At 42.5% G+C, this 288,358-nt stretch overlaps 5 protein-coding genes and 1 non-coding gene across 8 annotated transcripts; 2 read left to right on the forward strand and 4 right to left on the reverse strand.

Annotated features, from left to right (window-relative positions):
• Positions 1-12,741: 12,741 nt before the first annotated feature.
• Positions 12,742-37,230, forward strand: R3HCC1 (R3H domain and coiled-coil containing 1). Of its 2 annotated transcripts, XM_026714990.2 has the most exons (8): positions 12,742-12,893; positions 16,027-16,156; positions 17,320-17,457; positions 19,953-21,291; positions 24,196-24,368; positions 31,286-31,356; positions 33,849-33,944; positions 37,022-37,230. In XM_026714990.2, the coding sequence occupies exons 2-8, from the start codon at positions 16,086-16,088 to the stop codon at positions 37,168-37,170; spliced, it is 2,037 nt and encodes a 678-aa protein (XP_026570775.2). In that variant the 5' UTR covers positions 12,742-12,893; positions 16,027-16,085; the 3' UTR covers positions 37,171-37,230. The 2 variants fall into 2 exon arrangements, with proteins under 2 accessions (XP_026570775.2, XP_087794989.1); XM_087938863.1 differs by lacking the exon at positions 33,849-33,944 and having other exon boundaries at positions 12,767-12,893.
• A 2,223-nt stretch (positions 37,231-39,453) lies between these two features.
• Positions 39,454-132,002, reverse strand: LOXL2 (lysyl oxidase like 2). Of its 2 annotated transcripts, XM_087938862.1 has the most exons (15): positions 131,929-131,994; positions 124,141-124,716; positions 118,709-119,101; positions 115,322-115,497; positions 89,810-90,021; positions 79,141-79,360; positions 71,553-71,736; positions 68,708-68,859; positions 64,757-64,924; positions 54,334-54,496; positions 52,462-52,705; positions 46,879-46,994; positions 44,219-44,355; positions 42,991-43,102; positions 39,454-42,399 (listed from the first exon to the last, which is right to left on the reverse strand). In XM_087938862.1, the coding sequence occupies exons 3-15, from the start codon at positions 119,025-119,027 to the stop codon at positions 42,332-42,334; spliced, it is 2,271 nt and encodes a 756-aa protein (XP_087794988.1). In that variant the 5' UTR covers positions 119,028-119,101; positions 124,141-124,716; positions 131,929-131,994; the 3' UTR covers positions 39,454-42,331. The 2 variants fall into 2 exon arrangements, with proteins under 2 accessions (XP_087794988.1, XP_026570773.1); XM_026714988.2 differs by lacking the exon at positions 124,141-124,716 and having other exon boundaries at positions 131,929-132,002.
• Positions 132,003-148,634: 16,632 nt separating this feature from the next.
• Positions 148,635-167,938, reverse strand: ENTPD4 (ectonucleoside triphosphate diphosphohydrolase 4). The gene is made up of 14 exons (XM_026714877.2): positions 167,855-167,938; positions 165,721-165,829; positions 164,975-165,086; positions 163,224-163,403; positions 162,585-162,790; positions 160,908-161,058; positions 160,705-160,808; positions 159,344-159,403; positions 157,913-158,067; positions 155,852-156,018; positions 154,209-154,533; positions 153,714-153,799; positions 152,390-152,551; positions 148,635-150,352 (listed from the first exon to the last, which is right to left on the reverse strand). Exons 3-14 carry the CDS (start codon positions 164,980-164,982, stop codon positions 150,124-150,126), a joined length of 1,833 nt encoding a protein of 610 aa, XP_026570662.1. The 5' UTR covers positions 164,983-165,086; positions 165,721-165,829; positions 167,855-167,938; the 3' UTR covers positions 148,635-150,123.
• A 1,734-nt stretch (positions 167,939-169,672) lies between these two features.
• TRNAC-GCA (transfer RNA cysteine (anticodon GCA)) lies at positions 169,673-169,744 on the reverse strand. Its single transcript has one exon. It is a non-coding gene; the product is annotated as a tRNA-Cys (tRNA).
• Positions 169,745-205,501: 35,757 nt separating this feature from the next.
• SLC25A37 (solute carrier family 25 member 37) lies at positions 205,502-242,799 on the forward strand. The gene is made up of 4 exons (XM_026714974.2): positions 205,502-205,947; positions 236,865-237,093; positions 240,503-240,559; positions 241,623-242,799. Exons 1-4 carry the CDS (start codon positions 205,642-205,644, stop codon positions 242,141-242,143), a joined length of 1,113 nt encoding a protein of 370 aa, XP_026570759.2. The 5' UTR covers positions 205,502-205,641; the 3' UTR covers positions 242,144-242,799.
• A 38,194-nt stretch (positions 242,800-280,993) lies between these two features.
• Positions 280,994-287,457, reverse strand: NKX3-1 (NK3 homeobox 1). The gene is made up of 2 exons (XM_026714987.2): positions 287,096-287,457; positions 280,994-283,394 (listed from the first exon to the last, which is right to left on the reverse strand). Exons 1-2 carry the CDS (start codon positions 287,382-287,384, stop codon positions 282,991-282,993), a joined length of 693 nt encoding a protein of 230 aa, XP_026570772.2. The 5' UTR covers positions 287,385-287,457; the 3' UTR covers positions 280,994-282,990.
• Positions 287,458-288,358: the final 901 nt, after the last annotated feature.

A 288,358-nucleotide genomic window follows, 5' to 3' on the forward strand; every position in this document is an offset into this window, starting at 1 on the left:
TCCCAACTGTGTTTGCTTTCAAGTCTGCAATTCCTTCTCCTGCCCTGTCAAGTTAATGACTGCAGCGTGGTTTGTTTGGATTTTTAGTTACAGTTTGAATGAACTTTGTTTTTGGACTGAATTCCCTCCACTTAAAGACTGTTCCTGGGAGAGTTTTTCTCCAGCCAAAGGTAACCTGGACATTGGGGGAAAAGTTGGAGATAATAAAGGGACTCTTCTTGCTTATTTAACTGTGTTGCCTTTGTGCCACACCCCGGGTCATCACAGCATGTCTGCAAAGGAACACATGGATTGGGACCTGATGGCTACCAATGCATGGCTGCAGAAAGGCAGCAACGTATTATGCACATAACACCCTGCTCTACCAAACGTTTTCTCCCAATGATTAGTGGCTCCAGGAGAATAAACGACATCGAACAGGTGAAAAAAAGTCATTTTCTAATTCCCGTCAGCACGTTTGCAAGAGCCGCTGAAGCCTGTCACTCTATACTTCCAGGATTGTGCTTCGGCAGAGCGGGATGGTCGACGGTGACAAGAGGGGGAATCCAGGAAAACCCCCCTGCCCTGCGGCTTTTGGAATCGACTGTAATGCTGCAATGATTGATGGGGCAGGCGGGAATCTGGGTATATAGTTTACTCGCAAGTAGGTAAGGTTCATAGTTGAAAGATAGATTGCAGAGATAGGAAACAATGGACATATTAGGTATAACCAGATGGTGACCTAAAGGGTAATTAAGGGGCTAATTAGGGGTGAGTACAGGAGATAGGAGCATTTAGGGGGGTGTCTTTCAGTGGTGGGATTCAAATTTTTTTTACTACCAGTTCTGTGGGTGTGGCTTGGTGGGCGTGGCAGGGGAAGGAGACTGTAAAATCTCCAGTCAGAGACGGTATTTGCTGGTTCTCCGAACTACTCAAAATTTCCGCAACCGGTTCTCCAGAACTGGTCAGAACCTGCTGAATACCACCTTTGGTGTGTTTTTACCTTTAAATAGCATCGGAAGGCAGACGCTTCCAGTGCTAACCTAGACCGGGTTGTGTTGTGACTCAGAGGTTTGAACCTGCTCTGTCAGAAGACATAGGCTCAAGTGATGAGGAAGATCTGGCATTAAGGTTTGAGCCTGCCTTGTTGAGTGACATAAATGGGAGTCAGGAGGAAGAGGAGGACTTGGCATTGGGGTTTGAACCTGTTTTGCTGGAAGTTTCGGAATCCTCATCCTCTCCAGAACCTTCCTCATTAGTTATGCCTCAGGTGTCGGCAGCTAAGCAGGAGAACATGCCGGAGTCCTTGGATGAAGATCAAACCGAAGAATGTTGGTTTGATGCCAGGAACAGACGTAAGCAGAAACGTCAAGCACAAACTGGAAGGAGACGTCGAATCAGGGACTGAGGAAAGAGACTGACACGCCCCTCAGGGAATATAAGGAGGCGTGTTAGCTTTGAATCCCCGTTTGGGTCAAACTTGTTAATTTGCATCTGCAGTTTGGACAAAGTATTTCTGTTTGCCGTTTGTCTCTGATTTATAGTTCTGCTCGTTATCAGAATTTGCAGACAGCTTCTGGGAAAACTGCCAACGACGAATTCAGCCAAAGGAAAGTTAACTCTGTTGTTCTTGATATTGTCTGTTTGTGTTTTTTCCTTTGGACATTTGGACTCTCACCTCGTGGCCACAGGTGAGACAGAACAGGGTTGTATGCCGTTCTTGCTGGATGGGAAGTTTGTTGTTTGACATTAAACACCTTCAAACCTGCTTTCTGCTGTTGTATGGTGGTTTGTGTGCAAATCTGTGAGCTTTCAGAAGACCGGCTGAGAGAAGGTTAGCACTGGAAGCTTCTGTCTTCTGTACTCCAGTCCAGGGCAACCCAACCTTGGCAACTTTAAGACTCGTGGACTTCAACTCCCAGAATTCCCCAGCCAGCTGTGAATTCCCTTTTACAGGCAGTCCTCGTCGTACAATCCCAACTGGGCCCAAAACGTTTGTTGCTAAGCGAGACAGTGAATTTGGCCCCGTTTTGCAACCTTTCTTGCCATTGTTGCTAAGGGAATCACCGCACATTATATAGTCACACAGTTATGAGGTAAATCTGGCTTCCCCATTGACTGTGCTCATCAGGAGTCTCAAAAGGCCACCCCGTGACCCTGGGACACTGCGACCATCCTAAATAGGAGTCAGTAGCTCTGACTTTGGATCACAGGACCAGGCGGGGATCCTGCAACAGTCGTAAATGGGGGGAAATGGTCCTCGGTCACTTTTTTCAGTGCCGTTGCAACGTTGAATGGCCACTCAATGAGCTGTTGGAAGCCGAGGACTGACTACCTGTATTTGAACCATATGTGGGCAAATCGGAGCTTCCTATTTTTGTGAAAATCTTCAGAGCCTGCCTTGTGTTACATATGCTATAGGCTTCCTTTTGTAATTTGCAAAATCCCATTCGGGGTTTCCTTAAAAAAACAGTGTGAATAGCAATAGCACTTAGACTTATATAATGCTTCACAGGGCTTTCCAGCCCTTTCTAAGCAGTTTACAGAGTCGGCCTCTTGTCCTCCAATAATCTGGGTCCACATTTGATCCACCTTGGAAGGACAGCGGCAGAGTCAACCTGGAGCCAATGAGAATTGAACTCCTGGCTATGGGCAGTGTCAGCCTGAAATATTGTATTCTAATCCCTGTGCACCAGTGGTGGGATTCAAAAATTTTTACTACTGGTTCTGTGGCTGTGGCTTGGTGGGTGTGGCAGGGGAAGGATACCGTAAAATCTCCGGTCAGAGGCGGTATTTGCCGGTTCTCCGAACTACTCAAAATTTCTGCTACCAGTTCTCCAGAACTGGTCAGAACCTGCTGAATGCCACTTCTGCTGTGCACCATGGAAAGAAAGAAAGAAAGAAAGAAGTGTTCTATATTAACATTCTTGCAACCTCGCATTCTGATTGGTCCACACGGACCGCGACGTGATTGGCTAACTGAACTCCTGTGATTGGTGCGCTAAGAAACTACCGCGATTGGCCGAGCCGATTGCGGGAGATTCAATGCGCTGCCATTGGCCGCCGAGCTGGCTGTATAAAGCCAAGTGGCTCGCCGGTCTTGTCCTGTTCTATACATGCAATAAAGAGCTGAATGTACACCTTTGAGTCTCGCCTCTCAATGCGACCCGATCTACCCAGAACCGATCTACCAGATCTAACAAGAAGGAAGAAAGGAAGGAAGGAAGGAAGGAAGGAAGGAAGGAAGGAAGGAAGGAAGGAAGGAAGGAAGGAAGGACGGGCAATAACAATAGCCCATAGACTTATATACTGCTTCATGGTGTTTCCAGCCCTCTCTAAGCAGGTTTATAGTCAGCCTATTGCCCCCAATAATCTGGGTCCTCATTTTACCCATCTTTGAAGGATGGAAGGCTGAATCAACCTTGAGCCAGTGAGAATCGAACTATCGAACTGCTGACAGTCAGTAGAAGTAGCCTGCGGCATTACACTCTAACCTCTGCGCCACCAGAATACTGTATTCATGATGGCTGATAAGACACTGATAGGAACATTTACTGAGCTACTTCATGAAAGTAGCCTCTCCTGAGTGAGAAATAAAATTGCTTCGGAATTCAAAACTGGAGGGAAGGTAGGTGCTGAAGCAATTTTTCACCTGGGAAAAGAGCTACATTTAGCTTTGAGCCGTCCACGGAGCTCTTTTCAGCTCAGACTTTTGGGTAGGATTGGGGGATGGAATGCCTAATTAATCAAGCCTGACATTTTCCCAACATCCCCAGTTACCAGGAAACGGACTGGAACGTCTTAGGCTGCTGCTACTGAAGAAGCTGAACCAGATGCTATGAGAGACACAAAGGTCAGGCTATATGACTCATGCCTCTTGACCAGAGATGAAGGTGATTGTAAATAGCCCCCTTCTCACTGCCCAGAGAGTAGAGTGTGGGGCCCAGCATTTGGGGAAGCGAGAGAAGAGACGTTGCAACTTTGCTGTTCAGGATAAAACTAAAATGGAAACCTAAACCAAGGATTCTCATAAACGTATCAAGCATCACCACGATTAGCTGGTGAAAATTTGCACTCGTTCATTCTCATTTTGCAGCGATAACTTTGATTTGATCCAAGATCTGATGTGTCTGAAGAAACCTGTCATGCCCCTGTTGGAATCTGATTCCGAGGGAGAGGTGGAATAGCTGACAGGGAGTGGGAGTGTGGCTCCGGTGGATGGGGAGGAAACTGGGGAAGGGCACACTCTGGCTGGGCATTCAGAGGAAGACCCAGGCCCACCCCTTCTGCATCCTAGGGCACACAGGGAGGAACAAATAAGGGAACAATGTGGGTTACAGGGGAGAAAAAGGCCCTGATTCCCTTAATTAGCTGCAGCTGGGAAAACAGGATAAAGAGGGTGTTTGCTGGAAGCAAAGCATGAATTATTTTGGTTTGTCAAGTCCTATCTGGGTTCTGGCATCCTCCCAACTGTGTGTGTTTTGTTATCTTTTGAAGTCTTCGATTCCTTATCCTGCCCTGTCTCGTTAATGGCTGCAGCCTGCTTTGTATTGGTTTTCATTTATTTGTACTTTGGATTTGGACTAATTTATTTGTACATTTATTTGTACTTTGGATTAATTTATATGTACTTTGGATTTGGACTGAATTTCTTCCCTTTAAAGACTGTTCTTGGGGGAGTTTTTTTCTATAGCCGATGATAACTGGACATTGGGGACCAAGTTGGAAGTATTAAAGGGACTTTACCTACTTTTGTGGCTTTGTTGCTTTTGTGCCATCACACAGCCACTGAAATCCCCAGTTCAAAGAACATCCTTCCCAAACGTTCTTTAGCCAGCTTTGTCATCTCTCTCAGTTGCCATGATTTAACCTTAGAGGAAGTAGCAGCTTAGGAAAGATTTGTTTGAATGGATCAAGCAGATAAAACTAGATGGGGGAAGTTTGTACATTCAAATTTGCAAGAGTCTGTTCATGTAGTCTTGTAATAACAGGCCGTCCTAGACTTACCACCTGTAGAAAGTTAGCACCTGCCCCTCCTAGAAGAATGAAGTATTTTGAGAAATATTTTAAAAGGCAGGATATTATATTCCCCTAAAGGAGAAACACGCTCTTGGAAAGCAGCCCCCACCTGGCCCAGAAAGATCCTACAACTTTGCAAAATCCCATTCCCTTCCCACCCCACTAACCTGACACGGCTGTTTTTGGAATACATGATGGGTGTTTCAAAAGTTTTACTCAAAGAGTCTTTGGTATGCTTTGGTACCTCAGCAGCATCTCCTGCCACATATGAAGTAACCTGAAAGACAGGGACTCAATGGGAGACAGAGAATAGATGGGGGCAGGGCCAGTTAGAGGTGGTATTTGCTGGTTTTCCAAACTACTCAACATTTCTGCTACCGGTTCTCCAGAACAGGTCAGAACCTGAATATCACCTCTGCTTTTTTTTAAAAGATACCTTTGGCCTTAATTGACATATTGCAATGCATTTTGTGGAGAAACCCCTGCAGTTGGTGTGTCAAGAGTTGGTATATTCCAATGACACTCTGCCTTATTTGTTAACATTTTGACGAAGTTACTTGGATGAGTAACGAAACTTCTCAATAAACTTTGGTCCAGTTGCCATGATTTAACCTTTTTTAAAAAAAAGATTCTCTTAGTCTGGGTTGAGAGCCAGGTTCTCAAGATCTTCATACTGATGTCTACATTCACCCAAGAAGATACTGAGGCTGATATACTATAATTCTGACTTCGAGTAATTGGTAAACCTACCTGTTGGGACTAGCAACCTATGCGTTATTATGGTGTAGCATGCAGTGAAGGACTAGGGGTGATATGATAGTGGTCTTCCACTTCTTGAGAGGCTTCCATAGAGAAGAGAAGGACTGACATTCTTTGAAGCCACTGGAAGCAGGACAAGAAGTAATTGGTGGTAAATCATTAAAGAGAAATCCAATCTAGAAGTGAGAAAAAATTTCCTGACAGTCAGTGAGAACAATTAATCAATGGAAAGGCTTGCTTCCAAAACTTGTGGGTCTGTATCACTGGAAGTTTTCAAGAAGAAGCTGGATGGGATGACCTGGGGCGTGGCACAAAGGCAACACAGTCAGATAATCAGTAGGAGTCCCTTTATTTGCTCCAACTTTGCCCTCAATGTCCTGGTTACCTTCCGGCTGGAGAAAAACTCTCCCAGGAACAACCTTTGGCTGCAGAGAATCAAGTCCAAAACTTTGCCAACAGAAACTTTATCTATGTCCAATCGAGACAAGATGAGGTAATTAATCCTGCAGGGCAAGAGAAGGAATTCCAGATGTGAAGGAACGGCAGTAATTCAACCTGGTTGGGAGGATGCCAGGAATGCAAATAACCAAAGTCAACACAAGATAAACTCACGTTTGTTCCCAGCAGATGGCGCTCTCCGTTGCATCTCTTTTAAACTCTCTTCCCAGTTGTGGCTAATTAAGGGAATCAGGGCCCTTTCCTCCCCCGTAAGCCACCCAAGCCACGTTGCTCTCTTCTCTATTCTTCCCTGCGTGCCCTAGGATGAAGAGGGGGTGGGCCTGCATCTTCCTCTGAACTCCCTCTCCCTTGTTCTTCCTCTCCCCTGCTCTGCCCAGCTGGACTTTGCCCTTCCCCAGTTTCCTCCACAGCCAACGGAGCCACAGTCCCATTCCCTGTCAGCTGTTCGTCTTCCTCCTCGGATTCAGACTCCGACAGGGGCATGACACTGGACAGCCATTGCCTGGAATGGTACAGGGTAGGGTGTTCTGTTTGAGCAAGGGATTGAACTAGGACCTCCAAGGTCCTTTCCAATCTAATTATTCTATGTTCCATTCTGTGGAATCCTGATTATTGCAACCATGCGTAGCTTAGTACCATGACTGATCCCAACCAATGTTTATAAAGTGGTTTGGACATTTGGAAGTCACTTTCCCACTGTTAAGTTCGGAACAACAGGGAGGCCACACCAGAGCATCACAATAACACGCTTTATTCAGGGGAATAAAGGGGGCTGTCACGTCTATACGCTAACAACAGACCTTCCAGCGAACAGCGGCTGGCTCGACCTAGCAGCCGGCTTTTATAGCCGGCTGTCGAAGGGAGCCAGCCAATGGGGGCTGCAAACGCCCCTGCAGTACGAACGGACCTGAGGGGGAACCTGTGTCAGCCCCGAGGACATAACACCCACTTCGTAACTTATCGGCATATGGGATAATATTGCCCATAAGCCCCAACGCAGCATGATTTCATGAGACAGAGGACTGGAAAAACACGCACCATACTGTCTGGCACTGGGAATCAAGTAGCTCTGCACAAGCCCGGGAGTTTCTCTCGCTAATTTTCTGCTGTTTTCCAACATTTGAGATTATTCTCATCAGGAAAGAAAGGAACGACGCTTATGCAGAGAATCTGTTAACTAGAGAAGCCAAGCCAAGTCAATCTAGAAGACGCACGAAGGTCTTGACCGCCTGAAGAAAAGACTCTTGTTGCCATCGTAAAATTGGCTTTCTCAATTTGTATGTTAATTTTGGGCAATCAGCGCCAGTCCAGGGAGAGGAAAAGAGTCAGAGCACTTAACCTGCGGAGGGCAAGGCGTCTCCTGCAACGAACCTCAGAGAGGGAGGTATGGCAGCAACAGGGTGGCATCAAAAAGGCTCGGCTATGCCACCTGTATGCTTGATAAGCTCTGAAAAGGCCACAGGAAACCGGAGGAAAATATGTCTATGATTGAATAATGGACCCATTAGATTGAGGCCCTGATTTTTCCACAGGTGCTTCGGGGCTCAATATATAGAGCAGAGGTGTCAAATATAAGGCCCGTGGGCCAGATTCAGACTGCAGGGTGCTTAACTGTGTCCGGCAGGGCAGCAGCCATCAGAGGTGGTATTCAGCAGGTTCCGACCCATTCTGGAGAACCGGTGATGGAAATTTAGAGTAGTTCGGAGAACCGGCAAATCCCACCTCTGACTGGCCCCGCCCCCATCTCTTCTCTGCCTCCCGAGTCCCAGCTGATTGGCTGGGTCTTATTTGGTTGCCCTGCAGAGGAGAACGGAGCTGTAAAGCAGGTTAGCGGGATGGGGAGGGAATGGAGATTTTACAGTATCCTTCCACTGCCACGCCCACCAAGCCACGCCCACAGAACCGCTAGTAAAAAGTTTTGAATCCCACCACTGGCAGCCATGGAAATAGCGAAGGACTAGCCCATGGTGCCTCTGTCAGTGAAAATGGAGAGGGCTTCAGGAGACCATCCAGGCCGAAAATGGGGCCCAGGGGGCTGCCCACCCCCACCAGGCTCTGTTCTCACTGTCAGAGGGCTAGCAAAACGAATGAAAAAGCAAAAGAAAAGGAGAAATGTTTCCCCTGTTGCATTTGAGCATCCAAGAAGGGACAGGAAAGGAGAAAGAGAAAGAAGACAGAAGAGAAGATGAGAAGAGAGTAAGGAAGGAAAAAAGAAGGAAAGAGGGGAAGGAAGAAGAAAGGAGAATGAAGAGGGAAAGAAAAAGAAGGAAGGAAGGAAGGAAGGAAGGAAGGAAGGAAGGAAGGAAGGAAGGAAGGAAGGAAGGAAGGAAGGAAGGAAGGAAGGAAGGAAGGGAAAGGAAGTCCTGCCTTAGCACTTGGCCACCAGCAGACAGAAAAAAAGTTGTGATAAATCACGTGACGACGTGTCGTCGCCAGTTTTGACACCCCTGATCTAGCAGGTCAAGAAAACCCCGTGATATAGTGAGCACGTGGTTCAGAAAACCGGATAGAATAATCTCCATCGGGGGCGTCCAGCCGTAGCTGGCTGGAGGAATCGTGGGAGTTGAGGCCCACAAGCCTTAATAACGCTGCCAAGGTTGGGCACCCCTGACCTGCTGGGAAGTTGGCATTGTGGGAATGCAGCGAGGGCCCTTTAAGAGAGACAATGGGGCTTCTAGAACCAGGAGACAATTCTGAGATCGGTAGCTAGAAAGATCAGAACAGCTTAAGGGATGACCCTTTACCAACTGAAGATCGAGTAAGTTTTCTCTTAACGAAGCGATTGCTACTCAGTGTTGAGGGCTCCAACTTGAGAATGAGCTGGGTACCCTAGACCACCCTATCCCTTCCTTGTTGATGCAAGGGTGGGTGACCTGTGGCCCTAAGAGTACCTACAACTGGTAGTGTATTTTCCTCACTCTTCAGCCTCTTTTCAGAGTCTCTCCGCAGGAGGACAGGTCTCTGGTGAGCACTCTCCCTCCCTTCTCCGGTCCCTACGGCTAGAAAAAAAGTGGGGTTTGTTCACAACTAACTATGGTTTATTCAGTTGTAAGAGCTAGAGGTGATTCCTGTGGAGCCTGCCCCGTATGAGGTCTAGGGATACGATTTTTATTCTTCTTGCAGATTTCCACTTCCTCCTACAACACGCCTTCCTTTTCTTGGGAAATCAAACGCTCGAGAGAGAAGGGGGCCTTCCTATGTGCCTGTGCGCCCGCAGACAAAGAAATAATGCAGGCAGCCCAGGGGTGGGATGCTGCCGGTATAACAACAGGTTTGGTAATCGTGTGCTTTTCGTGCGCGTGGGCTTTGCATGTTTGCACACATGAACAGCAATGCAAAAATCCTTCCCGGCTATGTTACTTCGGGGTTACACAGCCGAGGAGCGGCAATCCACTCTTCCGCGCTTATGAGCTGGGACGGTAAAGCTCAGTGCAGCATAAGGGTGGGCGAACAGCAAGCAGACATGATCATCAGAGCGAAGCGGTTCGCTCCCAGCGGATCTTCAGAGCTCGGGGTTCGCCCGAACCGATAGAATCCCACCAGTGGTGGCATTCTACCGGTTCGTCCCGGTTCTGCCAAGCCGGTAGCGGTGATGAGTAGCGGAGGCCAAACCGGCTCTCTCCACTGCTCTGCTGTTGGGCCTGCCTGCCCGCTTGGGCTCCCAGACTCAGTTTTATCCTCTGCTTTTGACACGCAGCTGCTTTGCACGGCACCGCAGAGTGCTGCGCAGCAGCAGCTGAAGCGACTGGGAGAGTGCAGGCTTGCAGGAGGTGAGTTGGAACGCCTCTGCGCGCCCACCAAGCCATGCCCACCAAACCGCTGGGGAAACTCTTTGAATCCCACCCCTGAATCTCTACCCCTGACCACCCCTGAGTCCAAAATGCCTGCTGTTAAAGTGAGACATTTGCAAAAGGGAGTTTTGCCCCATTTTATGAGCTTTTTTTTTGCCACGGTTGTTAAGTGAATCCCTGCAGGTGATCAGTTAGTGATCCGGTTGCTAAGCGAATCTGGCTTCCTTGTTGACTTTGCCCGTAAGAAGGTCGCAAAAGGTGATCACGTGATCTACAGCAACAGTCATAAATATGAACCAGTGACCAAGCATCTGAATTTTGATCATGTGAACATGGGAATATTGCCAAGGTCGTAACCAGGGGTGGGATTCAACTGGCATTACTACCGGTTTGGCATTTGCGTTTTGAGGTACGCGCATCTACTACACTATTAGCGCCACGGGGACAGCTGAAAAGCGCAGCGCACAGGTGCACAGCATTTGAAAAGCCACTTTTTTCCCTGCTTTTTCAACCTCAGCTGTGTCGCGCAAAGCAGCTGGGGTTGAAATAGCAGGAAATAAAGGACAGGTAAGAGCCCAGGTGGGCGGGTCAGCCAAACAGCAGCAAACACAGAACCGTTTTGGTGTCTGCTGCTCTTCAGAGCTAGCGGTTCTATAGAACCGGGCAGAACCGGTAGCATCCCAACGCTGGTCGTAACCATGAAAAACAGTCGTAAGCCACACTTTTCAGTACTGTTGTGACTTTGAACCGTCACTAAATGAACTGTTGTAAGTCGAGGACTACCTGTACTGCTAGCTCGGCATGCTAAAACTCGATGTTTATCACCAATTCCCAGGAAGAGTGCCCCACCTCTGCCTTAAAACAAGTCCCCAAACAGCTTCTCAACCCCAACGTATGGAAGTTAAAATAGGAGAAATAGATCTATTCTTATACAGACAGTTCTTGACTTATAAACCATTCGTTTAGTGACCGTTCAAAGCGACAGGAAACCTGAAAAAAGTAACCAATGACCAATTTATCATACCTATGGCCGGGGCAGCATCCCCAAGGTCACGTGATCAAAATTTGGACACTTTGGCAACCGGCAGCTATTTATGCCAGTCGTGTCATCCCCGTTTGTAGAGATGCTCGGCTTTGCAATGGTGAGATGCTGGCGCAGTGGTGAGAGCGCGATACTGCAGGGCTCCTTCTGCTGACTGCCGGCTGACTGCAATTTGGCAGTTCGAATCTCACCAGGCTCAAGGTTGACTCAGCCTTCCGTCCTTCCAAGTTGGGTAAAATGAGGGCCCAGATTATTGGGGGAATATGCTGACTCTGTAAACTGCTTAAAGAGGGCTGGAAAGCACTGTGAAGTGGTATATAAGTCTGTGCTAGTGCTATCAATATCTTATCTTGTATCCTTACAATTTATGTTGACTGTTTCCTAGTATGATTGATTGCTTATTGTACCTGATGACTGTCGTGTCGAACCTGATGATTCTTGATTCCTGATGAATGTATCTTTTTTTTTATGTATACGGAGAGTATTTACACCAAGACAAATTCCTTGTGTGTCCAATCACACTTGGCCAATAAAAGTATTCTATTCCATTCTATCTCTCTGTCTCTCACTATTTGTCTCTCTGTCTTATCATCTATTAACATATCTATCTATCATCTATCTATCTATCTATCTATCTATCTATCTATCTATCTATCTATCTATCTATCTATCTTTCTTTCTTTCTTTCTTTTTCTTTCTTTCTTTCTTTCTTTCTTTCTTTCTTTCTTTCTTTCTTTCTTTCTTTCTTTCTTTCTTTCTTTCTTTCTTTCTACCTACCTACCTACCTACTTACCTCTATCATGTTATCTCTTTCTGTTTATTATCTTTCTAATCTATCTATCTATCTATCTATCTATCTATCTATCTATCTATCTATCTCTATCCATCCATCCAGCCAGCCATATCACCTATCTTAATTCTATTTAAATCTATCTATTAGAATTCAGTATTGTAGGCTAATTCAGCTCAATGCCAGAAGTTCGATTCTGACTGGAAGCCTTCTCTCCTTCCGAGGTTGGTAAAACGAGACCCAGATTGTTGGGGGCAATAGGCTGACCTTGTAAACCGCTTAGAGAGGGCTGTAAAGCACTATTAAGCAATATATAAATTCAAATAATAATGATAATATAAGTCTTAAGTGCTATTGAAATTGACCCAGACTCATTCCGAGGTGGGTAAAATGGGGACCCAGATTGTTGGGGGCCATATGACTTACAATAGCACTTAAGAAGACTTATACAATATATAAGTCTTAAGTGCTATTGCTATTTGTAACCTTCTCAAACCAAAGTCAGTAGGGGAAGCTGGATCCGCTTAAGGGCTGCAGGGTTCACTTAACAACGGCAGGGATTCAATTAAACCACCGCGGCCAAAAGATTATAGAATGGGGTCAAGGCCCAAAAAATCCCCGCTGCCTTGCTTAAGAACGGAAATCTGGGGGCTCCGTTGCACCCTTATGCCGAGGACTCGCCGTATCCGGGTGTGTTTTCTGGGAATGTTCCTCTCTGTTGGAGGCACCCATATAACCCGGATGGCATCAGGTCTCCTGCTGGAGGCAGGGGGTTGGGCTAGATGACCTCTGAAGTCCCTTCCAGCCCCGGATTTGCCGGGCCGTGCTGTTCTATCCCAGCACCGGAGGGAAAATCGGCATTTCTCACACACGCCCCGCCTTCTAAACCGGAGAGAAGGCGCGGCTGTCACCGGGCGCACCGCCCAATCCGAGCCGCCGGCGCTCACGTGGACCCAGGATACGCGCGGGGGAGGCGGGGAGGAGCCGAGCCGGAGCTCGGCCAAGGCAATCGGCTTGCCGGGAAAGAGGACGGACTCTCTAGCCGGGCTTGGCGGTACGTGCAGGGAGGGCCCCCTCCGGGTGGACTGGGGCGGGTGGTGGTGGAAGCGGGACGGGGTCCCGGATCGCTTCTCCAAGCCCTCGGCGGCCTGGCTTGGCTTGGCTTGGCTTGGCGGGGCGGGGGACGGACGGTCAAGAAGCAGCCGAAGCAGCCCCGCAGTGGCTTCGGGGCTCCGTTGCTTCGCGCGGGGCCGCCCTTGGCTTGCGCGCTCCCAACGGTGCGCTCCCCGCGGAGAGCGCACGGGCTTTGGAGAGGCTGCGCGCGGGGCGCGGGGGGAGCGCCGGTGGGCAGGTGCAGAGGCCGGCAGGTAGGTGGGGAGGGGCATCTCCAGCGAGGCCGCCCTGTGGCGGGGAATTTGGGGCGGGGGGGGAGATTCAAGCCACCACCCCCCACCCCACCCCAGTGCCCGTTCTGCTTTGTGACAAGGGAATATATTGCTCAACCGGCACCTTAGAGGCTGGTTCGCCTTATGGGAACCTCTCGCGGTCTTCTGGAGAGAAGGGGTACAAGCTGGATCCAGATGCGCGGTGGCTTTGTGTGTGTGCGTGTGTGTTCCCCCCCCCGCGCCTTTCTCTCTCTCCCCCCCACACGCACTCCCCAAAGCTGCCTCTTTGTCTTAGGTTGGCACCAAAGGCCATAAAATCATTGGGATCAGGAGAGTAGTAGCCAAGGGTAGCCAAGGGTCCATTTGGACAAACAAACAAACAAATAAATCCATCCCACCTAACTGCCTTTAAAACAACCTCCATAACCTCGGACCTGTTTATATCCTGCGGGTTTTTTTAAAAAAAGAAAAAAGAAACAAGGGAAAAGAAAATGTATTTATTTATTTATTTTGTCAAAAGCTTACAATACAATAGAAATAAGAATAAACATAAGTTTAAATAGAAGAAATAGGAATTAATAATTGGGGACAATAGGAGAGGGACCGTAGGCACGATTGTGTGCTTATGTACGCCCTTTAATTTGTAATTGTGTGTGTGTGTGTGTGTGTTGTGGTTGAAACTGCCCAGAATCACTGAGAGTGAGTGGGCGGCCATATGAATTCAAATAAATAAATAAATATTGGGAGATATATAGACACCTTTAAATTCTCATAAATTAAATACATAAATACATAGAAACCTTTAAATTCTCATAAATAAATAAATAAACAAACAAATACTGGGAGATATATAGAAACCTTTCCCGAAACTTCTCCTAGACTATTTGCAATATTTGGCATTTCTGTTCAGCAGATAGCGTGTGTCACCTGTGCGTTCATTTTCTTAGCTATGCCAACCTTTAGAATGCATGAAGCAGTCCCTCTGTATATGCCTCTATATAGGTACTCCTCAATCCGCCACCCTTCATAATGGCAACCGTTCAAAGTTACAACGGCACTGCAGAAAGTGACTTAATGCCTGGTCCTTGCACTTACAACCAGTCCTTGTACTTACAATTGTTGCAATATCCCCAGGATCACAGGATCCAAATCCATGTGGTTGGTGTTGCTGCAATGTCTACAAGAAAAAAATTGGTTACAGAACTATAGCTGTCAATTTGTGCCAATTTCTGGAGATAGAACAATCTTTGGAAAATGATATTTACATACATACTTATTGGCTTTCCACTCATACAAACCAGGGAGTGACCCTAACTGTTTGAGAGCAGGTATTTTCTTAACAGGGATGTTATTATCCAGTATTAATGTACTATAATGTGTCAGTAGTATTTTTTTATATATCTTGTAAATAGTGATGTCTGTTGCTAGTCTAAGACAGTAATAAAGTTCTATTCTATTCTGTTCTTCTATTCTAAACCCATGTGGTTGGCAACCATCACGAATTTAAACTCTTGCAATGTCCCGGAATCACATTGCCACCTTCCCAGCTGGCTTCTAACCAGCAAAGTCGATTGGGCGGAAAAACAAGTCGCTGAAAGAACATGTGACTCACTTAATAACTGCAATGGTTTGCTGAACATCCATGTCTAAGAAATGTTGCAAAATGAGACAGGACTCACTTGTCCCAATTGCGGCCATAAGTCAAAGACTTATGTATTCTATAGCAGTGGTCGCCAACCAGTGAGCCGGGGACCACTGGTGGTCCGTGAGAAAATTTGGGTGATCCGCAGAGAAATGTCACTCCCAAAGCAATTAATCCAGGCTGCGCGGGAACACAAAGCTATGCCGCCCACATGGCCCGTGGGAACACAAGGCTTGTGTCGCTTGCATTGCAAACAACATGAGGTAGTGAGGGGAGGGGGGGAAAGGGCGGAGGGGGGGAACTTGCCCTACTCACCCCACACACCTGGCCTGGCCACTGGGCTGCTTCTTTCTGCTTCTTTCTTCTGCTTTTGGCTGCACGCAAGGAAAACAGCAAAAGTCTGTCTTTCTCTCCCCCAAACTCCACCAGAAAAGAGTCTTTGGAACCCTGCAAGGCCTCCTGCTCCAAGAGGCTGCACCAGCGCAACAAGTCTCACAAAGACTCATTTGGGGGAGAGAAAGAAAGACTTCTGCTGCTTCTGCTGCTTTCCTTGCATGAAGCTAAAAGTCTCTCTCTCTCTCTCTCCCCCTGAGAACGGAGCTGGAGGCAGTATCCTGCGATCCCAAATAAAGAATGGTCAATCGGGAGGAAATGAGGTGGGGAAATTTCCTGCAGACTTTTGGGGGGATTTTCCCAGTCTCTCTGGTCCGCGGGATTTAAAATTATGAGTTTGTGCTTTCTGCAGAGACACTGGGAAAACATCAGCAAGCCACTGTCTGTCAAAATTCACATTAGTAGTCTGCGGGATTTAAAATTATGAGTTTGGTGGTCCCTGAGGTCCAAAAGGTCGGTGAGCCCTGTTCTATAGCAGGGGTCTCCCACCGTGGCAACTTTAAGCCTGGAGGACTTCAACTCCCAGAATTCCCCAGCCAGCAAAGCTTTTTTTTTTTTTAAATGCCTATAGAACAAGGGTCTCCCTCCTTGGCAACTTTGAGACTGGAGGACTTTAATTCCAGTCTTAAAGTTGCCAAGGTGGGAGACCCCTGTTTTATAGGCATGTTAAAAACGATAAGCAGTAGCACAAGATTATTCTTGATGAATGGAGCAGACCTTTTTGGCCTGGTCTAATTATCTGCGCCGTTTTGTTGCCCTCTTAACAGGCTACCACCCCACTGTCACCCTGGCGCTGCGTTGTTTGGACGGCGTGTTCCTTTCTCCTATGGAGAATGACTTCGTCGACAAAATCATGGAGGAACTGGACCACTTCCTGATACAGAACCAGCTGGAAAAGTAAGACGCTTCTCTCTCGTTGCCTCAACCCAATGGGAGACTTGGTCGGTCTGCCTGTCTGGCTGCAGAGCCTTTTCCGGTAGAAAAGCCATGAGTTCTTTTTAAAAGGGATTATTAAATTGTAAGATTCGTGAAATTTAGCTCTGCTTTTCCTTAAGAGATTTTTCTAAAGTGAGGCTGTGCATGAAATGTTCTTCTCCTACCAAACTTGGGTTTTGCTTCTGATTTGCATGGCTTGTATATTTTTAAAAAAATCTTATTTTTATTTATTTGTATCCCACCTTTATTATTTTTACACAAGGCAGCAGGCATATCCAACTCATCTTTCTTCTCTGTTTCACACAACAACCACCCTGTGAGGTGGGTTGGGCTGAGAGAGTGAGTGACTGGCCCAAAGTCACCAAGCTGGCTTTCACGGTGAAGGTGGGACTTGAACTTGTGATCTCCTGCTTTCTAACCTGGTGCATTAACCACTAGACCAAACTGGGTTTCTTTCTCTCTTATTGTGGCTGCTAAATTGTCCCTTTCTTAAATAAAAAAATAAAGGAGTTCTTGCGGATTTTACTTTGCTAATTGTTGCCAACTATAGTGGGAGAGGGGCGCGGTGCTCATGTCTGTTTCAAGGCCATTGAGTTGTCTGAAGACATTTCTGCGTCCAAGCGACCCTCTGTTAGCTTCCCACCCAAAGTGGTACCTATTTATCTACTCGCATTTGCATACTTTTTGAAAGTGGTGCGGTGGCCTAGAGGTGGCACTCTCACCGCACAGTCAGAAAGCTGTGAATTGGTTCCTAGGTAGAGGCAGATATTTCTCTCTCTTGGCACGATGAGAATGTATTTGCTGAATAGAACTCCGCATTGGCAACAGGAAGGGCATCCGGCCAGTAAACACTCAGCTCCATCCAGTTGCCCAGACTCCACCCCGCAAGGGATTAGGGGGTGGTTAAAAGAAAAAAAAATGATGATTTGCATGCTTTTCGAACTGCTAGGTTGGCAGGAGCTGGAGCGAGGACAGGAACTCACCTTGTCTTGTGGCGTTTGGGGTCTCGAACACGGGCTGCTGGCTTTCTAGCTGACAAGCTCAGCGTCTAAACCGCTGAGCCGCCACCGCGCTGCGTTTTCTTGAGAGCAGCTGATTTTATTCTGTGTCTTCCTTCCTTGCAGAGTCCTCTTGTTTCCTCCTCTGTCTAGTCGCCTGAGATACTTGATCCACCGAACCGTTGACGACGTTGAGCTCCTGAGCAGTTTTTCTGTCGGAGAAGGATGGAGGAGGAGGACGGTGGTCTGTCATGCGGCAGTCAGGTGGGAGGCTCCCGTGTTTTAATTTAGCATAGTTTACTTTATTGTCATTGCACATTGTACAGTGAAATTAAATAACATCTTCAGTGTGCATCATGACCATGAAAATAAACACAAACACACATCCTTCGCAGAGAGAGAAACAACATGTCAGGGAAAGTCATGGAATTTGCTGATTCAGACAAAAATAATAATTCTATATCGAAGGACTCCAATGAATTATTTTGTGCTGGTTATTTAGTTCTTAGTTTACTATATTGTCATTGCACCTCGTACAATGAAATCAAACACCATCTTCAGTATACATCATGACATCACCATGAAAATAAACACAAACACACATCCTTCACCCTCCACACATTGAATTGAAAATCCCTGACCCCACACCAACACTGCACTATACAGTAGAGCTACTGCCCTGGGATAGAACCTGTTTTTCAGCCTCTTTGTCCTTGTTTTTATTGTCCTGTACCATCTGCCAGATGGTAATAGTTCAAAAATAAGGGATGCCCAGGATGAAATGGATCTTTGAGGATGTTTTGAACTTTCTTAAGGCAGCGAGAGCTATAAAGCTCTTCCAAAGAGGGGAGAGGGCAGCCCATGATCTTCTGGGCAATGACGTTAACCCTCTGGAGTGCTTTCCTATCTGCCCCTATGCAATTGGCAAACCATATAAAGGTGCAGTAAGTTAAGATACTCTCTATAGTGCAGCGGTAGAAGGTCACCAGCAGTTTTTCATTCAGTTGTTTGTTTCCTGAGAAGTCTCAGTTAGTATAATAACGGCTGACTTTCGGCGCTTGGGACTGAATAAGAGGTTTATGTAAAGAAGTAAAATTTAACTTACTGTTTTTTAAAATTAAATTAAAAATAAATGTGTTAAATTAAATGAACAGGAGGTTAAATTTAATTTTAAAAGCAACGAATTAAATGAAAAATAAATGAAGTGTATTAGGCTAAACGAATAAGAGATTTAGGATTTTGCTCAAGAGCCGATAACCTGCAGCATGAGCTTTATTTCAAGAAGAGGACCTGAAACATTTTATTCCCCTGAGCTTTCAATGTTTCAAAGCAACCTGCCCTCCAAATGTTAAAAGGTGTCTCAGATTTTTGGCAAGTGAGGGGTTCTTAAATTTCCCCAAAATGAGGCAGCACAGAAGCCATTTTGGGTTGGACTTGTAGACGTGTAGAATCATAGAATTGATAGGGCTAGAAGGGACCTCGGAGGTCTTCTCACCTGACCCCTTGCCCAAGGGAGGAGACCTGGGTATTTCATAACAGATCCCTCTTTTTTCCCTTTCACTTGCTGAAGAATAGGGACACGCATGATCTGTTCTGCTTTCACATACCCAATACATATTAGATTGAGAAAAAAAGCAGTAATCTGCAGTAACTGAATGTCCATTTTTCTATGAGACTCTGGAAAGATGGTGACCAGGGGTGAGCTTAAAAAGTTTTAGCAAAGGGTTCTCTGACCGGTTGCTGGGTGGGCGTGGCCATGGTGGGCGTGGCCCATGGCAGGGAAGGGGCGTTTTTGCCCTCCACGGCCTCCAGAGGTTTTCCTCGAGCCTCCAGGAGGGCAAAAGCAACCCTCCCTGGCAGAGGGGGTATTCCGCAGGTTCTGACCAGTTCTGGAGAACCATTAGCGGAAATTTTGAGTAGTTCAAAGAACTGGCAAATCCCACCTCTAACTGGCCCCGCCCCCATCTATTCTCCGCCTCCCATTGAGTCCCAGCTGATTGGCTGGGTCTTCTTTGGTTGCCCTGCGCAGGAGAACGGAGCTGGAAAGCAGGCTAGTGGGGCGGGGAGGGAATGGGGATTTTACAGTATCCTTCCCCTGCCTTGACCACAAAGACACGCCCATCAAGCTATGCCCACAGAACCGGTAGTAAACAATTTTGAATCCCACCACTGCTCCCTGGGTTCCGGAGGCTCCCTGGAAGCAGGGTTGTTTCCGGCCTTCTCGAACTTCCGGGAGGCCCATTTTGGGCCCTTCCCGAGCCTCCATGCACACCCTGCATTTACCTGCATCTAAAACAGGTCTCCTGGGGTGGACTCCTGGGAGAGCAGGGTGGGGTGGGCGGGGCCAGCCAGGAGTGGGATTCTGGTGTTTTCCAAACTGCACAGAATCTTTATCTAGGGCAGGGGTGTCCAACCTTGGCAACTTTAAGACTTGTGTACTTTAACTCCCAGAATTCCTCAGCCAGCAAAGCTGGCTGAGGAATTCTGGGAGTTGAAGTCCACAAGTCTTAAAGTTGCCAAGGTTGGACACCCCTGATCTAGGGGCTCTCCTGAACCCCTGCGGCGCTCCAGCAGACCACCCCTGGTTGTGACTCAGGTCGCCCCTATACAGCTAGAAGATACCACTGGGTTCTTCAATAAAGATAGACTCTGGATTCCGCCTTTGCATGGGGTGTCAAAATCGGATGCATTTGGCCTCGGAGTTCTAAACCTGGACTGGCCTCATTTCTTGGCGTTTCCGATTCTTCTCTTGGATGTAGGTTGCCGGATGAGGTGGATTGCCCCAATGGTGCTGTTGAAGCTTCTCACTTCCACCACCCTCCCCATGCCAGAAGCAGAGGGAGCCGATCCAGAGGAGGCCCACGGCAGACGGAAGCCTTGGCCAACGGCCCCCAAGCCCGAAGAGGGAATGGCCGGGGTAGAAGGCAGCCGCCCAAGAAGCCAGACAGAGCTCTCTACGTCCCCAGGGCGATGCGGAAGAAGCTGGAGGACACGGGACAAGGTAGCTCCACGGAAGCCTTTGAGAGTGGATCGCATTGTATGAGCAGCAACAAGGAGGGATGTCACACATCCAGGACCGTTTGTGGCAGTGAAAGGATTGCAGATGGACACAGATTATCCAGCAAGACGGAATATGAAAACACCAAGTCTCAACCCCCACCCAAGCAAAGACATGCAGATATGGAGTCTGCTACTAATCAAAGTGACCGAGGTGTTCTGGGCTGCCCAGATGTCTCTCTTTGGAAGGAGGCACCAAGGGTATCTTACCTGGAAAAGCAGGAGAATGTGAAGGCGGCCACATTGGTATCCAAAAGTAGTCCAAACCTGTCTGAAATAGGTCCCCAACACAAAGATGGCGGAAATGTTTTTGCCCCACAAAGCTGTGGAAACACAGGTTTTCCAGAAGAACTGATGGAGACCTTTGTTGACGCTCTTTCAAAACTGAGTGGACATTCAACTTCGCTTGAAGGCCAGAAAATCGAAGCGCCAGATGTCCAAACATTGAGCACAATGCCGCTGTTCCTAGAAGGTTCGGATAAAAGCGGCCAGGGTTCCATTGGGTTAGAAAGCGATACGTTCTTGTCCCTTCCTGGGACAGATGCTCCCAATGATTTTCTGTTGGAATCTAGTCAGGACTCACCCCTCTTGGAAAATGACCACCGGACATGTCCATGTGCCGACGGAGGAGAGGAGTGCAAGCTTCTCCCAGGACTGGGAACGAGAACTGTCGAGTCCTCCAAGGACTCACTGGAGTTGCCGGCGGAAACCCAACCTCAAGATTGCACGGTTGCACTTCCGCTGGAGTGTGGCCAAACCCAGCCCTCTGGACTCGTGAAGGAGGACCTATTGAGGTGGGACGGTTGCAAAACCCCATCTCGGCTAAATCCTCAAGCTGAACCCTACTTGCACACCTCCATCCCCAACTCCAACAAAGCCACGGTATCATTCGAAAGCCAGAAGAAGGAGTCCGCAAGCCTGGAGGGGCATCAGTGGCCGGGGGTCGAGCTGTCTGCTGGGGATAGGAGCATGGGAGTTTCTTCAGCAGAAGGGAAGAGCAGCGTATTCGAAGATGATTGCGGGACGGAACTCTTGCAGGAGGTAAGAGCACAGTGCCATTACTTGTTTCCGCGAGGCCGGCTTCATTTCATGTAATGACTTTATTTCGTCGACAGGGAGGCCTCGAGTTATGGCCACAATTGAGCCCCAAGTTCATGCTGCTAAGTGAAACATTTTGAGCTTGGCCCCATATTACGGCTTTTCTCGCCTTAGTTGTTAAGGGAATCATTGTGTTGGTTAAGGTAGTAACTCAATCACCTTTGGCGACCTTCAGACAAGCCAAATCAATGGGGAAGCCAGATTCATTTTACAACCCTGTTACTAACTTAACAACTGCAACGATTCTGTGATGACCCGGGGCATGGCACGAAGGCAACACACCCAGATAATCAGTAGGATTCCCTTTATTTGCCCCCCAACGTCCCGGTTACTCTCTGGCCTAGAGTAAAACTCTCCCATGAACCTACAACAGCCTCTGGCTGCAGATACTCCAGTCCAAGCGCTGTAAGCAGAATGACCGCAATCAATCACGCCAGCAGGGCAAGATGATGAGTCCAAAAATTCCAGCAAGGCACTTAATCACACAGAAGCACGGCAATAATTCACAGAAGCAGAAGGAATGTCAGGAATGCAGGCTAACACTCACAACACTCGATGAATTCAGCATTTGTTCCCGACACATGCCCCTCCCAACTGGCTCTCCTTTGAACTCCATCCCCAGGTGTGCCTTGTGAAGGGAATAGGGGCCCTTTCCTCTCCCGTAAGCCACGCAACCCACGTTGTTCCCATCTCCATTCCTGCATGCCCTAGGGTGAAGAAGGGGTGGGGCTGGGTCTTCCTCTGAACTCCCTCTCCCTTGTTCTACCACTCCCCTGCTCTGCCTAGCTGGACTTTGCCCTTCCCCAGTTTCCTCCACAGCCAAGGGAGTCACACTCCCGCTCCCTGTCAGCTTCCTTCATCTTCCTCCTCGGATTCAGACTCCAATGGAGAGAGGGCATGACAGATTCACTTAACAACTGTGGCAGGAAAGGCTGTAAAATAGGGCAAAATTCACTTATCAAATGTCTCACTTAGCAACAGAAATTTGGGGCTTCATTATGGTCGTAAGTCATAAGACTGCCGGTGCTTTGTATTTGTTTTTTTTGCAATTTTTTTGTGCGTACGTGTCAACTATTTACTGACTGACTTGACACACGGCAGTAAACCAGTAAACCATCATCTAACTCAAGGCCCGCAGGCTCAATCCGGCCTGCAGGTTGATTAGATCTGGCCCTCGCGGCCAACCTAGAATTATCAAAGGACCAGTCCGCAGTGCCTCTGCTGGCCAAAACGGGCCATGGGGGGAATCCTGCGAGGTCTCCCTTGGCCCATTTTCAGCCGGCAGAGTGGTGCAGGAGGCCGTGGAGGCCAACAACGGGCCGTGGGGAGGTGGGCGCAAGGCCCCCGTGTGGCTCATTTTCGACCAGCAGGGTGCCGCAGGAGGTGTCTGTCTCGTTCCCCTTTCTCTCGCCCCTGAGAACTACAATGCTGATCCGACCCTTGAAGAAATCAAGTCTGATACCCCTGGTCCATTGAACACACCAGCTTGGTTTCACACATGGGAAGTGAAATCCATGGTATTTTGTAAAGTACCTTTCTGATTTTTTTTATTTTATTTTATTTCTTTTATTATTTTATTTGTTTGTCGAGCATGTATTAGATAACAAATATAAGTGTAAACATGGTTATTAATACATGAAATGGATATGAATAAAAAGGAACATTAGGACAGGGACAGTAGGCACATTGGTGCGCTTATGCACGCCCCTTACAGACCTCTTTGGAATGGGGTGAGGTCAACAGTAGACAGTCTGAGGTTAAAGCGTTTGGGGTTGAGCACACTTGTTATTTTTTGTCCTTCTTCAATGGGAGTTTTGTTCTACGATAAGCATCGTTTGCAGCTATGTTATTTCCTGGTGAAAAAAAATATATATCAGGTTTTGGCTTAGCTTGAGCAGCCAGCTTGCTCTTTCTCACTGTGCTGTTCGACACTTGGCAGAGATTTTTTCCCACTCTGATCCTTTCTTTGGGAAGTGAAAAGTAACGCAAAATACTTAATACGCAAACATGATTCTGTTTTTCTTGATTCAAAAGATCCAGTTTTTTTTAAAATCCACTGCAGTTGAACAGCTTTTGATTGTTAATGAATAATAAATCTTAAGAGGTTCAGGGCAATGTAACAACAACAAAAAACAACAGATATTTAAAGTCTTTAAGGAAAGCAGAACTATCTTAAGGAGCATTGTTGCTCTTTTAAATATTTTAAATAGAATAGAATTCTTTATTGGCCAAGTGTGATTGGACACATAAGGAATCTGTCTCCGGTGCATAAGCTCTCAGTTGTACATACAAAGAAGAAAGTGATAAATCATGATTATTTGAATACAATCACCATAAAACGTAAAATGCAACACTCAGTGATAGTCATAGGATACTAAATAAGCCGTCAAGATAAATCATAATAGGATGCAGTACTAAATAAAAGCAATCAATATAAATCATGAGATACAAACAACAAAGTTATACATTCTGTGTATTTGATTGTTATATAGTTTTTATATTTTCAGCTATGTTATAGAGGTTTTACGGAAATTGCCAGTCAACCTCATCAGTAGAATTGGATGCCCGCAAAGCTATTTCTGGGCTTTTATCCTTTTTGTGGGATCGGAGAATTGCTCCGTGAACGTTAATTAGTAGGAATTTATTAGTCAGTAGATGGCCATGTGAGTTACAATTATAGACATTGAATTCCAACAGGGCACTTCAGCTGTTGCTTGAAATGTTAAAAAGCACATCCAGAATGACCGTTGCCTAGTTTTGCTGATTGTGGTTTGTGTTGATTCTTCCTGTAGAGAAGCGAAGATGTGAAAAGGCGGTTTGCTTTCATTTCTTTTGCTCTTTTTTCAGATCACAAATTATTTGACCATAAAAGACATAAGCATTGAGAAGATTCAGTTTGATTACTCCAGTTATGGGGAGGCACAGATCAACGAAGGAGATTTTGGCCATGTGCTAGAGATCTATGATTTTTCCCCATTGCTAAAAACAGAACATCTTATGGAGACCTTTGCAGATTTCCAGTAAGTGTTGATGTTACTTGTTCTGGGTCGTCCCAATAAGTAAAGGTAAAGGTTCCCCTTGCAAATACGTGCTAGTCGTTTCCGGTTCTAGGGGGCGGTGCTCATCTCCGTTGCAAAGCTGAAGAGCCAGCGCTCTCTGAAGACGTCTCCGTGGTCATGTGGCCGGCAGGACTAAATACCGAGGGCGCACGGAATGCTGTGACCTTCCCACCAAAGGGGTCCCTATTTTTCTACTTGCATTTTTTTACATGCTTTCGAACTGCTAGGTTGACAGAAGCTGGGACAAGTAACGGGAGCTCACTCCATTACGCAGTGCTAGGGATTCGAACCACTGAACTGCCGACCTTTCTGATCGACAAGCTCAGTGTCTTAGCCATTGAGCCACTGCGTCCTCAAACTTAGGACCAAAGCAGAACAGCCTTACCTGGAGGGGAAATGCATTGTAACTTTACAGAGTCTGTGGAGATTCTCTGTCATCCAGGTCATGGTTGTCCCAAAGGTGTTTTTTCAAAAGGCAACTTGGATTTTCTGGTTTTTTAAATTTTCTTCTCTATGCGCCTTATTCCAATTCTTATGAAAGCTGTCCTCTACGTAGTAAAGGATATGTAGCACTCCTATTGCAACTAGACTAAATTTTCATTGCTAATATGCATTGTTATATGGCATGATATGTTCAATTTGGTTAAAAAGAAAGGTAAAGAAGTCCATGCACATTTTACTCCACTAATGGTTGGCGGCAATGCTCATCTGTCTCAAGGCCATTGAGTCAACACTGTCCAAAGACGTTTTGCTTCTCATCCAATTCTGACGGAATGGTGGAGGATGGAGGGATTTACTGTATAGTCCTTGCAGTCATCTGGTCATCAGCATTCCTTCTGAGAGTTGTTGAGACTGCTTGGAGGCTTACCTGTGCCCTCAGGGTCACCTGAATAGTGCAAATGGGTATGGAGACTTCTTGGAGCGGCTGAAAGGGACTGTGTTGTAAGCGGGAGAGGGCTGTTGAGCGACAGCTGTTCAGTCTTAATATAGATGGCCTCTTTGACCCCTCTTGTTCGGAAAGTCCATCCTTCACCATTCTGCCAGGACTGAAGAAGCTTCTTAGAGGAGAAGCGAAATGTTTTTCAAGGAAAAACAAAAGTCCAGTTGCCTTTTCAAAAAGCACCTTTGCAATAACTTTACAGAGATGTCAAAAAACATGCAACACTGGGCATTGCCGATAGCAGAATGGCTGACGTAGCGATAGCACTTAGATTTGTATACTTCACAGCCCTCTCTAAAGCGGTTACAGAGCCAGCCTCTTGCCCATGACAATTTGGATCTTCATTTTACTGACCTCAGAAGGATGGAAGGCTGAGTCAACCTCGAGGCAGTCAGGATCGAACCGCTGGCAGTTGTCAGAATTAATCTGCAATACTGCATTCTAGCCACCACGGCTCATGTAGCTGCTTCAAGACCCTCTTATAGCAATAGCACTTAGACTTATATACCGCTTTATAGTGCTTTCCAGCCCTCTCTAAGCGGTTTACAGAGTCAGCATATTGCCCCCAACAATTTGGGTCCTCATTTTACCCACCTCGGAAGGATGGGAGGCTGATGTTATGGTGTGCAGTGTAGCTGGGATTGTGCAGATTGATCACTGATTGACTCTACTAATTTTAATATTGGAGGCTAAAAGTTTTGGTCGCCACGATGTAAAAAAGATGTTGAGGCTCTAGAAAGAGTGCAGAGAAGAGCAACAAAAGAGGATGAGGGGACTGGAGGCTAAAACATATGATGAACAGTTACCGGAGCTGCGTATGTCTAGTTTAATGAAAAGAAGGACTAGGGGAGACAGGATAACAGCATTCCAGTATCTGAGGGGCTGCCACAAAGAAGAGGGAGTCAAGCTGTCCTCCAAAGCATGTGAGGGCAGGACAAGAAGCCATGGGTGGAAACTAATCAATCTAGAGAAGCAATTTAGAACGAAGGAGAAATTTCCTGACAGTGGGAACAATTAATCAGTGGAACAACTTGCCTCTCCAACACTGGAAGTTTTTAAAAAGATGTTGGATAACCGTTTGTCTGAAGTGGTGTAGGGTTTCCTGCCTAGGCAGGGGGCTGGACTAGAAGACCTCCAAGGTCCCTTCCAACTCTGTTATTCTAAGCATCTATTGTGGGGAGAGAACCCTCAGCCCATTTGTATAATTCTAAGACAGCTCTTAATTTCACAAATCTAAATATTAGCCCTGACCACTGATCAGTACATGGGGCAGAACTGTGCAGTTTTGAACTTGGTTTGGAAGAGATCCTGTCTCTGTAGATTGATTCAGAGTGACTTTAAATAGTCGGTTTCACGGAAGCTAAACCTGCATGAGATCCAAAGCCCTTCTGAATCATTTTCAAAGTACGCACAATCTTTTACGTAACTCATTAATATTCAGTGTGTGGAGGGTGAAGGATGTGTGTTTGTGTTTATTTTCATAGTCATGATGTGCACTGAAGATGGTGTTTGATTTTGTTGTATGAGTTGCAATGACAATAAACTAAACTAAACTAAATTAAGCTAATAGGATGACTTTTTATGTTTCTACTACAAGGAGCCGTAATGGCACAGTGATTAGAATGCAGTATTGCAGGCAAACTCTGCCCACAGCCAGCAGTTCAATCCTGACCAAGGTTGACTCAGCTTTCCATCCTTCCGAGGTCAATGGAATGAGGAACCAGATTGTTGGGGGCAATTATGCTGATTCTGTAAACCACTTAGAGAGGGCTGTGAAGCCCTATGAAGTCCAAGTGCTATTGCTAATTTAAAAAAATATTATTTTTTTCAATTTCGAGGCTACCCAACTGGGGACAATTTATAATAAGAGGAGTATGAAAAAGAAGCAATTATATCAAAGAACGAGAATACAACTAGAAGACTGATCCCTAATTTAAGAAAACCATAAGAAATATTTCATACTAAATGTATAAAACTGCTAAATCTATGCTAGGCATAGTCATGTGTGCAGCTAAATATAGTTGATTGATGTCCATTGCTGACCCTAAAGTGGTTAGCTTTACCTTAAAACAGCTCAGGATTGTTTGGAGCAAGTATGTTGTATGATGAACAACTTACCTGGGAGTCAAACTGCTCTTTTCTGAATTCTAAGGTAGAGATGAAATCCTAGACAAGCCCCATAAGAATTCTCTAGCACGTCTTTGTCCCTTTTTGAATTTTTTTAAAATAAGATTTTTAATTTATTTTTCCATTGCTTTTAAAAGAGTGACAAAAAAGAAATGGGACAAAAAAAGTGCAAATAAGGACATTGTCAAAGAAAAACACACACAGAGGCAGTGCTTTAAAAGAAAATAAACAGCAAAGGAAAAAGTATACTGTATCATTTTAATAGTAAACAAGGGCTGCATGGTGTGTTTAATATTTATGGAACAAATTTATAGAGCTTTGCAACATGAACATTAATGTTGCAACATTAGGCATGTTACAAGCTTTTGTTTACCTTTTTCCTTTGCATTAAAGAAAGAAAAAAAATGCTAGCTTTCTTGGAGATCGATGGAAAGATTGAAAAGATGATTGGTACACACCTGATCCAGTCATCTCGGAATAATAACAGAGTTAGAAGGGACATTGGAGGTCATCTAGTCCAGCTCCCTGCTCAGGCAAGAAACCCTATAAACCCTCTTGATCTCTGTAATTCAGAGACGTGGTTTACAATTCTCTGAATGGCAGAAGGGACAACTGAATCAGCTGCAAATCACAACTGGGGATTTACATTTCAACCCCTTAAGTGTTTTAAGAGCATACCAGTTGCCTTTCTTGAATTAGCACGGAAGTCTGACCAATGCTTCCCAAGCAGGTTAGGAAGAAAATTACAAAAATAGCGGCTAAGCTGAATTTGCTTCCTGTAGCTAGAACTAAAACCCCATTTTTAATAAGGTTGGACATTCATGTTTCCAATCCTTCCTAACAGTCCTGTCTGAATGGGATCTAAGCATTTAAATAGAATGTAATTCTTTATTGCCCAAGTGTGATTGGACACACAAGGAATTTGTCTTGGTGCAAATGCTCCCAATGTACATAAAAGAAAAGATACATTCATCAAGAGTCAAGAATCATCAGGTACAACACTTAATAATAGTCATAGGGTACAATAAGAATAGAATAGAATAGAATAGAATAGAATAGAATAGAATAGAATAGAATAGAATAGAATAGAATAGAATATTGGAATGAAGAATAGAATAAGGAATAGAATAGAGAATAAAATAAGAAATAGAATAGAAAATAGAATAGAATAGAATAGAATAGAATAGAATAGAATAGAATAGAATAGAATAGAACAGAATAGAATAGAATCCTATATTGGCCAAGTGTGATTGGACACACAAGGAATTTGTCTTGGTACAGATGCTCCCAATGTACATAAAAGAAAAGATACATCTGTCAAGAGTCAAGAATCATCAGGTGCAACACTTAATGGTAGTCACAGGGTACAATAAGCAATCGAATCATACTAGGAAACAGTCCATATAAATCATAAGGATACAAGCGACAGAGTTGCAGTCATACAGCCTCCCTTTAGTCCTCACCGCATTATGCAATGACGGATTCACAAAGCTAATTATGCAGCTTATGCAGTCTTTTCTTTGATGGCAATTGGCGGAAAAATGGAGATTAAATAGAATACACATTCTTCAGGACACCTACTGTTCATCCCTTGATTAGAGCGATGCCTCTCTGAGCTGACAGATAATTGGAGGCCAAATCAAAGAGTTGAGCATGTTGCAGGCATAATATTTTCCCCTAATTAATACACATGAAGAGAGGCTGGCGAGATCTTGCTGGGAAATGCAGCACAGAGAAGAGAAGAGAAAAGAAAAGAAAAGTAATAAGCTTTATTTTCTCCCAGCTTTAACTGAACAAGGATGACCTGGCTGTTCATCCATCCCTTGCTAGGATCCTTAGGAAAGATAATTTGTTGGTGATTGGTTTCTCAAAATTAATAAATGCATACGTTTCACTCCCGACATTTTTTTTCTGAGAGCTGAAGGCACTTTCTGTAGAGGTCTTATTCCCTAAACCATTGTAGGATAGATTGTTTAAGAAAGATTGACTTGGTCCAAAGTCAGCAAAGGAGTTCATTGGTCCAACGATGACTTGAATCTGATTCTCCCCCAGTCTAATAATAGCAATAGCACTTAGACTTATATGCCGCTTCACAGTACTTTACAGCTCTATACTAAGCAGTTTAAAGAGTCAGCCTATTGGCCCCCAACAATCTGGGTCCTCATTTTACCGACCTCGAAAGGATGGAAGGCTGAGTCAACCTGGAGCCGGTCAGGATCGAATTGCTGGCAGTGGGCAGAGTTAGCCTGCAATACCGCATTCTAACCATTGCGCCACCATGGCTCTAATCTTACCATCCAAGACTTGGAAGGCCTTTTTCAGTGCCCTTCCTCCACCAATCCGTGAGGGAAGATACAGAGACGTCTCAAACAGAGACGGCCCATGTGGTGCAGATGGACGGAATTGTTGGGACTTGTGATAGCACTTAGACGCGTTATAGTGCTTTACAGCCCCCCCAAACAGTTTGTAGAGTCAGCCTCTTGCCCCCAACAATCTGGTTCCTCATTTTACCCACCTGGGAAGGATGGGAGGCTGAGTCAGTCTTGAGCCTGGTGGGATTTGATCTGTCAAATTGAAGTAGGAGAAGCTTGCAGTTCTGCACTCTAAGCACTGTGCCACCGAGGCTCCATGTTATGCAAGCCAGATGTTATTGTTTCCGCTATTTCATGAATACCTTGGTCATTCTGATTTGTTTTCTCTTAAAATGCTATTATTGTCTCAATCTGACTCCACATCTCTGTCTGCAGTCAAGTATTGCCCAGCAGTCTCCTGCAGCCTAGAGCAGAGGTGTCAAACTCAAGGCCCATGGGCCAGATCCAACCCGCAGGGCGCTTAAATCTGGCTTGCGGGAGTGGCCTGGAAATAGCAAAGGATCGGCCTGCGGTGCCTCTGCTAGCGAAAATGGGAATGGGGGGGGTGTCTGCGTGCAGCCCCCGTACCCCATTTTCGGCCTGGACAGCCTCCTGTAGCATCCTGCCAGCCAAAATGGGGCACCGGGGGTGGCTGCATGCGGTCTCCCGTGCCTCGTTTTGGCTGGCAAAGTGCCCAAATTTTTGGCCATCCAGGCCCAAAATATGGCATGGGGGAGCTGCACGTGCCCTCCTACGCCCCATTTTGGGTGCTGCAGGAGGCATCCGTCCCATCTCTCTCCTCCCACCTTCTCTGGCCGGTCAGCAGAAGAGAACTACAATACTGATCCAGCCCTTGAAGAAATCTAGTTTTGACACCCCTGGTCCAGAGCTTGGCTTCTAACTGGGCCCTCCAGATACTTTAGATATTCTGGAATATTTATATATGTTCGTTTCCCTCCTTTTGTACTTTGTTTTTTTTTAATTAACTGTGATTTCTGTATTCTCATGTGTTCCTATGACCGAATAAAGAATAACCTAGCCACGTGTTTCCCAACCTTGGTAACTTTGAGGTGTGTGGACATCCAACTCCCCAAATTCTCAGCAGTGGCCAAACTGGCTGTGGAATTCTGGGATTTGAAGTCCACAGGCCAGGAAGTGGACAAGGCTGGAAATATTAGTCTAACCGCACCATCAGGTGCGTCATGTCTGCTGAAATCGTACAACGACGGCTTTGCAAATTGGTCCCATGCCACCCCATTTTGAAACCCCCATATCCCTGAGTTCGGTGCTACTCTCTGCGTACAACCAACCCGGGGAGGGGGCCTTCTATCCTGCTTACTGGGCAGGAATGCAGAAAACGCTTGGAGGGATATGAAGGCGTGACATCTGCTTTTGCATGAAAACTTATTCCGGTGAAACTATGACATTTAAAGCATTGCAACTCTGATCTTCTCTTTCAGAGAGGGTGGATTTAAGTTGCAGTGGGTTGATGACACTCATGCCCTTGGGATCTTTTCCAGTTTGGCAGCAGGTAATTTTGTCTGTATGTGTGTGTGTGTGTGTGTGTGTGTATGCGCGCGTGCACAAGTCTTGCTTTTCGTGCGTAAAATAAAGTATGCTGTTGCTTCCTCTTTAATGGGTGTTGGTTAGGGATGGGTGTCAGGATTCCGGCAGTTATCCGAAAGCTCATGGACACAGAGAGGCGATGGGCTGCCTGGGAAAAAAAGAAGCTTTCACAGTGAGATGGGCACTCCTAACCTGGTGCCACTTGCTAGAACGGGGACAGAGGTCGTTCAAAGTCTGGACCGACCATAAAAATCTGGAGGCGCTTCGGACCCCATGAAAACCATCACCCAAACAAGGCCGCTGGGCTCAATATTTCAACCGATTCAATCTTCGTGCTAAAGCACATCCCAGGGGGAAGGAACTTTCTGGCTGACGCCCTCTCCCATATTCCCCAGTACAAGTTCCCCCGGTTTGGACTGGTTTGGGTGAACCCCTTGTTCCAATGATCAGCTGGCTCCGAACCGGTTCACTCGGACGAGCATGTAAGCCCACCCACTTCCCTCTTTCCTTTTCTTAAAGCACAGCTGATTCGCAGGGCAGAGCGGTTCGCTGTGCCTCAGCTGTTTTATTCACAGGGACTGGGGCAGAAGGTAAATATTAGAACTGAAAATGGGCTTTTTTAAAACGCGGACCACACACATGGACCGCCCGAAGTTCCCCGATCACCCAACTAGTTCTTGTATCGCTTGAATCACACCCACTGGTGTTGATGCCTTGTCCTCTCCTCTCCCTCTGCAAATTGGGTTGGAAGAACTTCATAAGCCATCATCACACACATCACGCTGCATTGGTAAGGCCACATTTGGAATACTATGCCCCGTTCTGGTCACCATGAAATAAAAAAAGATGTTGATACTCTAAACCAGAGGTGTCAAACTCAAAGCCCGCAGTCCAGGTCCGGCCTGCAGGGTGCCTAGGTCTGGCCCGTGGGGCCACCCTAGAAACAGCGAGGGACTGGCCCGTGGTGCCTCTGACCACAGGCTGCGAGCTCTGTTTTCGCTGGCAGAGGGCTGCAGGAGGCTGTCACAGCTGAAAATGGAGCCAGGGAGGGTGTTGTGGTTCGCCGGCAGCGGGTGCAGACGGCTGAGGTCTCGAAGAATGAGGACTTGGATGAGGGGCCTGCATGTTATGCAGGTATGGGGCTAGGACTATCGGAGAATGGGGTGCTGCCTTCAGAGCTTGTGGAGTCTGGCACCAGTGACGAAGAGGATCTGGGGTGCCTGTGCCCAGTGTGCGTGTGCGCAGGGCTGCTCGAAGGAAAGAGTAGCTGAAGCAGCAAACATGACTTGGGAGTAAGGCTGGGAGGTGATGGCTCCTCCCATAAGAGATAAAAGCCAGCCTTCGGGGTTGGCTTCTTTGCAGGAAGCAACTCCCAAGTTCTTGTGGAAGTCCTGTCTGTTTGGAGATTTTTGGTTTGGAATATTTCTCTACAGTTAATCTTGTATTTTTGGCTGCCTTTCGTAACTTTGAAATGTCTTGCTCTTATCTGGGACAATTAGTTTTAATGACTTTGCTGTGAATGAACAGAATTCACAAAGACACATTAAAAAGGTTTGCTTTTATATATGTGTTTATTTTATTTGAACAAGGCTTGGGTCAAAACAGAGGGCCGCATGCACCCCGCTGAACTCCATTTTCACTGGCAAGTTGCTAGCAAAACAAAATCCTAGCAAAAGTGGATCTCCCCAGCCCACAGGTGCCCCTGACATGAGTGACATGGAGTGGGCTACGCCCACCCTGGCCATGCCCTCCAAAGGTCAAATACAACCCTGATGCGGCCTTCAGTGAAATTGAGTTTGACACCTCTGCTCTAGAACAGACTTGTCAAACACAAGGCCCATGGGCCAGATCCTGGGCATCCTTGGGCTACTGTAGATGAATGCATGGACCCCGTCTTCAGGTCCCTGGGACAGGAAAAGGCCACACAATTTTATCCCCCCCCCCCCAAGGCAACCTCTCATAAAGAGCTCTCTTTTGTGAGACCAACTCATGGAGCATTGAGCTCAAAAGTGTCAACTTATAAAATATTTCTATGGTCTTTTTAGAGTTGCCGACAGAAAGGGAGGGGAGAGCAATGTAATAGCTTGCAAAACCGAAAGTGCATTCCATAAATGTTTTCAAAGATAGTAAATAGGTGACCGAAAAATTCTAACTGGAGAACACGATTGATGACTCTTGGCTATGGATGTGTCCCAGTGGAGAATATGAATTACCATACACCCAGGGGGTGGAGGGAAGGCCAAGGGTGACAATGAATTGCGTGTCTCAGAGTCGGCTACACCCAGGCAATGCCGGACAGTTTAATTCCCAATAAATCCTTTCTGAGTTTTGGAAGTTTGGCTCGAGACTCACGATTTAAATGGGGGGTAACTGCTGGAATCCCGACAGCTAGCCGAATCTGAGACACAAGTATCTGCTGTGAATCGGTGTCTCAAAGGACTCTCTCTCATTTTTTAGCATCTCAAGCCCTGGAACAGAACTATACCTCCGTCAAAATCCGGCCTCTGATCCATGGAACGAGACAGTCAAAAATCAAGGCACTTCAGCGTCCAAGTAAGATATGAAGCAAATTTGGCATGCCTCTTCCTAAAAGCTGTGGAGGACGACTTCTATGCAAAATGGAGGTGGACTTATGTCACTTTACTTCTAAATTCTAGCCTAGTCTTGCAATGACTTGCGAGTGCCAGGGAAATCCCTGGGGGCAAATAGGTGGGTGGGCCAAAGGAAGGACCAGTCTCTTTCTTCTTCCTTTGTTTGGCTTCTGTGCTGCTGTTCAAAGAAGGAATGCACATTTTCCATCTCTTGTCATTTCTAGAAGGTGATGATTTAAAAATCGTTTTGCTAATAAATTAGTGCTCCTGCATTTGAGATGCTGGCCTCACTGACACGTCACAGGTGGCCCAGAAACATAGATGGCTGATAAGCTTCTGAAAAGGCTAACGGTTTTTCTGGTTGTCTCGCATCTAGAATATTTAGAAAGTATGTAGGTCTAGTTTAGTTCAGAAAAACAGCTAAGTTGGGATTGGTTGAGAGTATCGATGATCATAATAATGAGTGGTGCGATGGCCAGGAGGTGGCGCTCTCGCCTCACAATCAGGAGGCTGTGAGTTCGATCCCAGGTAGAGGAAGATATTTCTTTCTCTGGGCACACCGAGAATTTTATCTGCTGAGCAAAACTCCGCATTGGTGACAAGAAGGGCATCCGGCCAGTAAACACTCAGCTCCATTCAGTTGCCCGGACTCCACCCCGCAAGGGATTATGATGATGATCGATGACCATAATAGGGTAAAGCTGCTGCACAAAAGCTACTGACCTTTAGCATCCTGGGAAACAGTCTTTACTGCTGCATAAATGGGCAGTGCTAAAGTTTTGGATTCCTGGCCCTTGTTTTTGAAACCAGTGTCTGGAAGAAGGACTGCAGCTTACTATCAAGACTTGAAGAACTGTGTCTTGCTTTTTTGGTATATATTTATTGATAAGATATTGGAAGATATTGTAAGAAAATAGATTAACAGAGTTGGAAGGAACCTGGTAGGTCATCTAGTCCAAGCAGGAGCCCCTACACCAGTGGTGGTTAACCTTTTGGGGCTACTGTGCCCAAAATTGCTCACGTGTTAGCGCACATGCACTCATGTGCCAGCATCCAGAATGCAACGTGTCTCAGATTCGGCTAGCTGTCGGGATTCCAGCAGTTACCCCCCATTTAAATCATGAGTCTCGATCCAAACTTCCAAAACTCAGAAAGGATTTATTGGGAATTAAGCTGTCTGGCGTTGCCTGGGTGTAGCCGACTCTGAGACACATCATTCATTGTCACCCTTGGCAGTTTTTCATTCAGTTGTTCGTTTCCTGAGAAGCCTCAGCTAGTATAACCTCTGCTGGGCCCTTTGTGTCTCGGAGTCGGCTACACCCAGGCTAGTTGCTTCTCACTGGACGTAGCCTATTACAGGACAAAGTACTAAAGCTTTCTTCTACAGGAGAAAGTACTAAAACTGTCCCCACCTTTAGTGGGGCAGAAATTCTAACGTCGGTTAACTGTTGGGATGATTTGAGAGAGGTAAGAAGCCGTGGTGAGGCTTCTCTGAGTTGAATACAAGAGTAGATTGTTAACAAAGGGTCTTGACATTTTAAATCTTGTCGTTTGTTGTTGTTGTTGTGCTACCGATGCATTTTTCCTGCTATTAATATAGTAGATGGATGACAGGTTCATAATTTGCAGAGTCAGAAGTTCAAAAATTTCGGGCCTGTTTGGCAAGTGGTGGGAAACAGACCCTGTGGCAGTATATTTATTAATATTGAACTAGAGAGGCTAGTACAGGCAGTCCTCAACTTACAACCACCATCGAGCCCCAAATTCTTGTTGCTAAGTGAGACATTCGTTAAGTGAGTTTTGCCCCGTTTTACGACCTTCCTTGGCACACTCATTAAGTGAATTGGCAGCAATTGCTAAGTTGGTAACATGGCTGTTAAGAGACTCTGACTTTCCCGTCGACTTGTCTTGTCTGGCGGTCGCAAAAGGGGACAGTGTGACCTCAGGATGCGGCAGCGGTCATAATTGCATGCCCGTAGCCAAGGGTCTGGATCTTGGTCATGTGACCACGGGGAAGCTGCATCGGATGTTAAGTGTGAAAAACGATCCTTTTTTTCAGTGCTGTTTGTCTGTAAGTTTGAACAGTTATTAAATGAACTGTTCCAAGTCAAGGACTCCCAGTATGTGACTAGAATAGAATATGGAATAGAATAGGGAAGGGAAGAGACAGAATAGGAATAGGAAGAGGAAGGAAAAAAATTAGAAGAAAAGAGAACAAAATTAGAAGAGAAAGGAATAGGAATGAGAAGAGAAGAGAAGAGACAGAATAGGAATAGGAATAGAACAAAATTAGAAGAGAAAGGAATAGGAATGAGAAGAGAAGAGAAGAGAAGAGAAGAGAAGAGAAGAGAAGAGACAGAATCGGAATCGGAATCAGAATCAGAATCAGAATCAGAATCGGAATCGGAATCGGAATAGGAATAGGAAGAGAACAAAATTAGAAGAGAAGAGAAAATTAGAAGAGAAAGGAATAGGAGTAGGATAGAAATAGAAGAGATGGAATAGGAATAGAACAAAACTAGAAGAGAAGAGAAAGGAATAGGAATAGAATAGAATTAGAATAAGAGTAAGGGTAAGAGTAAGAGTAAGAATAGAAGAGTTGGAAGGGACCTCGGAGGTCTTCTAGTCCAACCCCCTGCTTAGGCAGGAAACTCTACACACTTCAGACAAATGGTTGTCCAACATCTTTTTAAACGTACGTGTGTGTGTTTGTTAAAGCACATTTTTAATGTGTTTGTTTTCTTTGTTTATTTTGGTAAATAAACCCCTTTTTTGGAATTTTGTATTTTAACTTTTTTAGAATGATAGATAGATAGATAGATAGATAGATAGATAGATAGATAGATAGATAGATAGATAGAAATTCTAACATCAAAATCTTCTGTACATTTAGATTAGATCTGATCTACTTGATGAAATCAAATGATTTGTAGCTTCGGGCCCATTGGGCCAGGCTTCATAAGGCTCCTTCTCCAATTCTTTCCCAATTCTTCTATTCCTTCCCTGCCAATTCTCTCTCTCTTTTTTTTCCTTCCTCAGAGCTCCTTCAGTTGGCTAAAGAAAGACCCCAGACAGATACAGCAGTTGCCAGACGACTAGTAACCAGAGCCTTAGGATTACAGCGCAAATATCAGCAGAACTCAGGCTGCCAAGGATTGGAATCGGCAGCCACCAACCTGCCAGATTAAAAACCAGAGAGTGGTTTGAAGTGACTTTGGGGTGGCATTAAAACAATGTATACAACCGTGTGATGACGGCAGGGTCTCCTCTGTTCTTTTGGGTTGTGTTGTTGTTGTTGTTGTTTTTTGGAGTAGCAACAGGCCGGTGGCAATAATCACAACTTTATATGTGTTAGAACTGGCAGAGTTGGTTTGAGTTCATCCGTGGGGATTGATGAATGGGACAGAGGCTGATCCAGGGAAGGTCCCACTGGAGGGCACTGCAGCCCTTAAAGAGAAGAGCTTCGCCTGCCAACTCAAAGTATTACCAGAAACAACTTGATTGAACACCTTTCGTTAGCATGGGAAGGGATAGGGCTGATTCGTTTTTGAAAACCTGTTTTTGAAACCGTTCTGCAAAAAGTTGGCTGGGAAAACTGGCATCTCGTTGCCGTCAAGAGACAGAATTAAAATTCTTTCAACTAGTATCAAATGTTCTCCGTTCCTCCTCGTGCCTTTTGTCTGTTTGACACCCCGCCCCCCCCCCAAACCTGCTGTCCCTTTCAAAGCTCGGGTTACTCTCAGGTTACAAGTTGGAGACAGGAGAAGAATTCCTTGGCCGGGAAGAACGCACCGTAGCTTTTGATCAATCGGTCAAAATCAGTTGCTCTGGTTTCATAACCCACAGAACTTCTGTGGATGCCTTTGCCCAGTTCCAGCGCCCGAAGACATTTGAGAAATAACACGTTTGGATTCTGGCAGGTGGAGTTTTGGATTCCCCAAGAGGTTCTTCAAGCAGAGATAGGTTTTTTTTTTCCCCAGGGAGGGTTTCTGCAGCTACTGCTTGACTTCAGAAGGATGGCTAACGTTCTAGGAGGGTGCGACATTAGCCTCTCGGTGCCCTCCGAAAGCACATTCTTGGAATTGAAAGTGTCACACAGCACCAGGAGGTGGTAGCTTTCCACTTTTGGGGAAAGCTATAGGAAAAAAATAGGGAGGACTGAAATGTAATTAGTGCCCTCTTGCCATAACTCTCCCAGGAACTATGTAATGGCTTAGATCAGGGGTATCAAACTCGATTCCAGTGAGGGCCGCATCAGGGTTATGTTTGACCTTGAGGGCTGGGGTGGGTGTGGCCATGTAGGTGTGGTCAGGGTGGACATGGTTAGCTCAATGCCACTTGTGTTGGGCATCTGTGGTGGCCAAGTGCTGAGGCACAACTTTCTTCAGACCCTCACTCTCATATCCTTCTTTCCTTCCCTCCTTCCTTCCTTTTCTGCTTTTCCCTTCCCTCTTAATTCTCCTCCTTCCTTCCCCTCTTTCCTTATTTTTCCTTCCTTGCTCTCTTCCCATCCTTCCTTCCTTCTTCTTTCCTCTTTCCCTTTCTCCTTTCCTGTCCGCTCTTGCATACTCAAATGCAAAAGGGGAAACCTTTCTCCTTTCATTTTCTTTTTAGTTTGTTTTGCTAGCGCTCTGCCTGCAAAAAACGGAGCTTGGCATGTTGTGCGTGTGGGCCCCCAGGCCCCATTTTCAGTTACGGCAGATTCCTGTAGCCCCCTGCTGGCAAAAATGAGGCTGGTGGGGGGGCCCTCTGAGGTCCGTTTTCGCTGGCAGAGGCACTATGGTCCAGTCTTTTGCTGTTTTCAGGGCAGTCTCATGGGCCAGAAAGAAGGAAGAAAAGGGAGGGGGAAGGAAGGAAGGAAGGAAAGCAGAGGAAGGGAGAAAGGAATGGACGGAGGAGGAAGGAAGAGAGGGAGGAAGGAAGAAAGGAAGGGAAGGAAGGAAGGAAAGGGTGGAAAGCAGAGGAAGGGAGAAAAGAATGGAGGGAGGAAGAAGGAAGAGAGGGAGGAAGGAAGGAAGGAAGGAAGGAAGGAAGGAAGGAAGGAAGGAAAGGGTGGAAAGCAGAGGAAGGGAGAAAGGAATGGAGGGAGGAGGAAGGAAGAGAGGGAGGAAAGGAAAGAAGGAAGGGAAAGAAGGAAGGAAGGAAGGAAAGGGTGGAAAGCAGAAGGAAGGGAGAAAGGAATGGAGGGAGGAGGAAGGAAGAGAGGGAGGAAAGGAAAGAAGGAAGAAAGGGAAGGGAGGAAGGAAGGAAGGAAGGAAGGAAAGGGTGGAAAGCAGAGGAAGGGAGAAAGGAATGGAAGGAGGAGGAAGGAAGAGAGGGAGGAAAGGAAAGAAGGAAGTACAGTTCAAACATGGTTTTGTGAAGGGGCGATTAGTCTTGTCATGCCCATTGTGTGGTAGAGATATCCATTGTGCAGAGAGCTAGCTCTGAAAGTTCGTTAGTGCAGCCTTTTAAAAGAAAGTCTACAGACGGTCAGCATAATCTCAGTTTATTCATACAACATTTATACCTGTGCAAAATACCATTTTAAAATCCTCTTAGCTTATCCTCCCAACCAACGCGTTTCTCATTTGACAAGCAAGAATCAGCACGAGACACTCTTTCATAACATGATTCACCTTTCCGGTTACAGATTTATGTATTTTTTTTCCCCCCGTAAAGCAGCCAAGGAATGAGTTTTCAAGGGAAGGCTAGTTTAAATCGTTTTATGTTTTGTCTTTACACTTGGGATACATTGAATTCCTTCTTTTTTATAGTCCCCAAATACGGTGGATTTAAAGTCTTGATATAGCAATAGCTAGCAACGTCCATGGTCAGGGACAATCTACCCTTAGTCACTGATGCGTAAAAGAAACAATAGATGAAAGTTCACATTCACCTTTTTGAACCTCCAAAAGATATATCTGATTATGATGATGATGATTATTTTAGAAACAAAACGCTGGAGGTGGAGCTCTGATGCACTGCAGCAAATATAGCTCGATTTTGCGGTTCCCTCTTTTGTACAGGATCGTAAAAGTAAGAAAATTGGAAACTTGTGTTGTTGCTTTTTAAATGTCCTTTGGAAGTACTGTATAAAAACTGTCTCCCTGGGTAAAAGGCCTTTCCTTTAAAATCAAGAAACAAAAAAAAAAAAATTCAAGTAGGAATGGTTTTCGGCAGCAATGCATGGCCTCAAACAAACAGAGGCAAATGTGCTTAGCACCACCATACATTTACTAACGCAAGGGTTATCATCGAAAAAAGTCAAGATGGCTACAATCACGTGGTTGGGAGTTGCCATTTTGATTTTTGGAACCCCCTTCAAGGACTCCCATGTAAAAATGTGTCCTAAGAAATTCATTAAAAAAAAAAAAAATCTTACAGGATACTGTAGAATAGTTTGCTGTAATGAATAGGGAAGTGGTCTATCGTGAGAAAAGCTTGGTGTACTTGATATATTTCTTAATATTAACGGGAGGGAAATAGATGGCTAGAGTGGAGTAGCTTGGATGGAAAAGACATAAGGCAGGGCAGGTGTCAAACTTGATTTCATGGAGGCCACATCAGGGTTGTATTTGACTTCGGGGTGCAGGGAGGTGCGGGCAGGGGGGCACGGCCAGCTTGACATCACTAGTGTCATGGGTGCTGTCATGCCCCTGTAGGAATCTGATTCTGAGGGGGAGGCCGAGCAGTTGACTGGGAGTAGGAGTGTGGTTCTGTTGGCTGTGGAAGAAACTGGGAGAGGGCACAGTCTGGCTGGCAGAGCAGGGAAGACGTAGAGGAAGGGAGAGGGAATTCAGAGGAAGACCCAGGCCCAGCCCCTCTTCATCCTAGGGCACGCAGGGAGGAACAGAGAAGGGAGCAACATGAGTTGCATGGCTTACGTGGGAGGAAAGGGCCCTGATTCCCTTCATTAGGTGCAGCTGGGAACGCAGTGTTTAAAAAGGGAAGCTACGCATAGCAACTTGTTGGAAGCAAATTGTGAGTTATCTGTTATTGTCGAGGCTTATCTGGGTCCTGGCACCTTCCCAACTGTGTGTGTTTTGTTGGCCTTCCAAGTCTGCAATTCCTTCTCCTGCCCTGTCAAGTTAATTGCTGCAGCATGGTTTGTGTGGATTTTTATTTACAGTTTGTATGGACTTTATTTTTGGACTGAATTTTCTCCACTTAAAGACTGTTCTTGGGAGAGTTTTTTCTCCAGCCAAAGGTAACCTGGACATTGGGGACAAAGTTGGAGGTATGAACGGGACTCTTCTTATTTATGTGACTGTGTTGCCTTTGTGCCCCGGGTCATCACAGGTGCCTGTGGGGGCCCAAGTGCTCTGCCAACAAAAACTGAACACACGGCCTTCCTTACCTCCATTTTTGCTGGCAGAGGCATTGTGGGCCAGTCCTTCGCTGTTTCCAGGGTGTTCCCTGGGCCAGATCTGAGTTCTGAGTTTGACACCCTGGGCTTATTATGTTTCAAAAAAAAAAAAAAAAATCCGCATTCTAGTGGTTTTTTAAAACCAAGATGGAAGTTAGGATGGCCCTATTTTCCTTGCCCTACAGACAGTTTCACCTTTTCCCCCTCCCAAAACCAAGTATCACCCAGGGGTGGGATTCTACCGGTTTGGCATGGTTCTATAGAACCGGTAGCTCTGAAGACACCAAACCAGTTTGCTCTGACGATCTTCTTTGCTTCGGTTGAGCCCACCTGCCCACCTGGGCTCTAGGCTGTCCTTTATTCCCTGCTAAAGGAACCTTTGTTGCTTTGTGCGGCACAGGAGAAGATTGCTGCTTGCAGGAGAAGTTGATTTACAAGCACTGTGCACGCACACTCACCGAACTGGTTGTTATGCTGGTAGGATTCCCACCCCTGGTATCACCCGTGTTCTTGGAGATGTGAGCAGGCTAAGATGAAGAAAGGCGACCTTCCACCAGTGGCATAGAGTCAGATTTTCGAATGTCTGCGAGACAAACTACCAAGGCTGTAAGAGAAGTCCTCAAAAAAAGATAACGCGGAGCATCAAACCTCCTTGCAGAGCTGTCAATCAGGTGCCCCTTTGGATGCTGCAGTGGACCAAGAGTGTGAGAGTTTGCAAGGGTTGAAGGACTCGGAGGGAAGCAAAGTCATACAGCTAGTGCAAAACTTTCCTTCTCTTGGTATGGTGTGAAATTTGAGCCTGCCGTTGCGGTCTCCTTCTGCTAAACATTGCAAAGTAGGTTTGGAGTAACACCCTTGAAAAATAACTTACAGAGCTAACGTGAAACATTCGTGGTTGGTTGCTTGATAACTTCAGTTTTCTGAGCAGTGGTTAGGGAAATCATGGAGAAAGCCCTTCCTTTTTTTTTTCTTTTTTTCTTTAAAACAGAGGGACTCTAAAATTAAAACACCTGATTGTTCCAAAGTCCAGTGAAATATTCTTTCTGGTCTGGTTCATAGTAAGAGTTGGCTGTGAAAAGGAGAAAAAGAGAGCGAAGAGTCAAATACTACAGTCAACTCAGATAGCTATGTGCAAAAGGTGAAAAACGGCAGGTATTCCTCAACCTACAACCATCACTGGGGAGAGAATTTCTTAAGTAAAGAATATTTTTCTTACACTGTTTTGATACAAGCGATTCAATTATTGTAGAGAACTACAGAGATGGCTTGAAAGAAGGAATGTGAGGGCAACTTTATAAACACCAGCATAGCCTTGAGAGAGGTAGGGTGAGAAAGAAACTCAAGACTGCTCTTGTCTCGATTCTCTTCAGTACGAGAGAGAGAGAGAGAGAGAGAGAGAGAGAGAGAAAGATACACACAGAGATACACAGAAATACACACACTCACTGAGAGAGAAAGACAGAGACACAGAGAGACAGAGAGGGAGGAGAAAGTTTGTCAGGCTTTCAAGATCCTGCAACTGTGGAGTTCTGATAATGTTACTACAGTTTGTTTCCTGATCTTGAAGAGCGGAGAACTATTTTACTGATACAAAGCTTATCCCTGCAAGTACCATAGTTGTTTAAAATAAAGAAAAAAGAAAAGTAAAGGCCCAACTTACCTATATGGCAGTTGTACACCCACACACGTAGTGATCCATACCTGACGTTACATAGCATAACATTGTTGGAATAATCAGACTCTGCCACTTCAAAGTTCGGATTAACAATGATCTGGGAAAAGATAACAGGAATTTAAGTGTGATCTAATTGGAGATATAATCCTCACCGGGTGCGTGTAAGAAAAGTTAGTTTGATCGTGCAATGGAAGCCCCATCTCTTTTTACACCTCATACGTAAAAAGGGGAGGCTTCGATTACCCATCACCAGCAGACAATTTTCAAGCACAAACTGCATTTACTGGAGCTACTTGCTAAGTGAATTTTGCCCCGTTTTACGAGATTTCTTGCTATAGTTGTTAAATGAATCACTGCAGTTGATTAGTTAGTAACCCACCTGTTAAGTGAATAGCAATAGCACTTAGACTTATACACCACTTCACAATGCTTTACAGCCCTCTCTAACCAGTTTAGACAGTCAGTCTATTGTCCCCAACAGTCTGGGTCTTTATTTTGCTGACCTCGGAAGGAGGGAAGGCTGAGTCAACCTTGAGCCAGTGAGGATCGAACTCCTGCCTGTAAGCAGAGTCAGCCTGAAATATTGTATTCTAACCACTGTGCACCATGGAAGGAAGGGAGGAAGGAAGGAAGGAAGGAAGAAAGGACAATAGCAATAGCACTTATATACCACTTCACAGTGCTGTGCAGCCCTCTCTAAGAGGTTTATAGAGTCAGCCTCTTGCCCCCAACAATCGGCGCTCATTTTACCGACCTCGGAAGGACGGAAGGCTGAGTCAACCTTGAGCCTGGTGAGACTCGAACTGCCAAATTGCAGGCAGCCAAAAGTCAGAAGAAGGAGCCTGCAGTACTGCACTCTAACCACTGCACCACCGCGGCTCTGAATCTGGCTTCCTCATTGACTTTGTCAGAAAGTCTCAAAAGCGGATCACATGGCCCCGGAATGCTACAACCATCATAAATATGGACCAGTTGCCAAGTGTCTGAATTTTGATCGTGTGATCATGGCCGTACTGCAAAGGTTGTAAACTGTGAAAAAATGGCCATACGTCACTTTTTTCAGTGGCCGTTGCAACTTTGAACAGTGACAAAATGAACTGTTGTAAGTTGAGGACTACCTGTAGTTAACTGGCTGGCGAAGAGACAGGATGGGTTGCTTATATTCTGCAAACAAGGACTATGGTTACCATTCCCTGGCGGAAACACAGCTTACCCGAAAGATATAGTCTCCTTGTTTCAGATCGGTAACGTCAATCCACTGGCAATCAATATCATGCCGATACACGTCATAGCATCCGACAGAGATCCCTTGCTCCCCAAAGTTTGCACATTCGTACTGCTTCTGGACACCTTAAGAAGGAAGTCAGTACAAAGATAGTGTCAATGTTTTACAAGAAGACCCTGATCCACGGCATTGGAAGGCATGATTGTGTTTTAACTAAACAGCAATAAGAGAAGTGGCAGTGGTGAAATGCTACTGGCTTGGTCCGGTTCTGGTAGCAAAAATTGCTACCGGTTCAGTGAGAAAGAAGAGAAAAGCGCAGGATCGTCCCTCTCACCTGCCCCTGTGCTTTTCCGTTCTTTAGCCTCTCAGCTGATGGGTGTGGCAGAGCCTCAGCTGGTGTTTGGAAAGCTGCAGGCGCGCATGCGTTAGGTGCACACACACACGTGCAAAGTGCACAATCAGCGAACCAGTACAGAAACGGGTAGAATCTCACCCCAGGAACATGGGCTATGCAGCTGGAAACCCACTTCTGTGCATGGACCAATGACCCCCATTTTAAAAAGTTACAGGAAGTTGTCGGAGCATTTGGCAGCATGACTACCCTTGTGAGAAAATCTAGGAGCCACACACAGCACACACAGATTTAGACATTGGGATTTAATATACAACAAGTATGTACAGATAATCTACACGTGGTAGGCAAAATACCTTTACAAACAAGCTTTCTTCTTCCTAACACATGGAAAACTTCTGGACTGAGTACTGATCACAAGCAAAGAGAACCACGCTCTCTAGTGGCTGCCATTTATATACACACCTCTTAAGGGGATCTTTACTCTCCAGTCTTAAAGGGTTACTCATCCTATGCTGACTCACTCTTGTTACATCAGCCAGACTTACATCAGATTCACAGCATGTAGCAGCTATTCGCTGCTGGTCAGTTCTTAAATCTTAATACTTTAACAGAAGTTGCCTGTCATGTCTTTTTGGTTTTTTGTTTCTGTTTCCTGAAGGATGAAGCATATCATGTAATTAGCCCAAAGCTGCTTCTTCCAAAAGGCAACAGGAATTTCTTGGTTTTTGAAGAAAGAACTGAAGAAGCTTCTTGGATGAGAAGAGAACACTTTCAAAGGGGGAAAAAGAACAAGAAAGTCCAGTTGCTTTTTGGGAAAAGCAACTTTGAAACAACCATGACCCAAATGATCGAGAATCTCCATAGACACAGCATATAATTAAACATCCCGTTCAATGGTATCTCCAAAAAGAGATTATATAATGGCAGTTGACTTAGCGGGAGATGTTGGGTACAGTCTTTGGCAGAAGGAAGTAAAGGCTTGTGGGGCCAAGCCTTAGATGTTCCTCATTTCAGTAGAGATATATTAAATCAGACTGGGCCTCCATTCTGATTTAACCTAAAGCAGTTTCCTATATCCACAGGAATGAGACCCCAGAACTAGTATTTTCTTCATTCTGAAGGGGAAAGTATCATCTTTAAAGAATTATTTGCAGGAATGTCCTGGACCCTCAAAGCATTTTTCAACCTGATTTCTGAATAACAATGGATGGTGAAGATTGGTTCTCCATTTGATTTTAATAGCAATAGCCATAGCACTTAGACTTATATGCCGCTTTACAGTCCTTTACAGCCCTCTCTAAGCAGTTTAGAGTCAGCCTATTGCCCTCATCAATCTGGGTCCTCATTTTACCCACCTTGGAAGAATGGAAGGCTGAGTCAACCTTGAGTCAGTCAGAATCGAACCCCTGGCGGTGGCCAGAATTAGCCTACAGTGCTGCATTCTAATCACTGGGAAAGAGAAAGGGAGGGAAAGAAGGAAGGAAGGAAGGAAGGAAGGAAGGAAGGAAGGAAGGAAGGAAGGAAGGAAGGAAGGAAGGAAGGAAGGACAGGCAATCCCTATTGCAAAATCTCTATTGCAAAGTCCTATTCAGTTTCCTAAAAATAGTGTGAATAGCAATAGCAATAGCATTTAGACTTATATATCGCTTTACAGTCCTTTACAGCCCTCTCTAAGCAGTTTAGAGTCAGCCTATTGCCCTCATCAATCTGGGTCCTCATTTTACCCACCTTGGAAGAATGGAAGGCTGAGTCAACCTTGAGTCAGTCAGAATTGAACCCCTGGCGGTGGGCAGAATTAGCCTACAGTGCTGCATTCTAATCACTGGGAAGGAGAAAGGGAGGAAGGAAGGAAGGAAGGACAGGCAATCCCTATTGCAAAATCTCTATTGCAAAGTCCTATTCAGTTTCCTAAAAATAGTGTGAATAGCAATAGTAATAGCATTTAGACTTATATACCACTTTACAGTCCTTTACAGCCCTCTCTAAGCAGTTTAGAGTCAGCCTATTGTCCTCATCAATCTGGGTCCACCTCGGAAGGATGGAAGGCTGAGTCAACCTTGAGCCTGGTGAGATTCGAACTGCCAAATTGCAGGCAGCTGGCAGCCAGCAGAAGTGGCCTGCAGTACTGCACTCTTAACCATTGCATCACTGCAGCTCATAATAGTATCAAAACAGTCACAATCTCTCCATGGACACTCAACCTTCGACATGTTTTCTGTGCTAGTGTTAAGTTGGAAAACAGCTGGGGATTAAGGATTGCTAATCACTGAAATAACCTTAGGAACACATGTACCGTCTATGCAGTTACTGTCCTCCAGGCAAAAGCTGGCTTTGTGGCCTTCAGCAACTTGTGTCCAGTTGCTATCCAGCAGGTCATAGTGGGCAAAGACTTCCATGCTGTGGTAATGCCTATGGAAAGCCAGAAAGAAAGCAAATTTCTGATGATTGTCGATGATGATTTGACATCCTGTATAAACTCAGCACTGATTATGTTACCTGGTTGGGTAATGAAACGTCTGCAAGAAAACCACCAAGCTTAGAGAGTACCAAAGACCCCAACCCTGAGCTACAACCATTCTCTTCGATAAACTCATCTCTCTGTGGTTTAGTTAGGAAGTCATGGTTAAGGCTGGTGAATTCAGGCATTATCTTTATATAATCAAAGCGTATCCAATTGTTGTTTGTTTGAGAAACATCAGAATGGCAGTTTATTGTGACTGTGGTATCTTTCCTACCACATAGGCATACAGGGAATTTCTTTTTTCACTAAAATAGTATATTAACCTACCTGGAAGCCCTAGCTACTACTCAGCCAAATTTACTACTGGTTAAGCATAAATGCTTTGCACTCAGATGAAAATATCTCCCACATGTGACTATTTCCTGGATGAATTCCAGCTTGGTGACATTAGTCTCGATTCTAGAAGAAGGGCATAAATACTAAGCTTGTTGATCGGAAAGGTTGGCAGTTCAGTGGTTCGAATCCCTAGCGCCACGTAACAGAGTGAGCTCCCGTTACTTGTTCCAGATTCTGCCAAGCGAGCAGTTTGAAAGCACGTAAAAATGCAAATAGAAAAACAGGGACCCCTTTGGTGAGAAGGTAACAGTGCTCTGTGCGCCTTCAAAGGTGTTTAGTCATGCCGGCCACATGACCGTGGAGACGTCTTCGGACAGCGCTGGCTCTTTGGCTTTGTAATGGAGATGAGCACTGCCCCCTAGAGCCAGGAACAACTAGCAGGTATGTATAAGGGGAACCATTATCTTTAACTTATTTTGTCCTAAGCAATAATCAATTGAATTCGTGTGGCATCATAGTCTCAAAGTCCATTCCTGTCAGCCTTTAGCTGTCTTCAAGAGTTAAGAGAATTATGCCATAGAACAGTGTGGCAATTTTAATATATATGGACTTCAACTCCCAGAATGCTGGTTGGGAAATTTGCTACCTTGAGAAACTCTGCCTTAGGAAATTCTGAGTCTTTAGCTGGATGGGCAAGATGATATAGAGCAGGGGTCTCCAACCTTGGGAACTTTAAGATTTGTGGACTTCAACTCCCAGAAAAGATACAGCTCTTTAAAAGGAGGCGACACAGGCATTTTAAATTGATCAATGGAATTGATAAAAGCCAATAAATCAAATCTCAGTTTCCACAAAGATTAGTGCCTGCGAAAGTTCCGATTGTAGGGACGTTGTGGCTCAGTGGCTAAGACACTGAGCTTATCGACCAGAAAGGTTGGCAGTTCAGCGGTTCGAATCCCTAGTGCTGCGTAACGGAGTGAACTCCTGTTAACTTGTCCCAGCTTCTGGCAACCGAGCAGTTCGAAAGCACGTAAAAATGCAAGCAGAAAAATAGGGACCACTTTGGTAGGAAGGGAACAGCATTCCCTGTACCTTTGGCGTTTAGTCATGCTGGCCACATGACCGTGGAGACGTCTTCGGGCAGCGCTGGTTCTTCGGCTTTGTAATGGAGATGAGCACCAGTGTCACCCAGAGCTGGAAACGACTAGCTGGTATGTGCGAGGGGAACCTTTACCTTTTCCCTTAAGGTTCCAATCGTCCTGCTCAGAAGTGAATTGTGCTTTTCTTGAAGCTCAGTTCATAATTTGGGACAAATTTAATCCAGCGCTGCTTCACAAGACCTTTGATCAAACTAAACAATGAACTCACCTCCAGGGAGATAATACCACTGAGGTACAGTACTCACTTAGTGGGAGGCCTAATTCAAAGTTTTATTTAAACTTTAAAAGTTTAAATAGCTTGAGGGTTGAAGACTTGAAGAGCCATCTGCTCCTATTTATCCTGCCTGGCCTTCTTTTCATCAACATAGATTTTAGCAAATGGTTACAAAGATACCTCATCTCTTTGCAGAGATGTTCACTGCAACCTGTTTTGTACTCTTTTTGTTTATTTTGTTTTCCAAAGTTTTTAGGGCATCGCTGCAGTTTATATGTCCTCTGTGCATGGTAAGCATTACAATGAAATGTGTTCTATGTTTATAGATTTATAGATTTCTATTCCATTTCTGCTATGCACATTATAAATTCTGACAAGGGGTCAAAGACCAAGTCTGTAATGTTATGCTCCATTTCATTATGGGATGGCGCAGAATCATTTAAGTAAAGAAATCAATATTGTCTACCGATTTGTGCTAAAATAATGGAGGCTGAATCATCTTCCTTGGATTGATTGGGATTACTTTATATCTTTAAATAAATCAGTCAGACACCAACTAAGCAAACAATATACGATTCTCTTTCAGCAGGACATGCCAGGCTGAAATCTGACAAGTTTTTCTTCCCTGAAACCTCATGAGGTGTTATGAAAGAATCCGGACATTTTACAAGATTTGGCAAACTTGCAAGATGGAAGTCTTTTGATTTTTGTTTATCAAAATAGTTTGTCCTTGGTTGGGGTGGGGAGAAGCCTACAGATGGCACTTAGAAGGACGATGATGATGCTTTGGGGCCCAATCTTTGAGTATGACAGTTCTGCCAATTTGCACAAACCTGCATTTCTTTCACAGATTTAATGGTCTCGTGTATTAGAAAGCTCTCTCTTATTGTCATTTGTGCAACCAGCATACTACCTCCTCTCCTACTTACAACTATGTTCCAGAAACCTTCCTGGGAGAAAAAAAATTATCCTCATCTGTTACTTGAATGTTTGAAACAGAATGTCAACTGAAGGTGAGACTCCGGAACTGAGCTATGCTTTCTTCCCCAAAACAAAAGTATTGTATGAATATCTATGGAGATTGTCAGTCATCCAGGACTGGTTGTCTCAGAGATGCTTTCTCAAAAGGCAACTGGACTTTCTTGGTTTTTTCCTTGACCCTGAGGGCACAGATAAACCTCCAAGTGGCCTCAACAACTCTCAGAAAGAATGCAAATGACCAGATGACTGCAAGGAATATAAATCCTTCCATTCTCCACCATGCAGTCAGAACTGAAGAAGCTTCTTGGATGAGAAGAGAAACGTCTTCGAGGAAAAAGAAAGTCCAGTTGCCTTTTGAAAAAAAAAAACCTTTGAGATATATTGTATGAATATCTGACCCAGAATTTATGCTTACAAGGGTGGGATTATAAGTATCAGATACGTTGTAATAAGCTTTTCTTGTGAAATGTTGAAAGAGATTCTGGTTGCAAGAGGTTTTAGTTTTTAATTTGTGCAACACCCACGATGAATGCCCACAGACTGGCACATTTGCTTGTGCAAAGACCAAGGGTAGAATCTGAAAATAAGCACATCCTGGTATAAGTTGTGGGAAACTAAGGAACTGCAAGGTAGAGTTAGTTAGCTGATTTGCACCTGAGAAAATAAACCACAGAGGACATTAAACACCTGGCATTCAGTATTGGAGAGATGATACATCAATCTGTTTATTCTACTTGCATGTGGGGAAAGCATTTTTTTTTAAAAAAAAAAAACTGAGTCAGAGTTGCTATAATAATTTTCTTTTGCCATGCATTCTTGGGTTTCTCTATTGCCTGCCTTTCATTGGAACCCTGCTACCCACCCCATTCTGGATCATGAATAGAATTCCACAGCTTGCAAATGGAAAATACAGAGAGCTGTTCGAACGTCCAAACTCTTTCCTTTGAAGTTGGATGCTTGAGGGATTTCCAGTGTGAAAAAAGTCAAACATAAATGCAAACAAGTTCCTCAAATGTGTCTGCCCGCTCAGAAAGGTGTTTATCTTACGCTGTTTATGGACCAGAAATATTGTAGAGGAATTGAGCGGGTATCCCTGTCTATAAACAAAGTGGTTTTAAACCGGCTGATGATGAGTTGTATAGCTGCTTCACTTAATTTGAACTTTTCAGAGAGCCCAGAAAGGAAATGATAGGAAAGGACACTGTGAGGTTAAATAGAAAGAGGCCACATCAAGAGGGTGGACCAGACGTGCTTGTTGGTTCGAGAAGTTTGATCAACTGGTGGTATTCACCTGCCTGAGATGCTCTTAGGGTTCGGGCTCAGTGATTCAAAATACAGGTTATTCAGTGATTTTTGGAAAAGATCGGCCAATTGGGAATCAACGGAATGAGATGGACCCCAAATCTGGAGTCACCCAAAAGGGCCTCACAGATTCATACAGAACTAGATTTCTTCCCTGTGCTGTCATAACACAATTTTCTTGGGGAATGATGAAACCCAACTGTGGTGTTTTTAAACCAGGGCTCTCCAAACTTGGCAACTTTTGAGACATGTGGACTTCAGCTCCCAGAATTCCCCAGACAGCCATGTTTAAATCACAGCGAATTACTTTACTTTTTACTTTACTTTTTACTTTACTTTACTTTACTTTATTTTACTTTACTTTTTACTTTACTTTACTTTTTACTTTACTTTATACTTTACCTTTTACTTTACTTTACTTTTTACTTTACTTTTACTTTACTTTTTACTTTACTTTACTTTTTACTTTACTTTTTACTTTACTTTACTTTTTGCTTTACTTTTACTTTACTTTTTACTTTAGTTTTACTTTACTTTTTACTTTACTTTTTACTTTACTTTATACTTTACTTTACTTTACTTTTTACTTTACTTTACTTTTTACTTTACTTTATTTTACTTTACTTTTTACTTTACTTTATACTTTACTTTTTACTTTACTTTACTTTTTACTTTACTTTATACTTTACTTTTACTTTACTTTACTTTTTACTTTACTTTACTTTTTACTTTACTTTTTACTTTACTTTACTTTACTTTTACTTTTTACTTTACTACTTTACACTTTACTTTTTACTTTACTTTACTTTACTTTTACTTTACTTTACTTTTACTTTTACTTTACTTTACTTTACTTTTACTACTTTACTTTTTACTTTTTACTTTACTTTATTTCTTTACTTTTTACTTACTTTTTACTTTACTTTTTACTTTACTTTACTTTTTACTTTACTTATTTACTTTACTTTACTTTACTTTACTTTACTTTTCTTCTTTTTACTTTACTTTTACTTTTACTTTACTTTACTTTTTACTTTTACTTTATACTTTGTACTTTACTTTACTTTACTTTTTTATTTTTACTTTACTTTACTTTTATTCTTTTTTTACTTTACTTTTTTACTTACCTTTACTTTACTTTACTTTTTACTTTACTTTATTTACCTTACTTTCTACTTTACCTTTTTACTGTCATTGCACCTTGTACAATGAAATTAAATACCATCTTCAGTGTGTAGGTCAGGAATGTGCTCGTGAGCTTGTTGAGTTTGACTCTGAACCAATGGCCAAGGCCACCAGTATTTGAACTCAGCCTTTTTTCTTGCAAGTGACCCTGCGTGAGTTGTGTCAACATTCAGTGGTTTTCACTTTTTTCCCCCTCTTTCCTAGTCTACAAAAATGGAGATAGAAAGCAAGACTTGCCTGTGGCATTCGTGCCAGATCCAAGCGTGGCGGCCCGTTTTGGGACGGAAGTCGGCCTGCCCATTGTTATGGATCTCAGAGGAGAAGCGGAAAAGTCTCCTGATACCGTGTGACACCGAGGTATTGACCGCGGAGGAGGCCAGGCAATTCTCTTCCATGGCGCACTGCAGCACATTCATGGGCCGATCCTCCAAGTAGGATGTCTCTTCTACTTCTTTGGCGTTGAGGACGAGATCAGCCGCAGCTGCAGACATGAACGGAAAGTTAGGACTTTGCTTTTATCCTCTGACTAGCTCGATACCTTTGCTTCGCTAAGAAACTCTGTGGTCGCGTTTAGTTTTGGGGGAGGAAAATAGGGGGGGGGAATTGCGCCTCTGCCTAACCGCATCCATCTGTATTCATCTGTCAGTGTGTGAGAGAGTTGAGGGCCTTTTGGAAACTGAAACAGTATTTGTTGTGTGAGCAAGGAGACAGCAAGGAGCCTGGGTGTGGCTTAGCTCAACTGTTCTGTACAAAATCTGCTTGCTGCTGTGAAACTAAAACTGAAACTCCTCTCCTCTGCTTGTGTTTTTGCATTTGGAAGAGATTTCTTTTCAGGTGGGGAGGGGGAGTAGAACTCCTTAGCATCAGGGCCTGTTAATAATAATAATAATAACAACAATAATAATAATATAGAAAATACTAATGCTCTGATGGTCATTTTGAAAAGTCCTTTCTTAGTGAGCACCTAGAAGCCAAGAGGAACATATGTGCCAAATTTCAAGTTTGTAGGCTTTACGATTCTGGAGATTTTGCGATGTGCGAGTGGTATTTTGCTTTTATATATATAGATTATTTCCGCTGAAGGATTTGTAGGCCGCCTTGAAAAATGGAAGGTTTCCCAAGACGCTTTTCAAGACTGGTATGCATCTTAAGTTAGGGTTAGGACTCCTATCAGAGTTACTTTCATTTATGAAAGTTGATGTTTAGTGCTATAGCAGAGACATAAGATACGGGCACATTATTATCTGAGAAAGACACCAGCAAAGTGTTTTTATACTACTGTAGAACCTCACGGGACATGAACGATTCTGACTGTGACCAAATCGGATGCCGGCCATAAAAATCTGCTAAATGTTTCACTCTGGTTGCAAACAAATCCTCGGGTGGTAATCAAGCACAGATGCAGCGTTTTCCCCTGCCGTGGCGATTTCCCCTTCTGCGCCATTTTCCTCCCTACAAGCATGTGCAGTCAATCTTACTTCCGGTCATGACCAAATCAGGTTGAAAGCAAAATCCTGGAACGGATTATAGTTGTGACCAGAGGTTCCACTATACTGTCAAGAAATCTAATCTGGATTGAGCCATGGTGGCGCAGTGGTAAGACTGCAGTACTGCATGTTACTTCTGCTGACAGCCGGCTGACTGCAATTTGACAGTTCGAATCTCACCAGGCTCAAGGTTGACTCAGCCTTCCATCCTCCCCAGGTGGGTAAAAAAACCCTTTGGCCTGAGCAAATTGCAGCACTCGGCTCTCTTTGGCTGATCAGAGAAAGCTTGAGAGGTTAGATCTTGTTAGAACTTGAATGGGAGGTCTCAAGAACTCCCAAAGGTGTGATCTCATCTGGAAAATTGAATCTCTAAAGAAGGCAACGGTAGATCTTTTCCATTAAATAAACCACATGGACACAGAGCCTTAAATCATCCTGGTCAAATAGAAGCTCAGTCTAATTTTGAAAAACTCCTGTGATGGACAGCCCACAATGCCGAAAGGCAAGCTATTCCATTGATTGTTCATTATTGACCAGTTAATTGAAGATTCATTAGTTGATTAATCAAACATTATTGATTGGTTTCAAAGCCAATTTGTTTTGCTAGATTTGACCAGCTTACTTTCTGTGCAGGAAACACCAGCTGCGTAGCGTCCGCCTCCCTTGGGACAAGAGACCTTGGCATCATGAGGACAGTGAGACAAAGCCATTTCTGTCCCAGAGCATTTCATCCCACTCACGACCACGTTGTCTGCATCAGTGTCTCCATACCAATACCAGGTCTCCTAGAAAGAAATACACACACACAAAAAAAGGGCAGGTGATTAAGTATAGATGTTTTGTAGTTTGTTTTAAACCTCCTTTCCTACTTCAGTAACCTCTGAATTTTAGATAAGCTATCAGATAGCTTAGGAGAGTTCTTGATTTAAAGGCCAGGATTCAAATTCAGATTCAAATTTAATTCAAATTCAGGTTTCCTGTCTACTTTGTAGCAGGCAATCCCTTCCTTCCTTTATTGATGTATAGTCTTTACTGATGTGTAAGACCAAAAAACGTGAAGTAATCATCAGTAAAACCAATGCAAGCAACGTAAAGCACCATACAAGACGTAATAAAACAAAGGAAATCGAAACAAATGTTCCAGCACAGTTGAGTTTGCCATGCAAAAACCTCTAAAGTAAAACCTAAACCTCAAACCTTGTAATGCTTAGCCGTAATGATGGAGCAGAACTTGGCAGCTTTCCTGGAAATCTTCAATAAAAGGTCTGAATGTATAACGTGAGCAATTTCTAGGTTCTGGCCAAACAACACAGCCAGTAAGAAGTGGATATATGAAGGCTGCAAGCCAAGAATCATAAAGAGACAGCCGAGTAAAAATGTGAGCAACTGACTCGGTAGCACATTCTGGACAAGGGTAACAGAACTCACAACGCGGAGTATTGTCAAAACCTTCCCTCCAGCTGGCAGGGTTTCTTTTTATCAGGAAGTTATCCCAGCAATTGTAATGGTCCCCTGACATACTGATAAAAAAGTTCAGGAGATAATTCTGTGAACAGTCACCTGCAAGCTGCTCCATTACATGAGCCTCTGTGGCGCAGTGGTTAGATGCAGATGCAAGCTGCATCTGCAGCCAGCTGCCTATAATTTGGCAGTTCAAATCCCACCAGGCTCAAGGTTGACTCAGCCTTCCATCCTTCCGAGGTGGGTAAAAGGAGGAGCCAGATTGTTGGGGACAAAGGGCCGACTCTGTAAACTGCTTAGAGAGGGCCATAAAACACTATAAAGTGGTATATAAGTCTAAGTGCTATTGCTATTATCAAAGGAAAGAAATGTTTCCTTGTCAGTTGGAAAGAAGTATCTTCGATGGAAACACAGAAAGTGCCCTAATGCGGGAGGGTCAAACTCAAGGCCCGTGGATTTGGCCCACGGGGTGCTTAGATCTGGCCAGTAGAGCCACTCTGGAAGCAGCAAAGGCCCGGCCTGCGGTGCCTCTGCTGGAGAAGGTGGAGCTCCAAAGGGCCAGGCCCCACTCAGGCTCCCTTTTTGCTGGCAGAGGGCTAGCAAAACAAACTCAAAACAAAACAAAAGCAGAACTGTTTCCCCTTTTCCATTTGAGCTATGCAAGAAAGGGAAAGAGGGAAGACAAAGAAAAAGAAGGGAAGAGAGCAAGGAAGGAAAAGGAAGGAACGAGGGGAAGGAAGAAGAAAGGAGAAGGGGAGAAGGAAAAGAAGAGGTACGTAGGTAGGAAGGAAAGAGATTATAATGAGGGAGGGAGGGTGTCAGGGAAGTCCTGCCTTAGCACTTAACCACCACAGGTGCCCTCCACATGAGTGACATCGAGCTGGCCACCATGGCCACGCCCACCATGGCCACGCCCACCACCCCTCCAAGGTCAAACACAACCCCGATGCATTGGGGAATAAATTGGTTCTAAACTGGGAATAGTGCGGCTGCTGACATTCTTGCAACGTTGTCCCTTTCGTTTCAATAAATCTTGTTAAAGAAGTCTCGGTGCACATATGACCTAAAAGGATTGGCTGAACAACAACGGAGAAGCAAAGCAGAATGTCTTTTGACCAAGGTAGACTCTGGTTCTTTGGGAATATCTTATGAGAAAAGTGATGTTCAGAATCCAAACCGTGGTTTAGCTGTTTAGAAAGTTATACTATGCTCCCCAAGATTCCAGCTGGTTAGTGCAATATTTGAATCAGGGTACGAAAAAGTCTGGATGAAGGGATGCGCTTGGTTTTTGAGGCTTGGCATAAGTAATATGATTCTTACGCCAATAATTTGATCTATTGAAAATGATTACTTAGCCAGGTTCTAGACTATTGTTTTACTTCAAATTATCAATCATATCATCAGCTGGATAGGATAGGAAGCCAACATGACTTGATTCATCGTTGCAATAACATTTGGCAGCCAGGAAGTTTTTCTGATCAGCTAAAGAACCATAAAATTGGGTTCAACAGAACTGAAAATTGTTCCTAGAATAGCTTATAAATTCCTTCCCTGTCTTGCTGATGTATTTACAATACACACTTTATGCAAAATTCAACCCAATTTAAAAGACTTCCAGGACCTAAAAGAAGGACCAATCAGCTTTTCCAGAAATGGAAGCTACTGAAAAACATGGGGTGTTTTAGATTGGCCACCTTAAATAAATTCCTCGTTCATTCAATCGATCAGTCAATCAATCTAACAAAAAGACCCAAGCTTGACTCTTGCTATCTCACTTCAAGGCAAGGCAATGGCAGACACCCGTCACACTCTGCTGTTTGCGTCTATTGTGGGAACTTTTCAATTTCATTGTAGACATGTTGTGCATTGACAATAAATGTTTGATTTGATTTGAACCCAGCTTAAGGAGGGGCCACGTAACACATACATGTTAGACTTCACGTGGCCAAGAAAAAAGGGGGAACCTGTTGCCAGTCCAATAGTCCAGACACAGACATCCAGAATCATTTGTGAATGCGCCCAAGCAGATATTTTATTGATGATCACCTATATTACAAGAAACTTGTCGGACATTCTGCCTTCCCTTGGGAAATGGCAGATGTAGACCTAGAGCAGTGATGGAGAACCATTTTGTTGTGGTGTGCCAAAAATGCATGTGCCGGCACCCACAATGCAATGCACCCAGACCCCCTGCACATGCACGCAGAACAGCCCCCTTGCCTGCACTGCGCATGCGCGTGCTTCCCAAGTGATTTTCGGCCCTTTTGAGACCTTTTTTTGCCCTCCTGGAGACTTGAGGGAAGCCTCTGCAGTCTCAGGAGGCCGAAAAACTGCCTCAAACTGCCCGAAAATCAGCTGGAAGGCTCACGCATGTGCAGTGCAGGAAAGTTTGGCTGGGACTCATGTGGCTCTGCGTGCCACACATACCATAGGTTCACCATCACAGACCTAGAGGGTTTGATCTCAGGTGTTTTCTCCTCTGATTGAACTCAACTGGAACGTCTCTTTACTCCCCCTGATGGAGCTCTCTCCCTTTCAACTGGTGGTCCCACCACAGGTAACTTAATAAGTGATTAAGCTCCTCACCTTTAGATCTAACCAATAGAACAGTTAATGACTGGGAGTGATTGCTTACTCTAAACCAGCTTTGCTAGTAGAAATTACTAGGGATTCCAGATGGGTGATGCATGCGAAAATGAGATGAGATATACTGCAGTCTTCATCCTACTTCTACATGATCCTGGCTTTGAATCAGGGGGAGACAGATCAGTGATGGTATTCTACCAGTTTGGCCCAGTTCGGCCAAAGTGGTAGCTACAACGACCATCTGTGAGTAACTGGTTTGCTCCTACGATCAGCTGCTGGGCCCTTCCGCCCGCTTTGGCTCTATACTGATCTTTATTTCCTGCTTTTCAACCTCAGCTGCTTCGCACAGCACAGCCGATTGCCAGGCACCCGCTGTTTTACACACAGGGCTTGCAGCAGAAGGTGAGTTGCAAACGCAGCAGGTGTGCAAAGTGTAGTTTGGGGCGCGCACTCACACCAAACCAGTAGGAAAGCTTTTTGAAACCCACCACTGAGACAGATGCAATCTATATCCTACTTCTACATGATCCTGGCTTTGCATCTGGGGGGGTGGGGGGTGGGGTGGGGAGAGACAGATACTATTTGCAGGTCTGGTCCACCTTTACTTCTTGCTTGGTGTTGGTGGCCCACGAAATATATATAGTCAAAATTCAAGGGCACCTTTGGAGACACCTTCAAGCGATACGCACAATCCTACAGGTTGCATACTTTTGACCGGACTGGAAGCAACTCTTTAGAACTTGGATCAGCTGTTTTCCTGCCAACCTCTCCCCAACCCCCACTGCTGCTCAAATCCATCCACACTGGCCTGTAATGAGAATGAATGACCTGGATTATGAGCCAATTAGAATGGCATTTTCCTGAGCTCACAGAGCAACTTAGGCCTGGCCTTTTTCCGGGAAAATACATAACCGCTCAATAATTAGCAAATCAAACCGCTTGGCAGTTCCCCCACACTACCCCTTCCTCCTGAGTCATGAAGGAGCCAAGGATCTTGTCTACTGTGAGTGAATGAATGCCTTTTCCATCAGCAGTTGCCCTGTCCTGACCATAAGACTTCATGAGAAGATACTCCGCTCCTCAGCCCGCAATAGAATGCCTTATGCCACCAGGCTTGAAATTTTGGACCTAGACAGCTCAGAACTACTCCACCGATGGTCTGAACTAACCTTAGTGCACAAAATTATCTGCTGCAATGTCCTACCTGTCAATGACTACTTCAGCTTCAACTGCAATAACACACGAGCCACCAATAGATACAAACTCAAAGTAAACCGTTCCAAACTCAATTGCGGAAAATACGACTTCAGCGACAGAGGGGTCAGTGCCTGGAACTCACTACCTGACTGTTGTTACATCCTCAAACCCCCCAAAACTTCAACCTTAAACTGTCTATCGTGGACCTCACTCCATTCCTAAGGAGTCTGTAAAGGGGTGTGCAAAAGCGCATTAGTGTGCCTAGCGTGCCTGTCCTACTGTTCCCATTTATTCGTACTTATGTATTATATATACATCTTTATACTTATATGTTTATATGTTATGTTCATACTTATACTTGCTTTCTTATACATGCTTGACAAACTAAAATAAATAAATAAATAAACAAGCAAGCAAATAAATAAATAGGACTGACCAGTTTGGCATCTCCGTGATAGGATCTTTCATGCTAGAGAATTATTCCAGCATCAAATCTGTCAAGTTCACCTTAAATTGGGAGAAGCATCATTACTGTGGACTAGCTACGGGCAAGGACCTATTGGGGACTTGATTGGCTCCATCACAAACTCTGGAAACTGGAAAATCATACAATTCTTGAGAATCAGTGCAGAGAATCACTCTCAGCATGTTCATTTCTCTCGCCAGTCTCTTGGCAAATTAATTTATTGCAAAGTGCACTAATTTGAGATTGGCTGGCGTGTAGCATGTCCAAGCTCCAATTCTCAGTGCAACAGAGCTCCATGATTAATCTGTCTGCTTAATCTGTTCTGAGGCAGAATTCTTGCGAGATTGTGTTGTTACCCCCTAAAAAAATCCCGTGCTAGATTTCTGCATCTGGAAGAATGTTCGAACCCCAGCTCCATGACAACGCTGCACTTTTAACACCATAGTTAGTAAGTTTACATCTTCTCTATTCTTACATCTCAGAATAGAGAATGAATATACCCGCTTTGGAAGATGGGGTGAAGATCAAGAACCTACTAACACAGGTCATCTTGGAAACAGTTCAGTGGTGGTGATGGAATCCTGAATGTTAATATTAATTAATTTATTTATTTTGCATATGATTGTGGCCGGTGGTGGGATTCAATTTTTTTTACTGTGGACGTGGCTTGGTCATGTGGGCGTGGCTTGGTGAAAGATGAGCAGCTTTCCTGCAGCAGCACGTAGGGTCCCCTCCCTCTACTCAAGCCACCTGGCAAATTGGTGTGGCACCTGGGAAGTCCCAGGGCCAGCAAAATTCTAACTGTCTGCGTGAAGGGCCGGCTCATTCCGCCATCAAAATGGTACCCATTGGCAACTACTTGCATGTCGCGTGCTTTCAAACTGCTCAGTGGAAAGAAGCTGAGGCCAGTGATGGGAGCTCACCCTGCCACGCTGTGCTAGGACTTGAACTACTGGAGCAAAGGCCATCTCCAGCGTCATTAAGCCACCGAGCCACTGCATCTCCTAATCCTGAATATGTTAACACTTCACTATAATCAGATGTATAAAAACCAGGCAAGAAAAACAGCAGATTATAGTAATGACTGTCCAAAGTTCAGAATCTCTTCTTTATATTCCACCTAAGAAACAGGCCACCAAGATCCTGCTAATAAACAGGACGTTCCTAGCATCAGGCAGCACCTCGTTAAAATGGCTTCTTGGCATGCAAACCTCCACAGAGTAAGTCTGTTCCACACATACAGAGGGGCTGAATGCTCCTTGAGGAGTGGGGCAGGCTGGAGCAAACACAAGGACCTCTGTTTCCAAAATAAGCAGATCCAGCGCGAGGAAATGCCTTCTTCCATCAGGCATAAGGGCCGCTAATGTCAACATCACAGAGAGATTGGAAACGGGGGCATTCGGTGGACATAGTAGTCCTCCTCACCTCCTGAACCAAAAATTGGCTGCTGTATGAAAAAATAAACCAGACCTTGCGGGGGGAGGGGCTTTTCAATGGAGCTGAACTTGCAAGAGGCAAGAGTTCCTTCACTGCTCTTCCCTTCTGACTTGTGTGCTGGCCCAACCTATTTCCTGGGGAAAGGCTGAAGGAGGAGATGAAGAGAGTTGCAACAAGTCACAGGTCAAACACTGAAATCCTCGTTAAAAAAATACATTTCCCAAGCATTTTTCTGGAGAGAGCCATTCTTCTATGAAACTGATGCCCTCTCTCTTTCCTGCCACCAATTTATTTATCACTCACTCACTCACTCACTCACTCACTCACTCACTCACCCTATCTACCTGTCTACCTACCTAACATCCACCCATCTCCTACCTAACTACCTACTTACCTATCTATTTATCTATCTCTCTATCCATCTATTTATCCATCCATCCATCCATCTGTCCCAGTGTGGCATGGCAGCATGGGCGTGGCAGGGGAAGGTTACTGCAAAATCCCCATTCCCTCCCCACCCCTCTAACCTGCTTTCCAGCTCCGTTCTCCTGTGCAGGGCAACCAAAGGAGACCCAGCCAATCAGCTGGAACTGGGGAGGCGGAGAATAGATGGGGGCGGGGCCAGTCAGAGGCGGGATTTGCCAATTCTCTGAATGACTCAAAATTTCCGCTATTGGTTCTTCAGAACTGATCAGAACTGGCTGAATACCATCTCTGGGATGTATTATTATTTGTCTTTTGCACAAAACAGGCAAGTCAGCTTCTAAAAATTGACAATTTTGGTGCATGCCTCATCACGGGATATAAAACTCAGTGAAAGTATGTTTCTTCTCAAGTATTCACTTCTAGGTATGATGCCCGCTTTTGAAATACATTCAAGGCTCAAACCTTTGAGACACTTAAAAAGTGAGCAGGGAGCAGTAACAAGAGATGCTCTCTGTATACACAGAGTTAGTTCTATGACCAGTTTGCCCATTTAAAGCCATCCATAACACTGGCACGACCAGAGAAATGGCTGGAGAAACTCAGCTACCGGTTCTCCAGAACTGGTCAGAACCTGCTGAATACCACCGCTGCATCCATCCTTCCATATATCTAAATTGGTAGGTAGGTACTCTCTCAGCTAGCTACCTACCAATTTACCTACCTATCTATATTCATCACTCACACTCACTCACCCTACCTACCCAACTACCTATCAATCTACCAATCTACCCACCTATCTACCTACTTATGAATGAAGTGATTGGATGGCGAATTTACAAGTGAGGAGGTAAATACACAAAAAGGGCTGTAAATAGAGTTTTATTATAATGAGATCTACTTACTACTAAGTAGCTATTGTGGCTTGCTGTTTGCCTCTGCGGATGGGATTCTCAAAGGAGTTATTTCACAGAGACACAGAAACTTTGGGTAAAGTTTTTGGGGTGTGGGGTTCCCCTGCATTTTTGTGAAATTAACCCCCACCTCTTTCCTTTCCTACTTCTCTCCTCCTAGCTTACTCCCTCTCTCATGGCTTGTCCTCTTAAGATTTTTCCAGGTGTCTCTTTCCTTTCTTTCATCGTTAACTTATAAAAATTTAGCTTTGGAAAAAGGTAGGATGGGAACTGTGATGTAGCTGCAGGATCCATATAATTGCCAGCCTGTAGTCACAGGAGGTCCATGAAAGCTTGAAAACATGTTACGATTTAAACCTTGAATTAAATCTTGGGGGGTCCGTGCCCATGGCCCGTGGCCACAAAATATATTTAAAGGAATCTTTTGCGAGGGAAAGAATGAGAACCATTGATGTAATGCATCAAAATTGATCACAGTAAGCCAGCAGGAATAGGACCAGATATAACTGCTAGTTCAACAGGGCTACTGCGGCAGAAGATGCTGTGTAGAGAAGACAGCCTCTCCAGCTGTACCCTTCTGAAATATGGGTGGTCCAATTCTCAATGGTTGCAAATCATGTCATCTTAAATATCTTTCCAGGGCCTTCAATTTGTCACTTTCCTTCTTGCTGCTTAGCTATTGTGCTGCGTGGTTTCAGCCACAACTGCTTGGATTAACAAGAGCGATGAATGTGTTATTTTTGGCTCAACAGGCATTTGTGGCCGAAAATGGGCCTCCAAAATGTTGAGTGTCCAGAACTAAGACTAAATCAATTGAATGGGAAAGTAATTCAAGTCAAATGGAATTCAATAGTGTAGTTGAAAAGTGCTCACCTTAATGTTTCTCCTTTCTGTCAATCAAAGAGTACAATTCAAGGCTAACTTAAAATTAAGGGAGGTGTTCCATTCCTAGGTTGAGCATTCCAGAGAAAAGACAAGACATAAATATGCCATTTTATTATTAGAGTTATATTCCACCTTTCCCTCAGGAACTCAGTGTGGCTTACTTGGGTATTCACCTCACTCAGTGAGTTTCTATAGCTGAAAGGAGGAGTTTTTGAGCTACAATTAGCCCAAGAGATGAGAAATGTCAGGAAGGAACCCTTTGACCTGACACAGTATAATTTTAAAAAATGTATCTATAAAAAGATGGTGAATTGGAGCCTTCATATATCAGGGGACTAACGATCAAAGTAGATAGTCATCGTCATTCTTTGTTTGAAATAAGTCAGTAACCACTAATAAAAACATGGGACTTGGTGGATTTTTGATCTGGTATGTCGAAGCAACCCTTGTGCTTATGTGCCACAATGCTCCAAAAATAAATATTGATGTTCCGTGGAACATTAAATGGAAGCCTCAAATTATACTCCGCTTCTACAAAAGAAATAGTGTCAACTAGTATCTGATTTATCACAATTCTATTATAATTCTTCTTCTTCTTCATGTTACTGATCTTTGACTGGTAAGTGTGATGTCCCGGGGCATGCCCCAAAGGCAACGCAGTCAGATAATCAATAGGAATTCCTTTAGTAGCTCCAACTTTGCCCCCAATGTCCTGGTTACCTTCTGGGCTGGAGAAAAACTCTCCCAGGAACAGCCTTTGGCTGCAGAGAATCAAGTCCAAAACGTGGTCAACAAAAACTGCAATTATAAGTCCAATCAAGGCAAAATGAGATAATTAGTCTGGTAGGGCAGGAGAAGGAATTCCAGATGTGAAGGCACGGCAATAACTCAACAGGTTGGGAAGATGCCAGGAACACAGATAAGCAAAGTCAACACAAGATAAACTCACATTTGCTCCCAGCAGCTGCCTCTCAGCATGCATTTCTTTTAAACTCTCTTCCCAGCTGTGGCTAATGAAGGGAATCAGGGCCCTTTCCTCCCCCGTAAGCCACGGAACCCATGTTGCTCTCTTCTCTGTTCCTCCCTGCTTGAAGAGGGGGTGGTCCTGGGTCTTCCTCTGAACTCCCTCTCCCTTGTTCTCCCTCTCCCCCTGCTCTGCCCAGCTGGACTTTGCCCTTCCCCAGTTTCCTCTACAGCCAATGGAGCCACACTCCCACTCCCTGTCAGCTGTTCATCTTCCTCCTTGGATTCAGACTCCGTCAGGGACATAACAGGTAAGTGTAGCTCCTGGTTATTCTGGGCAGTAAAAACATATTTCTTTGATCCGCCCAAATTATAGTCCAATTTCATGCAACTCAGAAGAGGGACACCAATGTCTGTTTCAGCTTCATATCTTTTCAAAGGAGTTAGGAAGGGAAGAAAGGAAGTAAATTACATAGAAATATGGGGAGAGGGAGAAGGAAGGTGAAAGCAAAGGGAAGCAGAAGGACAGACACAGAAGAAAGTTGTGTATGATGCCAAGAACACAAGGAATGTGTATGTTGCAAATTGGGATTCGGTAAGTCTTGGCCTGAAAACTCAAAGAATTTGTCTTTAGATAAGAACTACTGGATTCTAAGAGCAATGAATAACAACGGGAATTTGTTTGCACCCGTGGAATTAAAACAATCTTGTACCTGGAATGCATGGCTAGCGTAGCCGAGATTCAGCTGGCGACAAACCACCATGGCATCCATTATATCCCATCCTTCACCGCAGATGGACCCCCATATCAATGTGCCATTGTGTTCGTGGAGAATTTGCACTTGGCCTTCATAGGGTGTGCGGCCGCCATTCAAGCGTATCTGCAGAGAATAATTGACAGCGATGAAAGTTATGGTGATTGCCCCACTCCAATTTCATTCCATAAAAGAGGCAGAAAGTTGCATTTTCTGCTCAGAGAGGACATAGGGTAGGGAAATGAGTTGTCTGAAATAATGTCAGGTTTCCAAGTGATGGAATCCATTTAAAAAGAAAAGAACAAAGTCCATCTTCCAACACAATTTCCTTTATTTAGGAAAGCATCAAATTGGCAAAATCTGTGGTAATTCCCAATCTGACACAACCTGGAATTACCCCACAATATTAAAAGTTAGAAACAACTCCCAAAAGTCACATTCTCCAGTAGAAGTAATTCAACGTTACTTGATGTCATAAATCTTCACCTCAAGGGGCCTGACCATGGACAGCTCATTTTCCCACGGGAAGAAGAACCACCTAGCCTTAACAACTCTCCCTATCTCTACTCCTCCCCACTTAGGAATGTGGCAAACCCGAAACCCTTTCCCCCATGACTGCTACAGAGAAAGTAAGAAAAAGAATATATACTAACCCTAACTAAAATTGACTCATATGTCAGTTTTGGGCTTGACAACATGCTTGGCAAGTTGGTTTACAAGAATTATCTGGCTGGCTTTTTTATGTGGATTGCCTCCGGATGAGTTGGGAAAACTCATTTTAAGAACTGAATTGCAGAATAAAGAATCATATTGGCATAGTTCAGGCTACCTCCACATGTTGAGTTGCTGCCCAATAATATCATCCCATCAGCATGATCAAGATGATATCACGAACCATGTTTCATGTCCAAGACAAAAATTATGCATAATTTATGTTTTTGTTTTTATTCCACTTTTATTACTTTATAAGTAACTCAAGGGAGCAAACATACAGAACATTCCTGCCTTCTATTTTCTTCACAATACCACCCTGTGAGATCAGTTTTGGAGGGGGGAGAGGGGGAGAGAGAAAGCGAGAGACTCGAAATCACCCACCTATGGTGGGGGGAGGGGCGTTTTCCCCCTCCCGGGCTCTGGAGGCTTTGCTCGAACCTCTGAAAGGATGAAAACGGCCACCCCAGGCTCCGGAGGCTCTCTGGAAGCCAGACACAGGCCCGTTTCTGGCCTTCCTGAACTTCTGGGAAGCCCGTTTTCACCCTCCCCAAGTCTCCGTGGTGGCCCTGCACTTACCTGCATCCAAAATGGGCCACCTGGGAACTCCTGGGAGGGGCGAGATGGGCGGGGCCAGCCAGGAGCGGGATTCGGGGGTTCTCTGAATTGCAGAGAATCTTAGCTAGGGGCTCTCCTGAATCCCTGCGAACCCTCAGCAGCCCACCCCCGGTTCTACTCTAACCTAATACTTTTCAGATATACTGAATTATAATTCACAGTGTCTCGAAGCCAGGGGGCGCCATCCTTTTGGACCTCAGGGACCACCAAACTCATAATTTTAAATCCCGGGAACCACTAATATGAATTTTGAGTGACAGTGGCTTGCTGACATGGGACACACACACACACACACACACACACACACACACACACAAAGGCAGGGGTGGGATTCAAATTTCTTAACAACCGGTTCTGTGGGCATGGCCTCATTTGTGGGTGTGGCTTGGTGGTCATGTGACTGGCTGGGCATGGCTTGTATGTAAATATTATAAATATTGATGTAAATATTGATTTTTTTAAATAAAAAAGAGCAACCTTTACCCAAAATCAGGCAAAGCAGGCAGGCAGATTGAGTTGTTCACAGAATCACAGATGCGTTCAGAGATCTGTGAGATCGGCTTTCTGAACCTGTCACATAAAATTTGCTTGCAAGCAAACTCACAAAATTAACTCACAATACACCATGTATGTAAATATTGATTTTTTTTTTATAAAAAAGAGCAACTCTTACCCAAAACCAGGCGAAGAAGGCAGGCAGACTGAATTACTCACAGAATCATTTAGAGGTCTATCTATCTGCCATCGGCTACCTGAGTCTGCACTGAATAATCGAAGCTTCGGTCCTAAGGACGGTTTGGCTCTGCTTAAAAGCAGAGCCTAAGGTCTAAAGACGAGCTAGAAAGCAAAAAATGCAACAATTTCCTGCTTTCTAGCTAATCTAAATCTCCCGGCACAGCAGAACAAAAGGAAAAAGGAAAAATAGCAATTTAGCAGGCAAGTTTGCCAGGTAAGGAGTGAGTGGGCAGGGGAGCCTTGTGTTTCCGGGTAGCATGAATTAATTGCTTTGGGGGGTGCTCTGAGGATGACATTTCTCTGCAGCCCACCAAAATTTTCTCGCGGCCCACCAGTTGGTGACCACTGCTCTAAGCTACCGGGATATGATGTGAACTGTAGTCCATCAAGAAGACATCAGGTTGGCAAAAGCCTCTTTTGGGGTTGAGGGTCTCAAAACTGAAGTTACATGGCCTCATACCCTGACATTAAGTAATGCTTCAGCATAAACCCAAACTGATATTTAAGATGGAGTGTTTTAATGAAAGTATTAGGAAGAAGCTTGGTAAAAACTATGAAGCAAATTATTTGGAGAAAGGCTAGGATGTTTCTCAAATTATGTTGCGCTCATGGATTTTAAGAGAACACAGATGTTAAATTGAATGGAACATGTGGAATTTGGCCAAATCCTGGGATGTAAATCTTACAAATTCACTGTACTGCCTGCCAACATGGACTCTCAGCCAGCAGTCTGAAGATGACCTCAATACGGAGGGTTGAGGAAAAGCTCCTCCTATTCAAAACCCCAATCTAGTAAACATTTTAAGAAGTATCCAAAAGTCTGATTCATATGACCCTTTTCAGGTCACCGCAGCTATTTGAGGAGCTTGCTTGTGTTTTTGGTCTTCTAACATCTGTTTGTGTGCTGCACTTTATATCGTTTTAGCTCTATTTGCACATGGGTTTAAAAATATTACAATGTGCTCAAAGTTTAATTTGACCCCATGGGTTAGTAGCTGACATCACAAGCAGTGATCATGCTACCGAAGCATAAAAACCAGTGCCCTCAAAAGACCCAAGCTCCTCTACTCTGTCTAATGGTAAGACTGGTCCTGAAGAAGACCACAACTGCTGCTTTCACTGCTACCCTAGCAATTAACTCTCCTCATACTCAACCATCTAGGTCATGGTTGTCCCAAAGATGATTTTTCCAAATGGCAACCGGATTTTCTTAGTTTTTTCTTTGAAAACATCCTGCTTCTCATCCAAGAAGCTTCTTCAGTTCTGAACTGAAGAAGTTCTTCTTCATAGCTGAAAAGCTTTTTGGATGAGAAGCAAAATATTTTCCAAAGAAAAATCAAGAAAGTTCAGTTGCCTTTAGGAAAAAAGCACCTTTGGGTTGACTCTCCTCATTATGTTTTCGCACGAACAACAAGGTGGGGTAAATTGGTCTTACAGATTGTGGCTGGCTCAAAGTAAACCAATAATCTCCAAAATAGAACAGATTGTATCTTTGTGGATGGCCTCTTGATCTGGAGGTCAAGGGGGAAAATGTAAGAATGATATTTCCATGTTCCAGCTCTTATGATGAAGTGCACAATGCATTCTATAGGAAGGGGAGGGGGAGGAGAAGGAGAAGGAGAAGGAGAAGAAGGAGAAGAAGAAGAAGAAGAAGAAGAAGAAGAAGAAGAAGGAGGAGGAGGAGGAGGAGGAGGAGGAGGAGGAGGAAGAAGAAGAAGAAGAAGAAGAAGAAGAAGAAGAAGAAGAAGAAGAAGAAGAAGAAGAAGAAGAAGAAGAAGAAGAAGAAGAAGAAGAAGAAGATTATTGTTAAGATTCTCCTGTTATTCCAGGTGCCAATTATCTCACCTGGGTTTGGAAGCCCATCGCTGGGATGTTGCATCTCACACCAGCATCTTCTTCATGGGTGCAGCTCCTGATCTCCTTGCTGAATTTACAGTCTGTAATAGACTTTTCAAACCCTGTGCAGTCCATTTCATTGAGATGGATAGGGCCAATGCCTTTAAAAAAAGAGGAACACTCATAAGCTCATTTTCCCACAATAAACCAGAAGATATATATTTTGTATGTTCTGATGGAAAGTACCCCAATTTGGTGACCTTTGCAGTTAAAATTAACGTATCTGCATAGTTCTTCAATTAGGAAATGTGCAGATCAGACAATTCCCCTTTCAGAGAGTAAACCATGACTTCATTAATTTGGTGAGCCAATGTTGTTGTGTTTCCTTTTGCCTTTTTATTCAGTTTAATAGAACCTTTTCCCCTAGAGACCTGTCCTAAGACCATCACTGCATCTGGAGCAAATCAGATATAAGGAAAGTGTGTTAAGAATTCATAGACTGTCTGCAGAGATTCTCAGTTCAACCAAAGAAGCTTAGATGAAAAGCTAAATGTTTTCAAAGGAAAAAAACCAAGAAAGTGCATTTGCCTTTTGAAAAAAAAGCACAATTCATAGACAGGACATCTCTATTGTCCAGATGCCCTCAAATCCAAATAGAAGCCCAGGAAACTTTTGCGTTAAAAATATCCAGGGCTTTAATTACATTTTTCTGCAGTTAATTTTGTTTTTATTCTTGAGGTGCTGTTTCCAATATTTTTCTTTCTTTCTTTCAATTGTTAGAAACAGAACAAAGGCCAATTTTCCATTTCTCCATCATTTTTTAAAAATTTCATTTGGAGAAAGGGAAGCAAAATATGCAACAGGCATTTTGGGCTATTTTTGCCCACAAGCCTGACATTTCAATAGGGATAAGGATCATTCTTTTGTAGGATTACAGAAAGATCGCAAATAAACATGGATTATTAGAAGATTTCTAACATTATTTTTTTACTTTTGCAAGAAAACAGAGGGTTATAAAATCTTTGAACTTATATGGACATCACGGCACTACAAAATTAGGAAAAATAGTCCTGTAGAATGGCTTATGGTTCCCTTTTGTAATGCAGCCTCAGTGAAACAAGATCTTAAAATCTAGCTCTGCTCCCAAGTCTTGGGTTAAAGTAAATAATGGACCATTGATGACATGTCAGTCTAGTGTGGCCAAAGGTGTTCTTTTAAGACGTAACTGGACTTTGTGCTTTTTCTTTGAAGACATTTTGCTTCTCATCCAAGAAGCTTCTTCAGTTCTTGGATGAGAAGCAAAAGCTGAAGAAGCTTCTTGGATGAGAAGCAAAATCTTCAAAAAAAACCAAACAAAACCCAGAAAGTCCAGTTGCCTCTTGAAAAAGCACCTTTGGGACAACCATGACCTGGATGACCGAGAATCTCCATAGACTTAGAGCTGGTATTGGTTTTCCGCACATCTGTTTTGCATTGTTTTGCATTATATTCTTTTAAGTTGTTTCATGTTGAACACTGTCCAAAGTTGGGATGAAACTAGACAGCTTACAACTACCTAAATAAATACACAGATAAACATTCATGAATATTCTCTAGTAAATCTATTAGTGTCTGATATTATGCATGTTTATTAAATACTCCCGCTAAATTCAAAAGATGCAAATAGAACTGGACTCTTGGGGTGCTAGCCAACAGACAGTACCTTACTTTTCTATGCCAGCATATATTCAAGGCAGAAGAAACCAAACCAAAGCAAAATAAAGTACAAAGTCTAAAAACTAAAATAGTAGATTAAAAACTAATTCAGTAGGTTATAAAAGGCATGAAGAATCTGGACTGCAGGTTAATTTCCAGTTCATTTGATTTATTGCTCATGCCTATACACAAGAATCTGGTCAACTAATGGTCAACACTAAATCACTGGAATTCAAGAGGAGCTGGAATTGGATTGCTTGTGGCAGCGGAATGATTCCTGGCAGATTTCTCTCTTGACTCCACCCCAGGTTCTGCCTCTCCTTCTCCTACATCAAATCATTTAACCATTGGAAGACTAGAAAAACAGCTTTTTCTTTATAGATTTTCTACACACCGAGGACTGCAGGAGGCTGTGGTGGCCGAAAATGGAGGCTGGGAGGGCCGTGCATGGCCTTCCCAAGCTCCATGTTCACTGGCAGAGGCACCACGGGCCAGTCCTAGGGGACTGGAGACTAAAACTTGAAGAACTGTTACAGGAACTGGGCAAGGCTAGTCTAGTGAAGAGAAGGACCAGGGGCGACATGATAGCAGTCTTCCAATATTTGAGGGGCTGCCACAGAGAGGAGAAAGGGGTCAACCTGTTTTCCAAGGCACCTGAAGGCCAGACAAGGAATAATGGATGGAAACTGATCAAGGTGAGATTCAACCTGGAAATAAGGAGAATCTTTCTGACCGTGAGAACAGTCAACCAATGGATCAGAAGCTGCCTTCGGAAGTTGTGGGAGCTTTGTCCCTGGAGGCTTTCAGGAAGAGACTGGACTGCCATCTGTCAGAAATGGTATAGGGTCTCCTGTTTGGGCAAGGGGGTTGGACTAGATGATCTACAAGGTCCCTTCCAACTCTGATTATATGTTATTATTATCTGTTTCCAGGGCAAGATCTAAGCACCCCATGGACCAGATCAGGCCCATAGACCTTGAGTTTGACATGCCTGAGTTAGACAGATCATTTTACCTATCAAGCAATCCCTTCTTAAGCCTGAAGATGTTAATGATCAGATTATGGGATTTTCTGCATATAAAGCATGAGCTCAGCTCTTGGCCTTTCCATGTCCATTATTCCTTCATCCTTTCTAATAACTCCCTAATTTTAAACATACCTTGTCCAAGTCTTGCACCCAAGATGGCCTCCTTCGCGGTTCCAAAGCCCAATTCTCGGCAGGCCACACTGGCTGAATGTAGGCTCCACCCATCATCACAAATGGTCCCCCATTCCCCATTCATCAACACTTCAAGCCGGCCTTCTCCAACCTGGGCTCCACCCTTTAGCCTCACCAGGAGGTGCTAAAAAGGAATGGGAAAAATCTTTTATTACTTAGGGATGTAATTGTCAGAAGCAATTTTTGTGGTTTGTTGTTTGAAGTAAACTCATCCCCATAAATGCACCTTCTGGCACAAATCACAGATAGCATAAAAATAAAACTCCAGTTAAGACCAGAACTGAGCCCAGAACTTCCCTTACTAAGCAAGCAGACGTTAAGTGATTTCATATCTGACTTTTCACTTTTTTTTTTTTTTTTGCCATGAATTAGTAAGTGAATCACCGAGTCATTAAGCAAACCCAGTTTTCCCCTCGACATTGCTTTTGGAAACGCCCTGGGAAAGACACATGTGAACCTAGGAGACTGTCAACATCGCAAATACATGCTGGTTGTGAATTCGATAACATGGCTGCAGTAATGCTACAATGGTCATAAGCCACATTTTTCTGTGCCATTGTAACTTCGAATGTTTTTCCACAGTCCAAATTGAGCTTTGGTGCTACTTATTATGTTTAGTGAAAGTGTAGAGATAGATAGATAGATAGATAGATAGATAGATAGATAGATAGATAGATAGATGGATGGATGGATGGATGGATGGATGGATGGATGGATGGTAGGTTGGCAGGCAGGCAGGCAGGCAGGCAAAATGAATAGATAGAATTTTTTATTGGCCAAGTGTGATTGGACACACAAGGAATCTGTCTTGGTGCAAATGCTCTGTGTACATAAATAGAAAAGATACATTCGTCAAGAATAATAAGGCAACAATACTTAATAATAGTCATAGGGTACAATAAGTGACCAAATCACACTAGTAAGGCAGGATATAAAAATATATTAATTTTAGAGAAATAATGATACAAGTTTTATAGATAGTGAAATATGTGGTATTGGCAAGAGAAAGAACAAGGAAGTGTGAAAAGCCAAACCACAAGGATCATCTATCGGTCACAAAGTCACATTTGCCAAGATACCTTGTCTCGCTTGTAACAAAACCACAAGCTAGGGAGTTTAGTAAGATGGGTTTGTGACATCCAGCCATCCTAGTCTAGCAACAGGGGAGCTCTGTTTCAAGTAAACAATGAATGAGTGACAAGTTATATTTCTGTGTTTTGCCCCTTCTGAAGAAGTATATAGGCATGTGCTGTTCTGTAAGAAATTTGTTCCGAAGTGACTCTCGCTAAAATACTCTGAACCTGTTTGTGCAAATAAAACCAACTTATTTTTGGATTGCAAGGTCTGAGCCTCGTAATTTCCTGCAACACTAGGAAACAGTCAGTAAAAATTGTTGGGATAAAAGCAACAAGGTTACAGTCATAAAGTCATAAGTGGGAGGAGATGGGTGAAAGGAAGGATGGGAGGATTAATAGTAATAATAGTAATAGTAATGCAGACTTAGTAAATAGTTTGACAGTGTTGAGGCCCCCCCTTGAATTCTATTGCCCCATTTCTAACTCTTAGCAGGTGTTATCAACTGTTTATTGATAATATTCCTAAGCATTGGCATGAGTAAATAAATAAATCTGTTTAATTCAACCGTCAAATGTGGATCTGATCTTTTGTGTCTGATAGAAAGCATATTAGATCTTCTTTCCCATCTTGGCTCCTTTCAAATTTCTTGCAGCTATTAATATACAGATTCCCAGTCAGGATGGCTAAGTCAAGGCATTTGGAATTATGGGAAATGTAGTTCTCAGGGTGACAGATTGGGAAAAAAGTAGGCTAGATTACTGGATATAAGCACATTTATGCAAATTTTCTAAAACTGGGAGAGCTAGAGGGAAGCACTGCATCATTTAGTCTCAATTGACAATGAATTCAAGTTCATATAGAATTTTGTTTTCTATATTCATGTCTCACCTAACCTGTATATATAACCAACATGATGGAAGCAAAAACAACAGAGCTAATTACGGATGGGAGGCAGTTGAGAGGGCCTATTACGCGTCCAAGGGCTAAATTGATTAATGATATATAAAGGCAAAGATCTCTAATGGTAGCTTCATATTTTGATGATGTCAGCAGAGGCTGACGAAAACTTAGTAAGTACAATAAATGTAATTTTAAGTTCCGGAGATCACAAGATGTCTGTTTCTTCTACACACACACACACACACACACACACACACACACACACACACAATCTGGAGGTTGCAGTTTTAAAATGTGGAGATTACAAAACACTCATCCTGATGGTTTTAGAGGCCTCTGAGCCCCAACAAGAATATCAACAGTCCACGGGAAATATCTTAAATAAAGGGAAAATGCTTCATCATCTAGGAACATTAGAGGGATACCTTCTGTAGAGCTAAAAGGGAGGAAAGTGTTCTAAGAAAAATATTACAAACCTATCAACTCTTGGTCCTGGATTAAAAGCAATCTCTTGATGATTTTGCATGATAAACAGTCTGTCCTAACAACTCTATCCCAGATAACTTAGTCTGCAGTTTAATTCAGAAAAGATTGTTCTTACGATTCAGGAGTTTTGTGCAAAACTAGGTCAATTCTGCTGTGATCACGTATGCACATGAATGGTGAAAGTCCCCTGTTGTTTTATATTTTTATTTGCTGAATTTCACAGAAGGTCAGCATGAACTGGAATTCAGATCTGGGCCATAAAATTCCTCCTCCATTCTATTCTCACTCGGTCCTTCCATGGATGGAGACAGATTCAAAGCCACCCAACAGTGTTCCATTGGTAGCTCCGGTCCGATCTGTTGCCCTACAGAAGTGCACCCTGATATGGTCCTACTTGCTGAGTCAATTCATCGTCCCAAAGCTACTGATGGCCTGTAAACCTCTTTTATTCTAGTTCCTGGTGGCCTCCAAGATCGTATCTTTGGAATTTATCAACATGTTTCTGGAAGGAAAAAAAAGCCAGCTGCATAATTTCCTATCATTGTCAACAACAAAAAACTAACCAGGTAAGCCAAGGCTTCAGGCGATACAGGATATATGGGACATTTAAAACACATAGAAATCCTCTTATCAAATGTGCATTAAAACCTCAATCCCTATCATGAAGATAAGTTTTTTTCCCTAATAAGGAAAGGATAAATGTTGTGCCTTTTTATAGGCTACCGGTTGATAACTGATTGCAGGATCCAATCTGGGTCAGTCACTGGGACCAGAGCAGAGGTGGTATTCAGCAGGTTCTGGCCAGTTCTGGAGAACCGGTCGTGGAAATTTTGAGTAGTTCAGAGAACCAGCCAATCCCACCTCTGACTGGCCCCACCAACCCCATCTATTCTCTGCCTCCCAAGTCCCAGCGGATTGTCTGGGTCTTCTTTTGTTGCCCTGCACAGGAGAACAGAGCTGGAAAGCAGGTTAGTGGGGTAAGGAGGGAATGGGGATTTTGCAGTATCCTTCCCCTGCCATGCCCGCCAAGCCATGTCCATAGAACCAGTAGTAAAAAATGTTGAATCCCACCACTGGACCAGAGGTTTAGTTTTCTGAGCTTTTGGATTCATTCTGGAGCCCGTCTTCAGGGAATGTCTGTCTAGTGGAATGTGTCTACTGCTTGAAAGAAGTCCTCTAAAGATGAGCTCCAGAATGAAACCAAAAGTTCAGAAGACCAAACCCCTGCTCCCCGGTGACTGACCAGATTGGATCCTACAGCATTATCCTAGGACCCATATATTCACCTTCATTCATAACCGATTGCTCTGCTAACATGAACAGATAATCTAAGGCAAAATTCATATTGCTTCCTTGCTATCACATAACCTTTCTGGATTATGAGCTGTTCCGTAAACAAGCATAACCAACATGGAACAATTTATTGTACAACCACCTGTGAAAAACCCGTTGCAATCTACTCCCAGTCTTGAATACCTTTTCAGATCCACCAACACAAGCATCACAGTTGGAATCACAAAGCCTTATTAAAAAGGTCTTGAATAATTTAATCAAAAATCTCACCTCTGCAACGAGTCAAAGTTTGGTCTAGTGCCAAAGAAAGCCAGTTTGGTCCAGTTTAAGGCACCAGATTCGAAACCAGGGGTTGGTGAGTTCTAGTCCCACCTTATGCATGAAAGCCAGCTCAGTGACTTTGGGCCAGTCCCTCCCTCTCAGCCCAATTCACTCCACAGGGTTGTTGTTGTTGGAAAATAGGATCAGAAAGGTCGGCAGTTCGGTGGTTCGAATCCCTAGCACCACATAACAGAGTGAGCTCCCGTTACTTGTCCCAGCTTCTGCCAACCTAGCAGTTCAAAAGCACATTAAAAAATGCAAGTAGAAAAATAGGGACCCCTTTGGTGGGAAGGTAACAGTGTTCTGTGCACCTTCGGCATTTAGTCATGCCAGCCACATGACCACGGAAATGTCTTTAGACAGCGCTGGCTCTTCGGCTTTGTAATGGAGATGAGCAGCACCCTCTAGAGCTGGAAAAGCAAGAGGGACCACTTTGGAAGAGGCGCGGCGGTGGGTCGTCCGGCCCCCGCCTGGGTCTTTTTTGGCCGGGGTCTCTTTTTTGGTGTGGGGGGGGGGGGGGGGGCTAACGTATGTGCAAGGGGAACCTTTATCCTTTATTAATAATCTTTTAATAATTAATTAATACCAATATTCTTATTCATAGGAAGAATTAAGAGTCTCCAGATAAAGAATTGTATTGCATAACGGAGTTATTATATAATAAGAATCAGGATCTAATATTGTGCCTCAATCTGGAGTCTTTCAGTTGTTTCACAATTCTAGATCCAGCCAACCTAAATGGTACCCTGATGTCTATGTTGTGGTCACTATTTTTGTTACCAACTTAACAAGTCATATGTGGCAATTTTCAGCTTTTAAAATAAGTGTGTAGGTCCACAGCATCCAAAAATGGTGCTAATTCAGAAATAGTTGGCAGCATCAACTCTCTGTCTACATTAAAAACAAATTCGTCTTTCTGTTGCTGTCATGGCGTGCTAATAAGCTGCAAATCCACCCTTACATAAAATCCAGGAATTCTAAGGCACAACTGTCCACATTATCATTTACATAATAGGAAAGTTGCTTGTTTGGAAGAACACAAAGCAACAGTCAGTTGGCGTGAACAAAAGAATTTGGAATGAGAATTAGGCAACGTTTTGCCAAGAGCTTCACCGCTTCCAGAGATAAATGAAGCTTGTGCAGTTCAGGAACTCCCAAACATCCTGAGTTAAAGCAGGGGAACGTTATAAATGTGGCGCTGCAGAATATAATTTTTAGCATTTTCCAGGTAAATATGAGCAACCGAGCAACTGTGCTTGAAAAATAAATGCAACATTTTAAGAGTGATGGCAGTGCCTCCAAAATATTGTTAGTGTTCCTTGAGGAGGAGCAGGAAATATAAATAAACCTCTTGGAATGCTAAATTTTGGAAAATTAGAATCTGCAGGGGAGAGAATGTTTTGAGAACTATGAATTCTTTGGAATTGGGAGAAAAGCTGTTTATGACTGGCTCTTAAATGTCTCCTATCTTTTTAAGTCCCAAAACATTTTCACTTTTTTTTTTTAATGTTGTCATCTTATTTCGGAATTCCATACTGGATGTGGCATAGGCAAAAAGAGGAGAACATGGGGCAGAGTCAGAAGAAAATGGAGACACAACATTAAAGACATGTTGAGAATGGTTGAGCTGCCAAGAGGAGGAAGGAGGAGGAGGAGGAGGAGGAGGAGGAAGAAGAAGAAGAAGAAGAAGAAGAAGAAGAAGAAGAAGAAGAAGAAGAAGAAGAAGAAGAAGAAGAAGAAGAAGAAGAAGAAGAAGAAGAAGAAGAAGAAGAAGAAGAAGAAGAAGATCATCATCTTATTTAGGAAAAAATGCAAACTTATCATTAAATGAACATTGCTTACATTTTATGAGATGGAAGGCTGGTCCAGCATTAAAGCTGCTGGAATTCATATACAAAAAAGGCAAGTTAAGAAACAGGGTTCCTACTATTGATATATGATATATAACAAAGTATTGTTAAGAATGCTATCTTGTACAAACTTAATGTGTGCCTTATCCTACCACTGGATTCCAGCCAGTTATGTTCACAGTTCTGTAAATAATGACCATATATGGACAAAGAATTCATGATTAGCTAGGAGATTTTAGAATTTGGCCTCTGGCTGAGTAGATTTTTGCTCCCTTTTGGTGCTAAGGAGTAGCTTAGTAAACTTACTCAGGCTATAATGACACTATACAGTGTCCAACGTATTTGACATCTTTTCCTAAGAGGACTTGAAATGCAAAGGTTTGTGATTTCAATACTAAGGCAGCCACAGCCACATAGACCTCTAGCTACTTACAGTTCTCAAAGTTAGCAAATGAGAACTAATTCTAGATTAACCAGAGGAATCAGTTACTTTTATGATGATGCCACTATTTTTCAAAATTCAGGTGGCTAAAATTGAATAAGATCAGCAAACTACAGAATACTTTCGTGTCCTAGTCTAAAATCTTTTGAGATCTCACGTGAGACATATGAAATCTCAAGAAATACTAACCTTTTTGCATTGGTAAATGTTTACCAATATTTTAATTTTAAAATTTGCTATCCTGCCAATATTTGCATTGAAGGAAGGCATTATGGCAAGCCATCAACACAAGAATTTGTTGGAAGCAACTTGGAAGCTTGAGCAATCCTGGTTGTGATATCATCTTGCATTGCTCTATCTCAACAGATTGACCAAAGAGAGACCTTCACTCTACCTCAACTCTTGATCACAAATAGAATAATACTGAAAGCAATCTTCTAAAGACAAATAAAGCACCATAGTTAATTCAATGATAACAGTTTTCCCTAATTAGAGTGATCATATCCATGGCTGAAAAGTTTGGGAAACGAAATCCTTGCAAATGGAGGGTATTTAAGTTGTGGAAAAGTAGGTTTGCTAGGATCAAACATATTAGAAATTTTGTTTTATATAAAGCACCACAGAGCAAACAGTACAGTTACCATGTGCTTTACTGCTCAATTATATTACTGTAACAGGAAACAGGAAACTCTCCTCAGAACATAAAGAAACCATAGGTTATAACCATAGATGCACACTAAACACTGCCATCTAGTGGGTAAAATAATTCTGTAGTTGTTGCAAAACAAAATACATTCTAATATGTATTCCAACAAAACTTTATATTCAAATCCCTGTTAAGCCATGAAGCTCATTGGGTGCAATTTTATATCTTCCAATCAGCTTTATTTCGCAGGTCTTTAAGAAGCTAAACTAGGAAGAACCATGAACATAGCTGCTCTTCTTGGAGAAAGGATGGGAAATGAATATGATAAATAAGGAATACTTCACACATTGTCAAGCATTGGACCCAGGTTGATGCAATGAAATGGTGAAAGGGAACCAGGGCTACAGTTTCCTTAATATCAAGATGCTCAACCTTGGAGGTGATCCTAAAGTTTGTTTGCTCCATAGCAAATTCAAGTTCCCTATCAGACCAAGGAGAATTTCTTCCACTTACCTGAGCACGGAAAGCTTTGCCGAAGCCACTATGACTGCCTGGGGAAAATGCTAGTCCAGGGCTGCAGCTGACCACTGCAGGCATCCCATTCTCACAGGTAACGTTCCCACCAAGTGTCATGATCCGATCGCCCATTTTGCAGCTAAAGAGATGTGATTCGGTGCCTTTGCAAATCACAGAATAAGCCCAGTATTTATGCTTTCTTCTGCTTGCTGAGGTTCTGGAAGAAAGGGAAGAATGCCACAATTGTTAAGATTCCACCACCAAGGAAACAATGGAGAAAATCCACCCCTGCCCAGAAGCAGTTGTTCATTTGCCTGGAGCCCAGGACATCCTCGCATCCAGGCCAGACAAGTTCACACAACCAAGCAGGCAAGCATAATAGGCTCTACGACAACTCGCCATGGCCAGCTCACCATGGGGCAAGAGTTAACATTAATATTGAAGAAATAATGGAATGGAATGATTAAAGAAAGGATGCCCGAGAAGGGACAAAATGAATGCGAATGACAAAAATTAAAATTATTTTAAATAATTAAATTGAATGGTTGAATTGCCCCACAATGAGTTGTCTCATGGCAGGTTGGCTGTGGTGAGTTGTCCCATTCTGAGCATAATAACCTGGAAACATGGGTAGCCTTTTCTTAGATTGCAGTGTATGTCAAAAGAAGGAAAGGGATGACTTCTTGAATGACCTTGAATGGCATGTGTTTGTCATCAGGGCCGATTATGCTATTTGGATGGTATATTCATATCCAATTGGTTTGCAAAAGTTCATGAAATAAAGGAAACACTGAACAGTACAAATGAAGTCAGCAAACTAATCAATAGTTTAGTTTACTTTACTTTATTGTCATTGCACCTCATACAACAAAGTTAAATACTATCTTCAGTGCACATCATGACCATGAAAATAAACACAAACACACATCCTTCACACTCCACACATTGAATTGAAAATTCCTGACACTGCACTAACACTGCACTTTACGGTAAAATTCAACAGAGCTACTGCTCTGGGATAGATGCTGTTTTTCAGCCTATTTTATTGTCCTGTACTGTCTGCCAGATGGGAATAGTTAAAAAAAAAAGAGGGTGCCCCGAATGAGAACTTTCTTAAGGTGGTAAGAGCAATAAAGCTCTTCCAAAGAGGGGAGAGGGCAACCAATGATCTTCTGGGCAATGACATTAACCCTCTGGAGTGCTGTCCTATCTGCCACTGTGCAATTGGCAAACCGTACATAGGTGCAGTAAGTTAAGATACTTTCTGTGGTGCAGTGGTAGAAGGTCACCAGCAGTTTTTCATTCAGTTGCTGTTTTCTGAGAAGTCTCAGGTAGTCTAATCTCTGCTGGGCCCTTTTGACCAGGGCTGCAAGGTGAGCATCCCAGGTCAGGTCCTCTTTTAGGGTAACATCCAGAAACTTAAAACTGGCCACTTGTTCCACTCGGTGTCCCTTGATTAGCAAGGGCTGGATGTCTGATCTGTTCCTTCTATAGTCCACTTTAAGCTCCTTGGTCTTATTGGTATTGAGGACCAAGTTATTGTCTCCACACCACGAAAACAACCAGTCCCACTCAATATAAATATAAATCAATATATTTACTTTCTACCCTTAGGCTGGAAAAGCAAAGAGTAATGATCTACTCTACCATTTAATCAAAATCCCACCTTCTCTGCATTGAGTCAGAGTCTGGTGCCAAAGAAAGCCAGTTTGGTCTAGTTAAAGTACCAGACTAGAAACCAGGGGATGGTGAGTTCTAATCCCACCTTACACATGAAAGGCAGCTGGGAGACTTTGGGCCAGTCCCTCCCTCTCAGCCCAACTCACTCCACAGAGTCGTCGTTGAGGAGGAAGTGGCATTAAGTATGGTCTGTGACTGGAGTTATATATAAAACAATAAAGGAAGGAAATAAATAAACGAAATAAAAAAATTAAGAGAGTCAAATTCTACTTTCCAGTACTCCTTAAGGGAAGAAGTGTATAATCTTAAGGAAGGAATATGTGATTTATATCAATTTGAAAGCAATTTGATTGTGAGTAACAGGTGAAGAGCTACAAAAGGTTGGGAAAAGCACCTGGCAGGATGGCATCGTGCACACAATGTTGTCAATGGCACAAATTATGTAATTTGCATCCGTTTCAGAATAAGAGCTGTAATATTACTAGCTCTCCTCCCCCGCCACCCCAGCAGATACGAGAGACCCAGAATCTGGTTTGGGGGATGCATTTTAGGGGCAGAAATGGTTACCTTGAACTCCCATCAGTTTTGAGACACAGGTAGTCCTTGACTTACAACCACAACTGAGCCCAACATTTATGTTAAAATTTATTTATTATTAAGGGAATCAATGCAGTTCTTAAGTTAGAAACATGGTTGTTAAGTGAATCTGGCTTCCCCTTTGACTTTGCTTGTCAGAAGGTCACAAAAAGGGGATCATGTGATCCTGGGACGCTGCAACCATCATAAACATGATGTCAACTCATAAAATGTTTCTATGGTCTTTTTAGAGTTGCCAACGGAAAGGGGTGGGGGGAGCAATGTAATAGCTTGCAAAACCAAAACTGCATTCCATAAATGTTTTCAAAGATAGTAACTAGGTGACTGAAGTTTCTGCCATGCAAAATTCTAACCGGAGAACATGATTGATGACTCTGGGCTATGGATGTGTCCCATTGGTGAATATGAATTATGAACCAGGGTCAAGGGTGACAATGAATGATGTGTCTCAGAGTCAGCTACACCCAGGCATCCTTTTTGAGTTTTGGAAGTTTGGCTTGAGACTTAAATGGGGGTAACTGCCAGAATACTGCCACGTGACTCATCACAAAGTGTCTAAATTTTGATCAGGTGATCATGGGGATGTTGCAACAGTTGTAAGTATGAAAAACAGTCCTAATTCACTTTTTTTCAATGGAGTGATGTAAGTTGAGGCCTCCCTGTACTGGGCCTCTCTTACTCCTCCTCTAAGATTAACCAATGAATCACACTGTTCGTTTCAATGGGGTGGGGGGGAGTGGAATAACCAACTGAGGAACTATCCCTTTGGTTTATCTACTAGTTCAGAGCAGAACCTTTTATGGCCTCACTGCTAAAACCCTGAAGGATTACGCTCAAGAGGTAAAGGAAATCCTTTGTGCCACGTTATGGATAATTTAGACAATCCTTTCCTTCCACAGCTTCCAAGTCCTTCAGATAAGATTGGAAGAAAAAAGAGAAATTAACTTTGCCCTTTCACCAGTCTGAGAACACAAGCCAGATCTCCAAGTACATCTGGAAGAGACATTCCGTAAAAGACCGACAACAACTTTGGGAGGCTCAACGGAAATAATAGGAACCATTTGAAAGGAGCACATTCGCTCTGCCCATAATATCTTTGGCAATCTTTCGTACAATCCCTGGACACGAGAGAGGGGAATAAATCATGATGGATTACTATTTGTCAAAATCAACAATTATTTTTTTATGGGAGGAAATAAGATGGTCTTAATTTAGAACCGGTACATCAAATCCACTTTGAATCCACTTTGGTGACTTTGAAATCACCCCAAGATTTAAATATGGCAGACTTAGAGGTAGTACAAGCATCAACAATGATTACTAAGGCTACCTTTATTGTAAGGTTACATTAACAGACTCTTGCAAATCTAAAAAAAAATACTTCTCTCTTCCCTCAACTTTATAGTCCAAGAAGCTTGGGAGGGTCCTTCTGAGACATTTGCTAGACCCCTCTTAGTTGTCCATTGCCTAGATTTCTGGTCCCTTTCCTCCTCCATTCTCCCAAGGTCATTCTCACAGACCATCAACAAATAGACCATTTTTGACTTGTAGGCAGCAAATAAGAAAAGGAGAAGAAATAATTTTTGGCTTTTTTTCAAGAGCACGCTGAACTCTAAAACTTCTATACAATCTTTGCCCATATTAAACCATTTATAAAATTTAGAAATGATTTATTTTTAAAAAAAATGATAGAAAAGCAGTACAGGATGCAATTGAAGGGTTATGAAAGTTAAGGGAAACTTCTAAATTAGTCCAGTTGTGTCCTGCTAAAAAAAAAAATCCCTATCTAATTTCAAGTTGTAAGTAGTCCGTGAGTCAATCTCCTTTTTTTTTGGTCTAAGCTTGTAAGTAATGCTGGCATTCAACTATAGCTATGAGTGAAACATACACACACTCCTTCTACTTTAAATATTTAACCTTGGCTCAGGGGTAGTCAAGTAGCTATGACAGATCCAATAATTTTAAATCAGAAATAAAATGCTTCTGAATATCAGAGAGAGAGAAAAATGCTTTCTCCTAATGGGCTAAGAAATTGAATGATTTGCTTGGCTTTCACTTAGCATGCTGTGCAAACATGACTGTGTTTTAAACCAAGCTCTGATTAAGCATAATGTGTGGAGTCAGTCAACATGGGGGCATTGTCTCCCAAAATGGCCATTCCAACTGGAAATTTGAAGAAACGCAATCCCCAAATATCAGAAAGCTAAAAGAGGAAAAATGCTCCACAAAATACTACATTCTCAATCAACCAGATCCCATGTTTACTTCCTGGGATGACAGAAGCCATGGTCTTACACATTTTTAACAGATTAACAGAGTTGGAAGAGATCTTGTAGGTCATCTGCTAGTCCACCCACCCACCCAAGCAGGAGACCCTACACCATTTCTGACAGATGGCAGTCCAGTTTCTTCTTCAAAGCTTCCAGTGATGAAGCTCCCACAACTTCCAAAGCCAACTTCTGTTCCATGGGTTGATTGCTCTCACTGTAAGAATATTTCTCTTTATTTCTAGGTGGAATTTCTCTTTTATCAGTTGGTAGCCCTTGACTTACCACCACAACTGAGCCCCAAATTTCTGTTGCTAAGAGAGACAGTTGTTAAGGGAGTAACATGGCTTTTAAGTAAATCTGGTTCCCCCCAAAGGTTGCAAAAGTTGATCACATGACCACGGGATGCTACAACTGTCGTAAATACATGCCAGTTGCAAAGCGGTTAGATTTTGATCACGTGACCACTGGGAATGCTGCAACGGTCATAAGTGTGAAAAATGCCCATAAGTCACATTTTTCAATGCTTTTATAACTCCAGATAGTCACTAAACAAACTTGTAAGTCAAGGATTAGCTGTACTTGACTACCAGCCATTCAGAGCTGGTGGTATTTAATGGAGCTTTCCTGCCCTTTTCTGCTGCTAGAACAACATAGTTGACTGAGCTCAAGAAAACAGCAGAAAAGCAAACAACCAGATTTTCCAACTTGATTTTTTTTAACCTCTTCTTTAATATAAATTGTCCTTCAAGCAGAAATTAAATGGCATCCTAAAGAGCAAATTTGGCAGCCAGGATTGGGATGAACGAAGCTGTTTGCTTCAGTAAAACATTGCATCAGTGAATCATTTCTGCCTCCCCACCCAGCAAGGGGCTCTACAACTTCTCATGGGTTACCTCAGCGCCTAAATGCTGTGGTTAGGTTTTAAGAAAAATGAAAACCATTTTTCAGCTTGGCAGATGAATCTGCCTTTTTTTTTATAGACTGCCTACAGAAGCATGAAGCTAGCTTATTGGAAGAGAGCCTTAGCTGCAGACTGACTTCCCAGATGCACAACCACAATGTGAGTGGAAGATCCCATTTGTGGGTAGAACAATTTATGACAGTACCGAGTAGAACACGGGCCCCCAAACTTGGCAACTTTAAGACGTGTGGACTTCAAACTCCGAGGATTCTGGGAGTTGAAGTCCACTTGTCTTTAAGTTGCCAAGTTTGGAGACCTCGGGTGTAGAAGAAGACCAAAGGTGGGATTCTACCGGTTTGGACCAGTTCGAGCAAACCGGATGTTAAATTTGCATCTGGTTTGCCAAACTGGTATTTGAACCAATCAGATGGCCCACTACTCCCCTTCCCTTCTAGGAGTCTCCACGTGGCCCATTTTCAATGCAGGTAAGTGCAACGTCTGCGCGAGACTCTGGGAGGGGGGAAAACAGGCCTTCTGGAAGTCCAGAAATGGCCCTGTTTCCAGCTTCCAGAGAGCCTCCAGACCCCGGGGGAGGCCGTTTTCGCCCTCCTAGAGGCCCGAGGGAAGCATCTGGACCCTTGGGAAGGTGAAAAACGGCCCTCCCGGAAGTTCAGATAGGCTATGCCCACCATGGTCACACCCACCTAGCAACTGGGCAGCGAAACGGTTGCTGGGGGTTTTGAATCCCACTCCTAGATGAGACACAGATTAAGAGGGCCTCTGGAGTCAGGTAGAAAAAGAACCCGATCCAAGCGACTGGCGAAGTCGTGAACAGAAGCTTCCCTTCCCTTGAATATATAGGTAGCTCTTGACTTACAAGCACAATGGCCCAAACATTTGTGTTGCTAAGTGAGACATTTGTTCAGGGAATCAAGGCAATGAATAAAGGGGAGAAGTAACCTAGAACTAAGGAGGAATTTCCTGATGGTGAGAACAATGAATCGGTGGAATGACTTCCCTCCAGAAGTTGTGGATGCTCCAAGACTGGAAGTTTTTAAGAAGAGATTGGACAGCCATTTGTCTGAAATGTTATAGGGTTTCCTGACTAAGCAGTGGGTTGGACTAGAAGACCTCCAAGGTCCCTTCCAACTGTTCTGTTCTGTTACTCTGCTCTACTCTACTCTACTCTACTCTACTCTACTCCACTCCACTCCACTCCACTCTACTCTACTCCACTCCACTCCACTCCACTCCACTCCACTCCACTCCATAAATGTATTGTGCTGGTAGCTTTATTATTCTTAGCTGGTACTATCAGTAGTTGAGTTGATTAACTGGAATTACAGAGGTTGTAGTTCAACTTATCCAGAAGGTGCCAACATTAAGGAAAGTAGAATTAAGTACTTAATTAGCTTAATTAAGTTTTTAAGAAGAGATTGGGCAACCATTTGTCTGAAATGGGATAGGGTTTCCTGCTTGAGCAGGGGGTTGGACTAGAAGACCTCCAAGGTCCCTTCCAACTCTGTTATTTTGAGTTTTGCCCCTTTTCATAACCTTTCTTGCCAGAGTTGCTAAGTGGATCTCAGAATTGTTAAGTTAGTAACCCGGTTGTTAAGAGAATCTGGCCTCCCGATGGTCTTCGCTTGTCAGAAGGCTGCCAAAGGGGATCCCAGGGTCCCAGGGCACTGCAACCATCATAAATACAAGCCAGTTGCCAACCATCCGAATTTTGAACATGCTGCAGTGGTTGTTAAGTGTGAAAAACGACCATACCGTCACCTTTTTTTCAATGGCGTTGTAACTTTCAACAGACACTAAATGAACAAAGTCGAGGACTACCTGTAGGTGAATCCAGAACAGCACATTTTTTAAAGAAAAAAAAGGAGATGTTACTGTTTGACTTGCAACAGAAAGAAGCTTATATTTTTTTTTTGCTGGGTTTTGAAACTGAGCGCCTTTGGGAAAGCTGCTAGGGAAGGTCAGGGGAAAAGGGTTGGTTGTCCTTTTTTTGCTTTCAAGGAGCCCCTTTTCTCTACCTTCTGCAGCAAGCAACTGGAAAACCGCAGAAGATTTAGTCCACATGACTCTGCAAGCGATACATAAAGTAGAAAAAACAAGGCATGTATGTTTACAGGAGCTGTCAATAACTAAGCAAACTTGGCTGATCTCAAAAGTCTAAACATTGTCAGGACTGCAAATCTGACAGCTGTAGAATAGCCTTGCAAAATAAAATGGGTTGGGAAATGGATACGGCAAACCATGTCATCATGGAGGGAAGAAAACTTCACAGCATGTTCATGAAGTCACCCAAAGTCAACTTATTTTATGGAAATTTTGGTCTTAACTTTCCTGGGAGTGAATGAAAAATTTGGTGCATACCCCTGGGATTATACAATAGCAATAGCACTTAGACTTATACACCGCTTCACAGTGCAAACCTCTTTGAGCGGTTTATAGTCAGCCTATTTCCCTCAACAATTTGGGTCTCAGGGCTCCAGCATCTACCCCCATTCAAATAATGAGTCTCTAGCCGCATCTCTGAGTTAAAAAAAGAAAAGATTTATTAGGAGTGAACAAGCCAGCGTTATCTGGGTGTAGCCGACTCTGAGACACATTACTCATTTCACCCTTGACCCTAGTCTTCCCCCACCCCCTGGATGTATATTCTCCAATGGGACACATCCATAGCCAAGAGTCATCAATCATGTTCTCCAGTAATAATCTTGTGTGCCAGAAGCTTCGGCTGCCTCGCAATTAACTATGAAGCATTTAAGGAATGCGCTACTTCCCTCACTCCCTTTCTGCTGGCAACTCTAAAAGACCAGAGAAATATTTTGGAGTTGACAATGCTCATTTTACCCACTTCAGAAGGATGGAAGGCTCAGTCAACCTTGAGCCAGTCAGAATCAAATTGCCGAATTGCTGACGCCCAAACCCTTTGGCCACCTTCTGACAAGCAAAGTCAGTGGGGATTCCACATTCACTTAACAACTGTGTTACTAACTTAACAACTTCAGTTCAACTTTTATTGAAGATCTTCCTCTTTCCAAACAGTTTGTAAAACAATATTTTTATTAGTTGGGATGAAGCATATTTTAAAACTGCTTGATCTTATCGGTACTAGATTAGAACTGTAAATGTGACAAAAGAGGGAAATGACTAAATGCAGCCAAAACTGGCTAATGTACAGAATGAGGGTTGAATGAAATTTAAATTATTTCAGATTAAGTATTATCCTGGCCCCATCATCTCTTTGGAGCCATTCCTCAAAGGACAAGTTTGGCTTTTACCACAAACAGTGTTGTGTACTCTGCCCTTAGCAACAGTTGCTGAGATGCAATGCCCCATTTTGGAAATATCTAAGAGATTTATTGTTTCTGGTGGCCAGATGAAAATATCATTTGTCTAAATTGGACTTTCTTGGCATGGCCCATGGGGGAGTGTGTGCAGATGGCCACCCTGGCAATGTGTAAGTATGGTGGGCTAGCTGCTGTTAGGTGAAGGAGGATGTGCACATAGCTGCCATAGCCCCACACAAACCCAGAGGGGCCAGAGATGGCTGCTTCCAGATGGAGGAGGGCGCAGGGATGTGTACCATGGGTGGGACCAGTGCTGCAGGCATGTGTGCACGCTTGGTATTGAGTATGAACTTTCTAGGATCTGATCCTCTGTGGCCAGGCTCCTCTGGAGAACAAGTCTAAGTGATTCCTGGAGTGAGTCTCAACCTTCCCTGACATCTTCCCCATTGACTTTGCTTTTGTGAAGCCAAGAGAGAAGTTTGCAAATGGCGGTCAAGCCTCTACGAGATGCTGCAACTATCAGAAGTGCAAGGACTTGGATTGCAATTATGTGACCATGGGAATGTGGGGATGGTTGGAACTTGGAAGAAGAAGAAGATCAAGATCTTATTTAGGAGAAAATGCAAACTTATCATTAAATGAACATTGCTTACATTTTATGAGATGGAAGGCTGGTCCAGCATTAAAGCTGCTGGAATTCAAACACAAAAAAGGCAAGTTAAGAAGAAGAAGAAGAAGAAGGAGAAGGAAGAAGGAGAGGGAGAGGGGAGCGGGAGGGGAGGGGAAGAAGAAGAGGAGAAGAAGAGGAAGAAGAGGAGGAGAGGAGGAGGAGGAGGAGAGGAGGAGAAGAAGAAGAAGAAGAAGAAGAAGAAGAAGAAGAAGAAGAAGAAGAAGAAGAAGAAGAAGAAGAAGAAGAAGAAGAAGAAGAAGAAGAAGAAGAAGAAGAAGAAGAAGCACTAACTGTATTATTGGTGATGATCATCACATTTAAGCAATTGCTTTTCCTTGTAAGCTTCTCTGGGAATTTGTTGGGTTGAAGAAAAGGAGATCAATGAATCACACTGACAGGATGTAGTCATTTTCCTACTTTCAACTGACCGCTATGACCCCACTGAAGAGAGGAAAGACTTAGTCACCAAGCCTGAAGCCCTTTCCCTCAAGACAGGCAGCTGAGATTCAACTTACAGAGCAGATAACCAGATTTATTCTGAGTGAGCAGTTAAGCAGGCCATTCCACCCCCACAAAAAGCAGCCACCAGTTCCCACAAAGGCAGAGATATAAGCAGGGTGGAAACTAGAGATCCCAAGAAAACCAGAACATTGGTGTAGACATGTGACTGTTTCTATCCCACATGTAAAACAAAACACACCAGGCCATCTGGAATCACTTCCACACCAATGATTTGTAAATATATTATACATAAAAACCCAGGATGGCCTTAACAAATCCACTGTGATGCGGTTTTGAAGAATTCCATTCCATAAATCTCCTTCTTTCTTCCCCCCCTTCATTTTAATTTCATCATTTTTCACTAATGAAGTATTTGAAACTTGGCCAATGAAATCCTGCGAAGAGGGGACACTAGTAAAAAAAAAGCCTCCATGGAAACTTGAAGAGCGAGCATGGAGAGCAGAGACTTGGTACCTTCAGACCTCCCTCCATCTTTGGACGGGACAAACTGTTCAAATTATATTGCTCAAGAGAATATGCTTCACAGCTGTCTGAAGGCCTCTTTTTGTCAAAAACGATGGAGGAAATTAAGAATTGAAGCTCTTCAGACACTGACAACAAATCACTCAGAAACTACCAGCATTTTTCCAGCTCCCATTTGCAAAGGGCTGGTTCCAAAGAGATTTGCATATGCATTGTATTCTTGAAGTTCAAAAATGTAACCACCCCTTAGAAAAGTTCCTCTTACTTGTAGGCTCTGATGTTGTATTTCTTCTCTGCTGGAAACCCGAACATGCCACAGACAACACGGGAATTTTTGGTGGTCCAGTTTTTGTCGCATATCTGCTTCCAAGTGCCCCCTTCTTTGATCTCCACGTAACCCTCTGTTACAGGGATGCGTTTGCGAGAGGCTGAAAAAACGGCCCGTATTCGGACATCTTCTACTTTGATGTTTGTGTTCTAAGGAATGTAAGGAAGATAAGATTTTATTTTTTTAGGCACAGGCCACTGGAATATATAAAGGCCAGAGGGGGGGAAATCCTTTAAACCAACCAACCAACCAACCAACCAGCCAGCCAGCCAGCCAGCCAAACCAATCAGTCAATCAGCCAACCAGCCAACCAATCAGCCAACCAACCAATCAGCCAACCAGCCAATTAGCCAACCAACCAACCAGTCAATCAGCCAACCAACCAACCAACCAGCCAGCTAGCAGCCAACCCACCCACCAAGCCACCAACCAACTTCCTTTAAAATAGAATTGTGAAAAGCAGTACAGTATTGTGGCATAGTGCTTCATAGAAGTCACTAGATGACTTTGAACAAATCACTTCTTCTCAACCCAACTTTCACTTTGCCATTTTTTTCCTTTATAATTTATTGCAATGCCTTTGCTGATTGTGAGTCATTGAGAGTCAGGTGACATAAATAAATCAGGCTGGAAGGACCAAATATCAGAAATGGATTCATCAAAATCAGTCAATTTCTTTCTGGTAATGCTGGACAGAAAACCTCCAAAGGTTTAACAAATTAACAGAGTTGGAAGGGACCTTGTGAGTTATCTAGTCCAACCCCCTGCCCAAGCAGGAGACCCTACACCATTTCTGACAGTCCAGCCTCTTCTTGAAAGCTTTTGTCAGCTGGTGCTCCATTCAAAATCCAAGAAAGAAATACTTAGACTCTTTTAATCAGAGAAAAGATATCTTTTACTGGAAATCAAGTGGTAGCAACCAAAAAATTCTGAATCTGAGAAAATGGGCGCGTAAATCACATATACAAAGTAATGGCAACGTTCCCACCCCCCAATAGCTCAATTGGCTCATCCAATTAAAAGCTGTGTGGAACATCATGTGGGCGTCTCCAGGTGATGATGAGGCTTCTGTCCGTTGACCCTGACATAGTTTGATAAAGGGTTGCAGCTGCGCATAGCATAGGATAGAAACCTAAGCAAAAATGTAGCCCCCACCCCAGTTTATTCAGTTCTGGTTTGTAACACCTCGAGCTCACTTCCCATAATCATTCCCCCCTCCTCCCCCCATCACTTATGACAGCCGAAAGAAGCAAAGCAAAGGGAGAAAAATCTTGAAGGCCGACAGCTTTCAGGGATGAAAACTCAGATCACTGGATTCAGTGTCATTCAACCATCACACTTGTTGAATCATGATTTCAGCTGCCATAACTATTTGGGAGATGTTGTTTAGCAATTTTTGAGGGCCACAGCACCTCATCCTTTAGACTTGTTGCTTCCTCTTGCTAAAAGCCATCGGCAGAAAAAATTAATCCATGATTTTCTAAGCCTTCTGTGCTCATCATGTGTCTTGCTTGGGAAAACAGTGTGGAGCGCTGTAACTAGGAGGGATGAGTCACAGAAGTGAGGTATTTCCATATTCGTGCCTACGTGAGACTTCCAGCAGAGCCAATCCCACAGGGTTTTCTTTCAGGGAGGACTTAGCAGACTCAGGAAAAAAATGCTCTTTGCTGTACCAATAAGTAGCTAAAAAGAGAACTAATTCCAGAGAAGGTTTATGTACATTTTTGCTTCTATGTCTCTACCACCCAGCAAGGCTGCATCTATTTTATGACCTCAGGACTGTGGAATTCTTCTCTTCTCATGTATAAATGCAACACTTCCAAAGGCAAAAGGGTTTAAAGTGCTTATTATAGACAACTGGAAATCAAAATTTTCAACGGAAGCTGAATTTCACCCAATCCACCATTTCTCCGTGCCTGCATGCAATCAACAGAAAAGATGAAGCTTGTGCTAAGCTGTCAGAGTGCTGATTTTGGGAGCCAAAGATAATCATTTAAACAAGACAAAAGCCATTGTGTAGATCAGTGGTGGCTAATCTTTTTGGGCTCCTGTGCCAAAAATTGTGCGCATGATTGCACTCGCAGGCTCGTGTGCCAGCACCCAGAAGACAATGCACACCCCTCATGCACATTGCTTGCACATGCAACACACCCCCCCGCCACCCCTTCACCTCTGCTGTGCCTCACAGCTAATTTTTTGGTTAGTTTGAGGCCTTTTTCGGCCTCCCAGAAGCTTGAAAAACCCTCTGCAGGCTTTGCAGGATTAATAATAGGCCCGTTTCATCATTTCCAGTATTACAGGAAGTGACGAAACTGGTCTATTCATCCTGAAAAGCCTGCAGAGGCTTTTTTCAAGGCTCTGGGAGGCTGAAAAAGGCCTCAAACCAGCTGAAAAATCAGTTTTGGGGCATGCGCAGTGAGGTAAATTTGCCGGCAGTTCGTGTGCCGGCACAAATGGCTCTGTGTGGTATGCATACCATAGGTTCACCATCACGGGTGTAGATGAAATACAACACATTTGCCATTTCAGAGTGACACTGGATTGCCATGATTATAGTCATAAAGCTGTCATTAAAAAGATATTAAGAATGTGGAGAGGAATGAATGAATAAAATAAGAAATAGCCCGTTCCTTTCGGTTTTGGATCAATATAGTTTGGATGACTCCTATACAGGTCATCCTTGACTTACAACAACTCATTTAGTGACCATTCAAAGTTACAATGGCACTGAACAAAGTGACTTATGATGGTTTTTCACATTTATGACTGTTGCATGACCTACCTTCTCAGGTTGCCCATTTGGGGGCCTCTGTTTGTCCCACCCATAACTGAAAATGAATGCTAATCTTGGTCATCACCACTATGATTTGCATTCAAATAATGCTGTTGTTTTTAATTGTCAAACAACTTAGCATCCAGAATCACCCTGTGACGGGTGGCATAAAAGTTAAAATCAATCAATCAATCAACAATCGATAAATCTTACCAGGTTAATATACTCTATCCCTGTGCTTCCCAAACCTTTTCTTTCATTACTCAAAACTGCTTATTTCTTTTTATCCAATGTAGGTAAAATACTTTAAGACAATTTAAATGTCTCTTTTGTGATTGGATAATGGGTTTGTGTATCGTTACCCAAAGAAGAAATACTTTTACTTAATTTGGGATAATTTACCCAGGTTTGGCAAGTACTGGGCTCGACAGACTCAGTCCTTCACATACTTTACCCTCCCTCCCTGTTATTTGCTCTTCTCTGCTATCCTTCCAATTCACCAGCATCTTTGGACAAACAAGTATCGGTGTAGCATAAAGCATAAAGCAGAGCTGTTACTTCCTGTAATTTTAGTATTACAATATCGGTGCCATCCAAAAATGCCTTGGCTCTGTTGGCAGCTGCACCATATTGCTGGCACTCACGCTTCATGTGTGGCTTACCAGAACAGATGCTAGAAAACAAATTAGTGCGCAAAGCTCAAAAAGATCTGCAACTTCAGCCATCCATTATAATCTCCCTCTCTGGGTAGCATATGGATTTTGTGGCCTGGAAGGGCTGCTGTTCTGCTTGGACAAGCCAACATATGGAGTGAGAAAAAGCCAAGCAAAAACATAACTCAATTTGGGTGTCGAAAAGGCAGCTGCTCTCTGTATCATGAGGCCTGAAGAGCTGACTTGGCTGCTAACCAGTGTGGGGAGATTTTGAGTCAGTAGTCCCATTACTGCAGTGAGGTATTATGTATTGGGGAGCAGGGCCAGGTGGGGACATGCTCCAAAAATTGGAGAGAGAGAAAGCAAGAAGGAGCAGAAGAAGGAGACTAGAGTACATTTTTGTGGCTGGAGTGAACGGACAAGCTGGAGAGAACTTGGAAAGTAGGAGAGTGAATTGTGCATTGTAAGTGTCTGTTCCTGTTTGAGGAGAGGAGAACAGTCCAGGGGAGGCTTCCATAGTAGAAGGGAAGACCCAGATGGACAAGCTCCAACCAAGACCCTGGAGAGGATGGAGAGAATCAACCATTACCGTGTTTCCCCGAAAATAAGGCCAGGTCTTATATTCCTTTTTGCTCCAAAAGACGCATTAGTGCTTATTTTCCATTTCGGTTTTACTTTGGGGAAAATACAGTACTAAATGTGTCAGTCTGGCTATTTATCTTAACTGGGATTTATTTTGTGGGTAGGGCTTATATTGCAAGCATCCTGAAAAATCATGCTAGGTTGGGTCTTATTTTCGGGGAAACACTGTAGTATGGAATCCCTGGTTGAAGAGGGTGGAAGAAAACTGAGCAGACAACAGTGGTGGTATTCTACCGGTTCGGCCTGGTTCTGGCGTACCGGTAGTGCCAAAGATCAGCTCCGATGCTCTGCAGTTGGGCCCATTCGCCCACCCCTGCTCCTAGGTCCTTTGTAACCTCTTAGCTGTTTGATGCAGCAGAGCAGATTGGTGTGCTAAACAGCTGAGAGGCACAGTAACTTATTTTTTTACTGTTTTAACACAGGTGCAAAGTGCACATTTGGCATGCGCGCACGCGATCCCACCCCTGCAGCCACACCCACCAAGCCATGCCCACAGAACTGGTGGTGAGAACTTTTGAATCCCACCACTGGCAGACAACCCTTCTACCAGGGCAGAAGAAGGTGAGCGGCTGCAAACTCTGCTGGAGTTATATAGCTAAAGGTAAAGGTTTCCACTGTCCAGTCATGTCCAACTCTAAAGGGCAGTGTCATCTCCATTTTCTAGCTGAGGGAGCCAGCATTGTCTGAAGATCCTTCTGTAGTCATGTGACCAGCATGACTATATGCCAAAGCACACGGAACCCTGTTACCTTCCCATCTAAGTGGTACCTGTTTATCTACTCGCATTTGCATGCTTTAGGTTGGCAGGAGCTGGGCAAGGACCTGAGCCCACCCTGTTACCATCCTTGAATCCAGGCTGTCAACAGACAAGCTCAGCGTCTTTAACCACTGAGCATAAGCCCCCACCGGACTTATATCTACTGAGCTTTTATAGTTGACTCCGGATCTCATAATTCATGGTTCAACAGCTCAGCCACAATACTTCCCTGGTTCTCTGCTTGAAGCTATAAGGTACAGATATTTGGACAATTACTATGTTAACTGCAGTGTGGAACATGAGATTTCACATAACATCCTTTCTGCTTTTTTCCAAGTCTCAAGATTTTTTTCAAGTGACTCATATATATTTTTTCTCATGGGGTATTTCCAGTGGCCATTCAATAACCCCATTGTTTAAGGTTTCCATCATATTGTATAATTGACAGATAGATTTTCTAATAATTGCACATGAAATTGAGGAATGGGGGAATTGAAGAGAAAAAAACCTGAAATTTAGGAGGAAAGGATAACTTCTCACGATAGCAAGCTTATCCCATTGACTTGGGATATGAGTTGCCTACATGTTCACTAACGCATTTGGCAACTGATAACTCTTTATGGTATTTTTACTGACACCATGCTTGAAAAGTTGATGATTTATAGATTTCTAAATGACTAAGGCATGGGTTATAGGAAAAAGATATTTGCTGTAATCTTATAGGGAATGAAGAGTTATTAAGTTTATTAATACTTGTGATAAGGAGAGAAAGTCACTTTTTAAAATATTTCTTTTCTTTGCACCTTTTATTCTTCTTTCTACTGCTCAGTTTTCTCTGAGTTTATTTTGTATTTGCTTTTACTATTGTAATTACAGTTTTCAGTAAAAACATTTTAAAAGGAAGTTACTTCAGTCTTCTAATGAATTTTATCAGAGCCATGCATTTTAGCAGAAAAGCCCATTTAACACTATGTCCCATTTTCTCTTTTGCTGCCTCATAACCTGAAATTTGTACCCCTTGGAATAATAGTCAATATCTCTTTGTGTAGTGTTACATAGATTAAACTGTGAACAAAAACATCAAAAGAACAGTCAAATAACATGTAGCCAAATTGTGGGGCACAACATGAAAGAACTTGAAAGAAAGCAATGGAAAAACCATTTCTCCCTCTGATGTCACCAGGAATTGAGTTTTACAGTTGGAAGTGTAACATTTATTAACAATAATTTTCATGAATGATTCTGTATTTACAGCTTGCATTAAGTAATAATCTTTGGTTTGTTAGTTCCAGTTTATGATATAGAATGAACCAGCCATTGGTCAAACAAGGTTTATGGCTTAGCATATTTTGCAAAAGAAGCCAAAGCTGGTTTATTCCACAAAGCATAATTAAACCAAATGCCATTTACTGCAAGATGTGACTCTTGCTAGTTACTGACCTGGGCTGACTGAATAAACACTCTTGGATTGAATAAAAAGCGATGACTGACTCAGTTGGCAGTAAACTGTTCCTCTTTCAGTGCAAGATTCCATTAAAATTGTGGGTCAACAGTTCTCATTGGAAAGGACTTTCCTTTCCAACTGTGAGAAAGAAACATGGGTGACCTATTCAGATATTGGCTACAATGCACAGAACATGCAAAAATTAAAAGCAAAGCAAATATACTTTTTCCGTTGGAAGTATAAGATTTTCTTTGGGCAAATCTGGATAATCAGGAATTGAGTACAGTAGGTTTTTTTCTTTTTCTTATCTAACCCTTTTTCCTTCTGTGTTCATTTTACCAGTGTCTTTCTGTTTGAGAGAGAGAGACAGAGAGAGAGAGAGAGAGAGAGAGAGATACAGAGGCAGAGAGGGGGAGAGAGAGAAACAGAGAGAGAGAGATGGGGATATATCTATATCTATCTATATCTATATCCATATCCATATCCATATCCATATCCATATCCATATCCATATCCATATCTATATCCATATCCATATCTATATCTATCTATCGATCTATTGATCGATTGATCGATCTATCGATCTATATTTGTTTTCTTAAGCTTTCGCGGGTATTTACATGTATGGTATTCAGCTTTGTTCGGGTGGGAAATACCTGAAAAATGCTGAATACCAGATAGATAGATAGATAGATAGATAGATAGATAGAGAGAGAGAGAGAGAGAGAGAGAGAGAGAGAGAGAGATACAGAGACAGAGAGAGAAACACAGAGAGAGAGAGATAGGGAGAGAGAGATAGGGAGAGAGAGATAGGGAGAGAGAAAAACACACAGACACACACATACACACACAGGTATCTAACTTCATCCTTAATGCAGAGTTTCTCAGCCAGTTTTGTGGAGAAATCCTCCCTTAACTGAGAAACCTTCCCCATACACGAGAGGAGAACAAAGATTAAGTCATTCTTTGGTCAAGTATGCTAAGACAAATAAACAGATCATGTCAACAAAGCATTTTCTTCTGTCCAAGATTGGAACAATCTCTTTGGCCTGTGGTGACTAAATATTGTTTTGCACTAGTCTGCATTATTTACATTAAAATGGGAGAAGACTCATTTTGCTCTTGATTTATTATTGATTATGGAAAGTTTGTTTCTTTGTTCTTACCATAGTCAACAGTACTTTAACCCCAGTTAGCTGTCAGTTATTTTATGCCAGAGGTCTCCAAACTTGGCAGAATTCTGGGTGTTGAAGTCCACAAGCCTTAAGTTGCAAGTTTGGGGACCCCTGTTTTATGCTTACAGAAGTGACAATTATTATTAACAGAATTACATGATATTTATGTCTGCAAAATTCAACTGATCAGAAAGACACCTCTGAACATATAAATATCCTTCTCAGAAAATGGTGGTTGGATCCAAATTTTTGATGGAATAATCGGTGGGGCTTAAAATAGAAAAGTTGGATAGCTACTTGGGTCTCATCCCAAGCCTGGCCACAAACATTCACTGTTTGCTTGTCTATTTTTCGCAACAGATTTGCTTCTTCTGAAATCCTGGGATCTCCCCATTCCTTTTAATAGAACTGGAAGGAAGGTTTCAGGGGGGCTTCTTGGATTTCCTACCAGCTGCGAGTTAAATCAATCATTGCATTTTGAGGCATTGCCAAGCCTTTAGGAAATTTGAGTAATAATGATAATAAAAAAAGCATCATTAATGGGGATTTGAATGGAAAAACTCACAATATATAAAGAAAAAGTAGCTCCCCCCCCACCCTACAGTGGGCAAGTAGAAAAGTGAGTTGGGTACAAAGCCAAAGGAAATAAAAGATAATCAGACACTGTTTTAGACATTTTATGAGCTCATGGCAATCAGAGAATGTTGTGGTTAATTCCCCAACTTTAAAAAAACAACAACCCAATGATCTCAAATATAAGGGGAAAAAACCCCACTTCTCTCAATTCAGTTCCACATGGTCACATCTTTGGAGTTTTCTTGGCAACAATCTACTGCCTTCTTCTAAGTTTTGTTTTACACCCCCCAGTATAACTTTCAGTGTTAGGATTTCATGGTCTTCTTGCCAGTTACTAATCAACCTGTTTAGATTTCAGTGATCAGAAACACTTGGCAAGGGTCTATCGCTTGCTGTAATCTGTCAAAAATTAAGAGGCTCCTTTAAAATTCATTTGACAAGTAGAATATAATACAAAACATGCTACGACTATTTCTTCACTGATGACTTTCAGAACTGCCCATCACTAAAATGACATGAAGTCAATACTCATTATTTTAACTTTGGACGTTGATACTTTCAGAAATGGTTTAGGTCTGGAAAAGATCACGGGCAGCTAAAAAGAGCTTATTGTTAGTTAAATTGTATGGATTTGAACCAGAGTTAGTTAAAATCAGACTATAGCTTTTGGCCTCAATGGGATGCATTTAAGTTTGATTCAGATTGGACCCACCCAATGTTTATTTGAATCAATATCAGTGAGGTGGTATTCAGCAGGTTCTGACCAGTTCTGGAGAACCAGTAGCAGAAATTTTGAGTAGCTTGGAGAATCAGCGATAACCTTCTTCCAGGAGTGGGGCGGGAATGGAGATTTTACAGCATCCTTTCCCTGCCACGCCCACCAAGCCACGCCCACCAAGCCTCACCCAACAGAACCAGTAGTAAAATGTTTTGAATCCCACCACTGATCAATATATATTGATATAATATCAATATAACTTCAGATAGTTCTTGAGGTTCATAAAGAGTGTTTTAAAGAGGAATTTATGGAAGTAAATACATCTAAGAAAAGGTTCTTTCCCTCTAGATCTTTTAATATATTTTTTAAATGCTTTTTAGTATTTTTATTGTTTTAACCTGTTTTTAACATTTTAATTATTATATATGTTTGAATTGCGAGTGGCCCAGAGTCATTTGTTGAAATGAGCAGCTATAGAAATCAATCAATCAATCAAACAAAAAAATCAAACTTATTTCACCTGAAAAATCTCATCTTCCCTAATGCTTGCGGTCACATTTCAATAATACACTGATTTCAGTTGAATTTATAATCCAGGTCGTCTTCGAATTACAACCACAATTGACCCCAAAATTTCTGTTGCTAAATGAGACATGTGTTAAGTAAGTTTTGCTCCATTTTACGACCTTTCTTGCCACAGTTGTTAAGTGAGTAACACGGATGTTAAGTGAATCTGGCTTCCTCCTTGGCTTATCAGAAGGTTGCAAAAGGTAACCTTTGACCCTAGGATCTTATCAATATGACTCCATTCCCAAGCAACTGGATTTTGATCACATGACCGGAGGGATGCTGCAACGGTTGTAAGTGTGAAAACCGGTCATAAGTTACTTTTTCAATGCCGTTATAACTTTGAACAGTCACTAAATAAACTGTTGTAAGTTGAGGGCTATCTGTATTGTACCATTATTTTACTATTAAACACATACCAATCAGAGGTGGTATTCAGCAGGTTCTGACTGGTTCTAAAGAACCGGTAGTGGAAATTTTGAGTAGTTCAGAGAATTGGAAAATCCCACCTCTGTCTGGCCCCGCCAATCCCATGCCCCCCAAGTCCCAGCTGATCGGCTGGGTCTTCTTTTGTTGCCCTGCACAGGAGAACAGAGCTGGAAAGCAGGTTAGTGGGGTGGGGAAGGAATTGGGATTTTGCAGTATCCTTCCCCTGCCACGCCCACAGAACAGAACCAATAGTAAAAAAAAAATTGAATCCCACCACTGATACCCATGTCCAAAATTTCAGTCTTGTACCAGAAATAACTCTCTTGAGTGACTGGCCCTCTTCAAAAGGTTAAGGATGTAGTAAGCACAGACTTTGATCCAACAGAATAACTGCTTAAACTTTGCTTGGCCCTTTCCCTCAAATTGTAGTTCTTAGCCAACTGTTCATTAAGAAGAACTCATTCATGGTCAGGAAGTGGTATATAGAGATGCTGAGATCAGACGTCCTTCGAAATAAAACGTATTCTCTGCACTGAACTAAAACTTATTTACTTCCTTTGTGTTTATGTTCATATCTATACCTGTTATCTTGAACATGTTTGACAAACAAATAAAATAAATAAATTCTCTCTCTCTTTCTCTCCTTCAGAATCGTTTTTGACTCTGCTTGGTGCCAATTTCCTCACCCTTCTGGTTTTTCTCTCTGGGATGGATAGCCCGTCCTTCTGTGAAAGGTCTCCCACAAGCCACACTCTAGTTTTCCTTCAAGAAGCTGAAGAATCCAGAGAATGCATTAGCACGGACTCTCAATATGTACAGTCTCAGATGAGGCAGACATGTCCCCTTAAAAGTGCATCTGCTTGAAAGCTCCCACATTGGTCTGAGGAGACATCATAAACTTTGGACACAGAATTCCTGTCTTCCTTTTGATGCATTCCCTGCACGCATGGCTTTTTTAAAAAAAATTTTGGCAGCACCTTTGGCACCAGGAATGATTGATTTCGGTGGGGGAAGGTAGGGAGATCTGGGAATTCCTCAAGCGGTTTACACTGACACTGCATTTGCTAATCCAGCTCATAACTATTGTCCCAAAGGTGCTTTTCCAGGAGGCAGATTAATAGATGATCAGAGTTGGAAGGGACCTTATATAGGTCATGTAGTCCAACTCTCCGTCCAAGCAGGAGACCTTACACCATTTCTGACAAATGGCAGTCCAGTCTCTTCTTGAAAGCCTCCAGTGATGGCAATCCCACAACTTCCAAGGGAAAGCTGTTCCAACTGGAATGTCCTTCTTTTTTTTTTTCTTTGAAGACATTTCGCTTCTCATCCAAGAAGTTTCTTCAGCTCTGACTGGATGGTGGGGAACTCCCACCAAGAAGCTTCTTGGATGAGAAGTAAAATGTCTTCAAAGAGTAACAAGACAGTCCAGTTGCCTCTTGAAAAAGCACCTTTGGGACAACTATGACCTGGAGGACTGAGAATCGCTACAGACTTTTAATTCATAACTATTGTTCTAACAAAGCTCTGCTATGAGGCTGCACTCTCTTGTGGTCCAGCCTGTATAGCCAACCCAACTTCCAATCTTCAGAACTGAACCAAGCACAAGGACTATGAAAGAGCAGGTGTCAACTCATAAAACATTTCTATGGCCGTTTTATAGCTGCCAACAGAAAGGGAGGGGAGAAAGGGGTTTGAAAGAACAGTGTGGCTGCTTGGAATCGAAAGTGCATTCCATAAATAGTTCTTCAGAGATTGTAACTAGGTGACTGAAGTTTCTGCAGTGCAAAAATTTAACTGGAGAATATGATTGATGACTCTTGGCTATGGATGTGTCCCATTGGAGAATATGAATTATGATATACCAAGAAGGGCGAGGGGAAACCAGGGTCAAGGGTGACAGTGAATTATGTGTCTCAGAGGTAGTGCCGACATGTTAACTCCCAATAAATCCTGTTTAGTTTTGGAAAATTGGCTGGAGACTCATGATTTCATTGGGGTAACTGCCGGAATCCTGACAACAGGGCTTCCTCATCAGAAGACCAAGTATTTTGGCCCACTGAAACTAGATATCCAAAATATTGGATGCTCTGAGGCCACACGCACAATAAACCACCAATTTCAGTCCAAACTCTGCATGATAGGGAGAGAGAACTGGCGAAGTGGCTCCTCAGTTAAAGATGCTCTCTTCTACTGTAGTCTTTTCAACAATATTAATGTTTTAATTAAGGTGTACATTTTAATATTTATTTTTTATGATCTGTTTTTATTGTACACTACCCAGTCATGTATGTGAGATGGGTAGCTATATAAATGTGATAATTATAATAATAATGTGTAATCATAAGAATAATGGCAATTCGTTCATTAGTCAAGGGTTATGTGAGCATAGATATAACATGATTTGTTCATTAGCAGATTATGTGTAAGCAGCCACCCCAGGTTTCTAAACCCTGGTTCATAGTCTAACTCAATGTGTCAGCCCAGCCTTTGGTAATTCACTCAACAAACCATGGCTAGAAAAACTTGGCTTCCTGATAAACTCGGTCCTTGGTAGCAGATGAAAGGAAAATAATGCAAACTGTGGATAACATGGGTAAGGGGAAAGTATTTTGTCCTTCTCAAAATGCTAGAACCTGAGGTCACACAATGTCATACAATGCTGGAGGAATCAGGACAAACGAAAGAAAATATTTTTTACACGATACGTAATTAAATGTTGGAATTTGCTATCACAGGATATGATACTGACCAATGATCATGGGATCTAGGTTTGATGGCTATATGGTTGCCTTTGTGGCCCACCTGCTAGGAGACTACAGGTAGTCCTTGTTTAGTGACTGACTTATTTAGTGACTGTTCACAGTTACAACAGTGATAACAAAGTAACTTTGGACCAGTCCTCAGAATTACAACTTTTAAAGGTCTGAAAAGAAAAGGCAAGCTGAAAGAAGATCTTCAGCACCGTTGCAGTTTCACTTAGTGACTACTTTGCTTAATGATTGAGTTGCCCGTCCCAATTGTGATTGCTAAACAACGCTACTTGTAATGGGCTGCCTTGTGCAATTTGTTGGCTACCGTGAAAAGAGATCATGGATTAGATTGACCAATCAGGGTCTGATCCACCAGGACATCGGTTATGTCTTTAAAGTCTAGTCTTAGTTAATTGCAATGCAGAATAAGAGAGATGTAAAAGACCTTGGAGAACTTCTAGTCCAGGGGTCGCCAACCTTTTGGACCTCAGGGACCACCAAACTCATAATTTTAAATCCCATGGACCAGAGACCCTGGGAAAATCCCCCCAAAAGACTGCAGGAAAATTCCCCACTCCAATTTTCCTACCAATCAATCATTCTTTATTTGGGATTGCAGGATACTGTCTCCAGCTCCGTTCCCTGGGAGAGAGAGATGGGGAGAGAGAGAGAGACTTTTGGCTTCATGCAAGGAAAACACTAGCAGTTTTTCTTTCTCTCTCCAAATTCCGCCAGAAAATGAGTTTCACAGACATGCCGCGTCGACGCAGCCTCTTGGAGCAGGTCCTAAAGACTCATTTCTGGCCGAGTTTGGGGGAGTTAAAGGAAGACTTTTGCTGCTTTCCCTGTGTGCAACCAAGAGCAGAAGAAGTTTGAAAGAAGCAGCCTGGTGGCCAGGCCAGGCCCTTTCCCCTCCTCCCCTCCCTACCTCGTGTTATTCGCAATGCAAGCGACACAAGCCTTGTGTTCCCGTGGGCCATGTGACACAAGCCTTGTGTCCCCACACAGCTAGGATTAATTGCTTTGGGGGTGACATTTCTCTGCGGACCACCAAAATTTTTATCATGGACCACAAGTGGTCCCCGGCCCACTGGTTGGCGACCACTCTTCTAGTCCATCCTCTGCTCAGTCACGAGATACTACACCATTCCAGACAAATGACCCTCCAATCTCTTCTTAAAAACCTCCAGTGATGGAGCATCCACACCTTCTGGAGGCAATCCAAGGTCCATAGCTCCTCAGTTCAGCTGGTGAGGAGTTATGGAATGTCTCATGCACATTCCAACATCCCAGTAGTGTAAAATGAAACATTCTTGGCATGTGAGGCCCCAGACAAATGCAAACAGGGCAGGAAGCAAAGCTGAGAAAAGAAGGGAAATGCCAGTAGCAGTCAGCTGTTAAAACGAAAGATTATGAATAAGGTATCTGTGCACAACAGAGAGTCGTATATAGACACAGTATATAGATTAGGGAAAGTCTGGTCCCCATTGGGGCAATATTCTGTTCTGTTTATATTACCCAACCAATCATTAAAAACTATCTGCAATTTGGGTTGTTTAGAGTTCCTCCTTCAAATTCCAAAAGGTTGCTGGGCCTACAGGATTCATCATGGACACGTTCATTAAGATAAGACAGCACCTATGGCAGGGGTGTCAAACTCAAGGCCCATGGGCTGGATCTGGCCCATGATGTGGTTGGATGTGGCTTGCGGGGCCATCCTAGAAAATGTAAGGAGTCAGCCCGTGTTGCTTTGACCTGGTCTACCCAATGCGAAGAAGAAACATGAGGCAAGCATAGCTTTGGCCCAGTCTACCCAGTGCAAAGACAAAACATGCCGGCAGTTTGGGGAATGGTGTCAAGCTGGCCACACCCACCCAGTTGGCCATGCCCACGCAGTCAGCCATGCCTGCCCAGTTGGCCACACCCACCAGGTCCCTGAGGTCAACCCCAACCCTGATGCGGACCTCAATGAAATTGAGTTTGACACCCCTGACTTATGGGGTGGTTTAAATCTTGCCAGATCAACACATACAGATTTGTCTTCTACAGAATCAAAGAAGTGGCCAGTTCAGATTGACAGGGACTGAGATGGATCAAAAGCAAAAGACCTTAGAAGATTGGACAGGAATTGGGTTTGGAGGCCTCGGTGTGCAAAGTGAGTTCACTAGCACCAGGCTACATCTTCCCTCTGCACAAAATAGTCTACGGCCACCACCTCCTCAAAGGGTGGGATTCTACCGACTTGGACTGGTTTGGGCGAACCGGGTGGTAAATTTGCATCTGGCTTGCCGAACCGATATTTGAACTGACCGGCTGGCCCCGACTACCCTCCTCTTCCAGGAGTCTCCACAAGGTCCATTTTGGATGCAGGTAAGTGCAGGGTCCGTGCAGAGGCTCTGGGAGGAGGGGAAAATGGGCCTTCCGGAAGTCCAGAAACAGGCCTGTTTCCAGCTTCCGGAGGGTCTCCAGAGCCCGGAGGAGGCCATTTTCGCCCTGCCGGAGGCCCGAGGAAAGCCTCCAGACCCTTGGGAAGGTGCAAAACAGCCCTCCCGGAAGTTCTGGTAGGCCACACCCACCATGGCCACACCCACTCAGCAACTGGGCAGCGAACCCATTGCTGGGATTTTTGAATCCCACCTGTGGTCTTTTCCCTGTGAGACCCGTCTTCTCAGAAGCCAGAACAACTTTGCAATGCAAGGAAGTTAAGGAGACCATTTTAAGGAAGAAGGCAAGAGTCTCTCCTACTGCACACTGTGATCTAATCCCACCCCTGTAGGATGGCCATTTAACATGTTTAAACTCTGTATCCTAATTGGTCACACACTATCACTGCTCGGCCCAAAGGTAATTTTTCAAGAGCCCACTGGACTTTCTGGTTTATCTTTGAAGGCGTTTCACTTCTCATCCAAGGGGCTTCTTCCGCTCTAACTGGATGGTGGGGAAGAGCGGAAGAAGCTCCTTGGATGAAAAGCGAAAGGTCTTCAAAGAAAACCCAGAAAGCCGGTGTCCTCTTGAAAAAGCACCTTTGGGTCAACCATGACCTGGATGACTGAGAACCTCCTCAGAAAAGGTGGTATTCAGCAGGTTCTGGCCAGTTCTGGAACCAGAACTGGTAGCGGACATTTTGGATAGTTCAGAGAATCAGCAAATACCGCCTCTGACTGGCCCCGCCAACCCCATCTCTCCTCTGCCTCCCTTCTCTGCAACCCCAGGCATTGTTGACTCTGTTGGGATTAGGGAAAAACCTGTGTGTAATAGGTTGTGTAGAGTTTTTCTAGCTGGATTTCATGTGATTCTTGGAACAAATGTTTATCTGCAATGAAACTATCTTGCCAGGCCTGGATGTTTTTTCCACTGATGTAATTAAGTAGTTGTACATAATTAATCGGATCATTAAGTTTCTCCTCTTTAGACCATCTGCTGGGCTTTAATAAGTCCATTCAGATAATTCTGCAATCCCACAAATGATGTTTCATGGGTGTCTCAGTGGACTAAGATCAGATCGATCACACTGTTGTGGTTTTGTGCACCGAAGCATTGTGGCTCTGTTTCAAGCATCTTCAGCTTAATTAGGAGGTAAGAATGAAAAACTCAAACAGTAATATCCGTGTAGGAGTGGTGGGATTCAATTTTTTTTTTTAACTACCGGTTCTGTGGGCGTGGCTTGGTGGGCGTGGCAAGGGAAGGATACTGCAAAATCCCCACCCCACTAACCTGCTTTCCAGCTCTGTTCTCCTGGGCAGGGCAACCAAAGAAGACCCAGCTGATCAGCTGGGAGGCAGAGAATAGATGGGGGCGAGTCCAGTCAGAGGTGGTATTTGCTGGATCTCTGAACTACTCAAAATTTCCGCTACCGGTTCTCCAGAACTGGTCAGAACCTGCTGAATACTCACCTCTGGAGTTAATTAAATCGATGCTAGATCAGAAACATGGGGCATAATTAAATTTGTGGCTCTGGTTGTTTGGATGGCACATTCTCCATGGCAAAATGTAGACAATGGAAGTATTTATATCAACCTGGCTTTAGCATATGAGAAGGCCTTCAACGCATGCCACCTGCCCACACACAATTTCTCCACTCATAGCTTGAAGCGGCACTAAAATTCAGAACCACAAAAACTTTCTGTTTGCACAGTGGCTTGCTACAGCTCGTACCATGAGCTATTTCAAATAGGCCTAAAGTCAACATGACATATTTTTAAAGGAATGTTTGAGGTGATCCTTTTCAATAAATCTTCTGTGAGCAGCTTTATGTCTTTTTGAAAAAAAACCAAAAACACAGGCTCCTATTTCCTACTGCCATTACATTGCTGGATATCATGGCAAAATTATAGTTATATACTATATTAAACTAAACTTGCTTGACCATGTTGAGTGGCGAGCTAAGTATTATGAAAGAGCTTGCATTCAAATTTTGTCTCGGATGCAAACTCTGATAGTTCATTTAAGAGGGCAGAGAAGAGAAACAAAGATGTTTAGGGGACAGGAGAAGGGGTGGGATGATACCGGTTCGCACCTATTCGCTAGAACTGGTTGTTAACGTTCTAAGCAGTTTGGAGAACCGGTTGTTAGAAGAAATTACTGGCCTAATCCTGTAAGGAAAGCAGGAAGGAAACTTTCTGGTGTTGCTTACAGAAACTGCCTCTCCGTTAACCCTTATTACATTCTTGGCAGGACTAGATTTCCTGTCTCAGGAACTTCTCTGGAGTTTTTTCCCCCTCCTTTGCTGGTACTTTGCTTGTGTGGAGTGACCATTCAAAGTTACAATGGCACTGAAAAAAGAGACTTATGACCATTATTCCCCACTTATGACTGTTGCAGCATCCCCACAGTCATGAGAGGCCAGGAGAGGAGATGCGTGCCTCGATGTGAGTGATGTTGAGTTGGCCACGCCCAGCCAATAACATGACCACCAAGCCATGCCCACCACCTAAGCAACGCCCACAGAACCAGTTGTTAAAAATTTGAATCCCACCCCTGGACAGGAGGCTAAGACATTAGGAACAGATGCTGGAATTGGATAGGTCTAGTTTAATGAAAAGAAGGACTAGTGTTCCAGTATCTCAGGGGCTGCCACAAAGAAGAGGGAGTCGAGCCATTCTCCAAAGCGCCTGAAGGCAGGACAAGAAGCAACGGATGGAAGCTAATAAGGAGAGAAGCGACCTGGAACTAAGGAGGAATTTACTGACAGTGAGAAGAATTAAGCAGTGGAACGGCTTGCCTCCTGAAGTTATGGGTGCTTCATCACTGGAGGTTTTTAAGAAGAAACGGGAAAGTCATTTGTCTGAAATGGTACAGGGTCTCCTGCTTCAGCTGAGCAGGGGACTGAGATTAGAAGATTCGAAGACCTCGAAGGTCCCTTCCATCTCTTCTCTTCTCTTCTCTTCTCTTCTCTTCTCTTCTCTTCTCTTCTCTTCTCTTCTCTTCTCTTCTCTTCCCTTCCCTTCCCTACCACTCCACCCTAGTCCACTCCACTCCACTTCCCTTCCCTACCACTCCAGTCCACTCCAGTCCTGTCCTGTCCTCTCCCCTCCCCTACCACTCTCTTCTCTTCTCTTCTCTTCTCTTCTCTTCTCTTCTCTTCTCTTCTCTTCTCTTCTCTTTCTCTTCTCTTCTCTTCTCTTCTCTTCTCTTCTCTTCTCTTCCTCTTCTCTTCCCTTCCCTACCACTCCAGTCCAGTCCTGTCCTCTCCCCTCCCCTCCCCTACCACTCCACTCCTTTCTCTTCTCCTCTCCTCTCCTCTCCTCTCCTCTCCTCTCCTCTTCCCCTTCCCTTCCCTTCCCTTCCCTACCACTCCAGTCCAGTCCAGTCCTGTCCTCTCCCCTCCCCTCCCCTAACACTCCACTCCCTTCTCTTCTCTTCTGTTCTCTTCTCTTCTCCTCTCCTCACCCCTACCCTACCCTACCCTACCCTACCCTACCCTACTCTACTCTACTCTACTCTACTCTACTCTACTCTACTCTACTCTATTCTATTCTATTCTATTCTATTCTATTCAAATGTGTTGTGCTGGAAGCTTCATTATTCTTAACCAGTACTATCAGTGGTTGAGTTGATTAACTGGAATTGCAGAGGTTGTAGTCCAACATATCCAGAAGGTGCCAACATTAAGGAATTAAGCATTTCAGCTGCCAGTTGATCTTTGCTTGGTTCAAAATTTGTTTAAACTTATAAAAAAGATCTTCCCCCTTGTAGCCTCCTTTAGCTCACAGGAAGAAGCACAACGTCCAATTCTCAAATGGCACTTCTTTGGAATCACACACTTTACTTTGTGTTGGGTTTACATTATTCGTAGTCCTTGACTTACGACCACAATTGAGCCCCAAATTTTTGTTGCTAAGTGAAACGTTTGTTCACTGAATTTTGCCACAGAATTTGTGTGCCACAGTTGTGAAGTGAATCGCTGCAGTTCTTAAGTTAGTAACACTGTTGTTAAATGAATCTGGCTTCCCCATTGACTTTGCTTGTCAGAACGTCGCAAAAGGGGATCACGTGACCTTGGGAAACAGCAACGGTCATAAGTATGAACCAGTTGCCAAGCATCTGAATTTTGATCACATGACTTTTGGGCAAGGAGTTGGACTCGATGACCTACAAGGTCCCAACTGTTAGTCTGTAGACTTTGGGGATGCCGCAATTGTGTAACTGAAATAAAAACACTTTTGCTTCCCTTAGTAAATATCTACAAATTAGATTTCTTGGGAAATTATGTGGTTCTATTTAAAAATACATTTGTAAGTGAAGCCAATGGCAGAGGTGGTATACAGCTAGTTCTGACCAGTTCTGGAGAACCGGTAGCGGAAATCTGGAGTAGTTCGGAGAACCAGCAAATCCCACCTCTGACTGCCTTCCCCCATCTATTCTCCACCTCCTGCGTCCCAGCTGATTGGCTGGTCTTCTTTTGTTGCCCTGCACAGGAGAATGGAGCTGGAAAGCAGGTTAGTGGGTTGGGCAGGGAATGGGGATTTTGCAGTATCCTTCCCTTGCCATGCCCACCAAGCCACACCCACAGAACCGGTATTAACATTTTTTGAATCCCACCACTGGCCAACAGTATTCCAAAAGAACTGAATTTACATCTCTTTCTTCCAGAAATAAAAAAGCCAAATAAACTTCCACTGAAGTATGACTGTGATGAAGGAGAAGGGGTGGGATTCTACCAGTTTGCACCTATTCTCTAGAACCGGTTGTTAACATTCTAAGCAGTTTGGAGAACTGGATGTTAGAAGGAATTACTGGCCTAATCCTGTAAGGAAGGCAGGAAGGAAACATTCTGGTGTTGCTTACAGAGACTGCCTCTCCGTTAACCCTTATTACATTCTTGGCAGGACTAGACTTCCTGTCTCAGGAACTTCTCTGGAGTTTTCTTTCCTTCTCTTGCTGGTACTTTGCATGTGTGGAGTGACCACTCAAAATTACAATGGCACTGAAAACAAATGACTTATGACCATTTTCCCCACTTATGACTGTTGCAGCATCCCCACAGTCATGAGAGGTCAGGCGAGGAGATGCGTGCCTCGGTGTGAGTGATATTGAATCGGCCACACCCACCACCTAAGCCACGCCCACAGAACTGATTGTAAAAAAAAATGAATCCCACCCCTGTGAACTGATATTATAGTCACAAAATAATGAAGAGCAACAGCTAACACAACTGCAGAGTCTTCGGGTTTTTTTCTGCACAGGGTCAGTTTTTTCCATTAAGGGAAGAATCGCTGCAGCATCCAGGGAAGAGTTGTTTTTAATCCACACGCTGATAAACATCAAGCATCTGCAAGATATTGGACAGTTTAACACTATCTGGTGAGGAGAAAAAAAAACTCCTTTCAGGGAATCACTCCCAGAGTGTGGAAGAAACGAGGCCATTTTAGAAAAGGACAAAAACAAGGGAGAAGAACCAACTGTGACTGGCCAGAGCGGGGGAAATTTGTTTTGCAGCTGCACAGTTGCAAAAAAATAATTATTATTTTTGCTTCCTTTTCCATGAAAATTCAGCATCATTCCTGAAATTTGAAAACTTGAGATTTTGGAAAAAGTACCCCCCCAAAAAGCAACTAAAATGATTAAAGGCCTGGAGATTAAAACATGAAGAATGGTTGGAGGATTTGGGTTTGGCTAGTCTAGAGAAAGGAAGGACTGGTGGGACACGATAGCAGGATTCTAGTATTTGAGAGGCTGCCACACAGAGGAGGGGGTCAACTTATTTTTCAAATCACCAGAAAGTAAGAGAAGAAACAAGGGATGGAAACTAATCAAGGAGAGAAGCAACCTGGAATTAAGGAGAAACTTCCTGACTGTGAGGACAATTAACCAGTAGAACAACCTGGCTTCAGAAATGGTGGGTGCTTCATCACTGGAGGCTTTTAAGAAGAGCCTGGACAGTCACTTGTCTGAAATGGTATAGGATTGAGCAGGGGGATGGACTAGAAGACCTCCAAGGTCCCTTCCAGCTCTATTCTGATTCAATATTCTAACACAAAATACTTGCCTCCATAGAAAAGAGGTGTTGGAGATGTTCAGGTTGTTTAGTTGACTTTGGCTGATCTCAAAAAGTCTAAGCTGGGTTGACCTCTTTAGTATTCGGATGAGAGACCACCAACAAAGTTCAGGACATCAGGTTGGACAGGGAATTCAACACTTCCAACAGTTACACACACACACACACACACACACACACACACACACAAAAGTATAATCTTGGAAGATTTTTGTAGTATTGCCAGGAAAATAGCATGGAGTCACGCTGAACTCAAAGGAGATTTTATTTTGTACTGACTAATTATTGGGCTGAGAATCACAATTTTAAAATTGGAATAGTGCTCGGAACAAATACAAATTTGCATTTGTTCGGAGTTACAAGTCCAGAGCTTAATGTGGTAAACTTAAAGAGAATGACTGGACCAAACTCACCCAACTGCTTTCCTGGCTAAGGGGGGAACTAGAACTCACAGTCTCCTAGATTCTATCCTGGCACCTTAGCTACAAGACCAAACTCACTCTCAAAGGTGTTCAATTATTTGATGGTATTTTGACAGCCTGTTTTAAGCTCATCTAAAGAATTAACATTTTCAAACTAGGTTTCTGGTTTTGTGTATTCGTGTGCAACAGGTTTTGGGTGGAGTATGTTTCATTTTGTTCTGTAAATAATTGCACCCTGTTTGAAAGTGTTCTGGAGAATCTAGAATACGTCGGGGAAACTCTTAAAGAAATGCATCCTATTCCTTCCATACATTTTTATCCTCTTGTATCAGCAGAATGCTAAAGCCAGAAATAAGCCCAATGGAAGAAATAAACAGGAGGCAAGAAAAAATTAAGACCTTCTCCTTTGAGCCACAAAGTCCTCTTTGTAAACGTCCACATTATATTATTCTTACTCTGAAAGCAGAGTTTAGAAGATATGTTTGTTAAGCTAGCCAAAGTCAGTGAAGCACCTAATAAAATCATATATATTTGATATATATATTTTGCTGGTTTCTAAGCTACTTCCATATGAGGTACAAAAGTAACTAAACATGGGTGCAACGGTGTGAGCCATCCTTTATAATTTAGCCAACTTCTTTGCTTTTACATGTTTTTCCTACACAAAGCACTGTACTTCTTGCCAATGGTGGACTGCAAATTTTTAACAATCCCCGCCTCCCCGATTTGATGGATGGGACAAATTCCTTGGAAGAGTTAGTTAGGTTAGTTTCAACTAATTTAAACATCCGTCAGGGAAAGAGTGACCTTGAAATAACTCTGAACCTTTTATAAAGGGATAGCAGAGGCAGAACGACTGGCGGAGAGTGATTCATGGCTGAAACATCCTTGTGTGAGCTACCCTCTGTCTAGACTGTTCCAAGTTTCTTTCAGATATTGCTCTGAGAATTAAAATCTGACCCTGGAAAAACTGATGACTGCAAAAACTATCCCAAATATTCCATGTCACCTCCTCCTCCAGGCGCTGAGCTATCCTTGTTAAGACAACACTGGAATTAAAAAGAAAGAAAAGGCTTCACACTCATTCAAGAGAAGGTACACAGCATTCCATCTCTACTTGCTGGTGTGTGTTTTTTTAAAATACTAGATCTCAAAAGATGCATGTTGGAAAGTCAGAACATAAGACAAATCTTGAGTGGTAATTTTTCTGTGAACCCACGCATAGTCCTTTTTTTGAGCAGAAAGAAAACTGCTACACTAAGTGGAACAGATGGAAACCTATCCAGGAGAAAAGGAATCTGGAATTAAGGAGGTGAGGACCTAATTATCCTCACCTAATGGTGAGGACAATTAACCAGTTCAACAACTTGCCTTCTGGAATTATGGATGCTCCATCACTGGAGGTTTTTAAGAAGGGACTGGACAACCATTTATCTGTATTGCTTGAGTTGGCTAGATGACCTCCAAGGTCTCTTACAACTCTTGGTATTCTGTTATTGAACTCAATCAAATTGAATGACAGGGCTGGAAGGCATCTTGGAGGTCTTCTAGTCAGTGGTGGAATTCAAAATTTTTTTACTACCGGTTCTGTGGGCGTGTCTTGGTTTTTTTTAACAACCCCTCAGATTTGATGATGGGACAAATTCCTTGGAAGAGTTAGTTAGGTTAGTTTCAACTAATTTAAACATCAGTCAGGGAAAAAGTGACCTTGAAATAAGGTCATGTCTTCCTAGGCGTGTCTTGGTGTGTGTGGCAAGGGAAGGTTACTGCAAAATCCCTGTTCCCTCCCCACCCCACTAACCTGCTTTCCAGCTCCGTTTTCCTGTGCAGGGCAACAAAAGAAGACCCAGCCAATCAGCTGGGACTCAATGGGAGGCAGAGAATAGATGGGGGCGGGGCCAGTCAGAGGTGGGATTTGCCGTTTCTCTGAACTACTTAAAATTTTGACTTCTGGTTCTCCACAACCGGTCAGAATCTGCTGAATACCACCTCTGATTATGGGAAGGGAAACGAGATAATTTTTGGCTTTCACTAGATTCTAGGCACCACTTGACTTGATTATTATTGTTATTTAAAGTTAATTTGAAAAAATAACTAATGAGTTTATTGCAGAGTGCTAGCCCCTATTATCCTTTATGTTTACAAGAAAGTTTCTGTACCCAATAGGCATTTCTAGAAATTAATTAAATTAAAGGGATGTCTCCAATCTCATTTTTTTCCAGAAAAAAATGTACAAGGGTACACATGTGTTCCAAATGTGTTTACTTCTCCCCAAAGGAAGCCTTAATTAATGTGATGAATGCCTTAATTAATGCATTAATTAAAATAATTAATTACAGATAGCCCTCAACTTACAACCATTCATCTAACAATTGCTAGAAATTACAACAGCACCGAAAAAAGTGACTTATGACCATTCTCACACTTACTTATTAGCTGCGGTGGCGCAGTGGTGAGAGTGCAGTACTGCAGGCTACTTCTGCTGACTGCCAGCTGACCGCAATTTGGCAGATTGAATTTGACCAGGTTCAAGGTTGACTCAGCCTTCCATCCTTCCGAGGTCAATAAAATGAGGACCCAGATTGTTGGAGGCAAGAGGCTGACTCTGTAAACCACTTAGTGAGGGCTGTAAAGCACTATAAAATGGCATATAAGTCTAAGGGCTATTGCTATTGCTACAATCATTGCAGCATCCCCACGGCCATGTGATCAACATTTGGGCCCTTGGCAATTGGTATGTATGACTGTTGCAACATCCGGGTGTAGGGGATCACAATTTATGGACCTTTTCAGGCAAACCAAGTAAAGGGGGGAAGCTGGATCTGCGTAACAACCCTTGCAAAAAAGGTTCTAAACTCAGATGCAACTCAGGTGAACAACCACCTGGCTTAGGAGTGGAACTTTATTTGTCCCAATTGGGTTTATAAATCGAGAACCACCTGTATATCACATATAAGGTTCGACATTGCAATGCTAGCATCTCCAAGAAAAGTAAGGTCCTTTTTGAACACTTGGCGAACTTCCATAGAAGGGGTACAGTGCAATCTCTATTTACCCTCGACATATTCTGCATTCTTCCATGATTACTTCAGGGCTGCCATAAAAAGAAGCTGGATTTTTTCTGTTGTCTGATCGAAAGAGCTAATCCTACTTATCTGCTTTAGAAAATGGCAATGATTTCAAGAATTCCTGTATGGAGGGACTTCATCCCTCCGTGGAAAGTGGAAGGCAGAGATTCCACACCAGTCAATATCTTTGACATTGCATTACATCCATCAAACCTCAGATCACAAAAGATGTGGATTAAATGACGGGAGCAAGCATCAAAAAGTAATTCTTTAACAATCAAATTCTCTAAAACACAAGTCCGGTACTGAATTTAATTTAATCAGGACGCCATTTATGAATTATAGTTATGTGGATAGACTTAGAAGACATCCAAAGTTAGGCTTTAGCTCTTAATTGTTAATTCAGATTGAAGGTCTTTGTTATGTTGGCTGCTCTTCTTTTTTTTGTCTCTTTAGCTCTTCTATTTTGTTACCTGCTATTTTTCTTGGTCGGACTTTCAGGTGATCAAATTTGGAATATAGTAAAATACAATAAAAGCAGAACATACAATTGATGCATCTTTGTGCTTCTTGTTGACCAAGTTTTGGACTTGATTCTCTGCAACCAAAGGCTGTTCCTGGGAGAGTTTTTCTCCAGCCCAGAAGGTAACCAGGACATTGGGGGCAAAGTTGGTGCTAATAAAGGGACTCCTACCGATTATCTGACTGTGTTGCCTTTGTGCCACGCCCCGAGTCATCACACCCCTTCTCTAACCCCAGAAAACTCCATGGATGTATCTAGATACTTTCCAGGGATCCAACTTCCTTGGAGTGAGATTCAAGTTTTTGTGTGCAAAAGGTAAGCAGTCCCATTGAAAATCTTTTTACCAGAACGCAGCTGCAGAAACTGGCCCATTGCACTGAATGGAGAAGTTCCCAGTTCCAGCAAAGGTACCAACGATCCAGTGGCAAACTCTTTTAACTCCCAACTTTGCTTACCTCTATCTGGTTGAGCAGAGGGTCCTCAGACCTGAAGCCGGGGATCCTCTTTTCACTGCAGAGCACGCTCACATCCTCAGTGTGCTTGCAGTCTGACACACCCCATCCGTTGGAGGTACATTGAGCTATTGATGACTCTCTGCCAGTGCAGTAGAGGTTGTCCAACCAGATGGGGCCTACAGAGAAAGAGGAGCGAAACTTCTCTTTTAGGAGGTCCAGTCTCCACTTTGTACAGTAGAAAGAATTTCATAAGATTGAGCTCTCTACCCTATAGCAATGTACAACCTCTTTGAAGCTGACTCCTTTAGGAAGAGGAATAGAAAAGGCTAACTAATGGAAAGGAACCATGAGGCCACACAGTTAAGCACTTGTGATGACCCAGGGTGGGATACAAAACAAACACAGTCACAGAAAACAGGTGAAGCCCCTCTTATTCCTTCACATTGCTTCCAAGCTCTGAATATCCTTGATAGAAGACAAAAAAACTCCCACACAGTTACAAGAAGAAGGGAAAAAAACAGGCAAGATAAGGGCTGGAGGATGCCCACAGATAACAGAACACACACTGGGAAGGACGCCAAACTCAGACAGGAACCATAAACTAGAGATATTTCCACATGTTGTTTCCAGCACTTGCCCACACACATGTTCATCCTCTTACCCAGTTGTCACAGCCCCAGCCCATGAAGAGGATCAAAGCCCTCTCCTCCCGAGTAGACCACGTCTCTCCCTTATCCTCTCCTCCCTGCATGCCCTAGGGTGGATAGGGATGGGCCTGGTCCTGCTCTAACTGCTCAGCCGGCCTCTGTCCTTTTCCAGCCTCCTCCTCCAGAGCCACACTTCCACTCCCTGTTGGCTGTTCCTCCTCCCCCTCAGAGTCAGTCTCCACCAGGGGCATGACACATTAGAGATTACACCTTTATGTAACATTTGAAAAATATTGTTGAACTCCTGTCTTTTTTTCTTCTTTTTAAATGCCCCTTTTCCTGATGTCAGCCAGACAAGAAGCGCACCCAGGAACAGAACAGAATAACAAAGTTGGAAGGGACCTTGGAGGTCTTCTAGTCCAACCCCCCGAATAGGCAGGAAACTCTACACCACTTCAGACAAATGATCATGCAATCTCTTCTTAAACACTTCCAGTGTTGGACCATTTACAACTTCTGGAGGGAAGTTGTTCCACTGATAGATTGTTCTCACTGTCAGGAAATTCCTCCTTAGTTCTAAGTTGCTTCTCTCCTTGGTTAGTTTCCATCCATTGCTTCTTGTCCTGCCTTGAGGGGCTTTGGAGAATAACTTTGATTCCCTCTTCTTTGGGGCAGCCCCTGAGAGATTGGAAGACTGCTATCAGGTCTCCCCTAGTCCTCCTTTTCATTAGACTAGACATACCCAATTCCTGCAACCATTCTTTATATGTTCTAGCCTCCAGTCCCCTCATCACGTTTGTTGCTCTACTCTGCACTCTTTCAAGAGTCTCCACATATTTTTTTTTTACATCATGGCGACCGAAATTGGATGCAGTATTCCAATTGTGGCCTTACCAAGGCATTATAAAGTCGTATTAACACTTGAGTACTAAGAGTACTAACTCTGTTTTTATTGTAAGGATACATTAACAGAAACTTGCAAGTCTCAACATACATTTTCCCACCCCCCCTTTACAGTCCGAAAAACTGGGAAGGGTCCTTCCTTTGATTCCTCCATTATTTCAGGAAACAGCTACCTCTCATCTAAATGTCTGTGGCGCTTCTCAGTCATCCAATTCATGGTTGCCCCCAAAGCAAAGGTGCTCTTTCGAAAGGCAACTGGACTTTGCTTTTCCTTGGACATTTCGCTTTTCATCCAAGAAGCTTCTTCAGTTCTGACTGAATGGTGTGGAGGATGGAAGGATTTATATTCCTTGCGGTCATCTGGTCATTAGCACTCTCTCTGGGAGTCAGACTGATTCTTATCTAATTGTCTAGTCTGTAGCTCTTCCTCCTGTCTCCCAAGGCCATTCCCCCATACCATTATATCAATGACAATTTGTTTTTTTAATACGTGCATTTTAACAGTTGGCTTGGAGTAATGTGGAAGTTAGGTCGATAGAAGGATTAAATCAGTAACTGGATAGGTAATATAGTTGATTTCTTTCTTGAAATTTTCTCAAGCTGGTCAAAGACCACCATAAATATAGACTTACTCTGGGGAACTATCTTATCTGATTTTGGAGAAGAATATGGAGCTTTAGAGCAAGGAGCCAGGGGCAACTAGTTGATAGTTCCTCTCTTTTAGCCAGGATTAGGGCTGGCTCCACTATGTAATAGAGTGAAATCTGCTTCAAGATCTTCAAGTGGATGTAATAAATGACATCAGGAATGAAATGTGAAAAGGGAAGCAAACCATGGCTGTTCTAGACAGGTCAGGAATGGGACATCATGTGGACTCTAAGCCTAGAAGTCAGAGGTCAACCCTGATCTACCATAGCTTACCAAAATATTGTGAGTCTTTGCAAAAAGGATAAGGCAGGGGTGTCAAACTCCAAGGCCCAAGGGCCAAATCCACCCCATGGGGTGCTTAGATCTGACCCATAGGGCCACCCTGGAAACAGCAAAGGACTAGCTCACAGTGCCTTTGCTAGAGAAAACGGAGCTCAGGAGGGCCACACACACCCCTCTCCCAAGTTTTTCATTGGCAGAGGGCTGGTGAATCAAATTAAAAGCAAAACAAAAGGAGAAATGTTTCCCCTTTTGCATTGGAGCATGCAAGAAGGGACAGGAAAGGGAAAAGGGAAAGAAGGAAGACAACAAAAAAGATGGGAAGAGAGCAAGGAAGGAAAAAGAAGGAAAGAGGGAAGGGAAGAAGAAAGGAGAAGGAAGAAGAAAAAAGAAGAGGAAGGAAGGAAGGAGGATAATCAAGAGGGAAGGAAAAAGAAGAATAGGTAGGTAGGAAGGAAGGAAGGAAGGAAGGAAGGAAGGAAGGAAGGAAGGAAAAGGAAGGAAAGAAGGAAGGAAGGAAGGAAGGAAGGAAGGAAGGAAGGAAGGAAGGAAGGAAGATTATAATGAGGGAGGGAGGGTCTCAGGGAAGTCCTGCCTTACCACTTGGCCACCACAGGTGCCCCCGACACGAATGACATCAAGTTGGCCACACTCACCCTTGCCACGCCCACCCAGCCCCTCCAAGGTCAAACCCTGGCCACGCCCACCCAGCCCCTCCAAGGTCAAACCCTGGCCACGCCCACCCAGCCCCTCCAAGGTCATTGATGTGGCCCTCAATGAAATCGAGTTTGACACTCCAGGATAAGGGAATAAACATGCCACTATATATTAACAGCCTCCTTTCTCTGGCTGATGCTTGCTAGAAAGGATCAGGTAACAAAACAATAAAAATCATTCTTCAGCCTCTCACCTTCTCCTTTGCCATATTTGGAGCCAGGGTACCAGGAGACAGCTTCCACATAGCCCAATTGCCTGCAGAACACATTGGCCGAGTGGATGGAGAAATCGTCATCACAAATGGTGCCCCATTGGCTGTTGTAGTAGACTTCTGCCCGCCCTTCATTGTGCTTCCTCTTGTCTCCTGCCAACCGGACCTGAATAGAATGCTCAGTGCTGGGTTGGGGTTGGGAATCTTGTTGATTCTGGGCAAGGATCAGGTGGTCCAGGCACACGAAGAAGAAGTAGTAGAAGAAGAAAAGGATCCAATGGCAGTTTGGGAACTTTGCCATTGAGGCTGTGAAGTTCTCTTTGGAGACAAGTCTTTAAGTTCAATCAAAGATCCGAAGGCCGGCTGGCCGGTTTGCTGGGAAGAAAGAAATGGAGGAGATACTTGAGAAAAGAGTAGATGCTCAGGAGTACACAGGGGTGGGCTTCAAAAAATTTAGCAACCAGTTCTCTGCTCGATTGCTGGGTGAGCGTGGCCATGGGGGGCGTGGCCTAGTCGGCCCCCTACACGATGATGGTGGGGCCGTTTTCACACTCCCCTGACTCCAGAGGCTTTTCTCGAGCCTCCAGTAGGGCGAAAACAGCCTCCCCCGGGCTCCGGAGGTCCTCTGGAGGCCAGGAATGGTTCCAGAACTGGTATTCAGCAGGTTCTGACCAGTTCTGGAGAATCGGTAGTGGAAATTTCAAGTCGTTCAGAGAACCGGCAAATCCCACCTCTGACTGGCTCCACCCCCATCTATTCTCTGGCTCCCACTGAGTCCCAGCTGATTGGCTGGGTCTCCTTTTGTTGCCCTGCCCAGGAGAACAGAGCTGGAAAGCAGGTTAGTGGGGTGGAGTGGGAATGGGATTTTGCAGTAACCTTCCCCTGCCACGCCCACCAAGCCATGCCCACAGAACCAGTAGTAAAAATATTTGAATGCCACCACTGCTTTCTGAGTTTATAAAATTAGTCTCCTGGCAGTTTTCTGAGTTTTCAACTTTTCCAAACCCAAGTAGAGAATGATCTGTGTCTGAGATGTGAAGGCTGAGATTCTGGAGTTGGGAACTTGTTGGTTCCTAGTTTTTACAGATAGTCCTTGACTTAAAACCACAACAGCCCAATATGTCTGTCAAGCAAGAACCATTAACTGGATTTTGCTCCATTTTACAACCCTCTTTTTTTGCCATAACACTTAAGTGAATCATGGTTCCAGAACTGGGAGGCAGAGGTGGTATTCAGTAGTGGAAATTTTGAGTAGTTCAGAAAACCAGCAAATCCCACCTCTGACTGGAGATTTTACGGTATCCTTCCCCTGCCATGCCCACCAAGCCACACCCACAGAACCGGTAGTAAAATAATTTGAATCCCACCACTGCCAGGGGGCCCATTTTTCACCCTCCCCGAGTCTCCACACGGCCCGGTACTTACCCGGCATCCAAAATGGGCCATGTGGGGACTGGTGGGAGGAGAGGGGTCGGCGGGGTGAGGCCAGCCAAGGGTGGGATTTGTGGGTACACCGAACCGCACAGAATCTTAGCTAGAGGATCACCCGAACCAATGCAAAGGCGCAACAGACCACCCCTGGGGGCGGGGGGGCATAGAAACATTCACTTTGGAGATCCAATTCAAAGCGGATTTGATAGAAACCCAAATGGAGTCCAAACCAAATGGCAGATGAGGCGGATTTGATTGCCCAGATCCAATTGGAGGCTTCCAAACTGATTTGGAGAAGTGTAGGAACATGATTCCTTTTCAATCATAGAATTTAATCCTTAAATGCTGGAAGCTACCCAGAGTCACCCAGGTGTGGGTCAGGCAGCTATATAGCAATAGCAATAGCACTTAGACTTATATATCGGTTTATAGGGCTTTACAGCCCTCTCAAAGCGGTGTACAGAGTCAACCTCTTATCCCCACAATCTGGGTCCTCATTTTACCCATCTCGGAAGGACGGAAGGCTGAGTCAAGCTTGAGCCTGGTGGGATTCGAACTGCCAAACTGAAGTAGAAGTAGTTTGCAGTACTGCATTCTAACCACTGTGCCACCGAGGCTCTTAATCCTAACTCCTGAGATAATATAATAAAGGAACAAAGGAACAAATAAATAATTGCCTTCAAATCTGATGGATTTGCTAAATAGAATCAGGAATCCGAATAGGAATGGGGTGGAAACCTCAACTATCTTCGACTTACAATAGTTAGTGATGGTTTGAAGTTACAACAGCACTGGAAAAAATGACTGATGACTATTTTTCACACTTACGGCCATAGTAGTAACCCCATGCTCACGTGATCAAAATTCAGACGCTTGGCAACTGACGCGTATTTATGACGGTTTGCAGTATCCCAGAGTCACACCTTTGCGACCTTCTGACAAGCAAAGCCAATGGGGGAAGCTAGATTTGCTTAACAGTTGGGGTACCAACTTAAGAATGGCAGTGATTCACTTAACAATTGTGGCATGCAAGGTCATAAAAGGGGTCAAAACTCACTTAGCAACTGTCTCACTCAGCAACAGAACTTTTGGGCTCAATTGTGGTGGTAAGCCGAGGAGGACTCATATCAGGAGGACTTATTTGCCATTACCAACTTTTGTAACAAGTAATGCAGTGGTGGGATTCAAATATTTTTACCACCGGTTGGGTGGGCGTGGCTTGGTGGGCGTGCATTTGCGCAGGCGCAGAGGTGTTCTAACTCGCCTCCTGCAAGCCTGCATGATCCCGGTCGCTTCAGCAGCTGCTGCACGGCACTCTTCTGTGCCGCGCAAAACAGCTGCGCTTCCAATTCAGAGGATAGAAGTGAGTCTGGGAGCTCAGGCGGGTGGGTGGGCCCAACAGCAGAGCAGTGGAGAGAACCAGTTCGGTCTCCGCTGCTCATACCAGCTCGGCAGAACCGGGCCACCCTTGAAGTAATGACAAATCAACAGGTATGGCCCAGAAACTGTGGGTATTATACAGCATTGGTTTCATGGTTCAAGAAACACCCTGAACTGCTAGATTTCTCTTACAAAGAGCAATAGCACTTATATACCGCTTCATGGTGCTTTACAGCCCTCTCTAAGCAGTTTACAGAGTCAACCTCTTGTCCCCAGCAATCAGGGTCCTCATTTGACCCACCTCAGAAGGATGAAAGGCCGAGTCAACCTTGAGCCAGTCAGGATCAAACTTCCTGGCTGTGGGCAGAGTTAGCCTACAATACTGCATTATAACCACTGTGCCACTATTCTTCCTTCCTTCCTTCCTTCCTTCCTTCCTTCCTTCCTTCCTTCCTTCCTTCCTTCCTTCCTTCCGGAATCGCACGTAGACTTATATACCCCTTCACAGTGCTTTTACAGCCCTCTCTAAGCAATTTACAGAGTCAGCATATCGTCCCCAACAATCTGGGTCTTCATTTTACCCCCCTCCCCCTCAGAAGGATCAAACCCCTGACCGTGGGCAGAGTTTGCCTGCAATACTGCATTCTAATCACTGGGAAGGGAGGGAGGAAGGGAGGGAAGGCTGATAGCAATAGCACTTAGACTTATATACCACTTCACAGTGCTTTATAGCCCTCTCTAAGCAGTTTAAAGAGTCAGCATATGGCCCCAACAATCTGGGTCCTTGTTTTACTGGCCACGGAAGGACGGAAGGCTGAGTCAACCATGAGCCGATCAGGATTGAACTGCTGGCATTGAGAAGTGAACTAGCCTGCAATACTGCATTCCAACCACTGCGCCAACACAGCTCAAATGCAATTCCTCTTAGTAAGAAATACTTCCTTTTCATCCGCTGAATGAAAGGAAGAATGATTTCTTCCACCTCATCCAAGAAAGAAACACAAAACATAACCTCTGCGATGTTTACTTTTATGCTAAATCTGGCATGAGCTTCGGCTGTATCAGATGTGGCAGGTTGGTAAGAGAATTATTTTGAGAAATTGGAAGAGCATTCCTATTCTGGACATGAAGGATTGCCTTCTGGAGATGGGTCACTTATCCATTCCTGCTAATCCAAAAATGATGCAACGTGTTTCCTTTGGGCCCATTCAACATACAATAAGCCAAAAGCTGTTTTTGCACCTAGCTGGGAGGTGAGATAGCTTTGAGAAGGGCAAACTGGATGTGCCCTTTTTAACCCCTGTTCTCTCTGCAAACTTCTTTAACCGGTGGCTGGAACTCTTTGTTCATTCTTGTCTGTTTTCCTCTGAGTCGTGCTTTCTATAGAAGAGGGGTCTCCAACCTTGGCACCTTTCAGCCTGGAGGACTTCAACTCCCAGAATTCCCCAGCCAGCAAAGCAATTCTGGGAGCTGAAGTCCTCCAGGCTTAAAGTTGCTAAGGTTGGAGACCCCTGCTCTAAATTGTTCATGGACATCCTGGGTGGGATATCAAAAGTGGAAGACATTTGTTCAGTTTCCTAGTCAGGGTTCCAAGCATTTGTTTGAGATTCCTCATTTGATTAATTTTTGCTGGCTGGGGAATTCTGGGAGTTGAAGTCCTCCAGGCTGAAAGTTGCCAAGGTTGGAGACCCCTCTTCTATAGAAGAAAAGCGAAATGCCAGATCTTGTGCTGAGAGAGTAACACAGGCTCTGTTTGTGGTAAAGATTTCCTCTTTCCCAAATATCGCCCGCTTCGCTATTATGTCACAATGCATATTTCCATTACTGCATGTCTGGTTTTCTAACCATACTTAATGCAAACAAAAGACCCAGCCGAATCTGCTCTTCTCTTCCACTTGCACAGAAAGCAATTTAGCAGACCAGATCGTTGTTGTCGACCCTCTATAGCTCAGCCAACAAGTTGATGGATGTTTGAGACTGGCTGTCGAACCGCATTGCTCCATTCCCAATTCGGCGGGGAAGCATTTAAGGCGAGAGAATCAACAATGCGAGCTAAATGCCAATCCCCACAGGGTTGCTCCTTGTTGTCAGTCCTCCATGCAAGTTGCACATGCAGCAGTCTGGAAAGCCACATGTGTGGAACGGCTTCCATCTGAAGGGAAGCCAAAAGGCAGCGCAGGAAGCCCACCACTTCTAATTTCCTAGAGCAGCGTAATTTTTCCTGGCCTTGTCAGCATGCAAAACATAGCAACGGATGTGTTCTGCTAAAAAAAACACACACACACACTTCCAGGAAAGAGACGCATCCCAAACTGCACATCGGTTGTGACGTGGACGGGGGTGGGGAAACAGGGTCACACAGGGAAAGGAAGGAAGACTAAATATTTTGGCTAAGCACGACTTCGTTTAGATTTTATAGTCATGATAAATTTCTTTGAAATTAATCAACAACCATAAGATCGAGAATGGCCAACCTTAAACAATAGCCTTCTCTTGTTGTGTTTCCACAACTACAAATGAAACAACAACACTACAAATGAAACAACAACAACAAGCTTATAGGACCCAGATTAAAATCATAGAATCACAGAGCTGGAAAGTACCTTGGAAGTCTTCTAATCCAATCCCTTATCCAAGGCAGGAATCCTTAGACCATCCTGGACAAATGGTTGCCCAATCTTTTCTTGAAAAGTCCAGCGATGGGGCATCTGCAACTCTGGGAGGCAGGCTGTTCCCACTGTTGGGAAATGCCTCCTTAGTTCCAGGTTGTCTCTTCCTCTGATGAGCTTCCATCCATTGTTTCTTGTCCTACCCTCAGGTACTTTGGAGAATAAAGTGTCACCTTCTTTCCTACTGTGACAGCCCTTCGAGCAGTGGTGACTTTCCAAGTAGTTTACCACCGGTTGGTGGGCACACTTTGTGCCCATGCACACACTTCACGCACACACAGAGGCTTTCCTGCTTACCTCCTGCAAGCCTGCACTCTCCCTGTCGCTTCAACAGCTGATGCGCGGCAATCTGCTGCGCTTCAGAAGCAGGGAACCAAGGTCGGTATGGGAGCCCGGGCAGACGGGTTGGCCCAACAGCAGATTGTCGGAGCAAACTGGTTCGGTCTCTGCTGATCTTCGGCGCTACCGGCTTGGGAGAACCGGGCCGAACCGGTAGAATAGCACCATTGCCTTCAAGTATTGGAAGATAGCTATCAGATCATTCCTAAGCCATTCCTCTTCGTTAGGCTAAACATACCTAGTTCCTTTAACTATTCATTGTATGTCTCAGCCTCCAGATTCCTTATCATCTTTGTGGGTCTTCTCTGCACCCTTTTTAGGACCTCAGTCTGTTCAGAGCACATAGGTTGCAGAGAACAGCTCCTTTCCAACTTCAAATTAAGAGGCTGCTCAAGAAGCTAAGCTAGTCAACAAATCAGAACTAGTCAAACTCTTCAGGGCCAACAATGATAAAACAGATATTTATTTTTTCTCCCAAACAATTAGGGTTTGAAGAGATGAAATTGAATGGGGACAAAATTATGACGAGTATTGGTTAAAGGCAAGTAGGGCTAAATCATTAGTGCTTCTTTTGTTAAGAAACTATATTAGATGCCAGATGTAAAGGACAATTCAGTGGTTATCCTTATCCCCGTTCCATTCTTTCTTCCTGATCCATGTTTAATTAGAAGGAGGGGGTTAAGTAGATGTACAGGAAAACTAATTGCTTCTTAAGTACAGCTTATGCCATTATGCCACTATTATGCTATAATCGTATGGGAATAACCATAACACTGAAACACAAACTGAACCAGCTATACATTTAGCAGAAGGTGTGAATTCATTTTAAGACGACACAGAAAGCTAGTAGTTGGCAGACACTGGTTATTTAAGCACTACTTATAAAGATACAATATAGAATAAGCCAAATCTGTGTAGTGGTTAATGACAGTGGGTTAGAAACGGGGAGACTGTGAATTCTAGGCCTGCCTTAGGTGTGACGTCACCTGGGTGACTTTGGATCATCATCTCTCCCAGGTCAAGAAAGAAGAAAAAGAAGCCAACAAAGCAAAATACTGCCAAAAGAGTTTCCAAGAAAACTTGAGGGACTTGTCCAGGCACTTGCTTGGAGTGAAGACTGACTTGAAGGCACAACATTATTATTATTATTATTTAATTGAGGCTGCTGGAGGCTAAAAGATACAATGAATGGTTGCAGGAACTGGGTATATCTAGTCTAACAAAGAGAAGGACTAGAGGGGACATGATCGCAGTCTTCCGATATGGGTTGGAAGACCTATATTGGAGGTCAGCCTATTCTCCTGGACATCTGAGGCCGAGACGAGAAGTAATGGATGGAAGATTATTAATTAGATATCCAGCCTAGAACTAAGGAGAAATTTCCTGACAGTGAGAACAATTAATCAGTGGAACAACTTGCCACCAGAAGTTGTAAATGCCCCATCACTGGAGCTAGTCTGAAGGATTTCAAGAAGAGACTGGATAGCCATTTGTCTGGAATTGGTTTAATCCTGCTTCATCAGGGGACTGGACTAGAAGATCTCCCAAGTCCCTTCCAACTCTGCTATTATGTATACTTATATTTTTAAAAAGGCAAAACAAGGCCACCAGGAATGGCCATCCAAAGAAAACTAAACCTGAGCAAGCATTTTAGCCCTGGGTATCTCATTTCTCAGAAAAGTAGAGGAACATTTGCCATAACAGACACAGGGCAAAGATGTTTCCATAACTGCATTTCACAAATTCACTGTTGTTATTCTTTTGTTATCATAGAAACAGAAGTACATGCTGGGAATCCATTAGAATAGATCTTCTCGCTCTGCTTCTGGAGAGGATTAATCCGGCATAATATCTTTTCAAGGTGGCCGGGAAAAAAGTTCAGGTCTTCATGTTTATTGTCCTGGGGAAAAAACAACCCAATAAATCCAGTCCCCTCTTCTGAGCCAACATTTTATCCACAATGCAAAAGCTGAGTGTGGAAATGTAATTTAAGCAAAGAATATGTCATAACATCAGACACCAGATTTTAATCCTGGCTGCAGCAACCAGGACTTTTCATAAATAGTATTGGATCGTGTTGCAAGATGTCTTTTCCTAATCAATAGACCAACATGGCGATTTTAAACCTAGGAACCATCTGCACATATAAACAGCAATCTCCTCTCTTTTTGTTTAAATAATTTGAAAAAGCTTTTTTTTAAATAAAATCCTCATCATGTCTTTCTTTGGGATGGAAAGACATCATAGCAACATGTAATGCAAACGCAAGGAAAACACACACGCTTTAAAAACATATTAAGGCAAATAAAACATGAGGATCCTGAAAGGCCTGGTTAAAAAACCCGGAACATAGGAAGTTGGATTGAAAAATCGGCAGAATATAACATTACTACAGATGGTGCCAAATCCATTGAGGGGCGGAGCAAATCCTCCCTCTCATCTCAATGGAAAAGCGAAGGTGACCTCTTCCCCGTGGTGGGAAAATTGCCTAGTAAAGAGTAAGGACCAAGGTGGTTATTTCTAGCCACTGGATGTGACTCCCCCGTCTGCTTGCAAGGAATTATTTGAACATCCTTCTTACAGCTGCCATATGGAAAACCCATATGGAATTTGAGGGAGAGCTCTATTTAGCTTAGGATGGACATTTTGGTTACTATTGTTACCTTATGATATACAGCAGGAGAGGAAGTTTAAACCATTTGGCTTGGTTTGTTGGCATATGTTGGGATGGAATGGAATCTAAGCTATTCTTGGAGATGTCTTGGAGTCCAACTCAACAAATGGTTAGCTGTCTGACATACCTACAGGGAAGAGTGATTATTCTTGGAATCTAGTGAAGACAACAATCTTTTAGATGCCAAAACATTTTAGATGCTAATGTGTATTATTTCCCTTACATCAAATAGTGCTAAGTTAGCCTAGCTCTGCCGAGAACTTCGACTGTTTCTTCAGTTGAGTGAAGTCTCTTCTCTGGATGGCATGGCTGATTATCATCCTATAGCTAGCTTCTATAGCAGCTTGTGGGCAATCTTGAATGATTTAGAAAAGTAACCAGGATCAAAGTGGTAAATGCTTACCAATAAAGGAGAATAGATGGGAGATCCTCAATGCTGGGAAAAGAAAATGTCAGAAAGAAATCAATGGCTAACAATGGACGTGTTCATGAAATTGGCCAAGGGTAAGGCTCGATTTGAAGGAGACCATGGTTTTAATTGCAAAAAAATGGAGCCACCAGTTTACAGAATGACAGGAAAGGCCCTGGATCCAACAATAAGCCCAACTTTTAGTGCCATTCAGGTTACTGAGCCCTCCTGGCTGAGCATATTGAGTATCTAGTGTGTTGAAAGCACTAGAATAAGGTAGAATAACAGGATTGGAAGGGATCTTGGAGGTCTTCCAGTCCAACCCCCTGCTCAAAGAAGAAACCCTATATCATTTCAGACAAATGCTTGTCAGTCTCTTCTTGGAACCCTCCAGTGTTGCAGTACCCACAACCTCCAGAGACAAGCCGTTTGTTCCACTGATTAATTGTTCTCACTGTCAGTAAATTTTGCCTTAGTTCTAGGTTGGTTCTGTAAAGTAGTCCAGATAAGAAGCACAACCTAGCTCTCACTTTATTTAAAGGTTATATCAACTGCAACTTGCAAGATGGAAAGTATATCCTCTTCTCTTACTCTGTGAAAAACTAAGGAGAATTCCTTCTGAAGTGCTTTCCATAACTTGCCTCCTTCTAAGTTGTTCAGTCTACAGCTCCCCTTCCTGTCTCCCAATGTCATTTTCCCATTCCAATACAGTAGTGCATGTGTTAAAGTGTCACACTGTAGATTGCAAATGTCCACAAGATGTTTCCTTCTCCTTCATTTTGTTAGTTGTTGGGATTCTTGCAAGATTTCAAGGCAGAATGGAAAACTAGCATCTTGCAGGGTTTGGCGACCTCTCAGAATTCCAGCCAACCAGCAATCAAACTGACAGGTGCCAAGTTCCTCCTCTCTTTCAGTAAAATCTACTTTTTTGACACTAAGAGCAATCAACCAGTGGAACAGAAGTTGCCTTCAGATGTTGTAGGATCTTCATCAATGGAAGCTTTCTAAAAGAGACTGGACTGCCATCTGTCAGAAATGGTATAGGGTCTCCTGCTTGTGCAAGAGGGTTGGATTTAATGACCTACAAGGTTCCTTCCAACTCTGTTAACCTAATTTACTATTTCCAACCTCAGCCTGCTCCAATATATAGGTAGCTCTTGACTTATGACCACAATTGGGATGGAACTTCCATTGCCAAGCAATGCAGTTGTTGAGGCATGCCCAATTTCACAACCTTTGCCCGCGGTGGTTGTTAAGCAGATCACATAGCCGCTAAGCAAACCCATTTCCCCCCCCCCATCAATTTTGCTTGTTGGAAACCAGCTGGGAAAGTTGCAGGTGGAAATTCCGTGACCCGGAGGTGCTGCAACCCGTCCTACATATATGCCAAGCGCCCAAATTGCAACCATGTGACCACAAGGATGCTGTAACAGCTGTAATGCAAGGAGTAGTCCCAAGTCACTATTTTTTGGAATGGGGGGTGTTGCACTTCAGTTACGGAATAGTAGTAAATTGAGGACTACTTATAATTACAGTGAGAGGTTGCACAGCGGCTGCCTTTTACTCATCGTTAAGTTAGCGGTTTTGCAGATATTATTGCTCTGGCAACTGTATGGGGGAATTGAACCAATTAGGTTACCTAACCTGGCAATGAGCTGCCTGCAAATGGAATAGCAAAGCTCAGAAATCACCAAGACGCTATACATTCTCCACCAGAGTGCCATTCCCCAAATAAATCATTAAAAGAAGATACTCGGCTGATCCTTTTTATTTTAAATCAAGTTCTTAGTCCATTCCATTATATATATATATATATATATATATATATTTCTAAATTGCAGTTCACTGAAAACCCGTGTTCACCATCTGGGAACGTGGATAGCAAAATTTCAGACAAAAAAATAATAATAGCCCTAAGCCTCCCCAAACGGCGGCTAGCTTCTCACAACTAAACCAAGCGTAACTCCCGTTTAATAAGCAGAACTCCAGAATTCACGCAACATACTATAAATCATATTGCTTCATGCAATGTCCTGTGACTCTCACAATACACAAAACCACAAACTACCTATCCTGGTTTTAGGCTAATTTTGTACAAATTCAACAGATTGAGTTTCCTCCATTCCAAGCAATTTTTATGCATGTCTATTTAGCTAGTTCATCGAGGGTTACTAAATCCTGGGTAAATGTAACTAAGATTTCAGCTAAAACAGTTAGCATTTAAATCCTGCCAAACGCCTTTTCTCCGTTAGATCTTAGAACCTTGCAAGATAGATCATTGCTGTAGCGCTACTGTTGTTTGATGTCAAGGATCAAAGCAACGATTACATGGCACCTAATATTACAGCATTACCGCAATGTGGATTGGAACATCTGGGCTCCAGTGTGCCAGACAGATTCTGAAGTTTGGCTTTCAGAATTGAAGCTGATGGTAAGGGAGACGGATGCCAACTATATCCTGCCTCAAATTGTCTGCAAGAGCAGCTGTTTCCTTCCCTCTCAATGCACACAATATACTGACCCCCCCCTTTTTTTTGGTAGCAAACACAGATTGGGCTCATAGAATCATAGGGCTGAAAAGGACCTTGGAGGTCTTCTAGTCCAACCCCCTGCCCTCATCAGGAACCTTATACCATCCAGGGCAAATGGTTGTCCAATCTTTTATTGAAAACCTCCAATAACGGAGCCTCCACAACACCAGGAGATAAGCTGTTCCATTGCTCTTCATTTCATCCTTACCCCAAATCTTTTAGCCCCAGGCCCTTTGATAAATTAATATATTGCCTGTTTTTTTCATTTTTCTTATGGCCATGGAATTACATTTGTTTTTCCCATTAATATTTCATTTACCCTCAAAAAAAATCCAATAGATAGATGGATGGATAGATGGATGGATGGACGGACAGACAGACAGACAGACAGAGATTTTCCTGTAGTATCACAACTACCTTGGAAGGTATGTTAAGGTGAAAATAAAAGAATGTTATCATATGCTAGGTATTGAAAATAAATCTCATGTGCCCCAAAGTAGTACTTCATCTAGCCTACCATCTAATTTTATTTAATCTTGTCCAAGAATTAGGAATACTCCACCATCAGAATGGTCCAGCATAAGCATATATGGAATTGTGGTGTTATCTTTCTTTAAATCCCACACCTATCTATTCCTGGAGCTGTACTATTAAATTGGACAGATTATTTAATGGCTCTTAAGGAAGGATAAGTTTCTCCACCTCTTCCAAAACCTCCGAAATATATTGATGCACATGGAACAATACATGATGACTCCGGGAAATTTTAAAGTAGTTAGTTAAATTCAGAAGGGCTGTTGATTCACAGCTGAACACGGATTAATGATGGAAGTGAGAAGGAGAAGGGAAGATCAAAGATGATCCTTTCTAACCTCCTTCGTCTAAATCCTAGAAGACTTCCAAGTGACCAAGAACCTCGCAAACCACTTGAAATTAAACCAGACAAGGATCTTCTCTTTCAGTATTATCCATCCCACCGTTCCCCAACACGGGAACCTTTTGTCTGTCGGACTGCTCCTCATCCTCCAAGCCTATCGTCCCTGTGAAATAACTTTCCAAAGTTTCAAGCAAAACTTTATTTTTTTTTCCTTTCCAGCCCCACATGAGATTGCCTCGGGAGTTCAACCCAGGACTTGAGATCTCCAGAAGTTTGGGCAAACCCACTGCTGAGCTATGAGTCCCCGTGTAGAGCAGGGCTCTCCAACCTTGGCGACTTTAAGCCTGGAGGACTTCAACTCCTAGAATTCCTTAGAGTTGACAAGGTTGGAGACCCCCTGCTGTAGAGCAACCCTGCTCGTCCCATCTCTCTCAGTTTGGGAGAGAGTCAGACGGGTGCAGAAAGAAAGAAAGAAAGAAAGAAAGAAAGAAAGAAAGAAAGAAAGAAAGAAAGAAAGAAAGAAAGAAAGAAAGAAAGAAAGAAAGAAAGAAAGAAAGAAAGAAAGAAAGAAAGAAAGAAAGAAAGAAAGAAAGGAAGGAAGGAAGGAAGGAAGGAAGACAGAAAGAAAGAAAGAAAGAAAGGAAGGAAGGAAGGAAGGAAGGAAGGAAGAAAGAAAGAAAGAAAGAAAGAAAGAAAGAAAGAAAGAAAGAAAGAAAGAAAGAAAGGAAGAAAGAAAGAAAGAAAGAAAGAAAGAATCAGGAGAAGGAAGAAACGAAAGGAGTGGCATCAACTGTAAACATCAACCCAACGCTACACAGAGATATTCCTCCACTCTCTTTTCTTTTTGCCCGAATTGTTCGCTCTCTTTGAGTTGCAACCGTTGCTGCCTTACCTATCGAGGTTTGAGCTTTGAGTAGAGCAATTCGCTGGCCGAGAGCGCTTCTCCTGGACTGAGTCTGGGAAGAGAGCCCGGTTTAGCATATTTCACAGGATTTCTCCTCCCCAAACCCCTCCCAGGGCCCACCCCGCTCCCCACTCACCCGCGGGAGCTGAAATGGGCGAGGTATTACCTTTTCCTTTCTTTTTTTTCCTCCGTTTTGTAATCGGATACTATTTTGTGGATACCAGGATTCTCGCAAGCATGGAGAGGAGGCCGTCAGCCAAGAGGGAGGTGGGGGTCGCAAACAACTTTCCGTGGAGCTTGGGTTATAAAACAGAAGTTCTGCTTTTTGTTTTTGTTTTTTGGCTTGGGTGGGCAATATTTGCAGTTTTTTGCGCAGGAGAAAGCCAGCTCAGTCCTTCTCAGCTGGGATCCGTCTAAATCGGTTTTTGAGGGGTCCTTGGTGCCCCCGGAGCTTGGTGGTTTTCTTGCAGACGTTTCATTACCCAAACAAGGCAAGATCCTCCAGCCCAGAGAACACCAAGGATCCTTCATTTCAACCCTGAACAACAACAACTACTGCTACTACTACAAAACCCTCGTTTATTGAAATTCAGTTGTTTTTTTCTCAAAGTGTGATCTGAAGATTCCTGGGGCTCCCCCCTCTAAGATCCTTTCAGGCTCCATGAAACCAAAACTGTTTGCCAGCCTGTGTTGAAAGCATAGTCCAAGGTTAAAATCCCATCACAGAATGGTGAGGGGCGGTGGTGGCAATTTTAATTTTTAAATAGGATAAAGGTCGATTAATACCACCCACAGAACAGGGCCTTTGGGGTCCTCCATAATTTTTAAAAGTGGGGAGGCTTCCTGAGGGGAAAATAAAATTAAGAAACGCTCTGCATTTCTTGGACTATAACTCCTATCAATCGGCTATTAGGAGTTACAGCCCAGCGTGCCTGGAGACCCAAAGATGCGGAGAAGGGTCAGTGGACCAAAAGTTAAGGCGTTTTGGAAATTTCAGGGGTGTTCGTTTACTTAATTTCTTTCTTCTCGCCGATTTTCAGCATTCCTGCAATATAAATCTTATTCTTCCCTTCACTGGAGGGAAGCAGAAGATGATGATGATATTCACATAATATAAATGTCTCTGGAGAGTCTCGGTCATCCAGGTCACGGTTGTCCCAAAGGTGCTTTTTTCAAGAGGCAACCGGACTTCCTTATTTTTTCTTTGAAGACGTTTCGCTTCTCATCCAAGAAGCTTCTCCAGAGCTGAAGAAGCTTCTTGGATGAGGAGTGAAATGTCTTCAAACAAAAAGCAGAAAGTCCAGCTACTTCTTGAAAAAGCACCTTTGGGTCAGCAGTGGGATTCAGATTTTTTTACTACCACTTCTGTGGGTGTGGCATGGCTTGGTGGGCATGGAAGGGGAAGGATACTGCAAAATCTCCATTCCCTCCCCAGCCACTAACCTGCTTTCCAGCTTTCAGCAGGTTCTGACCAGTTCTGGAGAACAGGTAGCGGAAATGTTGAGTAGTTCAGAGAACTGTCAAATACCGCCTCTGACTGGCCCCGCCCCATCTATTCTCCACCTCCCATTGAGTCCCAGCTGATTGGCTAGGTCTTCTTTGGTTGCCCTGCACAGGAGAACGGAGCTGGAAAGCAGGTTAGTGGGATGGGGAGAGAATGGGGATTTTGCAGTAACCTTCCCCCAGGAGTAGGGAGGAAATGAGGATTTTACAGTATCCTTCCCCTGCCACGCCCACCAAACCACGCCATGCCCACCAAGCCACGCCATGCCCACCAAGCCACACCAACAGAACTGGTAACAAAAAAAAAAAATTAATCCCACCACTGCCCCCATGCCATCACTCTGCTAAATACATAATATGCCTAAGGATCTCTAACAATGTAGTTGGACTGTATTATTATTATTATCTTTCTGTTCATTCCTATTACCTCCTCATATGATCTTATGATTATCACCTGTCTGTTGGTTGTATCTTATGAGTTATGATTGCATCCGATCCTATAATTTATCATTTTGTTCCTTGTATGTAGACTGAGAGTTGATGCAGCAGATACAAGTATCTTGTTTGTTCAATTACACCTGGCCAATAAAGAATATTCTACTCTATTGTGTCCTTGAATTACTCTACCTGTGAGACTTTCACTCCAGTATTGGTCAGGAAGAAACCAGGCACTGTGATTGATTCTTTATTTGTATTTTTTGTAATGCTTATGGACTGCTCCAAAGGAGGCAAACTCTGAGAGCAAAAATTTCCCTGTCTAAAGCATCTGTGATCTTAGTGCTATTCTTGTTTTCATGGGCATCCCCCCAAATGAAATTATTAATATTATTGGCCAGATCTTCACAATTTAATAAAAACACGAGAGCCAAACATGTTAGAATTAAATGCATATGCTTAAGAGAATATTCAGAACTTCTCCTTTGAGCATAAAACAGCTCCCATTTGGCAACATGAAATGCCTTACCATTTCTTCTTAAGGCGAATCTCACACATCTTGACTTCTGATCTTTTCCAATCTGCTGTAGCTAGAAAGACCCAGGTGGACCTACCTAGTTCAGTGGTATGGGCAGCTCTCCTGTACTAACAACTGTGCTTGTGTAGACAAGGCTGAAATGTGCGTTGTGATGTGGTCCAGCTCATTGTACAGAAAAGATGCTGAAGCCACCTTCTCTACAGAACAAGCAAAGGAGAGGGCTTTCATTTGGATAGGTATTAGCATCCCTTCCCAATGGATAGGAACGTTGAAGGTGCCTTTGGACATTTTTGTCCTGGATTGTCCTGGATCACCTAATGTTTTTTTATCATCTAATGGAAAGTCAAACCATGTCTTGAACCTGTAATAGAAGTTTTAACATTTCTTGAAGGGGGTAGTACTTTTGATGGGTTGGAGAAGAAAGGGAGAAATGAGGAAATCAGAATCATATAAGTTTCATAACCTGGATGTTAAAATAGGAGCTAATTGGATATAGAACTCGCCATGCTATTGTGGTCCTAGAAGGTTTCTCCCTGCTTTCACATGTGATCTTCCCCGGTCCTTCTGTTTTCCCACTTATCTGCTTCCCTTTATGAATGAATTCATTTATTGATTGATCTTCAGTTTTGTGGCCAAGATATAACGCAGCATTAAAAATGGAAGGGATTGTTTAATGCAACCACTAGCTCACTTCAGGAATCTACAACATCCTGACAGATTATCTCTTTAGCCTTTGCTTAAATATTGCCACCTCCTAAAGCAGAACTGTTACATTTATTTATTTATTTGATTTGATTTATTTGATTTGTCAATCGCTTACAAGATAATAGGTATAAGTATAAACATGAGTAAGAATACAGGAAATAGGTACGAATAAATGGGGACAATAGGACAGGGATGGTCACGGTAGGCAGGATGGTGCACTTATGCACGCCCCTTACAGATCTCTTAGGAATGGGGTGAGGTCAATAGTGGATAGTTTGAGGTTAAAGGAGTGGGGGTTTGAGCATGTAACAACAGAGTCAGGTAGGGCATTCCAGGCATTGACCACTCTGTAGGTGAAGCTGTATTTTCTGCAATCAAGTTTGGACCAGTTTACATTGAGTTTGTATCTGTTGTGTGCTCTTGTAGTGTTGTGGTTGAAGCTGAAGTAGTCATTGACTGGTAGGACATTGTAGCAGATAATTTTGTGTACTACACAAGTCCAACCGTAAGCGGCATAGTTCAAGGTTGTCCAAGCCCAAAATCTCAAGCCTGGCAATATAGGGTATTCTGTTGTGAGCAGAGGAGTGTAGTACTCTTCTCGTGAAATATATGGCCAATCAGTTCTGAGCATTAGAGATTTTCCTGCCCAGGTTTGGTTCACGTCTGCTTTCTGAAATTTCCACCCACTGGTTCCTTCAATCCTGCTCTCTGAAGTCATAAAGGACCATTTTATATTTGCAATTTGAGGATTCTGACAGGCCAGCAAAGAAGTCTTAGGAGAGATATGATAGCATCTTCCAATTTTTGAAGATATTTGTCACAGAGGGAGTTAATTTATTCTCCAAAGCACCAGAGGTCAGGACAAGAAATAACAGGTGAAAGATTATTGAAGAGAGATCCAGCCTAGATTTAAGGAAAAATTTCCTTGACAGTGACCATTAACCAATGGAACAGCTGGCCTCTTGCAGGTGCTTCATTGCTAGCAGTTTTCAAGACAAGATTGAACAGCCGTTTGTCATGCAGGGAATTGGACTGTTCTTTGCAGCCCTAGGACTCTATGATTCTACTCTCTACAAGTCTTAAAATGTTTGGAGAACATTATATTGTCTTCCTTTAATCATCTCTTTATGAGGCTAAACACCCAGTCTGGTGCCCATAGCATGACCTGTCAAAATATATTTTGTGACTACATCTCTTGCACGACAAATTCTCTGTCTCTGTCTGTCTCTGTCTGTCTCTTTCTGTCTCTCAGATAACTCTTTGCCTGCCCAGAGAGAGCAACTGAGAGGCAGCAACGAAAAGGAAGAAAGAACTGAAACAGAACCAGGTGGTGTGAGGATAGCTAGCAGAGCTTCACTTTAGGAGTATGGTTCCCATCAAATGCGTTATTGGTGACACCCTGAGAAGGGGAAATTCTCCATGATGCTGTGATTTGTGGGCCTTCAAACTTGACAGCTTTAAGATTTGTGGGCTTCAACTCCCAGAATTCCTCCTTCATTCATGATAGCTCAGGAATTCTGTTGAAGTCCATAAGTCTTAAACTTGCCAAGTGTGAAGACCCTTGGTGTGCTTAGTTGAAATATTGCCTTCCTGCATGTACTGTGCCCTAAAGATAGGTGTCCCCACAGGTTTGACCTCACCAGTCATGACAGACTTTAGGGATGGTGCTCATCTCCATTTCTTAAGCCAGCATTGTCTGAGGAGATGTTTCCATGGTCGTATGGCCAGCATGACATCACTCCATTGTTTGGAGACATTTCTGCAGTCAGGTGGCCAGCATAACATGCAGCAGCACAGACCTTATGACAAAACATGGAAGCCTTCCCATATGCTTATATTTGGCACTTATTCATCAACTTGCATTTACATGCTTTTGAACTGCTATGTTGGCAGGAGCTGAAACGAGTGATGGGAACCCTCTCCATCTTGTGGCACTCAGGTCTCGAACTGCCAAACTGTAAACCTTTAATGGTCTAAGACTCAGCATCTTAATTACTGCGCCACCACATCCTGATGGACCCATTCATAAAAATATAGTGTGCAAAAGAGGATCATAATCTTCCACACACCACCTTGTGGTGTATAATTTAGCAGATTGAGCCATCTGGTTCAGATACAGGCTGGTGGGCAAAAGCCCGTAGGACAGGGGTGTCAAACTCAAGGCCTGGGGGCTGGATCCAGGTCACGGGGTGCTTAGATCTGGCCTGCAAGGCGACCCTGGAAATAGCAAAGGACCAGCTTGCAGTGCCTCTATCAATGAAAACAGAGCTCGTGAGGGACAGGCGCAGTCCTCCCGGGCTCCATTTTCACTGGCAGGAGGAGGCCATTGCAGCTGAAAACAGGGATCAGGAGCCCGTTTTTGCTGGCAGAGCACTTGGGCCACCTCAGTCCCCCCTGACACATGTGATGTCATGCTAGCCACACCCACTGTCATGCCCCTGTTGGAGACTGACTCCATGGGAGAGGAGGAATAGCCAACAAGGAGTGGAAGTGTGGCTCTGGAGGTTGTGGAAGAGGCTGGGGAAGGGCAGAGGCCAGCTGGGCAGTCAGAGGAAGACCCAGGCCCATTCCCTCTCCATCCTAGGGCATGCAGGGAAGACAGGGTAAGGGAGAGACATGAATGGTGTGGTCTATGGGGGAGGAAAGGGCCTCGATCCTCTTCATGGGTTGCAGCTGTGAGAACTGGTTAAAAGGATAGACATGCGTATGGGCCAGTGCTGGAAAAAAAGTGTGGAAATATCTCTAGTCTGTCATTCCTCTCTAAGTTTGGCATCCTTCCCAGTGTGTGTTCCAATATCTGTAGACGTCTTCAAGCCCTTATCTTGCCTGGTTCCCTTAATTGCTACAGTGTGGCTTGTGTTGTTTTTACACTTTATAATTTAAACGGCATTTTTAGTTAAAACAGCATTTCCTCCTTTTCGTAACTGCTTGTGAGGGAATTTTTTTGTCTCCAGTCAAGGATATTTGGAGCTTTGAAGCAAAGTGAAGGAATAAAAGGGGCTTCACCTGTTTTCGTGACTGTGTTTATTTTGTATCCCACCCTGGGTCATCACACCCACCCTGCCCATGCCCCCTGTCCCCCGCCCCCATGAGGTCAAACATAATCGTGATGCAGCCCTCAATGAAATTGAGTTTGACACCCCTGCCATATATGGGAAGAGCACTTTTGAGCAAACTTCACATTGGTTGCAAAGCGGTAAATGGAGCTTTGGCTGCAGGATGGAATCCGAGAAGAACAGTCAGAAAACTCATCTCAGGAATGCTAGGTGAAATGGTAGGTCAGCTAAGGCTAAGGCTTAATTCCTTCTTTTTTGGGTTAAATGAATGCTTCTCATAGAAATGAACTGAAGTGCCTGAGGGGAAGTTGCCAATCTTATCATAAGCGGCTCCTTTTTCAGGACACGGAGACCAAAGCAAAACCCAGGGGACTCTAAAACTGTCCCTTTTTCTACCACAAGGAACCAATCGCAGAGATTAAGCCCTCTTGGGAATCCCATGGAGCCTTCTGAAGTTACATTCTAGCCTCCTATCTGTAAAGAAAATAGGACAGAAATCAGATCCGAAGGGTTGAGGCAGTGGTGAGGAAAGAACATTCTGCAACCCATATTCAGATCATGTTTGAAATACCGTGTTTTCCCGAAAATAAGACCCTGTCTTATATATTTTTGCCTCCAAAAAAGGCACCGGGTCTTATTTTCAGGGGAAGTAATCCACTGACTAACCTCACTTGCGCGTGTCACCCCTGGCCTCCTTTTTGCTGTCAGAGCCTTCAGGAACATCTTCTTCTGTGGCTGGCAAGGCTTTCCTGAAGGACTCTGCAGCTGATAACAGAGCTCTGGATCGATCCAGAGATTTGTTATCAGCTACAAAGGCCTTCAGGAAAGCCTTGCCAGCCTTGCCAGCTGCCAAAGAAATGGGCTGACAAGGCAAGTGTCGGGATGTGTGAGGCCTGGCTACAACACTAAGTAGTAGAGCAGCTCCACCACCCGCAATCCCCACCCTAGCTTTATTTTTTATCTGTGCACTCTGGAGTGGGCAGGATCTTAATTAGGGCTTATTTTGGGCAATAGGGCTTATATTGGGCACACACATAAAAATCAAGCTAGGGCTTACTTTCAGTGTAGGTCGTATTTTGGGGAAAACAGGGTACGTCATGGCAGCATTTCTAAAAAGAGCTTCTGAGAACCCTTTGAGATGACTTCTTACTCATGGAAAAGGAGAAAGAGAAGGAGGAGGAAGAGGAAGAAAAGGAAGAAAAGGAGGAGAAGGAGGAAGAAGAAGAAGAAGAAGGAGGAGAAGGAGGAGGAAGAAGAAGAGGGAGAAGAGGAGGAGGAGGAGGAGGAGGAGGAGGAGGAGGAGGAGGAAGAAGAAGAAGAAGAAGAAGAAGAAGAAGAAGAAGAAGAAGAAGAAGAAGAAGAAGAAGAAGAAGAAGAAGAAGAAGAAGAAGAAGAAGAAGAGATGAAACAGTCTATGATCAAGAATAGCCAAGACACTTTTGCCTGGATGAACCCATATGTAGTGTGATATTAAGGCTCAGACTTTTATAATTCATGAAAAATTAAATCTCCAATTAAGTGGAGATTCCAGAACCCAAAATTATTGCAGAGTCCTATTTCTTTTCATCTGACCAAATTTTATTTCTTTGTTTGCAATTGCTTTTGTTTTTGCCACGGTCCCACCAGAGGTGTCCTTCAAAGGTCATATATGCCTTTCTCTCTCCCAAATGTGTTTAATCTTACTAATGAGCAGGATCTTCCTAAGATACTTTCTTCAAGAATACAAATATAATGAAGCTCTATTGCTGAGGCATACCTTTAACGGGGCATCATAGATAGAGAGGAGAAACATGGAAAAGGACACTTATAGAAGAAAAAGCATAATATTAAGGGTTGCGTGAAACATCTCTTTGAATTTCATTTCTTAATTCATGGGTCAGGAAAGACATATATCAATCAGTCCATCATTTATTATTACCTGATAACTGGATTCATTTCTGATTTACCCAGTCTCCAAAACAATGCATCAAAGTTTTAAAATTTAGGAACCCGATTAAAGCTTGAAAGTCAACTTCATTGGTCAAATTGTGCAATGGTCAGAAGAGGAAATTGTGTCTTAACTGGATTTTTTACCAAAAAGGGGGTCAAATTTGTAATTGGAGATGCCTGCAGATTTCTGAACCTTTAAGAGCCTCGGAGTGAGAGATTGTAATTAACAGCTCAGTATCAGAGATGCCTTGCATTGATTTCTCTCTTTTTGTTTCTAGAAAGACTGTTTGTTGGTTTGTTTTTAAATTGTGGCCCTCCAAGGTTAAAATGGGCCAGCAATGGCTAGAAGATTACGAAACATTATTGGACTTTCTCTCTCTAGTTAGCTTTTGCTTACCTGACTTTTCTTTTCCCAAACATTAGCTCTTTCCAAAAACCAGGAAGGGATAATTGAGCAGCCTTTATCTAGCTCATCTAGACTCCTTGGAACCACAGATTCACGGTTTGCATCGGTCACCACGGTCTTTCTTTCATATTGACTAAAGCAGTTGAATAGCTCCTCCGAGCAAGGTGCTCTCCACGGAGAGATTGTGAAGGTGATACTCTCAGGTGACTAAATTGTAACGCATGGCAAGGCAGACAATTCATCAGCAAACCGATTGATTTGTTCAGGACATACAGCTGTCCATCTCAAACACAGGATGCCCGGCAGCTGAAGGCAATTTAAAATATGATTTAAAAACAGAATGCCATCTAAGACATACAAAACCCTTATAAAAACCATGAAACCATGAAACCATGAAACCCTGCAGCTGAGAAATCCTTTGGTGATTTTCTGTGACCAATTTCTCTGCCATCAACTTCTGGAGAAATACCATCCCAAGAGGAGAAAGTTGTGTTACATCTGCTGTGGCAAATTGTCTGGTGATACCTTAGGGATTAATGTATTTATTTTGGCATAATGCTTTGTGGACAGTTGTCTGTTTTACCAAATGTATAGAGCGCTCTCTTGCTACCTATAGAGAAAAAAATAATAATCTAAGATCAGCATTGTCAGATATCAGCTAAACAATTCCAACTAGATAGATCTAGAAACACTAGATTGAAGATATGACTAATTCTTCACTGCCATCTAGTTCAGGAGTCTCCAGCCTTGGCAACGTTAGGACTTGTGGACTTAAACTCCCAGAATTCCTCAGCTTTGCTGGCTTGAGGAACTCTGGGAGTTGAAGTCCACAAATCTTAAAGTTGCCAAAGTTGGAGACCCCTGAACTAGTTGACACCTGAGAACAATCTGAGCATCCTGTTAATGATGGAGCACCTTAAAAAAAACATTATGGCAACATGAAGTGTATGAAAGATAAGAGGTAATTTACCTATTGATCACAACCATCCATTAAAAATTGTGGGTCTTGATGCAGATTGTGGCATTGGGTGGAAATGTTGTTTTATCTATAAGAACTGGAATGGAATCTCTGGATGAGTTTAAGTGCAGCTCCAATGACTAACTGTTTTAAACTTGTGTGGCTAAAGAATAGCTGGCTGTCCTCCTCTCAAAGGCATTTTAAATTGTATTTTGGGCTGCTGGCCACAGCAATTTAAAACGACACCATATTCACTTAACCACTTCATGATGCTGCTAATCCCTAGCCAAAGCGGGATCTTGTGCATCAGCAAACAACACCCATTGTTGTTTGGGGTCCTCAAACTTGGCAACTTTAAGACTTGTGGACTTCAATTCCCCAAATTCCTTAGCCAGCTATGCTGACTGAGGAATTCTGGGAGTTGAAGTCCACAAGTCTTAAAGTTGCCACGTTTGGAGAGTTCTGGTCTAAGGCTATAAAACTCCCACAAAAGGCCTGGCCCCAAAGGGCAGGAGAAGCAAGGAAGAATGACAAGTGAAGGGTTGAGCTAATGAGACAACAGAGCAAGTGACGGTTCCCTCTGGGAATCCCGTCTTCATCTCACCAAAGACCAGTGTTTTGAAAACTTGAGTCTTCCCTCCCGTTTCTGGTGTTCGATTTCCAATTTCAACGTGCTTGGTGGTTCATCAGTCTGTGCAATGCAAAATGCAAAGGGATGGCCACAGATGAGCCTTTATTTCTCTGTGTTCTTTTTTAAATTGTAAAAATGCATCCCAGAAGTTTGAATTTCAAAGGATGGCTAAAGCTTATACGTCAGTTTCAATCTACGGAATGAGGTGAGTTGGAGGATACATGAAGCCTCAAAATAAATGGTTGCTGGAACTGGGTATGTCTAGTCTGATGAAAAGAAGGACAAGGGGAGACCTGATAACAGTCTTCCAATCTCTCAGGGGCTGCCACAAAGAAGAGGGAGTCAAGCTATTCTCCAAAGCCCCTGAGGGCAAGACAAGAAGCAATGGGTGGAAACTAATCCAGAAGAGAAGCAACTTAGAACTAAGGAGGAATTTCCTGACAGTGAGAACAATTAATGAGTGGAACAACTTGCCTCTAGAAGTTGTGAATTCTCCAACACTGGAAGTTTTAAAGAAGAAATTGGATAACCATTTGTCTGATGTGTTGTAGGGTTTCCTGCCTAGGCAGGGGGTTGGACTAGAAGACCTCCAAGGTCCCTTCCAACTTCGTTATTCTATTCTATTCTATTCTATTCTATTCTGTGTCCCTCTTGTTGCTTGTGTGAGTTTTAGAGGCCCATAGGACAGCATCTCATTCGTGTTTAGGCTAAATCTCAAGCAGGAACATTGTGTGAAGAAGAAACAAAAAGGGATGCCTTTGAAATAATCTGGCTAGGGTATTGTATTCTTTGTCAACGTAACCTTCTAGATGTAGATATGAAGAGTTGGCTCAAGATCTTTGGCCTGGTTCGAGCAGAGACATTTCCACAAATCATATGGGATGAGGCAACAGCATCACTAGTGGGACCAAAAATTCTTCACACAATGAGATGTGGCAACGACAATTGGCAATGAAGGAATGTTGTTTGTGCTTGAACTCCGTCGCCCGAGCCTGGCATTGTTAAGCTGAGCGCTGTGCGCACTTGCGTTAATGTACCTTTATTTAGGAACTTATTTATTTTAAAAGACTGTGCCAACTCAAGATATGGTGCCCCAAAAGGCAGAACCTTGTGATTGCAATGTTGTGCTGTTATAATTGTGGCTTTGTTGTTGTGGCAGATGTTGAGACCTTTTCAGGTGAGCGAACGACACTCAGGGGCTCAAGTGCTTACCAAATGTACACTGAGTTGTTATTTTTTCATGATCATTTACCTGCTGGTAGCTTATATTATGGTTACCATAATATTAATACTAATACTAATATATATATTAGGTTACCATAAAAGCTAGGCCTCTCTGATGCTGTTGGCTTCTGTAATTTGACAACTAAAGCCATCCAAATGGGAAATACACAAGGCTTTTGCATTGCGTTTTGTAAAGTATTATTTGCATTAATAGAGGGATAGAATGAAGATCATGTGAAGTTCTGGTAGCGCTTTACAAAGCTTTAGTAAAACTACACTTGGAATACTGCATCCAGTTCTGGTCACCACAATACAAAAAAGATGTTGAGACTCTGGCAAGAGTACAGAGTACAGAGAAGAAGAATAAAAATGATTAGGGGACGAGAGGCTAAAACGTACAAAGAAGGTTTAAAGGAATTGGGTATATCTAGTCTAATGAAAAAAAGAACTAGGGATGTCATGCTAGCACTGTTCCAATATTTGAGGGTCTCCTACGAAGATGAGAAGGTCAAATTATTTTTCAAAGCACCAGGGGGCCGGACAAAAAGTCATGGGTGGAAGATCATTAAAAACAGATCCAACCTAGAACTAAGGAGAAATTTCCTAAATTCCTAACTGTGAGAGCAATCAACCAATGGAATAGTTTTCCTTCAGAAGTTTTGTGGGTGCTCAATCTCTGGAGGCTTTGGGGGAAAAAACATTTTGTCTGTAATTGTATAGGGTCTCCTGTTTGACCTGGGGGTTGTACTAGAAGACCTCAAAAGTCCCTTCAAGTTCTATTATTCTATCTTATATGTTCTACAGATGGACCCTTTACTGATTGAAACTAGGTTTATTTGAGAGAAGTACTAGTTTTCTCAGTTTATTTGGGAAAGGTCCTGGTTTGGTCAGCATTCACAAACTCATAAATTAACATGCTGACAATGCTCGGACCATATTCATTTGCCCCAAGTAATCTCAACCTTAAGATGATTTTTAACTTTGATAAAACTATCCAGGAGAATGGCTTTGGTTCCTTCCAGATAAATAAACTGCATAAAATGGTATTAGTATGATGTGCTTATGCAGCTGTGGATATTGTCTGAATACCAAAGCATCTCCTCTGAATTTAGTAACATCTTTTTAATTTTGTGTGTGTGTGTGTGTGTTGGAGATGTTCAGGAACACGTCCATGAACTTTTCTGGAGAACTGTGTGGAAGCAAACTTGGCAAGATGCTTTTAAGATGCTTGGTTTTCGACTTCCAGAATTCTCCAGCCAGTGTTGAACTCCATGGGAATTAAAGTTGCCAAGTTTGAAAAATACTGATCTAGAACTTTTAAAACCATTTTCCTAGGATTCCCAGGTATTTTCCCATCCAGCATAACTAAGCATATCTGGCACTGCTTACTTTTTCGAGTCAGGTGCTAGGTCACCCATAAAATTCACTTCTCAGGTATCTTGACATCATAGCCTGTGCTAATTAACAAAAGTATCTAACATGTGTAATCACACCAACAAAAGTGATTTCCAAAAGATGAAACTATCTTAGGGTAATAAGTAACAAAATGAGGGAGAAAATGTTTGGACTGTATTAGGGATGTGGTAAAAATGTTTCAATGCTTTTAGATATAAGCATTTTGTCATTTTTCTTTCAACCAACATTATATTCCTATTTTAAAATCTGTTTTGTAGGCAAAATAATTCCTAATTTGTGAGAGGAATAGTGTAATATTTCCTCCCAATTATTTTTTTTAATGAAGCCATTAGTTGAACTTTAAAATTAATTTTCAATATTTCCTCGTTGGAATTTTTCTCTCTGTATAAGGAGACAAATATATCTGTGAAACAAAAAATGAAAATTCAGCTCCAAAGGTCTGGCTCTTTTTTACCAAATGACTAGAAACAGAAACCTGCAAAATGATGTTGGGAAAACATATCTGATCAGTTAACTTTAACTATTTCCCAAGCAGCAGAATACTAGTATTTAATTATCTTCTTACATTGGCCACTAGATGGAGAACGTACACTATACAGTAAATTCCAGCTATTTGATTATAATCTCCTCTTGTTCAAAATTCAAATATAAAAGCGTCTGTACACTTGAAAAGAACCCAGAGTAAAACTGCTGAATTAGCACTGATCAAGAAGCTGAACTTGATCCATTAAGGATAATCAAAATAGGTCTTCTAAAAAAATGTTTGTTTAAATCTTCCTAGCATTATTCCTGTGCTATGGCAGGGGCCACTTGTCATTTCTTTAAATAACAGTAAACACTTTTTCCTATTGTTTTTCAGCAAATCTTGTAAAATGATCAAGATAGTGCTGAAGTGTAAACTTTATAGTGGTCTTTCATTAACTTTTTTTATTTATTAAATTTGTGTGCCACACAAGAGTTACCATGGTGGTGCAGGGTATTGCAGGCTAAATCTCTCCACTGTCAGGAGTTTGATCCTGACTGATTCAGGATTGATTTAGTCTTCCATCCTTCTGAAGTCAGTAAAATGAGGACCCAGATTGTTGGAGGCAATACGCTGACTCTATAAACCGCTTAGAGAGGGTTGTAAAACTCTATGAAGCAGTATATAAATATAAAGCAGTATATAGCTATTGCTATTTACAATCAGTTAGTAGTTGGTTACAAAAACCCTATTATTTGCATCTTTGATTAATAGCATTTTACGTATTTTTAAAGTTCTTTGGCAAAAAATAAATTAAGAAAAGGCTCATAGAATAGTGTAAACATTACTTTGTACAAAAAATATTTATCAGTGTTAACAGCTCACACAATTGTATGTGATTGGGTGTTCGGTACACTAAATAATCACAATTTACTTTCATGCAGTTTGTTGTAATTTGTAAAGTAGGTCAAGGCAGGCAAGAAGCAGAATCTGTGAACTGATGCCGTGGTTTTTAAAGTCTTAATATTAGGTACAGATGTTGCAAATTGGTTTGCATGGAAAAAGAGGGTGGTGGCTTTTGGGTCTTTTGCACTGGTACACATTCCCAGTTAAAATAAGAAAAGATGGAAGTATCGGTATTTGCTCATTGGAACCTCTAATAAACAGACCCAGTTGTAAAGTTGGATCTGTACTGAACCACTTCAAGGTAGGATAGAAAAGGTAAAAAAAAATAGAGCTAGTATCCTAGTCTTTTCCAAACTGCTGGCTTCCAGATGTTTAGTATCTGACCTGCCACCTCCAAAATCTATGGGCTGCCAAGGTTATTCAAGAAGACTGGATAGCCATTTGTCCAGAATGGTATAGGGCCTCCTCTTTGAGCAGGGGGTTGGACTAGAAGACCTCCAAGGCCCCCTCCAGCCCTATTATTCTATGTTCAGCACATCTGAAAGGAACCAGAAGTCAGGCACGGTATCTCTATAATGTTATTAAAATGTTTTCAAAACTGGATGTAAAATGAGGGATCTCCCAATTTCCATTCTGGATTTTTCTCTGGGGGAGAAAGGTGGTGTCCTGACCAGCATCTCATCACATCAACAGATGGAGTGGCATTTCTTTGCTCCTGCTGACAAAACGATTCACTAAGATGGCTGAAACTAAGCTTGGCCCTGGGAAATGTCTATTGAAAATTACTTAACCTTGCATTGCAAATGCATAACATTTGAGGAGCATTTCAGATAAACTCCTTCAAAACAGAAGCTATCTGTGAAATCAGCTCTGCCGAGTATTTGGTTTATTGTTATTATTTTCTCTGAAGAACGAACACGCTCCCGTTGTAGAGCAAATTCCTCTTAGGGATTGCTACTGCATACGTGGCACTTGGTCCATGCATCATTAGAGACCAACAATGGCCTAGATAAGGTAGGACAGAATGCCCTGGACCATGTTTGTCACCAAACTAATAATAATAATTTTGGGTTTTTTGGCTAGCCTTTCTGCTAGGTTGTTTTCGGAAAGTTTTTACTAGTGGAATTCTTTAGTTCAAACTGTATTTTTAAAAAGGGTCCCGGAATATAAGAAAAGGAGAAGCTAACTTTGTTGCGGAGCTCAGTCTGAGGAAATTGTTTGCAGTGGTTGATAAGGATCTTGTTTTGTAAACTAGGTGGCAAAAAAAGAAAAGAAAAAAGAAAGCACATTTGATGGATATGGCTAAGTGGCTGGGCCAACAAGAGGCCTCAGGGCCACTAACCTGGCTAAGAGGGTCATTGTTAAAGGCTAGGTGAGTGGCTGCTCCAATCCTTTCTTTGCATTCTTCCTTGCAAGTATGTCTTGTCCTTAAGACTTTCTGGGAACAAAGCAAAGCTTGTTTAGTACACACCCAAACACTAAATGCAGTCCTTGAGGGAGGAGGCCATCTGATCACAAGGCCTGGAGATCTACCTAAAAATTAAAGCACCTTATTGTCTCAACGTTGACTTTCACTACTGAAGATAATCTTTAGAGATGATTTGGGATCAGGAAACAGTTACTTAGTTCATTGCACAGCAGTTCCATGGTTTTTGGAGGGCTTGTATATATGCTAGATCTGCCAAAGTTTCGTATTTGTGTAGACTTTTAACGCCTGGATCATGATAAGATAAATAATTCTAAATAAAAGCTTAAAAGATCATCTTGGAAAAAACCTCCAAATATTACCTCAGAGCTATCCTGAGGTAGCTAAAATGGGGATGCCCGCATGAGGTAACATTCTCTAGGCTGGAGTTATCAAAGGACAGAACTCAATTAAACTTTAATTAAATTTAGGTTCAAGAGCCTTTGCTGACTTCCTGGAATGTGTTTGCCACTGTCAAATTAAGTTAACGTGTTTCCTTCAGGCGGTGTAACTTTAGGATGAAAATGATGTAAGCTGCCATGAAATTCGCAAGTATCACTATGTTTGTGAGGGGGAGGCCTAGTCAAGACTTCAGGCTCTAAATGCCAAACACAATTTGATATTTTGCTCTTGGAAAAAGGCAGCTTTTGATGGGGCAGAAGAACCTGCTCCCACACACTGTGCAACATCTGTTGTCTAATGTTTGAAATGTGGATGAAGAATGCCTCGAGCACGGTTTTGAAGGCAAATGGGATTCAGGTTTTCTAAGAGCAAGGTGGAGAGCCTTCCGAACAAAATTACAGGAACAAGGAAGCTGAAGTTCTTTGTCTGCAGAACCTAACAAAGTCTGGGGCAACAGGCTCTTTTCTGCTAGCGCAGGGGTCTCCAACCTTGGCCACTTTTAAGACTTGTGGACTTCAACTCCCAGAGTTCCTCAGCCAGCTCTGCTGAGAGTTGAAGTCCACAAGTCTTAAAGTGGCCAAGGTTGGAGACCTCCATCAACTCCTGAGGTCACAGGATCTCCTTATTTTAATGGAATTTCAGCAGAAATCATTCAAGTTCCTTTAATGTGTCTTTTTATTTTCCCCATCTTCAACAGCTGGGAACAGATTTCACTGAGGTACCGTCGAGCAACATTTCATAAGCCGGATGTGGGTTCCTAGGATGACGACATTTGTATATTTCATAAGACAATCACATCAATGCTGTTTTTTTTCAACAACGGACACTTTTTTTTCCAAGTTTTTTTTAAAAAGGCTTTGTTATCCAGAAAAGAAAGTAACAGCACACTTGTTGTCATACCACTGCTACTCTTGTTTTTCCCAAACCACCACCCACCTTCCCAAATGATCACGAACATTTGAAATGACACTCGAGACCATAGAATGCCACATAGGTGCACGCTCACGCACATATACACCTGTACATAGACCAGCTGCTGCTCGCACATACATACACACACACACACAAAGGAAGTCCAGGGAGGCTGACTGTGCAATGCGATCCTCCAATTTCCAACAGCAGTAAAGCACCATGACCTGCCAGGCTTTCTTTAGCATACCATTTGGCAAGGATGGGAATCTTACATCTCAACAGACGGGACTCCCACCGTTTTTTGAGACTCAGCTTTCACTATCCATGGTCCTGATAGTGGAACAGGGGTCCAACTATTGGCAACTTTAAGGCTTGTGGACGTCAACGTCCAGAATTCCCCAGCCAGCGTAGTCTTAAAAAGTTCACAGATCTTAAAAGTTGCCATGGTTGAACACCCATGATTTAAAATGAGGTCACATTTCAACGGAGGAAGAATCGGGAACTGGTAATGCGTATTTCCCACTCCAATTCTTTTTTCCTTCTGTGCCATATTTTTTAAGACTGTGGTGGCAAGGGCTGCCTTATTACTGATCTGTCTACCCTCTGTTTAAGCTATTTTGGGAGTGGGGAAGGAATAAGAGTGTCAAAATGGTTTAAATAAATAATTTGAGAGTGAAATCTTCCTCTGTTGCTGTTCAAATCAGTGCAGGAGAGGCTGAGGCGAGCTTTCCCCTGTGCTGTGTGTGGCTCAAGAACATGACAAGGAACAGTGAACTGGCAGCCCACAAGAGTCAGTTAAGCAGGCCTGCATTCAGACCCAGGAAAACCCTAACAGCAGACTTACAGCAAAAGGAGAGAACAAACCCATCAACGTTTACTGAACGTACGAATTGCTCGCAACTTTCCCATTTAACGTACTGGCACAAAGTCTTCACTGCATTCTCCTGCTTTTCTGTCTGTCCCCCTGTCCCTAAGTCAAAGTGCATTTGCTTTCAAAGTAAAGAGTTTTTAAAATAATTTTGGCTGAGAGTCCCCCAGCCTTGTCAAGCCAAGTTGGACTTAGCTTTCCCCTCGTGGTCCTCCACAGAGGGAAATTCCACCTCTTGGTTCCAAGATTGCAAGCAGGGGCCCAGGCAAGGCTCTCTGAAGGCGAGAGAGGGGTGGGTGGGGGTGGGGACCCTGAGAGGAAGGGTTTTTTTTCTTTTTCTTTCTGAGATTCTCAGTCAGCAGCAGCTTACAAGCCTCCGGGGATCTTCTGCGACGGGAGGCCTTCTTCGATCCAGAGGGGAGGGGAGGAGCCGTTGTGCAGGGTTCGCCGGTGGATCCTCCGCAGGCGCAGCAGGTAGAGCAGGATGGAGAGGAGCACAATGAAGAAGCAGGCGAAGAATAAGTAATGGTTGTAAACGAAGGCGAAGCTGCGCCAGTGGGGGTGATTGCCCCGGAAGTTCTCCTGCTGGATGTCTCTGTGGGAGGAGGAAAGAAGGAGAGGGGGTGAAAGAGGTGCTTCTACTCCAGACCAGGTGATCAGAGGGACCGTCTCTTGCTGGTCACATCGACCTGACCCATTCGAGTGGAGAGGCAAGGAGCGCTGTGGGTCCCGTCCCCCAGGGAGATACACCCGGAGGGACTCGAGGGCCTTCTCTGGGGTGGCTCCTTCTCTCTCTGGAACATCATCCCCCTGGAGATTAGGGTGGCCCCCACTCTGACACTCTTCCGGAATGCGCAGAAGACCCGGTTCTGCCAGTGGGCCTGGGCAACCCAGAGCGGGATGGAGCCCATCAAATGGCTCATTGTGCGATCTGCTGTTGCCGGAGCGGGGACTGATTTTATTGTATTAATTTATTAGATGATTCTCTCTTTTATTTGTTTGTTTTTATATGAGTTTTTATATTCTTGTAAGCCACCTTGAGTTTCCACATGCGAATAGGTGGCAATATAAATTCCCTAAGATATCTATCTATCTATCTATCTATCTATCTATCTATCTATCTATCTATCTATCTATCTATCTATCTATCTATCTATCTATCTATCGAGATAGGAAGGTAGGTAGGTAGATACGTAGGTAGATAGATAGCCCCACAAGCATAAATCCTATGTAATAAATAAAGATGACAAATATAACATGAAATAATAGAGCATTTCATAAAAAAGTAGGCCCTGGTTCAGGGCTGTCCAACCTCGGCAGCTTTAAGGCTTGTGGACTTCCCCATCATGCTGGGAGTTGAAGACCACAGGTCTTAAAGCTGCCAAGGTTGGACATCCCTGGTCTAGTTATTTCCCAATGTTCTTTTTTTAAAAAGGTCCAGTTGCTGGAATGCTCTCAGGATAGGAGCTAACCCAGCCTTCCACAGGAAGGTTGAAGCAGGAAACAGGAGCCATTGCCCAAAACATTCTGTTTCCGGGTTCCAGTCTCCCTCGCTACACAAAAGCAGTGAGATACTTTTCTGGGATGTACACACTGGGCAGATTGATGGCAATATGAGAAGTTGGCGCTGAAGGTACCTGGGGCGCTCAGGTCATTTAGGCCTTATTGGTTAAAGCCAACACACTGAATTATACCCAGAATCTCCTTGCACGCCAATTTTCATTCTGTGAAATTCTCCTGCACACACACGTCTATTAGATAGGGAGGCTGGCACCCCAGGGCCTGATGAAGCCTGACTTCTGGTGTCTAGGGCAGGCGTGTCAAACTCATGGTCAGATGCATCACGCGCTGCCCACGCCCACCTCCCTTTTAGCAAAGGGGGGGAAAGCTGCAATACATCATGTGACGACAAGAGTTTGACCGTCCTGTTGTAGGGCAAGAGGAATTTCATCCTTGCAGCTTATTAGGTGAGGAGGGGGAAAAAAAGTGCGCCCCAAAAAGTAAGACACAGGCAATTCCACACATCAATCATCATCATATAATCCACCACTCCAAATTATTCTTCCAGGTGCTTGGCAGAAAAAGGATGGGCCATCCCTGTGTCAGAATTTACAGAGGAAATTTCTACTCCAAGCAAGGGGGTGTTTCTGTGACACCAACAGCTACGAAAACCGATTCCTGTTTTCCTATTTGCATGGCCAGCAACCCCAAAAGGACAGCGGCAAGAATGGTAACAGCAGAAGAGAATATTCGTAGCTCAGGGTTGAACTGTGGCAGTCCTTGGTGTATGATGATGTAACCTAGTTTGGTAATGAAATGTCTGCAAGAAGAAAAGCAAGTGCAGAGAGCACCAAGGACCCCGCAGCAAAAATTGTGTCGGGCAAACTGAGATGACCAACCAGAATTTTCTGCTTGCTGAGCCACGGCTTCCATCCACAAGACTGATCAGCATTGCATTGGTTCTACATTAGGCTTGGAAGTCAAAACAAATGCAGAACTTTCTGGAGACCATAATTAAAGCTTGTGTGTGTGTGTGTGTGTGTGTGTGTGAGAGAGAGAGAGAGAGAGAGAGAGAGACCAAGGCTGCCTTTGAATTTCACAAGTAACGTGGTAACGCCTTAAAAAGGTATACCTCAAAGGTAAAAACCGGGTTCGATAAAGGATGGCGCCCAACGTCCACTGCACCTCTTTATCGTATACTTGGAGTGCTGTTTTTAAGTTGCTGTAGTTCACAGGAAAACCGAAGCCATTGTGAAATACCTCGTACATCCAGGCTGACTTAAAGCACTGATACCTGCAAGGATAAAACATAAGCCACGCATCCAAGTGGGGTTGTTATTTAAACAGGAACAGAGCTAAATGCCACAATCCGAAAGAAGAATGAGCTAAATTCCACCGGTCTTAAGCACTTAATTGCACATTCAAGATCCCGCTGTTGTTACCAGGATTTACGCAGACATGCTCTGGATTCTGTCCAAGATAATTAGATGCCTCCTTAGAAGGGCTAATTAAGCTGTGCGACGACAAAGAGAAAGCTCTCCTCTGGGGATGGGGGGGCTTGTACGTTAATGAAAAGGAAGGAAAGGTGTGGGGTAAAAACTTAGAAGTCCTTCTCATGCAACTTGCTCCAAACAACTGACCAGTGGAGTTGGCTTTCAGGAGGGGAACTTTTTCAGCGGGATTAGCCCAGACAGATTTTCTGATTATTTCCGTAACCATAAACCATGCTTATGATTGGTGATCATTAATAATAGCCAATTTAATCTCTGAATAGACAGAATCGATGCATGTATCATCAAAACACCACTGATTTCTAGAGATGGAAGATAATTCGCTTCCTATTCATTCACCACTTATTTTCTATATAGTGGGAAAGGAAGCCACCTGGTGACCAAAAAGAGGCAGTTTTATCAAAAGGAAAAATACATATATTCTGTATGCCATCCCTCCTTTCTCTGTCCCTCCCTCCCTCCACCTACCTACCTATCACTTCCTTCAATTTATGTTAGGATTATATTGTCTAAAAACCTTGCATAAAGCAAAATTGCAAAAAGAAAAAAAGCAAGAAGCAAGATGTTTGGGGCTTCAGGAGAAAGATGTCTTGGTGTGTTTCTAGGTTTGGTTGTAAATTATGCCGACACAAATTGTGCCATAGTGACTTCTTTTTAGATGAAGCAAAATCTTGGATGAAAACAATTAACCACATAATATTGAATTGTGTAAATCAAATTCGCCTAGTGTGAAAAGCCAGTCTCTGCCAATTCTGAAATACACTCCACCACTAAACATACAGCATCTTTACATTCTCCTTAAAAGTGCTCCAAAAGCTCTTTATTTTTTAAAAATATCGAAATATTGGCTCCCTTGAAACAATTACTTAAGGAATTCAGTTCGGGGTCTCTCTCTGGCAAGGACTGTTTGACCACATTTAGGCACAGAAGAATGTGGGCGCTTACTTCACTCGATGAAGATCTGCATGGGATGCATACAGGCCACGATCAAATCTTTCCCATAGAACAGACCACTTCGTGGCACAATATTCCTGAGGGGAAAAAAAATGGAAATAAATATACATACATTATTTATATAAATGCACATACAGGATGTCTCAGAAGTCACTCAAAACTGATCAGTTAACCACTCAGTTATTCTGGTTTATTATCTTAAGAATTTATTTCCTGATTTATCAACAAATTTTAGCTGCCCTGTTATTTTTGGTACACCATATATAATAAAGAGCATTTAAAAATCAATATTTCCCTATGGGAGATTTAGTATCTCAAAATTCTGACGTTACAGAATGTGTTAATTTAGGGCTTTTATTGTGTGGCGTATTTATTATACGCAATCTCCAGCCTGAGCTGGAGAAAATCGGGTTAGATTTCTTAATGGCACTGAAGTTACTCTTAATTTCTCAGCCAAGCCTCGAAGTGAGATATGTCTGGCCTTACATTTGCAGCTTTGAGGAACTGAGCAGCGTTGTAATTGCCCCCCATCCTTAAGACGTCCTCAGTACAGTAATAGAACTCCGAAAACCCGTAGAATTCGCTGTTCTCGAAATGGATGGGTGGCTGATAGATGCCATTCAGGGACGTTTGTGTTTCGTTGGTCTTGTTCATGAAAGGCTGAATGACATCGCGACACAAGTGGAAATCTCCTGTCCCTCGGAGGTACAGAGTCTGCCCGTTCTGCTGGACCTCGTCCTCAGCGTCTAAGGGCAGGCAAGGGTCCAAGTAGGGAGTCTCGGAGGTCAGACCAATCTGTTTACCAAGAAGCCTGCAAGCAGAAGGGATCAAAGGACATCAAAAGGCAATCAATGGAACAGCCAAAGGGAACTGGATCTCAGTTAGAAATATGGAACCTGATTCCTTTGCCCTGACAGAAGCATTCTTTTGTGAGGAGGAAGGGTAATAGGGGAGCACAACCATCTAGCGCAAATCACTGCAGTTCAGTTATAGGATCAGGCGTAAACAATCAGACCCACGTGTACAGAATTCAAGCTAGCTACTTTATTATGTTCTGCCTATAATACAGGAATCTCCTCAGAGTGGCAGCCTTTTCTTGGGAGCAAACAAGAATCCAAGGAACTTGGATGGTGGCAGTGCTTAAGTCTTAATCTTTTTGTAGTTGTGCAGTGACTCAGGTTCTGTACTTGAGCTCTCTTCCTTGTCAGGTTGGTTTTTCCCGCCATCAGTTATATTTGGGAAAGCCCCAAGCCATGGAGATTATTCCTTGTTTGAACAAGCCCTGTTGATCTGACTCAGTCAACTCTAACACACAGAATGGTGTGTGAAGGAGTAGCTACTGTCCTCCAAACCAGTCAACCTGCCTGATGACAGGAGACCCAAAGGTGTGGATCTGATATCATCTACTTTCAATTCCTACTTCTGGCTGGTTCCCCCAACCCAAACTGAACTAGGGCCTTTCATATAAAAAGCTTCCCAGCCTCACAATTTAGCTCTTATGTTCTGGTATCTAATGAAGAGTTTTGTTTTATTTTTCCTGGTAATTTACTTAATTTGGATGAAGATGACCATGCTATGTTTGATGCAGGGTTTTTTTTTTTTTACTCTGCTCTACACCTTGCTGTTGCAATGTCATTTGGTAAAAGATTTGAAATGCTGAAAAGTGAAGGATCTAGTTCAGGGATGTCCAACCTTGGCAACTTTAAGACTTTAAGCAAAGCTGCCTGAGGAATTCTGGGAGTTGAAGTCCACAAGTCTTAAAGTTGCCAAGGTTGGACACCCCTGATCTAGTTGGTAGAACTGTGGCATATGAACATTTTGAAAAACAAACACACCTGGACCTTTCCTGTAACCACTGAATTATTTTCATACATACAATCGGGGATTGGCAATTGCAGAAAACCAGCTCTGCTAAATCAATTGTGTAAACAGACTTTTTCCTTCTGCAGTTGATGCGACAACTAATCGTATTAACTCAAGTAGCCTCAAGTCACTATTAGTCACCCCTAGCTTAGACTGCTGCATTTTAAAGAATGAAAATCTAATATCTATTTTTGTTGACATGTGTCTGTTTCAGAGATTTTATGCCAAGCATGTCAGGAAAGTTAGAATTCATTACACCACCGCACCTGTTTCTCAATACTGTGTTGGTGAATATGTTGTCTGCATATCTCTGTCGAGCAGCGTTACCGCCAAAGCCCAGAAAAGTTGCCACGTAGACGCGATACACATGTTCACTCTGGTGAGCGTCACATCCCAAGTTAAATTCTGCCAGTAGGTTCTTGGCCACCTCCTCCTGCCGGCGACCAAAGAAAGAGATTGAGAGACAGAGTTCTGCTCTGCTGTTTTCATTCCTCAGGTTTTGATTAGTCAAGAACACTTTCAGCTCCGTGGGTTTCAAACCCTTCTTGGCAACAGTTGTTTACAGTCAACACCTGAGCAGTAACCCAAGGATGGGACAAGGATGGGCCATCAAGATGTTGTCGGGTACAACCTTCCAACAGCTCCAGCCATTCATAACATAATACAAAGGGGATGCATCTGGAAAGACACTATTATCCTGGCCCTGCACAATGGAAACAACACCAATGTCCAAATATTTGTCAACTACAGGGTCAGCTAGGCATATGCCCATATAGACTACACTAGCAAATATTACACTTTTCCTTCCTCTACAATAGTTTTTAATGAAGATAAATTTTCAAAAGTGGTTTGCCATTGCTTGCCCCCTAGGGCTAAGAGAAAGAAAGAGACTTGGTCAAAATCACTCAGCTGGCTTTGTACCTAAAACAGGATTGGAACTCCCAGTCTCCTGGTCATTGGCCCAAAGTGTCCAGCTGGCTTAATACCTAAGGCGGGACTAGAACTCATCGTTGCCTAGTTTCTAGGCTGAAACCTTAATTGCAACTGAAATATTCTTGGTACACTTATCCTGGCCCCAAGACAAGCTTTATTTTTGATCCCAGAAATAGAAACTGAACAAGCAGAGGTTTCACAAGCCATAGATTTTGATAAAATCCTAAAAACAAGCAGTATTTAAAATTCAAAATCTGTGAATTTCTCTTGCCTTCTGTCAAAGATCAGGTATATTCTACAGAGATGTAATCCTAAAGCCTTATGTAGCTGTAATACTTAAGCATGGTATTGTTTCTAAACAAAGGTTAAATGGTTTGGAATACATAAGCCATAGTTAAGAAATGAATCCACTGCTTTATAGTGGTTAAATGTCTGACTGATCATGTTCAAAGCATGTTTCCTGAGAACAGGACTTTTCTGAGCATCTATATTCAGTTTTTCTTCTGTATCTGAGTTTTCAACCAGAGTTTAAGAAACACACCATGCTTAACTGCTATTTACAACAAGGCACCATTGTCTGTATTCATTTTCAAAAAGCCCACCGTGGTGCAGAAGGCACAAGTAATGTAGAAAAGGAAGCCTGGAGCAACAATAGATTGGAAAAATCTGCTGTTACTAAAAAAAGGACAAATCTGGATTTTATTCTTCCTCTTGTAAAAGCTACTCAGAACAGAAAATAAATAAATAAAACTGAACTCCCACACTGTACTGTACTTTTGACTATCTGACCATGATTCTTTCAATAAGGTACAACAGTGGGAGTTACACATCCAATTAAGCCAACATCAAACAAACCTTGTAATGGCTAAGCATGATGAGTGAATCCAATGTTTGCTTTTCATCTCAAAAGGATGCAGGTCAGGATTTTCTTTGTACTGACACTCAGGTCACCATACAGATAAAAAGCTCCTATTAATATTTTCCTGACAATATTTACATTTAGAATGATGGTTTTAAAAAGGCATTCCGTGACATGTCAGCCATTAAGAAATCGCCTCAAATGGTACCCATGAGCTGTGTTAACAACGCATAATTTTCTTTACGTACAGTATTAAAAAAAAAAGATAATTTCAATAGCAAAATTCATCCACGTGAGCTCTGTGTGGTAAGCAAACACTTTTCTAGCACACTGACTGATGGAATGGAAAAATGATGTTTTATGGATTGCTTAGCTGATGGGACACCGAAGTCCAGCTCCGTCTCTTCATGTGGGGGTGAACTGCTCACACACCGTGGGGGTTACAGGGACTCAGACCGTGCAAAAGAAAAGGGAATCAATGGAAATGGGTTAAAATGCAGGAAAACAAAAGAAGGAAAGTTGTACAGATAATAACCTGCTGTGAAGAGGCAAAGCTTACAGTTTTAGGGACTTCGTACGCTATTTGAGTCGAAACACCACCCATGTCAAGTATACCCACGGTCCTTTTCCGGACAACTTCCTCTTTGCTTTCGCTGCCAGGAACGTGAACTTCCACCACCGCCTCGTCCTCTAGAAGACAAGACCGGGGAAGAGGCGCGGCTGAAAATTTTGGCATGATTATACAGGGGGTCCTCGACTTACGACCTCAACCAAGGCCTGGATCTCCGTTGCTAAGTGAGACATTGGCTAAGGGAAGGATGACCTTTCCTGCCACAGTTGTGAAGGGAATTCCCTGCAGTGGTGATGTTTGTAACACAGTTGTTAAGTGAATCCGACTTCCCTGTTGACGTTGCACATCAGAAGGTCACAAAAAGGGGATCACGCAACCGTCATGAATATGAGTCAATTGTCAAGCATCTGAATTTTGATCATGTGAACATGGGGGGGGGGGTGAAAAATGGTCAGAAGTCACTTTTTTTGTCAAAACTTCAAATGGTCACTAAACGAAGTGTCGAAGACTACCTGTAGCTGTTTCGATTCTTAATTTGTTCGCTAGCCAGAGTCATTTGTTGCATACGGATTAAATAAGCCAACAAATAAATAAACTGTTCTCAATATCTAAACACTTGCTGGGTCAAGGAAGCAACAGGATCTCGACAATGTCAGCGGCCAGAATGAATATAACTTGCCCAAGAAGAGCCTTTCCTACTGGAGAAAGTCTTAAGGGGGATGCGATGCTGGGGCATTTCAAAGAAACTATCTGAGCAGTGCTGTTAATATAAAAAAGAAGCTAAACTGTAGTGAGAAACATTAAGATCTGATATTTGTTTATGTTAATATTAAAATATTTAATAATGCAATAATATTCTTAGTAATATGAAGAAAAAATACTTCCCAAATGCCAAATGAATAGTCCCAAAAGAATAATATCGTGCTGGGAAAGTTGTGGAAAAAGCACTTAAACTGAATAAAAAGCAAGCAAACCAATCCAAAATCCATAGGAGGCCATACCTCTATTTGCAACAAAAAAAAATTACATAGAAGAGAATGAAGATTTTTGAGTTCCCAGAATTCTACTGATTGTATGTATGTATGTATGTATATTTTTTATTTGTATTCCCTCCCCAATCGTGCCTAGAGGCGATATGATGACTCTTTCGGATTGATTTGGAACTGATTTGAGGGACAATCACTAAGAGAAAATGTCTTCTCTACAAGTCCTGATTTTTGTTCTCTATTAAAACCCTAAATGAAGATTTGAAGAATTATTATGGAGACGCTATTAACCAAGCACTGAGGCTGAGCAATTTCCATTTATAAGAATAAAGTCAGAGCAGGAAGGAAGCTGTACACTAACAATTCTATTTTAGCAATTCTTGGAATTAATTAATATTAAGGCCTTTACCTTCATCCATATGTTCAAATTTTCCAAGGACAAAGTTGATGCCAATCCATGCATATACGCCTGGATAAAATGTAAAAAGTACATTTGTAAATATTTTAATATCACTGGGAAGAGGGAGGGAAGCTTTTAAAAAAGAACACCTTAACAAAACAAAAACAGTAGCAAAACAGATTATCTATCTATCTATCTATCTATCTATCTATCTATCTATCTCTATCTATCTATCTATCTATCTATCTATCTATCTATCTATCTATCTATCTATCTAAAATTCAAACTGTGCTTTCTTGAAAACTCAAATATACCGGTATATATATGCAAGTGAAAATGCTCCAGCATTCTATAAAATTGAAGAAGGCAATGCTCCTTAGCTCATTAAGACCTTTATGTCTCATAACCTAATAAATTGGTTCCTGGTGATCTCACACACACAGGACAAATATTTACAGGGACAAAGTGTTTGCATGTGAAACTATATCATTGATACAGTTATCCTGAATAAATGAAGTTCCAGAAGTGAAAACTTTTGCGCATAACAGCTACATAGGTAAAAGTTCCTTCCTTGCAGATGTTTATTCTGTGTCCCATGTGCCCTTAAATATCAGGATAGTTTAACGGTATCTGCTTCTCTTGCACATTTTGTTAAAATATAGGAGCAGGTTCAGGCTGATGTAATCAGCCTGCACAGGGCATCTTAATAAAGATATATTGATACTCTATTCTTTGTTGGACTGGACACTGGCTAGCTCATTGAACCACAAAACACAGCCTCTCCTGAATTATTTCCTGATCTTGCAAAAACTAAAAAGAAGAGTCAGTGTTTCCAAACACTGCCACCAGATGTTGGCACCACACTAGGCATGGCTAGTCTAGTGAAGAGAAGGACCGGGGGAGACATGATAACAGTGTTCCAATAATATAGGGGCTGCCACGGAGAGGAGTGGGGGGAGTGGTCAAGCAAAGCACCTGAAGGCCAGACAAGGAATAATGGATGGAAAATGAACAAGGAGAGATTCAACCTGGAAATAAGGAGGAATTTTCTGACAGTGAGAACAATCAACCAATGGAACAGAAGTTGCCCTTGGAAGTTGTGGGAGCTTCATCATTGAGTCTTTCAAGAAGAGACTGGACTGCCATCTGTCAGAAAGGGTGTAGGGTCTCCTGCTTGGGCAGGGGATTGGAGTAGAGGACCTACAAGGTCCCTTCCAACTCTGTTATTCTAAGCTAAGATACTCTCAATAATGAGGCCTTTCTTCTATAGTTTTTAAGGACTGTGCCTTCTCACTTTATCTCTGGTTACATATTACATCAGACTCCTGACTAAAGTTCCAAGCTTTCTTTGTTTCAGCCAGTACTCTTACCTTCTTGCTTTCCTGAAATCACTTCAGCGTGAGAATCTGAAAACAGAAAATCAAAATGCACTGGGATATCAGTAAGAAGATCTTCCAGTATCGCCTTTTGCTGGCTGCAAGATGTGAAATGGATTAAATGTAAGTTAGGATCTATTTCTGTGGGCAAGTTTTTTTTATTAAACATTAATAAGAAATAAAGATATTCAGGTTACCTCTCTGGCAGGATTCGCATCCCTGCAGTACAGAGAATATACAAAGGGGTTTCTTTGTGCTTTGCACGGGGTATATGTTCAGCAGCAAAGTTCAGAAGTGGAAAAATATAGTCACTAACTTTCTCAGGAGAGGTAGCAAATTCTGAAATGCCTGGAGAACAAGAGAGATAAATACACTTAACCATACATCGACATGAGAAAGTAGAACACACTTTTTTAAAAGGAGAGTATTGTTCCCAAGTTGGGGATTCAATCAAAGGCAAAATACTGCAACTTTTAAAAAGTTGTGACTTTCTAAAATACAATACGGGAGTACAAATGCATAATATTGTCTTAAAACAGCGGTGTCAAACTCGATTTCATTAAGGGCCCCATCAGGGTTGTGTTTGACCTTGGAGGGGCGGTGGGCATGGCCGTGGTGGGCGTGGCCAGGGGTGGGTGTGACATGGGACTCGTTTCAGGGGTACCTGGGGCGGCCAAGTGCTAAGGCAGGACTTCCTTGAGACCCTCCCTCACTTTCATTATAACCTTCCTTCCTTCCTTCTTTTTTTCCTTCCCTTTTCTTTTCCCTCTTTCCTTATTTTTCCTCTCTTGCTCTCTTCCCATCAATCCTTTTTCGTCTTTCCTCTTTTCTTTTCTCCTTTCCTGTCCCTTCTTCCATGCTCAAATGGAAAAGGGGAAACATTTCTCCTTTTGCAGCCCTGAGCCCCGTTTTAGCTGGCAGAGGGCTGCAGGAGGCCCTGGAGGGTTAAAACGGGGCGTGGGGTGCATGCAGCCCCTGAGCTCCATTTTCTCTGGCAGGGGCAATGTGAGCCGGTCCTTTGCTGTTTCTGGACTGGTCCTGCGGGCCATATCTAAGCACCTCGTGGGCCAAATCCGGCCTCCAGTCCTTCAGTTTGACACCCCTGTATTAAAATTACATTCTGTGTAGCAATCTCAACTTTAAATACTTTAAATAAGATACTGTGAAAAATTGTCCTGAAACATGGGCTTTAATGGTAGCACACAAATATTAGCAAAATAAAATAAAATAAAAACCTATTTGCATCTCTGGTGTCAACTCATAAAACATCCCTATGCCTGTTTTAGTAGTTGCCATAAAAAAGTGTGTGTGTGGGGAAAATCTGGAAGAGCAGTGCAGCAGTTTGGAGGCAAGAGTACATTCCAACTCTTACCTTTAAAAGATTGTAACTAAAATACCAGAGCTTTTGCCCGTAAATATACTTAATTGGAGAACGTGAATGATGACACCCAGCCTGTGAAGGTGCTCAATTGGAGAATCTGGTTTATGACACACCCAGGGGTGTGTGGGGGAAACAGGGTCACAGGGGACTGTTAATTATGTATGGCAGAGTTGGATGCATACAGGGCAGTGCCAGTATGTCATCTCTAATTAATCCTTTGTAGTTTTTTGAAGTTTGGCTCAAGAATCATGATTTAATTAGACCGATTGCTGGAATCCTGACATCTTGGCTTTTTTTAAGCATTAAGAATCTTAAGAAATAAATGACAACTAGGGGGAACATATGTGGGAAGACCTGGGTCTTGCAGATCCCCAATAAAAAGGTGGAAAAATCCACTGCATTTTAAGAAACAAAGATTGCCAACCTTTGCCATGACAGAGTTCCTTCATAGGCAAACAAATAGCTGGGGAATAGGTATGACTTCCCCTGGTACCTGGCTTAATTTTCATAACCACTGGTTTTCTGTTTTTGTCCCGCATTTGCTTGATGTCAAGTAAATCATGGGGATTGCCATTGTGCCTTGGCCACCAATACACGAAGATCCGAGACCCACTGCTTCCACAATCCACCATGATGCCGTAATTCAGCTTTGGGTTGCTTGTGTCTGTGGCTTCGGTGTCTGTAACTCGGGCAAGATACCTGGGAGAGAGAGAGAGAATAGAAGAACTGCTCAGAAGGAAGTCTCACTGAACCCAGGAAGGCTGCAGCGGAAACAAGGGCAGGACAAAGCTTTAAGGTCAACCAACCACACTGAACTTGATAGCAGCGGAAACACACAAGTAACAGCAATTATACGATTAAGTTTCACTTGCTTGATTTGGAGGTTCAGCTCTTCAGCTGTGTCTTTCACTGAGTGACACTGGACTAGCCATCAACACTCAATCCAGCCTACTACCTCAGAGGACTGTTATTAGAGATTAAATGAGGGGAGGCCCAGATTTATACCAATTTAAGTTTGCACAGAAATGGAGGGGCTATTAACGCAATGAATAAGTTTAATGTAAGGTGATCTGTCTCATTTTGTTAGGTATACAGATTTGGATTTGTTTTTAATCCACCTGACAAAGATTACCTGTGCAGCTTTTTGTCCCGGGAACTGTATTTTAAAACAGAGTAATATAATATGAAAAATGCAGCAGTAAGGAGTCCAATGACAATAATTTGCCGTAATGTTGTGTTCAATATCCGTGGACACCCAACAGGGGAAATACTGAAGTGCCATGAAGCAGGAAAAAGGCAAGAGAAGCTGATCCTGGAATGAAGAAAAACAAGATACCTGCACTTAAAATTCTGTGCTGGCACCCTACAGATACAATAGCTGGAAGCCAAATTTTGAAATCTATCACTGTTCATTTTAAAAAATGAATACTTTTCAGAAAAGTATTTTTTCTGGCAACTAAAAAAGGTTTTATTTTTTTCCTGGCAGCTAGTCTGTCCAAAGTTTATAAGCCTCTTGTAATAAGAACACATATATTCTTATCTGACAGGATTTATAGCCCTGCCCTTCCATAACAAAATAATGTATAAGGTGATATATTCAGAAAATATGTGAAAATCCAAGGTTCAAATATTTATTTATGGTTGAATAAATGAACAAGTGTAAACTAAAATAAAAAAATAATGCTCTTATCATTATAAACAAGACCATATGCAGTTATAAAGTTATAAGCAAGACTAACAATTACAAACAAGCAAGAACTTTGGGAAGAGAAGAATGATTACAGAATGAAATAGCCAGATTGAGAATTGTTGGAAGTGGCAAACAGATTAACATGGGACATTCAGAAACCCTTTTAATGTAGTTTTAAATAGTTCAGCTCTTCCAGTGCGAACTTCTGAAATACTGTGGTTGGAACTGCATGTTTTCTAAATTATGAGCCATAATTTATTTGCACTGTCATGTTTTATTGTAATAATTTTTTTTTACAAAATTAGCAAAACTACCCGACATGTTAAGTAATAACTCATGGCTTATATCTACTTTATAACCAAGTCCACACATTTGGTTAAAGCCAAACAAGCCACATTAAGATCTATTTTTCCCCACTTACCACAAAAAAATAAATAAATTATGGTTTACAAACAGTGACTTAGACTGAAGTTTTAAACTTCAGATCTGCAACAGGGAGGCAACTGGACTGATTGACAGGGCTATTTAAGAATTACTGAACGAATTCAGAATGGAATATTTGACAAATCCAATATTTTGTGTGCCTAAACAAATGTTACTGTTCCAAGCCAATCAGGGATAGTCCAGAACTCAAAGAAAAGTCATCAGCATTTCAAGACAGATGACCAAAATTGGTGTCTCTAGATGTATCTGTTAGTATGTTATATATTAAGACCCCCCCCCAAAAAAAGAAGTATCTTCTGAATTGGGACCCAATGAGAAGCCAAAAAGGAAGGGGGCAATAGCTGCATAGATGAAGGTACTGTTGCTATGTGTTCCTGTTATGCTCATGCTGGACAGCTCCCTGACTGCCCTGACCTGTTCATTCTTGGCCACTCTTGATAAAATAGGCTTTGTTGTACATAAACGGACTGGCAGGAAAGTTATTTCCTGCAACAAGTGCCTAGTACAAATAATTCCAGTTAATCATTCGTTCTTTCTTAAAGCTATTTTTGTATTGCTCATTTGTCAGCCCCAAAAACTAGGAGACAACTAACAAATGTTGGTATCTTAAATTGTATAAGTTTTGGGGAAAAAAAATAAAGAAACATTACATTTCTGGTTACTGAAACTTAAAAATCAAACATATTTCGACAGTTATTTAATCCCACCAAATTTTGTTGTGCTTACTCACCCAAGATTTGGATACTCACCTACCCATTTCTGATCAGGGTAACTAGGCCACAGAAAAAGCTACCTTTTTATGGTCAGCCCAGATTCATAAGGCACAAGATTTATCCCCAGAACCAATGGAACAAGTGGGAACTGAAAAATATTAATTAAAAGATAGCATTTTCACTCAAGCTAAAACAGATGAAATGCCATGAAGCCAAATTAATGTATGTTAGCCAGGAAGTTCAAAGTGGTATGCATAAATTTATGCTTCTTTTATTCCCTCTTCCCCCCAAAAGTAAGTCTGAGAGATAATATCTAACTCAAGGCATCTCACACCTATTTTCCAATTACTCTATACACTTTTAGCATACAGCAGTCATTGTGTTTTTTTTCATTCTATCTGAAAAAGGAAATGATGATCAGCATTTGGCTGAATACTACTCTGTACAGATATGAAGCTTAAGTTTTGTAATAAAATTGTGTCTTCCCAACATAAATGCACAGAATTTTAGAAACAAACAAAAACTTTCCTAGTATTAATATTTACGAGCTCTAAAATGTATTGTTTCTTGCCATATTTGGAAAATATATATCTTTTTTGTTGTTTTCAAACTGGCAAATATTTTTGAAGTAATGAATAGAAAGACGCCCTTTACAAAAGATTTCATGAACTATAATTCCCACTTAAAAAACAGATTTATAATTCCTGTAGTGAAACGTCAATTGGTTTTAGGATGTGCTTTCAAACGTGCAATAGAACATTAAAAAAGTTATGCCTGTTTACCTTTAAAACACAGTAAACTTTGGGAAGAAGACACCAAATGTTTAATGCAAGCTGCATTCCTTATTAGTTTCATGGAAGAAACACTGGAAGAAGCCATTTCATTTGGAAACTAAATAGGGAATATAGAACATAATGTGATAAAAATTAAGACATTTTCTCAGTAGAAACTGTAAATATCCCTGAACAGCTGCTGTGACATTAAAAATGTTGAATCCATTTAGTTACTTAAAATGTTTACATATTACTTTTTACGCCACGTATCTTCAGGCCCTGTACAATACAGACATATCCTTAAAAAACTCTCTTGTTTAAGGTTCAATATACCACATAAAAGGACATTGTGATTAAAATATATAAAAAGCTAGAAAACATAAGCCAGCTGCCATGAACAGTGGAACAATATTATGAGATGTCAAATGGCAGATTAACAGTATTCTCAGCAGTATCTGAACTATGACTGTAACTTTGTCGCTTGTATCCTTACGATTTATATTGACTGTTTCCTAGTATGATTTGATTGCTTATTGTACCCTGTGACTATCATTAAGTGTTCTATCTGATGATTCTTGACTCTTGATGAATGTATCTTTTCTTTTATGTACACTGACAGCATTTGCATCAAGACAAATTCCTTGTGTGTCCAATCACACTTGGGGAATAAAGAATTCTATTCTATTCTATTCTATTCTATTCTATTCTATTCTATTCTATTCTATTCTATTCTATTCTATTTTCTATTCTATTCCTTATTCTATTCTCTATTCTATTCTATTCTATTCTATTCTATTCGTTATTCTATTCTTCATTCCAATATTCTATTCTATTTTTATTGTACCCTATGACTATTAAGCGTTGTACCTGATGATTCTTGACTCTTGACAAATGTATCTTTTATGTACACTGAGAGCATTTGCACCAAGACAAATTCCTTGTGTGTCCAATCACACTTGGCCAATATAGGATTCTATTCTATTCTATTCTATTCTATTCTATTCTATTCTATTCTATTCTATTCTATTCTATTTCTTATTCTATTCTCTATTCTATTCCTTATTCTATTCTTCATTCCAATATTCTATTCTATTCTTATTGTACCCTATGACTATTATTAAGTGTTGTACCTGATGATTCTTGACTGTTGATGAATGTATCTTTTCTTTTATGTACACTTGAGAGCATTTGCACCAAGACAAATTCTTTGTGTGTCCAGTCACACTTGGCCAATGAAGAATTCTACTGTAAGGCTAGCATCAATGAAAATATACAGGTAGTCTTTGACTTACAACTGTCCATTTAGTGACCATTCAAAGTTACAAAGCCACTGAAAAAAGTGACTTATGACCATTATTCACACTTATGACCGTTGCAGCATCCCCACGGTCACATGATTGACATTCGGATGCTTGGCAATTGACTCATATTTATGACGGTTTGCAGTGTTCTTGGCCACGTGATCCCCTTTTGCAACCTTCTGACAAGCAAGGTCAATAGGGAAGCCAGATGTGCTTAACAACGGGTTACTAATGTAACAGCTGCAATGATTCGCTTAAGGAAATGTGGCGTGGGAAGTGGTAAAACGGGGCAAAACTCACTTAACAAACATCTCACTTAACAACATCAACCTTCAATCGTGGTCATAAGTCCAGGACTGCCTGTATTTGTGGCCCAAGATCAAACACAATGAAAGAAGATAAATGGTAGGGAAAAGCCAGGGGAATTGGGGAAAGCCAGGGGAATTCTGGGAGTGGAAGTCCAGTGGCCAAGGTTGAAAACACTGAACTAAATCAACCCGGGGATTATGGGAATTGTAGTCTGCGCTTCTCTGGAAGGCAGATAACGCTTGTGACCCAAGGATGGGTCCAATCCCCAGCAACCACAAAGCCCATGGAGCTTTTACCCTCCTGATCTCTTGTCGGCAGAGGCGCCAGAGCGCTCCAGCGACAGGCCTCGTCTCCTAGGCAACGGGCCCCGTCTCCTAGGCAACGGCAAAACCGTTGCGAAAACCGGGGCGACCCGCAGGTTTTGACCCGATTCTCCCCCCTTCACCAGAGTCCCCAGTCCGGCCCTGAGGCCCAAGACGGAGAACCGAAAGCCGGGCAGGGTCGCATGCGACCTTCCCCGTCCTGCTCCTTACCTCCCTCGCCTCCTCTGCGGTGTCGCCGGGCCGATCGCCGGTTGCCAGGTACATCCTGACACCTCAGCCATCCTCCACTTCCGGGTCCCGGCCGAGCATGCGCCGGAAGTGACGAAGGGACGGAGCCGCCAACGCGGCGAGGAAAGGAGGGGGGACGAGAAGCGCGCTCGCTCTCCGAAAAGAGTCCGTAGAGCTGCGAAAAGGGTAGAGGGATGCGCCCACGTTGCTTTTGTGAGTCAGGAAAGCCCAAACTCAAGAGTACCGTTCACACGAGACGCCAACCCCCGTAACTAGCCAACTTTGGCTGTCCTTATTTGCTATGCAGAGCCAAAGCAGCCGGGGCTGCAATGTCAGCTGCAGGGCCAAATAATATATGTGGGTATATGCATAATTTTGTTTTTGTTTTTATTTTGTTTTTTATTTTTTTATTTTTTTATCATTTTATTTTATTATTTTATTGTATTTTGTCATGTTCAGGTAATGTATATTGGAGGCCCTTTGAGAACTATATGCAATCAAATTTCATTTTAATGTATGCCAATTCACTCAAATATACATTCAAAGTGACAATAAAGTTATTTTCAGTCTAAGTCACAATGCAAAATACCTAAGGGGGACGTATCCCGATGCAACTTTTAGCCAAGAAAAATTTAAGTCCGGGATCTGCTAAGGGCCAAATAGCAAAGAGCAAGTTGGATCAAGAGCTCTGCTTTAATTTCCTGTGTCCTCCTTGTGGTTCTACGCAGGTTTATAATGGAGTGTCCTGACCAAACCACAAGATGGCAGCAAAGAGGCAGAAATCGCTCCTTGTAGTTCCCCCTCTGCCGGTCATTGGGATTGTTGCAGCCCAGGTTAGAACAGAGCTGGAAGGGACTTTGGAGGTCTTCTAGTCCAGCCCCCAGCTTAAGTAGGAAAAGTATACAATTTCAGATAACTGACTTATCAGATAGGTCAGTTATTATATGATTGGCATTCCTAAAGCATGTTTCTTCATCTCTCCCTTTAAATATAATATAATATTTTGCCTTTTAAAAAGTATTCCTCAAAATATTTCATTCTTCTGGGAGGGATGCATGTGATGGCTTCCCACACTGTTTCCAACCTTGTTGCTTTAACAATGACATCAAACTTTACATAAATTTTACTCATGTAAAAATCCCTAATAAAATAGCATTGATTATATTTTAATTTTTTAATTACTGATTTAAAATCAATTTAAATATTAATAAATAAAATCACTACATTAAAATATTAATTTCACTATATTTAATACAATTAAAATTATATTAATAAAAGAAGCTGGGTTGAAAGTAAAATAAGTCCCAGGGACTTACTATCCCAGGGAAAGTTTGATTTGCTAAGGGAATTTGGGCTCCTTCTAAAATGGCAAATGAGAAAAGGCTCAGAGTAAGTGTGAGAGAAAGGAAAAGGAGAGAAATGAATGTGGTCCTAAAAAATCTTTCATCAGAAGCACTGTAAGCAGAAGGGAATAACTTGAGTAGGAAAACCATATAGAGTAACTCGTAGGAAAACATACTCATGTAGATTTTGGGACTCTGTTCCACCAAGCTGAGCTTAAACCAAAGAGGAACGTATCAATAAATTGTGTAGAAAAAAGGAAGCTATTTCCTTGGAAAATGCCAGTTCCCTGGTGGGAAAGCTTATTCAGTGGAAAGAAAATGGAAAAAAGTTGCTTTGCATTTTACCGGTATGCGCTGGAGCTTTGCCTTTGGGAGGAAAAAATATTTAATGTGCACATTAAGTAAGAGCTCATTTTATATAATTGTATTTTTGAGGAAGGAGGGGAAAAAAAAAAAGAGGGGGCACCCAGATTTGAACTGGGGACCTCTTGATCTGCAGTCAAATGCTCTACCACTGAGCTATACCCCCAGTTCCGTATTGGTGCTTTCCTAATAGGCTTAGTCATAGCTGTTTATTCATTGCTCACTTCCTTTCTTGCCCTTCCCAGTAATGAGCTTATTGCAAGGAAACGCAACTGCTTTGCTTCCTGCTCTGGGAATAGAGCTCAGTGGTAAAGCATTTTTGGCTGCGGATCATTTTTCTAAATGTTTAGTTAGGGAGGGCCGGAGCATAAAGGGAAAGTTGTGATGCAATAGAGGAGCTGTAAGTAAGGCTTCCCAGAAACCACATTTCCACAATGTAGTAGACATTAACGTAAAAGCACTAGTTAAATAGCATACGGGCAGCCATGAACGTTAAATAAAGAAATAAATACACACATACGTATTGGCCCTAGATTATGCCAACCCCTCTTGCCCAATCAGCATCTTAGTCACTGGAGTTATTGAATACTTTCTTGTGGGGTTTTTTTTTTCATTCCCTGAATCAAGTTTGCCCAGTTAAGTGGCAGTGCCAGATTCATCTTGAAAAGCTAAGCAGGGTTGGATCTAGATAGTGTTATGGATGGGATGTTGCTAGGACAGTCTTGGGTTTAGGCAAAGAAGAGATATTCGAGTTCAAGGGGACGGGGGCTTACACAGTTCACCCTACACTCAAGAAGCAGAAGATCATATACCATTCAGACAATTTCTGTCCAACTTCAAAGCTTCCACTGATGGAGCACCCATAATTTCTGGTGGCAAGCTGTTCCACTGGTTAATTGTTCTCATTGTCAGGAAATTTCTCCTGAGTTCTTGATTGGTTCTCTCCTTGGTTAGTTTCCATCCATTGTCTTGCCTTGCCTTCTGGGGCTTTGGAAAATAAATTGCCCCCTTCTTCTTTGTGGCAACCCCTCAAATATTGGAACGGTTGGAAGAAATGTCCGTATGGGTTTAGTTCCGAGTGGGGAGAAAGACACTGGAAACATGGAGGCTGTTTGGGAAGATGGTTTTAATGGTGGACAGGATCACATGCCTTAGAGGTCTTGGGCGAAGAAAAGGGGAAGAGATGCTGAGAGTGCCTGGGTTTTATATCCTTTCTGGTTTTGAACTACCTGGGGCACAGGAAGAGTATCCTGATTGGTTGCTGTCAGAGGTCATAGCTTTGTAGGTTGTCTGTGTGCTAAGTTTGGTTGAAACTTGGTAGGTGGTACAATGAAGGGCGATTAAATGGCTCTGCTGCAACCATTATAAATATGGGTCAGTTGCCAAGCAACTGAATTTTGATCATGTGACCATGGGGATGTTACAATGGTCATGTCACTTTTTTCAGTGCCGTTGTAATTTCAAACAGTCACTAAATGAACTTTTGTATGTCAAGGACTAACAATTATATTTAGGCACCCCTCAGGCTTTCAAGAAGAGACTGGACTGCCATTTGTCAGAAATGGTGTAGGGTCTCCTGCATGGGCAGTGGGTTGGACTAGATGACCTACAAGGTCCCTTCCAACTCTGTTAATCTGTTATCTGTTATCCACTCACCGAGTGACTCTAGGTGGTAAATAAAACAAAACAAAGCTCACTAAGAGTGGCCAATAAGCATGGAATACTGACTTTCAGAAAAAGAAAAACAAAAAGCCATATTGGGCAAGAAGAAATATCTTGTCTGAGCATTTAACCACTTGGGGTATTAAGTTACGAGGTGCACAAATCCATCAAAGGAGCTTCTTGGAGGTCTCTCTCTCTCTCTCTCTCTCTCTTCATCCAGAAATGAGGATGTACGGCTACCCCGATTGGCAGTGCTTCAAAAATAACGTTCGTACACAACAAGCTACAGGAAATGAGCTCTGTTGACAGGAATTGACCTACATGGGAGAGAATTGCCTCCAATGCGGCAAGAGGAGGGGAAAAGAGAACCAAGGTGTCATGTGAAGGGCAAGAAAAACAGAAGGAGGTCATTGTGTCAACCTCTCGCCCCAAGGAAGGTGGAGATCCAGCTGTATATACATATCCCAGGCTGTCAAAGAGGGAAGCCATGTGAATGGCAGATTTGTTCCTGACAGAGTCGCCTCCACCTTTGGGTCTGAGGTGGGAGCTGTCTATTGGGGGGGTGTTTCCACACATGTTGCAAAACCTCTTTAGAAGGTTCTGTATTCTTGAGAGAGACTTCCCACACCTGGTCGTGGATCTAATAAACAGTTACGCCAGTCTAAACACTCCGGGGTACCTCTTAACCTCCAGCATAGAATGCTGTTTGAAGGAGGCCTTTGAGCAATTGAATTACATTTTAAAAAAAAAAACTTTATTGAATTTTGGAAAAGTATAAAATAGGAGAGAAGAGGGATAAAGACGGGTGAAAGAGAAAAAGGAGAGAAGAAAAGAAGCAAATAAGAGGAGAGGGCAGAGAAGGGAAAATATGAACTGTTGAAAAAAGTAACTTCTGACTTTCTTTGGTGCAGATGCAATGTAGTTACTTTTTTGATAGGACTTAGTGTTGCCTTCTTTTTTCTTTAACAAATATATTTATACACAAACACAAAACACTGTATCGCAGGGTTTGTGCTAAACCATGGTTTCCTTGTCATCTACTCCTGCACACAGTGATACAAATGAGACCACCTTGTTGCCTATTGCTAATTTGTCATAGCAAGTAACAGTTTTCTATCTCATCTTGGTGGATCTCAAAAAGCCAACTAAGTTTGGATCTGGCTAGTAAAAGGTATTAACAATTCCCAAGTTGGTGGCTAGATTGAGAATTTAGAGGACTATCCTGAGGAAAGACAAGAACAACCCACCTCTATATCACTGCCAAGAAAAATGAAACAAATTGGGGTGGGTTCTCCAGGAACTAAGCAAAAGCTGAGCTCAAATTCAGTCACTTCAAGATCCTTGTTCTTCCTTCTTAGAGTTTGTGGATATTTTAAGACTCGGACTTGACAGTCCATCAAGAGGAGGATATAATCTAATGCAGGATTGACAGCCCTTCAAATGAAGAATTAGTCTCAACAAAGCAAACAAGCCTATAGTAGTTCCTGATGATGAAAGATCTACCATATACAATACAGTAAATGTAAGCAAACTTTTGTATTTAATCATTGATACTTTTTTTTTTTGCTATAGTAAAAAAATCGTTTTGCAGGTTGTCTAGAATGCCATGGGAGGTCCTACTCTCTGCAGTCCCACAGGGACTAGTCTGTCTGCCAGAAAGTTATATTTCATTCTGGGCCCCAGTGCTCTAATGAATTAACCTGCTAGAGAAACAAACATAGACTGGTCATATCTCTCCCCTTCCCCCATCCATTCATCCTTCCTCTCCCTCTCTGAAAAAGGAAAATGCACCAAAATATTACATTTTTCTATACTATTTAAAATGTTTTAGATTTCTCTCTCTCTCCCCCCCTCCCTCTCTCTCTCTCTCTCTGTGCACATGAAAGAGAGAGAGAAAGAAGGAGAGAGAGAGAAAGAGAGAATTACAACTGAATAGCTTCGTCTCTTTAAATTATTTCATATTCAAAGCGCTTCATATTTAGATAGGTCGTTATGGCAATACTGTACAACATGTCAACATAACTGCCTCCCTTGTGGATTAGGGCACTAAAATGGATGCATGACTCAGTGATGGGATTCAAATTTTTTTACTACTGGTTCTGTGGGTGTGGCTTGGTGGGCGTGGCAAGGGAAGAATACTGTAAAATCTCCAGTCAGAACTGGTATTTTCCGGTTCTCCAAACTACTCATAATTTCCGCTACTGGTTCTCCAGAACTGGTCAGAACCTGCTGAATGCCACCTCAGGTGCACATGTTGAATTAAACAATGGTTTGTTTAATAAAGCATCTGGATTCACACAACAGATTATGCCCAAATCAAAGAAGCACCACTGTGGCTTATACCAAGCTGTGTGAAATCAGCTTGAGCAAGGGGGATAAAAACAGCCAGATCACCCCATCCTACCCTGTTGAAGGAGAAGGCCCTTTGGACACAATTCCTGATGTGCTGGTGCCAGTGCCTTTCACTAACATTCCCCTGTCTTTTGTGCTTGAAAGCGTGCAGAAGATTGTGTTGTTACGCCCCCTTGCCGATGAATAGCCAGGAAGTTCTTTCAACCACTGTGAGGCAGTGCAACTCATCTTACGTCAAGGTTATAGGTTGCATTGTGTGGCAAATTACACTGATCAAACTGTTCCTCAAATTTAAAGTGATTGCATGAGCATGCCATTCAGTCCCTAAACAGAATACGGGTAAGTCCTTGACTTAAGACCACAATTGAAAAGCATTCTTTTCAGGACAAGAATTTCCTCTGCCCTCTCCATATTGTGATTTCCATTAAGTGCCACTGTAAATAGATATATATTTATTTAATTAAAGTGGCCAGATAATTTTTAATAAATAAATAATAAATGAAATAGCTATTATTAATTATTATCTACTTAATTTATTAATGAATGAATGACTGAGTTATCTTAATTTCAATAAATTAAAGAAAGGGGCCTTTCTGAGATGCCATCACCCTTATTCTGCAATATTATTAGATATTTGGACTGAAAAATAATAATAAAAAACCTACCACTTAAGTTAGAAACTGGGGAGCGGGGTTCTCATAAAAATCACCATGACTTCAGGTTTAGATGCTTTATAAAATAAATAATTCTCAAAGGGCACGTTTTTCTCCCTCTCCACACCAAATTCTCCTCTAACTATCAGTGACAAAAGAGGGTTGCATTTTATGAGAGTTGATCTAAACATGCTGAATCCTGTTTGGTGCTTTATTGCAATGCTCTCCACCCTCACCACGCTTGGTTAATTTTACCTGAAATGAAGAATTGATGAGCTTGGAAAAGCTGAAGCTTTCCAATCTGTCCATGTCACGCTTTTGGAGTGCAATTCTTCAGGGTCTTTTCACCAATCCATTCAGATACAAGTAATTATGAACTTACAGCCACAGCCCAACATTTCATAAAAAGAGGCAGTTGTTAAGTGGTTTTTCCCCCACACTTTGTATGACCTTTTTGGCACAGGCATTAAGGGAATCACTTGCCATTGTTAAGTTTGGGACTGTGATTGTTGACTGAACCTGCTTGTCAGAAGGTCTCAAAAGGAGATCCCAGGACATTGTCCTAAATACACGCCAGTGTCCCAATTTTGATCATGTGATCAGGGGCGATGCTGCAATGGTCGTGTCAACTCCTAAAACATTCCTATGTCTGTTTTAGTAGTTGCCATAGGGAAGGAGGGGTGGGGAGGAAGGTAATCTGGAAGAGAATTTGAAAGCCAAAGTACATTCCAAGTCTTATGTTGTCACCACACTATTAAAAAGATGTTGAGACTCTAGAAAAAGTGCGGAGAAGAGCAACCAGGATGATTAGAGGACTGGAGGCTAAAACATACAATGAACGATTGCAGGAACTGGGCATAGCTAGTTTAGTGAAGAGAAGGACCAGGGGAGACATGAGAGCAGTCATCCAATATCTGAGGGGCTGCCACAGAGAGGAGGAAGGGGTCAACCTATTTTCCAAAGCACCCAAAGGCCAGACAAGTAATAATGGATGGAAACTGAATAAGGAGAGATTCACCTTGGAAATAAGGAGAAACTTTCTGACAGTGAGAACAATCAACCCAGGGAACAGAAGTTGCCCTTGGAAGTTGTGGGAGCGCCATTACTTGAGACCTTCAAGAAGAGATTGGACTGCCATTTGTCAGAAATGGTGTAGGGTCTCCTGCTTGGGCAGGGGGTTGGACTAGATGACCTATAAAGTCCCTTCCAACTCTGATTATCTGTTATCTGTTAAGTCTTATCTTTAAAAGATTGTAACTAAAATACCAAAGTTTTTGCCCGCAAATATATTTAGTTGGAGAACGTGAATGATGACACCCAGCCTGTGAATGTGCTCAGTTGGAGAATCTGGTTTATGAGACACCCAGAGGGAGGGAGGATACAGGATCACAAGTGCAGAGGTGGTATTCAGCAAGTTCTGACCAGTTCTGGAGAACCGGTAGAGGAAATTTTGAGTAGTTGGGAGAACCGGCAAATACCACCTCTGACTGGCCCCGCCCCCATCTCTTCTCTGCCTCCCAAGTCCCAGCTGATCGGCTGGTTCTTCTTTGGTTGCCCTGCACAGGAGAACGGAGCTGGAAAGCAGGTTAGAGGGGTGGGGAGGGAATGGGGATTTTGCAGTATCCTTCCCCTGCCATGCCCGCCAAGCTACGCCCATAGAACTGGTAGTAAAATTTTTTGAATCTCACCACTGCACAGGTGACTTTAAAATTATACGTATGCCAGAATTGGCTGCATACAGGGCAGTGCCAGCATGTCGCTTCTAATGAATCCTTTGATTTTTTTTTTATAAAAAATGTTTTTAATTTTTTTTAATTTTACACATCTCTTCACGTGAGCAACATGACTCCAGATTATAACACTTGTACATAGTCATACTTTCATTTCCATTAATCTTATATAATATCTTCTCATATCATTATCCATTTCACTCATCTTTAAATAAATTTGCATTTCATATTTCAATTCATTAATTCAATATCAATATCGTTTCATCCACACATAGGTTTTCAATTCTTTATCCCTTATTATTTCCATTTTCAGCTTACCACCTATTTTATATTACATTACACATCATTATTATCATTTTTCTCTAAGCTGATATATAATAAACAATCTAAAAAGAGTAAAAGTGAAATAAAGTAAATATATTTAGGATCCACATGGTATTTTTCATTCCCCTACTTTAATCATAATAAAATACTCTCATTGTACTCGTCTAATATCCATTAAATAATCAACTGTATATTTTAAAATATATATATTTTAAAGTATCCCCCCCAATAAATTGCTAAAATAACTTCTTAATATGTCTCAGTTTATCTTCACTTTACTTATAATAAATAAGAATCATATTTTTTCTTCCTTTCCACTTTTCCAAAGTTTATCTATATATTTTAATTCATTTCCATTCCCCTGTTTTTAATCCTCCAAAGAAAGAATTTATAACAGCATAATTCATTTCAGCTCTTGTTTGGGTATTTTCCCACGTCATTATAGTTGTGCTTTTAAAGTTGTAGCGACGTTTCGGCAGAATCTCATCTGCCATCAGCAGGCTTCTGTATTGTGTTCGTCTGTGAGTCAGGCTTTCACAGCCGTTTCTGTTTTAAATTTGGTGCTAGCCTACTGCTCTGCCAGAATGTTTTTTTTTCTTTATCCTAATTGGTTGGGAGTCTTGGTCTGTGTTTATTGGTCTTGGAGTTTGCTGTGTTCTGCTTGATTGGTGTTTCTAATATCTTCTGTCTGTTTTGTAGCGAGTTTTTTTTTTTTGTCTTGGTTGGCTGGCAACATTGTGTTTCCTGTATTGGAGGCTTTTAGTGCAGCTTGGCTTCGAGTAAACAGATGGCTATCATTTATTTGGGAGCTAGGTTTCATCTGGGTGCCTGGTTGGGGTGTGTTTGAGCTGGAGGTATCGGGGGGGTCTGTTTGTGCCCAGGTCATAGCATCGACTTCAATGGCACCAAAACCCTAGCCACCAAAAAAAAACCCCAGCTACAGAATTATCAGAGAAGCCATAGAGATTGAAAAAGGACCTGAAAGCATGAATAGAAGAGATGACCCCACCAGACTGTCAATTATTTGGAAACCTGCACTCACACACCACAAGCCAGGCAAACAGACCCCCCCGATACCTCCAGCTCAATCAGACCCCAACCAGGCACCCAGATGAAACCTAGCTTCCTAATAAATGATAGCCGTCCATTTACTCGGAGGACTACCTATAACAGAAATGCATTGGCCGTTCCCTGCTAGCAGGTTACCTGCCTTGTTTAATTATTAGCTGACTGTCATGAAAATGGGAATTGCATTGCAGGAGACCTGAAGCATTGCAGCTGCAAAAAAAAAAAAAAAAAGGACTTTGACTACCATGGACTTTGGTTCTGGACTAGCAGTTCCCAAGCCCCTCGTTCCCTCCCATCCTGTCCTAAAATGAAACCCTACTTGGCTTCCCTTGCAGTTCAAATGCTACTGAACCTTACAAGGGATTTTTAAAAAAACCTTCTTGGAACTAGTTATGCTTGCTTTACAGTCCAAATTACTGCTTAGCCTGCCTTGGTATTGAGAAATCACAGAAGTCTATAGTCCCTAGAAGCACAAGGTAATCAAAATAGTTTAGTTTATTAAAGAAAAAGGGTAAGGTTTGCCTTGTCCAGTCATGTCTGATTCTAGAGTTGGTGCTCCTCTCCATTTCCTAGCCGAGGGAGCCAGCCAGTGGTGGTATTTTTATCGGTTCGTCCCGGTTCTACCGAGCCGGTAGCAGCGATGAGGGGCGGAGACCAAACTGGCTCTCTCCACTGCTCTGCTGTTGGGCTCACCTGCCCACCTGGGCTCCCATACTCACCTTTATCCTCTGCTTTTGAAGCGCAGCTGCTTTGCGTGGCGCAGCAGAGAGTGCAGGCTTGCAGGAGGCGAGTCAGAATGCTTCTGCTTCTGTGCAAAGCGCGCATTTGGCATGCGCATGCATGCAAAGTGTGTGCCTGCACACAAAGCGTGCCCACCAAGCCACGCCCACCGAACCGGTGGTAAACCCTTTGGAATCCCACCACTGGAGCCAGCGTTATCCAAAGATGCTTCCGTTGTCGTGTGGCCTCCATGACCTTACAGAACGCTGTTACTTTTCCACCAAAATGGTACCTATTTATCTATTTACATCTATATGTTTTTTTTAACTGCTAGATTGGCAGGATCTGGGCAAGAAAGTTTATCAGAGCTGCAGAATACATCTTTTTGTAACCACCTTGTGTCCCAAAAGTGCTTATTCTGGGAGACACTGGACTTCTTGTTTTTTCTTTGAAGACGTTTCATTTCTCATCCAAGAAGCTTCTTAAGCTCTGAGAGGATGGTGGGGAATGGAAGGATTTATATTCCTTGCAGAGAGCTGGTCATTTGCATCCTTTTAGAGTGTCATTGAGGCCACTGGGAGGTTTATCTGTGTCCTCAGGGTCACCTGAGTCGTGCTCAAATGGTTTCTGTAGACTGCAGTTTTTCCTCTGGAAATCTGTTCCTATTCTCACACCATTCAAAGGGGGGTTAATCCCAATTTTATGGCTAAAAGTCTGTAGAGGTTCTCAGTCATCCAGGTTGTCCCAAAAGGTGCTTATTCTGGAGGCAACCGGACCTCTCGCTTTTTCTTCTGAAGATGTTTCACTTCTCATCCAAGAAGCTTTTTCAGCTCTGACTGGATGGTGGGGAATGGAAGGATTTCTACTCCTTGCAAATAATTGGGCATTTGCATCCTTTTAGAGGGTTGTTGAAGCACATGGGGATTTATTTTCTCAGAGCTAAAGAAGCTTCTTGGATGAAAAGTGAAACATCTTCAGAGAAAAAACAAGAAAGGCCAGTTGCCTTTAGAATAAGCACCTTGAGGCAACCATGGCCTGGAGGACTGAGAATCTCTACAGACTTTTAACCACCCTGTGTTTTCCCATACTTTTTGTTTCTTCTTACTTACCACTATAAATCAAATCAAGTTTGGTTTCTACACTTATCTGCCCCCCTCTCTCTTAGTATGCATAGAGTATACTGTATTCTTCTTTCATTTTCACACACACAGACAGACAAATATATGTACAGTTTGTCTAATTTAAGTCCTGCAGATTTCATCTCTTCTGCATAGAATAAATAGAGAACATTCACACATATCATTTTACAGTTTTTTCCTTTGCCTTCTATTTTTCATTTGCATTTTACTTTGAAAGCTTCCATGGAAAATATGGTGAATATATAAATGTATTAAAATTATTTAATACAGGACATAGCTCCTTAAGAATAGAATAAGGGGATAGTTGTACATATGGAGCAGAGGTGGTATTCAGGTGGTTCTGACAGGTTCTGGAAAACCGGTAGCAGAAATTTTGAGTAGTTCAGAGAACTGGCCAATCCGGCCTCTGACTGGCCCCACCCCCATCTCTTCTCTGCCTCCCATTGAGTTCCAGCTGATTGGCTGGGTCTTCTTTGGTTGCCCTGCACAGGAGAACGGAGCTGGAAAGCAGGTTAGTGGGGTGGGGAGGGAATGGGGATTTTGCAGTATCCTTCCCCTGCCACGCCCACCAAGCCACGCCCACAGAACCGGGAGTAAAAAAATTTGAATTCCACCACTGATATGGAGCCTCTCTTGAAGGACCAAGGTAGCATCAATGGGTCCATCAATGCTGCCTTTCTTAGTAATGACTTTAGGCTTTAAGATGCTGCAAGACTTGTGTGTGTATGTGTGGGGGTGGGGGTGGGGTGTTTGCGTGTTGTGTGTGTGTTTGCCATCACCAATTAATCCCCCTCCCCCTCCAAAGCATCAGAAGACAAGACAAGAAACAATGGATGGAAACTACTCAAGGAAAGAATCAACTTGGAAATAAGAAAAGTATTCCTGCCAGTTAGAACAATTAACCAGTGGAACAGCTTGCTTTCAGAAGCTGTGAGTGCTTCATCACTGGAAGTTTTAAAGAGAAGATTGGACGGCCATTTATCTGAAATTGTTTAGGGTCTCCTACTCTGTTATATCTGTTATATCCACAATATAATTCTGAAGAGTGCTATCTCACCAGTGCTAGGGCAAAGGTTACAATTTGCTCTGTCACTGTAATTTTTAAAAATCAGAATATCAGTTTGGCAGTTCAGATTAATGATTACTGTCCTTTAACAGCAAAGGAAAAAAAAAACTTCACTTAACAAGAAAACATCACATTCCTCAGGGAAACTCAAAGATCTTTCTTGCCTTTTTTTTTTCCAACAGAAATATTTCAAGCATGTCCACCCAAATCAATTTCCAACTTCCTTGTGTGAGGAGAAATTTTACTTAACTTTGGATATGCAGCTTAAAAGGAGAATCAATTGGCTGACAAGAATAGGGTAAGGTTGAGTATAACAGTAACTGAGTTGGAAGGGACCTTGTAGGTCAACTAGTCCAACCCGCACCCCAAGCAGCATTTCTGACATATGGCAATCCAGTCTCTTCTTGAAAGCTTCTAGTGCTGAAGCTCCCACAACTTCTGTTCCATGGGTTGAATGTTCTTCCTGTCAGAAAATTTCTCCTTATTTCCAAGTTGAATCTCTCCTTGGTCAGTTTCCATCCATTATTCCTTGTCTGGCTTTCGGGTGCCTTGGAAAATAGCTTGACCCCTTCCTCCTCTTTGTGGCAGCCCCTCAAATATTGGCACACTGCTATTATGTCTCCCCTGGTCCTTCTCTTCCCTAGACCAGTCAGGCCCAGTTCCTGCAACCGTTCATCATATATTTTAGTCTCCAGTCCCCTAAACATCCTGGTTGCTCTTCTTTGCACTCTTTCCACAGTTTCAACATCTTTTTTTATAGTGTGATGACCAAAACTGGATGCAATATTGTAGGTGTGGTCTTACTAAGGCTTTATAGAGTGGTATTAGTCCATCATGTGATCTTGAGTTGCCAGATAATTGCCCAAAGATGCTGCCAAAATCTTGGAAACATTTTGAGGCACCCGGGCAAGTTTCAGCGAGCTGCTACTGGCTCTCTCCTTCCTCTTCCATCAGCAGAGATGGAGGCCTATTGCAGCTTGTTTGACATTTCTGTGCAAGGCAGTGTAGGCCCTTCACTTTTGAAACGAAAGTTGCCTTTCCTCAGTGCAGAGTTTGCGCGGAGTCTCTGGGAGGGCAAAAAATGGGCCTTCTGGAAGTCCGGAAATGGGCCTGATTCCAGCTTCTGGAGGGCCCCCAGACCCCATTTTTGCCCTCCCAGAGACTCTAGGGAAACCTAGGGTCCCTGGGGAAGGTGAAAAATGGTCCTCCCGGAAGTTCCGGACATTCACCATGGCGACGCCCATCCAGCAACCGGGCCGTGAACTGGTTGCTGGGATTTTTGAATCCCACCCCTGGAACGAACCCCATCATCTCCAACAGTGCAAAGCTCTTCATGGCGTTCACTCGTTCACACAAGCCAACCCTGCATCCAAATGAAGAGCCGTGGTTGGTACAGTGGCTAGAATGCAGAATTGCAAGCTGACTCTGCCCACTGCCAGGAGTTCGATCCTGACCGGCTCAAGGTTGACTCCGCCTTCCGTCCTTCCAAGGTGGGTAAAATGAGGACCCCAAGATTGTTGTTGAGGGAGGGGGGCAATATGCTGACATTGTAAACCACTGAAACAGTGCTGTAAAGCATTATGGGGAAGTCTACGAATCTAAGTGCTCTGGCTAAAATCCTTAATCTGAACTTCTTCTGTGATTATCAACTTTGAGTGCATGTGATAGGGCACACAATACCCTTGGAATCTCTGATGCCATGTTTCCCTAGGCTAAAGCCCCATTTTGAGCTGGGCTGTTAAGTTGACTGATGTCATCAGACTCACATGGACCCCAAATTTACAAAGGGTGTCCAGTAGGTCGAGAGCCCTAGGTTTCTTTCTAGTTTGCTGTCCGCACCTGTCCAAAGATCGCCAGCAATGACCGAGGCTCCATTTCTGTTATTTTGTATTTTGGTTTGCTGTATGAAACATCTTCTTGTTCTTGTTTTTGTGCAGGAATGCTTATTACTGTGTATTCCTGTTACCTGCTCTCAATTCTGGAATGACAGGTTCCTATCTATTATTGCTTTGGATGAAATCTACAATTACATGAAGCAATCAGTCCTGTCGAGGGATGCAATTCACAAGGGCAGGCACTGCAGAATGTAGTCCTTCCTTCCTTTTTTCTTTTCTTTCTGTCTTCTTCCCTCCCTTTTTTTATTTCTGTCTCCTTCCTTCCTTCCCTTCTCTTCCTTTTCCTTCCTTCCTTCCTTCCCTCCTTTTCTTTTCTTTTTCTTTTTCCTTTGCTAAAAACAAAGAGAAAGAAGAGGAATGGACTGGAATGGTTGAGAAATGAGAGTCAGCATAAGTAAGATGGAGTAAATATATGGATGTTGGGGAAACATTCTGGTTACAATACTGATTTCTAAGGGGTGTCTGAATGCATATGCCAGCATGGCAAGCATCTCAAAGGCCCAAAGTACAAAATCCATCTTGGGAAATCAACAGGAAAGCAATGAAAAAAATCGAACTGCCAATGCTAGCACGCCTTGAACATTCTGAGCAGGGTGCTTTGAAACAGATCTGGTAGAGCTGCTGGATGGAAAAGGTCTACCAAAACGATTGGGTGCTAGAGCAACTCTGGTTTAAAGAAAATGGCAGGAATTGGAGGCTGTGCTTTGTAGCTTTCTCTCTCGTAAACGGAACCTGGAGGTCAACCAAGCAACTAAATGTTAGCCGAATCAGGACGGATAACAACTTCATGCAACTTCATACAGCCTGTCAATGAACCATAGAATTTGCAGTTACAAAACGTGGGCTTGCCAGTAAATTGGGCAGCCTGCCTAAACAGCACATTCCTTTATCGAATGACAAATTATTCTGTACCCTTGGCAAGATATACAGTATGAAGGTTTAGAAGAAATTTAAATTTTGCAACTATAAATAAATAAATACATTTAGGGGGAAATCATTATCATGAGAGAAAGCCTACTAAAGCAGCCCTAACAGGGCTGAGACAGGGTTCATACAACACATGAAGACAAAATATGATTACTTTGGATTAGTTACTTTAGGTACTAGGTGCATCCTTGTGTTTTGAGAACTATGATTTATGGTTTAGGACAGGGGTGTCAAACTCAAGGCCCATGGGCCAGGTCCAGCCTCTGGGATGCTTAGATCTGACCTGCAGGGATGCCCTGGAAACAGCGAAGGACTCTGCCAGAGAAAATGGAGTCCGGGAGGGCTGTGCTTTTCACTGGCAGAAGGCTGTCAAAACAAACTAAAAACAAAACAATATTTCCCCTTTTGTATTTGAGCGTGCAAGAAGGGACGGGAAAGGAGAAAGGGAAAGAAGAAAGACAAAGAAAAAGATGGGAAGATGGGAAGAGAGCAAGGAAAGAAAAAGAAGGAAAGAGGGGAAGGAAGAAGAAAGAAGGAAGAAAGAAGAAGGAAGGAGAAAGAAGGAAAGGAAGGAAAGATAGGAAGAGAGCAAGGAAGAAAAAAGAAGGAAAGGGGGGAAGGAAGATGAAAGGAGAAGGAAGGGGGAAGGAAAAATAAGAAAAGGAAGGAAGGATGAGAAGAGAGCAAGGAAGGAAAAAGAAAAGGGGAAGAGAGCAAAGAAGGAAAAGGAAGGAAAGAGGGGAAGGAAGACGAAAGGAGAATGAAGGGGAAAGGAAAAAGAAGAAAAAGAAGGAAGGAAGGGAAGGAAGGAAGAGAAGCCCTGCCTTAGCACTTGGCCACCACAGGAGCCCCGACACGAGCGATGCTGAGCTGGCCATGCCCCCCCTGGCTACGTCCCCCCAATCCCCCAAGGTTCAAACACAACCTTGATGTGTCCCTCAATGAAATCGAGTTGGACACTCCTGGTTTAGGCCAATGGATGATTGGAGCCACTTCTGTCTCAGTCAACATGTCATGCCTTTAACACAATATGAGAATCCAGAAGCTCACCGGTGAAGTTGATCATGGACCACGAGAAGAGGAACACAGAAATGGAGAAGAACATTTTGGGGAAAAAAGTACAGGTAATCCTTGACTTACAACAGTTCATTTAGTGACTGATCGAAGTTACAACGGCATTGAAAAATGACTTATGACCGTTTTGCACACTAATAACCATTGCAGCATCCCCAAGGTCACATGATCAAAATTCAGATGCTTGGAAAATGGTTTACTTTAATGACAATGTCCTGGGTTCACATAATCAACTTTTGCAACCTTCTGAAAAGTACAGGTGAAACTTGAAAAATTAGAATATCATGCAAAAGTTCATTTATTTCAGTAATGCAACTTTAAAGGTAAAGCTAATATATGAGATAGACTCATGACATGCAAAGCAAGATAGTTCGAGCCATGATTTGTCATAATTGTGATGATTATGGCTTACGGCTCATGAAAACCCCAAATCCACAATTTCAGAAAATTGGAATATTACATGCAATCAATAAAACAAGGATTGTACATAGAACAATATCGGACCTCTGAAAAGTATAAGCATGCATATGTACTTAGTACTTGGTTTAGGCCCCTTTTGCAACACTTACTGCCTCAACGTGGTGTGGCATGGAAGCTATCAGCCTGTGGCACTGCTGAGGTGTTATGAAAGACCAGGATGCTTCAATAGCGGCTTTCAGCTCTTCTACATTGTTCGGTCTCATGTCTCTAATCTTCCTCTTGGCAATGCCCCATAGATTCTCTATGGGGTTCCGGTCAGGCGAGTTTGCTGACCAATCAAGCACAGTAATCCCACAGTCATTGAACCAGGTTTTGGTGCTTTTGGCAGTGTGGGCAGGTGCCAAGTCCTGCTGGAAAATGAAGTCAGCATCCCCATAAAGCTTGTCTGTGGAAGGAAGCATGAAGTGCTCCAAAATCTCCTGGTAGACAGCTGCATTGACCCTGGACTTAATGAAACAAAGTGGACCAACACCAGCAGATGACATGGCTCCCCAAATCAACACAGACTGTGGAAACTTCACACTGGACTTCAAGCATCTTGCAGTGTGTGCCTCTCCATTCTTCCTTCAGACTCTGGGTCCTTGGTTTACAAATGAGATGCAAAAGTTGCTCTCATCAGAAAAAAGGACTTTGGACCACTGAGCAACAGACCAGTTCTGTTTTTCTTTAGCCCAAATAAGACGCTTCTGATGTTGTTTATTGTTCAGGAGTGGCTTGACAAGAGGAATACGACATTTGAAGCCCATGTCCAGGATGCGTCTGTGTGTGGTGGCTCTTGATGCACTGACTCCAGCCTCAGTCCACTCCTTGTGAAAGTCTTCAACACTTTTGAATGGCCTTTTCCTGACAATCCTCTCCAGGCTGTGGTCATCCCTGCTGCTTGTGCACCTTTTTCTTCCGCACTTTTCCTTTCCACATAACTTTCTGTTAATGTGCTTTGATACAGCACTTTGGGAACATCCAACTTCTTTTACAATTATATTTTGAGGCTTTCCCTCCTTATGGAGGGTGTCAATGATGGTTTTCTGCACAACTGTCAGGTCAGCAGTCTATCCCATGATTGTGATTCCTACTGAACCAGACTGAGAGACCATTTAAAGGCTCAGGAACCCTTTGCAGGTGTTATGGCTTAATTAGAGTGGGACACTTTGAGCCTAGAATATTGAACCTTTTCACAATATTCTAATTTTCCGAGATTGTGGATTTGGGGTTTTCATGAGCTGTAAGCCATAATCATCTCAATTATGACACATCATGGCTCGAACTACCTTGCTTTGCATGTAATGAGTCTATCTCATATATTAGTTTTACCTTTTAAGTTGCATTACTGAAATAAATGAACTTTTGCACGATATTCTAATTTTTCGAGTTTCACCTGTAAAGTCCTTGGGGAAATCTGGATTCACTTAGCAATCATGTTACTCACAAATGCGATGATTCACTTAACAACCGTAGCAAGAAAACTCACAAAATAGGGGCAAAACTCACCATGTTTCACGTAGCAACATAAGTTTTGGGCTGAATTGTGGTCATATTTGTATAAATAGCCTATTGTTCTCCTGGTGGTGCCTTGGACTTTACTCAGGGGGGTCAGTGAACTTAAAGGGCAAAGCATCTACAAGATGTCAGGTTGCCTGTCACTGGATGTTCTGAATTACTGGCCTTCACCCAAGCAACCTCTCTCCCTTCTGTGTTTGAAATTATGAGGCATCTTGGAGAGGTATCTTTCTGCCCACACAATTCTTCTACGCCGGGGACCTGGAGAAGCTACATGCCAAGGAACTGATAATCTAAATAGGAGATGAGGCCTTCAGAAGCAGAGACCTCATATCTGGTAGGAGAACATCTGCAGATCCTCCCCTCTTTTTCCATGTATCTGCAGTCAACATGGAAGGGCTGCAATTGGCAGATACAAAATTCATAAGAATACAGGCAATTTTGTCAATGTTTCCTTACATACCTCTCCCAATCTGGCATCCTCCAAAAATTAGGACTTCAAGTCGCAGAAACCCTAAACTGCAAGACCATGCTGGCTCCCATTCTGGGAGTTGAAGTCCATTCACATCTGGTGGGTGAAAGTTGTTCTACAAATTTAAGCTAACTTTCTTTTTTTGGTGTTTTTCCTTTCAGCCAGTTTTGACTCTTGGAGGCCACTTTCACTGGTCCAAGCAGTTTTCTTGACAACATTTTCAGAAGTTGTTTGCCATTCTCTCCTTTTTAGAGCCAAGAGAAAGGAAAGGCCCAAATTCCTCCAGGTAGGTTCTGTGTCCAAGGCTGGACTGGTTTCCAGGTCAGTGCCCTAAGCACAATACCAATCTGACTCTCAACCTACCATTAGACCATATTATTACTACCAATGTTTTTTCTGTGTACTCATCTACACCTTAGTATAGGTTTTGTAGGGCCTATGATACTGTCCATTAATTATTTAAATTATCTAATTATCAGCAATTAGACAGTGATTATATTTTAGAGCAGCCAGAATCTACTCTAATTGGGGTCAAGAGATATGAAGAATCCCTGCCCCAATGGGACAAAACAAGCACATGAAATGGAAGAAGGAGAACACCTAACAACAGAGTTGGAAATAACCTTGGAGATCTTCTAGTCCAGCGGTTGCCAACTGGTGGGATGTGGCCCACTGGTGGGCCTTGAGAAAATTTTGGTGGGCTGCAGAGAAATGTCACCTCCAGAGCACTCCCACAAAGCAAGTAATCCAGGGCTGCGCAGAAACACAAGGCTGCGCCACCCACATGGCCCGCGGGAACCCTCCCCACCCACTCACTCCTTACCCAGCAAACTTGTCTTTACCCAGCAAATTTTATATGACAGACTGAGTTAGCCAATGGCAGATAGATAGATTCCTGAATGACTCTGTGATTCTGTGAGCGACTCAATCTGCCTGCCTGCTTTGCCTGATTTGGGGTAAAAGTTGCTCTTTTTTTAAATAAAAAATTCAATATTTATATAAATATTTATAATATTTACATACAAGCCATGCCCAGCCAGTCACATGACCACCAAGCCACACCCACAAATTAGGCCACACCCACAGAACCAGTTACTGGTCCCTGGGATTTAAACTTATGAGTCTGGTGGTCCCTGAGGTCCAAAAGGTTGGCGACCCCTGTTCTAGTCCAAGGTCTTCAAACTTGGCAAGTTTAAGACTTGTGGACTTCAACTCCCAGAATTTCTGAGCTAATATGACTGGAGGAGGAATTCTGGGAGTTGAAGTCCACAAGTCTTAAAGCTGTCAAGTTTGAAGACCCCTGTTCTAGTCCAAGCAGGAAGCCCTATACCATTCTGGATAAATGTCTGTCCAATCTGTTCTTGAAAACCTCCAGTGTTGGACCATCCACAGCTTCTGGAGACAAGCTGGCCTACTGATTAATTCTTCTCACTGTCAGGAAATGTCTCCTTAGTTCTAGGTTGCTTCTCTCCTTGATTATTTTCCATCCATTGCTTCTTGTCCTGCCTTCAGGTGCTTTGGAGAATAGATTTAGACACCCTCTTCTTTGTGGCAACCTCTTAGATATTGGAAGGTGCTATCATGTTGCCCCATGTCCTTTCATTGACATGAAAGTTGAAGGGGCAGCAACTTCTTCTTGGTGACTTTTGTGTGTTCTCCATCTGACCAGCAGGCTGTGGAACCCCTGGCAGTGGTTTTCAAAGCAGCAGCTTCATCTGTGTTACCTGAGGACCTGCAAACTGGAAAGACAAGTTGTTGAAGAGACTGGGTCAACAGAGGAACACAAAAGGTGGCATAATTACTTTGCTAAAGGCAGCCTCTCCTTGTTCCATGAACAAGAAGAAAGAAAAGGTTAAAGTGGATTCTCTTTCCTGGAGAAATTTGTAGCAAAATCTACAGGAATTTGCTCAAAATGGTGTCCATATGTAAAATGACCAATAAAACTAATGCATGGAGCTTCAGATTAGCTGTCTATAATGCAAATTCTGATGCTAATTACAGTATATTGGCCATCCTCTTTCTCTGCCTTGAAGCAAACATTAATGCGGTTGTTTATTTCTTACATTTGGTCAAATAATACAGCGGTCCATCTTTGATACTGTATGGAACTTTTTCTGACCACTTGAAGATCAGCTGGGGCTGATGAACAAGCACACAAGGAATTCTAGAAGATTCTGGAATGTAGGAGAATAATCTTCAGTGCTACTCACAAGGAGACCCAACTTATCCACAGTTGGTGGTCTATGCCACACAAGCCAGGTGAATTATTTTCCTTTTCTTTCTTTGCTTAAAGAACAATTTCAGTTGTTTCATAAGATGTTAGACTCTAATGCCTCAGCATATACATATTTTGGCTAGGTTCACACTATATTAAGCCAAATCAAGATTTGATGACTGGTTGGCTTATTGTTTTTTGTTTTACTGTGGTTGGTAAACCATGACCTGGTATAATTTGTGAATCCAGCCAATGGGGGCTTAATGGAAAAACCCTGATTAAGTCAATGATTTAGAGTGATGTATGGAACAGGGTTTAAACAATATTGTATAGTATGCTACAGGACTTACCTGAACAAGTGGAATATCAGTCATATTGCTAATACTCATTCTGTTGAGTGCAATCTTGGACTTGTGCTCCAAAGATTTCTGCTGAAGGGACCACTAACATATAAAGAAAGATGTTGGAAATACTTTGGGAGGGCTTGATCTAATTAACTTTTCATTCTGCTCTTAATTTTGAACCTGTTACGTAACATTTATCCAAGCACAGAAATGAGAGGCACCAACACGCTAAGCCATAAAAGGGTTGGCTTTGACTTAGCGTGTTACATGATCTCAGCCATTGTAGCCTGTTTAGCACATTGTGGTGTAGATAGCAGGAGAGATTAAATTGTAGATTTTATTGGGCTCAGAAAAAGAATAGTACGATCATGTCCCATCTGGAAGGTTTGGCAGGATAGATGGCCCGTTAGTTGATCAGCAAAGATGAAAATAGAAAAACGTATAAAAGCATTGTTAAGATAAGAAATTGAATACAAAAGTTGAATATGTAACCATGGTCATATTTGTACGTATACGTGAAACCCGTAATCATGCTGTTCACTAAAAAGAGATGTTAAAATGTGGAAAACTGAATAAAACTTGTTTTTTTAAAAAAATGAAAGATGAAAATGGACTACATACTAGGGAGTGTATCTTTGTGGCTCCTACTGGATCTGCAAGATAAAGAGGGTAGGTCCTATTTCTCAGAAAAAAATGCCCTCCCTGTAGGGTGCTTCAAACCAGCCCCACCTACCCCTACCCCTTTATCAGACCTAATCCACGGCCTGCTCTGAGAACCAGCAAGTCGAATGTCTCCTGCCCATTTAGAAAGAAGCTGGAGATAACGTTGGCTTTAGCCTTCTAATCAGCTGAGAAGAAACTGCCATTTGGGGGGTGGGTGGGGGGACGTTGCAACTCCAGCTCCACCCTGCTTGGGCAGGAGGTTGAACAAGGAAGAGGGAACAGAGTCTTTCCACGGACTTGGCTGGAGATGCCTTACCTCGTAAAATGTCTTGAATTACAGCTTTGCTTCTAAGAGATATTTTGGTTGTGTAATTCCACCTCTAGGTAGAATGACTACTGTGTAAAATTATATCAACTGGGGGAGGAGAATCTTTCATTCTCCATTCCACTTGTTGAGGAAGTCATTGTGACTAATTCTCTACCCCTAGCTAAAAACGTTGTCTTACAGCAGACAGACAATATGTTTCTCTATCCTATTTTCTACCCAAATTGGCACCAGCTCTCCAAGATCTCAGACTAAGCATGGGTATTTCCTAGGTCAGTCACCGCACAGCTTTTATCACCCGGACATCCAGATTAGCATATGGTATTTTTAGGAAACTTCTAAGGTACAAACTCTCCGGGAAGGTCCACCATGACTCAAGTGCTTCTTAAGGGCCCTGGCTTTATCAGAGAAAGTTGGAATCTCTTTTGTATCACCATGCCCCAAACACAACCTTGCTCCAGGCCATAATGAGAAAACAGAATGCCCTTAGACACCTTGTATCTAAATGTCAGGTAGTAAAACTTTCTCCAATGTGGACCTGATACTAATGGAAGTCACCACAATGAAGCTCCTAACTGAACCAGTTTAATTTTGTAGAAATAGCTTATTTTATATTAGTTTGTTGTTTCTGGATGTAAATAGATTGTCTATTGGGTAATATATCGCTATTGTCAAATGACCATTACCTTCGTTCGCTATGGGACATCCATTATAGCGGAAAATTTGAACTATTGGCAAGTTCGGTTAACTTTAATGACAGCCAGCAAGAACTGCCTTCATTGACCTTACTTGGGCCTCCAGTTTCCTAGCATCCAAGAGTTCCATTTATTTATTATTTTATTTGTATGGCCACCTATCTCAACTAAGCAACACTTGGAGTCTCACAACAGTCCAGTGAAAACAAGTTAAAAGCCAATATACAAATATACAAAAAAACATCCACGCTCAGTGTAAAGCAGAAAATAAAGAAAACAACAACTGAATGAGAAACTGCTGGTGACCTTCTACCGCTGCACCATAGAGAGTATCTTAACTTACTGCACCTCTGTATGGTTTGCCAGTTGAACAGGGGCAGATAGAAAAGCACTCCAGAAGGTTAATATCATTGCCCAGAGGATCATTGGCTGCCCTCTCCCCTCTTTAGAAGAGTTTTATAGCTCCCACTGCCTTAATAAAGTTCAAAACATTCTTAAAGATCCATCTCATCCGGGGCACCCTTTTTTTTTTTTTGAACTATTACCATCTGGCAGATGGTACAGAATAATAAAAACAAGGACAAATAGCCTGAAAAACAGCTTCTATCCCAGGGCAGTAGCTCTTTTGAATTCTGTTGTATAGTGCAGTGTCGGTGAGGTGTTGGGGTTTTCGGTTCAATGTGTGGAGGGTGAAGGATATGTGTTTGTGTTTATTTTCATGGTCATGATGTGCACTGAAATGGAGTTTGATTTCATTGTACGAGGTGCAATGATAATAAAGTAAAGTAAATAGTAAAATCATGATCAGCAATAGAATTCATCCTCCATCAGCGCAACAGCTCATATTGTAAAACCTCCCCACTTTTGCCAGATCCCCAGGCATGGTGTTTTTAAGAGTTGGGGCCGATCTAAATCCAGAGCGATGATGTTCTACAGAAAAGGCTCTCTTCCTGGATCCTGCCAGATGACACACTTTCATAGATATCACCAGTGGTGGTGTTCTACCGGTTCGGTCTGGTTCTGCCAAGCAGGTAGCGGCGATCAGCAGCGGAGATCAAACCGGTTCTCTCTGCCACTCTGCTGTTAGGCCCACCTGCCCTCCTGGGCTCCCATACTCACCTTTATCCTCTGAATTTGAAGTGCAGGTGCTCTGCGCCGCACAGCAGACTGCTGCACAGCAGCTGCTGAAGCAACCAGGAGAGTGCAGGCTTGCAGGAGGTGAGTTAGAATCCTCTGCGCCTGCGCCAAGTGCGTGTTTGGTGTGCACATGCATGTAAAGTGTGTGCACGCATGCAGAGCATGCCACCAAGCTACACCCACTGAACCAGTGGTAAAACTATTTGAATCCCACCACTGGATTGGACCCATAACATGCCTCTCCTGATGGGATGGATAGATCTAAGCATGGAGAGACGGTCCTTCAAATAACTTGGTCTAATGCCATCTAGAGTGTCATAAGCCATAACCAGCATCTTGAATTGAATCCAGAAGTAGAGTAGCAACCACTGAAGCAATAGTGTACATGCACTGATTGAGCAGAACACTGCTGTATTTTGTACCAGCTACAACCTTTGGATGCTCTTCAAGGGCATCCCCATGTCAACCCAACAGGCTTGCAAGAGGAATTTATCCATCCTCTTTGGGCACTAGGATTATAAGAGAAGACCAGAATAACAGTGTTAGAAGGGATCTTCAATGTTTTCTAGTCCCTTGCTCAGGCAGGAAACCTTATACCATTTCAGACAAATGGTTGTCCAATCTCTTCTTAAAAAACGTCCAGTGCTGGAGAATTCACAGATTCTGGAGACAAATTGTTCCACTGATTAATTGTTCTAACTGTCAGAGAAAATTCTCCTTAGTTCTAGGTTGCTTCTCTTCTTGGATTAGTTTTCACCCATTGCTTCTTGTCCTGCTTTCTGGTATTTGGAGAATGGGTTGACCCCCTCTTCTCTGTAACAGCCCCTTCAATTTTGGAAGACTTCTATCATGTGACCCCTTCTCCTCCTTTTCATTAGACTAGACATACCCAGTTCCTGCAACCGTTCTTTATATGTTTTAGCCAGGGGTATGATTCAAAATTTTTAACAACTGGTTCTGTGGGCGTGGCTTAGGTGGTGGGTGTGGCTTGGTGGTGGGTGTGGCTTGGTGGTCATGTGACTGGGTGGACATGGCTTGGTGGTCATTGGCTGGGTGTGGCCAATTCAATATCACTCACTTAGAGGCACGCATCTCCTCTCCTGGCCTCTCATGACTGTGTGGATGCTGCAACAGTCATAAGTGTGAAAAATGGCTATAAGTCACTTTTTTCAGTGCCATTGTAACTTTGAATGGTCACTCCACACAAGCAAAGGAGGGGAAAAAAACTCCAGAGATGTTCTTGAGACAGTCTAGTCCTGCCAAGAATGTAATAAGGGTTAACAGAGAGGCAGTTTCTGTAAGCAACACCAGAATGTTTCCTTCCTGTCCTCCTTACAGGATTAGGTCAGTAATTTCTTCTAACAACCGGTTCTCCAAACCGCTTAAGATGTTAACAACCAGTTCTAGCGAATAGGTGCAAACTGGTAGGAACCCAACCCTGGTTTTAGCCTCCAGTCCCCTAATCACCTTTGTTGCTCTTCTCTGTATTCTTTCCAGAGTTTCAACATCTTTTTTACATTGTGGCAACCAAAATTGGATGCAGTTTTCCAAGTGTGGCCTTACCAAGGCCAAAGGGTGGACTTAGCAAGGCCATGTGTGGTCTTACCAAGACCAAACTCACACAGATCTGGAGATCTATGACAGATGGGGAATAGAAAAATTTCCACTGCTATCTATCTTGTTTTCATAATCTAAACCATTCTGCCCAGATTATTTGTATATCTGAACACATAGGTGTGTTAGGAGGAAAGGAATGCAATTATATCCATATCAACTTATCTGAATCAACTTATCTGTATCATCTCACAGGAAGAATGTAGGCAATATCTTTTAGAGTCAGCTGGCATGCTGAGAACATGGGAATGTAAGAATTCTATTACCTTTAGACATTTGGAAAGAATTATTTCCTTTCTTCTGCTACATGGCATGTTCTGACACCTTGCAGCCACTGAACTCACGCTCATATTTCTCCATCGGCAGTATTGTCCCAAGGTTTTGAGTCTTCGTAAAGCAATATAAGCAGGGTAGGATGCAGAGAAAGAATGCCATCCAAAGCACCTTCACTGCATTCTTTCAGCCCCACACTGTGGTTTATTATGGGGAAATGGTTTAACTCCCACCCCATCTTCCACAACGAAGGAGAAGCAATAAAGTTGACCCTCTGGTCCAGGGATCTTCAAACTTGACAGCTTTAAGACTCGTGGACTTCAACTCCCAGAATTTCTCCTCCAGTTGTGTTAGCTCATGAATTCTGGGAGTTGAAGTCCATGAGTCTTAAACTTGCCAAGTTTGAAGACCCACGCAGTCTGATCATTTACTAAGTGGTGGGATTAAATTTTTTTTACTACCGGTTCTGTGGGCATGGCATGGCTTGGTGGGCGTGGCAGGGGAAGGATACTGTAAAATCTCCATTCCCTCCCCACTCCTGGGGGAAGGTTATTGCAAAACCCCCATTCCCTCCCCACTCCACTAACCTGCTTTCCAGCTCCGTTCTCCTGTACAGGGCAATAAAAGAAGACCCAGTTGATCAGCTGGGACTCGGGAGGCAGAGAAGAAATGCAGACGGGGCCAGTCAGAGGGGGTATTTGCTGGTTCTCCAGAACCTGTCAGAACCTGCTGAATACCACCTCTGTTGAGCATGGGAGCTTGGTAATGGGCAGGGCTGAGATTCCACCGGTACAGTAACTGATTCAGTGATCGCTCTGCGCATGTGCACTCCACATTTTAAAAAGCTCTAATACTTACCTTCAACTGCAGCCTCTGTGAATAAAAGAGCTGAGGAATGGCAAACTGTGCTGCCGCACAAATCAGCTGTGCTCTAAAAAAATGGAAATAAAGAATAGGAAAGATCAGGGGTGGCTGGGCGGGCCCACGTGCTCATTGCGGCAAACTGGTTTGGAGCCAGCTGTTCATTGGAACAAGGGGTTCACCTGAACCAGTCCAAACCGGGAGAATCCCACCCCGGTAATAGGGCCATGATAAGTATCCTTCCAGGACTCAGAAAGTAGAATGAGGCAAGAGTCGGACCCGTGTGAATCTAATGCAAATCACTTTGCATCTCCAAAGAAAGGCTCAGAAGACTAATCCATACTTTATTGGCTTGACTTTTCAAGGCTCATGCAAGTCTGACCACCTTGTCCTGACAAGGCAGGAGGTGTACCCAGGACTGATACAGATCGCCCAGATCCACAGGACTTCTGCGTGCCCCACCCTTCTTATATAAATTCCCCCTCCAGCCAAGAGGAACTAAGACAGGAATACTGACTTAAGGCCAAGAATCACAGAAATTTTTTACGAGGGAAAGGGCTCTGTAGGTGATGTTAGGCAACTTGCGTAACCACATTCCAGAGAGCAGTAGCAACTGCGTGTCCTCTTGGCAAATTAACACCCATTTCTCTGACACCAAATGTTGACCTTGCTTCAGATCCACTTACCTTTAAGTGAGGGCACCTGGAAAGACAGTGCAGCATCAAGCTCGGATTGTAGGAAGAGAACTTGGCTAAATCTATGACAGGAAAAAATAATAATCAAAAGTCCGAGAGCGCCTTTTTCAACCAACCAATGTAATTGTAAGGCCTAAGCTTTGTGGCATTGTGTACATCTGATGAAGCGAGGGCTTGGGCATGAAAGCTTTATATTATACACACCTCAGATTGGATGCCCAGTTTGAATTACTGGGGGAGGGGACGGGGGATAACTTTCAACATGTAATTTCCGCACCTATTTGCCTCAGAACTTGCTCTATGTCCACTGTGCCTCCATTCGAAATCCAAGAAAGAAAACCCAAGACGCCATTAAAATAGAGAAAGGTACTTTTACTGGATTTGAAGTGATAGCCATGAAAGGAAAGCAAGATCTGAGGCAAATAGGCGCAGAAACTACGTATTGAAAGTTATCTCAAGTCCCCTCCCCCAGTAATTCAAACTGGGCATCCAATCTGAGGTGTGTATAATGTCATGTGGGATACTTCTTCAGGTGGTAGGCCAAGGTGGTTGACCTTGGCCTAGAAAAGATAAGTGTATGAAGTTGCGCAGAAAGCAGGAAAGCTTCCCATCTTTTTCAGCGCACACAACTTTGTCCTCCAGCACCCTTCTCCATTTCAACACCAAATTACCCCTCCGCACATGGCAGTCAGCAAGAGTCAAGCAATAAAAGATGTCAGGGAAAGTTCTTGAAGGCTGACATAGGTCTTTTAATAACATTTGCTAGTGAGATACAGCAGAGGCCCCCAAGCAAGCGCAGAGAGAGCACCCCTCATGTCAACCCTGAGTTACAAAGATTCTCCCTTATTGGTAGCAGCAGGGTAATTTTGGTAGCACCTATTCATGGGCATCAGGGTTTTCACCAGCTCCTCTCTGCCAAATCATGGTGCCTAAAAATCAAGTGTACCTGTAAGTTCAGATTGAAATAATTGCCGAATTTCAGATTGCCAAATCTTATAAAGCTTCGTGTCAAAATCAGTTTGGTAAACTGTACACCTTGTGACAAATTCAACAGGAATTTAAAATATATATGAAACAATCCCAATGGTCATTCAACAATTAGTCAAAGCATATTTGCGGCTTTGTGAAATAAACAAACCCCAGTCATGTGACCTCCCCAAAATCAACTCTTAAGTGGGGAATCCAACAATTCATTCAGAAAACACAAAGTAAAACATAATTTGTTTCCTTTCCTGACGGTAAGTCAAGATTCTATGCATTTTAAAATGATCAATTGCCATGGTTTTCCCTCAACTTTTTTAGAAGTTTTTTTTTTAAAAAAAGCAACTTTGCAGATTTTTCTTCCTACCACATAAAACATAAAAATATCATCCTTCTTCATAAATTTACAATTTCCCTCAACTTTTTAGAAGGTTTTTTAAAAAAACAAAAAAAATAAATAAAAACCTTTGCAGATTTTTCTTCCTACACACACAAATGTACAGATTCGTCTTTCATGCGCATGCATGATACACTTTTGGCTATAAAAGAATGCACCTTGGCTTTAGCAAAAAGTACATTGTTTGTATGTATGCATATAACTGACATACTATCCTCTGCAGTCTTTGTAGAGCCAGTTTAGTGGCTAAGGTGCTGATGCAGAAACCAGGCGACTTGTGAGTTTTAGCCTTGCCTTAGGCACCAAAACCAGCTGGGTGACTTCAGACTATTCATTCTCTCTCTCAGCCCAACTCATGTCACAGGTTTGTTGTGGGGAAAATCAGAGGAGGAAGGAGTATGAGATAGGTTCACCACCTTGAGCTAATTATTTAAAAACAAATAAAGGCAGGATTAAAATAAATACAATATAATGTTAAGTCCACTTTCCTCCACTTCTGTTAAATCTATTTACAGACACATGCAAGCAGATTTATAAATGGCATTTCCCTGCCCTCTTAAAGGGAGAGATGAAGGCACAAAATAAATATATCTGTTTCTAATTGAGTGACAGCTGCTGAACGTAGATGAATCAAATGCACACGAAGAGCTACATGGTCAGACCTATGAGCTACACAAATCACAAAGTAAAATTAACTCCAGCCACCGTCTGCCTCTAGAAATCTTTTACTATTCTTCTCAGTGCGATTGTTGTTTATCTGTGAAATGTGGTCCTACGAGTGCCATTAAACACCTTCTGGATATTCTCCTCATGCTGTCATTTTTGCATGAAACGGGAAAAAAGAAAAGAAACTTATGACTTATGGTTTTGACGATTAGAAAAAAAATACAGTAGTAAGTGGGAGGACAAAAAGGAGAGAGCTGTCTTTTGTAACCAGTTTTGTAGTTATACTTAAAACTGCTGCAAAGAAACTCGGAAGCTATTTTCAATTTTCATGTTGTTGTTTTCCTTTTTGCACTTTTGTCTTGTTCCATTTCTCTTTTTCTTTATTTTATATTAGGTTTTGTTCGTTTCTATCTTTTTTTAAAGAAACTTTTCATAAAATTTTATATTAAGTGGGGGAGGACCAACACCCCCTACAGCCATCTCAATTTGCCACTCTGGAGATTGTGCAATGGCTTCACTGTACATTTTAAATTTGTCGGTTGCACAACAGCCGTGCCAAAGAGCGTCCGTCTAACCATGTAGAGTTAGGATAAGATGTTGCAGCACGAGGCTAGCAACTCTGATCATTCTACTTCCCTTCCTCATCGGCCTTCCAGTTTCCCTATGAACAGTCAACCAGCATCTGTGACTGATAAGGGCGCTCAATTCTGGTCAGGCTAGGTGATTGGGTTATGGATGGGGGTAGCGTTTTCCTTGTTTTTCCACTTATTTTTTGCCCTCCTCTCTTCTTCCTTGAAGGTGCCCTTCAAATCCTTATTTTTGTCACTTGTTAATATTCTTGTCTTTCACCCTACTTTATATTATTGTAAAGCATTCTGAAATCTTCTTTACGGTGGTGCTGATAGTGCAGGATTTGAGAATAAAAATCTCCAAACTCTTTTTCAGTATTTTCTGCTCTCTATATACCTGTATCATTGATTAAACCTTACTGGAAAAATGCCTTCTTGTATGCACTTAAACATCACAAACCTATCTTAGTTACATCTTTTTTTTTCTATCATGATCTCATGTTGTCTTTGCCTCATTCGCAGTGCATAAATGAGATAATTTTTATATGGTTCTTAGCTGAACTGGTGATCCTAGTATGTTTTGTTCTATCCACAATTTTCCAGATTGTTATCTTTGTGTCTCCTTTAAATAGATACATGACAAAACATCTAACATCTCACAGAATTCTACTGTTTGGGTTTGTTTCTCCAGTGTGGAGAAGAACAAATTTTGATATATCAAGAATGTCATTTTGGAATTCTGGCCTAGATAATCATATAATTGTTCAAAGGAAACCAGCAGCAATGAAGTCAGTTGTAAGTAACCAATAATTAATGGCAGCATTTTAAACCAGACATTTTAAAAAATTAATTTTTTTGACAAATCTTTTGCATTGCTTATATATTTTTTAAATAATGTTCCCTACTTCATGATTTGTTTATAATTATGAAAATTAGTAGTTGTTCAGAGAACCTGGGCCCAGAAAGTCATATATACTTACCTCCAGGCGTTAAATTCAGTTTCAGAAAATATTTAACTGCTTGTACGGTTCGTTCTTTTTAAAGGGCAATATATAAATTCCCAAATAAACAAATAACATAATGAAATGCAGCAGCCTGAGCTGTTGAACACTGAACATCAGCTGTTCAGATACATCTTGAACTACTCCATCATTTCTGAGCTGCAAGGTTAAAGAGATTTGTGGTGCAATACAGTTGAAGGCCAATAACATAAACTACATTCAGTTGAAAACTAAATATACTGCATTTGGCGGTCTTTCTGAAGCCAACTGAAGTATCTTGCTGGTTAGCAGCCATGTAGTTGTGGATTTTCAGTGTAAATCAGGTCTCAAATCATTCAGCAAGTCATGCTGAGTTGCCTCTCAGCTTAAGTTGGGTGGAGTTTAAGTTTACTTCTTCTCTGGCAGCATAACATACCAGAGAAGCGTGGAAGTCAGTGAGAGAAAACTTTTCTCAACCTATTTCTCCTAACTGTCATTTTGCTTGCAAAATCCAGACCATTTGAACTGGTTGGCCTTCCTTACCCAATGAATAATAGCATCCTCTTTAGATTATCTTGACTCCCATTTAACCCCAGTGGGCATAACAATAGAAACAGTGGAGTTTCTTAAAGGCCGTGATGGTTCTGCACTGGGGGAAGATTTATTATTATGTACACAAAGTGTTAAATCACAGCTGCCAATTCTTTCGCTTGATTCTTCCTAAGAACCCTAATGCATCAGCTTATAATATGTGCAGATATCAAGCAGTGTGGGCATTTTGTAATTGGCAGGTGAAAATTTTGTCAATGTACCTATTGTCCAAGTGCCAATCAAGATGTTTTTGATACGGCACTCACTGGGACCACAACAGCCAGTTTATACCATAGTCTTTCTATTTTGATTTTTAGTCCTTGATGCTTCGTGTCCTTTTCCAGTTCTTTGTCTAGTATTCCCTGGCATTGCCACATCACTTGTCCACACTTTTTTCTTTTCAATCAGAGTTATATCTGGTGCCTTACGGGCTAAGATTCTATCAGTCTATATTCAGAAATCCCACACTATTTTAACCTGATCATTTCAACTACTTTTTCAACTATATGTTTCCAGCATTTTTTTTTTATTTCTGCCAATGATAATTTTGACAGATGTTCCAGTGCACCATTATGGCAACTATGTTATGTTGTTTATAATCCACTTCTGCAATCTTCTTGCATGAGCTGAATATATGATCTACTGTTTCTTGTGCTTCTTTGTACAATCTATACTTTGAATCCTTTGATAAGTTTTTCAATTTTGGCCTTGACTGCATTCGTTCAAATAGCTTGTTTGCTTTTCCCCAGCCAAATTCAAACCTTCGGTTTCTTTTTTTAATACTCCAGCCTGTAATGCTGCTAGATTTTATCTTTATCCATTTTTCCCTAAATCTTTTGTAGAAATGTTGTCACTTTGCTCTAAGAATTAAGATTAGAGTTAATGCTATGTTCCAAAGAATTGTTTACAGTATTAGTATAATTATATTAGTATAATGATTTTTTAGGGCTAAAGATATGTAAAAAATGTAAAATAGAATGCAAGTATAAATACATGAATTCATACCCGTCTCAAACCCATATAAGATGTTTTTTAGATGGCATTTTGTGTCGACAAAGTTGACAAGGATGTTCAAAGATAAATCAGCTAAATGTTGGATCATATTATCATATGTGGTGAACATGTGTAGAAGCCAAAAAATATTGGACAAAAATACAAAGATGATACAACAGCACATTGATTTAAAACCTGAAATATTTTTCTTGGGGATTTTACCTGAAATCTATAGTATAGAGGTGATTATTCATGTGTTAACTACAGCTAAAATTGTATTTGCACAAAAATGGAAAAGTGAAGAGATTCCTACTGATGAGAATGTGATCAGGAAAATTTTTGAATGCGCAGAAATGAATAGGTTAACACTCGCAATTAAATGGAAGGAACAAACTGTATATTACATGATATGGGAATTATTCTATCAATGGATAGAGAACAAATATGAAAGTTAGAAACAAAGAAGATTAGTGAAAATGTTAGAAAACACGTTAATAGAATTAAATAAGTTGAGGATTGTTATAATAATTAGATATATTATGTATATCAGTATTAAGAGTTGAAAATTAATATTAATGTAATGAATATGGCTGTAACTTTGTTATTGCACAAGATATTTGTACCCAGATGATACACTGTTTAATGGATGATGGATTTGTTTCTATTAAAAATAATTTTTTATAGATATATAAAAAAAGAATTCATACCCGTCTCGAAAGTCAGTCTGGCCTAAGGACCGCAATCTTCCTTCTGCCAGTGGCCGTTAGACAACATGGGAATAAATATTCTTTTGAACTCAGCGGGGACCGAAAATTGGGTCTACAGGCTCCAAGAAGTCCCAAGATTTAAATCTTTACTACAGGCAGTCCTTGATTTACAACAATTGAGCCCCAAATTTCTATTGCTAAGCGAGAGAGTTAAGTGCATTCTGCCCCACTGTAGGATCTTTCTTGCTACAGCTCTTATGTGAGTCACTGCAGTTGTTAAATTAGTAGCACAGTTGTTAAGTGAATCTGGCTTTGCCATTGCTTGTCATGTGACAAGGGCATCATGTGACTGCAAATGTCATAAATATAAGCCACTTGCCAAGCATCTGAATTTGGATGCCGTGATCATGGGGATGTTTGCAAATGGTTCCAAGTGTGAAAAAATGGCCATAAGACATGTTTTAATTATTTTATTTATTCAACATTTCAACATTTAATTTCCACTTTTTACAACGATTCTGTAACAGTGTTCACACTGGTTAATAAAGTCCATAACTATATCAATTGCTTCTCCATTCTATTCACTTATACTCTTATTTCTTAATCTAACATAACACTATTAACATATATACATATACAACATTAATACTTTCTCATTTGAGCATGCGGTCAATTGATGCCTTTGGGCATAAGACATGTTTTAAATACCATTATAACTTCAGTCATTAAATGAACTGATGTAATTTGAGGACTACCTGTTCATTTTGAGGTATTCATGTAATTTGAGGACTACCTGGGCATGGCTAGTCTAGTGAAGAGAAGGACCAAGGAAGACATGATAAGCAGTGTGCCAATATTTGAGGGGCTGCCACAGAGAGGAGGAAGAGGTCAACTATTTTCCAAGGCACCCGAAGGCCAGACAAGGAATAATGGATGGAAACTGAACAAGGAGAGATTCAACCTGGAAATAAGGAGAAACTTTCTGCCAGTGAGAACAACCCACCAAAGGAACAGAAGTTGCCCTCAGAAGTTGTGGGAGCTTCATCACTTGAGACTTTCAAGAAGAGACTGGACTCCCATTTGTCAGAAATGGTGTAGGGCCCCCTGCTTGGACAGTGGGGGTTGGACTAGATGACCCACAAGATCCCTTACAACTCTGCTAATCTAATCTAGTCTTCACATCCTTTGCAACATGAATTTCAGTGATACAATCTCCATCCAATGCATCTGGAAGTCAGGCGTGATAGAAAGGAATATATTTTTTTTTAACCGCCAGCACCAAGATGATGAAACTGTCCCAATCTGGGGTTTTTCCAATTCTTCTTTTCAGAGAATTATTTCCTCTTGCAGCAAAAGCTTGGGCACCTTCCAAATGTTGTAGGAAACCACATGATTTCTGGATTTTCTGCCTAAAAAAAATGTGATTTACGGTCTTGATAATTAAATAGGATGACAGAAACGAGAGCAACACAGGTGTGCCTCGAATTGCAACAGTTCATTTAGTGACCAAAGTTACAATGGCACTAAAGTGACTTATGACCATTTTTCACAGTTACAACCTTTGTAGCATCCTCATAGTCAAGTGATCAAAATTTGGATGCTGGCAACTGGTTCGTGTTTATGACATTTGCAGTGATTGTATTTGCGAACATCTGACAAACATGGGAAAGCCAAGTTCACTTAACAATCGGATTACTAGCTTTAACAACTTCAGTGATTCACTTAGCAATTGTGACAAGAAACATTGCAAAATGGGGCAAAACTCACTGCACAAAATGCCTCATTTAACAACAGAAATTTTGGGCTCAGCTGTGGTCATAAGTTGAGGACTACCTGTATGATGTAACTTGAGAGAGGGAGGTTAAAATATATTTGAACTTATCACTGCTGTGAAGAACATTGGAAGTGACTTTCTTTATATTTTTTTCATTTTCAACTTTATTCTTGCTTTTTGTTTTTTGCTTTCCCCTTTCTTTTCCCTAATTTTGCTTTTTTATCTTCTTATTTCAAAGTTTTAATAAAAATTACCTCTCTTTTATCTGCAGGTAGCTTGCAACCCATGACCACAACGGAGGCCAGAATTTCTGTTATTAAGCAAGGTGATTGTTAAGTAAGTTGTGCCTGATACAATGACCTTTTTTTGGCCGTAGTGGTTAAGGAAATCACTGCAGTTGTTAAATGAAGCATGCGGTCATTAAATGAACTGGCTACCTCCCTCCTCCATTGACTTGGCTTGCCAGAAGCTGGCTGGGAAGGTTACCAAGTGGCGATCCCATGACTCCAGGACTTTGCAGATGTTGTAAATACATACTGGTTGCCAAGCACCTGAATTCTGATCATATGAGGATGCTGTGTTAATTTTCAGTGCAAGGACCGCTTATCACTTTTTTCAGTTGCCATTGTAACTTAGAACGGTCATTAAATGAATAGTTGTTTCCCCCAAAATACGACCTACTCCCAAAGTCCTAGCTTGATTTATTACATGTACCCAATATAAGCCCTACCCCCCCAAATAAGCCCTAATTAAGATCCTGCCCTTTCCAGTAAAAATTAAGCTAGGGTGGGGGTGGTAAGAGCTGCCCTACTACTTACCTTCGAATATAGTTGCAGACAGGCCTCGCACACCTTGGCCTGCTTCTTCTGCAGCCGGCAAGGCTTTTCTGAACGCCTCTGTAGCCAGATCGATCCGGAGCTCCGTTATTGGCTACAGAGGCCTTTAGGAAAACGTTGCTGGCTGCAGAAGAAAGAAATCGGCCGAGGTATAGGAGGCCTCGCTGCGGCTATCCAAAGCCAAAGAAGTACCTGAAGAGAAAAGGAGGCCGGGGGCAATGTGTGCAAATGAGGTTAGTCAGTGGATGACCCCACCCCACACCCCGAAAATAAAACTTGGTGCCTTTTTTGGTGGCAAAAAATATAAGACAGGGTTTTATTTTCGGGGAGACATGGGTAAATCGAGGACCATCTATATATAAAGCAAACATTTGGGAGGTTTACTGGTCATCTTGTCAAGCAGCCACCATAAATATGCTGACTTTTAAATCCCATCACTTTGGCCTTGGAGGTTAAGTGAACTGACTGGAAAACTTAAAAAGTGTTCCAAAATGGTTTTGCATACCACTACTAGCTTTTATTTAGAGTCACACATCACAAACCAGAGTTAGCTGAATGAACAAACTAACATGCAAAGAAAACACAAGGAACGATTTGAAGAACATCTTTGTTCCAAACCAAGCCAAGCTACATGGTGATGTGTAAAAAATAAATTTCTGTATTCCAAAATGCTTTGAGGGGAAAGACGATAGGCCTGTTTTTGTTCATCTTTATTGTATCTACTATTGTGTTATTCCGTATGCTGCCTTAAGTGGTGAAAAATGAAAACAGTATAAATATGTTGCAATGAATGGTCAGATGATAAACAATCACGTCCGCTTCTGCGACTTGCCAGCCATTGTTCCCGGTGCAAAAGCTAGCCAGTTGTGGTTTGTTCCAACAAACCAGGATCCCATTTCCTCCCCGCCAGCCTGCCTGCCGGCTCTTGTGGCTGTTGCAATATTATTTGAACGCCTCCCAAACTCAATCCCAAATGCCTCTTTTATGAAAGCAAAGGCGCTTTGCCAAACCCACGGTGGCAAAAGCAGAATGGAGCCGAGTGGATCCCGGATCGGGTGGATCGGGAAAACCCAGGCCCTTGTCAATTCCCCCACTAGGCATTGCAGGCCGGCCAAGACTCAATGCATGCCTCAACTCATTCCGGCCCGACCCACATTTTCCCAACTCGTAAACAACAGCAACAAAACACACACAGCTCCGTTGCGCTTTTGACACTAAGCTCGATGCCATGGCGTCCCCGTCTCGCCCCCTCCTTCGGCTGGCATTTGCGCCTCGCCGTCTTTGTCAGGGAAGGCAGGCAGGCAGGCGGGCAAGGAAAGCGCAGGCCTGGATCCCGCCTAGCGGGCGCAAAGCACGGCCCCCTTTGCCTTCCTGAGGATTTGCTGGCAGGACTGCAAGTCACCTCCAGCTCCCAGCCGGAGCGCCCCAGCGGCTGGCTGCCAGGAAGCCGCGACGCAGCGAGGAACCCAGCTTGTGCCAATGGCGCACCGGGCGCTGCGCTTTTACGCGCCGCTATTGGCCCGGCGGTTGGCGAGTCGGGGAGGGCGTGTCGGGGGCGGGGGGGGAGCGTTACTTTCCGAAGTGAACTTTCTCTTCCCCCCCCTTCCCGCCCCGTCTCCTCCCTCCTGCCCTCCCTCCACGGTGTCTTCCCCTCCCGCAGCGGCCGCTTCGCCTTGTTTTGCGCGCGGATGGAAGTGAGCTGCAGCGTCGCGGGGAGGAACGGCGGCGGAGGCGGCTCCACCATCGGCGGCAACAGCAGCGGCGGCGGCGGCGGCGGCCAAACGCCGGCCACGCCGGCCAGCCTCGCGTCCTCCTCTTCTTCCTCCTCCTCCTCCGCCGCCGCCGCCACGGGGCTCCTGATGGACGGCGAGAGTCCCTGCGTGGAGGACTACGAGTGCCTGCCCACCAACGCCTCCCTCTACACGCACATGACCGCCGGGGCGGTGGCCGGCATCCTGGAGCACACGGTCATGTACCCCGTGGACTCCGTCAAGGTGGGTCGGGGGAACGAGCGGAGGTGGGGAGGAAATCGGACGCGTGCGCCAGAGCTGGAGAGAGCTGCTCCTTCCTCCAGGCTCCCTGCTTCGCTGATCTTGCCGGACTACAAAGCCCATCACTGCAGCCGGAGAACGCGACCCTACACATTTGGCTGGGGGAGAGGGGACCCGCTCCTGGGTAGTCTTCCCTGTCCCCCCTCCCCCCAGCTCTTCTTGCACCTAATCTTGGGGTTCCCTTTTTTGGCATTCTTACCGGGTTGAAAAGAATTCATTTTAAGCGTCGGGGTTCCTGTAACATATAACTTTTTTTAAAAAAAAAACTGGCTCTCTGCAAGTCTACAAATTGCAGTTAGGGATTGCGAAATCGCCCTGGCAGCTGGGTCTTTGGAACAACCTGACTTTGGATCAGGGCTGATCTGCTCCAGGCTGCCTACACCCCCTCTCCCTTCTCCAAAGAGATCTGTTGGGCCGCTTTTGATCATTTGCCAGCCAATCTGTTTCTGTCTTGGGTGTCCTCTCTGCAGCTTCCTCTTGGAAAAGGTACACAAAAATTGCCCCTGGGCCTTGGAATGGCATAATAATCACATGTATCGCTAATTATGGGATTGGAAGTTCCGGTGTTTCCAGATGTGGCAGGTACTCTGCAGCCCTTGGGTGGCTTCATCCATTGGACAGGTTTGGTGTGATGCGAAGCTGGCCTTTCTTGGCCAGAAGGAGGGAGATTTGGCTGGTAATCCCAAAGAGCCCTTTATTTGGAAACTCACTTAAGAGATGCTGGCTGGACGTACAGCTGATCTTTGACAAGCGTGTGGAGAAGAGCATCAGTTCAGCCTCATTAATTGGGCATTTATTAATCCCTGGCATTAAGAATTAACCTCATTAGAAGGCCAGCAAAGACTCTGCTTTAATCTGCAAATGTAGTAAATTTGTGAAGAGCTGGGGTAGTGCTGAGAAATACTTTGTGTAGATGTCCCCGAGTAGCATCTGCGTGTTGAACTGGGGCCCAAATCTGGAATTACTGCGACCATTGATTCCTGACCATCCACCTTCTCTAGTTGGGAGTGATCTCTTTTCTGGTGGCACAGATTGCTTAATCATCTTTCCTACCTTTGTCATTTCCAATACTGCTGATCTCTCTCTCTCTCTCTCTCACACACACACACAGAATATTTTTAAATTGACCATTCTACCCATCTGGCACCAACCCTTCCTTCAAAATATTGCTGAAGGTTGTGTGTGAGCTGCCATATCCTATTTTTTGACCTGTACACTTATGTGTGTGTGTTTAGGCCTTGTCAGCATAGTCTTGAGTAGGATGTTTGATCAGACCTTATTCCCAAGGAACCATTTATGGCTCTAAGCCCCATAAATGCATTTTCTTTTGAATAAAACGCAGATAGTCTGATAATGCAACTTCACATCGGGATGTGGTGAATTCTGTAAACTCTTGTTCTAACCCATCCTGCCGGGCACTGAATATAGCTGTATAACTTTTAAGGGCTCACAGCTCAAATTACAGAAAAGACAAGCCATCAAGTAAATGACTTCACTGCTACTGTTTGCAACCTGGCAATTCCTGGTTGAGCAAAATTGGGGTAGTTTCTGAATTGCTTAACTTGGGCCGAGTTCCCTTAGCATCAAAGGAAAGGAAGCTTGTGTTTCCCTCAAAAAAGAAAAAGGAAAATCAATGCTTTCTTCACCTAGCTGAATTTTTGCAATAGTGGCAGTTAAGTGTTTACATGTCATAACTCCTCCAGCAAAATGTGGTTTGAGAAACAGCTTAGCTTCTACTGTGGAATTGCCTTGCGTGGATGGGCAACAGCGTGCAGCCTGATAACATCATGGGTGTGGGGTGCGGTGCTACAACTTTCATTAAGAAAAACGTGGCAATGTGCTTCTCAGTTGCATCAGGAAAGGCCTTGAGGTTTGCAGGTGGATTTCACCTGTAGCTCAGGACAGGAATTGGAGCAGGAAATCATGTTGTTTTTCTTTTCTGCTCACTCCACTGTGCTGTGTAGTACGTGGTGAATCCATTGGTGTGAATTTCAACGCTGGCTTCACAAATTCCTTCCACTGAATTCTGGAAGTAGCTGTTAGAGCAGGTCATTGCCCAGTTGAGTTCTCAGGAAGGGGAATTCGTTGCACATTAGCCACTGGGCCACAAGACATGGTGCCTGAAGCCTTTGTGTCTTTCATCTAAAAAACGGGTTATGGTAAGGTAACTCTTCCCTTGGACTCCTATCTGGATTCTTCCCTGCTGTTGAGCCAAACTTGGCTCCGCTGCAAATATTGAAGACACTTTAAAAAGTATTTTGAATTTTGGGGTCTCCTTTTAATGACCTGACACCAGGGAACTTAAAAGTTTGCTCCTAGTTAAGGAGGGTGTGTGTGTCTTCTTCCAATAATTATATGCTTTGCCTCCCTCCCCACTTTCTCAGTTAAGAAAAGCAGGTGGCATATATTGAATGTGCAATTTTGTTCCTGAGGTCAGAGTCTCTTTATATGCCTATTGCTGTGTCTCTTGTTAACAAGAACAGCCTGTTTCTCTCTTTCAAGTATCAAATTAATAGCAGAGCTTGTTCAGCTGGGTAGTCAACCTGCAGATTAAGCCCGTGAACACCTTTTGCTGTGAGAGGGACATAATTGGCGGAACACCCTCCCCCCTCCACACACCAGGGCTCTGCTTTGCTGTTAAAATTGCTGACTCCATGTCAATCTTTTCAGGATGACCAATTGAACAGGAAGTGGGAGAGTGCTGGAATGCAACCATAAACTTGGGGGTGATGCTGTGGGTACAAAAATGGCATTTGTGCATAAGCCTGGACTATCGAACGTGTGTCGAGGACCTGTTTTTTTTCTCGCCACTGAGAGTCTGAGGTCTCATTCCCCCAACGAGCTAAGTCAGAGGTCTCCAAACCTGGCAACTTTAAAACTTGTGGACTTTAACTCCCAGAATTCTCCAGCCAGAATTCTCCTTTAAGTTCACAAGTCTTAAAATTGCCAAGTTTGGAGACCTCTGAGCTACGTCATGCTTTGTTGGTTTGGGATCAGGTGTGTTGGGTGAACCCAGCTAGTTATGGCTCATTGCAAGGTGTCCAGACACAAAGCATACCCAGAAATACTAGCCTTATAGTAAGGTTATCTTAACAGAATCTTGCAAGCTTCAAAAGCCCAGCTCAGTCCAAGAAACTACAAAGGGTCAGTTTTGAGATGTTTGCTCCATCCTCATTCCTTCTTTGGACTCGGCTACTTATCTGGTTGTTGACTAGTCTGGGTCTCTTTTTGTCTCCCAAGGTCACATACCATTACATAAAGTATTCTGCAACAACGCGTGGCTTCTATTGTACAAAGCAGGTTGCTGCTTTAGGTAGAAGCATTTCATAATAGTTGTCTCAAGCTGGTCTGAATAGAAACTGAATGATACTGCGTGAGATTTGATGTGGGCATAACTGGGAAATTAATTTAACTGACTTCCTGTCCCTTTGCTGAGGATTTTTAAATGTTATTTAAAATTTATTTACTTTTTATTATTTATTATTTATAATATATTAATTCCCTCCCAGGCTTGCTTAATTTTAATTATGACCGGTTTGAAATCAGGTAGCTGTAGATCAAGGGAGTCCAACCTGGGCAATTTTAAGGCTTGTGGATTTCAATTCCCAGAGTTTCCCAACTAGCCATGCTCGGAAGTTGGAAGTCCACAAATCTTAAAGCTGCAAAGGTTGGACACCCCATCTAGATTATTGGTACAAGATAGACTTATTCTGCGGTAGGATTAGCCCCACCTTAGGGTCAGATGATATGGGTAAAGTAGTAAATTCAGAATGGAGAATGAAATTTTAATTTTTGTTCAAAATACCATAAATCCTGTAAAACAAAATACTGTACAAAATTGGACAATATCCAAATTCTGAAAGTACAGTATTCCCCCCCAGCAAATTTAAATGATTTTCTTGAAAATTCTTAAAGAAGTATTGCCAAGTGGGATCATGAAACAACATAAACCATTTTAAGCATACCCTTTAATTTTCCCAATATGGTGATTTGGCAGGCTTAACAGATTAGAGATCTCTAAAACAGAAAAGCTACTTGAGGTTGGGGAAATTCTCTCTGTATTTATTCATATTACAAATTCCAGCTGCATACTTACACAGGTATTTGCAAACATTTGAGGGTGGTTTGAGTGGAAGTTTGGTAGGTAGGAGAAAATAGTGGAATTTGGGCAAAATATATTTGTGTAACATTAACTTGAATACGGTGACTAACGCAGTAATTGTCAATGGGACGTGAACCACTTGCAAATTTATTTATTCTGTTCACTTTTATAATAAATAATATTGTAAGAGCAACTATTTAACTCTTATTGCAAAACAATACTTAAAATTGCAACAAATTCTAACAAAGGTTAGAGCGGGTTTAACAACTCAGGCTTTTATTTGGGTCTACCTAAAAGCAACTCATAGAAGAATATTCTAAATAATAAACGTAAACTAATCTTCTGAAATGAGGCACCTGCTGATTTGGAACACAAATTTATATTTTGAAGAGTGGAGACACTATTTTGCACACACACAAAAAAAGGGGTTTGACATGATTTTATTTTCTATAATATCATTTTAAGAATATGGAATGCTGGAATAAGGTTGGGTTACATGTTTTCTTTCCAATGTGCCAGTCCTGCAACTGGTGGCTACTAAAGGAGAATGTGTGTTGTTGGTTTTTTGAGATTTGAGGGCAATAAAATTAAAACAAAACAACAGCCCCCTCCCCCGCTTTTAAAAAGGTAGCATGCCATTTTCATTTGATGCACCTTCCCGCTGCAGTTGATGTACTTAGGTCGTCTTTACATCCTGATTTATGTTTTTCTTCCTTTTGCTTCTTTGGACCACAGTTTCCTCCTTTGGACGCCCCTTGTATTTATATATATTAGTTATTTAATTTATATCCCCGCCCATATCAATTAAATGACTATGGGGCGACTTACATAATTTAAACAACAACAATTAGAAATGAAAACAAAATAAAAGCTATTAAAGCAATAAAACTAATTTGCTGGAGAGAACAATACCTTGCCAAGAATGCAACCAACCAACAGTCCCAAAGGTGGTTTTTTCAAGAGGTAGCTGGACATTCTTGTTTTTTATTTGAAGACATTTTATTTCTCCTCCAAGAAGCTTCTTTAGCTCTGTCCAAAGGGCGTAGCTATGTGTCTATGCAGATCCTCAGTCACCCAGGTCATGGTTACCCCAAAAGTGCTTTTTCCAAGAGGCAGCTGGACTTTCTTGTTTTTCTTTGAAGACATTTCGCTTCTCATCCAAGAACCCTCTTCAGCTCTTCTTGAATGAGAAGCGAAACATCTTCAAAGAAAAACAGGAATGTCCATTTGCCTCTTGGAAAACCACCTTTGGGACTGTTGGTTGTTTGCATTCGTAGCAAGGTATTGTTCTCTCCCAGAAAATTAGTTTTATTGTTTTAATAGCTTTTAATTTGTTTCATTTCTAATTGTTGTTTTAATTATGTCACTTAGGTGAGTTGGGCGGTAATATAAATTAAATAGCTAATATATAAATATTGTGCTGACGGCATCTTTGGGACAGCCATGATCTGTCCTGGATGACTGAGAATCTCCACGGACATTTAACCAATCGACAGGTTTGATTCCACTACGGGCTCCCAGACACAATGACAAAAGTATCTGAACATATGGATAGAGCTTGTTTGTGGTTGTGAGACTTGTATGACATACGTGTGAAGGGTGCATCTGTGCCTGCCCTTATTGCTGTCTTATAGAATGGGAAAGTAACATGAAAGGTTGCAGAAATTACAGGGGGATTAATTTACTAATCAACAAGCTCTCATTTGCCTATGGCCAAAGATGCTGAAGGCCAAGGGCCTCCCTATTCATGAGGAGCAATGCACAGCCCATTGCAAGATTGAAATCCCATAGACCAGCTTGGAAAACAGCTATTCATGTAACAACTACCTAGTTTAACCCTGAGAATTCCTGGAGAGAGGACTGGCCCACGGTACCTTCTGGTGGCCTGACCGTTAGTGATCCCTCTACCAAACCACCTAGTTTTGACCGGCCTCCTTTGTCTGTCAAAATTGAACAGAATTAGGTGTGATACTGGAAGAAGTTCCTTTGCTCTGTATCCTTGGGGATGGAAAGATCCCCCTTGTTGCGATTGTGGTGCTGATATGCAAAGATTGCCCACAATGTGTGTTCTCTTGTCCCCCAGAAGATATGCATGAAGCAATGTCAGAGGCAATCAGCTGGATAGCTGAAATGGACATCCAATTATGAGGTGACTGCAATGCTCCCATAGAAGTTTTATTTATAATTATGTGGACTGTGTATATATGTTGACTTCTGTCAGGGTCTCATCATACGCTAAATAAATAATAATTTACAAAGTGGGAAGAGGATAGGTTGGGATAGGAGTGTCAAACTCAAGACTCGCGGGTCAGATCCAGAGACTGTCACAGCTGAAAACGGGGCCCGGCAGGGTTGTATGCAACGCCTCCCTGGGCTCCATTTTTTGCTGGCAGAGGGCTAGCAAAACAAACTAAAAACAAAACAAAAGGAGAAATGTTTTGCATTTGAGCAGGCAAGAAGGTACAGGAAAGGAGAAAGGGAAAGAGGAAAGACAAAGAAAAAGATGGGAAGAGAGCAAGGAAGGAAAAGGAAGGAACGAGGGGAAGGAAGAAGAAAAGATGAAGAGAGAAAGAAGGAAGGAGATTGTAATGAGAGGGAGGAAGGATCTGAGGGGAAGTCTTGGCCACCACAGGTGCCCTCAACATGAGTGACGTCGAGCTGCTCACACACCCCTGTCCCCCTCTCCCGAAGTCAAACAACCATGATGTGGCCCTCAATGAAATCGAGTTTGACACCCCTGGGTTAGGATGATCAAAAGACTTATGACAGATGACAATGACAAGAAATTTAGGAAGGCAGTAAAGTTCTGGTTTGATCACATGGAATGCCGCCTAATTTTTGCTCTTCAATAGGTCCTTGAAAAAGGCATGAAAGTCAGATATGAAGTATGTATGTATGTATGTATGTATGTATGTATGTATGTATGTATGTAAGTAAGTATGTATGTATGTATGTATGGTATTCAGCTTTGTTTGGGTATTTTCCCATGTCATTATAGTTGTGCTTTTAAAGTTGTCTCAATGTTTCGGCAGAATCTCATCTGCCATAATCAGTCTTGTGTATTCTGTTCATACATACCTGCGAAAACTTAAGAAAACATACACACACACACAGTTCGTTGGTTTAGAAAAACCGTGTTGTAAATTGAATGGGTTTCTACAGTCTAAAATGTTTTTTCACATAAATGTGGAATCAAAGTTTGTTTGCTAAATGGGATAAGAATTGTATCTGATGAAGGTAAACAAAGCGTGCATGAGACTGCTGTCAGTTGAATGAGTTCCTTTGAATAAGAAATAAGACCAGGTTGTGTGCTATGAATACACTGTAGTTTAAGTATTTTTGCATACATTTATAGGGATGTCTGTGGTGACATTAGAAATATGTTGATTTGGGGGGGGATAGGAATCTATGCGTATTTTGTATGCAAATAATTGAATGTTTTGGGGTGAATGTTAGTTGGATGATATGATATGGTGAGGAGTATGGACTTGAAAATTATCCTACATTAACATGTCATGTGATCCGACTTTTATGACTTACTATTCTAAAACAAATGCCCGAAGCATGGATCCAGCCATAGGATCATACTGTGATCTTCAAGCCATTAATACCAGAGATTCTTGTGGCTGTCTATTTACTTGCTTTCATGTGTTCTTCATGTGATAGCTTTACAGAAGAACACATGAAAGCAAGCAAATAAGACAGCCACAGGAATGAGAAACTGCTGTTTATACTAATTTGATTTATTTTACATCTGTGGCTCTATAGGAAATGTCTTTGGAGGCCCAACTGTAAAATCATATAACAGACTGCAATGTTTTATAAAAACAATTGGCATTTTAGCCCGGTGTTTACATCTGAAAGAAGATGGCCAAGCACAAGGCTTACAGTTCAATGATTTCTACTGAAGCTCGCAATGCTTCTTATTCAAACTGAATACAGACTAATACTTTTAGAACAACGGATTGGAAGCTCCAGGTGTTTGTAAGAACTTGCTCAATACGTTTTTGTTTACAGGATTTGAAATGGCCATTCTTTCAAAAAAGAAACCACAGGTTTTTTTCTTTATAAAAAATCAAAACATGTCAACTATCTGACTTCGGGGACATTATTTTTAAGAACAACAAACAATCTTGTTTTCAGAATCCCATGGAGTTAATTGTAAATCATCCCAAACAGACCAGTATACCTGTCCATTGTAGCGACTCCTGGAAAGTAGAGTCAAACCTAGCCAGTACTGGGATAGGAAATACCAGAATTATGTCAATACTGAAAAACAGATTAGAAAGTTTTGGGATGAAAAAAAGCCACAAGGAATTATAATCCACTTATGTTTTCTAACTCAAGTACCTGGATGAGAAGTTGAGTTTCACTCGGAGGTTTTACTTTATTAAAATCCCCTGTGATTTATTGTATTCAAGTAGATCAGGGATTCTTATAACAGGTAGTAAAACCACAACTGAGTCCCAAATTTATAGTTGCTAAATGAGAAGTTTGTTAAGTGAGTTTTGTCCCCCATTTTATGACTTTTCTTGCTAAGTGAATCTATTTGTATTGGCATCCTTCAGTCTCAAGAGACTGTGGTATCATGCTCTGAAAAGAGGCCCTAAAACAGCATCTAGTGTGGCTAAAAAGGCCAATTCGAGAGTGGGAATCCCTTCCACGCTGAGGACAGATACATCTGTCTCCCGTCCAGCGCCCAGATTTTGCTGGTTCCGGGACTGCCTCTTGGCCTCAGCTTGCTGAACGAGGGTCTCTTCTTCGAATTGGAGAAGGCCATGCTGCTGTCAACTCATAAAACGTTTTGTGCACACGTTTTATAGTTGTCAACGGAAAGAAAGGGGAGCGTTTCAAAGAGCAGGCAGCAGTGTGGAATCGAAAGTACATTCCATTCATATTTTCTTCAGAGACTGATTGGATGACTGAAGCTTCTGCTTTGAAAAAAAAAATCTAATTGGAGAGCATGATTGATGACTCTTGAATATGGACATGTTTTGTTGGATGATACACCCAGAGGGGTGGAGGGGGGTGGAAGCAGGATCAAGGGTGACAGTGAATTACGTATCTCAGAGTCGGCTATGCCCAGGCTAATGCCGGCATGTTAACTTCTAATAAATCCTTTCCAGTTGTGGGAGTGTGGTTTGAGGCTCATGATTTAATTGGAGTAACTGCTGGAATCCTGACAGATAGCCGACTCTGAGAGCAGTCCAAAGTTGTCAGAGCGTAAGAAGGTTATTGGAGAGCATGATGGATGACTTTTGGAGACGGATGTGTCCCATTGGAGAAGTCACATCCAGGGGATGGGGGGAAGACCAGGGTCAAGGGGGAAATGTATGATGCAATTTAGTATCGGCTGCACCCAGCTAAACGCCAACATGGCCCCTTCTAATAAATCGATTTTCTTTTCTCTGAGATGCGGCTAGAGGCTTTTGGTTTGAATGGGGGTGGATTTATAGGAGCCTCTAGCCTGGAATCCTGACAGCCTCCAACTGTCTTCAGCCTCCCAACTGGACGATCAGAGGTGAAGGTTTCCCAGCTGTTAATGTCCATTCCCAAGGCCTTTAGATCCCTCTTGCAGAGTCCTTATATCGCAGCTGTGGTCTCCCTCTCGGGCGCTTTCCCTGCACTAATTCTCCACACAGGTGGTCTTTCGGAATCCGCCCACTGGCCATCCTCACGACATGCCCAAGCCAGCGTAGACGTGAATCACTGCAGTTGTTAAGTTAGTGACATGGTTGTTAAGTGAATCTGGTTTCCCCATGGACTTTGCTTGTCAGAGGGTGGCAAAAGCATATCACATGACTCCCAAGACACTGCAACTGTCCTAAGCATGAGTCCATTATCAAGCATCTGAATGTAAATCGTGTGACCATGGGAAGGCCACGACGGTCATAAATGGGAAAAGGTCACTTTCCATGGCCGTGGAAACTTCGAATGGTCACTGTTGGCGAACTGTTGTAAGTCGAGGACTACCTATAAATAATTAACTTATTTGGCATTGGAGATAGCCCAGATTGTCTGCACAAATACGGTGAGCATGCTAAGTACCTTTGACCTGTTTGACATGTGCTAATCTTCTAAAGGTGATGCCTGAAGGCCTGGCTTTTAATGACACCCTGAATGCAACCTGGGTGGGTTCTGCATTGTTTTCTAGGCTATGTTTAAAGCAGGGCTTAATGCATTTCCTGGTTATTTGATAGAGAGTGCTAATACGCACCCAGGGTGAAATTTACCAGTGCTGTCTCGGCTGCAGGAAGCACGTGGTTTTTCTGTTATATCACATAAAGCAGAAAAGTGTTCTTCGGTTTCATGCCTTGCTAGTTTTTCCAGTAAAGTTTGCTTCATCGTGACTTGCTAAAAAGTCTGAATGCTTTGGTACAAGCAGTGTGATTCAAAGGCCACTTAAACCGCTGTGATCCTCAAGCCATTATACCAGAGCTTCTTGCAACTGACGTTTGACTAGCCTGTGTAATGCATTTAAAGTAAACTTCCAGCTTAAAATGCTTTTTTCCGCCCCTCCAAAAGTAGACTGTTTCAAACTTTTACGCAGATTGGATTTCTAGTGTTTGGAATCTCCTAGCGAAAGACGGTTGAGAAAGCTAAATCCTACATAGGTATTTGCTAAGATTAAAGTAGTGATAGTCCATATTGTGAATCAGGAAATGCCTGCAGCCTATCTTTATTTTGCTGTAAATCTGTTAAGCCAGCTCTCCTTCTGCATTAAATTCTGTCGTATATTACACCACAGGAATATAATATGTGTCAGATACTATCAACCTTTAAAATTGATGGTTAGGCTTGGAGAACTTACTTATGATAATGATGGAAAATTGTTTTGTTTTGCAGTATGCAAGTAGTCCTTGGCTTAGTAAAACTAATCAAAATTAATCACAATTAATAAGTTACAATAAACAACCCTGCTCATGAGATTAATCTTTCTCTTGTAATCTTCACGGTTCTAACTCCCGTTTCTCTTATTTAACCAATGATAGAACAGATCCCATATCTCAAAATATTTTAGTTATTCACTTTGCTTCCCACCTATTTCACCCTCTCGGAGGCTCGAAGAAAGCCTCCGGAGTCCGGGGAGGGCAAACACACACACACACACACACACACACACACACACACACACACACACACGCTGCGGTGCAGGAGGCCAACTAGGCCATGGCCATGCCCACCCAGCAACCGGACAGAGAATCCTTTGCTAAAAAATTTTGAAGTCCATCCCTGGCATATTCATAGTTACCCTTCCGTTTGAAGGAGATTATTTAAGCCAAAGGAATAATTATTTAAGCCAAAGAAGCTGCTGATCCAGTTCTACAGAAGAATTATTGAGTCTGTCATCTGCATCTCTATAACTGTCTGGTTTGGTTCTGCAACCCAACAGGACAGATACCAGACTCCAGAGGATAATTAGGACTGCAGAAAAAAACAATTACTACCAACCTGCCTTCCATCGAGGACATGTATGCTGCATGAGTCAAAAAGAGGGCTGTGAAAATATTTACAGACCCCTCACATCCCGGACATAAATTGTTTCATCTCCTACCCTCAAAACGACGCTATAGAGCCCTGCACATCAGAACAACTAGACGCAAGGACAGTTTTTTCCTGAATGCCATCACTCTGCTAAACAAATAATTCCCTCAACACTGTCCAACTATTCACTAAATCTTCACTACTATTACTATTAATCTTCTCATCACTCCTTATCACCCATCCCCTCCCACTTGTGACTGTATGACTGTAACTTTGTCACTTGTATTCTTACAATTTATATTGACTGTTTCCTAGTATGATTTGATTGCCTGTTTGTTCCCTATGACTATCATTAAGTGTTGTACCTGATGATTCTCGACTCTTGACTAATGTATCTTTTCTTTTATATATTTGCACCAGACAAATTCCAAAATCCAATCACACTTGGCCAATAAAGAGTTCTAATCTAATTCTAATCTAATTCATTGGTTGGCTTGACCGTGGCAACGTAACCCTGCCTTTTGACCTTTTGACCTTTTGACCATGTTGGCTGGAACATTCTGGGAGTTGAAGTCCACAAGTCTTAAAGTTGTCAAGTTTGGGGACCCCTGTTTTAAAGAAACGTATAGGCTTGGGGGGAAAAGGAAAGAAAAAAACAAGAACCACGGATATACTTTTATTGATTGCGATTCATTGGTAATACTCTGCAGACCATTGAATAACCTGATCCTTATTATGAAACACGTTTGAACTGCACAGCTTGGTTTGAAATTCCTCAAGGTTCTTGAAAGGCCCTCTCAGCATCCAGCATGAGCAATCGGAGTGGCCTCTTCTGCCTCGCCTCTCCATTGCCTTCCCCCCCCCCCCGCGCTGAAATTCAATAAACTGTAAGAGGAGAAAACCCCAAGTTGCATCAGAAACCTGCCTTGGCAGCCGCCGCCTTCTTCCTGATAAAAAGGCTTTCGAAGCACTCTAGCCAAGAAGAAGGTCATTCATTTGAGGCCACAGCAGCTGTAACCAAGGGCGTGTTGTGTAACTGGAATACCTAAAGTGGAATTTAACTTCTAGTGCCTTTGTGTCTGTCTCTGTCATTTGGTAAGAGGGATTCTCACCACCACCGCTGGAAATCACTTTCTGGGGAAATCCAACTTGGTGGCAACTCTCAACAGAATAATAGAGTTGGTTCAGCTCCCTGCTCAAGCAGGAAAAACCCTAAGGGTCTTCAAACTTGGCAAGCTTGAAGACCCCTGCTCTATCTTATATGCAGCTCTATCATTCCCCTCTATTGTAGTGGTTTCCTGTATCACATTGCCCCTCCAGGTTTCGTCTCTATTGTTCTTGTGATGCATTTCCTGTTCTTGTATTACTCTAACACAAGGGTCTTCAAACTTGGCAAGTTTAAGACTGGTGGACTTCAACTCCCAGAATTCCTGAGCTAACATGACCGGAGGAGGAATTCTGGGAGTTCATATCCACAAGTCTTAAAGCTGTCAAGTTTGAAGACCCCTGCCCTATACCATTTCAGGCAAATGGTTGTCCGGTCTCTTCTTATAAACCTCCAGTGGTGGAGCATTCACAGTTTCTAGTAAATAATTGTTCTCACTATCAGGAAATTTCTCCTCAGTCCTAGGTTGCTTCTCTCCTTGATTAGTTTTCATCCATTGTTTCTTTTCCTGCCCTCGGGTACTTTGGAGAACAGCTTGACTCTCTTTGTCACCTTTAGACCTTTGGTCCTTCTTTTCAATAAACTAGACCTACCCAATTCCTGCAACTATTGTTCATATGTTTTAGCCCCCAGTCCCTTAACCATCTTCGTTGCTCTTTTCTGTGCTTTTTCTAGAGCCGGGGTTTCCAAACTTGGCAAGTTGTAAGAGTTGTGGACTTCAACTCCCAGAATTCCAGAGACAACATGAGCGGAGGAGGAATTCTGGGAGCTGAAGTCCACACATCTTAAACTTGCCAAATTTGAAGACCTTTGTTCTAGAGTATTAACTAGAGGTGGTATTCAGCAGGTTCTGGCCAGTTCTGGAGAACCAGTAATGGAAATTTTGAGTAGTTTGGCAAACCGGCAAATACCACCTCTAACGAGATTTTGCAGTATCCATGCCCAGCAAGTCACGCCCACAGAGCCGGTAGTAAAAAATTTTTGAATCCCACCACTGATCTTAACATCTCAAGTAGTGGTGGGATTCAAATATTTTTTTACTACTGGTTCTGTGGGTATGGCTTGGTGGGTGTGGTGTGGCTTGGTGGGTGTGGCTTGGTGGCCGTGGCAGGGGAAAGTTACTGCAGAACCCCCATTCCCCCCACCCCCCACTAACCTGCTTTCCAGCTCCGTTCTCCTGTGCAGGGCAACAAAAAAAGACCCAGCCGATCAGCTGGCACTCAGTGGGAGGTAGAGAATAGAGGGGGGCAGGGCCAGTCAGTGGCGGTATTGGCCGGTTCTCCGAACTTCCACTACCGGTTTTCCAAATCTGGTCAGAACTTGCTGAATACCACCTCTGATCTCAACATCTCAAATTGAATCTTTCCTTCATCCCTGTGAGGATGATGTGTTCCTGTTTCCACTCCCCCACGTTGTTAAGGTCTACGGATAAAGCCGGGAAAGAGTGAAAAATGCAAACCAAGGAGCTACAATATCTGGATGGTGCACCCACCCCAAAGCAAGCATCATTCAGCATAAGGAGCAACGCTGGTGGAAGCAGATTGGGTTAATTTCATTAAGAAAAACATTCCCTTTTTAATTGAACGATTTACCAGCAGCTTGCACAATTTGTGGTGGGTGTATGCATGTATGCATGTGTATGTGTGTGAATGAGCGATCCAAGAAATTGCTGAGTATGTGCACTGACTAATGTTTTCTGGCAATCCTCTTAGGAACGATTACGGGCAATTCCCATGCCTGCTCGCCGGGAAAAAAAATTGGGACTAGGTAGGAACTTAAAGGCAAATCCTTTGCCCAGTTATATGTTTACTTTGCATTCCTTGTCAGTTTTGCAGTTCTGCTTCTGATGGTTGTTATTGGACTTGGGGTCGTTGTGCTTCCCTGATTAGATTTCCTATCACTGAGTGCTTAATGAAATCTCTCTCTTTTGCATCTTTGGGAAACAGCAGTGAAGACAGGGACAGAATCTCAAGAGAGTTGCATGAGAAAAATGACAAAACCTGTAAAAAAAACCAAACTGATTAAAATCCAGACAAGGATGAAATCAGGTGGCATAAATGCTCCCAACTGGGTCCTAATGGCAGAAGAAATAGGGGGGGAAATAGACTTTGTTCCTTTGAATGTTGCAGCGAAACCCTTTGACTTACACAATGCAGTGATGTCAGCAGAAGAGTTGTGTTTCCAATTTTTCCAAACTGGAGGTAGGAGACCTTTCGGAGGCAAGCTGCCTCCACTTCCACTGCACAATAAAACCGTTGCAAAATTGCACAACCAGAATGTAGCTAGCTTGCTAAAACCGTTGATTTATTTGTGTCCCGCCTTTATCATTTTTAAAAATAACTTAAGACGGCGAATGTGTCAACCCATCTTCCTCCTCCTATTTTCCCCCACAACAACTCTGGGAGGTGGGTATGGCTGAAAGAGAGTCACTGGCCCAAAGTCACCCAGCTGGCTTTCATGGTTAAGGTGGAACTAAAACTCACAGTCTCCCAGTTTGTAGAACTTATCCAGTAGACCAGGCGTGTCAGGGATCCGGCCTGTGGGGTGCTTAGATCTGGCCCGCAGGGTTGCCCTGGAAACAGCGAAGGACCGGCCTGCGGTGCCACTAGCAGTGAAAATGGAGCTTGGGAGGGCCACATGTGAGCTCCATTTACACTGGCAGAGGATTGCAGGAGGCTGTGGCAGCCAAAAATGGAGCTCGGGAGCCCATTTTCACTGGCAGAGTGCTCAGGGATCCCCAACACAAGGGATGTCGAGCTGGCCACGCCCACCCTGGCCACACCCACCCCAGCCTCCGAGGTCAAACACAACCCTGATGTGGCCCTCAATGCAGTCGAGTTCGACACCCCTGCACTAGACTAAAGTGACACTCAACTAATTTCCTCTGACTTTTCATCAGCCACCAGAAGCAACTAGCTGTGGAATTCCAATCCCTGCCTGGTTCTCTGTTGACAGCCCAAAGGCCAGGAATGAAGCTGTGACATCTCGAATATCTCTGCTTTTTAAACTTGCCACCTGAAGATGCCCCACATGATATTATACACACACCTCAGATTTGATGGCTAGTTTGAACTATTGTGGGTGGGAACATGGCATAACTTTGTATATGTGATTTTCGCACCTAATGCCTCAGATCTCGAATTCTTTTGATGCTGCCACTTTGATTTCCAGTAAAAGTCCTTTTCTGTATAACAATGGAGTCTAAGGTTTTCTTTCTTGGGTTTTCAATGGAGCCTCACTTGACACAAGCATTCTGTGAGAGAAAATGGGCTCCCGGGCTCCATTTTTGGCTGCGACGGCCTCCTGCAACCTATGCCATCTGTGGCCTTTCTGAGCTCCATTTTCGCTGGCACAGGCATGGCGGGCAGGTCCTTTGCTATTTCCAGGGAAGTCCCAGGGGCCAGATTGAGGATCCAGCCCCCTGGCCTTCTGTTTGACACCCCTGCACCAGACCAAACTGGTTCTCATCTAAATTTAGTTACTGAGGGAACGACAAATGGTGCGTCATTCTTGTAATTGTTTGGTTTGGGCAGTGGAGAAGAAAATTCCCCTCCCGGTATGAAATACCCTATATCACCAAGCCATTCTATACTCTTAATTTAGGTGCTCCTGCCAATAAATGTGTGAGTGTGTTGTTGTCATACTCAGTTGGTACCTAAACAGTTACATGTAGGCTTCATAGATGAAATGGAGATGTTACCACTTTGCCCAGAGCTGTGGATGGCAGCGATTTTCGATAGTTCTTCTTTGAAATAGCAAAGAATAGCAATTTAGATTTATATACTACTTTACAGCCCTCTCTAAGCGGTTTACAGAGTCAGCCTATTGCCCCCAACAGTCTGGGTCCTCATTTTACCCCCCTCAGAAGGATGGAAGGCCAAGTCAACCTTGAACCTGGTGAGATTCGAACTGCCAAATTGCAGTCAGCCAGCAGTCAGCAGAAGGAGCCTGCAGTACTTCACTCTAACCACTGCGCCACTGTGGCTCATGCTACCTATTTATCTACTCATGTTTGCATGCTTTTGAACTGCTAGGTAGCCAGGATGGTACTATTGCTCAGATAAAAATGGTAACAAAACAAATATAGGTGATAAAGTCATGAGAAAAGTGATATAAAATAATTCAGTCCATGAGGGGAGGTGGAATCTAAGAAGTAGTACTGCTCTTTTGAATGCCTTCTAAATCAGGGGTCTCCAACCCTGGTCACTTTACGGCTTGTGGACTTCAACTCCCAGAATTCCTCAGCCAGCCATGCCAAGTGACCAAGATTGGATAGCCCTGTTCTAAATCATCGTGTGCCTTGTCAACTAGAAGTTGTGTGAACTTCAACTCCCAGAATCTCCTAGCCAGCTGTCAGGGGGGATTCTGGGAGTTGAAGTCTACACATCTTAAAGTTTTCATGGTTGAGAAACAGCAGTCCAAGGGCCTCTATGTCACTTCAGCGGACACATTGACCATCTAGCTCTACTTCAAAATGCTGTACATCAGCAGTTCTTAGTTTTTCAGTCCATAAATCCCAACCACCACTCTGGTCACCAACTGGAGTCCCTCTATGATGAAAATAAAATGATGAGTTTTTTTGAAGGAGGACATTTATAGGGGCATTTTCCCAGGAGCCTACAACATATTGCAATCAAATCAGAGCATTGACCTACCACTATGACACCATCATCTAAATGTTGCTAGTATGCATTTATATCCCCCAAATTGATGTAGATATTTAAGTGATGGCTTTGTGTGACCATGTCACGTATCTCTTGTGATCACCCCCAGCAGTCTTGTTATATTTATCACTAGCTCGATACCCATCTTTCACTACAAAACTATGTGACCAGGCTTAGTTTTTTGGGAGGAAAATAAGGGAGGGAATTTTGCCTCTGCCTACCAGCATCCATTGGTATTCATCTGGCTAGCATCATGTCAGTGTGTGAGAGAGTTGAGGGCTGTTTGGAAACTGAAGCAGTATTAGCTCCATGAGCAAGAAGGAGACAGCAAAGAGCCTGGGCGTGGCTTAACTCAATTGTTCTGTAGTAAAGCTGCTTGGTGCTGTGAATCTGAAACTCCTCTGCTTGTGTTTTGCATTTGGAACAGATTTCTTCTCAGGTGGGGAGAAGGAATAGAACTCCTTAGCATCAGAGTGTGCAAATAATATGCAAAATACTAATTCTCTGATGGTCATTTTGAAAAATCCTTTCTTGGTGAGCACCTAGACGCCAAGAGGAACATACGTGCCAACTTTCAAGTTTGTAGGCTTTACGGTTGTAGAGAGCTGCTGTTCTGAATCGAACGGCTATCACTTCAGGTGTGCCCGTGAGTAGCTCCCTGAATAAAGAGCTTAGATAGCTCACGTGCTAGAACTTAGACCTGCGAGAGAGTCATTGGCCCAAAAGAAGAGGATGGATGCTCAGAGGATTTGCCTCTTATTTTTAGCCAAGATGAACAAATCGATGGATTTCTAGATATTGCTAAACTACAGCTTTCAATAACTGGAGCCAGCTTGGTCAAGAGAGCCAATATGGTCTGGTGGTTAAGGTGTACCAGCCTAGAGACTAGCAGACTGTTTTGCCCAGGGGTGGAATTCAGCTGATTTGGACCGGTTCGTGTGAATTGGTTGTTAAATCCACCACCACCCTTCGGCTATCAAAGTGGATCCTGGGTGCTGCGCTGTGCTGCAATGGAGCGGCCAGCGCGAGAGAAGAAGGCCGCTTTTCCTCTTTCTTCTCCCTGCTCCTCCTCCTTCCCTCATGCCAGCCGCTCCATTGCACATTTCTCCATTCCAGCGCAGCGCCCAGGATCATTTTGATGAGGGGGGAAAATAATTTAACAACTGGTTTGTCTAGGGTCAGGTTCCCATGCCTCCCACGACAGCCAACCTGTCCCTGGGCACACCGGTTGTTAAATTATTTGAATCCCACCACTGGTTTTGCCTTAGGCATGAAAATCAGCTAGGTGACTTTGGACCAATCACCAGGTATCAGTGAATTCTAGCCCTACCTTAAGTGTGAAAACTGGCTGGGTTCTGTTTCTGCCTTGCTCATGAAAGCAGCTGGGTAATTTTGGGCCAATCACCAGGTGTCAGTGAATTGTAGCCCCACCTTAGGGTGTGAAAACTGGCTGGGTGACTTTGGGCCAATCACTAGGAGACCTTGAATTCTGTTCCTGCCTTGGGCATGAAAGCCAGCTGGGTAACTTTGGGCCAATCACCAGGTGTCAGTGAATTCTAGCCCTACGTTAGGTCTGAAAGCCGGCTGGGTAACTTTGAGCCAGTCATTCTTTCTCAGCCCAACTCACCTCACAGGGTTGTTGCTGTGGGAAAAATAGGAGGAGGAAGATGTGTGTATGTACACCGCCTTGAGTTACTTGTAAAAATAATAAAACAGAATACAAAACAAAGTAAGCAACGTGGCCACTGGGATGTTTGGTTCAGCAATATCTGGAAGGTTGCAGGATTTTCACAGGAATGAAGAATTCTCGGTCTTCTTCCAAACGAGACAAAATCATACCCTTTCAAAAAGACAGTGACTTCTCTTTTTTTTTTTGTAATTTTATTTGGGTTTTCACACACACAAAAACATAATACAAATAAAACATATTTTTTTGAAAATAGCATGGTCCTGGGTTATTACTTCTTCATACAGACACAAACTCAATTTCATGCTCATTTTTGTGTTCTATTCCATATCTTATTACTATTTTACATTTTCTACATAGTTTTTCCCCTCTTAATTTTCTCAACTTTATTTTGATTATCTCATCTCAGTTCAAATCATTATATTTATACTTTTGTCTGTCCTGTTTCAATTTCATATTATCTTTTCTCATTAAACAAATTTTCCCCTGTAGTTACTAATTGGAGTATGACACCTTTATATCTTTTAATTTTATCCATTCAACTCTAATTTAAGCTTCAATGTATACCTTTAAGATTATAACATTCAATATAATACATAACTTCCAATCAAATTCTGCTTGGTACATTCTTAAAATACACACTATATTCTTAAAAAAGATATATATATATGTGTGTGTGTGTGTGTGTGTGTGTGGGTGTTTCTGAGGTTCATATATCTTTGGTTGTTCGGTTTTCCCATAAGATTCAAAGTATCTATATAAGTCTCATTCATCATCTTCATATCTGTGCTTCTCAGAGTGATGGAGATTGCAGCTGCTTCTTCCTTTTAACTGCTATGGGGGTGTGACTTGATTGGGTGGGGCTTGGCTGTTGCCTAGATATAATCTTACTAGATAGATAGATAGATAGATAGATAGATAGATATATCATTCCATTCCAATTCAATTCTATCATTAATATTCATTAAAATCTTAACATTTTTAACATTTCTTTTCAATTAAATATCATACTTCCTTGGGAACACTTATAAACTTCACATAATTAATTCTTTTTCCCCCCATATTTCTCTTCACTTATATTTTATAAATCATTAATAATAATTAAAATGTTCCCATCCTTTCCTAATTTAATTCTCTCATTCACTTTATTTCATTTATTTATTAACAAACATTCCACTACATTACGATAAATATTTTATCCATCATTTTAATCATATTTTCTAAAATTATTTCTATTTGTAATATAACAATACTATCTTATGTACCTTTGCAGAATCCCTTTTACAATTAAGTTTTCACCCATTATCTCTAAACAGGCTTATATTTTCAATTCTTATATCTTTTCTCTGTTTCTCTACATCTTGTTTCTGTCCTTTGTAATTTCTTTTCCTTTCCTTCTTCTCCCTCTTCTTCTCCCTCCCCTTTTTACCCCCTTGTCTTTCTACTTCTAATTCTCTCTTCTGTAATCCTCTCTTCTTTTGCTTTCTAATATTATACTTATTTTTCAAACTATTCTTTTTTTTGTTTATTCAGATCTTAAACTTTTCATTCTCTTTCCCCCATTTCCTTTTTTCCCCCCACATAAAATTACTTGATCATTAAAGATGGCTTCTTCTTTGTCCCAATCTACTTTTTCTGCAAGAGTTTCTTGTTGTTTCTCATAGTTCCAGATCTCCATTTCTAAGAATTGAAATATGAAGCCAAAAGAACCTCTCCCTTCTTGTGCATCTTCTTTCCATTTTTTAAGTTTCATTTTCAGTTCTTCTTAGAGTGATGCCATTTTAAACACTTTTAAAAAACCACCTGATTGATTTTAGTCATTTAAATGCAATAACCAAAAATCCAAAAATCACCAAGTAATCCAAATAACCCAAAGCTGTTTCTTCTTGCTTCTTTTTTCCACTTTCTCTTCCTGGGGTTCTATTATTTCATTGCCAAGTTTTAGTTAAAATGTATCTTTTAGAAATCTTGTTGAAGTTTCACTGTAAATTCCTTTTAGTTTCAGGCAGTCTCCTCCATTTTTCCAGATCCTGCCCTTTTAATCTTTTTCTCTCCTTTCCTGCTTTTGAAAGCTTTTAAGTATTCAGAAATCTTTATTATCCCTTTGACATTTTATTTTCAGCTTAAATGCCTATTGATGTCAAAGTGGATTTTTTTTCAATTTCTTGCTTACGTCTCTTAGCTGTCAGTATAGGGAAGGGAAGAAAAAAAGAAACCAAATCCTTTCCCTTCCCTCTCTCCTTCGCTGCTTCAAAATCTTCTTTGGAACAATGTTATTTTTTTATAGTTTAAATTCCAGGGTACCTTACATTGTTGCTTTTGCAGTTTAACCCGGTCAACCAAAACTTTCTCTTCTTATCTTCCTCCTGCACATTCTTTTCCGGTCGAGTTCTTCTTTGAGGTGGCCATTTCTGACCACTGCTGCAACCGCCTTCGGGAAAGGGAGTAATGGCCTGCTGAGGAGGAGAGATGCGGCTCTCCTCAACCCTGCTGTCAGTCTCCCCCCTCTTCACCACCTCTACAGGGTGGCTTAGCCCCGAAACCAGCCGGCTCGGGGTACTCCGGCAGCGAGCACGGATCGAAACTGCGCACGATCGTGATTTCAGTTTGTTGGAGAAGGAACTCAAACCGGAAGTCCAAAAAAGACAGTGACTTCTGACCAGCTTGTGCAGAGTGGAACAAACCCAACTCTAGGTTTGTAAACAATGATAAACAAACCATGATTCGGATGCAATTATTTGCTTTTGATTATATGTTCCTGCCCTGTACTATGGCAAATCACGCAGGCTTGATCTAGTGAGATGATTATTCATATTTTTTAACACTCAAATGGAGCAACTCTTTTCCACTTTATTGTAGTTTCTTGAAAGTAACGCAACCTGAACACTTCCTACTCCTCAAATAGGTAAAAACATACTGTAAACACTCAAGAATTCTATGCAGCATTGAAACTCCTACTTAGCATGATGACTTCCCCTCTTCCCCCAATTATGCAAGTGACATACTTGTTGATGTGTGTGTGTGTGTTTAAGCACACGCCTGTGCCTTCTGGACATCACACCCACCCCAAAATGGGCAAAACCTGACAAACATTGTGCTCCAAACCACTAATTGAAACGTAATTGCCTGTGAGATAAATTGCCTGGTGTATAAAATGAATTGATCTCTCATCTGCATGTGTTAACTATTTTTTTGTTCTTGAGCAAACCATCTGCACATGTAGAATGACACTGCACTTGCACAAACACGCCCACATCCATTCTTCTATCCTGCAAGGTTTACAGGGAAGGAGGGAAAAGGATAGAGTTGGTGGGAATTGAACAGGGGAGGGAAGAAAAAGGACAAGTAACCTATTTACAGAAACAGATTACAACATATTAACAGAGTGGGAAGGGACCTTGTAGGTCATCTAGCCCAAGGACCTTCAAACTTGGCAAGTTTAAGACTTGTGGACTTCAATTCCCAGAATTCCTGATCTAATATGACTGGAGGAGGAATTCTGGGAGTTGAACTCCACAAGTCTTAAAGCTGCCAAGTTTGAAGATCTCTGATCAAATCCAACCCCTCATCCAAGCAGACCCTACACCATTTCTGACAGATGGGAGTCCAATCTCTTCTTGAAAGCCTCCAGTGGTGACATTCCTACAACTTTGGAGGGCAACTTCTGTTCCATGGGTTGGTTGTTCTCATTGTCAGAAAAGTTCTCCTTATTTCTAGGTTAAATCTCTCCTTGTTCAGTTTCCATCCATTATTCCTTGTTTGGCCTTCGGGTGCTTTAGAAAATAGCTTGACTCCTTCCTCCTCTCTGTGGCAGCCCCTCAAATATTGGAAGATGCTCTCTTGTCTCCCCTGGTCCTTCTCTTCCCTAGACCAGCTATGCTCAGTTCTTGCAATCGTTCATTGTATGTTTTAGCCTCCAGTCTCCTAATCATCCTGGTGTGTGTGTGTGTGAGAGAGAGAGAGGTACTGTGCACAAAAGGTTATCTTCAAGGGCTTTAAAACAGACAGACACACAGACACACACAGACGCCATTTTTCAAGAGGGTCAGATACTAACTATACCTAATATGCGCAGAGTTTTAAAAAGTTGGTGTAGGGTTGCAGATAACTTTTTAAGCTTGGCTGTAGAACTTATCATCGCTGGACAGATGCAAGACAGGCAGCCACCACCACAACAACCCAGGGTGTTTTGTGAGATGATTGGGTTTTCCTGTCCCACCCTTGATTTTGAGCAGCGGATTACTGGGGCTTAAGGCCGACATTCTTTCTTCTCCTTGCTGTTTCCTCCAAGCCGATTCATTACTTAACACCGCCACACAAAGGCAGCTTCAATTCCACGGGCGGCTATCGTGGCAGGGATGAAAAGGAAAAGAAGATGGATGCGGGGCATTTTTGAAAATATTTGAGCACCACACCCCGTTTTGTCACAAGGAGCTTTGCATGGAATAAGTTCTTTGGTTTGTTTACACTGTTAGGGAAAATTACTGTGTCTGAAGAGAAATGTAAAGTTCAACTAAGATCAAGAACTCATAACATCCTTCTTTCCTTCTTTCTTTCCTTCCTTCCTTTTCTCCTTCTCCTTCCCTCCCATCCTTTCTTCCTTCCTTTTCTCCCTCCCTTCCTCCTTCCTTCCCTCCCTCTTCTCTCCCTCCTTCCCTCCATTCCTTTTCTTCCTCCCTTCCTCCCTCCTTTCCTTTCTTCCCTCCCTCTTCTCTCCCATCCTCCCTTTTCCCTCCTTCCTATCCTTCCTTCCTTCCTTCCTTCCTTCCTTCCTTCCTTCCTTCCTTCCTTCCTTCCTTCCTTCCTTCCTTCCTTCCTTGCCTCTTCTCCCTCCCTCCTCCCTTCCTGTAGCAGACCTATCTATGCACACACAATACCAATATGAAGACTATGCTTCTCCAGCATTTTCTTTTCCTTTATTGCAAGGCATATATTTCAATCTGGAACAAAGTTATTCATAAGGATGAGAAGGCAGATTTAAAAGAAATAGAGCAAAGAACAGCAGACTGGCTGTTTGTTAAAAAGAGGGTGGCTGACTCATATCCTGACATCTTCCAATCTGTTTGGATGCCATAATTTTCAGCATGGCTTAAAGCCACGCTTGCTTGGAATTTTGAGAGTAAGTAAAAAAAAAACCGCATCGAGTGAGGTTTAGGTGGCAACTAATTACAAGGTTGACCTTTCTATAATGCAATATCCCTTTCTCTCCCCTCCCTGGATCATACCTTTAAAAGTTGACCCAGTTTGCATGTAGAAGTTAAAGGGAGATAGATAATATTAGTTGGATCTTGAAAGTCACTGTTTGGAAATTCTTGGGTTGAGATTCTAGCTCAGACCTGACTTTGATCAGTTGGGACAATTGGTTAGACTGTATAAGGAGAATAGAAGGCATACTTGGATTATATATGAGGCGTTGCATTAATGACACACTTCTGTAGTTTGAACAGCAAACAACTCCGGTTCCATCTTTAGTTTTATTATCCCATCTCTGTCATCTAGTAATACCAAGTCAAGATCTTCATAGGATTAGAAAGTCAGGCTGGGCATGTATGTATATTTCAGCTTGTTCTCAAATCATAAGGACTAGAAATGAAGGAAGTAAGGTTTTTTAAAAAACTGCATCTATTGAGATATTTACAGCATTGCTCATCTTTCATTAAAATAAATTGTATAGACAATGTATAAAAACCAGACTGTATACCGCCCTTGACGCAATTCTTTAATTTGCTTTACACTAATGATTTGAAACTTAAATTATTTTTCATTCAATTGTGGGTGTGTAGGTCTGTGTCTACACAAGCACAATCTATTTTTAATGGGATTTGCCAAAGCCAAGAAATTTGGCAGCTGGAAAATATGTATTTATACGCTATAATTCCTCTACTGTATTTTCTGAGGATTTAGAGTTGACAAAATGATGTTTGGGATGAGGTTTGCATGTTGTTTAAGGCTTTTCAAATAGATGGTTACATTGAAGTGGGATTTGCTAGATTTGGGTAAGTAAGAAGTCTGGGATTTTAGGCCTTGCTGTTTCTCTCAGCAAAGTATTATGAGATAAGAGGAATAATTTTTCTCTCTTGAGAAGAACCTGAAATTTCCAAATGAGGATGTGTGCATGAACTGGCAACCGCTTTATCCACAGAGAAGCTGAAGAATTCCACCAGACTGACTAGACTTGCTGAACTTCTCTCGAATTTTACAAGTTCAGCAGTCCAAGCCTGCCAGGTAGCTAAATAACTAACTAACTTGATTATTAAAGAAACATCCAGGGAAGGGGAAAGATTAGAAACCGGAAATTTGCAACTAGCTAAGAAACTATGTCTTTCTCCCAAAGGTGCTTTTTCAAAAAGCAACTGGACTTTCTTGAGTTTTTTTCTTGAAAATGTGTGATGACCCAGGGTGGGATACAAAACAAACACAGCCACAGAAAACAGGTGAGGCCCCTTTTATTCCTTCACTTTGCTTCCAAGCTCCAAATATTCTTGACAGAAGACCAAAAAAACTCCCACACAAATAGTTACATGAAGAAGGTAAAAAACAAGACAAACCAGGCAAAATAAGGGCTTGAAGACGTCCACAGATATCAGAACACACACTGGGAAGGACGCCAAACTCAGAGAGGAACCATAAACTAGAGATATTTCCACGCTTTGTTTCCAGCGTTCGCCAGCATGCAAGTCCATACTCTTATTCAGTTGTCACCGCTGCAGCCCATGAAGAGGATCAAGGCCCTCTCCTCTGGAGTAGACCACGTTTCTCCCTTTTCCTCTCCTCCCTGTGTGTCCTAAGATGGAGGGGATGGGCCTGGGTACTCCACTGACTGCCCAGCCGGCCTCTGTCCTTCCCCAGCCTCCTCCACAACCTCCGGAGCCACACTTCCACTCCCTGTCGGCTGTTCCTCCTTTCCCTCAGAGTCAGTCTCCACCAGGGGCATGACAAAATGTTTGGTTCTCATTCAGCTAAAGCTTCTTGGATAAGAAGTGAAACGTTTTCAAGGAAAAAAAACCAAGAAAATCCAATTGTCTTTTGAAAAACCACCTTTGGGGCCACCATGACCTGGGTGATTAAGAATCTCCATAGACATCTATTTTTTCCTTATATTGTTACCTAAGAACTGTGATACCCAGGAAAATGGGTTAATGTCTTGGCTATAGCATATGGCCCAAGAATTAGGATGGATCTTCTACTAATGCATGCAGAGTGGAAAATGTTCAGAGCTGTACATTTTCAGACATGTGTAACAAGCAGAGAAGCAGTGTTTTTTTAAAAAAATCAGAATTACAGTCATCCTGCATTAGTCAGGTTGATATTAGGCTGTTGGGACATGTCCAGTCAGACATCTGGAGTTTTGCAGGCATTCAGCTTGGATTTAAATCATGCCAGTCATTAGTCCTGTGTTATCCTGATATTTTTGAATCAACAAGAGGTGGAGAAAGGACTGCCTTAAATCTGGTAGACCAGTCGCTACTTGATGCAGGAAGCATAGGGCACGGCATCTGTCGTGGATGATGGGTCTGACTCTGCTTGGAAAAACAAATAGTGTAGTCATTGTGTATTATTAAAACTACTTGTAGACTTTCTCCTGACATCCAGCTGAAATCTGTACCTTACGACTTTTAGGATGCATCTTGCACTTGGTGGCAGCAGAAGACGCATCTTGGTTGTATTGTAAAGCAGCAGTTTCACAATTGTCATGCCCCTGTCAGAGCCTGAATCCAAGGAGGAAGTTGAACAGCTGACAGGGAGTGGGAGTGTAGCTCCATTGGATGTGGAGGAAACTGGGGAAGGCAAAATCCATCTGGGCAGAGCAGGGAGAGGTAGAACAAGGGAGAGGGAGTTCAGAGGAAGACCCAGGCCCACCCCCTCTTTATCTTAGGGCACGCAGGGAGGAACAGAGAAGAGAGCAATGTGGGTTGCATGGCTTACGGGGGAGAAAAGGGCCCTGATTCCCTTTATTAGCCACACCTGGGAAGAGAGTTTAAAAGAGATGCGAGCCGAGTGTGGCAGCTGCTGGGAGCAAATGTGAATTTATCTTGTGTTGACTTTGGTTATCTGTGTTCCTGGCATCTTCCCAACTGTTCCTTCTCCTGCCCTGCCAGACTAATTACCTCATTTTGCCTTGATTGGACTTATAGTTACAGTTTTTGTTGACCACGTTTTGGACTTGATTCTCTGCCCCCAAAGACTGTTCCTGGGAGAGTTTTTCTCCAGCCAGAAGGGAACAAAGTTGAAGCTAACAAAGGGGCTCCTACTGATTATCTGATTGTGTTGCCTTTGTGCCACGCCCCTTTGGGTCATCACACCAACATTTTTAGCACCAAGGACCGATTTCATGGAAAACAATTTTCCCACACCCTGGGGAATGGTGAGGATGGTTTTGGTTTCGCTTCACTCGCTCGTCACTCACGTGCAAGTGTGCGGTCTGGATCCTACCAGGCCACAGACTGGTTCCTGGCCTGGGGGTTGAGGGCCCCTGTTATAAAGGATAACACTTGCGTGAAGTTGTCTTAGTCCACAGCCCCATTCTTATTCCCCGCAATAAATCACTCCAGTTCCACCAAGTCCTTGAAACACCCTTTCCTATACTTTGCACTTTTTGTCAGTACCTTCTCCATTTGTTCTGCAACAGTGAGGACAATTTACCAATGGAACAGCTTGGAGGTTACCAAGAAGTGACTGGGTAGTCCTTCGTCCGGAATGATATAGGGTGTCCTGCTTGGACTAGAAGACTGCTAAGGTTCCTTCCAACCTTATTATTCTATGTTCTAAATAATTACTGCTAACTATTAGTAACCAGTGGCTATCTAACAGAGTTTCTCATGTTAGAGGTTTGCATTAGAGGTATTATCACTTCTGGCCACTCTATATTGGCTTAAGATGGGTATCCATTGCAGAGATCTATGTCCAAAGCATGTATTGTATCGTCTCTGTAGCCACATATTGGCTAAAAAAGGGCCTTGCAGCCACTTTGCTGGAGATGGCACTGCCATGCTGAGCAAGCTTGTAGCACCCCCTCCTGGCATGTTCCAAAAGCATGTTCTCACATGCGTGGCTTTCTAGAGACATTTCCCCACATTGCATTGTAGGAAATAATCACATTCCCTATTGTGCTGTCCAGACTGTGTATGGGAATTGGATAGTTAGGTAGCAATTGTGAGCTGTCCCCTTAAGGGAATGCATCATGGTAAATGTAGTTAAGGTATCCTGGGAAATGTGGTCCGTATCACGTGACCACATCTGTAATCCTGATTGGTCACTAAATTGACCCTCAATGGGTAGGAGGACTTTTCCTCACTCTTGGCTGAACTCACGGACTCGTGGTAACTGTTCCACTTCTATCGCCACGAGATGAGAGAAAAAGGATAGAAGATAATCATCTTTTTACCTACAAGACAGCTATACAAAGGATTGATCATTAAAGAAGAACTTCGTCACAAATGTGAGTTATGAGGATACCTGATGAACCAATAAATGTACTTTGTTATGGGCGTCTTGTTGAGTTTATCTATCTGCATCTGCACAACTTACAAATCCACCACTGTACAGAATATAGAACAGTAAAAAGATGATTATCTTCTATCCTTTTTCTCTCATCTCCTGGCAATAGAAGTGGAACAGTTACGACGAGTCCGTGAGTTCAGCCAAGAGTGAGGAAAACTCCTCCTACCTATTGAGGGTCAATTTAGTGACCAATCAGGATTACAGATGTGGTCACGTGATATGGACTACATTTCCCAGGATACCTTGACTACATTTACCATGATGCATTTCCTTAAGGGGACAGCTCACAATTGCTACCTAACTACCCAATTCCCATACTGGACAGCACACTTACATTTAATTCATGATTATTATAACTTCAAATTTGGTCAAGTAACATTTTGTTCTGTCTGGACTCTATCCACATTTTTCCTTTGCCCTGTCTACTTTTCCTATGCCAGTACAAGTAATCCTTGACTTATGACCACAACTGAGCCTCAAAGTTTCTGCTGCTGAGCGAGATGTTTGTTAAGTGTGTTTTTCTCCAAGTTACGATTTTTAATGCCACTGTTGTTAAGTGAATCATTGCAGGTGTTAAGTTGGGGACACAGTTGTTAAGTGAATCTGGCTCCCCCCATGAACTTTGCTCGTTTAGAAGGTCGCAAAAGGGGATCATGTAAGCTTGGGGCACTGCAACCGTCATAAATTTGAGTCCGTTGCCAACCGGATGAGTTTTGATCACATGACGATGGAGTTTCTGCGATGGTCATAAGTGTGCAAAATGGTCATTAGTCACTTCTTTCAGTGCCGTTGAACTTCGAAAAATCAGTAAATAAACAGTGATAGATTTGAACATTAGTAGCTTGGGTTGGTGGCTCAGTGGCTAAGATGCTGAGCTTGTCAACAGAAAGGTCAGCAGTTTGGCGGTTCGAATCCCTAGCACCGCGTAAGAGAGTGAGCTCCCGTTACTTGTCCCAGCTTCTGCCAACCTAGCGGTTCGAAATCATGTAAAAAATGCAAGTAGAAAAATAGGGACCACTTTGCACCTTCAGCATTTAGTCCTGCTAGCCACAGGACCACGGAGATGTCTTTGGACAGTGCTGGCTCTTTGGCTTTATAACGGAGATGAGCACCACTCCCTAGAGCCGAAATGACTAGCACGTATGTGCGAGGGGAATCTTTACCTTTAGCTCAGGTTGGTAGTTGGGCTATTGGTTTGAGCTCCAAGCTTGGCAATTTGGTTGTAAGTCAAGGACTACCTATAAATTACCAATGATGCAGGTTAGCAACCAGCTACTTCTGGGCTAATTCTGTTATTTTGGAGAATATTGCTTGTTCTCTGTTAACACTCCTTAGTCGAGGAAGAAGCCAAACAGAAGGTAGAAATCGTGCCCTCCCTCCCTTAGGTTTGATTATTTCCCAGTTATTTTAGAAGTCTGTGGAGACGTCTTGAACTTCTGGTTATCCTAACTGGGCCTTCATCAAATCCAAAAAAAGGAGCCAACAAGAGCTCCTCCATTACAGACAAAGAAGAGAACAACAAATGTTAGCAACATTGACTTTCCATACGTTGTAGGATTATCTGAAAAGCTCAGGATGGTTTTCAACCAACACAACATGCACGTGCACTTTAAACCAGGGGTCTCCGATCGTGGCAACTTTAAACCTGGAAGACTTCAACTTTTAGAATTCCCACTTTCCTGCCTGGGGTATTCTGGAAGTTGAAGTCTGCCGCTAAAGTTGCCAAGGAGAGACCTGGTTTAAAGCAGTGGTGGGGTTCAATTTTTTTACTACCGGTTGTGTGGGTGTGGCATGGCTTGGTGGGTGTGGCAGGGGAAGGATACTGCAAAATCTCCATTCCCTCCCCGCCCCTCTAACCTGCTTTCCATCTCCATTCTCCTGTGCAGGGGAGCAAAAGAAGACCCAGCCAATCAGCTGGGACTCAGGAGGCAGAGAATAGATGGGGTTGGTGGGGTCAGTCAGAGGTGGTATTGGACAGTTGTCCGAACTGCTCAAAATTTCCGCTACCAGTTCTCCAGAACTGGTCAGAACCTGCTGAATACCACCTCTGGTTTAAACCCAAGAATACACCAAGGCAGATACTTGCACAAACTGGCTGTCATGTCTAGGTCATTAAATAAATCGTTATAAGTCAAGAACTACCTGAAGACTAGTTCCAAGACTAGGTATGTCTCCTCCCCAAAGTTGTGTCTTGAAGCGTAGAGCCTCTCTCTTCTCCTGTACATCATCTTCTTTCTTTTTTTCTCCTTCTTGTAGACTCGGATGCAGAGTTTGCAACCTGACCCCAAAGCTCAGTACCGGAGCGTCTTTGAGGCCTTGAGGAAGATCATCCGCACGGAAGGCCTCTGGAGGCCGCTGCGTGGAATTAACGTCACCGTCTTTGGCGCCGGCCCAGCCCACGCCTTGTATTTTGCCTGCTATGAAAAAATGAAACGCACTTTAAGTGACATTATTCAACCTGGAGGCAACAGCCACCTGGCCAACGGTATATTGACATAACCCCATGGGTGCCATCTTGGTGCTTTGACTCAACTTGCGTACTTTTTCATGTGGTCTGACATCTTCAGCATGCAATTTCTGCTTCTGGAGAGACAAAAACAAGACGCTTGGAAAGACTCCGTCTTTGGCAACCTAGGCGTTCTTGCTACCTTCAACCTCTTGTCTATTTCCTACAGGCACCTGCTCAGTTTTAGAGGCACGCATGTATGAAGAATATCGAAGATACGTAGTGCTCCAGTTCCTCTAAAAGTTAGATGTTCAAGTGTTTTGATCATAAATACCTCTGATTGGGCTCTGGGAAGGAGTTGTCTGAAACAGCTTATCGGTCCAACGTGGGCAGCTTTCTAGGAAAAATTGGTTCTTAGATTTTTGGGGTTTGCTTCTCTCCAGAAATCCTTTTTAACACTGCTAAATCTTGTCAAATTTGGCGGTTTGCAAAGAATGTGAAATTACAAGCTGGCTAGATCACTCCAATCTCCACATTTTTACTTCCCATAATAATCACCCAGCTGTTTTTAAAAATTTACCAGTCTTTCTCTCCAGCATATGTCACTCAGAAGCATGCTGGTTCTTTAACTGGAATTTCTGCTTTTAGGATGCTTATTATGTGCTTCATGGCAAACTATGTGCTAGAATAAATTCTGTAGTCTTTTAATCGGCAGTTCACAAATTTGCATCTAATTGCGTTTCCATTATCCTCCAATTAACACAAATAGCTTTTCACTGATTTTTGTTTGTTTTATTTAGGTCTTCTTGGCACTGAATCAGTAGGATTCAGAAGGATTCTTTCAGTAGAAAGAATCAGTAGGTTGCTAATATTTAAATGTATGCCTCAAAATTCCTGTTTGGCTAAAAGACAGATACATACTTGCTTGAGATAAACACTTACATTATTTTCCATTAATTAAGATGATGTTAGCATTTGTTAATCATTTCTCAGTGCATTAATCCACAGCAGAGATGTCCAATCTTGGTAACTTTAACCAAGTTAAACTTGGTAACTTGTAGACTTCAATGCCCAGAATTTCCCAGCCAGCATGAGAGTTGAAGTCCTCAAGTCCTATAGGTGATGAAATTGAAAATGGTGCGCTTGTCTTAGTATATAAGAGATGCATATTTTTAATCTCCTTAAATATGCAATTAAAGAGATAATTGAGCCATGGCAGAGTGGTTACAATGCAGTAGTATAGGCTAACTCTGCCCACAGCCAGGAATTCGATTTTGACCAGCTCAAGGTTGACTCAGCCTTCCGTCCTTCCAAGGTTGGTAAAATGAGGACCCAGATTTTGGGTGGCAATATGCCAATCTTATTTCTGCTACCATGTTGGATGCCTTACTTCTTGTTCCCACTAGATGCACCTCCTTAGGAAAGGTGAACCGCAGCGTTCCTTGCCTTCTTGCTCTGGTAGGATGTTAGGACGTAAAGTTTGAATTACATGTCTGGAACAGGTAATTATGTGATGCTTAAGCATATTAAAAAGGTGGAGTGTGATCAAAGCACCATCTTCATTTTGAGGGAATCACTCCCATGTTTTTTGAAGGTTGTTCTTACTGGGGCCAGGGTGCTGTTGTGCTCTTCACAATAGTTGCCTCATTGGAAGAGGTCCTTGGAGGTCAACCTAGATTAGTGATTTTTTTCTGGAGATTATTTCCGGCTGAGATGGTAATAAACAAGGCATCACGAAGACACTCCTTGCTTCACACCAGAGTGTTCTTCAGTGTTACTTGGGATTATAATTATGGTATTTAAACTTGCATAGTCTAAGAAGTTGTTTATAACTTTCTTAGCATCCACCAATATTAATAATATGTATTTTTCAAGATGATGCCTGTTTCTCTTTATTTGAGAACAATGAATACCACACAATAATGTGATATTCCCAAAGCTTTCATTGTATAATGATTTACCTTAAAAAGTCTCTAGATGGCAAGTTGTCTGAATGCATCTTTTGCAGTGTTGATGTGTGGGTAAGAGAGAAAACATTCTAGCTGATCAGAATATAATTTCAGATTAATTTTTTTGATTTTGCCCTCCAAGCAGTAGATCAAGGTGAGATGATTAGTGGGTCATCCTCCATGGCTTAACTTTGGAATTCTGGAAAGAGACAATTGTTTTATTCCCAAGAGGAATAATTTCAAGTAAAGTTTTTTTTTTTTTCTGGCTGAGATAAAACATTTTTAGATGTGGCCTTCCTACATAATGCAGAATTTGGGGTTATGCAAGATTAATAATTTGAAGTTCAATATAATTTTAATGAAGGGTGCTGAGTGCTATTCTCATGCTTAGTTTCATTTGAAGATGCAAGTGGCATTATGTATTTTACATGGATAGTTGACATTTTATTTCAATAATCACTAAGTTTTTTCCATATAGTGTTCATTAGATTGAGGGGGAAAAGGATATAGATATCACTTTCCCGACCATAAGAGGAAATTGTCAATTGCCCTGTGAATCCTTGAGATACACACTTAAATGATTTTCCATTCGTTAAGATTATGTTAACATTTGTTAATTATTTCTCAGTGCATTAATCCACAGCAGAGATTCCAACCTTGGTAAATTTAAGACTTGTAGACTTCAACTCCCAGAATTTCCCAGCCAGCATGAGAGTTGAAGTCCTCAAGTCCTATAGTTGACAAGATTAGACATCTTTGATCTACAGGAATAGCTTTTGCTGTCATTATTAAGGCAATTCTGAATATTCTCTGAAACCATAAAGGAAATTCTTTGTCATATGTTATGGCTGATATTGAGTCCAAATGGTTATATTTCTGGTTATATATAGCAAAGGTTTTTTAATTAACTTGTGCCCTTTGAGAGATTTGCTGAATGCTGCCGTAGTTGGTGAGGTTAGGGGAAAAATAATGCCAGCTAACATTTTCTATCGCACTGAAAGTTCTAATTTAATGGTAATTTTTGAAAGAATTCTGATTGACTGCCAGCAGTGGATAGCTCCAGGTTGTATATTTCTAGCTTCTGTAAATCTTAGGCAACATATTCTTTTTTAAAAATTAGAAACAAACAAACCCTATTCATTCTTCCCAGCCATGCTGTTGGTAAGTTCATGGAAATTTTCGACATTTTAAAAAAAATTTATGGAGGTTTTTCATTTAGTACTTTCAGATTTTTTAAAAATGATTTCACAGCTGTTAAACACAATTGTTTATATTCTTTTTGTATGTGACTCTTAGTGTATGTATATCTGTGATGCTGTATGTTCGTTTTCAAATGATCTGCAACACATTAGGTTGGTTTGCAAGATGTATATTGAGCCTGGAGTCTGATATGCTAAGTGCTAATCATGAAGGGTAGGCCGTTTTGTGCAGAGAACCAAGGATGGCTTGTCAAAACTTGCTTTGTGAAAAGGGGTCTGTCTTCATTTCTTGTTTTGCAGGCATGGCTGGGAGTATGGCTACCCTTCTTCACGACGGTGTCATGAATCCAGCAGAAGGTAATGCTGTTTGGGGCAAGTGGTCCATGGAGGCCCGAGAGAAGGGAAGGATAATTAAAAATGATCTGAGATATGCATTGCATTGCAGTGGTGCGGGATTGAGCTGTGGTGGCGCAGTAGTTTGAGTGCAGTACTACAGGCTACTTCTGTTGCCTGCTGGCTGCCTGCAGTTTGACAGCTCGAATCTCACTAGCCTCAAGGTTGACTCAGCCTTCCATCCTTCCGAGGTGGGTAAAATGAGGACCCAGATTGTTGGGGGCAAGAGGCTGACTTTGTAAACTGCTTAAAGAGGGCTGTAAAGCACTGTGAAGCGGTATATAAGTCTAAGTACTATGGCTTTTGCACACCAGGGTTCCATATCAGATGTCAGAAGATTCTACGATAAAAAGAATATATCTTAACATCATTGGGTTGTAACAAGTGTATAGCAAAAGAAATTCTTTCTAGAGATTATCAGAAAGATACTGTGGGGTCCTTGGTAATCTCTGAGATTGGTTGTTTTCTTGCTACTATTCAAGTAGGTAAGTTCAGCAGATGTGTTGATGAGGTTATCTAGTTGGGTAATGAAACATCTGCAAACAAAGAACCAAGCTCAGAGAGCACCAAGGACCCCACAGTTCAACCCTGAACTACAAATATTCTGTTCTAGTGAATATTTATGAAGAGAACATTTTAGCCAAAACTTATCCTTGTCCTTTCCAAGAACAACTCTTCGCTCCATGAAAGGAGGCCTATAAATGTGCTTGCAATATGGCAGTGGGGAAAACATCCCTGCCAGTCAGGATGCAGCCTTAAAAATAGGCAATACTCTCTCGTCTTTTGCTTGGAAAGGATCTGAGTTGGTGCAGCTGATTAGGCAAGTGATAAATCACACTGCAGCCACTGCAACTTTCCTGCCCTGCTCCCAGGCGGCCCTTCATGAATCGGTATCTTCTACTCAAGTGTGCGGCCTTGATCTAACTTGGATTTCTTTTGTTGTTTCTTGTCTCCTGTGTTGTTCCTTCGCTGTGCTTTCCGTTTCCATCCGGGGGATGTGCACGATATCTGATCCTCTGGATGCCAGTGGTGAAGCAGCGCATGCAGATGTACAATTCTCCACACAAGACAGTCATGGAGTGCATCCGGACAGTGCATCGGACTGAAGGCTTGGGGGCCTTTTACCGTAGCTACACCACCCAGCTCACCATGAACATCCCTTTCCAAGCCATCCATTTCATCACCTACGAGTTCATGCAGGAGCAGATGAACCCCCAGCGACAATACAACCCTCGCTCGCACATCATTTCGGGCGCCGTGGCAGGCGCCGTGGCAGCAGCTGCCACCACCCCTTTAGACGTTTGCAAGACCTTGCTCAACACGCAGGAGAACCTGGTGTTGAGCTCTGTGAACATTAGCGGGCACCTCTCTGGCATGGCCAATGCCTTTAGAACAGTCTATCAACTGGGAGGGGTCACCGGGTATTTTAAGGGGGTCCAAGCACGTGTGATCTACCAGATGCCTTCAACTGCCATTGCCTGGTCTGTCTATGAATTTTTCAAGTACTTCCTTACCAAACGCCAGTTGAAGAAAGGAGCTCATTGTTGATGGATCACCCGTAGCAAACTGCAGACCGAATCTCTGAGAAAGCTGTTGGCCTCTTTCTCTCTCTCTCTCTGTGTGTGTGTGTGTAAACTTCACCAGGTTCTTTATGGCCATTTGTAAAGAGAGCTGGTGGATCCCTGACTGGATTACACGTGTGCGTGTGTTTGTGTGTGCGTGCACCGAAGGGTGCGGTTTGGAGAGGAAGGGGCTCGCGCTCTTCCCCATTCTCCTCCTGCTTTTGCTAAATCAAAATGTTTATTCTTTTAGACCCTGTATTTATAGTTTTCTAGAGTATGGATAAGTGTGATGAGATTTGTACAAGTTTGTACTTATTTTTTCACTGGGATGCTTGGGGGAGGGGGGGGGCTAACCTGGGGGAGGGTTGCGTAGGGGGAAGACAAAATGCTTCTGCTTTGGGCAGCTTTTCCAAAAAAGGCAATGCCTTCAAACCGAACAGAGACATTACGTGATGGATAAAATAGATGGATAATATTTATCCTTTATTTTTCTATTATTATCTTTTTTAAGGAAAAAAAAATCGTGCCAGGGTGACTGCTTTGTGAATTTTAAAGGGCTTTACTGTTTTTGTTGTTCCATTGTTAAGAAGAGTATTTTCCTCCTAAACTAGTACAGCGCCGAGCACATCTGGTTTGATATTATACTGGCTGTTAATGTTTTTTTCTTTTCCTTCCGATGTACTTGAAGGGATTTCAGGCACAAAATACTTAGATTATGGCTCTTAGGATCAATGGACAGTCTCTTTGTGTAGGTGGGATGCTGAAATACACAAAAAAAGGAGCTTGGTTTTTTCGTGTGGCAAGAGCTACGGATGTCACCTTGACTTTTGTCACTGTGTCTCTCTCTCTCTCACACACACACAAAAAAACCCCACCCTCCAGATCTCTTGTTTCAGTCTCTCCCAAGGGGTTTATGTTACATTTTCCCTCCTCCTTAAGCATGTCTGAACTGGGCTGCTTCTGATAATACCCATTCAAAACTCTTTTTCTTTGGTCGCGCTTTAGCAGGTGTTAAACCTCTGAAGGTACTCCAATGAATTCCATTTCATTTTGGGATTGCCGTTGTAGTCTTTAATTTAGTTCTGCTTCTCACCAAAGCTCTTCTCCCCTTCGGCCTTCTCTCTACCCCCTTCCAGCCAGGCGTACTATTATATGCAAGTATATTGCACTTGTGCGTAAATGAACACTCAACAATTGTGCTCAGGAATGGGGGCATTAGGTTTACATTTCTGCAATAAAGCTTGCCTCAGATTGCTTCTCCAAAGAAATACTGACAGCCATTCGCTGGTGTTCTATTTTGGCACTGAAAACCCTTAGTGAAGGAAGGGCTTCAAGTCGCAACTTAAGAAAAAGAGAAATGAGGGTGAGACGGTGCATCTGTGAGCATCCCTTTTCGGGTACTTGAGCTGTTAAAATGAAGACGACTAGAGTCATTTTAGCACTTGGGACAAATTTGGGTGCGCCACTGTGAAAACTTAAAAGAGTCCTAAAAGAATGTTTCCCCACCCTTCTTATCTAAAGAGTATTGTGTGGAAACAGATTGCAACTGGAAATCATGTCCTCAGTTTACTCGCCACACCTTGGATTTTGCTAACTAAGGAAGTGGCCTCCAAAACTTTTAGGCACCTGGAAGAGATTCTGTGGTGAGAGGTTTTTCCGTGAGGGGACGTGGTTTTGTGTCACAGATGGGGCTTTGCTTGATTGCGTGGCCCGGGCGCTGGCATGCCGCAGCCCAGTACCAGATCCCTTTTCTAAGGTTTTTACAAATAACCTGTCCTTGCACACACCATGCATTTAATGGGAATGCTGTCCAGCGTTATCTATCATGAGTTGCTCATCCCCTTTTGTGTATAAGGGCAGAAACTTAGTCTTAAAGCTTGAATTGTAAATGTTGACTTCTTAGATCAGGATGCTTTCAGAAAACGTAGTTTCCCAGCCCTGATGGAAATGAAACAAAACAATAACTCGAGAAATATTTCCTTGGTGACCTCAGGAAATACTGCTTTCTTGCAGTAAATATTGTAAAGATTGACATCAATATTTTCCAATTGGGCTTTTCCCCCCAACTGGGCCAGGATTGCAGTGGAGAATTCCCAGCCAGCCTTGAGAGGAAAAAAAGTTTGAAGGGGTATGCCTTCATAACCAGCTACATTTTATTCAAAAAATAAAATAAATAGAGAATTTACAATGCCAACAGATTGCTTTTAAGTCATGACATTATATTTGCAGGCTTTGGAAAGTTTTTTTTTAAAGCAGAACCAGGTTTAAATCAGGTTTTTTTTTTAAAGTTGGTAATTGTAAGATGAGGGGACTTCAACTTCCAGAAGTGGAGTTGCTAAGTTTGAAGAAACACTGGTTTTAAAATTTCATTGTACTTAAGGACTGAGTTCCAGTTTGTTCAACAAAAAGAAAAAAAAAATGGGTTGAATTGCTGGCTGATTCTTCTGAAGGCCAGAGTACAAATAGCGTCTGTAACAAACCAGTGTTGTTAAATTAGAACTGTTCTTCAAAAAATCTAACTTTTTAAAGTCTAACTTTAAAACACAAACAAATAATGGGTGGAAGGTTTCTGGGACAATACTCCTTTCCGCTCCCTCCCTGGTGCTTTTTGGCCTTAGAAATACTCCTCAAATAATGTACCCACCAAGATTCTTACAAGGAGTTATCTTCCTAGAAGGGGTCTGGATTGAAGGAGAACATAGATGGTGACATGTACGAGAGAAAATATGAATTAGCGGTGGAAGGAACAGTGGATAGTTAAGCTGCTCTCCATGTGGGTGAGCCATTTTTGACTTCTTCAAGGGTCTTCAACCTTGGCAACTTTAAGACTTGTGGACTTCAACTCCCACTGGGGAGTCCACAAGTCTTAAAGTTGCCAAGGTTGGAGTTCTTGTTAGTTGCAAAGTCGTGTCCGACCCACCGCGACCCCATGGACAACATTCCTCCAGGCCTTCCTATCTTCTACCGTCTTCTGGAGTCCATTTAAGCTTACACTGACTGCTTCAGTGACTCCATCCAGCCACCTCATTCTCTGTCGTGCTCTTCTTCTTTTGCCCTCAACCATTCCCAGCATTAGGCTCTTCTCCAGCGAGTCCTTCCTTCTCATTAGGTGGCCAAAGTATTTGAATTTCATCTTCAGGATCTGGACTTCTAAAGTTCTAAACCTTTCTCATCATTGCCTATCTTATGGGGACAGATTTAGCACCTTTGGCCTGCTCAGAATGCAACCTGTTAAAACTTTTTCCCTCAGTAAGGAGGAACTGATTTCGAATCAAGTTCCTTGAATGAGTTCCCTGAATAATTATTTTTTTTAAAAAAAAATGTGCTTATAAGCTAAACCCGAATGTGTTAGTGTTACCCTGAAGTATGTTGGACTTGAAGTATTTGCAGGGAAAATTCACAACAAGGCCTCTGTGAATTCTGAGTGGGTTGGTTATTATTATTTTCTTTCTAACAACAGCAACCCCAAAATGCATAACTGAATAACAACGCAGGCGGTCCTTGACTTACGTTTATTTAGTGGCCGTTCAAATTTACAGCAGCACTGAAAAATGTGACTTATGTCCGTTTTTCACCCTCACGACTGTTGCAGCCTCCTCCTGGTCACATGCTCAACATTCAGGCGCTTGGCAACTGATTCATATTTATGACGGTTGCTGTGTCCTGGCAAGGCAATGGCGAAGCAGCAACCGTGATACTATCTTATCAACTCCCCTGATTCACTTATGGCAAGAAAGGCGGTAAAAATGGGGCACTTAACAAATGTCTTGCCTAACCACTGAAACTTTGGGCTGAGTTGTTGGTCGTAAGTCGAGGACTATCTGTGGTTCTAAAAAATGCCTAGATCAGCGTTCTGAATCCTCCTTTTCTGCTGTGTTGAGTCCCACTGTGTGCTGGGCTAGAATTCCCTACTAAGATACAACCTCTAATAGCGGCTCCCACCAAAGAAAGGCCTTTTTAAACTTTAAAGAATGAAGTGAGGCTCTGCAAATGTGGAAGTACATATCCTGCTGCTTTTTGTATGCTACAGACGCACATTTTTAAAGTGAATTTCTTTTTTTTTTTTTTTTTGTGGAAAGCTGACATTTGCTGTTTGAAAATTGCTGCCTTATACATTTTTATCAATGTAGACTTTTCCCCAGGAATGTTTGTACGTGTATATATACCGTCATGCTTGTGCGTGTGTACACACAAACACACACTTATACCCAGCCATAAGAAACTATGTTTTGAAATGCTGCTACAGTTAAAACACTGGGGCTCAAGTAATAAAATAAATGTGTTTGATTTATTAGATCAAGATCATTTTTCCCCCCCAAAAAAATGGCTGCTAAAAATGCTCATTGACTTAAAATGTTTTTTGGGGGGCCATTATTGTGGCGGGTCTGGCTTTTCCTTTCTCCTTTGAACGGTGGCTGATGATTGCATGTGTTTCCCCCATTTAATTTACAGAACCAGAAAGGAACGTTGAGGATGGCTGAACATACTAACAAGGGGAAATATTTGTAGCTCAGGGTTGGCAACAGGGGCCCTTGGTGATCTCTGAGCTTGCTTATTTCCTTGCGGACATTTCATTACCCAAACTAGATAACACCATCTAGAGTAGCATTGATGATGTTACCTAGTTCGGCTAATGAAATGTCTGCAAGAAAACAAATAAGCTCAGAGAGTACCAAGGACCCCTCATGACTGAACATACTTAGAGAGTAAGGAAGACGACCTTGACAAAGATAGACAAATGGAGCCTGTATGTCTATCCTCTTATTTTTTCATGTCGTTACCAGGGTTTAGTTCTCAGGTGGCACTGGTAGATTAGAAAAAGACAGGAAGCACACGTTCCCTTTGACTTGGCGGAGAATTTCATATTTTATGGTAAGGGTGGGGAATTTTAACAGTTTGAGGCTCACCGTTTGTAGGTATAGTGGCCAAGACCCACTATAACAAGGCACAGAGAAGAATTTCAAGATGTTCCATTGTCTCTTGACCTTTTGGAAGATCTCCAAAAGGTTATTTGATGGGCCTATTGTATTGTACTCGCAACATTGGATATTTCTTGGCTTAGAATGGCAAGAAGTTGTGTCATCAATGTTGAGCCATCACAATTAAAAGAGGCCTCCCAAAATTGCAAAAGGGTGTGTGTGTGTGTAGCTGAGTCAAGATTGTCAGTCCCGTTGAAGGAATGGTAATACTCGAGATTCCAATTGAAAAGAATATTTTGTTAGTAAGGGTTAAACCCCAGAGTTCTCAGTGTTCTCTGAACTTGGTGGTTGGCTTGAGAATCTTTCGTTACCCAACTAGATAACACGATGATGTTACCTTGCTGAGTAATAATGTACCTAGTTGGTAACGTAACCAAGTATTCCACTCTAGATCATTACGTCATTAACTGTTGGAATCTCACAATGTTTACTTGCTTCTAGTGTCAACTAGAATCATGGTGGTGGTAGCACTCTTTTATATTGTGGGGCGATAGGATTTGAATCTGGGCTAATAAACTGGTTTCTTAAATGCAGAGGGAGATTCGTTTCATTCAGCTCTTCAGTTTCTACACCACCAAACAATGCAGAACCTTAGGTGGTTGACTCATGCAGGTTAATAATAAAATATCCACAGTAGGAATTTCCCCCCAAACCCAAATTATCCACAGCAGGGGTCTCCAACCGTGGCAACTTTAAGACTTGTGGATTTCAATTCCCAGAGTTGAAGTCCACAAGTCTTAAAGTTGCCAAGGTTGGAGACCCCTGATCCACAGTAATAAATTTCAAAGTTAAATAGTAGAGCTTGGTAGAAGACGCCTCAGCCATGCAATCGTCTTAGAAGAATCTGGTCCATGGCTGTCCAGCCTGGGCAACTTTTTAAGACTTGTGGACTTCAACTTCCAGAATCCCCCAGCCAGCCGTGCTTGGACACTCCAAGTTCTACTCAATCTGCAAATAGTCTGGTGATGAAAACTGCATCCTATGCTTATTTTTAGATGGAATCAAGATGAAGAGGGCTGCTTGATTTCAACTGGGAGGGTATTCGAAAGGGCAGACGTTGTCACCGAAAAGCATGTTCCCGCCTTGGCTCCTTTCACAAGAAACAGTTTTCCCTGGGGCAACCAGGTTGGTTGTGATCAGAAGAATCATTTTGCATGTCAGCATTTGCCAAACTGCAAAACCACCATTTTATGTAATATCTTTTTTTCCACAATAAAGGGAATAATACAAAGGAAAAGGAAAGTAAAATTTAAAAAAAATGAAAGAAAAGTGTTAAATAAGTAATATAAATAAATAAACAATGGCATGACAAAGTAGCAATGGTGGTGCATTGAAAGATCTGCATGAAATACCATTTGCCTGCAAGCAAGTATTGCTGAGACCATAAGGTAGAGAAAGTAATAGAAAATGAGGAAGCTAAATTGCTCTGGCATTTTAGAATTCAACAGACAGGCACCTGCCACATAATGTCCCAGACTTAACAATTGTTGATAAGAAAGACAAAAAAGTCTGGATTGTGGACAAGAATAAAGCAGAATAAAACAGAAAGAACCGGAGAAGAAAAACAAAATTACAAACACTTGCAAATATAAAAGGACTGTGGCAAAAGAAAGCAAAAATAGTCCCAATAGTTTGTTTGTTTTATTCATTTATTTGTTGAACTTGTATTAGGTAACAAATCTAAGTATAAACGTGATGATTAATACATGAAATGGATACAAATAAAAGGGAACATTACGACAGGGACAGTAGGCACGTTGGTGCATTTATGCACGCTTATGCAACCTGTTGCCATCCCAAAACAACACTTCAACAGCATTGGCCAATCCGCTATCAGTCCATTCATTCAAGCAATCAATCAATTAGAATACAGCTGGAAGGGACCTTGCAGGTTTTCTAACCCAACCCAATTAGCTCAAGCAAATGACCCTATACCAGTGGTGGCTAACCTTTTTCGGCTCCCATGCCGATAATTGTGTGCGCGCTCGTGCAAATTTGAGCATGTGTACAATTATCCAATGAGTTTGGTGGTCCCTGAGCTCCAAATGGTTGGCGACCCCTGATTTATAAAGTGGCACTAATACTTCATGTGTTGCAAAATTGCAAAAGGCAGCTTTACCCGAAGAGTTTACATCCTGTAACAATACCTTTAACACCATCAAGCATCAACATCTACCTATCCAAGGTCCTTGGGGAGGACTTGATAGGTAGACAAAAATTCCAAATCTAATCTGAACATTTGGCTGATAATAAGTAAGAATAAAAAGGTGCAAAAAAGTGGCTTCCAATGTCTACACCAGTTATAAATGCATGCATATTTTATCTTCTTATATAGTTGTTCTTTTTCTATGTTCTACCCTTTCTAACTGAAGGTAAAGGTTCCCCTCGCACATACGTGCTAGTTGTTTCTGGCTGTAGGGGACAGTCCTCATCATTACAAAGCCGAAGAGCCAGCGCTGTCCAAAGACGTCTCTCTGGTCATGTGGCCGGCATGACTAAATGCTGAAGGTGCACAGAACGCTGTGACCTTCCCACCAAAGGGGTCCCTATTTTTCTACTTGCAGGTTTTACATGCTTTTGAACTGCTCACTTGACAGAAGCTGGGACAAGTAACGGGAGCTCACTCCGTTACGCAGCACTAGGGATTCGAACTGCCGACCTTTCTGATCGATAAGCTCAGTGTCTTAGCCACTGAGCCACTGAGTCCTTACCCTTTCTAACTATCAAACCCATAAATAACAAATTCCTTTGCCCCCCCTATTTTTAGCAAAAGCCCCATAAAAGATTTTCAGTCAATTGCAAGTGTAGTTACTGTCTTTTTTCTACTCAGACAAGTCAATTTTACTATGTCTGCAAAAGCTGTCATCTTCACCAACTATTTCTCCATTGTGGGTATTTTTATTTTTGTGCATTTAATAGTTGCACAAAGGTTATCCTGTAGAAAACCAACCTCCCATAATCTTTTCTAATTCTCTATCCACTAGTCCCAGTACGAAATGGTCTGATTTTTAAACCCACATTATGCCAAGAAGCCTATTTCTGCACAGCTATAATGAAAAGAGACTGCCAGTGAGTAAATGGACCTTGGCAGTTTGTACAATTGCAGCTTCTGGGTGGCCTGTAGAGGCAGAATCACGGATTGGTGGATGGATCATGAATTGATGCAAGAGGAATGTGACAGAGTCTGGCAATGAATATAGGTAGTCCTTAACTTACGATCACAATTGAGCTCAAAATTTCTATTGCTAAGCAGGACAGTTGTTAAAAGTGAATTTTTCCCCATTTTACAACCTTTCCTGCCCCAGTTATTAAGCAAATCATTGCAGTTGTTAAGTTAGTAAGAGGGGTTGATAAGTGAATCTGGCTTCTCCATTACTTTGCTTGTCAGAAAGTCACAAAAGGGGAACACCTGACGGTAGGAGCTGCGGTGGCGCAGTGGTTAGAATGCAGTACTGCAGGCTACTTCTGCTGACAGCCAGTGACTGCAATTTGGCAGTTCAAATCTCACCAGGCTCAAGGTTGACTCAGTCTTCCATCCTTCTTTCCAAGGTGGGTTTTTCTCTGGTAATTTTTCTCTGGTAATATTACACTGATAACTACACTAACACAAAACATTTGCGAGACCAATACTTGAATACAGCTCATCAGTCTGGAACCCACATTACATATCTGATATTAACACAGTTGAGAAAGTCCAGAAATATTTCACAAGAAGAGTTCTCTGCTCCTCTACTTGTTGTAGAATACCTTATGCCGCCAGACTTGAAATTCTAGACCTAGAAAATCTATGCCATCTTCGGTCCGATCAAAGTATAGTATATAAAATCATACATTGCAATGTCCTACCTGTCAATGAGTACTTCAGCTTCAACCATAGCAACACAAGAGCAAACAATAGATACAAACTCAAGGTTAATCTCACCAAACTTGATTGCAGGAAATACGACTTCAGCAACAGAGTGATCAATGTCTGGAATACTGTACCTAACTCTGTGGTTTCTTCCGCAAACCCCAAAAACTTTAACCTTAGACTGTCTACTATTGACCTCACCCCTTTTCTAAGAGGTCTGTAGGGGGAGTGCATAAGCGCACCAATGTGCCTGCTGTCCCTGACCTATTGGTGTGTGTGTGTGTGTGTGTGTATGTATGTATGTGTGTGTGTGTGTGTATGTATGTGTGTATATATATATATATATATATATATATACACACATACACACACACACACACACACACACACACACACATATATATATATATATATATATATATATATATATATATAGATATATATATAAAACTATGTTTTTACTTTAACCTATTATCTTGTAAGCAATTGACAAAAATAAATAAATAAAATAAAATAAAAAATGAGGACCCAGATTATTGGGGGCAAGAAGCTGACTCTATACACCGCTTAGAGAGAGGGCTGGGAAGCACAATGAAGTGGTATATAAGTCTAAGTGCGATTGCTATTGCCCTTCCTCCCTTCTTCCTTCCTTCCTTCCTTCCTTCCTTCCTTCCTTCCTTCCTTCCTTCCTTCCTTCCTTCCTTCCTTCCTTCCATCCATCCATCCATCCATCCATCCATCCATGGTGCACAGTGGTTAGAATGCAATATTGCAGGGTGACTCTGCCCATAGCCGGGAGTTCAATCCTGACCAGCTCAAGGTTAACTTAGCCTTCCGTTCTTCCGAGGTGGGTAAAATGAGGACCCAGATTATTGGCAGAATAGGCTGACTCTAAACTGCTTAGAAAGGGGGCTGTAAAGCACTGTGAAGCGGTATATATGTCTAAGTGCTATTGGTATTTCCCTCCTTCCCTCCATTCTTTCCTTCCTTCCTTCCCAGTTATTAGAATGCAGCATTGCAGTTTGCCCATAGCCTGAGGGGGGGGGGTTGATTCTGACCAGTATAAACCACTTAGAGAGGGCTGTAAAGCACTGTGAAGTGGTATATAAGTCTATGCGCTGTTGCTAGATCAGTGGACCAGCTTGTGGGGAGGGTGGTGGTGGTGAAGGGATGGTTTCACATACCGTATTTATCGGCGTATAACACGCACAGGCGTATAACACGCATTCCCTTTAAGAGGGAAATTTCAGGAAAAAAATATCTCACGGCGGGCGCAGCGCTGACATCACGTCACGGCGCTGCGCCGCCGCTAGCACTATTGGGAAACGGGATCCCTTAAAGAGGATTCCACGCTCTGGACATCGCGTATACACACGCATGCATCATTTGCCCCCTATTTTCAGGGGGAAAAAGTGCGTGTTATACGCCGATAAATACGGTACATGGTGGGCAAACATGTGTGCATAGCTCCATTTGCAGGTACAACAGTTGTGTGCATGCCCACTGCTCTTGTGCCCTGGTTCTGAACGAGCTGCAGTCAGGTAGTGGGCCATGGCCTGGGAAGTTGAGAACCCCTGACCCAGGACACTGCAACAGTCATAAACTTGAACCAGTTGCCAGGCATGTTGATCACATCACCATGGGGCTGCTCCAAGTGTGAACAAAAAAAGCCATGTCACTTCTTTGAGTGCCATTGTAACTTTGAACAGTCACTAAACAAATGGCTGTAAGTTGAGGACTGCTTGCATAACATTTGGCTTTCAGCAATTTTTGAAGCAAGCTCCACGGACAGTTCTCTAAAGTAGATTTGGAAATCGCTCATGCAGCGGCTTGGAAATGTGGTTACGAAGGCAAGAATTCTGCTAGAAACGGGCTGTTTGTTTTCTTCCTGTGCAGGCCAGTGGTGGGATTCAAAGATTTTTTACCACTAGTTTGGTGGGCATGGCATGGTGGGCACGCTTTGTGCACGTGCGCACACACCAGACACGCACTTTGCACAGGCGCAGAGGTGTTCCAACTCACCTCTTGCAAGCCTGTGCATACATTTTGTGTGCGAACACGCACTTTGCACAGGCGCAGAGGTGTTCCAACTCACCTCCTGCAAGCCTGCACTCACTTCAGCAGCTGCCGCGTGGCACTTCAAAGGCAGGGAATAAAGGTGACTATGGGAGCCTGGGTGGGCGGGAGGACCAACAGCAGAATGGTGGAGAGAAGCGGTTCAGTCTCAGCTATTAATCGGCGCTACCAGCTCAGGAGAACCGGGATGAACCAGTAGAATACCCCCACTGGTGTAGACATATTATATGTACATACAAATATGCACGGAGATAGTGAAGCAGGCTTAACAGGAAGTTTTTCTTAACTTTATTCGGCCAAAAGGTGGCAGGGTGTAATCACTGTTTCTGCTTGATCGGAAGAGAACATTTTGCCTTGATTATAAGAAGCTGAAGAAATGTACGTTTTTCTTTAGTAACTAAATGATGGGTGCATTTTGCAATTTCGAACCTAATGCCTATGGAGCAAACTTTTCAGATGTCACCCCCTTAATGCTAAACCAGTGACTGGCATTTTTTGATAGGTGTATTATTTAAGCAGGAAGCTATGTGGTCAGGTAGATGAAGACTTTCTCATACCTGCAGGTAATCCTCGTCTTGTGACCACAACTGAGCTCAACATTTCCACTGCTAAGCAAGACAGCTGGTTAAGTGAGTTTTGGCCCATCTTCATGACCTTTCTTGTGATAGTTGTTAAATGAATCATTGCAGTTGTTAAGTTAGTAAGGGTGAAAACCGCCCAGAAGTCATTTTTTAAAAAAGTGATGTTGTGACTTCAAATGGTTATTAAACGAATGAAGACGACCATCTTATGGCTGTGTGTGTTTGGTTTAGTTATTCTGTCTTCGTGAGATAGGTGAATCCAGCCAAAAAAACCCCTCAGTGATAGTTTAATATAACAGCTATAGTTTTAAACCTTCCGGACTCTGAGTTTGCTTTTAATTTTAATCCAATACATGGGAAATTGTCTTTGAGAGAACAAAAATCATGGTATTTTAATATTTGAGTGGCCAAGTGTATTTTTCAGACAATAAGTAGTGGATTTCCTGATTCTAAACTCTGGGGAAACTAGCAGGCTGAAAAAGAATGTAGATTATTTTTCTGAAATGTTACTTTACTATGGACAGAGAAAACAAATCCTTGTTTTTTTTTCTTTTTAAAAATTCAACTGGCAACTCATAAAGCATTCCTATGCTTGTTTTAGAGTTGCCATAAATAAGGGGAGGGGGGAGAGGAAGGAAATCGGGAAGAGCAGTGCAGAAGTTTGAAATCGAAAGTACAATCCAACTCTTATCTTTAAAAGATTGTAACTAAAATACCAGAGCTTTTGCCTGCGAATATATTTCATTGGAGAACATGAATGATGACACCCAACCCGTAAATGTGCTTAATTGGAGAATCTGATTTATGAGATACCCAGAGGGGAGGGGGGAAACAGGGTCACTGCAAATTACAGATGTCAGAGTTGGCTTCATACAGGGCAGTGCCAGTATGTCGCCTTGAATGCATCCTTTGAAGTTTTTTGAAGTTTGGCTCAAGAATCATTATTTAATTAGGGCGATTGCTGGAATCCTGACACCAACCTTATTAAGTTTCCAATAAAAAATATAAAATAACAGAAAAGGAAAAATTAGGGAGAGGGCCACAAAAGGATCAGAAAGGAGAAAAAGTTAATAGTTAAAAAGTGCCAAAAAACCCCCAAAAGACTGTTCAAAATGGATATAAATAAACCTCTAACTCAAAGTTAAAACAAATGCACAAAAACTTATAAACATATACAGATTTAACAATCAAAATAACATTAGAATTGTACAATATAGATGTCTAATGGTAAAAATACTCAGTATTTCTATAATTATAGCTGATCTAATCTGCACATCCTAAAATCAAAACTTTATATCTTTCTCAAGCAAGAAGTCTAAAAGCAGTCTTCAAGTAAAAATGAAGATAGATGGGCTTTTTTTGTCTTTTATCAAAGTAGTCAGTTTTGTCATCTCTGCCAGTTCCATAATTTCAGAATTTGCTCTTCAGTTGTGGGAATTTGTAAAACTTTCCACCTTTGCAAATAAAAGCATTGTCAGATATAGGGATAAATTAAGGGGAAATGTCCTGATAGTTAGAACAATTAATCAGTGGAATGACTTGCCTTCAGGAGTTGTGGGTGGAGTTGGGAGTTGGGGTTTTCATGAGCTGTAAGCTATCATCATCACAATTATGACAAATCATGGCTTGAACTATCTTGCTTTGCATGTAATGAATCTATCTCATATATTAGTTTCACCTTTTAAATTGCATTACTGAAATAAATGAACTTTTGCATGATATTCTAATTTTTCGAGTTTCACCTGTACATCCATCCATCCATCCATCCATCCATCCATCCATCCATCCATCCATCCATTCCCTTATACATCTTTGACAGTTTCTCAGTTCAATGTTAGTAGTTCAGATTTTCATCCTTTTATGAAAATTTTTTTACAGTTCTATGAAAATTCTGGTTCAAATCTTAAAAGTGTAAATAGAAAGATATACGAGTTCTCACAGTGAGAAAAAAATAAAGGACTTGGTTGACATGATAATGTAAACTATTCTAAAGGAAGAGTTAACTTAGGCCTGCTTCCATTTGGAAAATTTTCTGTTTTTTATATTTGAAATTAAAAAAAATTAAGCAGGTTTTAGTTTGAAGATTGAATAATTATGTCATTAGAGAAATGGCTTGCAATAATACATTTATTTTTGTATTTATTAAATTTCTAAATTGTAAATGTGTTTATTATTTCACTATAGGAAGGAGTTTGAAATCAATGCCTTCCCACCCTTTTTTTATCCTTTATTCCTTTTTTCCCCATCCCTTTTAAAAATCTTGTTCATATCCAACAACAATTTGTATACCTTGGCAATGAGATGTTTGCCATTAAAACGTAACTCCCTTTCAAGGCCTTTAAAAAAAAATCTGCGAAAACAAATTCTTTTTATCCTGTTTAAATCTTTCTGCCAATTGTTCATAGGCAAAGTATCGGCAAATATAACCTTCCTTGTTTTTTAATTTAGGTTTTCTTTCAATAAAGATAAACAGATCAGCATAAATTAACCAAGTTTGTATACCTATCATTTCTCTTCTTAAAAAAAAAAAAAAAAGCTTCCTGTAGTAAAATAGCAATTTTTCCCCCCAAGAAAAGATACAGTCCACCTCTGTGCTCTGAAATTGGACAGCTTAGAAAAATGTACAATACTTTAATATTTTTGAAAAAAGCTATAAGAGAGTATGTATGTAGAATTAGGGCGGTGCAATTGGGTTTGCTAGCCAATTTTCTTCCCCTTCGACTTTCATAGACTTTGGAGTTTTACTTACTTGGTGTTGCAGTGTAACAATTGAGAGAAGGCATGCTAAGTGTTAGATCGTGGGCTTCCCCTTCCTACCTGTTATTGTTGGCTGCGTGTGAAGGGTCTCCCACTTCCCTCTCTGTTTGTAACGTATATGTGTGAATGTATATGTGTGTAATGTATATGTGCTCTCTCCCCAGGGGTGGGATTCAAATTTTTTAACAACCGGTTCTGGGGGCATGGCTTAGTTGGTGGGTGTGGCTTAGTGGTCATGTGACTAGGTGGGTGTGGCTTGGTGGTCATGTTATTGGCTGGGCATGGCCAACTCAATATCACCCACATCGAGGCTTCTACTGTGGCTGATTCCTCGATGGCCTCTTTTAGTGTTATTTTTGGTTTTGTTAGGAGCCGGCTCTGTAAGGTCAGGTCTCTAAGTCCTAGGACTACACGATCCAACATTGCCTCATCCACATTCAGGAATTCACTTGCCCTGGCAATGTCCCTCAGATTAGCAACAAAATCGTTTATGCTGTCTCCTTCCTTCTGGTCTCTCCAGTAGAACTCGTGTCTTTTGACCAGGCTGGATACAGGGGGAGTGAAATGTGCCCTCAGAATTCGTTCTAGATCTGGCCACGCCATCGTCTTGAGATCACGTGGGGCTGCGAGGGTTTCAGCCATCTTGAACACAGTGGGACCACAATGCGTGAGGAAAACGGCTCTTTTCTTCTGTTCCGTAATATTTACCAGATCGCTGTTCTCTAGGAACATCTGGAAACGATCGACGTGGGACTCCCAGTCCTCGGTTGTTGGGTCAAATGTTGAGGGTGGCGTATTGTTTCCGGCCATGTTGAGTTCTTTGTTCAGTTAGCTAGCCATGTTGTCGCACTCCCACTTCTCTCAGGATCCCACCTTCGTCGCCAGTGTTAGATCATGGGCGAGAGAAGACGCGGGAGGCTTTGACCCTTTATGTTTCTTTATTACATCATTCAGAACCAAGAATAGCGGCCCCAGCAGCTCCTTTTCTACCCCCCAGGCTGCTGCGGCTGCAACCTGTGACAGCTCTTCAATTTCCTGCCACCATGGGCCAACCAATCAGGGTATATATTTAAATATTTAACACTAAGGACACTGCTTACAAACATCTTGGGCTGATAAATATTTGTATATGTCAAGGTTGAGGGGAGAAAATGGGAACAAAGGAAATAGAGCAAGTCTATTATGTTAACTCCACTGATATATACAAATAGAACAGTATCTCTTCTCAAACAGTATTCATTTTTCTAATTGCGATGTAGCTTGGAAGGTGTGAAAGTGGAACACAATGATTAAACTTAAGGACATAACTCTTAAGAAGTTGTGAAACAAAGTTAAGAAGTTAAGGAGCTGCTTAGAATTAGTTAAAAGATAGGCGGGGCCATATAAATGTTTTAAACAAACAAATAAACACATGTTAAGGAAAGTCCTGCTAAGTTACTGCAAGGGTTACTCATTCTGGGTCAGAGACGGGTGGTGTTCAGCAGGTTCTGACCAGTTCTGGAGAACCAGTAGTGGAAATTTTGAGTAGTTCAGAGAACTGGCAAATACCATCTCTGACTGGCCCCGCCCCCATCTATTCTCTGCCTCCCGAATCCCAGTTGATTGGCTGGGTCTTCTTTTGTTGCCCTGCACAGGAGAACGGAGCTGGAAAGCAGGTTAGTGGGGTGGGGAGGGAATGGGGGTTTTGCACTATCCTTCCCCTGCCATGCCCACCAAGCCACGCCCACCAAGCCATGCCATGCCCACCAAGCCACACCCACAGAACCGGTAGTAAAAAAAAATTGAATCCTACCACTGGTCCAAGATATATAGATAGCCCTTAATTTATGACCAAATAAATTTTGTTAAGTGAGTTTTGCCTCATTTTACGACCTTTCTTGCCACCAGTTGTTAAGCAAATCGCTGCAGTTGGTAAGCTAGTAACACAGCTGTTAAATCAACCTGGCTTTTCCATTGGTTTTGCTTGTCAGAAGTTAATCAAAAGTGATCACATGACCCCGGAACGCTGCAGCCATCATAAATAGGAACCAAATGCCAAGCACCTGAATTTTGATCCCATGAATCCCATGAATTTTGATCACATGATCGCATGACCATAGGGACGCTGCAACAATCAAGCGTAAGTGTGAAAAACAGTCATAATTTTTTTTCCAGTGCCATGGTAAGTTCAAATGGTCACTAAACAATGGTTGCAAATTGAGGACTACCCATGTACTCTAAATTCACAAATTAGGCAGAGATACCCCACTTTAAGAAATGATTCTTAGCAACGGGAATACAGGGAAGGTGTCTTAAGTGTTAGAGATGGTTTGTGTTACTATGTCAGTCTAAGGGGAAAGCAGGGATCCAGGAGGGAATATTGAATATTTTTTTTTTTGTAAGAGCCGTGGTGGAGCTGTGATTAAAATGGAAAGTTGCAGGCTAATTCTGCCAACTGGCAGCAGTTCGATCCTGACTGGCTCAAGGTTGACTCAGCCTTCCATCCTTCCGAGGTGGATAAAAAGAGGATCCAGATTGTTGGGGGCAATATGCTGATTCTATAAAATGCTTAGAGAGGGCTGTAAAGCACTATGAAGCGGTATGTAAGTCTAAGTGCTATTGCTATTATTGACTGAATGTATCGGGAGCCTAATTAATAAACTATGGTAAAAATGGTGAGTTTGTGTCATGTTTGAGCACAGCCATACAACAAAGCCCCAAAACTGAGAACAGGATAGCTTGTGGCCCTAGAATCCTACACTATGAGAAACATGATTTTTGGCCATGTTTTGGTCAGAAACAACTGAGGACTGAAATAGACATCCGAAAACTGCTTGGACATACCAGTAATTAGAAAATAAAGGTAAAAATCATTCTTCATCCTCCTTTAAAAAAAAAAAAAGGAAAATCTTGGAGATGTAACCTGTTGTGTCCGTGTGATGATGAATGCATGGTGTTGGACCAAGAATGGGGAGATGCAGGATCATATCTCTCCACCAGCCTATAGCCTTTGGGAGTTTGTTACTTAAGGGCTAAATGAGGGGGTAACCTCCATACCTGCTACCTTTCAAGGAGAAGGAGAACTATAAATGCCTGGATGTGTTTCTCAACCTTGGCACCTTAAGATGTGTGGACTTCACTGTCCAGAATTCTCCAGTCAGCCTTGGGTAGTTGAATTCCGGGAGTTAAAATCCAGACATCTCAAAGTTACCAAGGTTGAGAAACACATCTAATCGTTTATAGTTTTCCTTCTCCTTGAAAGCCCATAGATAGATAACATGGCCTGCTTTTGCATCATTATGCTTCATCCTTAGGCAGGGGTGGGATTCTATAGGTTTGTACCTATTCACTAGAACCGGTTGTTAACATTCTAAGCAGTTCGGAGAACTGGTTATTAGAAGCAATTACTGGCCTAATCCTGTAAGGAAGGCAGGAAGGAAACATTCTGGTGTTGCTTACAGAAACTGCCTCTCCGTTAACCCTTATTACATTCTTGGTAGGACTAGACTTCCTGTCTCTGGAACCTCTCTGGAGTTTTCTTTCCCTCCTTTGCTGGTACTTTGCTTGTGTGGAGTGACCATTTAAAGTTACAATGGCACTGACAAAAGTGACTTATGACCACTTTTCACACTTATGACTGTTGCAGCATCCCAACAGTCATGAGAGGCCAGGCGAGGAGATGCGTGCCTCGGTGTGAGTGATATTGATTTGGCCACACGCAGCCAATAACATAACCACCAAGCCATGTCCACCCAATCACATGACCACCAAGCCATGCCCACCACCTAAGCCACGCCCACAGAACCGTTTGTTAAAAATTTTGAATCCCACCCCTGCCCTTAGGTCTTCTCCCCCCACTTCCAAGTGTTAATTGCCACATCAGCCATGTAAAAGTTGCCCAACTCTCCAGCAGATTCCTATTTTTATTGTGAAACACCTTTGTCCTTTTTGTCCATCAAATCTCTTGCAGAGTAAACCTCTTCTGATAGAAAATTCAGACCTCCATTGCCTTGCCCACTATTATATTGGGTAAAACTGGGGTAAGCCACTGCCTTGGGTGAATGAACACAGTTTGCATCTCTGCTCTATCCAAAATTGGGTGGTAAGTAGGGCAAGTCACAAAGTGGAGGAAGGCAGGGTTTATCTATTGATGAAAAACAAAACATTCTCTGCTTGGATGAGAAGTGAAACATCCTCAAAGAAGAAACAAGGAAGTCCAGTTGCCTCCTGAAAAAGCATCTTTGGGACAACCAGGACCTGGATGATGGATAATCTCTACAGACTTTTAAAACATTCTCTTGTTCATCAAGTACAAATAACACTTCATTATCTTACTTTTTCCTGGGATAAATGTGGTAACATCAGACAAATCAGTTAAAAAAAGGAAGCTTTTTAGTATAGGCCAGGAGGCAGAGCCAATGGATACCATATATGAACAGAGCCATCAACAATATTCTCAGCCTTTGCACAATTGTCTTTCCCACAGGGATGCACAAAGGACATTTGTCTGGATTTTCTTTTTAACCTCACCTACTCCTAGATGGATCATTCAAAGCCAACTGAATTGTCAACCTTTTTGCCAAAGTTTCTCTCCCCACGAAGTTGAGTTCTGTTTGTTGGAGATTCATGCTGAAGGCAGAAAGACAGACAGCTGGAGACCCTTTGCATTGCAATTCTTTCCAACTTTCTCTTGGGTAGGCAAGGTCAAAAAGAAGAGGAAACCTGCTCCTTTTCCTACCAAAATCAACAGATTCTTTCCTTTCCTTCTCCTTCCCACTCCATTTTCTTCCCTGGAGAGTGCCTGCTTCAACGGCCATTGATTCCACCTAACCCATTCCTCTTCCATTCCCAGTACAAATTTTGTCTTCGGCTCTTAGCGCTTGTCCTGAGTTTGAAACATGAGCTTTGTAGGAAACGAGGAAGCAACTTGCTTGCTATTCTTGTGCACATATCATCTTTATTTCAATATGAATTGTCTAGAGAAACTTTCTTCTGGTTTGGGCCTTTTGTCTTCCACCGCTTGTCAACAGTCACTGACAAGTTCAATAACCGTATGTTGTGCCAGTTTCCGAAAACACCCTATCAGCAGTCTTTTGTGTACATCTCTTATTGCCAAAGTTCTAGTGCTTGGATTTTTGATTACTTTTGTCACTTTGCTTTAATCCAGGATCCAGGCGTTATTTATTCACCGTGTGTGATTATTATCTAGTTTACTTAAGTCTTTCTTTCTTGTCAAATGCTATTATGCTTCGGAGTGAATGAAATACAAAGACCCTACTTTCTCTCTTGTGATGCCATGAAAGTCTCCATTGGCTTTGAATGACAAGATACTTGATAGAAGTAAGAGGTTTTATTTATTTATTTTTTTGCTCCCAACGATGGGGAAAAATGGAATGCACTAATATACTTACTTTCCTGAAAGGTTGATGGCTTGAAAACCCTAATAAAAATAATAGAAATGTGACAATAATGCAGGTTATTCATGTGCCTTGTTTTATTATAGTAATATTTGACATAGTTTCAATTTTTTATCTATTCCTGAGCATCAGTATGATTTGCAGTGGTTTACAAATTTTGTTAACAAAGTAAATATGTACTCCTAATCAGATTATATTTATTAGATAATAAATAGCTAACTAGCTAACCTGAGCCCTTCTTTTGCAGATGTACTGCATGTTTCATTGTATAATAGCTACAGTATGATAGAATCACTGTAAATGAGAGTAAAGTCATTTCAAACCATTAACTGTATGAGCTGGTAGATTAACCAATTGTTCAAGGCAGGGGTCTTCAAACTTGACAGCTTTAAGATTTATGGACTTCAACTCCCAGAATTTCTTCTCCAGTCATGTTAGCTCCAGAATTCTGGGAGTTGAAGTCCACAAGTCTTAAATTTGCCAAGTTTGAAGACCCTTGGTTCAAGCAACATATGAAGAAAAGTAAGCTTTGGGGGAACTAGAGCCATTGATTAATCATGCTTACTGTTGGTGGTTCTGGATTACTTCACTGATTTTAGCAACAATTTCTCCAAGGGTTACTGGCCTGTAATTTAATAATACACTTAAGCAAAGACACATTGCTGCCTTTATTATGTCTTCTAAGATGTTGGATGGAATAGATCCTTGGGGAGCCTCATTAGTACATCTCATTCTATATGAAAGACATCAATCTATTATGCAGAAACAAATTGACCAAGACCTGAGACAGTATGGATTGTTAATATCAGTCCTATTTGCTTTGGGCCTATCAAAAACCGAGGTAGAACTTAAACAGAGAATATGGAATTCAGACATTCACACAGATAGTGGCAAACCAAAGAACCAAAAATGACATGAGGAGTTAATTCAGAGTAGTTTCTTTATGGTTGTTCGCCTATAGACAGAATCTTGCCAGACTAAAGCATTATCATATAATAACTATGTATGTACTTATACCTATTATCTTGTAAGCGATTGACAAATCAAAATAAAAAAATAAATATCACTCGACCAAGTGCATCAGAAGAAGCAGCTGGTTGTCTCCCTCTTCCAGGAGATCAGGGGAAACAAATTCCCAAAGTATAGTTTTTCATTGATGGGACAAGACCTCTGCATGGGCTCCTGTTGGAGTTCAGTTTGTCTCCAATATTATCCACCTTCTGAAAAAAGTTGAAGCCAGAGCTTTTCTGGAAGACATTATAGACTTGCTATCAAGTGTTGAGAATTTTAGTTGTGTTATCAGCTTATATTTTCATATGGTTATTGTGTGCTTATTTTGGGGAGTCACTGATTAATAAATAAAATAAATAGAAGATGGTACTATAATAGCAACAATTTATTAAACTTGTACTGCATTCAACTGTCAAAGACTTTGGAAGGCTCATGAAAATCAAACCAAAAAAAAAAAATTACAATAAAACCAGAAATAAAAAATAAAGATACTGTGGAGAAAATGTTCCCAGATCTGCAGTTTTCTACCAGAAAAAGTGTCCTTTCTGTATCTACTTCTGCATTTAGTTTAGGAAGGCTGGGCCTCTGAAGACAATATTAGGGAATGGTAAGACTCAACCAAGGAGAGATGTTTCTTCAGATATCACTAAACACCCGAAAATTTAGGAGAGCAGCAGCTCTTGTTTTTTTGATGACCTTCTAGTTCAGTGTTTCTCAACCTGTGATCTGCCAAACCCTGGTGGTAGAGGTGGTATTCAGCAGGTTCTGACCAGTTCTGGAGAACCGGTAGTGGAAATTTTGAATAGTTCGGAGAACCAGTAAATCCCACCTCTGACTGGCCAAACCAACCCCATCTATTCTCTGTCTCCCATTGAGTCCCAGCTGATCGGCTGGGTCTTCTTTTGTTCCCCTGCACAGGAGAACGGAGCTGGAAAGCAGGTTAGTGGAGTGGGGAGGGATTGGGGATTTTGCAGTATCCTTCCCCTGCCACGCCCACCAAGCCACGCCCACCAAGCCATGCCCACCAAGCCAAGCCACACCCATCAAGCCATGCCCATAGAACCAGTAGTCAATTTTTTTTTTGAATCCCAGCACTGCCTGGTGGGCCATGATGTCATCACAGGGGTTCCACGAAGGCTTGAAGAAATGCTATGCTTTTAATCTTGAGTTAAGTCTTGGTGGTCCGTGGCTATGGTCCATGACCTGGGACCTGGTGAGCTACTGCTCTAATTCTTCCATTGAACTTAGAATATAGAACTCATTCAATCTGATCTGCAAAAGACTTTCTTCTACACCTTAAGCCACATGGCCAAACATCTTACTTCCTTTTTTCAACAGGTCTTCTATTCACTGGGTGCAGGTGCTCTTACCGCTCATTAATCTCCTTTGATTAAAGCAACAGGTGATACTTCCTGATCTATGTATCATTTTTAATAAGGTGTGTGTAGAGGACCTAGGGCGGATCTGTACCTCCAACCCTGCTTTGCAAATAACGGGAAACAATCACTTGATGAGGGAGGATTTTACTAGACAAACGTTTCTGTTAATTCTTTTCACCCGCCCAAACACAGGGCAAGAAAAGTTTGACATTCTCATGTCAATACACAGTCAAAGGCCATTCAAAAGGGAGGGGAAGGATCCTGTTAGCAGATTAAACAAAGACAGGGGCTTTGCAGAGGGTTTTTTAACGTGTAGGAATGGGAGCAGAATCCCATCTCAAGGATTTTAACATGGGCTGCAATCAGAGTCTCTGGCAGGGCATAAACTCGATAGTTGGCAGGGCATAAACTGGACAGTCTGTTATATTTGGGCAACTATTGAAATGCAGCTGCTCCATCATGGACCATTAGTCCTGATATTCCCATTCACTCTGCTGCTGCTCACTCCTCATAATGCAATTGCAATAGAGCTTAGACTTGTATACCACCCCATAGTACTTTACAACACACTCTGGGCAGTTTATAATGTCAGCATATTTCCCCTAATAATCTGTGTCCTGATTTTCCAGATCTTGGAAGGGTAGAAGGTTAAGTCAACCTTGAGCTGGTCAGGATCGAATTCTAGGCTGTGGGCAGAGTAAGCCTGCAACACTGCATTCTAACCACTGTGCCATCAGAGCATTGCAGGAAAGTTAAAAGGGTTCCTAGCCATTTTTTTTTTTTTTGCTGCAGCTATCATCAAGAAATGTTGCTGTAACAGATGATCTACAGCATGAGGACGGGGTCAAATGCATCATCACTCTTGAATCTCTTTGTGCCCACAAAGAGATCTAAGCCCGGCCGCCTTGAATTCCATTGACTCTTATCTATCACCAACTCTCTTTGACTGTTAGTAGTTCAGATTCTTGTAGCGTTCACTAAACCTGTATTCATCTGAGCTTCCTGGATTCCTGATTTCCTGCGCTTTGAGAGTTGTTGTTGGAATGGAAAGAATACCTGCTCAGAAAGCTGGCTGAGGAATTCTGGGAGTTGAAGTCCACCAGACTTAAAGCTGCCAAGGTTGGAGACCCCTGTGTAGACAATAAGAAAACTTGAAACAGATTTTATATAGACATATAAAACATTTCATGAGAACTGCATGAAATCATCCAGAAAACTTGAACATTATGACTGTTATTTCTGATTGCACAGAAATGGGTGTAGGGATTTTTAAGTAATGCTCTTTTAAAACCTATCTCTTAAATAAAAATGCCTATATCCTCTCATCACTAACACAGAGTTTTAGCTGGCTGCCATGGCGTGTCTGAGTTTTGGAGTGCTGGAATAACAGACCTCTGTTGGAGTTTTTCAAGTCAAATAAAAGTTAGATCCATCTTGTACTTCAGTTGAAGTTATTTTCCCTGGACTTGGTTTCCAGCTGGATTAGGTACACATCCCTCTTTATATCAATTCTTCACCTAATACTATATTCCATACCCAGGTTTCAAGCAGAAAAGTTAATTAGCTCCATTACCCTGCCCTTAAAACGTTGCTAATACCCACCTGAAATCCATCTTACCTATAATTTAGCCAATTAACTCAGACGCATCAGCCTGAGATGGCAGAAAATAATCTTTTGCTCCCTTCTATGGAATCGCCTTCTAGGTGTTTCTTATTTTTCAAGCTGAAAATACTCAGGGACCTTTCACTGAATATAACAGAATAACAAAGTTGGAAGGGACCTTGGAGGTCTTCTAGTCCAGCCCCTTGGTCAAGCAGGGAACCCAATACCAGGGATCCCCAACCTCTTGTTCGTGCTCCCTGGTGGGTCACGAGGGGTTTTGCTACTGGGCCATGGAAACAGCTGGTGAGCACATGCGCAGATATGCACATCCTCCTGCATGAGCAGTGGGTGTGCCCGTGTGCTCCTTTGGCAGGAGCGACAGGCGCACGTGTATGCTGCTTGTGCAAATGGAGCTGTGTGTGCTCACTTTCCATCCACTTGTGCAAACCATTCCCTCTGCCCACCCACAGGTCCACAAAGTCTGAAACATTGAGGAACATTTCTGGCTGCCCTATCCCATTTCAAACAAATCATTGTCCAATCTCTACTTAAAACATACAGCATCCTTGCATGGGATGGGAACAGCTCTGCAGCAGACAAAAAAAACCTCTACAGAGAATCATTAAAACTGCCCAGAATATCATCTGGTTCCAGCTACCAGCCCTGGATGACATCTTCGCATCTCACTGTTTGAGGAAGTTGCACAACATTCTCAGAGACTCTTCCCATCCTGCTTACAATCTTTGTGGAACTGTTGCTTTCTGGCAGAAGATACAGAACAATTAAAACTCAGACCACGCATTTCCTGAACAGTTTTTATTTCAGAGCTATAATTGCACTTAACAATGAACTTAAGGACCAGCATCAGTGAGTTGTTGGACAGTATTACTTGGTCTGTTGTGTGGATGCTTGTGTGTTTTTAGGGGGTGGTGAATTTGGGTGGGTGAGGGTTGTTTGGTGATTGTTATGTGTGTGTGTGTGTGTGTGTGTTGGGTCTGGTCTCTGGGTGTTATGTGAATTTCATTGTATGTGTATACAGTATATATACTGTACTACAATGACAATACAGTATTATTATTATTATTATTATTATTATTATTATTATTATTATTATTATTATTATTATTATTATTACCTCCAGTGATGGGGCACTCACAGCTACTGAATTAATCCCACAGATTAATTGTTCTCATTGTCAGGAAATTTCCCTCCTTTATAAGTTTCCATTCATTGCTTCTTGTCCTGTCCTCAGGTACTTTGGAGAATAGCTTGACCCCCACTTCTTTCTGGTAGCCCCACTAATATTGGAACATTGCTATCATCTCACCCCTGGTCCTTTTCTTCATTAGACTAGACACACCAAGTTCCTACAAGTATTCATTATATGTTTCAGCACCAGTCCCCTAATCATTTTTGTTGCTCTTCTCTGCACTCTTTCTAGACACTTAATATATATTTTTTACACTGTGGTGACCGAAACTGAATGCAATATTCCAATATTCCATATGCTCCAGTTTGTCTCCATTCTCTCCATTCATAATCATGTTGCTTTGCAAGAGGCATCTGGAGGACACTGGAGCTTCAAACTGAATTCAACCTTGTCCTGTTAGTGCTACTAGATAAATTGATTATGTCATTGGAGATTAAGCTGTCCTAAAAGAAAAAAAAAGTTACATAGAACTGAAGTACATTTTTCATCCGGTGCAATTTTGTATTTATTTTTCATGGCTCTTGGGTTCTTATCAGAAGATAGGGCTTTGGGTAGGCTGATATCATTGTTGAGGATTTGTAACACTTTTTGTTCTTGCTCATGCTTAAAAAATTTCTTCTGAGAGACAAAACCCAAGCAGCTTTTGCATACCAACAGAGCCCTGGGCAAAAAAAAAAAAAAAGAATGATTGTTGGAATTGGGTATATCTAGTTTAATGAAAAAAAGGACTAGGGGTGACATGATAGCAGTGTTCCAATATCTCTGGAGCTGCCACAAAGAAGAAGAGGGGGGTCAAGCTATTCTCCAAAGCACCTGAGGGCAGGACAAGAACAATGAGTGGAAACTAATACAGGAGAGAAGTAACTTAGAACTAAGAAGGAATTTCCTGACAGTGAGAACAATTAATCAGTGGAACAACTAGAAGTTGTAAATGCTCCAGCACCAGAAGTTTTTAAGAAGAGATTGGATAACCACTAGATGGACTTGCAACTGGCTGACAAACCATATTCAACGAGTAGTCCTTAATGGGTCTAAGTCTACATGGATGGAAGTAAGCAGTGGGGTGACACAAGGTTCTGTCTTAGGCCCAGTACTCTTCAATATCTTCATTAATGATTTAGATGAGGGAATAGAAGGGAAACTTACCAAATTTGCAGATGACACTAAGCTGGCAGGAATAGCTAACACCCAAGAAGATAGGCACAAGATCCAGATGGATCTTGACAGACTAGAACACTGGGCCATATCTAATAAAATGAAATTCAATATATAGACTGGGTGAAACCAAGCTCAATAGCAGTAACGATGAGTGGGATCTTGAAGTCTTAGTGGACAGCCAGCTAAATAGGAGCCAGCAGTACACAGCAGCAGCCAAAAAAGCTAATGCAATCTTAAGTTGCATTAACAGAGGGATACAATCGAGATCAAGTGAGTTACTAATACCACTCTATAAAGCCTTAGTAAGATCACACCTAGAGTACTGCATCCAGTTTTGGTCACCACATTATAAAAAACATGTTGAGATTCTAGAAAAAGCACAGAGAAGAGCAGGATGATTAGAGGACTAGAGACTAAAACATATGCAGAACAGTTACAGGAACTGGGCATGGCTAGTCAGTGAATAGAAGTACCAGGGGAGACATGATAGCAATCTTCCAGTATTTGAGGGGCTGCCCCAGAGAGGAAGGGGTCAAGCTATTTTCTAAAGCACCAAAGGCCAGACAAGGAATAATGGATGGAAACTGAACAAGGAGAGAAATAAGGAGGAATTTTCTGACAGTGAGAACAATCAACCAATGGAACAAAAGATGCCCTCGGAAGTTGTGGGAGCTTCATCACTTGAGACTTTCAAGTGGGGATTGGACTGCCATTTGTCAGAAATGGTTTAGGGTGTCCCGCTTGGGCAGGGGGGTTGGACTAGATGACCTTATAAGGTCCCTTCCAACTCTGATTATCTGTTATCTGTAACCATTTGTCTGAAATGGGATAGGGTTTCCTGCCCAAGCAGAGGGTTGGACTAGAGGACCTGCAAGGTCCCTTCCAACTCTGTGATTCTGTTCTGTTATCTGTTCATTACCAAGAACCCTAAGATTTTCTGATAGGACAAGTTGTAAAGTGAAAATGGCTCCTATCTGAATCCTCAATCCAGTTCAACAAAACATTGGTCATGTTCACCATAATGTTCACCATAACCAGACCAATATACCATGTTCTGGCTAAATGGGACAGTCGGTTAAAAGTTGCAAAGCAAAATCAACTAGAATGACAGGTTTGAGTGGGATATGGCTGAAGTAACACATTTTATAAAAGTTTTCTTTATAGGCTGCAGCCATTGTTAATTTATAGTTTTTGTTCCACAGTTTTTCACAAATTTTGATCCTATGACTATGGGAAATGCTGCAACAGTCATATGTAAAAGGACTAGTTGTAAGTCACTTTTTTCAATGCTGTTGTAATTTGGAATGGTCGATAAATGGCCAGTTGAAAGTTGAGGGTACCCTGTATTACTTCAAGTGTCCACATTGGATCAGAAAGTTCCTCCGGAAAGCCCTCTTTGAAATCTCCTGTACTGGCCTAAATAAGAACCTTTCTGGATAACCAGCAGACATCCCATAAACTCTTGCAATAAGTCATAGAACTGCTACCATTGCCAATATTATGGCTGATGGTGGCTGATCAGTCTCAAATCCCTTCATGTTCACAAGAGATCTAAGTCCAGTCCATCATGAATTCCATTGACTTATCTACCATCAGTTTGCACTGACCCAGTGGTGGGATTCAAATTATTTTACTACCAGTTCTGCGGGTGTAGTTTGGGGGGGCGTGGTAGGGGAAGGATACTGCAAAATCCCCATTTCCTCCCCACCCCACTAACCTGCTTTCTAGCTCCATTCTCCTGTGCAAGGCCAACAAAAGAAGATCCAGCTAATCAGCTGGGACTCGGGAGGCAGAGAATAGACAGGGTTGGTGGGGCCAGTCAGAGGTGGTATTTGCCAGTTCTCTGAACTACACAAACTTTTCGCTACCGGTTTTCCAGAACGGGTCAGAACCTGCTGAATACCACCTCTGGTGATGGTGGAGTGTTGAGTCAGTATGGTCCATCTTGCAGTAAGGTTGCTGGGCACCCACTGGACCTGGTCTTGAAGCTAAGGAGCCATACTAGCCTGTTGACATCATTCGCTCACCCTACCCCACCCCATAGTTTCTTCTGCTGTAAGTGTTCTTTAGGCAAAAGCACCAGCTTTCCCTTGGCACGGTGGCTTCGTTTCCTTGCCAGGTTTGTGGTTGAATGCATGCAAATGTTTGTCCAATGCTAGCCAAAAACAGACCTTTTTCTTCCCCTACAGCTTGACATAATTTGGCAGGAGCAACTGTCAACGTTATGTCAGCCTCTTGATGGAGTTGTTAGCAATCGAGCATGGGGCCCTTTGACAGATGTTCAATGATGCGTCCAATTTTGCTAATGGTGCACCAGTATGACTGTAAAATGTCAGAGAATGCTTCTGTGCCTTTGTGGTTAGATGCTTTTCTTCGTTCTCATTCATCAAGAGGAAGTGAATATTTGCATACCTCCCTGCCATGAGTTTAATGGAGTAATGGGCATCTTGGGGTTATTTGCTTATTAAAACATCACACTCCTTTTTCTTCACATTTCTTCTCTTCACAATCTCATTCCGCTTGGCTGCCTCCTTGATGTTTAAAATCGGACTTCCTTTCTCCTCACTTGTTTGATCAGTCTGTTTGTATCTTGTTATAATTTCTGTAGCAATACATTATCCGTTGCTGGCTTGCTGGGCCTGTCACAACTTCACCAGAGCCTCTTTAGCCGGACTGTTCAGGGTGATCCAGAATGCCCTTCACGACTGCCCCAGTGGTCCTATGGCACAACACCACACCAGACTTCGCCTGGTCCTAGCAATCCCTTACTTTGTCCTGTTACCATCTCTCACGGTGTGGATGTTGGGTAGCATTTGAGAGGCTGTGAAGTTGGACTTTGAGAGGCTTTATCCAGAAGAAGATGGAAAGACAATGTCAAAGACATACTACAATAAAGTCAATTTACAGTGGTTGAGACTGCCTGAAGAGCAAGCGTCAGAACTTAGTATCGTTTTCGATACCTGAACCAGTAAAGGAGGAGGAGGAAGAGGAGGAGTAGGAGGAGAGGAGTGGGAAGGGGAAGGGGAAGAAGAAGAAGGAGGAGGAGGAGGAGGAGGAGGAGGAGGAGGAGGAGGAGGAGGAGGAGGAGAGGAGGATGAGGGGAGTGGGAAGGGGAAGGGGAAGAAGAAGGAGGAGGAGGAGGAGAAGAAGGAGGAGGAGGAGGAGGAGAGGAGCGGGAAGGGGAAGAAGAAGGAGAAGGAGAAGAAGAAGAGGAGGAGGAGGAAGAGGAGGAAAGGAGCGGGAAGGGGAAGAAGAAGAAGAAGGAAAAGAAAGAGAAGGAGAAGAAGAAGAAAAAGGAGGAGGAGGAGGAGGAGGAGCGGGAGGAAGAGGAGAAGAAGAGTGGGAGGAGGAGAGGAGGAGGAGGAGGGGGGAAGGGGAAGAAGAAGAAGGAGGACAAGGAAGACAATATTAGATCCCACAGGTTCTAATATTGGGAGCTCACTATACTATACAATATATTATTAAGCTGACACCATACTATGTCAAAACACTACCCATCTCTCTTTGAAGTTGCCATAAAGCAGAGCAAGCATAACCTTTAGTGTTCACATTGCTATTTCCTATCCTGCTTGCTGTGAACAATGGAGGGAATGAGGTATGTGCAGTTTAATAAAGAGAAAGCTGTTTTGGGGAATTCTGGTAGTTGAAGTCCATAGGTCTAAAAGTTGTCAAGGTTGGACACCCCTGGTCTAGCCACTCTATGCTTCTGATGAAAGGACCAGTAATGCATGAAAACTGAAGCCATGTAACAAAATGCATTAATTGGAAAAGGTGCTCCCAGACTTGTTCTGAGTTTTTGCCACCATAGATTAATATAGGTCTCTTTCTACAGTGCTAGGCAAATATTGTTTTCCTTTTAGAGAGAAAGCGATTGAAATGGACAAATACAGAGAAGGGGGAACAATGTTATTTTCTGGATAGGCAGAAAATGCAGAAATAGAGCCAATGCTCCCCTAAACCATTGCTGTTTATATCCTTTCCCTCACGACTTGGTGTCAATGGGGGGTATAGCAGAATGGATTCCATAGAAGGTTTTGACATATGATACTGGAATATGGGAGAAAAATGTTATTTTATGCTGATTCAGCTAATGATGGTTTAGAGGTAGGTAAAGGTTCCCCTTGCACATACATGCTCGTTGTTTCCAGCTCTAGGGGGTGGCAGTGCTCATCTCTGTTACAAATCCGAAGAGCCAGCGCTGTCCGAAGACGTTTCCGTGGTCATGTGGCCAGCATGACTAAACGTCTTTGAAGGCACATGGAATGCTGTTACCTTCCCACCAAAGGGGTCCCTATTTTTCTACTTGCATTTTCTTTAACGTGTTTTCAAGCTGCTAGTTTGGCAGAAGCTGGGACAAGTAATGGGAGCTCATTCCGTTACACGGTTGTAGGGATTCGAACCGCTGAACTGCCAACCTTTCTGATCGACAAACTTAGCGTCTTAGGCACTGAGCCACCGCATCCATATAATAATGGTTTAAGATTGCCTTATTCATAGGCTGGAATCCAGATAAATGTCTATGGAGATTCTTAATAAAGATACTTTTTCAAAAGGCAATGGGAGTTCCTTTGTTTTGCTTGGAGACATTTCACTTCTCCTCCAAGAAGCTTCTTCAATTTCACTTCTCATCCAACTTGGATAAGAAGTGAAATGTCTTCAAGCAAACCATGGAAATTCTAGTTGCCTTTTGAAAACACACCTTTGGAATAATCCAGGTAAAGGCTATATTGAGGGTCTGAGAGAGAAAACTGGTGTTGTTGGGCCTTGAGAAGTGCGAATGAGAACAAGATGTGTAGATGCATGGAGGCCCCATGAATTCATCTCATGCAATTTTTGATTCAGTTTCAAATCTCTGGAAATAATTGATTCAGAAGTTTAGGAAGTCTCTAGTCTAAGCATGTATAGCTATAGATGTGAATCCGGTCCATTTTGCATCAGAACAGTACTTAAATTTGTATTCCAATTGACACAGTTGCTATGCAAACTTGTCTTTTGTTGATTTTAAATTTCTCTGATGTTATTTTTTTTTTAAAAAAATGGCATGGATGCTGTTTTTAAAATACTTTGTTATGGGATTGTCCAAGGTATCGTTCTTTAATCTGGTACTTCCTAGCTACGCTGGATTAGGAACCCCAGATTTTCAAGACAGGACAGATAAACTGAAGGTGGATGATTATTTGAGGGTAATATTTTGTATGAGGCATGGCATATGTGATACATAGAACTTTTGATTCTCCTTAAATGAACAATGTCAGAAGTCAATGAATAGAACAACAGTAGAGGAAACAGACAACAAGATAGAATTACATTTTCTTTAAAATGTAACAGTCCATTTGCTCTTGCTTTCAAGAATGAAAATTCTCAACCAAGCATGATGAGTTACCCAAACCAAGAATAAACAAACAAAACAAAAACTGTTGGTCCGTTAATGTGCTATCTACCAGCAAAAGTAATTGAAAGTTAATCACTTATTTAGAAACACATTTGCAAATATGATGGGGTGTGTTCCTCAAGAAGTAGAAATATTATATGTGATTCGGTTGGGATGTGTACTGTAAACTAATAAAATCACATTCTTGTCTGTCCTGTGCAGTGCAGTTTTTTTCAATCAAGAGCACTTTCAGTTGTGTTTTAATAAATTTCATCATATACACCTTGTACAATCAGGAATAGCCGTTGCTACTGGTCTGATGCAACAACCTATGTCAGCTTTGGAAGCCATATGTTACTTAGAATCTTCCACACTGCCACATTTTAGTGCCTGGGAATTTGGGAGGGGGGATTTTTAGTGAGAGTTGTCAGACATAACAACATTCTTCTTCTGAGTCAAAGACAAGCGCTCCTGCACCTGGGAAAGGAATGGTTGGAGGGATGTCTCCAATTGTGATTGGACCATGTGATGGACTGATGATGAGTGCAGGGGATGGAACTTTGAATTTCTACTGGGTAAGGAAAACCCAGAACTCTTAGATTCAGGTTTTCCCAGATGTGCCAATATGACAACTCTTATAAAATGGAACTTTGAGAAAATGCCTGTCTTGGAGTTTATTGGTTTGGAGATTGTTAGTTGGAACGCTGGCAACCTACAGTCTTAAAGAGTATTGGCCCTGTAACCCAAGGGAATTGGACATAACTGCAGTAGGAGATGTAATATGGCTGAGTCAAATCTTCAGCGTGATTTGCTCAATTTGCCTAAATCATTTCTCTTTGTGTTTAAAAGAACTTGTTGTTTAATAAAAGATAGCCTGGAAAATAATCTTTGGTTCTGTTTTGCAAGATCACATTTTAGAAATAGAGAGTGGATAAGGAGCAAGCTTAGCTTTGAAACATTGTGCTCAACGCTTGGTAGGTGACCTTCTGCTCTTTTGGTGATGAAGGGCTGAGGCTGGATAATCCAAGATCTCCTGGCTCTAAATAACAAGATAAAAGGGGAGGGGAAGGGGGGAAAAAAAACCCCTATCTGAAGATTAGATGTGCAACATTCTGAATTGTTAGAAAATAGGCAATTATTAGTTCAGTTCACACAAAGATTCTTCTCTAAGAGTACTGGGACATATGCCAAGCACATGTCCTGTTCCAAATATGTAGGACTTTAACTGTTCTAAATTGTTTTTTTAAGGGTTTCCCAAGGTGTCCTTCCTTTCTGTAACTCTAAGACAATTTCACATCACTGGAAATGCTCCTTTTAAGAATTGCTGTGTTGGGTGAAATGAAAAGTCCACCTAACTCAAGGTTCTCTTTCTAATGTTAGGCAATCAATAAACCCAGAAGCAAAAAGAAATGCACACTTTGGAAGCAAGTAATAGTCTTTCATATTTCCAAATCAAGCTAGAAAATCTTCTTTTTAAAATCCTGGAAAAATGCTTTCAGTGAGTTTACCCATTACTAAGCTAGTCAGATTCTGTTGTATCATATAGACGGGGTGAAATCAGGGTCAATAGCAGGAACTGTGAGAGGGATCTTGGAGTCTTAGTGTATAACCAGCTAAATATGAGCCAGAAATGTGCAGCAGCAGCCAAAAAAGCCAATGCAATCCTAATCTGCATTAACAGGATACAATCATGATCAAGCAAAAGACTAATACCACTCTATAAAGTAAAATCACACCTAGAATACTATATCCAGTTTTGGTCACCACACTATAAAAAGATGTTGAGACTTTAGAAAGAGTGTAGAGAAGAGCAACCAAGATGATTGGGGGACTGGAGCCTAAAACACATGAAGAACAGTTACAGGAACCAGGCATGACTAGCCTAGTGAAAAGAAGGACCAGGGGAGACAGGATAGCAGTCTTCCAATATTTGAGGTGCTGCCACAGAGAGGATGAGGGTCAAACTATTTTCCAAAGCACCTGAAGGCCAGACAAGGAATAATGGATGGAAACTGATCAAGGAGAGATTCAATTTGGAAATAAGGAGAAATTTTCTGACAGTGAGAACAATCAACCCATGTAATAGAGGTTGCCTTCAGAAGTCGTGGGAGCTTTCAAGAAGAGTTTCCCTGGAAACTTTCAAGAAGAGACTGGACTGCCATCTATCAGAAATGGTGTAGGATCTCCTGCTTGGGCTGGGAGTTGATATTAGGATGATCTACAAGGTCCCTTCCAACTCTTTTAATCTGAAAAATTGTAGCTGCAAATGAACAACATGCCAAGTTTGGATACTGCTAATTTTGATTAATTTGTGCGTCTGTGATGTGTGTTTGCATCTGTCTTAGCTTATGCACACTTACCCTCTTTGACTAGTTGACAGTCCTGTGTTAATCAGAAAATTGATGGATACAGTATTAATGTATTGTAGTTATAAGATGTATATGACTTTTTATATTTATACAATAATCCTATGTGGCTGACAAAAAAAATCAATCAAACAATAATATAAACCCATTTTTTGAAGCAAAGCACGTGAAGCAAATTTGGTGAACATAGGCTGTACAAGGTCATTTTCATCCATGATCTTTAAGTCTCTACCTTGTTGATCCCAGATGGAATCTCATTCCTGGAACTCCACTGCATTTCAGTAGAGATTCTGGTGCTTATGTTAGATGGCAGCTCCCATTATTGCATGAATTTTAGCTGTAATGGGAGTTTGTGCTCCATTTATAGTTTTTGAGGCACCTACGAGCAAACTCAGGGGTGGGATTCAACTTTTTTAACAACCGGTTCTGTGGGTGTGGCTTAGTTGGTGGGCATGGCTTGGTGGTTATGTGACTGGCTGGGCATGGCCAACTCAACATCACTCACATCGAGGCATGCATCTCCTTGCTTGGCCTCTCGTGACTGTGGGGATGCTGCAATAGTCGTAAGTGTGAAAAATGGTCATAAGTCACTTTTTTCAGTGCCATTGTAACTTTGAATGGTCACTCCACACAAGCAAAGTACCAGCAAAGGAGGGGAAAAAAACTCCAGAGATGTTCCAGAGACAGGCAGTCTAGTCCTGCCAAGAATGTAATAAGGGTTAACGGAGAGGCAGTTTCTGTAAGCAACACCAGAATGTTTCCTTTCCTGCCTTCCTTACAGGATTAGGCCAGTAATTTCTTCTAACAACCAGTTCTCCAAACTGCTTAGAATGTTAACAACTGGTTCTAGAAAATAGGTGTGAACCTGTAGAATTCCACCTCTGGTCAAACTACACAAATCTCTAAGTGAATAAAAACCAGTACAATCTTTGCAGAGGGCAAAGTAAAGCTTGTAGAACATAGAAGCATAGGGCTGGAAGGGATCATTGAGGTCTTCTAGTCCAACCACAACCTTATACTATTCCGGTCCAGAGTATTGTTGAAAACCTCCAGTGAGGCACCTACAACTCATGTAGACATGCTTAAACTTTCAGCACATTTGAATGCATACCTATTTTTTGTGTGCAGTTGTTTACTTTATTCAAAATAAAACAATTGGATGTTAAAGAAATCTTGTCAACAATGAGAACAGTTGGATCATGGCATCTCTTCTTAATTAGAAAGGCAGACACTGAATATCAATTCCTGCAGTGAGCAGAGAAGTTAGTTCAAAGATTCAGTGTCCCCCTTCTTCTTCCTCTGTTATTCTAACACTTTCAGAAGAAACTAAAACCTGAATTTAAGCAACATTTGCACTCTTACAATCAGCTGGGGAGGGATTAATTATTGAGAACAAGAACTGAGCCTCCCTTCCTTTGTTAGTATAATAAGAAAGAAAATGGAAAAATATCAACAATTGCATTTCCATCCAGAAGGGAACAATACTCTTCAGGCAATCATTAACTATTTTTACCCATCCTTCAATAGCTCAAGGAGGCACATCTTGACCTGCTGATTTTTTTTAAAGTATGCACATTAATTTAGATTGTTTGGTGAACAAATGGCAAATTAGTAATCCAAGAACTCGTAATGCACTTGAGTTAATTGGCAACACTTGAAGAAATGTTTGTAGAGTAGCCAAATGAAGTGGCCTCCTGTAGTAGTCTGATCAAAAGGATAACAATTAGTTTTCTCATGTGCTGGATTGCCTGCATCAAATTCGAGTAGCTTGACATGATAAGGAGCTGAGGACTAGGTTGACTTACAATGGTAGAGAGAAAGAAGAAACTCTTCCTTGGTTCTCCCAAAAGTGCTTTTTTCAAAAGGAAACTGGACTTTGTTTTTCCTTGAAGACGTTTCACTTCTCATCCAAGAAGTTTCTTCATTTCTGACTGAATGGTGGAGGGTAGAAGGGTTTAATTCTGAATCATTCTGAACTGAAGAAGCTTCTTGGATGAGAAGCAAAACGTCTTCAAGGAAAAGCAAAGTCCAAATACTTTTGAAAAAGCACCTTTGGGACAACCACGACCTGAATGACTGGGAATCTCCATCGACATCTTCATTGGTTCAAAAAACAGATTTCAACTGAATTCCATTCAATATATTTATGGTCACTGACTGATAAATATTGATACAGGCAAATTGAAAAATAAACAATAAGCATCATTCTAATATGATTTAAATAAACCAAAGAGAAAAAGTTGTCCTATATTAAAAGTTTTATTTAATATTAAAAAGGACACCAGACCAAAAAAACAAAAAAATAGATCAAGCTGCCTAGCAGTTCAGGCACCAGGGTAAAAAGTAGAAGGCCGTAAGTTCAAATCTTGCTTAGCAATGAAAGCCAGCTGGGTCATTTTGGGCCAATCACACTCTCTCAATCGAGCCCACCTCACAGGATTGTTGTTGTAGGGAAAAGAGGAGGAGGAAGTTGTGTTGGATATGTTCACCCCCTTGAGTTATTTGTAAACATAATAAACGGGGGGTGGAATACAAATAAATAATGAAATAACTAAACCTGTGTCTATGCCAGGGGTGGGATTCTACTGGTTTGGACTGGTTGAGACGATCCGGTCGTTCCGGAGAGCATTTGGCCTCGCCTACTCACCCCTGATCTTTCCTGTGCTGTATTTCCTGGTTTTTTTTAGCACAGCTGATTCGCGCGGCAGGGTGGCTTTGCCAAGCATCATCTGTTTTACTCACCAGGGATGCAGCAGAAGGTAAGTAATTGAGTTGAAAATGGGCTTTTTAAAATGTAGAGCATGCGTGCGGAGTGAACCGGTTCTTACACCAGTTGAATTGTACCACTAGTGTACGGTACCTTGTCTGTAATACTGGGACAGAAAAGCAGTGTTTGGGGTGTTTCTCACACTGGGAGAGATCAAATTTGCTTCCAGAGACATTGTTAAGGAGAACACTATTATAAGACATTCTGTACCTACATTCTATCAATGCACCACAAAATTCAGATTTTGATAAGAAAACAATGTGCTGGGATAGTAGAACTAAAGATTGCCAGTTTCTAATATTTTATGAGACTATATTCATCTTCCTCTGTAGGGGCAAATACCCTTCTAGTACCTTTCAAGGGTAGTTTTTCCCTACCTCCCCCTCCTAATCTTTGGCAGAAGTAGTTGCAGAAAAACAAATCTTCTCCTATGAATGGATTGTGCCTTAACAAAAGACAGATTTAACAGATAATCAGAGTTGGAAGGGACCTTGTAGGTCATCTAGTCCAACCGCACCCACCCAAGTGGGACACCCTACACCATTTCTGACAAATGGCAGTCCAATCTCTTCTTGAAGGTCTCAAGTGATGGTGTTCCCACAACTTCCAAGGGCAAGCTGTTCCATTGATTGATTGTTCTCACGGTCAGAAAGTTTCTCCTTGTTTCCAGGTTAAATCTCTCCTTGTTCAGTTTCCATCCATTATTCCTTGTCTGGCCTTTGGTGCTTTAGAAAATAGCTTGATCCCTTCCTCTGTGTGGCAGCCCCTCAAATATTGGAAGACTGCTATCCTGTCTCCCCTGGTCCTTCTCTTCCTTAGACCAGCCAAGCCCAGTTCCTGCAACCGTTCTTCATATGTTTTAAGCCTCCAGGCCCCTCATCCTCATGGTTGCTCTTCTCTGCACTTTTTCTGGAGTCTCAACATCTTTTTTATAGTGTGGTGACCAAAACTGGATGTAGTATTCAAGGTGTGGTCTTACTAAGGCTTTATTAGTACCTCACTTGATTTTGATTGTATCCCTCTGTTGATGCAATTTAGGATTGCATTAGCTTTTTTGGCAGCTGCTGCATACTGCTGGCGCATACTTTTCGTGTTAACAATCCAATAGAAAATTGATGGCTTGTTTCCAACTCCTGGTGGCCCTCTTTTGAGTAGTGGGTAGGATTTCTAATATTTCCAACCCATTTAATTTTTTTAAAAAATTAAGGCTGTAGAATAGCCCTGATCTAAGAATACCCGTGTTTAAGACTCATATCAACATGCAAGGAGACATGTTTAAAACTCCCTGCATCAGAGACGGTATTCAGCAGGTACCAATTCTCTAGAAATGGTCAGTACTTGCAAATATCACCTCTGACTGGCAAATATCACTGGCAAATACCACCTCTGACTGGAGATTTTACAGTATCCTTTCCCTGCCACGCCCACCAAGCCACGCCCACAGAACCGGTAGTAAAAAAAATTTGAATCCCATCACTGCCCGGCATATTTTTCCTTTGAAAAGATGGGTTTTTCCTTCACCTCCCTCCTTTCCCCAGTCCTCATTTAAATGTGTAGCTGGAGATTATTTTCACGATGTTTGTCCTTTGAGTGGCAGTGGTAGTGATGGGTGATATCTGTCACTTTAGGTTTCTCAGTCACCTCTCATCGGTTTGATTCATTGCATTCTTGAACTAGAGTAGCTAATGATATTTGATATAGTTGATGATAGTTGAGGGGTGATAAGAGTAACAGTCTTTTGGTACTTGTGGGACAGTCACAGAGATGAAGGGGTTGACTTATTCTCCAAAGGACCTGAAGGCAGGACAAAAAGCAACGGATGGAAACTTATCAAGATCCAACTTAGAACTAAGGATAATTTCCCGAGAACAATTGATCAGTGGAAAAGCTTTCCTTCAGAAGTTCCATCAGTGGAGGCTTTTAAGTAGAGATTGGACAGACATTTATCTGGAATGGAATAGGGTTTCCAGACATGGGAATGAGGCTGGATTAAAAGACCTCCAAGGACCCTTCCAACCTTATTATTCTATGTTCTATGTTTTTTTTTCCTGTTTACATTTAAATTTATGTGCTATTTTTATACCTGTTTCTTCACTCACACTATGTTGGTCTATGACCTTAATGGAGATTTGAAATGATTTGATTGGAGCTTCAATCATACGCATTTTTTTCCTTTGCAATTTTGTCTTGTGGTCGTTGTTTTTGTGACTATTATGCCTAATATAATTTCTGCAAATTACTTATGGCAGTACAGTATGTGCACTTTGATGCAGATGTTCTAATAGATTTGCTTTTAAGCTTGACAAATTGCACAGCAAAACTCAGAAAATTGGGTTGTTTTTTTTTTAATGGATAGCTGAATTTGAGTTTGTATTGTGGTTCAAAAGCATGACATGAAAAAAAAAGCAATCAGTGAAAGGAAGAGAATTTCAGGTGGAATATATTATCATCTGGATCTGCTATACAACCCATGAATGAGATAAAGTGATTGCATTTGGCAGCATCTTAAGGCAAAGCATGGAAGGATGGTTTTTCAGCTTTTAAGAAGGAAAATTCCAGTAAATTATTAAGAAAAAACCTCCTCCTAATAAGAGTCATTGGGCAGTAGACATAATAATTAAGGTTATGTTCCTGGCAGCTCAATCAAAGATATTTGAATCTGAGCAAAGAATTGGACTTGATGGTCTCAGTGGGCCCCTAACTTATTAAGTGATTCTATGTGGCTTTGGAATGTCTTTTTATCAATCCCTGAAGCACTATGAAATTGAATACAAGCTGTCTGTATTCCCATAAGTAAATTAATAATGCACAAAGAGAACTTCCAACTTTCTTCAACTCATTCCTCACAATAATTACTGAAGCAGTGCTATTCAAGCTGGAAAATTAAGTCATTGGGCTCAAAGTAAAGAAGATTGCTCACCTTAATCCAGCAACTAGGAGGAATAATGTTCCTTTCACTATTTCCATCACCTTCTAAAAGCTGAATCCCATTTCTTCCTGCTTGGAATTAAAATGAGATGCAGACTCTGCTTTGCACCCCAAAAGATGTTTATTTAGAGCATGGGTCCCCAAACTTGGCAACTTTAAGACTAGTGGACTTCCACTCCCAGAATTTTCCAGCCAGCTATCCTGGGAGTTGGAGTCCACAAGTCTTAAAGTTGCCAAGTTTGGAGACCTCTGGTCTAGATTCACATTTTACAAGAGATTACCTATAAGGACCTCTACACCCTAACAGTTCATCCAATATGTGAAATCAGGGATGCACAATTTGAGACCCCAGAGGACTGTAGTGGATGCCACAATGGGAAGGCAGCCTACTCAACCTGAAAAATACCTTTTGCTGAACCCCATATTGAAACCAAACTAACTACATTGTACATCATGAGAACCCAGTCAGCATTTTCCAACCCATTCTCTGCCATCATGTTACTCTTTCAGATGGTGCTTAACAAAAGCATATCCACTGAAAATGATTCAATTTCAAAGGAAGTGAATGCTTTTATGCCAGGGGTACCAAACTCAAGGCCCATGGGCCAGATCTGGCCAACAGGGCCACCCTGGAAACACTGAAGGGCTGGCCCATGGTGCTTCTGTCAGCAAAAATGGAGCTCCACGGCCTTCCCGAGCTCCATTTTTGTCTGCGATGGCCTCCTGCAGCCCTCTGCCAGCAAAAATGGAGCTTGCCCTTGTTCCGAGCACTGTTTTCGCTGGCAGTGGGCTGCAGGATGCCGTTGCAGCCAAAAACAGATGCTGAACTGGCCACACCCACCCTGGCCACTCCCCCTGCCCCCTCGAGGTAAACACAACCCTGATGCGGTCCTCAATGAAATGGGGTTTGACATCCCTGTTATGTGCCAAATTGCATTTAAGATGGAGGTTCCAGGTCTAAAAGACTGATAAAACTTCTGTGTTGTCCGATTCTGCCTCACTGACTAAAGCCGAAACCTCATGTCTTTGTTATTATCACACTCCAGAGTTATTAGCTTATTCTGGAAAGTGGTGCTTTGGGGCCTCCACGTTTTAATGCATCAATCAGGGGGCCATAATTCTGTCACTACATATGTTAAATGGGTGTATGTGATTGCCTAGCATTGAGAAAATAGAGAGAATCACATTACGGTATTCATGAGTGTTCTTTGGATAATCCCTCAGTATGGATAGTGAGGACACTTGGCAGCAACTCGAGAAATGGCTGAGGAAACAGATTGACCAAATCGCTCTGCAAAGTCTACCTGGGCAATCGATTTCATGGTAGCAAAGTTAGTGTGGAGTGCGAGGTGGATGAAGACATACAAACCCCCGAGAGACCTGGATCACTGACAGTGTTATTTACCAAAAGATTGGGCTCCAACCGTTCAGATAACATAAATAGGGATTGTACTGATAGGTGTGGTATACAGAAAGTGCTAGGGTAGCCCTAGAGAAATTGTTCTCTCTGAAGAGTGGGAGAGGCGAGTTCTTCTCCAGTTCTCCAAGCTCAGAGGCCAGTTGTTTCCTCTTGGTCTTATATCTTCTGTTCTGGAACCAGATCTTCACTTGGGTTTCGGTGAGCTTCAGGTTCTTGGCAAGATGGGCTCGTTCAGGAGCAGAGAGGTATTTCTGGTGGCTGAACTTCCGTTCGAGCTCAATGACCTGGCTGTGGGAGAAAGCGGCCCGTGAACGCTTCAGCTGCTTGGGGGTTCTCATAAAGGGCTTGGAGGAAGGCTCACAGTTTGGCTGATGGATGTCTGGATCTAGCAGGTGGGAAAAGATGGGTACAACTTCAGCAATGGCTCTTCAGAAGAGGGCAGACAGTTTCACTTGGCATCATTCAAGACACAAAGATGGAATAAACCTACGAATACTGGCGTTTCCCCTTGAGTGCCATACCATAATACCGTTGGGTTAATTTAGCATGCTGGGCAACCCACTCAAAGGGGTTTTTATTGAGCAGCAAACCATGGTTAAATGATGGCCTAGTACCATGATGGCGAACCTATATCATGAATGCTACAAGTGGCACACAGAGCCATTTGTGCTGGCATGCAAGCCTCAGGCAAACATACCTCGTTGGGCATGTGAGTGCCTCACAGCTGATTTTTCGGCTGGTTTGAGGCCTTTTCAGCCTTCCTGAGGCTTGGAAAAAGCCTCTGAAAGGCTTTTCAGGATTAATAGGCACGTTTGGTCACTTCCTGTAATACCGGAAGTGACGAAATGGGCTTATTATCATTCTGAAAAGCCTTGCAGAGGCTTTTTCCAAGCCTCTGGGAGGCCGAAAAGGCCCCAAACCAGCCGAAAAATCAGCTGTGAGGCGCAGTGCAGGTAAGGGGGTAGCAGTGGGGGTTGGCAGGGGGTTGCATGCGCATGCGTAGGAGGCATGGGGGATATGCACATTGCATTCTGGGTGCTGGCACGCAAGTGCGCGTGAGCTAATGCCCGCACAATTTTTGGCACAGGAGCCCAAAAAGGTTAGCCACCACTGGCCTAGTGCAAAGTGAATACTAAGCTGTGAATAAACACATTTGTTTAGTTCACGCTGCAGTAAAGTGTGTAAAAAAAAATTATTATCTTCTGCTGTACTGTTGTATAAGTCTTTCACAAGGTAATACATATTTTTTCACACTATCAGTTTGAATAATACAAGCACTTCTGGTGCAGTTGTGCGAGAAGAAGTTGCTAAATCATGGAAAATTTTCTGACAGTGAGAACAATTAATCAATGGAACACCTTGCCTCTCAGAGTTGTGGGTCCTCTGTCACTGGAAGTTTTCAGAAATATACCTGATAACCATTTGACTGGGATGCTATAAGGCAGGGGTGTCCAACCTTGGCAACTTTAAGGCTTTGCTGGCTGAGGAATTCTGGGAGTTGAAGTCCACAAGTCTTAAAGTTGCCAAGGTTGGACACCCCTGCTATAAGGTCTCCTACCTTGAGCAAAGGTTTGGACCTCTGAGATCTCTTTCAGCCCTATGATTTTATATTCTATTATAATGTTGATTAGGATCTCACAAATCTTGTCAACAGCTAAACAAGGTTGGGCAGTTAATGGTTGGATAAGAAACCATCAGGAAAACTCAATAAAATGGGAAAATATATGCAGGGAAAATAGTAGTATATACACTAAGAGAAAATATAATTTAATAATATAATCCAAATAAATCAAGACAGTAGATGGGAATTTAGGATTAGGTAATTAAACTGTATTATTAATATTAATAGTGTGTTAAAGTATATTATGAATTTAGAATAATAAGGATTAGAAATTGTGTGAGATTTTGAGATGCACTTTCGGGATTGATTAAATATTGTTAATATTTGGCATTATTATTTAACCCTACACATTTGGAATATTGAAGTTATGGTGGAACTATGAATAATTCTCAAAAAATGTTAAATAATAGTATTTAGGGACTATAAATAGAGGGCGCAAAGAAATGTTATTTATGTTTAAATGAATGAATTAATGGGAAAATGTGAAATGGATTATGAAAAGAGACTAGCATTGTTGAAGTTGTGGAAGTTGGAAGATTAGAATTACACATACATATTTGTAATATTATTATTACTGTTGCTTAAAAAAGAGGTGACCCAGTCAATGCAATGTTCACAAAATATGTATGTTTATATTGAAAAATTAAAAAAAAACTTATTTGAAAAAAAAAGAAAGAAAATCTCAGGCTCATGGGCTAGTTTGCAAAGAGACAAAACAGAAGAAAGAGTTACAAAGAAAAGGAGTTGACAGGAGTTGCACTTCCAACACACGAGTGTTTTTATCTAGACATGGATGTAAATTTAAACCATTATGATTCACTTTCTTTGATAGATTCATTTTCCATGACTTTACTGCTAGTATGATTCAAATTGAAAATGTGGAAAAATATTGATTACTTAATACCTATATTTTGTAAAAATATCTATGCAGCAGTACAGGAGAAGTTAAGAATTTGTCAGCAAAGTTTACTAGCGGATCTTTTGCTGTTTTTTTATTATTATTATTTTAAATTTGGAGAATTATTTGGCAAACAGGAAAGAGTTTCCATAAATGCAGTTTGAAGTCTAACAACATTGGCCTCCATCCCTTCACCTTTGTATGAATGTATTTAATTTATATAGCTGCCTATCGCAAACCATCATCAACCAACAATCATAAAACAATGAAAACTCAATACAAAAAAAGAAAAAGAAATTAAATACAAATAGCAGCCAAGATAGTACAATTAAAGGAATGTGAAACATCTATATTTGTTTTGACCAGAGAGGATTCTTTAGATCTGTGCATGTATACTCCACATGAAACATTTCACAATGGGACCCTTTTCTCTAAGGAGAGTACAATGGCTCCTCTGGACATATTTATCATCCCCAACAAACAAACCTACAAGAGAGGCGGAGAAATAAGAAGTCACCTCAACTTTCCAGCAATCTTGAGAAGAGTTTGAATTCAATTTCCTCTATTACTTAACTAGGGATCTAGGGGTGACATGATAGCAGTGTTCCAATATCTCAAGAGCTGCCACAAAGAAGAGGGAGTCAAACTATTCTCCAAAGCACCTGACGGCAGGACAAGAAGCAATGGGTGGTAGCTAATCAAGGAGAGAAGCAACTTAGAACTAAGGAGAAATTTCCTGACAGTTAGAACAATTAAACAGTGGAACAACTTGCCTCCAGAAGTTGTGGATGCTCCAACAGTGGAAGTTTTTAAGAAGAGATTGGACAACCAGTTGCCTGAAATGGTATAAGGCAGGGGTCTTCAAACTTGACAGCTTTAAGACTTGTGGACTTCAACTCCCAGAATTCCTCCTCCAGTCATGTTAGCTCAGGAATTCTGGGAGTTGAAGTCCATAAGTCTTAAACTTGCCAAGTTTGAAGACCCTTGGAATAGAGTTTCCTGTTTAAGCAGTGGGTTGGACTAGAACAGGGGTCTCCAACCTTGGCAACTTTAAGACTTGTGGACTTCAACTCCCAGAATTCCTCACCCAGCAAAGCTGTCCACAAGTTGAAGTCCATAAGTCTTAAAGTTACTAAGGTTGGAGACCTCTGGACTAGAAGAGCTCCAAGGTGCCTCCCAACATCTATTAGCTGATGTTCTATACAACATAGAAACCACTTTTGCACCAGGCATTAAGTTTGGGGTATTTGGGTTCTCTGAATTTCATGCTAAGTTTATGGTTTTGGCTGCGGGACCCCTGCCAACACAGTTAAGTTCTGAGACAATGTAGAAGGACGCTTGTGTGAGAACGGGATGACAAGAAAACCAGAAGGCACAACAGGTGATACGTTTTGGTCGAAAGGATTAGTCGGAAAAGATGCTCCCAGGCCCCGTTTTCTTCTTTTTTTTTGGCATCCATTCAACCGGCCGCGGGGGAAGTAGAGGCAGGGATCCCGAGTGGCAGAGTCGTGCTCAGGATGTCGTGAGAACCCGGCACTTTTGCGAGAACCCCAAGAGTTCACCTTACCTGTTGCATCCGTTTCGGAGGCTCGGGGGGCTCCGAGAAGGCTGAGATCGCTCGGGCCGGTCTCCCCGGGAGAAGCTCCGTCGGGGCGAGGCGGGCGCGGTGCCTTTCCTGCCTGGGGCTCCGCGCTGGAAGCCTCCCCCGCCTCGCTCTTGCGCAGGATGTCCTGGATGAGAAACGAAGTCAATGGCTTGGGAGGGGCCCCCACGACGGCCCCGTCGCCCCCATCTGCGGGCGGCGGCAGCCGCGGCGGGCGAGCGCTGGCGGAAAGGCGCTGCCGGTCGCTCTCCATCAGCCCCGGGCGCTCCGCGCAAAGTTTGGCACGCTTGTCCGCTGAGGTTCCCCCCCAACCCCACCCCCGCACGTCGGGAGGGTCGCTTATGTAGCTGGGCGGAGAGGAGGCGAGCCCTCCTCGCTGGGGATTGGTGCCTCCGGACCCGAGATACGCCTCGTGGGCTTCTCCACCCAACAAGCCACCCCCCCCCATGACCTCCGCCGTGCGCTTCGGGCCAGCTCGTCCCTCCCTGCCTCCCTGCCTCCTTTTCTTGCGCGGGATGCTCTAACAAGGGATGGTCCTGGAGGCAGCGCTACTACCGGCAGTAGTGTTTGTAGTCAAAGCACTGGGGACGGTCAGGTGCGCATTTTCCTTCGGACTGAAAGGGAAGACCTCCCGGGGGGCCTACTTCAGCTTTCCCCAAGTGCGCACCCTCCAGTTGGGTGGGACGGTGGGAGGTCAGGTTATACTTATCCAGAGGTGGAAATCTCGGGGCGGTTGTCCTCAGCTCAGTCTCGTTGACCTTGGTGGGTATTCTTCGTTGGGCAGATCTTATCCTGGGTTTATCTGGGCTGAGAGAAAGACCTTGCTGCTTCACCCTGGAGTTCAGGGTCGAATTTCAAAACTAATGCCTAGAGCCTTGCAACTTCTCTTGGACTAATCACAAAAAACACCCCATTCCCCAATCTTACATTTACCCAGATATTTTTCCTGGCAGAATAATCTTTGGCCACCAGCTCAGAAATAAGAGCAGGTGCTTGATTTCCAGATATCCCTATGTTGAAAAAAAACGAAAAACAAATGTTTTGTTTCAATAACACTTTTGAAAAAAATAATAATATTCATTTCATTATTTTAAAAACTAATTAAAGGAAATCTTTGCACAATCCTTCACCTTCTGAGCCCCTCCATGATCCGTAGGACTACAATGCCCATTATCCCCAATGGCATGTCCTTCACACTGACTGAAGATTATGGGAGCTACAGTCTAG

Source organism: Pseudonaja textilis, chromosome 9 (genome assembly GCF_049901715.1).
Source record: "Pseudonaja textilis isolate UNSWEBS1 chromosome 9, rPseTex1.2, whole genome shotgun sequence".
NCBI classification, from domain to species: domain Eukaryota; kingdom Metazoa; phylum Chordata; class Lepidosauria; order Squamata; family Elapidae; genus Pseudonaja; species Pseudonaja textilis.

What these genes read in the sequence shown, in the direction of transcription:
- R3HCC1 (XM_026714990.2), top strand. Translation starts at nt 16,086, where the DNA reads ATGGAGAATGACTTCGTCGACAAAATCATGGAGGAACTGGACCACTTC. An exon ending in GTCTGTCATGCGGCAGTCAG is followed by an intron (nt 17,458 to 19,952) that starts GTGGGAGGCTCC and finishes TCTTGGATGTAG; the next exon opens with GTTGCCGGATGAGGTGGATT. An exon ending in GAGACCTTTGCAGATTTCCA is followed by an intron (nt 24,369 to 31,285) that starts GTAAGTGTTGAT and finishes CTTCTCTTTCAG; the next exon opens with AGAGGGTGGATTTAAGTTGC.
- LOXL2 (XM_026714988.2), bottom strand. Translation starts at nt 119,027, where the DNA reads ATGGCAAAGTTCCCAAACTGCCATTGGATCCTTTTCTTCTTCTACTAC. An exon ending in CTCTGCTCAACCAGATAGAG is followed by an intron (nt 90,022 to 115,321) that starts GTAAGCAAAGTT and finishes TACATTCCTTAG; the next exon opens with AACACAAACATCAAAGTAGA. An exon ending in GGACAGTAACTGCATAGACG is followed by an intron (nt 44,356 to 46,878) that starts GTACATGTGTTC and finishes TTCCTTCTTAAG; the next exon opens with GTGTCCAGAAGCAGTACGAA.
- ENTPD4 (XM_026714877.2), bottom strand. An exon ending in AACACAGTATTGAGAAACAG is followed by an intron (nt 154,534 to 155,851) that starts GTGCGGTGGTGT and finishes TTCTGCTTGCAG; the next exon opens with GCTTCTTGGTAAACAGATTG. An exon ending in ACCCGGTTTTTACCTTTGAG is followed by an intron (nt 150,353 to 152,389) that starts GTATACCTTTTT and finishes CTCCTCCCACAG; the next exon opens with AGACATCCAGCAGGAGAACT.
- SLC25A37 (XM_026714974.2), top strand. Translation starts at nt 205,642, where the DNA reads ATGGAAGTGAGCTGCAGCGTCGCGGGGAGGAACGGCGGCGGAGGCGGC. An exon ending in CAACAGCCACCTGGCCAACG is followed by an intron (nt 237,094 to 240,502) that starts GTATATTGACAT and finishes CTTGTTTTGCAG; the next exon opens with GCATGGCTGGGAGTATGGCT. An exon ending in TGTCATGAATCCAGCAGAAG is followed by an intron (nt 240,560 to 241,622) that starts GTAATGCTGTTT and finishes TCTGGATGCCAG; the next exon opens with TGGTGAAGCAGCGCATGCAG.
- NKX3-1 (XM_026714987.2), bottom strand. Translation starts at nt 287,384, where the DNA reads ATGGAGAGCGACCGGCAGCGCCTTTCCGCCAGCGCTCGCCCGCCGCGG. An exon ending in CTCCGAAACGGATGCAACAG is followed by an intron (nt 283,395 to 287,095) that starts GTAAGGTGAACT and finishes CCCACCTGCTAG; the next exon opens with ATCCAGACATCCATCAGCCA.